The 288,358-nt window shown below is 37.6% G+C and overlaps 1 protein-coding gene across 3 annotated transcripts; it reads right to left on the reverse strand.

Moving 5' to 3' along the window:
• Nucleotides 1-10,061: 10,061 nt before the first annotated feature.
• On the reverse strand, nucleotides 10,062-181,914 carry GABRA2 (gamma-aminobutyric acid type A receptor subunit alpha2). 3 transcript variants are annotated; one of them, XR_003589684.2, is made up of 11 exons: nucleotides 181,739-181,914; nucleotides 180,675-180,752; nucleotides 178,015-178,130; nucleotides 117,368-117,435; nucleotides 94,133-94,353; nucleotides 89,909-89,991; nucleotides 85,221-85,364; nucleotides 84,053-84,205; nucleotides 37,602-37,804; nucleotides 21,752-23,888; nucleotides 10,062-10,371 (listed from the first exon to the last, which is right to left on the reverse strand). XR_003589684.2 is itself a non-coding variant. In XM_042251362.1 (11 exons), the coding sequence occupies exons 2-11, from the start codon at nucleotides 180,743-180,745 to the stop codon at nucleotides 23,592-23,594; spliced, it is 1,536 nt and encodes a 511-aa protein (XP_042107296.1). In that variant the 5' UTR covers nucleotides 180,746-180,752; nucleotides 181,739-181,914; the 3' UTR covers nucleotides 17,129-23,591. The 3 variants fall into 3 exon arrangements, 2 of the variants coding, with proteins under 2 accessions (XP_042107296.1, XP_004009854.1); XM_042251362.1 differs by lacking the exon at nucleotides 10,062-10,371 and adding an exon at nucleotides 31,279-31,458 and having other exon boundaries at nucleotides 17,129-23,888; XM_004009805.5 differs by lacking the exon at nucleotides 10,062-10,371 and having other exon boundaries at nucleotides 17,129-23,888.
• Nucleotides 181,915-288,358: the final 106,444 nt, after the last annotated feature.

The following is a 288,358-nucleotide window of genomic DNA, read 5'->3' on the forward strand; positions in this document are numbered from 1 at the left end:
TATACACATCTGTGTCTCTTTCCCTGTCTTGCATACAGGGTCGTCATTGCCATCTTCCTAAATTCCATATATATGTGTTAGTATACTGTATTGGTGTTTTTCTTTCTGGCTTACTTCACTCTGTATAATCGGCTCCAGTTTCATCCATCTCATCAGAACTGATTCAAATGAATTCTTTTTAACAGCTGAGTAATACTCCATTGTGTATATGTACCACAGCTTTCTTATCCATTCATCTGCTGATGGACATCTAGGTTGTTTCCATGTCCTGGCTATTATAAACAGTGCTGCGATGAACATTGGGGTACATGTGTCTCTTTCAATTCTGGTTTCCTCGGTGTGTATGCCCAGAAGTGGGATTGCTGGGTCATAAGGTAGTTCTATTTGCAATTTTTTAAGGAATCTCCACACTGTTCTCCATAGTGGTTGTACTAGTTTGCATTCCCACCAACAGTGTAGGAGGGTTCCCAGATGGAGAAATATACCGTGTTCATGGATTGGAAGAATCAATATAGTGAAAATGAGTATACTACCCAAAGCAATTTACAAATTCAATGCAATCCCTATCAAGCTACCAGCCACATTTTTCACAGAACTAGAACAAATAATTTCAAGATTTGTATGGAAATACAAAAAACCTCGAATAGCCAAAGCAATCTTGAGAAAGAAGAATGGAACTGGAGGAATCAACTTGCCTGACTTCAGGCTCTACTACAAAGCCATAGTCATCAAGACAGTATGGTACTGGCACAAAGACAGACATATAGATCAATGGAACAAAATAGAAAGCCCAGAGATAAATCCACACACATATGGACACCTTATCTTTGACAAAGGAGGCAAGAATATACAATGGAGTAAAGACAATCTCTTTAACAAGTGGTGCTGGGAAAACTGGTCAACCACTTGTAAAAGAATGAAACTAGATCACTTTCTAACACCGCACACAAAAATAAACTCAAAATGGATTAAAGATCTAAATGTAAGATCAGAAACTATAAAACTCCTAGAGGAGAACATAGGCAAAACACTCTCAGACATAAATCACAGCAGGATCCTCTATGATCCACCTCCCAGAATGCTGGAAATAAAAGCAAAAATAAACAAATGGGATCTAATTAAAATTAAAAGCTTCTGCACAACAAAGGAAACTATAAGCAAGGTGAAAAGACAGCCTTCTGAATGGGAGAAAATAATAGCCAATGAAGCAACTGACAAACAACTAATCTCAAAAATATACAAGCAACTTATGCAGCTCAACTCCAGAAAAATAAACGACCCAATCAAAAAATGGGCCAAAGAACTAAATAGACATTTCTCCAAAGAAGACATACGGATGGCTAACAAACACATGAAAAGATGCTCAACATCACTCATTATTAGAGAAATGCAAATCAAAACCACAATGAGGTACCACTTCACACCAGTCAGAATGGCTGCGATCCAAAAATCTGCAAGTACCAATACTTTAATACAATATAATACAGCAGTACCAAAAATTCTAACATTTATTAAGCAGTCAATATATACTGGGTGCTGTATGATACCTAATTCAAGAAGTATATGGTATTAAGTATGTAGGTGCTATTTAGTCCTGAATATTCATTGGAAGGGCTGATGCTGAAACTGAAGCTCCAATACTTTGGCCATCTGATGTGAATAACTGATTCATTAGAAAAAGCCCTGATGCTGGGAAAGATTGAAGGCAGGAGGAGGAGGGGATGACAGGGGATGAGACGGTGGGATGGCATCACTGACTCGATGGAAATGAGTTTGAGTAAACTCTGGGAGTTGGTGATGAACAGGGAAGCCTGGCATGCTGCAGTCCATGTGGTCGCAAAGAGTTGGACACAACTGAGTAACTGAACTGAGCTGAACTTCCATCTGCAACCTTGGTAATTTACCTATATCCAATGATACTGTCAACAGATCATTGAAAATTCTCTTGGTAACAGACTCATACAATCTAAATGTGAAAGTGGTTAATAAAATGAGAGCAACCACGACGCTAATCTATGACAACAAAAATTATTTATAGATGCAAGAACATTCCTAGTGTATACATCCAGCACCTTGTCTCATTTTAGGCAAACTTAAATGAAAAGCCAAAAACTGATGAAGAGTTAGCTCAGTGTGTAAGTGCAGTATTGTGATGTATAAGAAAAATAAATATTTGATCTTCAGAAGACCAAAACATATTTCACACATGTATTTGGTCTTTTCCCATAGTTCCTGGCCCAAAACCCTTGCAGTTTCCTAAATGATCCACGAATTTGTCTTTTTTTATGTTAATAAGGTGACTTTTGGACCCCCACCTAAGTTTGAGGGCTGGTTGCCAGGGGAACCAATCTTGTGATTAGAGGGTTGGAACTTTTGGTCTTATCTCCCTTACCTCCAGAGATGGGAGAAGGGGCTGGAGAGTGATTTGATTGCCAGGGGCCAAAGCTGCAGTTAGTAAAGCCTGTGTAATGTAGCCTCCATGAAAACTCCAAAAGAGAAATTTTTGAGAGCTTCAGGATTGGTGAACACATGGAAATTTGGGGAGAGTGATACCCTAGGAGAGAGCATGAAAGGACCCTGCCCTTTCCTCATACCTTGCTCTGTGTATCTCTTCCATCTAGGGGTTCCTGGACAATAGTCTTTCATAATAAACTGATAATCTAGTGAGTAAAATGTTTTTATTATGTTCTTTGAGCTGTTCTAGCAAATTAATGGAATCCATGGAGGACAGCATGGGAACCTCCAATTTATAGTCAGTTGATCAGAAGTATAGGTAAAACATGGACTTGAACTGGCCACTAAAGTCCAAAGAGGGGGTCACTGAAAGCTACAATCTATAGCAGTTTCATCAGAAGTACAGATAATAACCAGAGCTTGTGATTGGCATCTGAAATACAGAGAATGGATGAGGGGGCACTCTTGCTGGACAGAGCACTTAACTTCCAAAATCTGAAGCTAACTCTGGGAAAATAGTGTCAGAATTCTGCTAAATTCTAGGAAACCTGCCTGGTGTACCAAGTATTGCTTGTGGGTGTATGAGGAAACCACCCCACAGCTAACAAACACATTGGAACTGGTATCAAAACACCCAATTTAGTATGGACACAGAACAAAGGAATACAATATGTTGACTATTAACCTAAATTAGGCTTACTTTTGGAGAAGGCAATAGCACCCCACTCCAGTACTCTTGCCTGAAAAATACCATGGACGGAGGAGCCCGGTAGGCTGCAGTCCATGGGGACATGAAAAGTCAGACATGACTGAGCGACTTCACTTTGACTTTCCACTTTCATGCATTGGAGAAGGAAATGGCAACCCACTCCAGTGTTCTTGCCTGGAGAATCCCAGGGACAGAGGAGCCAGGTGGGCTGCCGTCTATGGGGTCACACAGAGTTGGACACGACTGAAGCGACTTAGCAGCAGCAGCAGACTTACTTTGCTGCAGCCATATGACAGTAGGAATGATTTTGCCTATACTCAGGATATTCAGATATAATTGCTAAGTTTCTCTCTTTTGCAGTAGAACAAGGATGTGTAGATGTTTACTTCTATAGGGTCCACTTCTGTAAGGCTTCATTGGCAACCAACAACACTCTGATTGAAATTTGTTATTTTGTTATGCTAAAACTTGCAATCAGGTTATATTCTTGTGCATACAATCTGAAAGACAAAATATTTTGTCACTTAAATATGAACTTGGGACTTCTTTTTTGACTTTAGAGTTTAATTTTCAGAGGAAAATTTTAATTCTTTGATTCTCAGTATCTAAGAATTTAAGGTACATACCTAATTGAGTTTTTAAAGTTTTGACTTGATGCAAAAAAAAAAAAAACCTCTAGACCTAAAGTAAAATATTGAGTTAATCATCTGATTAGCAATATGCCTTCAATTAAGAAGCTTATTGTGCCCTATGTGAATTTACTATGCAATTCTTAGAATAGCCTAAGAATAATAATCATAATCACATAAAAAGTAAAAGCAAATGCAGCTGTGATCTGTTTCCTTAGAAGCTCAGCAAGACATATCCCATTTTTCTTGACTTTTAGTCTACGATTTTTAAACCATAAATAACTTCTTTTTGTACATTAGCTTTAAATATGCATACTCATTCATCTCATTATTCTTAACCTGCATGAACAGCTGGATTTTTTACAAAAACAGAACTCTCTTTTTCTTCTACCCCAGAATGAGATGAGGGAATAATTTAAACATTTACAACAATATTTAAATGAAATGGCAAATAGGCAAGACGTAGATGCCTTTCTGAGCCTTCTACTCGAGCAGCTACTTGTTTTTCAGTCGGCAGAATGCTGTGCTCCTCTTAATGAAGCCCAAGTGTTTTGTATTGCTTGCCCTATAATTTTCTGGACAGCGTGAGTCAACAGAGAACTACACACTTCATTATCTTTTCAATGGACCTGAAAATTATTTGTTTAAAAATCTTTCCCACTGTCATTTTTAGAGGTGTTTGCAAGAATGATTGTTATAGATTTCCCTATAATTATAATTTAAGAGTTGCTTCACATTCATTCTCTCCTATATATCAGTAAGAAACTGAACTTGAGGTTTAAAAATCACATCTTCTTTGGCTTTGTTTCTTTTCCCAAGAGTAGTCTGTTCTTTATTCATCAATATTTTGGTTCACAAACTACTCCCTTCTCATGAATTCATTATTCCCTTTTCATTCTCATAAGAGCACTTCATAGAGCATCTTCTGAGGGACAGATCGTACCATGCCCTTAATTTCTCTCTTCACTACCCACAAAATCATCACATAACAGTGCTGGAAATTTATCTAGTATGTAGAGCATTTCACTCCTGATGTCTTTTGATCTTGAAGAAGGCTATCGTTCTGGGGTCTTTTTTCTTTTTTACCATACTTGCCCAGAGTACATTTCTAAAGTATTTTGCAACTCAGTTCTCCAAATATTTCTACTATTTTAAGAGTTTTAAAGAAATTCAATCATGGTCTATATATACAAAATATTTAAACCCTAGCCCAGAGTATCCAATCCCTTCTTTATTCTATCTAGATCTACACAACTGCTAATGAAATAAACCAATTTGAAATACCGTTGATTCCTAACATTATCATATTTTAATATTTGCTGCTGCTGCTAAGTCGCTTCAGTCATGTCTGAATCTGTGCGACCCCATAGACGGCAGCCCACCAGGCTTCTCTGTCCCTGGGATTCTCCAGGCAAGAACACTGGAGTGGGTTGCCATGTCCTTCTCCAATTTTAACATCTAGTACATTACTTTTTCTTCTCACAAAATAAATTCCTCTTCCTGTTATCATCTTTCCTTTCCTTATCTTTCCACAATGTGGCAGATAAAAGTTCTTGTCCCTGCCTTAAAGAAACTGGCACCCATCATCTCAAATCACTTTCTTTTCCATACCAATTTACACTAAAGAGCTTAAAAGGCAGCACCAAATTCACCTACCTACATTAGGATAGCAGGAAGGTAACAGGAAATGAGCAGACATATAAGTGAAAACCTTTTTTTCTGATGCTTATCAGCTTTTAATTTTCAAAAAAAAAAAAAAAGAAAGAAAGAAAAAGACCTGTTTGCATTAAAAAGGTTTGTGATTTTTTTAAATTCTGTGTTTTATTTGGAGCAGCCTTTATTTATACTACAGTAGAATTTAATGCTTTATCAAATTTGATGGAATTGTTTCTCAACATCTACTCCGTTATCCTCTGATCATCATTTTCAGACTCTCAACAGCTAGAGTTCTAGATTTGATTTAGATTCGGCCACAAGCAGATAAACTTGAAATGTGAAAACCAAAAGAATGAAAGGCATTTCCTGCTCTGCTGTTTATTCCAGTGAAGCACATTCCAGAAGATTTGGGATTTTTTTACAGTGATATTAGCAGTAGTCCCACGCTTCCATCTTCATAGGTCTGGAAAGCGTGTCATAGATATTTTCCTGATAATGATAATAATAGTGATAATTAATGATAATGGCAGTTACTTGGTTATGATAGTTGATTGTGGTGGTGGTATTAGTTCTGGCACCTGTCACTCTCTGCTTATAGATGAAGTGACAGCTCCTTGGGCTTCGCTTGTGGCTCAGCTGGTAAAGAATCTGCCTGCAATGTGGGAGACCTGGGTTTGATCCCTGGGTTGGGAAGATCTCCTGGAGAAGGGAAAGGCTACCCACTCCAGTACCTTGGCCTGGAGAATTCCATGGACCATGTAGTCCATGGGGTCCGAAAGAGTAGGACTCGACTAACCAAATTTCACTTCACTGCAGCATAGCTCTGAGAGAATTTACTAACCTGGAGCGTCTTTCTACAGTCTTCCATTGAGTCTCTATACAATTCATATATGATAAGAAATCCATTTTTGTTTTCTTTGGTCTGCATCTTAATAGTGACTGATAAAACAACTTGATGGCAAGATGGTTTGAAAGTAGCAGATTCTTGAGGGAATGAAAAATTATAGTTGATTAAATAACCTGGTTTAATTTTAAGCTGGCAGTGTTCCTACTAACATGAGATAGCTATGGGTAGTCTATGTCATGCAGTGTTAACGGGTTACTTGAATTATGAGAGGTAGTATACAAGATTATTTGAAGTAATAAATTTTAGAGCTATACAGCTTATGTTTGAATTCAGGTTCTACCATAAACTGACTGTGTGGTTTGTAGTAAGTTATTTCATTTATCTGCATCACAATCTCCTTATCTCTATGATAGTACTAACTTAAAATTTTGTATGAAGATATATATATATATATATATATATATATATATATATATATAAAGTGCCCAGAAAGATGTCTGGTAGGGAGTGCTTTTTATTAATTATAAGTATTATCATTACTATTACTTTTTGGTAGTTGTTAATTGTCAATAATTGTGAGCTCTAAAATTATATTCTACATCCAAGCTAACAAGTTAGCCAGCCAAAGTTTCTGAAAACTAGCAAAAAAACAAGATTCCTGGGTCAGAGACAGTTTTTTACTGAAAGCAAAAGCAACAGCCAGCATGTCCTGATGTTTGCAAGTGTTTCTTGAGGCCCCAATTTCTATAGAACAACAAAAAGAGATTCAAAAAACACCTGCACAGTGGGTTACATTATAAGAGAGGAACTTCAGGCTCAGAGGCTGAATCTTTTTTAATAGGCAATAAACCTGCCTGACTTATGCCTCAGAGAAACATATTATCTTTATCATACTGGGTTGTAAACAACTTGACTGTGCTACTATCTTTATCTTCCAAGGCTGTTTGTTATACAATTGTATTTGAAAAGAGTCTAGGACAAAGGCAGCCAGTGTCTTTGCTGACAAGATGTAGTGAAATGTGAATGACTCATGGAGAATTGTTTCAAAAAGATTTGCCTTTTATTTCTACACCATCTTGGCTTCTGGTGAATTTTTCCATGAGTATATGCCACTTTGTTGATAAATTTAACTGATCAAGGCTTGGATTATATCTGTTCAGTTTGTCTCACACAACATTTAAGAAGGGCCATCACCAACTCCTCTTTCAAGACAGAGGATGAAACAAACTTGCACTCCTGACCATAACCGTGGTCTCCCAGGTTCTCAAACACAATCACTGAACAAATCCCCTAAACCACCAAGAAAGCCAGGGATTTTTTTCTCTGTAAATGTTTGTATTAACCTCTCTCCTTGTCTTGAGCAGTTAATCTATGTAGAACAGAGTGTGTTAACAATTGCACAGACTCTGGCTTAACCCTCAAGGGGGCAGTAAAGTTGAGGATTACCTGAATGTCCTTTTGAGTCAAGGAAATGTCATTGATCATTTCAGGGAAAGTCAGGAAACAAACTTCCTACTACCTTTTCTAATTGTATGCCTCCCATTATAGGAATAAACTGTCCTCAGGTTATCTATAAATAATGAGCTGGTTCTCTCTCAGGAAACCCCTCGAACAATCAAGGATAACCTCATTTTGGAAAGAGCTCTATAATCTGAGGGCTAAATGATCTACTGGCAGTGTTTCCTAAAATACTTGAAGGTCTCTAAAGTACAATTCACCATGTTTTAAGGAGGAAAGAAAGTTAGTGTCTGGTTTCCCTACAAGAATTATAGTCCTGGAACACATTTGGTCCATGTGGAAAGAAAGTGTGATTTGCAGTTGTCAGGACAGTCCAACTGGGACCTATGTAAACTGAGGGGCACAGGTTAACAATGCATCCAGTGTGGCTGAGAACAGAAGAAACATAAAATGTTTAGAGGAACAGAAAAGTTATAAATATGAACCATAGCTTCATCATCAGTTAGAAAACAATGAACAGAAATACTTACTCATAATTTCTTTCTTGATCTGTTACATATAGATATACTTTCTTGCTTTTTTCTCTTCCTTTGGATCATATTTCACATAGCCTATGGTTGTAGGCATAGGCTTTATGCCATTATAGAATGTCAATATAGAATTTTGACTGTATTAATGAATATTGTGAAGAAGAAAATGGCAACTCACTCCAGCATTCTTGCTGGGAAATCCAATGGACAGAGGAGCCTTGCGGTTATATCACAGGGTCACAAAGAGTCAGACACAACTTAGCAACTAAACAACAATAAGCCATCTCTGGGGCTTCCCAGGTGGCTCAGTGGTAAAGAATCCACCTGTCAGGCGGAGACATGGGTTCAATCCCTGGGCTGGGAAGATTCCCTGGAGAAGGAAATGGCAACCCACTCCAGTATTCTTGCCTGGAAAATCCCATGGACAAAGGAGCCTGGTGGGCTATAGTCCATGGAGTTGCAAAGGAGTCAGATATGACTGAATGACTAAACAGCAAACAAAAAATGAGTATTAACACTGAACACCTTCCAGAGAAAGTTTATATCACTGCTGGATTTTTTTTTTTTTTTCCTTTTAGAAACGTGCTGAAAATATTTTTTTCTGTTCAGTGATATTTATTGTTTGGTTGCTGAGTTGTGCCCCTTTTCAACCATCCGGCTCCTCTGTCTATGGGATTCCCTAGGCAAGAATACTAGAATGGGTTGCCATTTCCTTCTTTGGGGAACCTTCCCAACCCAGGGACTGAACCTGTGTCTCCTGCTTGGCAGGCAGATTCTTTACCTCTGAACACTAGGTAAATCCCTTGTTTGATGTTAGCTTGTTATTTCTATTGTATGGTTTCTTTTTCTTTTTGTGTGTGTGGTAGAGTTAAATATGGAAAGAAGAATACTTTTGGAATTTGAATAGTCAAATGGGTAACCTGACAGTCAAAGACTTACTATATTTTCAAGTGTGAAAGATAAACATTATACAACTCAAGTTCTGGCTGATTTAAGTTTGACAAATCAGATGCAATTCTGTGAGATTTGGAAGACTGATGCAGTCTGAAGAATGTGCTTCTGTTGTTTCAGCTGTTTCTGTTAGCAAGCAGAGTGCTAATGGCCGGTGATTTTACTGTGGCAATGTTAGCAAACGTCCCAGTCACTAATCTTACAGATATTAAAAAGGAAGCAGGACACAACATCAATTTTCCATTAAACACTGTATGTGGCACAATGTGGTTCTGGACCAAAGAGCATCATATTAGCTTCCTGATTGAGATATTCTTGATGTGGTTGTGGTGTTTCACATGTTAGACCAGTCATTTCTTAATCATAGAAGAGACAGCAGCTTAGCTGGCCTCATACTAGAGTGAAGATATTGAAAATTTTCCTGTATGTTTATCTCATATTCTATTTTATTAACCTTCTGAACAAATCTGTAGCATCTTTCTAAAACTCTATAATAAATTATTACCTGCTTAAAATGGGTATAGTGGGCTATTTTCTACAACTGAAATTTGATTACATAATGGTTTATATATTTTCTGTAGACACCTTTAATGTCTTATAAGCACAGCTCATAGAAGGTAAATACCTTTCATGTTCCTGTATATTTTCTTCTAAAATAATCTTCAGTAATTCTAGTTCCTTCAAAACTAAAATCAAAATAAATCCATTACATTTGATTGCTTTGAGTTATCATCCTACTCAGGCACTGGATTTTTTTTTTTAACGCTTTCTTATTTCAGAAACAGGCACAACGCTTATAAAGATATTTTCAGTTTTTCCATGAGTAGTTAATTACAAATAATTTTTAATAGCAAATATGAATGTGATGGCCACAGCTACATTTTGATGTCTGCAATCTTAAGATGTTTTCTGTGATTCTGTCCTATTATTCAGTTGAATAAAAGAAGGCACAACTATCACAGACAATGATGGCAGATTGAATGTTGTTGCCACGTCGTCAAGATGAAGCCATTCCCCTCTGAGCTTTCAAGCAAAATCTGGCTGAAGTCAAATGCTAGCTTTTCTTTTTAGAGACTCTTCCAGTCAGGTAGTCTGTTAACATGTACTGAAGACATTGTGTATACAGAGAACTGAAGTCTGCAACAGAGCACAGGAAAAGCTGTTACAAGAACATTGTTTTAAAATGGTGACTCTGACTAGACCTTACTCTTTTATATGACTGAGGCTATATGCAGAAAAATAATCAAACAAAATCTCAGGGCAGCATCTGAAGGCATTCACTTGATTCAGATTCCCGGGGTTCCTTCCCTACTGCTCTGCCCCAGAGCATGGCGTTTCATCCTGGACCTTTCAGGGGATTAACATGTGATATTTGTGAAGTTTTACTAAATATCTAAATAATTTATGCTCATATGAATTCTTTTCAAGGCAAGATAATTATAGAATTGCTGTGTAATTTAATGGAAAGACTATGGAATTTAAAATTCAGAATATTATAAATGTGGTTTTAGGCATGTTACTTAGCCTTAGCCCCAAAGAAATTATCCGGAATGCAGGACAGAGAGTTAAAGGCATGGAAACCATAAGAAGACATTTAATGAAAATGGAGGATAAAGTAAGATGATATAATATATATCTAATGGACACTGTGGGTCTTCCTAACTGGTGCAGTGGTAAGGAAACCTCCTGCCACTGTAGGAGGCACAGGAGATGCAGGTTCTATCCCTCCATTAGGAAGATCCCCTAGAGAAAGAAATGGCAACCCACTCCAGTATTCTTGCCTGGAGAATCCCTAGGACAGAGGAGCCTGGTGGGCTACAGTCCATGGGGTCAGAAAGAACTGAAAACAACTGAGCAACTGAGCATGCATGCCATGGGCACTCCAGAAAGAAAGGAGAAAGAGGTTAGAGAAGAAAGATAGTTGTTTAAAGAGAGTATAACGAAAAAAAAAAATTCAGAACTGATAAAAAGTAACAGTCCTCAAATTCAATGAATCTCACTGAATTTCAATTGAAAGTTTTGAAAATGATGGGCGTAATCCTCATGGATAAGAATATTATAGACTAATGGGGAAAACACATATTGAGTAATCATGAGCAACATAAGAACCCAGTGATGAGCACAGGGGCATGAAATCAGGCACAAGTGTTCAACAAAGGTGATATGTATTTTCATGCAAAGTCCAGGTCAGTGGGAACAGTGTAGAAATAGTACTAGCTTCACTACATAAAGAATAGGGTATGCAACAGGACTTCTCTCCTTCAGTGCAATGCCTATTAGCATGATAGTTGAGAAAAGCAAGCATGAAACAATGTGGAGCTTAATTTTGCCTGACATAGTTTTATAGTGTTAGCAAACTTTGTCTATGCTTTGCTCCAATCAAATAACAAATTGTTACCTCATATTTCAATTCTATTGTTATTACAAAATTAGCTATAACTCTATCAAATTCAAAGTACTAAAGTTCAATATTATAGAAATTGTAATAATGTATGCTTAATAGCAAGTCATTAATAATGACATCCTGTATAAATAGAACTTCATTCTTTTGAGTAGAAAGTGAAATTATAAAATCATTATTTCAGAAATTAGTACTGTAACACTTTGAAATATGCTAATCAAATGAGCTTATATTAGATATGTAGGATGTGATCACTATTCTAGTATCAAAATTTATTATGTGAAATTCTTTGAATAAAGAAGCAGTAATATACTGAATGCACATTTAGCTATAAAATTTATATTAAGGGTAAATGGCAAATCTTATTTTTTGGAAACAGGGAAGACCAAGTCATCAAATTTCAATTGTTATTTCTCTTTAGTCAATTTCAACTTTATTTCATCGATTATGAAAGTGTACGTGTTAGTCTGTTCATAGAATTCTCCAGGCGAGAATGCTAGAGTGGGTAGCCATTGCCTTCTCCAGGGGATCTTTCAGATTCAGGGATTGAACCTGGGTCTCCTGCATCGCAAGCAGATTCTTTACCATTTGAGCCACCAGGGAAGCCCTCAACCATTACACCTAATATTACTGTTATGAAGCATGCATTATGAGCATAATGGGTAATGAAGATAGGAATATATTCTAGTTCCATGCTTGGTAGTCAACAGGAACTTGATTTCCCTCATTTACAACACATGTTTCAATTCCACTCCAGTTCTGTTCACCTCTTCACCCTCTTGTTCTGACCTTGTTCCTACAGGTTTGAATCTGTTGATTGTTTGTAATTCTCCTGTAATATTATTTGCCAGAATAATTTCTGTTTGATGCTAATCATCAGTATCTTTCCAGTCCTGGATCATTCAGGAAACAGAGAAAGTAAAACTTTTAACTCCATAGAACATCCTTTGAAACCTCAGTTCCTCTGTTTCTGAATCTGTTAGATTTTGACTTATATTTGAAATGTAAAAAAAATAAAATGTTTTTAAAAGCTGAACTTACAGTAATGGAAATAGAATAGTGGTATCATAGTCTTAAGCATAGTGGGAAAAGGGAAATAAATAAATAAGAGTAATGGTTGTGACGGGCTGGGAGCAGGAGTCATGAGGAGCTACAGTTTAACTGGCTACGGTTTCAATTTGCAAGATGAAAGGTGTTCAGGAGATAGTGGTGTGATGACTGCACAGCAATATAAAAATGTACTTAATATTGCTCAACTGTACACTTAAACTGTTCAGTTCAGTTCAGTCACTCAGTCATGTCTGACTCTTTGCAACTCCATGAATTGCAGCATACCAGGCCTCCCTGTCCATCACTAACTCCTGGAGTTCACTCAGACTCACGTCCATCAAGTCAGTGATGCCATCCAGCCATCTCATCATCTGTCGTCCACTTTTCCTCCTGCTCCCAATCCCTCCCAGCATCAGAGTCTTTTCCAATGAGCCAACTCTCCGCATGAGGTGGCCAAAGTACTGGAGTTTCAGCTTTAGCATCATTCCTCCCAAAGAAATCTCAGGAATGATCTCCTTCAGAATGGACTGGTTGGATCTCCTTGCAGTCCAAGGGACTCTCAAGAGTCTTCTCCAACACAACACTTCAAAACCATCAATACTTCAGCGCTCAGCTTTCTTCACAGTCCAACTCTAACATCCATATGTGACCACTGGAAAACCATAGCCTTGACTAGACGAACCTTTGTTGGGATAGTAGTGTCTCTGCTTTTCAGTATGCTATCTAGGTTGGTCATAACTTTCCTTCCTAGGAGTAAGAGTCTTTTAATTTCATGGCTGCAGTCACCATCTGCAGTGATTTTGGAGCCCCCCAAAATAAAGTCTGACATTGTTTCCACTGTTTACCCATCTATTTGTCATCAAGTGATGGGACCAGATGCCATGATCTTCGTTTTCTGAATGTTGAGCTTTAAGCCAAATTTTTCACTCTCCTCTTTCACTTTCATCAAGAGGCTTTTTAGTTCTTCTTCACTTTCTGCCATAATGGTGGTGTCATCTGCATATCTGAGGTTATTGATATTTCTCCCAGCAATCTTGACTCCAGCTTGTGCTTCTTCAAGCCCAGTGTTTCTCAAGATGTACTCTGCATATAAGTTAAATAAGCAGGGTGACAATATACAGCCTTGACATACACCTTTTCCTGATTTGGAACCAGTCTGTTGTTCCATGTCCAATTCTAACTGTTGCTTCCTAGCCTGCATATAGGTTTCTCAAGAGGCAGGTCAGGTGGTCTGGCATTCTCATCTCTTTCAGAATTTTCCACAGTTTATTGTGATCCACACAGTCAAAGGCTTTGGCACAGTCAATAAAGCAGAAATAGATGTTTTTCTGGAACTCTCTTGCTTTTTCCATGATCCAGCGGATGTTGGCAATTTGATCTCTGGTTCCTCTGCCTTTTCTAAAACCAGCTTGAACATCTGGAAGTTCATGGTTCACGTATTCCGGAAGCCTGGCTTGGAGAATTTTGAGCATTACTTTACTAGCACGTGAGATGAGTGCAATTGTGCAGTAGTTTGAGCATTTTTTGGCATTGCCTTTCTTTGGGATTGGAATGAAAACTGACATTTTCTAGTCCTGTGGCTAATGCTGAGTTTTCCAAATTTGCTGGCATATTGAGTGCAGCACTTTCACAGCATCATCTTTTGGGATTTGAAATAGCTCAACTGGAATCCCATCACCTCCACTAGCTTTGTTCATAGTGATGCTTTCTAAGGCCCACTTGACTTCACATTCCAGGATGTCTGGCTCTAGATGAGTGATCACACCATCGTGATTATCTTGGTTGTGAAGATCTTTTTTTGTACAGTTCTTCTGTGTATTCTTGCCACCTCTTCTTAACATCTTCTGCTTCTGTTAGGTCCATACCATTTCTGTCCTTTATCGAGCCCATGTTTGCATGAAATGTTCTCTCGGTATCTCTACTTCTCTTGAGGAGATCTCTAGACTTTCCCATTCTGTTGTTTTCCTCTATTTCTTTGCATTGATTGCTGAGGAAGGCTTTCTTATCTCTTCTTGCTATTCTTTGGAACTCTGCTTATATTTTTCCTTTTCTCCTTTGCTTTTCACTTCTCTTCTTTTCACAACTATTTGTAAGGCCACCCCAGATAGCCATTTTCCTTTTTTGCATTTCTTTTTCTTGGGAATGGTCTTGATAAGCCTTAGGGTGACCCTATACAGGGTCATTGTGAAATCCTTCTGTAAATTGGTTTAGGGGACAGGCACAATGACTTTTCAATATTGATAAACTCTTTCATTGTTCTATTTATCTGGCATTCCATGTATATTTTAATTAGAAAATAAAACTAGATTTCAAACAGTAAGTGCATGAGCAATTCAAAATTGATATGCTTCAATTATCAGTTTACATTTTTTCATTATACTACATCTTAAGACATGATTTAGAAATTCTCTATATTGATTTTTATTGATTCATGGAAGAAATGTTGTAACATTTCAATCATTTATGGAATAAGGTATTTCACAGAAGTGAATTTTCCAAGTAAATAACCCTAAGCAATTAAGTTCCAAATTTTAATCAAGCTTAGAATTTTAAAAATATCCATTTCGCTGGTTTCTCAAGCCAGAACACTGGATAGAATTAACATTTTCTCAAGTGCTATTTTTACTGCTTACCTCAGGTTTTCAATTTTTCTAGTTTTCTATCTGTAACTGAGAACTTCCAAGAGTTCATACTGGCCAAAGAATATAAAACATTTTCCATCTGAGTGCAACAGTCTTCAAGGGCTATCAATTTTTGAATCTTACTGCTTTGTCAGCAGTTTCCTTGATTTTACAGTTGAAAGGTGAGGCAAAACTTCTAAGAAAACCCTTTGTAACCTCTGTTTTCACTTTCTGAATTGTTGAGGGCAAAGATGACATAAATGCTTCCATCCATAGCATGTTTTAATCTACATGAATTTGACAAAGCTTGGAGAAGAAATTTCTATTGGGGAAACTACTTAGTGGTATTGACGAATGGGATTTTATACTGGCTATAATTTAAATGAGATGTGAATTTGAAGGTTAAATATTCACCTCATTATTTAAGTTGAATATACTTCTTTTCAGGAAAAACGTTTAAAAAATGTTAGGATAAATAATTTTTAAAACATTTAATTAAAATTATATGCTGAAAATGACAATTAGAATGTATCTTTTTAACATTTATACTCACATTGTTTATAACTAATTCCAGGTCTACAGGGTACAAATTAGGATTAAGACTAATTTTAATTAATTGATTACTTTGGCCACCTGATGTGAAGAACTGACTCACTGGAAAATCCACGATGCTGAGAAAGATTGAAGGCAGGAGGAGAAGGGGATAACAGAGGATGAGATGGCTGGATGGCATCATCAACTAGATGGACATGAATCTGAGCAAATTCCGGGAGTTGGTGATGGACAGGGAAACCTGGCATGCTTCAGTTCATGGGATCGCAAAGAGTTGGACACAACTGAGTGACTGAACTGAATTGACTAGTTAATTGATTAAATAGTAAAAGAATGAATACTTTATTACACAAGGTTTGACAGCTTCCTTTGAATTCATTATATTATATAAAAACCTAACTTGTAACATTCATTACTTTTATGTTTGTTTTCCTTGATTAATATAGACTAAACTAAAAGCTACAGAAAAAGCAAGAAGTCTCCATAAAGAAACACATTAGAAAAAGTCCATGATAGGTTTATAAAATGAAAACGTATTCATTCATGGCTATAGAGCAGAATTATTTGGGGAGTTTAGAAAATTTCTCATAACCCCTCCTCTCTCAAGATTCTGACTAGGGTAGAACCAGTGCTTTTGAAAAGTCCTCAGGTAATTTTAAAGTGTGGCTAGGGTTGTGAAATACTGTATGAGAACTTACCATACTAATAAAAACTGCCTTGTTATTTTAACTTTCTGACATTTAAAAGCATTTAATTTCAGTGATATTAACAATAATAACAATGATTTAAAGAAGAAATAATTTCCATAATATTGCATTAAATTAAGGGAATAGATTCAACAGACTGCAAGATTTCTGGTTAACAAATGGAATGATGAACTTGAGTCTATCTAAATAAAAGAAAATCATTTATTTTATTTAAGTTTCATGTAAATGTGACACATTTATGATAGAAGGGAGCTAATTATCTGGGTGAACTTTCATGTTTTCCATAGCACCGCTTTCTTAAAGTGTTAAACAAATCAATGTTAACTATTCATGATCCTCCCCCCTAAAATTTCAAAGAAGATTTGGACTTTTTATCTCACCCTATAACCTTTTTATTTAAAAAAGAAGGTTAAGAAACTGATAACATTTAAAATCACTACTATACAATTTTAGTGTTATATCCCAATATAAAAAGTCACATTTACAGTAAATTCAATTCTTATAAGCAAACATGTAATGAATGATTAGAGTACAAAAAAAAAAAACACAATTTTCAGATCAAATATATTTAAATTAATTTTAATAAGTACAAAAAAGATAACATTTAGCATTAATCTGCATGTGATTAATTAGGAATTTTTAAACAGCAAGCCTACTGACACATTCAATAAAGGTCAAATTATTTTACATACAAAAAATAGTGACTTTTCCCAGTTACAGCAAGGTCACAAATTACAAATATTATTAGCTCTAGAATGACTTTTTTCAAACTAGAAAACCTACCATACAAGCATATTGTCACCTTAAAATCTCAGATTAATGAATGCTCAGAGTTTAGTGTTGGAACCTTGTCATGCATTCTCTATGCATGTAGTTGTATTTTTAATATGTAGCAAGAGGAAAGCATTCCTTTCCATTTTGTTTTTTACTTTTCTGATTTAGCAACAAATATGAAGCTTTCTTGTTTCCATGCATGTGACCTCTAATGGGAATATTTCATGAAAGGTCACAATCCTATTTGGAGCACGCTAAAACCTGAATTTTTATCTGCTCAAAAGAATCTTTAAAAAATTAGATACCAATAAACTTGAAATCAATTGTGGAGCAGGTGTCCAAGATCTATAATCTAGCACTTATCCATGGATGGTAATGTTTAATTCATGAAAATTGTAACTCAAAGTTCAGTTTCATTTAGGTCTTTCCAATCATATGTTAAACTTCTTCACATATTATGCTGGGTTTAAAACACAGCCAACTGCTTCAACTATTGTGTTGAGTATTTAAAAGTAAATAATTGGGGACAAATCTTTAAGTCATCATCCCTAAAGTAATTCTGTGTCTAACACCTTTGTTTTGCTTTCCTGATACCATTTGTTTTCACAAATCAATTTTGTTAGAGTTACACTTATTTATCCAATAATATAAGCCTACTTTGGCAGCATGTTGTGGTAAACTAAGTCTTATAAACAAAGCATAAAAACCATTTTTTTTTATACCAACTAAGCTAATTTAACACAGTGCCAACACCAACATTTATATGGTGTCAGACTAGACTTCTTTCTATAAATAGTAATTTGTAACAAACTGATAAAATCAATAAATAATCCTTGAAGTTCAAGGACTTTGAATGTCATAGAACCAATAAGATAGCAAATAAATTATCTCCAACCCCTAAAGTAACTGTCATTTTTTTTTAAGAAATGAGAAAATAAAGGGGGAAGTGCTTAGTATTTTGTGTGCTTAATCAACTTCAATCTTTTTTTATACATTATTATACCTAATAGACCAACAAAGATAAATATAATATATTCCCAGAAACTAAACTGCAACCAAGGTTAGAGAATAGCTACTTTCACAAAAAATGGATTCTTAGTTGCTTTACAATTCAAAAAAGATATAGAACTAATCAATCACATATATAGATGACTTGTTATTTGCAAATGATCAACAGGATATTAAATGTAATAGAGGCTTTAACAAACTCCCATTGAGAAACTTGAAATTCAAAGATTTTTTTATCTTATCTTACAAGCACAATTGTTATATTATTTTAAATTTAATGGCTCAAAAGAGCCAACCAAAAATACATCAGAAAAATGTTTACACCTTTGTAGAAAGGATATTTCTAACTATGTGGGGCTCAAGACTAAGTTCCAGTGAATAAATTTGTTGGATCTATTGAAAAAAAAATATTCTATTGACTAAATTAATTACCAATTTAAAAAGAGCTACATTTGGAAGTACATTCATTATAAAAGAAATTGTTTCTATTTCATAAATTTGTTTACATTTCTCAAAATATTCTTTTATACTTGGAAAATACACACACCACATACACCCCTATTTCTAATCAAAGCTAAGGCTTTTTTAAAGGTTCTTTGAGAGTATTACTATAAACTGACACCTAAGCCTATTCCTTGGCATTTCCTACTGGCAATCTTAATTTATATATTAACTTCATCATAGAGAAAATGATTTGAAGTGGAGTATATAAGTATTAAAAAAAGTTCTTTATATAAACTGGCAAAATAGAATATTTGACCTAAATAAGGTTGAAAACTGTGATCTAAATATGTTGGATAATTAAGAATTTTTGAGAAAGTGATATAAACTTACAAGAAGTAGATTTTAATTACCTTTCCAAAATGCCTTTCACATGAACTTAATCTATCTTAGTATTTTGATCATGATGCTTACCTTTATAGACTCATGATTGTTAAATATCTCTGTATATACTTATGTATGTATAATTTCTCACTTTTCTTAGGACTTAAAAAGGGAAAGAGCCTCATTAGGTTTAACTAGCAATAAACATTTTTCAAGTGGGTTTTTCTGTTGAATTATTTTCCCTTTTTTTGAGGTCTTAAATTCATTTTTGAATTTGATGAAAATATGAGTGTACAAATATTAATGAAAAAGATTAGTATCTTTCATATAAATGTTGAAAATGCAAGATTATGGATATTAAGAGTTTTATTAAATATTGAATTTCATTTTTAAAGCATGAATTCAATAGAGAAAAATATCATTATTTGTCTTATCCATACTGTTATGAGTGATTTTGATACAGTGTCTCTGGTCTCTAAGTATGCAAGTGTTAAAAAATAACCACACCCCTTCCCAGTTTTAATTTTATGCTTCTGGATACTTTGGATTAAGAAGAGGTAAACCCAAGGTTGCCAGAGACCTAAATTAAAAGGAAAATAAGTGCATTACAGGGTAGCAATCAATCAACTCATAATTTGAAATTCTGATTCTTTTCTATAGGCAAAAAAAAAAAAAAAAATCTGAGAATTGCTTCAAAAATATGCAGATGGATATAGGAATGCCAGAAGACTAATAACAAGAAAACCAATATAATAAAGCTATTAATAAGGTCCCAAATTTCAAATAAGTCATAAATATTTTGGTATTTCACAGGCACTGTCTGAGTGTAATAAGTATGAAGCATTTGAAAAAAAATTTTTTTTGATAGATGCTGAAGAAACATGACTTTGCAGAAGGTGAACCTCACATTAGAATGGTGACAGGCTATGTCAAAGTACAATATCAACAGACTCCATATAGCTTTGGGGCCCTTTTAGGATCTATGACATCATGGCAGAGTTGAGTTCCTTCAACCAGCCATATGAAAAGAGCCATATCATGAAAATTTTATATATATGTATATATGCCAAAAAAGTATAAGTGAAATGATAGCTTTTGTGCTCTTTTTAAATAAACAATGAACTAATTTTAAAAAAAAATTGGAAATGTGGCAATAGGGGATCACTTATCCAAACCTGAGATAAATTCGAAATAGATCCCTGAAAAGACTGCTAAATATTAAGACTGGCACTTTAAAAATCACTGAAGTTTAAAAAAATTATTTAATGGTTTTAATGGAAATATATTTATATTATATATCCATTTTCTATTCAAACAAATATAAACATAAATAGAAGAAAATAGCAAAACAGCCACCATCTTAGCACACTCATGATCTCATAATTCATTAATCAATTCTCAGTGATAAATTAACTTATATATTATATTTGGTCTTTGATTTAAAGTCTTTTACAAGAATGAGATGCACTTTGATTTTCAACTAAATTCTATGGACATGATATGAGTGGTATTAACATCATACCCATGGAATGGAAAATAGTAGCAGGTAAAAAATATTTGTTGAACAAATATTAGCTTAATCAGAGCAGTAACTATACAATAATGAGATTATATCTCTCTATATGTACATGTATTTATCTACATTTTGTATATACCATAATTCTTTATGTCAATATACAACTGTATAAAATAACCATGATATTATGGGCCAAAGAGACCATTGTTACTTTATTTAAAATGTTTTCTGAATTATGAATCTTATTTTTTAATCTTATTTTTAATAAATCCATGTCACTTTTATTTTGTGTTTTTAAAAGGATTCATCAAAGGGAGAATAATTGTAAAGACCCTTGTTCTATAATTTAAGATCCTTTACCATGGTGCATCCTCCCTCTCTCCAGCAAGACTAAAGCTTCTGCAATTTATCTAAACTTTAAAACGCTAAGAAATGTGTTTAAAAAAAAAAAAAAAGAAAGTTAAAGAAATAATAGAAAACCCTGATCCACATGACTGGACTATCTCAACTGTCAGGATGTTATCAGGCTCAAATAAGATTTTAACAATTGAAACTAAAAATAAAAATAACAGTAATGATAACTTTTCTGGTCAATCTACCATAAATTTTAATAAATAGGTACCATCAATGTAGGAGCAGCCTTTTGCAAAGGTATAGATGAGTTTTTTCCTGTTGTCCTACAGAAACTGCTATTTACAAATATTTTTACATATGTACATATTTATAAATTTATAATGTATAGTCACACATTAAGGGGGAAATGCAGAACTTATAAGAACAATATTTTAAAATGTTTAATAATACATACCATACAAAGCATTTTTATTGCTTGCCTTCAAGCATTGTGTACTGTCTTAGACTACTGCACCCTTCCCTAAACCACCTGGAAGAGCTATGATATATTTAAATGTGTAAGAAAATAGGATAACTTCCATTGCAGTGTATGAATAAAGTACACTTTAAAAAACTATTTAGATGACCAAAACAGTGCTTTGGGAGGGAATTAAACAAATACATTTTTGGCTCATGTAACAAGTTTATTTTATTAAAGATTATGGATTACCTTTTGTGAGGGCAAATTTTTAGCGTCAAGGCTGTCTTCATGGCAAATTCTGTTAATAAGATGCATTTGTGACCTTGGTATTAATACAATCATGCAAAGCACATAACAGAATCACACTGAAACAAAAAAAATGAATAAAATAAAAATTATAAATGAGGCAAAGGAATAGCAGTTTTTGCTGTGATTTTGCTTGTTTCCATAACTCCTTTTATTGATTTTATGAACATACCTATTTATGCACTATACTGAAATACTGTACAAAACTGCAAGAAATGCCACTATTTGACTACTTATGTCTCTACAAAAACACCATCATAAAGGTGTATCTATTAGTAAAAGTCAACTAATAACTGCTAATGTATATGTGAGTCAAAAGGATTTTAAGTTTGCCCAAAATGTTGAGTCTAATAACATGAGACACAATTAATAATTTCTGTAACATATATCAGGGGCATAAAGAGTATTTTAAATTCTAAAAGGAAAATGAATGTTGCTCATTAATAATTAGTAATTATATAAAATTGAAAACTGTGGTTTCTAATTTAGCTAAATATTTGTGTATGTATCCTAATTGAGCTAATTGTAGGTGTGTGTGTTTTGTTTGTGCATGTGAACTAATCCACAATCTGTTGGTGATGCTTTAAAGTTTCAGTTTAAAAATGTTCAACTCTTACCAAAACCTCTTCTCATATACAAAGCTGCAAATTTGAGTCAGAGAAATTTAAAGTTGCAATTTACAAAAGCAGAATTTACATTAATTCTTATCTGAAAGAGCTGCTTTCAAGACAGAAAAATGTGCCAATTAACTGCCCTGTTCTTTGTAATTAGTTGGCTTCTGAGTCCTGATGAAAAGAAGCCTTAAGGCAGAATTTGCAGTAAACAGGAAAGGAGAGAATCGTATAAGTGCTCGTATATACTCTGTGACACCTATGAATTCTCACTGATGGGAGTTTTTGGCACAATTTTCTAATCCAATATGAATGTTGCTCCACAGCAGCCAAACTGGATGTCTTTTCCAGTTTCCAGCACCAAGAAAATTTAGCTGATCAATTTCAATACAACACATACCTGGAAATACTAAGACCTATTTATCATCTTTTTTTTTTTCTAATTTAAGGTAGTTTCCAATGATTAAAATAATCTGAAGGATTTCAATTATTTCAAATAAACTCTGATGTGAAAAATGTGATGACCACGGCATTTCAATAGTTATTAAATCCTAGGCATACCGAACATCTTGTCAGGGTGATTCATAATTATTTGAATTTGTCATGCCGTAGTATGTACACGGCTATAGATACTAAACAGAGTAATTAAAAGCTAATTTCAAATCTCTAGTTTTTCTTCAGATGTGTGCTAAGCTTCCAATTATATTAGCGGGGATTCTGAGCACTCGAGAAGGGAACTGACGTTGCAGATAGGAGGTTCTGTTATTTAGAGGAATTCATCTTGGAAAGACAATGTTATTTTACTTTATAGTTAGGTAACAGTAGAAAATACTCCTATGTAAGACCTAAATCAAAAGGGTCCATAAAGGGTGGTATAGGATCTCCATTTTCATTGCTGTTAGAATAAGAGGAAATAAATCAGATCATCTGAAATCTACTTTAGACCAATTTTGAGGGTAAATCTTTTAAAAAGGCAATGGCTCATTGGGCATGGGGTGCCTTCTGCCATGAGTTAGCAAATGCGTGTCTCCATTAGAGGTCTATAAGCTATGATGCTATATACATACTGTACATGTTGGTTCACAAATTAGCAGTTATTAGTCAGACTGTACAACGCAAAACAAAACAAGTTTAATGTTGCTATACATCTCAAAGACAACCTGTGCCTAGAATCAAGGACTGACCCCTAATACAGGTTCTCTGTTTAAATATGTGGCCCAGTAAACTAAATTAAATGTACCAAACAAAACTGGGAAAACTATTCTAGACATTCTGTCAATTTTGCTGACGCTATTGAAGGTCTTCTTGGCTTCGGCTGGCTTGTTTTCTGGTTTCTTGTTGGGTTCTGGCGTGGTTGCGCTCTTGGAGATGGTGGAGAGAACCGGGTCTTTTGAAAGATTCGGGGCATAATTGGCAACAGCCACTGCATAAGCGTTGTTCTGTATCATCACAGAGGCTTTTTCTTTTTTCTAGTGAAAAAACACAAGAATTAACAGAATGTGGATTAAGACTTCTTAATATTTTCCAAACTCCAGTTTCAAATCCTGAAGAAAAGTATTGCGATAAGCATCATTATACATTAGAAAGAAGGAATTTAGGGAAATAAATGAAGTTAATTAAGTCCTAAAACCACAAGGGTGAGGAAATCCCCTGAGTAAATCAACAGTACCATTTTCCTGGAGAACCATTTCTTGTTGTTTACATAGAATACTTAAAAATACAACTTTAACAAAATGATACAACATTTTTGACTCTTATATGTTACTGAAATATTTGTTGAATGAATGAGTGAATGAATAAATGAAATATAGAAATAATTTAACAAGAGGAATGATCATCTGCAGTGAATGCTCTCAAATTTTGCACTGAAATTTAATTTCTTTAATTTCATAATAGGATATCTTCCCTTCATATCAAAATCATATTGGAATGCTTTTACTCAACGGTAGAAAATTGTATCCATATACAGGTGGTAGGGTAATAAATACTAAAGACATTAAAGGAAGATGAAACACAAATGTTTGGATTTCTGCCTAGCTCACCTACATCCTGTTTCTCCTTAAATTTCCCTGTCCAGTTCTCACCCACTCTGGTCTGGGCCACAGTTTTCTCCTGCCAGAACCAAATAGCATTCCTTTATGTTTTTCCAGTTGGGAGATAATTAGTCAAACTACAGCCCCCATGGGGATTTTTTGACTTAAATTGGATGGTGTCATTTCTGAGCTTAAGTCTCATTTAAGAGACCGTCTCATGGAACCTAGAATGAAATCAACACTTCCTACCATGGTGTATTTTTTTATTCATTATACATCAGTCTCATAGAAATCACTTGTATTCAGAGGATTTTTTTGCTTGGTGCCTTTAGCTATACTACCTCTGATAGTGACAGAGTATAAAGTAAGTAATAGGGATTTACTATTTACTAGTAAGACAGGGATAAAACAAGTAATTAAATAGTTAATCCCACTAAGGAATTGTGAGTAAAGAAAAAAGTGTGAGATCCCTGCAAGTTAATGATCACTCTAGAAAGCAGGTTGGCTTAACCACAAAACCAACCAGGCTTGCTTAGCAAAACCAAGCAACAGAAGGAAGAGACATGCCCCCAAACAATTAAACAATTGTGGCATGAGACCCACATCCTGCCCAGTGAGCATAATAAATTCATGATTCCCAGGACACACTCCTCTGAATACACTAAAAACAAAAATATAAGGAAAGGGTAACATTATACTAAAACCTGAGATGAGTTACCATTTTTAGCACGTGTTGCCAGCTTTTATCCATTTCCACTGTGCCATGACAATCCAGGCTTGATCATGTAGGGACAAGAAAACTCCCCTTCCTGACATGGAGGAGGAACTAATTATGGAAATAACATGTCTATTCAAAAAATGAGGAATAAGGTGACCTTCACCCTCTCCCCTCTCTTCCTTTGATTATAAAACTAGCCCACTAAGTCCTTGGGGTATGGTACCCTTTCATCTGCCCACTTTTAAGTCTCATGAACATCTTATTCTAATGAATCACTTCTTATCTATCACTTTGCCTTTCACTGAATTCTTTCTGCACATAGACATAAAGAACTGGAGCTCCTCAGAACATCTGAAATGCCACCTACTGGTTTTACTTCCTCATCCTGGAATGGCTTCTCTCTATCCCATTTTCCCTATGATCAGTCTCCTCTCATATTATGGTCTTGGTTTAAATGTTATTTCCTCCAAAAGGATCCTCTAACCACTCTATCTAATGCCATCCTTGCTCCCCATCTATACTCTTTCAGAGCACCTAGTTTATTTCCATCATGGCATTTTTCGAAATGAGTAAATTCTTTCTTCAATTGTGTGATTATCTGATTGACACTCTTCTTTTCTTATTAGAATCTAAGGTCAGTGGAAGTTGGTGCTGTATCTGTCTTCTTCACCATCATAACCTTAGCCTGATTCCTTCTATGAGGTAGGCACGTAGCATATCGCCAAATTAATGAAACCTGAAAATATTTACTCAACATTAAATAACACTATTTAATAAAACCTGAAAAGCTATGTAACTGTAGCTCTGTACTAATATAAACACACTATTAGTTACCTGAATGCAAACAAATTTGAGGTAGCAATGAATTAAGCAAAATAGTACATAGTTGACCTAGAACAATTGAACTAGAACAGAATTTTGAGTGTCAATATTTTGAATAAGTGAGTGAAAGTCACTCAGACATCTCTGACTCCATGACAATACAGTCCATGAAATTCTCTAGGTCAGAATACTGGAGTGGGTAGCCTTTCCCTTCTCCAGGGAACCTTCTCAACCCAGGGATCGAACCCAGGTCTCCTGCATAGCAGTCAGATTCTTTACCAGCTGAGCCACAAGGGAAGCCCAAGAATACTGGTGTGAGTAGCCTATCCCTTCTCCAGGGGATCTTCCTGACCCAGGAACTGAACCGGGGTCTCCTGCATTGCAGGCGGATTCTTTACCAATGGAGCTATCAGCGAAGCCCATTTAGAGGACCAATTGACCTACAACAGAATTTTGAGTATCAATATTTTGAACAAGAATTCTCTAAATGTTCAAGTGAAATTAAAAAAAGGTGTCTGAAATTTCAGGAGGGTCTGTAAACAGGCCTGCATTTTCTGTTCTTCACTGTCTGGTTTCTCCCTCACCTCTTTCCCTTGCTGATAAGGCATTCTTCCAGACTTGCTAGGAGCATAAAAGAAAAAGGCTGAGAGATTATCATTCGTAGCTTTATGAAAGTTATAAAATGTCTTTTCCCATGTTACATATGGGAAAGCATATAACTGTAGTAAAGATAACTAACACCTTATGAGCACTAGGATATGTCAGGTTGAGTGTTAAGCCTAACATATCATTGGTGACAAGATTCACTACTGGCTAAGAAACAAGTTCTAGGTTGTAACTCCAAGTTACACAATCAGAAATGGAAGCTAAAGAGGCTTTATGACAGGACCAGGTCTCCTGTCTAACAAGTGACTAAAAAAGTACACAAACTTAAATGGGTGTGGTTTCCAAGTCTCTGCTTTCAGCAGCCTGATATGTGACTTTATCTTTGGGGAAGCTGTGTGAACCCTGGGAGTGCTTCTTCTCAAAACATTTCAACTGGAGTTTATATCACTAGGTCAGTATTCTAAAAGACTTTAACCCATATGTCTTTAACCTATGAAGTTCTAACATATAGTGTTTATATTATTGCAATTATATCTCAGTATCACTTCAGATGACATCTAATTGCAGTTATACAGAATTTGGACCTTGGGAATGTTTTTTAAACTCTCCTTGCTTCAACTTCTAGTTTTAAAAGAGAGATAATTATACCAAATCCATACTGAACTGTTGTGAGGATCAAATTTAACTAACGTGCTTTTGAATTACATTGAAAACCATAACCATTTAGTGGAGTGTGGAGCTGGTTATGGGCTTTCCAGGTGGCTCAGTGGTAAAGATCTGCCTGCAGTGCAGGAGGCTTGGGTTCCATCCCTCAACTCAGGGTTGGGAATATCCTCTGGAGAGGGAAATGGCAACCCATTCCAGTATTTTTGCCTAGGAAATCCCAGTGGAGCCTGGTGAGCTACAGTCCATGATAGGATAGGACATGACTTAGCAACTCAACAATAACAAAGATGATTTTGCGGAAGAGAGATGTTCAAGTTGGGTCAGGAGTTATGGTATAGGGTTAGTCATTTATACAACAAAAACATAAAATGTAAAATATCCTTTGTTGTAAGAGGAATCTATAGATAGAAACTGTACTGCTGTTGCTGCTAAGTTGCTTCAGTAGCATCCGACTCTGTGTGACCCCAAAGCCGGCAGCCCACCAGGCTCCCTTGTCCCTGGGATTCTTCAGGCAAGAACACTGGAGTGGGTTGCCATTTCCTTCTCCAATGCATGAAAGTGAAAAGTGAAAGTGAAGTCTCTCAGTAGTGTCCGACTCCTAGCTACCCCATGGACTGCAGCCCACCAGGCCCCTCTGTCCATGGGGTTTTCCAAGCAAGAGTACTGGAGTGGGTTACCATTGCCTTCTCTGAGAAACTGTACTAACTCTTACCAATACCATTCCTGCCCTCCACTTGAATTCCCTTCAATTGTACATAAATACACAGGAGACACTAAAAATATTTAAGAAACTCTAGAGCAGAAGCATCAACAAATCAGAACAGATGCTCTGACCAGTCTGAATGGATATCAGCTATAAAAACCCATAAGGGCTGTATTAGTCTATATCAGCCTAGTTTGAATTTTTTATATCTGTATGTTGATGTTTTTTTTATTTCATCCCAACCAGTGATAGACATTAAAATAAGCAGTGTTAAAAATCATTTTAACATATGTTCAAAACTTTTCTTATCATTCCAAAGGACAGAATTTCATCATACTCTCTCTTCACTGTTCAAAGCATAGCTTCAATTTCTGAATGTCAGTATAAACTTCAAAGGTAGACTCAAGAGCTCAAAAAGATGATGGGTTTTGGCTTCAAAATGTTCCCTTGTAACTTGGAAACTTGAGTATTTTCAAACCCAGTAGCAAGGAAAGTACAACAGCCATGAGTACTATTTCTAGTTGAAACTCAGTAGCTGGCACCTATAATTTCATACCAATTTACTGAATGAAGGTCAGGGCATCTCATAGGGCTAAACATCTATTCCTAGCCACAGCTCTGTTAAGCCTTTCTAACTCAGACCCTTCCAAGACCTTGTTTTCAAGGATATAATAACTCCCCTTCATTACATTTGAAAATGATTATCACAAATCTTTCTTAAAGCAGATTGCTCCTACAGATTTAAACTTTAAAACATGGGTATGGGGCGGGGAGGGGGGGTGGGGAACTGTGAAAATCATAGCTGACTTCTACTAATTCGTAATTTAATTCTCCATGCAAGATAAGTTGCTTCAGTCATGTCCAATTTTTTGCAACACTATGGACTGTAGCCTGCCCAGCTCCTCTGTCCATGGGGATTCTCCAGGCAAGAATACTAGAGTGGGTTGCCATGCCCTCCAGGAAATTTCCTGACCCAGGGATCAAATCCACGCCTCTATATCCCCTACATTGGCAGGTGTGTTCTTTACCAGTAGCACCATCTGAAGCCCAACTTAATTCTAAGATCTTCTAAAGCAGAGTACATAGATTAAGTCCACATAACATGTTCTATTATTGTTATTTGTAAGACACAGATCTGCTAGAAATAGTATCAAAGAATATTCATACCCTAGGCCATTACTAGTAGATATTACCTTGTCCTTTTCATTACTAAGTGAAAGTGAAGTCACTCAGTCATGTCCGACTCTTTGTGACCCCATGGATGGTAGTCTGTACCAGGCTCCTCCATCCATGGGATTTTCTAACTTCTATTTAAAAGAATCAAGTTTACAGACATCATGCTATGAAGTCTTCTTTGAATATCAGGCAAACCTCTGATCAAGCCAGATGATCAGCATGCTAACTACTTGGGCCACATCATTTTGACCCCACATACCAATTTTACTTTATTTATTTCAAGCCTTGACTTATGCTAAAATCCTGAGACCCTTGAAAACAAACAGGGCAATGAATTCTATTGTTACATGAAAATACTCACTGCCACGAGATATATTTTTTAAGCTTGTGTCCCTAGATAAATTTTGTTTCTTTTGAGAACTAGGTCAGCCCTGATAGCTCATATTATCTAATTGCTTACAGACTAATTTTACTAATTCCATATGTCTACTCTAAGGTTCTTAGGTAAGTCACCTATACATTTTGATGAATAAGGCCAGATATGGCTGAAAATGTAGGTAAAGAAAATAAAGTTAAGTGTGAAGAATAAAACCAAATGGAAGCAGAATGAGGGAAATGAGGGCAATCTGGCACTGCTCATTTCTATTAATTTTAAGTGACTTCATTCATTTTGCCACCAATACAGGGATGATTATCACACCAGAATTCTTACCCATTATATTTCACCAGCCTTCTCCACCTATATATGCCACATATACTTAAGACATAAAATATCCAAAAATGAAATCAGGTTACTTTCACTCCCAATCTAATCCTGTACATCCTCCTAATCTGTGAATGATACCCTAAACTGTATTTCCTAACCTGTGAATGATACCATGATTGAGCGAGCGGCTGATAATCAAGCCACACCGGTCCCCTAGTAGGGTCTGTTTTATACTGTCTCAGCTCAAAATCACATCTATTGAGACATAATAACCTACTGCAAAAGCACCCCTTCTGTGTGCTTCCACACACCTCAGTGCTTGTCTCTATAGTGGCACATGAAACACTTTCATTTCTTTTCCTCTTTTACTTAATTGTAAAGCTCCTTGAAGGCAGAGATTGGGCAATGCAGAGCTTCTAGCAAGTTCCTGGCACAGTGCAGGCTCAAAAAAATGTTTGCTTCACGATAAATGAATGACATCTACTGGAATGATATACATACGTATATTCAATGCATATAACCATATATTTTGTAGAGTACAATAAGTATTTATTAGATTAACAGAAATGGATTCTAATAGTGTGTTCAACAATTATATTATCTAATTATCCCTAAAGTCCTCAATTGCACCATTTATAGATGTAGAAGACTAGGAAATTAATCAAATAAGCTCCATTGAAAAATAACACTCAAATTTCAACATATGTGAGGAAATTGTTTTACTTGTGATTGAGACATATACAAGAGAAGTGGGAAAATATGGTTATACACTAATGCAGTAAATGATTTATTTTTACACATTATCCAGGGAAAAAAGAAAATTATGCTGCCATAGAGTCTGTTGATGCTGTTACTTAAGTGGAATGAGAAGGAATTATAACATATACTATTAAACTTTCTATTTCTTAAAGGATATTTTATAAGAATCAGAATATCCTGAGGTTATTACTTATTAGAGTATCCAAATAAATACTTAAAAGTTCAGTCTGGGAAACTCCTGATTATAAAAATCAAAATGTCTCACACCATTGTGGCAAATCAATCTCAGTTTTCTTAGAGTATTAGATAAAATGATGCATTAGTAAATTGAGTAAACACTTTAGCTAAAATGTAGACACTTAGTACTGAAATGACCTGCATATAAATGAAAATAGCAATCAGTTTCAGAGTCGGAAAGAATCTCACAGAGTGTTCCTTAGCATAAGGAAATGGAGCTCTCATAAATATAACACTAAATACAAGAGTTTTTTTGAGAAAATCCCAAGTTTCCAAAGTGGCAAATCTATGCTCTTTCTATATACAATGTTGCTTTCTTACAGTCATTGCGGCTACTAGAAAGCCCATTATTTGTAAAAAAACAACATGCTCGCTGATTAGATAATGGTATTGTTAACTGTCTGCTAACCATCCTAAGAAAAGTGATACTTACAGAAGATTGTTTGAAGGTTATACAGTCCATCCACTTCTCTAAGTACTCTAAAGTCTTTCCTTGGATAAAATTGTGCCATGGGAAAGCTATATACTTGGACCATATTAGCTTAGCTCCTTGAAGAATTGCCTTCACTGAGTTGTAAGTTAATGTAATGCCTTCAGCTTTTATTGAAGGGGACTACAAGAAACATCAATATGAAATTAATTACTGCATTTATTGGGAAAATGCTGACATTACTTGCAATAGCACCTGACTTTTTCTAATATAGTGGTGGCTTAGTTGCTAAGTCGTGTCCGACTCTTGCAACCCCATGAACTGTAGTCTGCAAGGCTCTTCAGTCCATGGGATTCTCCAGACAAGAATACTGGAGTGGGTTGCCATTTCCTTCTCCAGGGGATCTTCCCGACGCAGGGATTGAACCCAGGTCTCTTGCATTGCAGGCAGATTATTTACCAACTGAGCTACAAGGGAAGCCTTTTTCTAATATAAAATCCATATTATATTGTTTCAAACAGAGAATTCAGTATAGGATTTTTTTTTTCTGAAGAAATTTATACTTCCATTTTTTTTTGTTAAAGGGAAGTAAGCTTCCCCCTATGGTTCATTCTCATAGCCAAAAAGCTTAGAATTTGAATCTTGGCTATTCTAGCTATGGACTGGGCTTACTGGGTAGCTCAGCTGGTAAAGAATCTGCCTGCAATGCAGGAGACCCTGATTCAATTATTCTGGCCTGGAGAATCCCCATGGACAGAGGAGCCTGGCGGGCTACAGTCCATGGGGTTGCAAAGAGTGGGACACGACTGAGTGACTAAGCACAGCACACAGCACAGATATGGACTACAGTTAATATTCTGGCCCAAATGGTGGACATATTTGCAGTCTATTTTCCTTCACCCTGATTTTCTACTTCTATTTATATAATATCATAATAATTTAAGTACATACATTCGTTTGATAGACTGTCTGAAATGCTTTTGGAACAAAGGAGGATCTTAAAAAATACAAATAGATGAATAAAAACACTTGAAATATGATGCAATGTGATTACCATGGAGTGAAATCCAAAATAATGGCACAGTTCAGGTTAGTTTGGATATTATGGCGCTATGCCTGTGTTTTCAGTAATTTAATATATAGTGTACATCCAAAGAATATGCTTTTCTTGGCCAGTGTAGAACCACTGACTCATATTTAGAAATAAACACAGTCTTAAGAGAGTAAAGGTATATTTTAAAAGTTAATTCAAAAAGTTATGTGCTAAACACTATGTTAGGTATCAGCAGAGAAATAGCAAATAAGACAAAACCATTCTCCTCTATATCATATAACTTATTGATAGCTTTGTTTACGATAAAAGTATAATGAGGTTATATAAAAGGAATTTGTGGCAAGCACTGTAAAAGCATAATCAGTTCAGTTCAGTTCTGTTCAGTCGCCCAGTCATGGTGGCAATTACATACAATTGGATAGATCTTGGGGAATAAATAGTTACTCAGTTAGGAAAGAAAGGAGAGGGCATTTTAGCAAGAGGGATCAACACATCTGATGTCATGGAGATAGGAAGAGGCATGGATAGTTGGGGATGTTTTTAATGGCTAGAGGAAGAATGAGCATGGACTTCAGATCTGTTCAGTCTTGGATTCGCTATTTATTAGATGTGTGATCTTGAGCAAATAACTTTACTTGAGAATCCTATATTCCTCATTTTGACATGGAGATATTCCCAGGCACATAGTAGTAAGTGTACAATAAACAGCAAAATATTTTCTTATCATTCATGATGTAAACAAATGTATCAGAAAGCTATATATTTGGGCCATATTAGCTGAGATAGCTTGAAAAATTGCTTTCAGCAATTCACTAAAGAGCTAAAAAATAAACGATCATACTTCTGTTTTAGAAAGATACCTCTGGAACTACTGAACAGAACGGATTAAAACGAGACATGATTAGAGATAATGAGGAATAAACAGACTGAAAATAATGAAAGGTGGTAAGGGCATGGCCTATGGACATACACATAGGAAAATGGACATTTGACAGCTGGTTAGATCTCAAGGGATGCTTTCAAGTTGTCAGTATGTGAAACTAGGTTTTGCCATGAACTGAGATAAATATGAAAAAATAGGCACTTAGGACATTTTATTTTTTGGTTGCTTGCTGTTTCTTTCATCTTTTAGAAGAGATATGCAAAGGTTGAAAATTCATGTTCATGAAGAACATGGGTACCTATCGGATACATGAACCTGAAAGTTAAAAGAAAGGTATAATAACTGTGGAAAGTAAGATAAAGGTGTGGGCTGTGGTTATGATTTGGTTATGTTTAGTTATTTTACACCACATTTATTGAAAACTAATATGTATAGTAAGTCCTGTACAAAGGGCCAAGGATAAATGATTTATTAAATTAAATGTGGTCATTGTTACCATAAACTGTGAAGGAGCTAGAACTTAAGCATGCAATTATAAGCTGTAATAAAGAATGAAATGTAAAAGAACAGGACACTATACATACTTAAAAAATGATCTAATTTTTCAGGGGTCAGGGGAGCAAGTGTTCAGAAATTTCCTGAGGATCGGGCTTCCCTGATAGCTTAGTTGGTAAAGAATCTGCCTGCAGTGCAGGAGACCCCAGTTTGATTCCTGATTCAGGAAGATCCCCTGGAGAAGGGATAGGCTATCCATTTCAGTACCCATGGGCTTCCGTTGTGGCTCAGTTGGTAAAGAATCTGCCTGCAAAGCAGGAGACCCAGATTCAATCCCTGGGTTGGGAAGATCCCCTGGAGAAGGGAACGGCTACCCACTCCAGTATTCTGGCCTGGAGAACTTCATGGATACTATAGTCTATGGGGCAGCAAAGAGTTGGATATAACTGAGCAATTTTCAATTCACTTCACACTGGTATTGGTGCTGAGGATGAGTAGGTTTTATCTATTTAGAGATAATAAACAGTAGACAATGCATAGTGTGGCTGACATTCCCACAAGCATTTACAGTAAAATCCTTAAAATGAGAATCACGTAGTAATAGCAAGAACAAAAAAATAAATTTAAATGACCGTCTTTGGGATAAACAAGAGCAAATGCTAGGTGGACTGGACATACTCCAAACTTAGGTAAAGAATCTCAAAGAATAGAATGAATAGTGGCAGCTGTCAAGATTTAAGGAAGGAAGGTGATATTCTAAGCCTTTTTTTAAAGGCCTGCCAGAAGAGAAAAAGTTGCTGATTTGGACTTGAAATAGAGTCTAGGAGTATAACAGTATTCAGTGGGTTCAAAGGGAATCCCTTGAGAAAAATGAAAAAAGTATCTGATTTGAAAATGTAGAGGCTGGAATCCTTCAGCTACAGGACAATAAATGGAAAGATAACCTGGTTACAGTGAGCTGAAAATTAAATTGAAAGTGAGAACATATATTTTACAAGCAACGCTTTCAAAAGCTTGAATGGAAAAAGAAGAAGAATGGGGAATCTGAGGATCAGGGAATGGGTGATAGAATCTGGAGAGAGTTTTGCTTTTGCCTTTATGGTAAATTAAGTATATTAGGCATCATCAGAAATTTACAGGAAGCAGGTGAAAAAGAGAAGATGGCTTTGAAGAAGTAAGAGAAGAAAATAATAACTGATGGCTTAATATTGAAAAAGGAACAAGAGGAAAAGGAATCAAGAGATAAGGTAGCAGAATTAGTCTTGAGGAAGGTTCCGGAAGAATTTGGGAAGTTGAAAAATTAGATACTTTCATATATGAAAAGGCATAAATAAGTGAAGTTGAATTATTTGATCCTGAACTAAATTTTTAGATCGATAAAGTTTTGTTAACTAATTTAACACCTGAGGCAAAAAGTAGTGTACAATCTTGTGCAAGATCACAGAGCAAGATAAGCTTTGTCTTCTAATAGAGGGCTCAAATGTAGCTTGAAAATGAAGCAAATGAGTTTATTTATCTGTTTGCGAAAACTAACCTTAAAGATCATCAGAGCACAATCTATATATAAACTGTATGTTAAATACATATTTCATTTTTCAAACATACAATATTAATATGAATCTCTGAGTGATTATCCTCAGAGACAAATTGATACTTGCCAGTTAACAAACCTTGAATAACTTTTTATATATGCTTTTGATTGACAGATCATTAAGTGCATTTACTCATGTTTACTAACTCCAAAAATGGCTTTCTCCAGTCTGGTTCAACTAAAAGCATCCCATTTTGGCCTATGGATAAAACCTTTGTATTTCAGGAAAATTACTGTTTTCCACTTAATTAAATCTAAGGAAAACTAAAACAGAGTAAATTGCACTGATTTTTTTTTTTTTTTTTTTAGGCAGATGTGCTAGTTTGAGGCATTCCACTACGTATCCTTTTAGTTTTAAGAACCTGGTTGTTTCCAATAGGAAAAAACCTCCCAAAATGTATTTGAATCATGAAAATGGATGAGTACCCCCTGATAAATTTACCACTGTAAAGTATTAAAAGATCTTCCATGCAGGCAAAGAAGTCTTGCCATTGGTATTACACTGCCAGATTTAATGGCAAAAATCAATTTATTCTTTTATTCAACAAAACTTTCTGCAGTGCCTACTAATTGCCTGACACTGTGTTTGGCACTCTAGCTATGGAAAAGTGGTTAACAACAAGCAAGGAGCTTGATGTAATGTTCCCTTTAATTTAACCACTGAACTTGAAATACTTATAACTTAAATAATACAAATTTTGTTAGTTGTTTTCCTGCAAATTAGGTTGGAGCATAAATGATTTCAACCAAGATTTATCTGCACTATATGTGATCTGATATGTGGATAAACAAATCTAGTATTTGTCTGTCACGCTATTGCTTTTAGAATGCATTATCAGGAATCTGATTTTTTACGCATTTATAGGTACTTGTATTTTCCAAGTTCAGGGGTTGAGAAGGCATATTATTTCATATGCCAAATCACAATGTCAATTTGATTGGCACCTCAATGCATTAAAAATAAAGCATCAATATATTTTTACATGGATTTACATCACAAACCGCTATTTATCTTTTTTGATATATTTGCAAAGCATTTTATCTTCAAAAAATGTTAGTATGAAAGTGCATGTGTAACTTATATAACTTAAAAGAAGTAACTGCATAGATAGCAATGAGAAAGCAGTATACTATATAGGGAATGAAAACATAAATCAACAATAAAATGTGATGGGAAAGGTGAAATAACCTAAAAGTTAAAGCATAGAAAATTAATCAGATTTTCTTTACTATTTACTCATTGACTATTAGTATACAAGATATAGCTTATAAAATGAAATAAATCAGCACTTGTTAAAACTTTTACAGTTTACAAAGTTAAGGGAAAAGACTATAATATCAATGTCAATATCACATAAATTAGAAAAAAATTATATTCAAATAACTGAAAAGGAAAATCAGCAAGTATATTGTTCCAAACTTAATGGAAGGGTATTCAGGTAAATACTTTGTAGAAAAGAAACCCTCCAAGTAGAACTTTTTATTATTATTGAGAAAACTTTATATCTCATTGTGATATATACAAAGGCTCCTCTTAAGGCTATTTATCAATGCACAAAACTCACACTTCCTTCAGTACCTGAAACCGAAAAATAGACATCAATAATTTCCAAATCGCTTAAAGATAAATATTTTTTTTCTCTTGTGGACTAAATGAGCAACTGAAAATGTCTATGCATTCCTACCTACTTACTTATTCCATACAACATGGGAGAGATTACAATCCTGTGAGTTCTTTTACATCCAAGCAACAGAGATGATACCCCCATCTCTGAAGAGTAACTCTGAAGAGTAACTCAACCCACTGATAGGGCCTGAGATTCTATAATTGGTAAACTTAGTGCCCACTTTTCTTTCCCAGATCTTTTTACTAGAAAGTGGTGTGGTTAAAGGCATGAACTTAATGGTCAGGCAGATCTGGGTTTAAGTAAACATTAACTTGTGTGAACTCGGGCAAGTAAACAACTTCACTAAGCTATACCTTCTTCATAAAAAAAAAAAAAAGAGAGAGAGAGAATTAAAAAGAGATCCTAGTTAAAAAGTTGTAAAGATTATATGAGAGAGCATATGTAGAAAACTTAGCAAGTGCTTGACACACTGTCAGAGCTCAACTGATGCTAGGAAGTGGCTTTAACAGAAGTAATAATACCAGCACTCCTAAAGGATTTCAGGCAAGAGCATACTTTAAAAGAAAGCTTTATGTTTGAATGTTCTTAATGTCAAATTTGAGGTACAGTATCTGTTACAAGCTAAATGGGTTGAGGGATTCGCTTAATTACAGTTAGAAGGAAGTTCTCACTTACCTTGTCATTTACTACACTCTTTCCATCCCAAGCCCATCCTCTTTTGGTGAAGTAATTAACAGTTGCAAATTCAATTAGGGCAGAGAACACAAATGCATAGCAAACAGCAATAAACCAGTCCATGGCAGTTGCATAAGCCACTTTGGGGAGGGAATTCCGAGCACTGATGCTTAGAGTTGTCATTGTTAGAACAGTTGTTACTCCTGCAAAAAGATAGGGAGCAAAAACATCAACAAATACCAGCACGACAGCACTGGAAATTTTTTTTTTTCCAAAAGGTACTTTCATTGCCACCTTTAGCCACTAGAAAAGCAAACAAACAAAAGTTTCTGAAAGAAAATACTGCAAAGTTAATTATCATAAATGGTTATTATATTTTTTTGAAGTGATGACTCTGAAATGCTTTGCTTTCTCATTTTTGTTTGTATGAATCTCCTTTTCCACTTAAGTACCACTGAAGTTATAAAGACTGGTGAAATTGAAGTAGAATTTCTGATGAGGAAAGCAGGTACTTGAAATTGACCCATTTCCCATTAACATTAATTTAAAAAATCCTTCACAAAGCTTCACATTAATTTGTTCATCATTTATTTGACTCATTCTAAGCAATGGACCAGTCATCCACACTAGTGATCACAACAGAACTGTGATTAAGAAGTTCTTCATTCTAAGTATAGCTAGGCTAATTATGAAATTTCCTAGACTGGCTAGTATTGTGAGGATGGAATTTCTTTAATAATGAAGCTTGGGCTTCCCTGGTGGCTCAGAGGTTAAAGCATCTGCCTGGAATGCAGGCGACCCGGGTTTGATCCCTGGGTTGGAAAGATCCCTTGGGGAAGGAAATGGCAACCCACTCCAGTACTCTTGCCTAGAGAATCCCATGGACGGAGGACCTGGTAGGCTACAGTCCATGGGGTCGCAGAGTCGGACATGACTGAGTGACTTCACTTTTCACTTTTCTTTCTTAGAATCTACAGAAAAATAAAACAAGCAACTAAATAAGCAACCTTATAAAATATTAGTCACTAATTTTAAGGAGTAGTTTGTACCTCCATTGTTTTAAAGAATGTTGTTCAGCGAAATCACAATGGTTAGGTAAAAAGAAAGCAATAACTCAGAAGACAGTCACAACATCAGCAGCCAAAATGTCTACAGTTACCTGCTTTATCAGAGATTCAAGAGAGGATTAATTATGTACATGCATGCAGGCATGACAAGTCTCTTCATTCGTGTCTGACTCCTTGTGATTTCATGGACTGCAGCCTGCAAAGCTCCTCTGTCCATGGGATTGTCCAGGCAAGCATACTGGAGTGGGTTGCCATGCCCTTCTCCAGGGCATCTTTCCAACTCAGAGATCAAACCCATGTCTCTTACGTCTCCTGAACTGACAGGAATGTTCTTTACCACTAGTGCCAGCTGGGAAGCCCAATTATGTACACGGAGGATATATTAAATTAAAATAATCAAAATGTTGGTGAAATGTTCATTCATATAATGAAATTCTTTTATATTTTATTTTTTACTTTCCCTTAGGATAAATAAAGCAGCTTTTTTCTCACTTACCATAGAGTTAGCAATTCAAAATACCAATAATTCCATTTAATTATGAATGAATGAATCTGGGAATATGATGGTAGTAGTAAGAATGAAAGGTAGAAAGATAAATCTAGGTAAAAATAAATTTAGCTCACCTGCTGCTGAGTCAATATTATAAAACGTATTTAAGAAATATATTGTGTTAACATGCAACAAACCGTGAAAGATTTTAGATGGTGTTTGCTTTTGAGAAATTGGTACAGTACAATAATTAAATAGAATACAAGACAGTTATACCCACACATACAAACAATAACCTATCCCCCCATGCACACACACATTTATAAATGCAATTGACATGAAAATAAATTTAACTTCATTAGCAGTCAAGGAAAAAAAGCAATAATGAGATGCTTTTAAATACAGTATTATCAGCAAAATGTTAGCAAAACTTTGAAAGACTGATATTATCCTGGCATTGAAGATGATGTGGATTAATGAAATTCTCTTTAGGGATTACAAACCGGTGTACTGCATCTAAGAAATCGTTGCCTAATCTGAGGTCATAAAGATTTAAGCCTATATTTTCTTGTGAGTTCTATAGTTTTAGATCTTATATTTAGGTCTTTGGTCCTTTTTGAGGTGACTTTTGTATATGGTAGATGTCCAGATCCATTCTTCTGCATATGGATAGTCAGTGGTCCCAACACCACTTGTTGAAAAGACTTTTCTTTCCCCATTAAATGATCTTATCACTGTTGATGAAATCAACTGATCAAAGATGGGTTTACTTCCAGACTTTCAATTTTTCTTTTTTTTCAAACTTGAAACTTTGTATTTTATACTGGGGTATATCCAACCAGTCCATTCTAAAGGAAATCAGTCCTGAATATTCACTGGAAGGACTGATGCTGAAGCTGGAAACTCCAATACTTTGGCCACCTGATGTGAAGAACTGACATTTGAAAAGATCCAGATGTTGGGAAAGATTGAAGGAGGGAGGAGAAGGGGACAATAGAGGATGAGATGGCTGGATGGCATTACCAACTCGATGGACATAAGTTTGAGTAAGCCCCGGGAGTTGATGATGGACAGGGAAGTCTGGGGTGGTGCAGTCCATGGGGTCACAAAGAGTTGGACATGACTGAGTGACTGAACTGAACCGAACTGATGCTGGGAAAGACTGAAGGCAAGAGGAGAAAGGGACGACAGAGGATGTGATGGTTGGATGGCATCACTGACTCAATGGACATGAGTTTGAGTAAGCTCTGGGAGTTGGTGATGGACAGGGAAGCCTGGCGTGCTGCAGTCCATGGGGTCACAAAGTGTCAGAAACAACTGAGTGACTGAACTGAACTGATAGCCAGTTTACAATGTTGTGATAGTCTCTGGTGAACAATGAAGGGATCCAGCCATATATATACTGGACTTTCAATTCTATTTCATTCATCTACATGTCTGTCCTTATACAAAATTCACAGTTTTGGTAATATAGCTTTAGGGTAAGTGTTGCAATTGGGAAGCATGAGTCCTCCAAGTTTCTTATTCTTTTTCAAGATTATTTTAACTATTTAGGGTCCCTTATACTTCCCTATGATGTTACGGTCAGTTTGCTCATTTTTTCAAAAAATGTCCTTGGAATTTTGGTAGATATTGCATTAAATTCCTTGTTTGGGGATATATTGCCATATTAACTATAATAAATCTTCTAATCCCCAAATGTGACATATCTATCCATTTTAATTAGACATATATATGTCATCTCCATTTATTTAGAACTTCAATTCCTTTCTGCAACATTTTATAATTTTCAATTTATAAGTTTTTCACCTTTAAACTTATATTTATTTATAGATATTTTATTCTTAGGCTGTTATGTAAATAGAAATACCTTTATTTCCATTTTAGATTATTCATTGCTGGTGTATAGAAACAAAGCTGATTTTTTTGTGTGTATTGATCTTCTACCTGACATTTTCCTGACAACATTATCTCTAACAGTTTTTATGTGGTTTATTAAGAGTTTTCTATATATAATAATATGTGACTACACATAGAGTTTTATTTCTTCCTTTCCAAATTGGATGCCTTTCATTTGTTTTTCTTGCCTAACTTCCCTGGCTAATGCCTGTAGTATGATGTTGAACAGAATTGGTGAACGCAGACATCCTTGTCTTGTTCCTGATGTTAGAACTAAAGTTTTACTCTTTCACCTCTAAATATTCTCTTTATTGGGTTAAAGAGGTCCTTTCCTAGGGCTAGTTCACTGACATTTTTTTATCTTGAAAGGATGTTTTATGTTTTTCAGAGTCTATTGAGATGATGGTGTGTTTTTTTCCATATTCCATAAATCTATTTGGGATTATTACATCGATTGATTTTTGTATGTTTAACCAACCCTACTTTCCTGAGGTAAATTACACTTGGTCACAAGTGTGCAATCCTTTTTATATGTGGCTGGTTTCAGTTTGTTAGTTTCCTGTTGAGGACATTTGAATCTATATTCATAAGAGAGATTGATCTGCAGGGAATTTTTTCCTCTTGTGATTTGTCTGGATTATTGAGCTTCTTGAATGAGTTGATCTGTATTTTTCACTAAAGCTGAAGAATGTTGACCACTGTTTTTCAAATATTTTAATCCCTTTATCCCTCTTCTCTCCTTCTGTGACTACCACTGTACATATATTGACATGCTTGATAATATGCCACAAGTGTCTTAGGCACTGATTATTTTTCCTCATTTTTCTTTTTCAACTCCCTGTTTCCCATACTTAAAAGAATCTTAACTGACTTATCTCTGAGTTCACTGATTTTTTCTTCTGATTGCATAAACCTACTATTAAGTTCCTCTAGTAAATTTTTCTTTTCAGTTATGGTACTTTTGAATTGCTGAATTTCTATTTGTTTACTTCTTAGAATTTCTATTGATTTGATATTCTATGTTTGATGAGGCATCATTAGCACACTTTCATTCTTTAGACATGGTTTCCTTTAGCTGTTCTATTATATCTAACGTAGCTTATTTAGTCTTTGTCTATTTATTGCAACACTTGGGCTTCCTTAGGTACAGTTTCTAATGAATTTTTTTATTTTTTAAAATGGTATATACTTTTAAAATTTGCAGACCTTACATTTTTGTTGTAAACTGGACATTTTGAATACTGTAATGTGGCAATTCTGGAAATTATATTCTTGCCATTTCCAGGGTCTTTTTCTTTTTTTTTAGTTTTTATTTTTACTTTATTTTACTTTACAATACTCTATTGGTTTTGCCATACATTGACATGAATCCACCATGGGTATATACAAGCTCCCAATCCTGAATCCCCCTCCCACTTCTCACCCTATATCATCTCTCTGGGTCATCCCTGGGCACCAGCCCCAAGCATCCTGTATCCTGCATCAAACATAGACTGGCGATTCATTTCTTACATGATATTATACATGTTTCAATGCCATTCTCCCAAATCATCCCACCCTCTTCCTCTCCCTCAGAGTCCAAAAGTCCACTCTACACATCTGTGTCTCTTTTGCTGTCTCGCATACAGGGTCATCATTACCATCTTTCTAAATTCCATATATATCTGTTAGTATACTGTATTGGTGTTTTTCTTTCTGGCTTACTTCACTCTGTATAATAGGCTCCAGTTTCATGCACTATAGAGAACAGTGTGGCGATTCCTTAAAAAATTGCAAGTAGACTGCCTTATGACCCAGCAATCCCACTGCTGGGCATACACACTGAGGAAACCAGAATTGAAAGAGACATGTGTACCCCAATGTTCATCGCAGCACTGTTTATAATAGCCAGGACATGGAAACAACCTAGATGTCCATCAGCAGATGAATGGATAAGAAAGCTGTGGTACATATACACAATGGAGTATTACTCAGCCATTAAAAAGAATACATTTGAATCAGTTCTAATGAGATGGATGAAACTGGAGCTGATTAGCCATCTTTTTCAATTATCTGTCTTTTTCAATTGTGACATTGTATTTATGAACTCTGTTTGTATAGTGACTTTTCTTAACCAATCTTGTAAATCTTGTATTCTTTTCATTTGGGACCACTGACTGTTTTCTTAGCCTAATGGCCATCTAATGATTGGACAGACTTTCTGAAACCCTTGAAAGCATAAATTTATCTGTCTTTGTCAGGTGATTCTGTATGCAGGTTGGGGTATGTCTTCAACATTCAGCCACACAGTTGACAACTCTGCCTTAGCATCCACTTCCTGCTTGTATAGAGGCTCAAGGTCAATGAGAGGGGAGTGCTTTGGGCTTTCTCAGTCATTTTTGGGTATTCACATAACTCTGTGTATCCATGTGGCCTTCTAGATTCTAAGAAATACGTAGGTGTCTTTCAAATCACTTACGTACAATTGATTCCCCAGCTTTTCTTCTTAAATTTTTTGGTTAGCCTATTTTTTGATCCAAAAGTTATCCATTGCCTCTGGCAGAGGCAGCTAAAATATTTGTCTGTAAAGCCTTTCATTGGTATCCCTCAGGTAGTGATTTTGGCACTGGAGGGGATTCTGGGTCAGGTGAATAAAAAGAAGCTTTTTGAGAAGATCTTCCAGAGGAGCACCATACATATGAAGTGATGAGAATTCTTTTTAAATGATTTCCTCCTGTACCAGAAATTCAAGCTTTATTTTTAAGACTACCACTTAGGTGGGGAGTGGATATGAGACTAGGGTAAGTTTCAGTACCACAAAGATTACTATTCTTATGAAGATTCTATGATTTTTCTTGAATAAGTGTACTCAGGGTTGCAAACTGTTGGCTGATTTCCATATTTTTGAAAAAGTTGATTTTAACAGTTTTACCAGTTTCTCATTGTTTTTATGATGATGTGGGATTTTAGTATTTCTTACTCCACCTTTTTTGTTGATATCACTTCAAACAACTTGATTGGGTCTCCCCTCAGGCCCAGGAATTATTTTTCTAGATGAGCCAGGGCAGGATGAAATACTGGTTATCTGTGTAGTTCTGTCCTCAGAAGGTCTTACAGTCAGATTGCTGGGTTTGAATTCTGGCTCCACTAATTGCTGCCTGTGTGATCTTGAGTAAGTTTCTCAACTGTTCTCCTTATGTTCCATATCTTCAAAGCAGATCTTTAGATTATATCTACTTCAGAATAATGTTGTGAAAGTTAAATATGTATTTACCACAAAGTCTGGGACATTGTGGGAATTTACTAAATGTTATTTATTTTAATTCTCTTTTTGTTGCTATTAATACTATCAGAAACCTACCTTACTGCAGAGACAGCAGAAAAATATTTAAAGATAAATGATACACAAGGCTCCTTATTATGAACACTGCTTGTAAAAGTAAAAAGTTGGTAATGTTAGCAACCAGTGATTGGGAAATAGTTTAATAAATTTTTAATACCTACATTAGTAATACCACAACAATAAAATTGGGATAACATTGACTATAAAAAATCTACAATACATTTTTCTTAAAAATGTTTCATGATTCAGTTTTCATGAAAGTTTATGCACAGGAATTTGTGCATCAATATAGATATACTGCATGAACTTACTAAATAAAAAAATCAAAAAGGACATTCATCTTAAGTTACCATGTTCAGGAGTAAGATAGCATGTGGTTTGGAATGATGAACTAGAAACTTTGTTTCTATTTCAAGTTCAGTTGAAATAGAAAAAAATCAGATTTTTTCTATGATTTTATTTTTTAATTATTTAATTACTTTAATGTACAATTCATTCCCTGGGTTTTCCTCTTAAATCTCTTTGGTTAGCCCATTGTTTGATCCAAAAGTTATCCATTGCCTCTGACAGAGGCTGCTAAAATATTTGTCTGTAAATGCTTTCAGTGATTTTTCTATTATTTAATTTATTTGGTATTTTATCAGATAAACATGAAAGGACAAAATCTCTAAGGGTATTATCTAAGATAATCATATTGATATTAGTTACTTTGGGGAATTAACATTGAGGGAAATTCACTTTTTTCCTGAAGTGACCCTTCTTTGCTTCTATGATAAGATAAAATGCAAAATTTTTAATTTAAACAGGAGATAATGACTTTTAATCTTTTCTAATTCAACAGTAAATTTGGGGGAATGACAGATACATTAATGTGGAGTAACAAAGAAAAATCTACAAAAAATGCATATTCAAATTATGGCAAACCATAAATTTAATTATGATTCTGAGTCCATACCATTAGCTTAAAATTAAATTTGTGTCTAGTCATTCAAGCCAATAAAATGTTATAGCAATTTCAATATAAATCTTTTTCACCATATTTAAATTGCCCCTGTATCTAAATTTTATTTTCTTTCATCTGATTGTGGAAACTTGACATGAAAATTGTTAACACTGATTATAAGCTTTTCCTCCTTCCCTCCCTTCCTTCTTTTTTCTTTATACTGTAGGGATAAGTTTCTCATGAGCCAGCTTTTCTCTCTGTTAGTTCAGCCTAGTCTGTCCCATTACACTGTAGATAGAAAAGCTAAGCATTCAAAAGTTGCACTTCCCTAAAAAGTTCACAAACCTCCCACATGCCCATCTCCCAGCAGTGGGCATTTTCTTGTTCCTGGTAAGGCCTCCATAAATGATTGTTTCCACGACATTACTTTAGCAGACTGTGTCTTCCCTTATCACCTCCGAGGGACCACTGAAACTCAGTGCTTCTTTGGGAAGCCTAAGTTTCTTTTACAGTAAAATAAAAGGCAAGTAGTTTATAAGGCACTTTCAGCACTAAAATATTATGCATATATGTGAAAAATATGTGACCATTCCTCAGACAATATCTAACATATAGCTATTTTACATTCTGATTTTATTCTGCATAATATTTCTTATTCCAACTTGTACATGCTGAAAACCTCAGTTCTTTTTTTAATTTTTTTTAATTGGAGGCTAATTACTTTACAATATTGTATTGGTTTTGCCATACATCAACATGAATCTGCCACAGGTGTACACGTGTTCCGCATTCTGAACCCCCCTCCCAACTCCCTCCCCGTACCATCCCTCTGGGTCATCCCAGTGCACCAGCCCCAAGCATCCTGTATGAACCTGGACTGGAGATTCATTTCTTATATGATAATATACATGTTTCAATGCCATTCTCCCAAATCATCCCACCCTCACCCTCTCCCACAGAGTCCAAAAGATTGTTCTATACATCTGTGTCTCTTTTGCTGTCTCGCATACAGGGTTATCGTTACCACCATCTTTCTAAATTCCATATATATGCATTAGTATACTGTATTGGTATTTTTCTTTCTGGCTTACTTTACTCTGTATAATAGGCTCTAGTTTCATCTACCTCATTAGAACTGATTCAAATGTATTCTTTTTAATGGCTGAGTAATACTCCATTGTGTATATGTACCACAGCTTTCTTATCCATTCATCTGCTGATGGGCATCTAGGTTGCTTCCATGTCCTGGCTATTATAAACAGTGCTGCGATGAACATTGGAGTACATGTGTCTCTTTCAATTCTGGTTTCCTCGGTGTGTATGCCCAGCAGTGAGATTGCTGGGTCATAAGGCAGTTCTAGTTCCAGTTTTTTAAGGAATCTCCACACTGTTCTCCATAGTGGTTGTATTAGTTTGCATTCCCACCAACAGTGTAAGAGGGTTGCCTTTTCTCCACACCCTCTCCAGCATTTATTGCTTGTAGACTTTTGGATCACAGCCATTCTGACTGGCATGAAATGGTACCTCATTGTGGTTTTGATTTGCATTTCTCTGATAATGAGTGATGCTGAGCATCTTTTAATGTGTTTGTTAGCCATCTGTATGTCTTCTTTGGAGAAATGTCTGTTTAGTTCTTTGGCCCATTTTTTGATTGGGACGTTTATTTTTCTGGAATTGAGCTGCAGGAGTTGCTTGTATATTTTTGAGATTAGTTGTTTGTCAGTTGCTTCATTTGCTATTATTTTCTCCCATTCTGAAGGCTGTCTTTTCACCTTGCTTATAGTTTCCTATAAACGGAACTGAAAGAATGGAATTGGAGGAATCAACCTGCCTGACTTCAGGCTCTACTACAAAGCCACAGTCATCAAGACAGTATGGTACTGGCAAAAAGACAGAAATATAGATCAATGGAACAAAATAGGAAGCCCAGAGATAAATCCATGCACCTGTGGACACCTTATCTTTGACAAAGGAGGCAAGAATATACAATGGAGAAAAGACAATCTCTTTAACAAGTGGTGCTGGGAAGACTGGTCAACCACTTGTAAAAGAATGAAAATAGAACACTTTCTAACACCATACACAAAAATAAACTCAAAATGGATTAAAGGTCTAAACGTAAGACCAGAAACTATAAAACTCCTAGAGGAGAACATAGGCAAAACACTCAATGACATAAATCACAGCAGGATCCTCTATGACCCACCTCCCAGAATATTGGAAATAAAAGCAAAAATAAACAAATGGGACCTAATTAAACTTAAAAGCTTCTGCACAACAAAGGAAACTATAAGCAAGGTGAAAAAACCTCAGTTCATAGTAGCTGAGTAAATTGTGTCAAAGTAAAGAAATCCTATGTGTTGAGTGAGAATATACACCGAAAGGAGAAAATCAAATTGGGGAAATGATTTCACACAGAGAATGAGACTGTGGGCTCCATGGCCAGATACCTGAATTCTAATTCTGTGACCTTAAGGAAGTTCCCTAGCCTCTTTGTTCCGCAAATTTCCTCATTTGTAAAGTGGGGATAGGTAGTGTTTTCCCAATGTGGGTTAGATCCCTGGGTCAGGAAGATCTCCTGGAGAAGGAAATGGAAACCCACTCCAGTATTCTTGCCTGGAGAATCCTATGGACAGGGGAACCTGGGGAATTACAGTCCATGAGGTCAGAGTCACACATGACTGAGTGACTGAGACAGCATGCATCCTGCTGTTACAGCAACCACAAGAGTTACCACATGTGAAAGAATGCCTCTTATTATAAAAAGACACCTAGTGTAACATCACTCTGAAAGGAAAGTTAGGACAGAATCAGAAAAATAAAACCCTCAAATTGTCAAGAATTTTCAGTCAATTAAAAAATAACTGGTGCATGGGGATGACCCACAGAGATGTTATGGGGAGGGAGGTGGGAGGGGGGTGCATGTTTGGGAACACATGTAAGAATTAAAGATTTTAAAATTAAAAAAATATAAATAAATAAATAAATAAAATATTTAAAAAAAATCCTTGAGACGTTTATACCCATCAGATGCTTATAAGTGAGCATTTGTGGTTAGGGTGTGGGGTGGAAGTTAGGAAGGAGAAATTTCAGAAGCCAAATAGGCACAAAAACTGGAATAAAACAGAAACTTAAAATTGTTTGATACCACCTGCTGGTTGCTGGTAGAAATGGCAAAAACTACAGACTTCTGGTAACAAAATGTTGGATTCACCACTCCACCCCACATTCCCCTTGAGCCCAATGGACAAAACAATAATCACTCCTTCCCCCAAAAATGATAATAATAATATTGACAAATACAGTAGAAGCACACTATGAAATTTGTTGTTGTGTTGTTGCTAAGTTGTATCTGACTCTTTTGCAACCCCAGAGCCCACCAGGCTCCTGTGTCCATGGGATTTCCCAGGCAAGAATACTGGAAAAGTTTGCCATTTCCTTTTCCAGGGGATCTTCCCGACACAGGGATCAAACCTGTGTCTCCTACCTTGGTAGGCAGATTCTTTACCACTGAGCCACCTGGGAAGCCCCACACTATGAAAGATTGCAATTTTATTTTTAAGGTTGAAATTTTAATGCGTAACTGTACTACTACATCTGATGGGCTTCTCAGGCGGTGCCAGTGGTAAAAATCCCACCTGCCAATGCAGGAGACTAAGAGACATGGGTTCGATCCCTGTGTCGGGAAGATACTTTGGATGAGGGTATGGCAACCCACTCTAGCATTCTTGCCTGGAGAATCCCATGGAAACAGAAGTCTGATGGTCTATAGTCCATAGGGTTACAAAGAGTCAGACATGACTACAGAGAATAAGCACCCACACACGCAACATCTGAATAATAAAAAAGTTGAAACTTCCATATATTAGAGGCAGAAATTATACTCGGACAACATATCATTGTCGTAATATCTAATTATCTCAAACTCGATTAATTTAAAATTTTTGAACTTGGAAACTATTGACTATGATCTAGAACATGTTTGAAAGGTTAATTATAGTGTACATAATACTATGAGGGATTTACAATATTTTTTTATGTTTACCTGACTTATCATGGATTTAATTAATCTAAAACTCATATCCCTTTCCCCAAACCCTTTTCATCTTTATGTCCCTTGGCAATCTGAATGAAGCCGTTTTTTATATTCCAGGCTGAAATGGCAGTGACATGGGTAGTTTGTCAGTCTGCGCAACATTCAGTTTCCTTTACTAGAATTTTTTTTTTTTCCCCTTCACACATCCCTCTATTTTATTACTAAAATCCTGTTCAGTTCAGTTTGGTTCGGTCACTCAGTCGTGTCTGACTCTTTGCGACCCCATGAATTGCAGCACGCCAGGCCTCCCTGTCCTTCACCAACTCCCAGAGTTTACCCAAACTCATGTCCATTGAGTCAGTGATGCCATCCAGCCATCTCATCCTCTGTCATCCCCTTCTTCTCCTGCCTTTGATCTTTCCCAACATCAGGGTCTTTTCAAATGAGTCAGCTCTTCACATCAGGTGGCTAAAATATTGGAGTTTCAGCTTCAACATCAGTCCTTCCAATGAACATCCAGGACTGATTTCCTTTAAGATGGACTGGTTGGATCTCCTTGCAGTCCAAGGGACTCTCAAGAGTCTTCTCCAACACCATAGTTCAAAAGCATTAATTCTTTGGTGCTCAGCTTTCTTTAACTCTCACATCCATACATGACCACAGGAAAAACCATAGCCTTGACTAGACAGAAACTTTGTTGACAAAGTAATGTCTCTGCTTTTTAGTATGTCTTAATAAATTATTGAGCACCTACTTAGTGCCGGGTAGTCCAATGGCACCCCACTCCAGTACTCTTGCCTGGAAAATCCCATGGATGGAGGAGCCTGGTAGGCTGCAGTCCATGGGGTTGCTGAGGGTTGGACACAACTGAGCGACTTCACTTTGGCTTTTCACTTTCTTGCATTGGAGAAGGAAATGGCAACCCACTCCAGTGTTCTTGCCTGGAGAATCCCAGGGACGGGGGGAGCCTGGTGGGCTGCCGTCTATGGGGCTGCACAGAGTCGGACAAGACTGAAGTGACTTAGCAGTAGCAGTTCTGTAGCACTGAGAACACACCAATAAATAAAAGAGCAAAGATTCCTGCACCCAAAGAATGCACACTGGACCAGTACACACAGCTCAACTTGCTCTTTCTGTAGGACTTCACCCATAAAGGCAACTATGACCTGGTCCTATGCATACCTCTATCATATCACATCTTTTTTGAATTTTCTATTGGTTTACATGACTGTATAGCCCCCCTAAAATTCAGGGATTAGAGTTTGTCATCTTCTCCCCAGAATGTAAAAGGGTGCATAACAGAGGCTAGGAGGTCATTATACAGTTTTTAAAAATAAACGATTCGCCCAATGATCTGTAACTGATAAGCATTTACTCATTAGGGTAAAAGCAAGAAATCTATTCCTTCTTTTATAAAGCGAGCAGGCACTGAGTTCCCATTCTGTGCTGGGCACTGTGGAGCTGTGCATAAAATGCAAGCCAAACCAAATCAGTTGTGTATTATATATATTTTTTTAAAACAACACAAAATAATATAATATCACAGCTGGGCCTATGATGAACTATAACTGGGTGAACTACCTAGACTGGGAAGAAATATGGGGATAAGTTGGAGGGGTCATCAGGCAAGGCTGAAGAAAGACTATGCACAGGAGGCCAGCCCAGAGACACGAGGAAACATGGCATTGTGAGGAATGGAGAGAATCCTGCAAGGTGGGAAGACAGAAGAGGAGGGTTTCGTGAAAAGGAAGTCAAGGGGAAAGCAAAGGTCAGACCATCCAGGGCCTGCTTGATGCTGTTAAGATAATAATGACTTCTCAAGAGCACTGCCAAAGCTTTACAGAGTTCAGGCTAAACTGGTTAGTGACATGATCAGTATTTCTTGTTTAAAAGATTACTCTGGCTATTAATCTTCCATAGTTAACTAGGCTCCTCTGTTCATGGGATTCTCCAGGCACGAATACTGGAATAGGTTGTCATGACCTCCTCAAGGGTATCTTCCCGACCCAAGGATCGAACCTGTGTCTCTTGTTGGTTTTGCATTGGCAGGCAGATTCTTTACCACTGTGCCACCTGAGAAGCATTCTATACCTAAGGTGACTGGTTTTATCTTCTCTAGCTTTTTTTTTTTCAAATATTTTCTCTTTGCCTTTAGTTTACTGCTGTTTGAATATGATATGAGTGTGTTTTTCTTTGTTTTGCTTTGTAGATAATTATCCTTTGTGGTGAAGAGGAGCTAAAAAGCCTCTTGATGAAAGTGAAAGAGGAGAGCGAAAAAGCTGGCTTAAAGCTCAACATTCAGAAAACAAAGATCATGGCATCCAGTCTCCTCACTTCATGGGAATTAGATGGGGAAACAATGGAAACAGTGTCAGACTTAATTTTTTGGTCTCCAAAATCACTGCAGATGGTGACTGCAGCCATGAAATTAAAAGATGCTTACTCCTTGGAAGGAAAGTTATGACCAACCTAGATAGCATATTCAAAAGCAGAGACATTACTTTGCCGACTAAGGTCCGTCTAGTCAAGGCTATGGTTTTTCCTGTGGTCATGTATGGATGTGAGAGTTGGACTGTGAAGAAGGCTGAGTGCCAAAGAATTGATGCTTTTGAACTCTGGTGTTGGAGAAGATTCTTGAGAGTCCCTTGGACTGCAAGGAGATCCAACCAGTCCATTCTGAAGGAGATCAGGAATGATGCTAAAGCTGAAGTTCCAGTACTTTGGCCACCTCATGCGAAGAGTTGACTTATTGGAAAAGACTCTGATGCTGAGAGGGATTGAGGGCAGGAGGAGAAGGGGATGACAGAGGATGAGATGGCTGGATGGCATCACTGACTTGATGGACGTGAGTCTGAGTGAACTCCAGGAGTTGGTGATGGACAGGGAGGCCTGGCGTGCTGCAATTCATGGGGTCACAAAGAGTCAGACACGACTGAGTGACTGAACTGAATTGAACTGAGCTTTGTGGACCTATCGTTTAGTCATTAATATCTGGCAAATTTCAGCCACGATTATGGCAAATATTTCTTCTGTTCTCACTTTATTCTGATATTACAATTATGACTCTGTTACACCTGTTGAAATGGTAACACAGTTCCTGAAAGCTTTGTTCTGTTTTTGTTGCTATTTATTCAACTGACTTTCTTTCTTGCTTGAATTTCAGTTTGAAAGTTGAAATTTCTAATGATCACATACTAGCTAATCAATTCATTCTTCAGCGTTAGAGTTGGTTGATGAGTCCAGTAAAGTCATTCTTCATTTCTATTACTGTCTTCTTTATTCCTATCATTCCTTTTGATTTTTAGAGTTTCCATTTCTCTGCTTTTATAACCAATCTCTTCTTGCAGGTTGATTACTTCTTCCATTAGAGGTACTAACATATTAATCATAGTTACTTTAAATTCCTTATTTTATAATTCCAACATCCCTGTCATGTCTGAGTCTCTTTCGTTGCTTTTTCTCTTCCAACTGTGTGTTTTTCTTAATGTTTCCCTTTGGCATGCCTTCTAATTTTTAACCCAAGTATTAGTAAAATGTAATTGACATACATCACTGATAATTTTTTGTTAAAAGCTGACCATGTTAATTTGGGTAATAGGGACTGACATAAATAGACCCTCAGGATAGGATTTAAATTAATCTGGCTAGACGGTTGTGTTTAATGTCTGCTGTCATTATAGGTGCCACCGGATTCAAGGCTTTTTTGTTTTCTTGTGGCTTCCACCCCTGACCTTGGACTTTCCTAGCTACTCCTCTCCCAGGGAGTCTGGGAGTCTGTAGCTTCAGCTCTTTCTGCTATAAGCTGCTGCTATTCTATAGGCATCTCATTGGTGTGGTAGTAAGGTGTACAGAAGGGAGACTGAACTATTAATAAAATCTGATTGATCTCAGGCTTTTAGGCAGCCTGTGTCTCAGACTGTAACATCATAAGTGTTTCTCTTCTGGTATGGTTTTATTCCCCCTTCTCCTTCCTCCTTGCAGTGGCTACAGCATACCCAATCTATTTCCGTGATGCTCTGATCTCTGGTGATAGTATTTCATTTTCTCATATCTCCTTAGGTGAGAAAGTAAGACTAGAGCAGCTTGAGTGGGAGGAATGGCCTCTGTCAGCTGGGATGAGGCTCCGGCCAAGACCTTTTCCCTGGACACAGGCTTTGTTTATGGAAAAGGCTCTGGGTATGTTTCAAAAAGATTCTCCTTACCCCTTCCTCTGCTAGTGTTAAGAATGGATATATCTCAGATCTTTAGCCTGAGAATCTAGTGGGATTTCAGGAGGTAAAATCCTATGAATATGTGGGGCTCCTTCAAAAGTTGTGGCTTCACTAGCTTCTTACTCTCACATGAGTACATGTTCAGTATCTAACAATTATGAAAATAAGCATTTAAATACCTCTACCAGTGTATGCTGTTAAGCAACATCTCTTCCAGGTAAAAAGAAAGTCTTAGCTGTGTCTGTAGATGTGTCTGCCTCTCCCCAAATTGGGACAGCAGTTTGCCTGTCAGCTCAATTCTCCTATGAATGTAATAGAAGTCCTTAATTTTCATTTGTTCAGTTTTCTCCAGTTGTAAAGATGGGAGTGACAGCTTGCAAGCTCTTCACATGTCAGTGATGAAACCTGAAGCTCAGTGCCTTGACTTGAATACATGATTTTTTATAATTTCCCATGTTATTAGCTATATATCTGTGTTTTGTTTTTCTTGCGGGTTTCTGGTTGTGTTATGGGTAGCTGAATTTGACAGTTAATCAGAAGAGCTAGGTAATGTTTAGCAATGTAATGAATCAGTATAATACAGACAATCTTCTGGAAGTAAATAATGAACTAATATCAGCAGATGACTGATAGTCAACAAGGCAAATTCATAAATCTCTGCATTTGGCCAGTGCCATTCAATGTGAAACAGATGCTCTAACAGTTCATTGTGTTCCTGCTAAATGAATCTGAAGGGGGAACTTTGAAAACATATGAAAAATGAGTTATAATAAAATGACAGAGTATTGCTACATCACTGAATCTACTTCATTTAAAAATAGGTTGTTAAATAGGACAATTCAAGAAATAAACCAAGTTTTAAATTATATGCACCTGATGTATTCAGTTAGGTTGCCTAATATTTGTTCCCCCACTAACTAGCTTGATCATATTTTTAGCAAAAATATTACTTATAAAATCTGGCCAAATTATTTAATGCTTTTAGTATAAGCATAAACAAAATCATACTGAAGTTTGAAACTAAGAAGAATATTCATACAGTAATGTTATTGACCCTAATTTAACATTTGTGAAACATGTTAAATTAATAAAATATTAAAAATTTTCATGATACAGATGGAAATGTATTTACAATCAATATTAATGTGTAAGTCAGTTCAGTTCAGTTCAGTCGCTCAGTTGTGTCTGACTCTTTGCGACCCCACGAATCGCAGCACGCCAGGCCTCCCTGTTCATCACCAACTCCCGGAGTTCACTCACACTCACGTCCATCGAGTCAGTGATGCCATCCAGCCATCTCATCCTTGGTCGCCCCCTTCTCCTCCTGCCCTCAATCCCTCCCAGAATCAGAGTCTTTTCCAATGAGTCAACTCTTTGCACGAGGTAGCCAAAGTACTAGAGCTTCAGCTTTAGCATCATTCCTTCCAAAGAAATCCCAGGGTTGATCTCCTTCAGAATGGACTGGTTGGATCTCCTTGCAGCCCAAGGGACTCTCAAGAATCTTCTCCAACACCAGAGTTCAAAAGCATCAATTTTTTGGCACTCAGCCTTCTTCACAGTCCAACTCTCACATCCGTACGTGACCACAGGAAAACCATAGCCTTGACTAGACGGACCTTAGTGGGCAAAGTAATGTCTCTGCTTTTGAATATACTATCTAGGTTGGTCATAACTTTTCTTTCAAGGAGTAAGTGTCTTTTAATTTCATGGCTGCATTCACCATCTGCAGTGATTTTGGAGCCCCAAAAAATAAAGTCTGACACTGTTTCCACTGTTTCCCCATCTACTTCCCATGAAGTGATGGGACCAGATGCCATGATCTTTGTTTTCTGAATGTTGAGCTTTAAGCCAACTTTTTCACTCTCCTCTTTTACTTTCATCAAGAGGCTTTTTAGCTCCTCTTCACTTTCTGCTGTAAGGGGGGTGTCATCTGCATATCTGAGGTTCTTGATATTTCTCCCGGCAATCTTGATTCCAGCTTGTGCTTCTTCCAGTCCAGCGTTTCTCATGATGTACTCTGCATATAAGTTAAATAAGCAGGGTGACAATATACAGCCTTGACATACTCCTTTTCCCATTTGGAACCAGTCTGTTCCATGTCCAGTTCTAACTGTTGCTTCCTGACTTGCATACAGATTTCTCAAGAGGCAGGTTAGATGATCTGGTATTCCCATCTCTTTCAGAATTCTCCACAGACTATATATGTAATATATTCACCATATACTATGTACATACTATTATATATATATATATATATATATATATATGTAAAATGTTATATATATAGTATTTTAATTAGATTAATTAAATATTTATTTAAAACTGTTTCAATGATCATACATCACTTAATCCCATTTCCCTAGTCATTGAATTCTGTGGAGAAAACAGCTAGTATCAGAATATCTTTGTGTTTTTATGTATTTAACCCAAAACATACACAAACATACCCATTCATATGTGTGTATCCACACAAACAAGTGTATTTGCTTCAAAACTATATTAATTCATTCAATAATAAAATATGTGCCAGACACTATTCTAGACCTTAGAGACATAGTGAAAGTCGCTCATCATGTGTGACTCTTTGAGACACCATGAACTGTAGCCTCTGTCCAAGAAATTTAGCAGGCCAGAATACTGACATGGGTAACCTATCCCTTCTCCAGTGGATCTTCCTGACCCAGGAATTGAACCGAGGTCTCCTGCACTGCAGGGGGATTCTTTACCAGCTGAGGTATCAGGGAAGCCCTTAGAGATATAAAATAAGCAAAAAAGACGTGATTCTTACACTCATAGTCTGTTTGAGGAGAAGCGAAGATAAACAAATATATATATATATATATATATATATGTATGTGTATATATATATATATATATATAATGATATGTTGTTGTCTAGGAATAGTCAGGGTGCTCTCTGATGACTTAGAAGGGGCATTGAACACAGACTTGGAATATTCACTGATCTCCATAGCTTGAGGTTCCACCACCGATTCCCCAGAGTTCTTGAATATTCATGTCCATATATGTTTGTGTACAAATAGCTGTGAAAAGAAAAGAGGCGAAAAGCAAAGGAGCAACGGAAAGATACAAGCATCTGAATGCAGAGTTCCAAAGAATAGCAAGAAGAGATAAGAAAGTCTTCTTCAGCGATCAATGCAAAGAAATAGAGGAAAAGAACAGAATGGGAAAGACTAGAGATCTCTTCAAGAAAATTAGAGATACCAAGGGAACATTTCATGCAAAGATGGGCTCGATAAAGGACAGAAATGGTATGGACCTAACAGAAGCAGAAGATGTTAAGAAGAGGTGGCAAGAATACATGGAAGAACTGTACAGAAAAGGTCTTCATGACCCAGATAATCATGATGATCTAATCACTCATCTAGAGCCAGACATCCTGGAAAGTGGAGTCAAGTGGGCCTTAGAAAGCATCACTATGAAGAAAGCTAGTGGAGGTGACGGAATACCAGTTGAGCTATTTCAAATCCTGAAAGATGATGCTGTGAAAGTGCTGCACTCAATATGCCAGCAAATTTGGAAAACTCGGCAGTGGCCACAGGACTGGAAAAGGTCAGTTTTCATTCCAATCCCAAAGAAAGGCAATGCTAAAGAATGTTCAAACTACCACACAATTGCACTCATCTCACATGCTAGTAAAGTAATGCTCAAAATTCTCCAAGCCAGGCTTCAGCAATACATGAACCGTGAACTCCCTGATGTTCAAGCTGGTTTTAGAAAAGGCAGAGGAACCAGAGATCAAATTGCCAACATCCACTGGATCATGGAAAAAGCAAGGGAGTTCCAGAAAAACAACTTCTGCTTTATTGACTATGCCAAAGCCTTTTACTGTGTGGATCACAATAAACTGGACAATTCTCAAAGAGATGGGAATACCAGACCACCTAACCTGCCTCTTGAGAAATCTGCATGCAGGCCAGGAAGCAACAGTTAGAACTGGACATGGAACAACAGACTGGTTCCAAATAGGAAAAGGAGTACGTCATGGCTGTATATCGTCACCCTGCTTATTTAACTTATACGCAGAGTACATCATGAGAAATACTGGGCTGGATGAAGCACAAGCTGGAATCAAGATTGCCGGGAGAAATATCAAGAACCTCAGATATGCAGATGGCACCACCCTTATGGCAGAAAGTGAAGAGGAGCTAAAAAGCCTCTTGATGAAAGTGAAAGAGGAGAGCGAAAAAGTTGGCTTAAAGCTCAACATTCAGAAAACGAAGATCATGGCATCTGGTACCATCACTTCATGGGAAGTAGATGGGAAACAGTGGAAACAGTGTCAGACTTTATTTTTGGGGGCTCCAAAATCACTGCAGATGGTGGCTGCAGCCATGAAATTAAAAGACACTTACTCCTTGGAAGAAAAGTTATGACCAACCTAGATAGTATATTCAAAAGCAGAGATATTACTTTGCCGACTAAAGTCCGTCTAGTCAAGGCTATGGTTTTTCCTATGGTCATGTATGGATGTGAGAGTTGGACTGTGAAGAAGGCTGAGTGCTGAAGAATTGATGCTTTTGAACTGTGGTGTTGGAGAAGACTCTTGAGAGTCCCTTGGACTGCAAGGAGATCCAACCAGTCCATTCTGAAGGAGATCAACCCTGGGATTTCTTTGGAAGGAATGATGCTAAAGCTGAAGCTCCAGTACTTTGGCCACCTCATGCAAAGAGTTGACTCATTGGAAAAGACTCTGATTCTGGGAGGGATTGAGGGCAGGAGGAGAAGGGACGACAGATGATGAGATGGCTGGATGGCATCACGGACTCGATGGACGTGAGTCTGAGTGAACTCCGGGAGTTGGTGATGGACAGGGAGGCCTGGCGTGCTGTGATTCATGGGGTCGCAAAGAGCTGGACACGACTGAGAGACTGAACTGAACTGAAGTGAATAGTTATATGTAATATATATAATATATAATTATATATATAATATATACATATATAAAGTTATGCATACAAGATAAGGTTAGAGTTAATTCTTAGAAAAGGTATTAAGGTAAGCACCAACTAAAACCATTCTCCAGAGTGAGCAGGTAGGAAAGCAGATAAGATAAAATGAAAGTACCCCTCCATCCTTTCTCTCATTTAACAGTTTTGGTGTAAGATATCTAAGGTTAATGAAACTGCTGTGGTATCGGAGACTTAGGCTTCCTCTTTCTTGTTTCTCTCATTTTTATGGTAGCATCCATGTCCTTGAGGTTGAAGAGGGCTCGCCAGCACTTGGCCTGCATTCTAGCAAAAGAGAGGGGAGGATGAAGAGAGGCCCATGGATTCACGTTAAGAGCACAAACTGAAAGTTCAACACTTAACTTTTACTCGTACGTCTTTGAGAATGTAGTCATATGGCCACATCCAGCAGTAAGGAAGGCATGGAAATGAGTGGGAATGTACATCAAATCAGTGTAGTCTCACCTTGATATACACAACTAGAATCAAGACCTGCAATGTTCTGTAAGTTATTAGGAAATAACTAGTCATCTCTGACAGATGAGGCCTGTGATGGTTCAGGCACAGACTATATAAATTGTCTGAAAAACTGGGAAAAGAAGAAAGGCGTATTTTATATTAACCCTCTAAGATATCAAACTATCTGCTAAAACAAAACTTCTGCATACGTTGGCCTCCTGGAAAGCATTCCATTGTGTTTGCTATGCAAATACAGCTTTGAGACAGTTCCAAAGCTCACTTCCCAATAGTTTGGTCCTATCTAAGTAGGGATTCGAGAGCATGTTCTGTCTTTTGACCACTCTTCTTTAGCTTTCTCAGTGGGCTACTCTTTACCACCTGTCACTGAACCGCTCAGATTTCACAAGGTACCATAACTGTTCTTCCACTCCTCATACTTTACTGTTCTTCTGGGCAATATAATTTACTCTGATTTCCTGCTCTGTTCTCATATGATAAATATCTTTAAGGATATATTTCATGAACTCCAGTGACCATCTTCCTGATATCTCTAACAAGCTTCAATACCACTTTATTAAGCCTCCTACATGACATTAATTTTTAATTAAAAATCTACCCAGTCTACCACATGCCTGCCACGTTGTTAGACAAGAGTATACAAAAAACATGAATTATATGTTCTCAGAGAATGTAATCTACTGGAAGACAGATAATTAACAGGCAAATTGCACAGATGGTGTAATAATAAGTGATAGAGACATGGCTGCTCTGAGACTACCTAAAAATTACCTATCCAAGATTTTGGGGTCAGAGAAGGCTTCCTACAGGAAGTGGTATAGCAAAGGAAATTTGAATAATCTGAGGAATAGGTTCAAGGAAGAAAAAACATGTTCCTGGGTCTGATGTAGGTCAGTGGATAAAAAGGTACACTCACAACAGGTTAGGCTGGGGAGGCCCCTAGAGGCCAAATAATCACGGTAAGGCTTTCAGTCAATGACTATAATGTACAGTCATAGAGAAGTTTCATGCAGGAGAGGGTTATATAAGTAGAACTGAGTTTTAGAAAGATTACTTTTGCCACACTGTGTAGAGTGGAATGAAGAATAGTAAGACTAAGGTCAGAGAGGCCAGATAAACCTTATACAGTGACCCCTCACTGAGAAGTTCCACAGAAATTTCAAATTTTAGCCTTCACAACTACATCTATAATCTAAACCAAAACTTATCACATCTCCCATAATTCTTTATCATAAAATGATGTTACATTTATCTAGGCCCTCAATAAGAAATCCGGCAGTACTCTGCAATGCTTGTATTTATCTCCCCTTCGGATTCACTATGTCCTGCATATTCTCCCTCCTTAGCTTCTCCCAAATCCATGACTCCTTCTCCACCCATGTTCATTCAGGCTTTCATTATTTCTCACTTGGATTATATCAACTTCCTCTTAAATAGTCATCCTCCATAACTCATACCATTTCAATCTATTTACACAGTAATTCTCATAATTGTCTTGCCTGAACTCAAAAGCATCCATTTTACTCTCTAATTAAAATATATTTCAAGCAGTATCCCTGGCTTTTGTTGTGATTGTTCAGTTGCTAAGTCATGTCTGATTCTATGTGATCTCATGGACTGCAGCACACCAGGCTTCCCTGTCCTTCACTATCTCCCAGAGTTTGCTCAAATTCATGTCCATGGAGTCAGCGATGCCATCCAACCATCTCATCCTCTGTCACCCCCATCTCCTCTTCCCTTCAATCTTTCCCACCATCAGGGTCTTTTCCAATGCTCAGCTCTTTGCATCAGGTGGCCAAAATATTGAAACTTCAGCTTAAGTCCTTCCAATGAATATTCAAGGTTGATTTCTTTTAGGAATATAAGCTGTACATAAACTGGCCTCTGTTTAACTGTTCTTACAAACAAAATAATTTCATGCCTGAGATACACTGAGCAATAATCTTTTATTCTTTATATGCTCTGTATTGCTCTTTATAATCATGTACCCTCTGCTTAGAATATTGCCTTTTCCATTATACTACTTTCTAAGCTTGACTTGACTTCTTTCCTGGGGGCCTCTCTGATATTCTCAATTTTTACTGCTTCCTTCTTTGTGCTCTCACTTGATTTTGGAATACTTCTCTCTCTTCACATTTATTTATACGTCCCTCCAACTCCTCCATACTCTGAGCAGTTTGTAGGCATCTGGAAATGCTACCACTGCAGATGGTGACTGCAGCCATGAAATTAAAAGACACTTACTCCTTGGAAGAAAATTTATGACCAACCTAGATAGCATATTCAAAAGCAGAGACATTCCTTTGCCCACTAAGGTCTGTCTAGTCAAGGCTATGGTTTTTCCTGTGGTCACGTACGGATGTGAGAGTTGGACTGTGAAGAAAGCTGAGTGCCAAAAAATTGATGCCTTTGAACTGCGGTGTTGGAGAAGACTCTTGAGGGTCCCTTGGACTGCAAGGAGATCCAACCAGTCCATTCTGAAGGAGATCAGCCCTGGGATTTCTTTGGAAGGAATGATGCTAAAGCTGAAGCTCTAGTACTTTGGCCACCTCATGCGAAGAGTTGACTCATTGGAAAAGACTGTGATGCTGGGAGGGATTGGGGGCAGGAGGAGAAGGGGACGACCGAGGATGAGATGGCTGGATGGCATCACGGACTCGATGGACGTGAGTCTGAGTGAACTCCAGGAGATGGTGATGGACAGGGAGGCCTGGCGTGCTACAATTCATGGGGTCGCAGAGTCGGACACGACTGTGCGACTGAACTGAACTGAACTGAATTCAGATTCTGACAAAAGTAAATACTTATATGCCATTGTTTCATCAAATGAAATAATTAAAAATCTATGAATAGTAACATTAGGGGACCATATTTAGAAATTCTCAAAGAAGGAACAAACAGTTTAAGAAGCTAATAAACATTAGAATGAAACAATGGTTTCATCACTACATTGTACCTATGAATAGAATATAAAAGTGATATAAATTGATGCAAAAATCGTGTATTCTTACATTAGTTCAGATAGGATTAAAAAGTATCACTTCAGAACAACTACTATATGCCAAACATTATTAAAAGAACTTTTTTTGTATTAATTTGTTCAATTCTCACAACAGCCCTGTGAGTTTGATAGCATTCTCATTCTCATTTACAATTGAGGAAACTTAGGCTAAGTAAAGCTGATATCTTTCTGAGGATCACACTGTTAACAAGTGGTTGAAGTAGGATACGAACCCAGGCAGACTGCCTCAAAAGTCCACACTCTTCACTAAATTGTACTGCCTAATCCATAAATGGTCTTCTCTTTCAAAGCCAACTATATGTCCACATTACGCAATTTTCAGTATAATGAATCTAACCCTTGTGTTTACTACTTCAGCTCCTAACAGGTTTACACTTTTTAAAGCTATATCATGCATTCAACTGTTTCTACTGCTCGAGAAGTGACCATGCTATGCACAGAGACCGTGTGCACTAGAATCAGGCACAGGTTTGGATTTTGCTTCTGCCATAGCAGCTATGTGAATTGGCTAAGATTTAGCAATTTCTCCATCCGTAAAATGAAAATGTTATTTTTCAGGACTGGGGAATCATTGAAAGGATAAGGTGTACTATAAATGCCTAGTGTATAAAATCATCCATCAAATGTTAAATTATCCTCCCTTCTTTCTCCCTTTCCCTATCACTTTCTCTCTCTCAGCCTCAGTGGCTTTATCTCTAAAATGGGAACTACGCTACAACTTGAACATTAAATAATACATGCAAATATCTCATTTGGAACCTGTCAGATAAAGAGCCTTATAGCTTCCCTGTTGATTTTGAGTTCTTTAGGTCCCCATGTATAGATAAAGCAGCTAAGAATCCAGACCAAGGATGCAAGAGTCCCATCTAGTGGTGATTTAAGAAAAAAATCAAAAGACAAGTAGGGATTATAACTGCTTAAATCATTGCTTAGAAATCCTTAGGCTATTTTTTTAGTTATTCATTTCCTACTTTGAGAAATAATTTAATGTGGCTCACAGGAAAAGAGAAAGGAAAGCCTTGAACTGGATTCTTCTTTGTTCTTCCAATGTCCAAAATCTCTTCAGAATAGATTTCTGGACTTACTAAACTCTTTGTCTATCTGGCTGAACTACTGTGTTCCTGGATTTCTTAAAGGCTGTGATTCGATTCTTCACTTAGGCATGATTTGTTAGCCTAATGCTATCAGAAGAATTTAGTAGTGTCATTATGACTTTAAGACCGATCTTTTGCAAGAACCATCCATCAATCAAAGTCTTTTATATTTGAGAGATGACTTCCAAGAAATCTTGCATGGTTTATATCTAATCTCAAATGTTATCAGAAATGGAAGTTCTGGTTAGGGAAAGGCTGGATTTAACAATGGTTGAATACGGCCTTTATGGGGATCTCTATACCTCTGTTCCATTATTCAGGAAAATTCAATCCAGTGTAACTACTACATACCACAGTAATTGTTATGAACTGCAAGTCTGTGTTCCTCCCCAAATTCATATGCCGATATCTAATCTCTGGTGTGATGGAGGTGGGACTTTGGAGAGGTAACGTGGTCATGAAGTTCTGGTCCTCATTAATGAGATAGTGCCCTGATTAGAGGAGGTCAGAGAGTTAGCTCACTCTTTCTGCAGTGTGAGGATACAAAGACCCCATCAAGCAGGCATCCTGATATACAACTTTCAGTCTCCAAAACTGTGAGAAAGAAATTTCTATTGCCTCTTAACCACAATCTATGGTACTGTGTACAAGAGTCTAAGCCTAAAATAGTAATATTCTGATTTCATAAGTTTAAAAGAAATTAATATATTCAGTATGATGACAATAAAGCAATGAAAGAACAGACCACAGAAAACACTGAGTATGAACTCCCCACTGTTATCAAATCTTTTTACTATTTCAATCTTGTAATTGTATTGTCATAAAATGCATTGTGCCTGTTCCAATTTTAATAGTTTTGGTGATTTCTTATAGCTCCCTGAGGTGATTTAACTAGGGAGATATTATGCTACTTGTGATAAATAATGCATCAATAAATAATTTTTATCAAAAAAAGTCACCCAAGTAGAAATCATTTCCTTGAAAGACTAGGAGATATGTGAAAAAATAATAGTTTTAATTTTTTGAGTGTTTAAAAACTGAGAATAAATATGAACTCAAAATCTTGCTATAGTGATACTATTTAATAACCTAAAACTGCTTAAATAGTAAAATAATCATAGTAAAAAAAATCTATTATTTTCCATTTTGTTATTTCAAAGCTCATGTGAAGGAAAAAAACTAAACACAAAAACTAAAAATAAAAACAAAACAATAACAGTAACAACCCCCCTTGAAACACCTGATATCTCCCTTATATATTCTATAAGGTTATCAAGCTTCCACAGATGAAATCCAGGACAAAGTATAAGAAATGGTTTTACAGAATACTGTCAAAAGCAGTAATCAAATTCTCACTCAAATTAAAATTAAACAGGAGTTTCTAACAACTGAGGTTTATAAGTAGCGGTGGCTCAGATGGTAAAGCGTCTGCCTACAATGCAGGAGACCTGGTTTTGATCCCTGGGTCAGGAAGATCCCTTGGAGAAGGAAATGGCAACCCACTCCAGTACTTTTGCCTGGAGAATTCCACGGATGGAGGAGCCTGGTGGGCTGCAGTCCATGGGATTGCAGAGTCAGATGAGACTTCACTTTCACGTTTAATGGGGCTTCCCAGGTGGCTCAGTTGCAAAGAATCTGCCTGCCAAGCAGGAAACATAGGTTTGATCCCTGAGTCAGGAAGATCCCCTTGAGAAAGAAATGGCAATCTACTTTTGTATTCTTGCCTGGGAAATCCATGGACAGAGGAGCATGGCGGGAAGAGTTGAACATGATTTAGCAACTAAACAAAATAACATACTTTTAAAGACCTGGATTAACTATGCTAATTTTGCTTAAAAATGTAGCATTATGAAACCAGGACAGGAATGAATTTTGAAAGGTCACTTAATGTATTAGTTACTATACCATAGTCTGATAGTATCAACTTCTGGGCAGGAAAGAGATCAAAGAATCTGAAAAACTTCAATAAGCAGCTGCTAATACCAATAATTAAAGAAAGTGAAGTCGCTCAGTGGTGTCTGACTTTTGGTGACCCCTATGGGCTGTTGCCTACTAGGCTCCCTGCTCCATGGGATTTTCCAGGCAAGAGTACTGGATTGGGTTGCCATTTCCTTCTCCAGAGGATCTTCCAGACCCAGGGATCGAACCCGGATCTCCAGTATTGCAGGCAGATGCTTTACTGTCCGAGCCACTGGGGAAGATTACCAATAGTTAACTATTTTGCAATTCTGAACATTCACCTCAAGCTCTGGTCTATGTTTATTAAGCCTGATTCTCAAACAGAAATTACCCATGTTTGAAGCAATCACCCAGGAGATTTCTGATTTCAAATTCTGAAAGTGAAAAGAAAAAGAAAAAGTAATTTGATGGCAGAGATCAAACAGTCAATCTTGAGGGAAATCAACCCTGAATACTCTTTGGAAGGACTGATGCTGAAGCTGAAGCTCCAATACTTTGCCACCTGATTCAAACAGCTGACTCACTGGAAAATATCTTGATGCTTGGAAAGATTGAAGGTAGGAGAAGTGCAAAACAGGGGATGAGATGGTTGGATAGCATCACCGATTCAATGGACATGAACTTGGGCACATTCCAGGAGATGGTGAAGGACAGGAAAGCTTAGCGTGCTGCAGTCCATAGGGTCTCAAAGAGTCAGACATGACTTGGCAAATCAACAACAAAAGAAAAAGTGAGAGCATGTGAGTGAGAGAGCTGTAAGGTCGAATTCTTTCTTTGCTACTGACCTGCTGTCTGATAATGGAGTAATCTAATACTTACAGGTTTCAAAGTTCTTGTCTAGAAAGTGAGGATAATCACTTTCTTAGCTGGGGATACTTTTTTCAGAATTAAATACTGATTACATCAGAAATATCTAACACAGTATATGACCCATCAGTTCAGTTCAGTCACTCAGTCGTGTCCGACTCTTTGCGACCCCATGAATCGCAGCACGCCAGGTCTCCCTGTCCATCACCAACTCCTGGAGTTCACTCAGATTCACGTCCATCGAGTCAGTGATGCCATCCAGCCATCTCATCTTCTGTCATCCCTTCTCCTCCTGCCCCCAATCCCTCCCAGCATCAGAGTCTTTTCCAATGAGTCAACTCTTCCCATGAGGTGGCCAAAGTACTCGAGTTTCAGCTTTAGCTGAAATTTCATTCCTTCCAAAGAAATCCCAGGGCTGATCTCCTTCAGAATGAACTGAAGTCCATTCTGAGAGTCCAAGGGACTCTCAAGAGTCTTCTCCAACACCACAGTTCAAAAGCATCAATAGAGGTGCTCTAAACACTATTTAATTTTTTTTTTCTCATCACTATGACCACATAGATTTCAGTATCAGAAATATGATTGGATAATCTGCCCTTATAACTTGAATGGTCATAACTGACTTGAAGTGATATCTGCATGTCCTGAAAAAAAATCTTAAAAAATTCACTGACAAAATAACAGCATATACTTTTCATTCCCTTCCTGTGCACTTAATAATAATTTATTCTCCCCAATTACACTGAAGCAGGCTACCTATTTTCCTGAAACAACTTCTAAACCCAGCCCTAGTCTAGGCCCAGCAAGGCTTTCGAAGTTTCCTTGCCATGGCTTATTAATGTATTTTTCTTCAGTCACTTTCCTAATTGGCAGTGGCTGACTGGATGAATCTCTGACAGCGGGGAGGAAGGCGGCTGGTGGGCTGGCAGCTTGCTGATTAGCATGTGCTACCTTGTGCCAAAGTCAATTCTGGGATGCCAGGTGTGCCTCCTGTTAGCACTCCACAGCCCATGCCTTGTGGAAGACAGAGATTTGGAACGAGTTTTGCAGAGGCTGTATTCACCCTGCACAGGCTTTCTGTGTATTGGTTTCGCATCCTGCAACCACCCAGGCATTCTACTCCCGCTGCCACTCGATCCCCGCTTCCCAATTAAAACTATCCATGTCTCCTTCTAAGGCTGCCCTAATTCTTTAGCCTAAATAGGCTGAAGCTGCATCTAGATGAGTTTATGATTTTTCTCTCTTGTTAACTTTTTTCAGCTTTATTATGGTGTAACTGGAAAGTAAAATTGTCATATATTTAAAGTGTACAGTGGGATGAAATGATATACATTATGAAAGGATCCCCACCATGGAGTTACTTTAACTCATCTCACATATTTACCGTTTTTCTTTCTTTTTGATGAAGACACAGGTTCAATTCTCTTAGCAAATTTCAGTTACGCAAGTGTTATCAACTATAGTCATCATGTTATATGTTAGATCCTCAGACCTTCTCCATCTGTAACTGAAAGCTTGTACCCTCCTCTCAGCCTCTCCCTAGGCCCCTATCCCCTGGCAACCACAATTCTGCTCTCTGTTTTCATTAGTTTAACTTCCTCTTTGCTTGGATTTATTGCTCAGTTCTTATGGAATTCTCTTTTCTATTCCTGCATGCCTTGATCCATAGACCACTTGGATTTATACCACATTCTACAGTATCCTTGGTTCTTAGAAAGTACTCAGGCTTGCTATATATAAAACAATAAAAGTACATGTTCACTTTAAGATTTAATAAAATCTGTACACATATTGTTTTAGGGATCCTGTTAGCATCCCAGTGAGGTAGACAGCATAAATTTTACATCTATTTATAATGGAGAAAATCTAGACTTCAGAGAGGTTACATGCTTGTTTAATCCAGAAGTGGAATCAGGACCTGGCAGAAGCTTTCTTCCTTCCTGGTGCAATGGTCTTTCAAACAGGTATTTAAGCACTCAACATTATTAGTTGTTTTATTTAATAAATTTATTTTTATTAGTTGCTTTATTACTATATTGATTACTTCAGATCATGATTATCTCTTTATTAAACTACAACAAACTCATTATTAATTGACTTTCTACCCAGTAGGTGACTGGTTTCTTAAAAGTTGAAGTGGAATGTTCTTATCTGCCTTTTTTTTTTTGGTTGCCTATAGTATGTGTTTCATATAAGTACACAGAACCCACTTTCTATATAACTTTCCTGGATTAAATGAAGAAGCATTTTTCACTCACCAATTCCAGCTCCAAAAGAAGATAATTCTAATATTAATAGCTTGTTGGGCATGCTGGTAGAGGGAAGAAATCCCCCAGAGTAGGACTAATGTTGAGACCTATGGGGAATTAGACAATGATGAGGTAAACAGGACAAAGGGAATGTAAGCAAGGGGGAGGGGAGGGAAAAAACTAGAGATGATATTGATAAAAATATGAAGAAAGCAGATATATTGATAATTCAAAATAATCTGATAATTAGATATTTAAGATTTGTTTTATAATATATATTGTTAATATTGGATTTTAACCATAGCTAAAGAGAGGTAAAGCCTTTGCTTTCAGCTTCTAGTACATGATTACTACACCTGGATTGAAAGTCTAGGGGCTTTAGCCCACTGAATAGTGACAATGAATGTTGGCTAACCTATTGTAATGGTAAGTTTTACTTGTTTATTTTTTCCCCTGAACCCATGCAACCTTCTTTTGAAAACAGCACTCTGATTCCTTAATTTAAAAATTAGGAAAGTAGCCTACTTACACTTTTAGTCTATATTGCTTTGCTAACCTAACTCTCACTGAACTCACAAATGTATTTATATCTATCTATCTGGGCTTCCCTGGTAGCTCAGTAGTAAAGAATCTGCCTGCCAAATGCAGGAGACTTCGATCCCTGCACTGAAAAGATCTGTTGGAGAAGGAAATGGCAATCCCCACCAGTATTCTAGCCTGGGTAATCCCATGGACGGAGGAGTCGGGTTGTAAAGAATCAAACACAACTGAGCAACTAAACAACAGCAACAACATTCTATCTATCTAAACCGTCTTCCCTTTACCTATTGCCTCAGTGTAATCTACTTAATTGTCTATCAGTTTAAAAACAGGTAAAAATAACTGCCCTCTTGAAATTTAAATTCTTGTGGGAGAGACAAACTAAACAAAAATGTATTTTTCTATAAGATACTGGAAGATGATATGGGCAATGGAGAAAAACAAGGAACAGGACCAGTGCAAGCAGAAGAGTCGGGATTGGGAAGTAGTTCACAATTTTAAGCTGTCAGTGAGGTCTCTTCACAAAGATGACAGTTAAGACAAAGCCTGAATGAGATGAAGGAATTAGCCATTTGGGAAAAGAGAAATTCAAGCAGAGGGAAAAGATAAACCTTTGAGGTGAATGACTGGCATATTCATGAAATAAGAAGGAAGCCAAGTGGATGCCAGGGGAAGGGGAGGGTAGAGGAGGGGTGTCAATCTGTCCATGATGATTGTACCAGGGATAAGAATGTGATCTATGTAACTTACTAACCAGTAAGACTCAATTATGGGACTTGATCCACATCTTCAACTGTATGTCCTGTGGATATCTGTACAAGCTCATGATTAATTAATAATGAAGTTAACAGAGGCTTAAATCAGCTTGACTTGCATTTCATTATACCAAAATAAAGGAGATTTGATTAAAAAACTGAACACACACTGGCATATTTCACTTAAATACAGGAATATCAAAAATTCTGAAATTCCCTTCAAACAACTAAACACTGATGACATGAATGTCAAAGAAGCTGGATTATTGCCCAGATAGGTCTTTCCTAAAGATTTATAGAGTTCGTAAATCCTGAAACATGCCATCTTGTGATATTGAGCCTAAGCTAAAGCAAGAGCTGATGACTCTTTACATATTTACTGATATGAAGGAGAGAAGTATTACACAATAAATAGTAACAATAATAGCAATGACTTCATAGAATTTACTGTATGTCAGAATTGTTCTAAGTGTTCTGTGTGTTTATGAATATATTTGTGGGTGTGTTAATTCCCTAAACTATCTCATGAGGTAGATACTATAATTCTATTTCTACAGAGCTACAAAATTAAGGTACAAAGAGGTTAAAAAGACTTTCCATAACTTTCCTAATTTGGTAATAGTACTGTCAGATTTTGAACCAAGATACAAGCATTCCTTGGAGATATTACAGGTTTAGTTCAAGACCACCACAAAAAGTGTGTATCACAATAAAACAAGTCACATGGAATTTCTGGTTTTGCCGTGCCTATAAAAGTTATATTTATACTATACTATAGTCTTTTAAGTGAGTAATAGTATTTGTTTTTGTTTAATCACTCAGTTCAGTTCAGTTCAGTTCAGTCGCTCAGTCATGTCCAACTCTTTGTGACCCCATGAATTGCAGCATGCCAGGCCTCCCTGTCCATCACCAACTCCTGGAGTTCACTCAGACTCATGTCCATTGAGTCAGTGATGCCATCCATCCATCTCATCCTCTGTCATCCCCTTCTCCTCCTGCCCTCAATCCCTCCCAGCATCAGAGTCTTTTTCAATGAGTCAACTCTTCGCATGAGGTGGCCAAAGTACTGGAGTTTCAGCTTTAGCATCATTTCTTCCAAAGAAATACCAGGGCTGATCTCCTTCAGAATGGACTGGTTGGATCTCCTTGCAGTCCAAGGGACTCTCAAGAGTCTTCTCCAACACCACAGTTCAAAAGCATCAATTCTTTGGCGCTCTGCCTTCTTCACAGTCCAACACGCATCCATACATGACCACAGGAAAAACCATAGCCTTGATTAGATGGACCTTAGTCGGCAAAGTAATGTCTCTGCTTTTGAATATACTATCTAGGTTGGTCATAACTTTTCTTCCAAGGAGTAAGCATCTTTTAATTTCATGGCTGCAGTTACCATCTGCAGTGATTTTGGAGCCCCCAAAAATAAAGTCTGACACTGTTTCCACTGTTTCCCATCTATTTCCCATGAAGTGATGGGACCAGATGCCATGACCTTCGTTTTCTGAATGTTGAGCTTTAAGGCAACTTTTCTACTCTCCTCTTTCACTTTCATCATGAGGCTTTTAGTTCTTTTTTGCTTTCTGCCATAAAGGTGGTGTCATCTGCATATCTGAGGTTATTGCTATTTCTCCCGGCAATCTTGATTCCAGCTTGTATTTCTTCCAGTCCAGCGTTTCTCATGATGTACTCTGCATAGAAGTTAAATAAGCAGGGTGACAATATACAACCTTGATGTACTCCATTTCCTATTTGGAACCAGTCTGTTGTTCCATGTCCAGTTCTAACTGTTGCTTCCTGATTTGCATACAGATTTCTCAAGAGGCAGGTCAGGTGGTCTATTAATCCCATCTCTCCTCATGTCCAAATCTTTCATGACCCCATGGACTATAGCCCTCCAGTCTCCTCTTTCCATGGGATTTTCCAGGCAAGAATATTGAAGTCGGTTGCCATTTCCTTCTCCAGGGGATCTTCCCAACCCAGGGATAGAACCCAAGTTTCCTGCATTGGTAGGCAGATTCTTTACCACTGAGCCACCAGGAGAGCAATGTCTTAGGTTAAAAATACTATTGCTAGAAAGTGCTAAGCATCATCTGAGCCCTCAGTGAATTGTAATCTTTTTACAATAGTAACATCTAGGAACACTGATCACAGATCACCATAACAATAATAATAATAAAGTTTGAAATACAGTACAAATTACCCAAATGTGACACAAAGTGAGCAGACACTGCTGCAGAGATGTCACCAAGGGACTTGTGTCATGCAAGGTTGCCATAAACCTTCAAAATTGTAAACAATGCAACATCTGCAAAGTACAATAAAGCAAAGCACAGTAAAATGAAATAAGCCTATGCTCTGGTCCAAAATATGTACTCTCAATCATTTCATGATCTTCATAGGAAACATATTTTTTTTTCCTATTGTAGTAGAAACCACTCGCTGCCTATCTTATATTTAGTCAATCCATATTAGAACACTTAATTTATTCAGGGTGACAATTTCTCTGACTCTCTGTTTACGAGACCAAGTTAGACTAAAAGTATATGAATAGAGATTATTTGAAGGGACTTCTGGGAAAGCTCATTAATTGCAAACACAGAGCTAGAAGATGCCTTTTGCCCTTTTTTCTTACATCTTCCTGTTTCCTGGATATGAATGTGACACCTGCACCACCAACAACCTTTTTGACTCAAGAAGCAAAACTCCATGCTAAGGATATAAAAGAAGAAAAAGAAAAATAAACTGACTGCCGGATGCCTCTGGTGTTAACCATATCAGTCTTGTAGCATTTACTTGAGGATTACTTTCACATGGAAAAAAATTTCTCATATAAGACATACTTTGGATTCTCTGATATATAAGTCAAACTGAGTCATAGAAATGTGTGATCTAAGTAGAAACATGAGCAATCCAACCATATCCCTTTTGGAGGTTTAATTATTCCAAAATTCATATAAGAGAGGAAGATAGTTCAGTTCAGTCACTCCGTCATGTCCAACTCTTTGCGACCCCATGAATCGCAGCACGCCAGGCCTCCCTGTCCATCACCAACTCCCGGAATTCACTCAGACTCACGTCCATCAAGTCAGTGATGCCATCCAGCTATCTCATCCTCTGTCGTCCCCTTCTCCTCCTGCCTCCAACCCCTCCCAGCATCAGAGTCTTTTCCAATGAGTCAACTCTTCGCATGAGGTGGCCAAAGTACTGGAGTTTCAGCTTTAGCATCATTCCCTCCAAAGAAATCCCAGGGCTGATCTCCTTCAGAATGGACTGGTTGGATCTCCTTGCAGTCCAAGGGACTCTCAAGAGTCTTCTCCAACACCACAGTTCAAAAGCATCAATTCTTCGGCACTCTGCCTTCTTCACAGTCCAACTCTCACATCCATACATGACCACAGGAAAAACCATAGCCTTGATTAGACGGACCTTAGTTGGCAAAGTAATGTCTCTGCTTTTGAATATACTATCTAGGTTGGTCATAACTTTTCTTCCAAGGGGTAAGCGTCTTTTAATTTCATGGCTGCAGTCACTATCTGCAGTGATTTTGGAGCCCCCAAAAATAAAGTCTGACACTGTTTCCACTCTTTTCCCATCTATTTCCCATGAAGTGATGGGACTGGATGTCATGATCTTCATTTTCTGAATGTTGAGCTTTAAGCCAACTTTTTCACTCTCCTCTTTCACTTTCATCAGTGAAAACTCTGAAGTTTTAGCATTTGAACTCCCTGTACACATTTACCAAACATATACCCTAACATATATTTGTTATTTGGTTCTAGATGGAAAAAAACCCTCTATTCCATACTGAATGCAATATTAAGGTGAAAATACCAGGACATATTTCTTACATATAAAGTCATTTATATACGCCTATGAAAGAAAAAGAACGTGAAAGTAGCTCAGCTGTGTCTGATTCTTTGCAACCCCATGGATTTTATAGACCATGGAATTATCCAGGCCAGAATACTGGAGTGGGTCAGTCAGTCAGTTCAGTCGCCTACTTGCATCCGACTCTTTGCGACCCCATGAATCGCAGCACGCCAGGCCTTCCTGTCCATCACCAACTCCCAAAGTTTACCCAAACTCATGTCCATCGAGTTGGTAATGCCATCCAGCCATCTCATCCTCTGTCGTCACCTTCTCCTCCTGCCCCCAATCCCTCCTAGCATCAAGGTCTTTTCTAATGAGTCAGCTCTTCGTATAATGTGGCCAAAATATTGGAGTTTCAGGATCAGCCCTTCCAATGAACACCCAGAACTGATCTCTTTAGGATGGACTGGTTGGATGTCCTTACAGTCCAAGGAACTCTCAAGAGTCTACTCCAACACCACAGCTCAAAAGTATCAATTCTTCGGCGCTCAGCTTTCTTCACAGTCCAACTCTCACATCGATACATGACCACTGGAAAAAAACATAGCCTTGACTAGATGGACCTTTATTGGCAAAGTAATATTTGTGCTTTTCAATATGCTATCTAGGTTAGTCATAACTTTTCTTCCAAGGAGTAAGCGTCTTTTAATTTCATGGCTGCAATCACCATCTGCAGTGATGGAGCCCCAAAAAATAGTCTGAGACTATTTCCACTGTTTCCCCATCTATTTGCCATGAAGTGATGATGAGACCAGATGCCATGATCTTTCTGAATGTTGAGCTTTAAGCCAACTTTTCCACTCTCCTCTTTCACTTTTATCAGGAGGCTTTTGAGTTCCTCTTCACTTTCTGCCATAAGGGTGGTGTCATCTGCATATCTGAGGTTATTGATATTTCTCCCAGTAATCTTGATTCCAGCTTGTGCTTCTTCCAGCCCAGTGTTTCTCATTATGTATTCTGCATATAAGTTAAATAAGTAGAGTGACAATATACAGCCTTGATGTACTCCTTTTCCTATTTGGAACCAGTCTGTTGTTCCATGTCTGTTCTAACTGTTGCTTCCTGACCTGCATATAGCTTTCTCAAGAGGCAGGTCAGGTGCTCTGGTATTTCCACAGTTTATTGTGATCTACACAGTCAAAGGCTTTGGCATAGTCAATAAAGCAGAAATAGATGTTTTTCTGGAACTCTCTTGCTTATTCCATGATCCAGCAGATGCTGGCAATTTGATCTCTGGTTGCTCTGCCTTTTCTAAAACCAGCTTGAACATCTGGAAGTTCATGGTTCACATATTGCTGAAGCCTGGAGTGGGTAGCCACTCCCTTTTCCAGGGGATCTTCCCAAGCCAAGGATCTCATCCAGGTCTCCTTACCAGCTGAGCCACAGTATAGTCATATATTCATAGATAAACTTACTCAGAAATGTGAAAAATGATTTGGCTTCTAATATACAAATAATAATTGTAAACTCATGATTATTCTTATTTATAGGAAGTCTTGACAGATGTTAAGAAACTGAAAAGACAAGAAGCCACAATTTCACAAAATAAGCTATATGTTTACACAAATACAAAATGAGTTTTGTACTTGCAGATATACTTCTTAGTCACCAGAGCCTTGAAAGCATAAAACCTGAGGTTTAAGGTTGAAAATTTCCCAAGTGCTTTCTCATACCAGTGGCAACAGAGGGCAACTGTCTCATCATGAAGGGAGTTTTGTTTGTTTTTTTGTTCAAGAATACCCCAAGCATCTAGAACCATGTGATAAATAAGTAGTCAGTAAGTGTTGGTATTGAATGAATTGGGCAAGAGCACTCAGAGAAGGTCAAAGGAGGCTTTCATCACCTATGGTTGCAAGATATGTGGGCAGAGCCTTTGAAGAAATAGCTTTGAAAAATATCAAGCTGCCTCTACAACCACAAAATAAATGCAATACCAATACAATGGAGCAACGATTCTAATATCAGAATTGTGCACATTTTAATCTCAACTCCTCTACCTGCTGTCTTGTTTGCTATTTTTTTTTTATTCATGGCATGAAGCCAGACCTCAAAAGTTGAGAAATTTGTATCTCCAAGCGCATATTAATTTCTCAACTGTGTAACAGTGGGGATTTTTTGTTTGTTTTTTAACTTTATCCATCAAAAAAAAAAAAAAAAAAAAAAAAGCTCCGGAGGCAGGAGGAGAGCAGATGATCATCATCAGTTTGCAGACCTTGTAGACCTGGCTGTGGACCTGGCTGTGGACTTAGACAGAGACATTTGGGGAGGACAGATACTTGCTTAGGTAACTGCTGGGCATCATCATCAGATGATATTAAGACTCAAAAGGAGGCAGAAAGATGAAGGGTGAAGTGAAGGATGGAATGAGAATAGGAGGCTGACAGGCTTCAAGTATCATTCTGGACAGAACACAGGACTTTTATTGTTTACTTGTACACACATATACATGTAGTACTTCCCTGTAGGCTTTACAGAAAAGAATCTGCCCGCAATGCAAGAGCCCCAGATTCAACCCCTGGGAAGACATCCTGGAGAAGAGAATGGCAACCCACTCCAGTATTCTTGCCTGGAGAATTCCATGGACAGAAGAACCTGGCAGGCAGGAGTCCATGGGGTTGCAAAGAGTTGGACACAACTGAGTGACTCACACACACACACACACACACACACACACACACACACACACACACACACACACACACGTATACCCACATGGAATTATATTTATCACAAGCTTTACACAGAGTAACTCATAGAGATAATACTAAGAATGCTTTTACCATCTAACAGTTTACATTTACATGAAAATGTCTATTGTTAACCATTCATATAAAATTTAAGAATTCAAATATAGCCTGGATTTTTAACTTTATATGTTATTTTTATAACCAATCTTTTGAAAATTTTGCATATTTGTTACAGTTGAACCTAACAGCCTTGATCCTAACACATTCTGTTGATTAAAAATTAAATATTTATTCACCTATTCATCTCTTTTCTATACTTAGGTAGTCTTCTATTTGCATGTTTTTACTGAATGCATCTATGTGATTTATGCTATGAAATCTGTCTTTATTTACCACAATGCAGTATTTTATTTTCCTTACAATATTTATTAAATGAATATTTCATTATTTAATTTCATTTAATATGCTGTATATTTACATATAAATTTAGATCTTCCTGGAAAATCGGTTCTATCCTAATCATTTCCTTTCTGTTTTTAATTATTATGTAATTTTTCTAAAAATGTATTTTGGCCATTATTTGTGCTCTGAAATCATGTAATATCGCTTTTCAAGCCATTCAAATCGAAATTTTCTCATATTTTTGGCCACATCCATTTTTATGTCCTTGTTTCAATAACTGGCAAATTTTGAAATAGGTATCTAAGATGTCTAAATCCTCAGAAATTCTTGAGGTGCTCATTCAGTGCTGCTTCTTTTCCAAGCCATGACTTAAAGAATGTTTTATGGAGATGAAAGTCACATAATATACAATTAACCATTTTAAAGTGTACAATTCAGAGGTATTTACTCATTCACAGTGTTCTGCAACTACCACCTCTATCTAGTTTCAAAATAGTTCTAGCACCCTGGGACACCCAGTTCTTACTATGTAATACAACCCATTTTACCCTGTATCCACCTGCTGGCAACTACAAAACTGCTTCTTGGGTTTGCCTATGTTGGATAATTCATATGAAAGGAAGAAAAAAATATGTGACACTTTTCATCCACTCTCTTTCAATTAACATAATGTTTTTGGGATTCATTCATGCTGTAGCATCTTATCAATATTTAATCATTTCTAAATGCTGAAGAAACTGAAGTTGAAGGGATCTATGGAGACATACAAGACCTTCTAGAACTAACACCAAAAAAGATGTCCTTTTCATTATAGGGGACTGAAATGCAAAAATATGAAGTCAAGAAACACCTGGAATAATAGGCAAATTTGGCCTTGGTGTACAGAATGAAGCAGGGCAAAGACTAATAGAGTTTTACCAAGACAATGCACTGGTCAGAGCAAACACCCTCTTCCAACAACAGAAGAGAACACTCTACACATGAACATCACCAGATGGCCAACACCAATATCAGATTGATTATATTCTTTGCAGCCAAAGATGGAGAAGCTGGATACAGTCAGCAAAAATAAGACCTGGAGCTGACCGTGGCTCAGATCATGAAACCCTTATAGACAAATTCAGACTTAAATTGAAGAAAATAGGGAAAACCACTAAACCATTCAGATATGACCTAAATCAAATGCCTTACAATTATACAGTGGAAATGAGAAATAGATTTAAGGGACTAGATCTGATAGACAGAGTGCCTGATGAACTATGGATGGAGGTTAATGACATTGTAAAGTAGAGAGGGATCAAGACCATCTTCCAAAAATAGAAATGCAAAAATGCAAAATGTCCATCTGAGGTGGCCTTACAAATAGCTGTAAAAAGAAGACAAGCAAAAAGCAAAGGAGAAAAGGAAAGATATACCATTTGAATGCACAGTTCCAAAGAATAGCAAGAAGAGATAAAAAAGCCTTCCTCAGTGATCAGTACAAAGAAATATAGGGAAAAAAAAAAAAAACAGAATGGGAAAGACTAGAGATCTCTTCAAGAAAATTAGAGATACCAGGGAAACATTTCATACAAAGATGGGCACAATAAAGGACAGAAATGGTATGGACCTAACAGAAGCATTAGATATTAAGTGGTGCCAAGAACAAACAGAATTGTATAAAAAAGATCCTCATGATCCAGATAATCATGATGGTATGATCACTCACCTAGAGACAGACATCCTAAAATGGGAAGTCAAGAGGGCCTTGGGAAGCATCATTACAAACAAAGCTAGTGGAGGTGATGGAATTCCAGTGGAGCTATTTCAAATCCTGAAAGATGATGCTGTGAAAGTGCTGCACTCAATATGCCAGCAAATTTGGAAAACTCAACAGTGGCCACAGGACTGGAAAATGTAAGTTTTTGTTATAATCCCAAAAAAAGGTCATGCCAAGGAATGCTCAAACTACCCGACAACTGCACTCATCTCACACGCTAGTAAAGTAATGCTTAAACTTCTCCAAGCCAGACTTAAACAATATGTGAACCATGAACTTCCAGATGTTCAAGCTGGTTTTACAAAAGGTAGAGGAACCAGAGATCAAATTGCCAACATCTGCTGGATCATCAAAAAAGCAAGAGAGTTCCAGAAAAAAAATCTATTTCTGCTTTATTAACTATGCCAGAGCCTTTTACTGTGCGGACCACAACAAACTGTGGAAAATTCTTCAAAAGATAGGAATACCAGACCACTTGACTTTCCTCTTCACAAAAAAAGATCTTCACGACCAAGATAATCACGATGGTGTGATCACTCACCTAGAGCCAGACATCCTGGAATGTGAAGTAAAGTGGGCTTTAGAAAGCATCACTATGAACAAAGCTAGTGGAGGTGATGGAATTTCAGTTGAGCTATTTCAAATCCTGAAAGTTGATGCTGTGAAAGTGCTGCACTCAATATGCCAGCAAATTTGGAAAACTCAGCAGTGGCCACAGGACTTGAAAAAGTCAGTTTTCATTCCAATCCCAAAGAAAGGCAATACCAAAGAATGTTCAAACTACCACACAATTGCACTCATCTCACATGCTAGTAAAGTAACGCTCAAAATTCTTCAAGCCAGGCTTCAACAATATGTGAACCAGGAACTTCCTGATGTTCAAGCCGGTTTTAGAAAAGGCAGAGGAACCAGAGATCAAATTGCCAACATCTGCTGGATCATGGAAAAAGCAAGAGAGTTCCAGAAAAACATCTATTTCTGTTTTATTGACTATGCCAAAGCCTTTGATTGTGTGGAACACAATAAACTGTGGAAAATTCTGAAAGAGATGGGAATACCACACCACCTGACCTGCCTCTTGAGAAACCTATATGCAGGTCAGGAAACAACAGTTAGAATTGGACATGGAACAATGGATTTTTCCCAAATAGGAAAAGGAGTATGTCAAGGCTGTATACTGTCACCCTACTTATTTAACCTATATGCAGATTACGTCATGAAAAATGCTGGGCTTGAAGAAGCACAAGCTGGAATCACGATTGCCAGGAGAAATATCAATAACCTCAGATATGCAGATGGCACCACCCTTGTGGCAGAAAGTGAAGAGGAACTAAAAAGCCATGAAGTGATGGGACCGGATGCCATGATCACTTCATGGCAAATAATTGGGGAAACAGTGGAAACAGTGTCAGACTTTATTTATCGTGGCTCCAAAATCACTGCAGATGGTGACTGCAGCCATGAAATTAAAAGACGCTTACTCCTTGGAAGAAAAGTTATGACCAACCTAAATAGTATAGTCAAAAGCAGAGACATTGCTTTGCCAACAAAGGTCCATCTAGTCAAGGCTATGTTTTTTCCAGTGGTCACATATGGATGTTAGAGTTGGACTGTGAAGAAAGCTGAGTGCCAAAGAATTGATGGTTTTGAACTGCGGTGTTGGAGAAGACTCTTGAGAGTCCCTTGGACTGCAACGAGATCCAACAAGTACATTCCAAAGGAGATCAGCCCTGGGTGTTCTTTGGAAGGAATGATGCTAAACCTGAAACTCCAGTACTTTGGCCACCTCATGTGAAGATCTGACTCACTGGAAAAGACTCTGATGCTGGGAGGAATTGGTGGCAGGAGGAAAAGGGGACGACCGAGGATGAGATGGCTGGATGGCATCACCGACTCGATGGACCTGAGTTTGAGTGAACTCTGGCAGTTGGTGATGGACAGGGAGGCCTGGAGTGCTGCAATTCATGGGGTTACAAGGAGTTGGACGCGATCGAGTGACTGAACTGAACTGAACTGACTTTCCTCTTAAGAAATCTGTATGCATGTCAGGAAGCAATAGTTAGAACTGGACATGGAACAATAGACTGTTTCCAAATAGGAAAAGGAATATGTCAAGGCTGTATATTGTCATCTTGTTTATTTTACTTATATACAGAATACATCATGAGAAACGCTGGGCTGAATGAAGCACAAGCTGGAATCATGATTGCCAGGAGAAATATCAGTAACCTCAGATATGCAGATGACACCACATTTATGGCAGAAAGTGAAGAGGAACTAAAGAGCCTCTTGATGAAAGTGAAAGAGGAGAGTGAAAAAGTTGGCTTAAAACTCAATATTCAGAAAACTAAAATATGGCATCTGGTCCCATCACTTCGTGGCAAATAGATGGGGAAACAGCAGGAACAGTGACAGACTTTATTTTGGGGGGCTCCAAAATCACTGCAGATCGTGACTGCAGCCATGAAATTAATAGGCGCTTGTTCCTTAGAAGAAAAGTTACGACCAATGTAGATAGCATATTAAAAAGCAGAGACATTAGTTTGTCAACAAAGTCTGTCTAGTCAAGGCTTTGGTTTTTCCAGTGGTCATATATGGATGTGAGAGTTAGGGTATAAAGAAAGCTGAGTGCCAAAGAATTGATGCTTTTGGACTGTGGTGTTGGAGAAGACTCTTGAGATTCCCCTGGAGAGCAAAAAATTCCAACCAGTCCATCCTAAAGGAAACCAGTCCTGAATCTTCTATGGAAGGACCGATGTTCAAGCTGAAACTCCAATACTTTGGTCGTCTGATGCGAAGAACTGACTCATTTGAAAAGACGCTGATGCTGGGAAAGATTGAAGGCAGGTGGAGAAGGGGATGACGGAGGATGAGGTGGTTAGATGGTATCACCAACTCAATGGACATGAGTTTGAGTAAACTCCAAGAGTTGGTGCCAGACAGGGAGGCCTGGTGTGCTGCAGTGCATGGGGTCGCAAAGAGTCAGACACAACTAAGCAACTGACCTGACTGACTGACTGACTGACTGATAGGCGACTGCTATTCTACTGTAAGTATATACTATATTTTGGTTATCCATTCATCTACAAAGGATATTTGGAGTGTTTCTATCTTTTGATTATTACGAATAATGTTGCTATAAACATCTGTGTACAAGTTTTTGTATAAACATGCTTTCATTAATCTTAGGTAATACCTAGAGGTGAAATTGTTGGATCATATGTTAATTCTATGTTCAACTTTTTGAGGAACCTCCAAACAACTGTCCACAGAAGCTACACCTTTTTATACTCCCCTTGCAATTTATGAGAGTTTCTGTTTTTCTTCTTTCTCACCAGTACTTAAGTCCCTTTTTTCTTTTGGTTTATTCATTATTATGGCTATGCCAGTACTCTTGCCTGGAAAATCCCATGGGTGGAGGAGCCTGGTAGGCTGCGGTCCATGGGGTCGCGAAGAGTCGGATACGACTGAGTGACTTCACTTTCACTTTTCACTTTCATGCATGGGAGAAGGAAATGGCAACCCACTCCAGTGTTCTTGCCTGGAGAATCCTGGGGACAGGGGAGCCTGGTGGGCTGCCGTCCATGGGGTCACACAGAGTCGGACACGACTGAAGTGACAGCAGCAGCAGCAGCAGCAGTATGTATAATATGTATTTTATTGTTGCTTTTATTTGCATTTCCTTAAAATACAATGATGTACATTATTACTTGTGTTTGTTTGCCATTTGTACATTTTGTTTAGAAAAAAGTCCATTTGAGTTTCTTGTCCATTTCCTAAAATCATGGTTTTGGTCATTTTGTTTTTGAGTTGTAAGAATTCCTTATTTACTCAGGATATTAAACCCTTATCAGATGTATGAAATGCAATTTTTTTCTCCCAAATGTAAGTTGTCTTTTCATATTTTTGATGATGTTTGAGATACAAAAGTTTTCAATCTTAGTGAAATTCACTTTATCTGTTTTTCTTTGTTACCCATGATTTTGATGTCAAATCTAAGAATCCACTGTTAAGATCCAAATTCATAAAGACTTATCTGGCATTTTCTTCTAATAGACCCTGTATTGTCTTCTAATAGTTTTACAATTCTCAGTTTTACATGAACGTTTTATACCTGTTTAATTGTTGTGTCAAGGAGTGAAGTGGGACTCCATCTTCATTCCTTTGCACCTGGTGGTCATCCAGCTGTCCCAGCACCATTTGGTAAAAAGAATACTATTTCCCCACAGAAGGGTCTTGGTACCCCTACTGAAAATTCATTAGTCATAGTTGTTTGTTTCTGGACTCAGTTTTATTCCATTGGTCTACATGTCCATCCTTATGACACTACCACAGTGTTTTGATTAATGTAGCTTTCTACTAGGCTTTGAAGCTGGGTAGTATGAGTTCAGCAACTTTTTTCTTTATTGATACTGTTTTGGCTATTTGGAGCCATTTGCAATTTCACATGAATTTGAGGATTGACATTTCTGCCCCAAAAAGCCACTGGATTTCTTACAGGTATTGAATCTATAGATTGCTTTGGGGATAATTCCTATCTTAATGGTACTATCTTCCAAAAAAAAAAATATGAGATATCTTTCCATTTAGTTAGGTCTACTTTAGTATATTTCAGCAAAGTTTTATAGTTCTTAGTGGACAAGTTTTTACCTACTTGGTCACATTTGTTTCTAGATATTTTATTATTTTGGGCACCATTATAAATGAAATTTTCTTTTAAATTATTCATTTCTAATATTGAGACTAAAATTGATTTTTCACCACTGATAATAAGAACAGCTAATAGTTACATAGCATGTATTAAATGCCAGGCATTGTTCTAAGAGCTTTACACATGTCCAGGGTCTCAAAACACTATAGTCTATAAGACATAGTTACATTATATTAACATGGCCTACAAGGATGTCTCATCTAGGCCTCAAACTACATTTCTATCTGTATGCATATCCACTGACGCTGAAACAGCTCACTGTCACTGAATACACTATGTCCTTTCATCCTGTTATATTACTGCATACTTCATCCTTTTTTGACTAGGATTTTTGTCCCATCTTATTCATCTGGGAATCTCCTACTTATCCTTCAAGACTTAGTTTGAATGTTAACTCAGCTACTTAATCAGCCCTCTTAGGGAACTTCCACGCTGCTGTATATTTTTAATGGCTTGCATGTGTCTCTTTTATAATGCTTTCATCTTGTGTTGGCATTAACTTTCGTGCTTATTCTGGTGCTCTCCACCACAGCAGATTCTCAGTAAAGCCTTCCTAAATGAATGAGTGGACCAAATACACAAAGTGGCCTACTTTGTTACAAAATGTTCTCATCTTAATTCATATGTCTAAAAAGCAGTAACCAAATTTCCCTGCATGTTTTAAATCAAGAAACTTAATTTTGTTATTAAACATACTAGTGATAGGGAATGAGGGATCTCTTTCTCTTTCTCCTCCCCTTCCTCCCTTATTCTCTCTCATTTAAGGTACTAAGGTCATCTTTGTTTATCTAAAAACTAATCCCCCCCCACCAACAAAAAAAACCAACAAATAAAGTAAATATAAAAGCTTAGAAATATGGTACTGTTGAACTTTATATTAAAACCTCTAAAAATATTCTTCTTATACTAATATGAAATGAAGTATTGATAAGCAAAATGATTTAACAGAAAGAAGATAGTATACTTCAGATTTGAGAACTGTTTATATCCTTGTCAAGAATGGGACACTGACTCTGTATTTTACTTTCCTGAGCCTCAGTTTCCTCATCTATAAGGCAAAGCCAAATACTCCCTTCTCTGTACATGACAAACTACTGGGGTGAGGATCAAGAGACAGAATGCTTTTGAAAGTATGCCATGAAACAAAATGTGCTGTACAGCACAGTACGTAGTTAGTCACTCACCAAACACTGTTCTTGCAGGCACAGATTCTCTGTTAAGCCAGAATGACACTTGGGAGAGAATGACAGTCATGATGCAAGGCAGATATGTCTGAATCACAAAATATCCAATTTTTCTTTTCAAGTGGAAATGAGCTGTCATTACGGTATATTCACCTAGAAGAAAAATTTAAGAAGCTTAAGAAACTGTAGTAGTCAATAGTTTGAACATTTTGGAAATGGAAGGGATTAGAGAAAAAAAAAGTCCCTGATTTAAAAATGCAAAGAATTCATCCCATATATGGCATGGAAAATATATAACATTAAAATGCCATTTAGCATAGCAATAGTATTTAAAAGAAAATTTTTATATGATCAAGGAATTTGCATGGCTTGTATACAGTATGGTTTTTTATTTTTCTCTCTAGGTCATGCTTACTGACCAAAGGATAGAGGATTCATAAGTGCTCTCTGAACATACATTATCTTAGTTGCTCAGCTCCTCATCCTTTTTGGTACCACCCTCAAGCCTTTGCTTTAATTGTTTTCCAGTCTAGCCCTACTTAGGCTCTTTGCGGTATTGATCTCTGGCCACATCTCTAAGATTGATCTTTTCGCCCAGATTTTAATCCTATCACCAATTCTGAATTTACCAGTCTTAATGTCTTCTCTAATATACTGGGGTCAGTTCTGTCTGATCCTCATAGCTACCTTCCATTCTGCTCTCTGGGTTTACATCTGCCAGATGTGAGATCATGAGTTCATACAGCTGTGTTTTCTTAGGGAGAGTTTCAGCTTTCCCACAGAGGCTAGTAGTAATTATTTATAATCAAGCATTGAATAGTCATAACTCATGCAGGATAGGGGGAAAGGAATTAGAATATGAGGGAAATTGTAACACTGATAAGGTAAAATTGGCTCGTCTCAAAAGACAAGTTAGATCAGTGTTTTTTTTAAAACTTTAATGCACATCTTGGAATCGCCTTAAAATCTTGTTATAAAGAAGATCCTGACTTAGTAGGAGTCAGGCCTGAAAGTCTCAATTTCTAAAAAGCTCCCAAGCACTATCTATGCTACTAGTTCTTAGACCTCAAGAGAAAAAAGGTTTTAAGCAAACTGATACATTTCCAATGGCTTTAACCCATTAACTTTCTTAGGAATTGGCTTTTCTTTAGACACATTTTTTACTGACCTGTACTAGACTTAATTGTCTCCTTCCCAATTGATTGGCCCAGCAGATCATATTGATTTAACCTAGAGCCATCAGGAGCAACTTGTACAGAATCAGACGCATTGTATGTCCAAATGTAAGTAACCTCTGAGGTTGTATACGCATCTGTAGGAAATTAGGGAAAAAAAAAAATCTTTTTAAGCATTTGAGTAAGAATCATCAATAATAATAACATCAAAGGTTGTATATTTCATAGAATTATTGTTTACTATAAAACTGATGTTTAAAGATCATATTTTTAGGGTAAAAAGTGTCTTTGAAATTTCAATAAGAAGGGTGTGAAGCAGATCAAGAGAGGCAACCATGACCATAAGGATATTTTCACTGCAACCACTTTGAGCGACAAAGATCAAATATCTCTTTAGAATCTGCAAAAATCACTGGGCTCTGAGATGGTTAAAATGTCTTCCATATTCCCAAAGTAACAGATGAAGGCATTGCAGTAAACAGGTTACAAATACCCAAGGCCCATTTAACTAGTTAATTTAGAAACAGCCATTGCTCATGAAATAATAACTGTATTCCAAAATGACATTGTTCTCTGGACATAACGGTAACTTATTTCCATGTGAGAACATTAATGATATATATTGTATTTAAAGTATTATCTTTGTAGTTAGTTTTGTAGACTTTTCTTCAAAACCTTCAACTAGTTAAGAATTAAATCACTTAGCTATCATGATACAACACATTTCATTAGACGAATGAGAATTTTGCTGAATATGTAAAATGACTCAGAATGCTATAGTTTCATAAACTGAAAACACTTTAAAACATACTCATTTTAAAATTAATTATTGCACACAGACCTCACTGGGACTATACTTGCATGGCATCCTAATTAAGCTGTATATTGGCAGGAGGAGACAGATCACGTACAGACCAGATGTAACTTTCTGATTTATTTGGCCAAAGATACAGGACTTAGCTGAAGTGAGATGACTGTAAAGCTGGAGAGCAAGCAGCGCATCTTGTCTCAGCACTTCTCTGGCTCTGGCATTTCCCTTGCGCCTATATGTCCTGAGGGGGAACAGGCAGAGTTTCTCCACAGTTGAATAAGCAGACAATTCTGGCTGTCCTACTGACCTTCCGAAGAACTTCTATGCACTTGTGCTCATGGGAATATTTAGAAATATTAGTTACTTCTGGTCCCTGAGCAAAACTCAGCATCATAGTCACATTTTCAACTGAAGGAGAGAAAGAACCAGCTGTCTCCAGCTGTCTGCCTCTAGGTCTTCAGGACACTGGAAAGCTCATTTACCTGCCACCTATACATTTTCTAGGTTAATACCATTGTTCTGGGGTGGTTCTGGTACTTACCTGGAATGAAAGTCTGTGACCACAAGTCCATTCCCACTTAAGCATTAGTTACAATAAAGTTATTGTTGTCTCTTATTCACTGCTTGATCTTTCAATGACATACTACAATGTGTCTGCTTTTCTGAATGTCACTAGTAAAGGTTAATATCAGTGAAAGACATGTACACACCTACATCCACAAGTAAATTACATTATGCAAAATATTTTTGTGAAATAGCATTCTAAAAATATGTGTATTTGTATTATTTATATATATATCATATCATTATGTTTGTATATACATATATTTAATAGCAAATATCTTCCTATAGTTTGCATATGAATGAATTCAGTTACTCTAAAATCTAAATTTCTATTAATTAATTTCAATTAGTCATTGATGATTTTGTTGTTATATATAATTAAGTAATCTTAGTAATGTGTATAACCAGCAATGCATTCTCAGATTATCAAGTGGCTTGTTTTGAGTACATATAATGACCTTCTCTTCAATAAAATTTCAAATGATACATAATTTAATAAACTGAAAAGACATCACATGTTCCACTTTATATCAGAAGACCTCAGAGTACTCAGCAGTTGTAGATCTTAATACATATAAGGTTTTATTTTAAGCAATTATAATAATTCCACTTTTGAATTTTGATGTTTACCTTTAAACATAAATAAAAGAAAATGAAACTCTGCAAAATGGAGAAATTTTTGAGAAACTAATAAGAGACTGATGGGAGGGACTCTTTCTTACTCATAGCTATACTTTTTGCACTGTCTTAAGGAAAACGCTCTTGCTTCATTCTTGCTAGATTAATCAGGAAACATATAACATTTTAATTTTGTTATTTACTATTATGAAAGATGGAAATCTGGATGGAAGCTCAAGAATATGTTAAAATGACTGATCCTTCCCATATCTTTTATAAAAAGAAATTATTTCATTTGTTAGGTAGGAATATGTTTTTTAGATTTGGGGTCTGGCAAGAAAAGAGAGAACAGAAAGTTATGCAATGCAGATTTGAGGCATTTTCTGGTCCACAAACACACATATAAACTCAGAGACTGTTGTGATTTTTCAGTGACGTATAAAAGGAGAAAAAGACAAATTTCTTTATAAATCGCATGTCTAGATTAGGTTCCATTACATAATTTTACTTAATTTAAATCAATAACCCATTTTGAATCCTAATCTGAAATAAGGAGTAAAGGCATACTAACAAATCCTTAATATTTGATAACCAAAACAATACCAAAATCATTTTAATTATTAATTTTTTCCCCAAAATTAAAATTTATTTTAGGATGATGCCCAGAGTACTTTTAGATTTCCATTCAGGAAGTTTTAGATCAAATTAAATAGTAAGGAATTGTATAAAGATGTGAAGCAGTAGCAAAAAGCAAAACAAAATTGAATTCAAAATTGTAATTTAGTAGAAAAAACGCTTCTTTTATTTGAGGATAATGATAAAACTCCAGGAATTCCATCACTTGTGGGAGTCAAGGAAATTCTTTTAAACAAGTTGGAAGTAAAGGATTAGAAGAAAAGGCCATGGCCCCTTCTGCCAAAATTTGTCTTGCCAACATTTTAAGTTTTGGGTTGGCCTGTTGGTCCATATTCCATACTGCTGTCTATACAATTAACTATCTATGTCCCAAGTATGTACTACTGGCAAGGATAAATAAAATAATATGCAACTTTCTAAAAACTCTATGTGTCAGAAAATAAATATAGAGAAAACTAAGTAAGTGCAATTCAAAAAAAAATGCCTAACAATAAGCTCTATGTGCAACACTTCTAGATACAGAAAACCATATTCGCAAGCACACAATACTACATTTGTCTGAAGATGCACTATTAAGACATGTTAAATTTTCATTTAAAATATTTTCAGGTGTATCTATTTCATATTCAGGATTGAGACATCACTTATGTTTAGTATCTTAATGGCACTAACTTGTCCACTGCAAAATGCCTTTCCTTCTTAGATCATTACTGCATCTTCAATAAATACTTTCTTTGGTATCAAGGCTTTTCAATTATCTAGTTAATACAATTTATGCAATGCAAATGAGCTTTATTTTGCTGCATCTAATGTAGTTCCCTAGCTTAATGTTTACTTGGAATAACATGATTGACTATCTTAAATAATTTTCGAAGAAGTGCTAGTACTGAAGTAATAGTTTACATGACAGGAAATGAAGGCTTTGTAATTATACAAAGAGGAGATTCTCAAAGAAAATTGGGAACTGACACCTTTTGTAATATAGAACAGAACAAATACAATTGAACTTATCATTCCATAAAACTATGATCATCAAAATAATCAGAGGGTTTTGCATTTGTATTGGCCATCATTCTTCCTTATTCTTCATTTGATACAGTCTGTGAGCAGAAGGTACATTATTTAGTCATACATATTTTTAATCAGCTGAGAGAACTGCATTTCTGTTCAAGAGTGTGAAAAGTCAGAAGCTGCTCAGAATGGACAAAGACGGGGTGCTAGAAAGAGCATGGTTTCTGAAAAGATCAGGCTATAGAACACCCTCACAAAAGAGAGAAGCTGCTTAGCCGTGTCCATGAATTTATCCTGAACCTGCCCTGAATGCCCTGTGGGGCTAGGGAGATGATTTGACCTTCCCTCTTTTCAATTATTCTGGTAGAGCTAATGCTTCTGGTTGACATACAAGATACAACCTCAGTGACCTATACAACAGCCAAATGCACAGTGCCTTTTCTGAGATACTTTTTGTACACAGAAAGTGCCCACATGGCGCAATCTTCCTCCATTAACTCTTTCAAATGTATTTTAGAAAAAAAAAATCCCTCTATTATTAGAAAGTAAAAAGATAATTACAGAGATCCAGCTTCATTTTTCTTTTTTTTCACTTATTCTCTGCTGCCATTTGTGTCAGGCTGATCACTAAACAACAGAATCTATCCTTAACATTTTTACTCTCAGTTGAAAAAATAACCCACTTTATGTTGCATTTTTAATGTATTTGCACTTGAAAAAGGAGGTAAACGATAATAGTCCAAAACTTCAAGGAGCTCCCACTTTTCCATATGTATAAAAATATAGGGTTTGTTTTTTTTTTTTACTAGCAGTAAGGTAAATAACAATTAAACATGATAATTAAGATATAATGATATTTGAGAATACAGGAGGGCTAGCCATTGATTACTTGAGGGGAGTCAGTATATGTTTTGTTTCTACATCTTGTTAGAAAAGCATTAAGCATCCCATCATATGAGAAGGAAGTACACAATTAAATTGTGATACTGACCATCTTTGATTTTATTGACCCAAAACATGTACCTCCATCCCCATACTTACAGCTGCCAAATTTCAGAGGACATGAGTGGGCATCCATTGGAAAATCCTCCAAGTGCATTGGACATTCAGCTTGAACTGTAAGCCTAAAAGTCAAAATTCCACTCTTTGTTTAAGTAAATTGGCAAGTCAAGATAAATCACTCCTTATTGTTGTCAATAGAATTAATGATGAATGATGAGGTAGGACCTTCATCATGGCATCCGATTAGGCTAATTCAAATTTAAATATGCTTTTGTTCTTTCACATTTAGACAATCGTTCAGAAGATATTAGCATCAATAAAATCTGAGCGCAAGTAACAAAACCTAATTAAAAATACACTTTACTTAAGCATTTCATACTCTGTGGTTAGTTAAGAAAAAGTTATGTACATGTTTTTGAAGGTTATTTTCCCATTAACTTCAATATTAACATCTGAAATCTTAATGAAAAAAATCTCTATCATAAAAAGAAAGCTATTTTCTCACAAGGTTCCATCAATAACCATATAGCGAAACTGATACAAGAACTGAACTAATGCCTTGGGGAAGTACCCTTTAAAATTAATAAATTGTAAATGAACATTATATACTATATATAGATACATATGAAAGTGAAAGTGTTAGTTGCTCAGTCATGTCCTATGCTTTGCAACCCCATGGACTGTAATCAACCAGGCTCCTCTGTCCGTGGAATTCTCCAGACAAGTATACTGGAGTGGGTTACCATTTCCTCCTATAGGGGACTTTCCCAACCCAGAGATCGACTCCAGATCCCCTGCATTGCAGGTAGATTCCTTGCCATCTAGGCCACCCAGGACGCCCATAGATACATATATATGCTAGTCTCAACAAGATATTTCTAGGATATATATATGCATCTGTCTTTATTTATATCTGTAAATACATACATCAGTTCAGTTCAGTCGCTCAGCTGTGTCCAACTCTTTGTGACACCATGCATTGCAGCACGCCAGGCCTCCCTATCCATCACCAACTCCCGGAGTTCACTCAGACTCACGTCCATCAAGTCAGTGATGCCATCCAGCCATCTCATCCCCTGTCGTCCCCATCTTCTCCTGCCTCCAACTCCTCCCAGTATCAGAGTCTTTTCCAGTGAGTCAACTCTTCACATGAGGGGGCCAAAGTACTGGAGTTTCAGCTTTAGCATCACTCCTTCCAAAGAACACCCAGGACTGATCTCCTTTTAGAATGGACTGGTTGGATCTCCTTGCAGTCCAAGGGACTCTCAAGAGTCTGCTCCAACACCACAGTTCAAAACCATCAATTCTTCGGCACTCAGCTTTCTTCACAGTCCAACTCTACATCCGTACATGACCACTGGAAAAACCATAGCTGTGACTAGATGGACCTTTGTTGGCAAAGTAATGTCTCTGCTTTTGAATATGCTCTCTGGGTTGGTCATAACTTTCCTTCCAAGGAGTAAGCGTCTTTTAATTTCATGGCTGCAGTCACCATCTGCAGTGATGGTGAAGCCCAAAAAAATAAAGTCTGACACTGTTTCTACTGTTTCCCCATCTATTTCCCATGAAGTGATGGGACCGGATGCCATGATCTTCATTTTCTGAATGTTGAGCTTTAAGCCAACTTTTTCACTCTCTTCATTCACTTTTATTAAGAGGCTTTTTAGTTCCTCTTCACTTTCTGCCATAAGGGTGGTATCATCTGCATATCTGTGGTTATTGATATTTCTCCCGGCAATCTTGATTCCAGCTTGTGCTTCTTCCAACCCAGTGTTTTTCATGATGTACTCTGCATATAAGTTAAATAAGCAGGGTGACAATATACAACCTTGATATACTCCTTTTCCTATTTGGAACCAGTCTGTTGTTCCATGTCCAATTCTGTTGCTTCTTGACCTGCATATAGGTTTCTCAAGAGACAGGTCAGGTGGCGTGGTATTCCCATCTCTTTCAGAATTTTCCACGGTTTATTGTGAGCCACATAGTCAAAGGCTTTGGCATAGTCAATAAAGCAGAAATAGATGTTTTCTGGAACTCTCTTCCTTTTTCCATGATCTAGCAATTTGATCATGTTGGTGATTGATCTCTGGTTGCTCTGCCTTTTCTAAAACCAGCTTGAACATCTGGAAGTTCACGGTTCACGTATTGCTGAAGCCCAGCTTGGAGAATTATGAGCATTACTTTACTAGTGTGTGAGATGAGTGCAATTGTGCGGTAGTTTGAGCATTCTTTGGCATTGCATTTCTTTGGGACTGGAGTGAAAACTGACCTTTTCAAGTCCTGTGGCCGCTGCTGAGTTTTCCAAATTTGCTGGCATATTGAGTGCAGCACTTTCACAGCATCATCTTTCAGGATTTGAAATAGCTCAATTGGAATTCCATCACGTCCACTAGCTTTGTTCGTCGTGATGCTTTCTAAGGCCCACTTGACTTCACGTTCCAGGATGTCTGACTCTAGGTGGGAGTGATCACACCGTCGTGATTATCTTGGTCGTGAAGATCTTTTTTGTACAGTTCTTCAGCGTATTCTTGCCACCTCTTCTTAATATCTTCTGCTTCTGTTAGGTCCATACCATTTTTGTCCTTTATCGAGCCCATCTTTGCATGAAATGTTCCCTTGGTATCTCTAATTTTCTTGAAGGGATCTCTAGTCTTTCCCATTCTGTTGTTTTCCTCTATTTCTTTGCATTTATATACATATATATACATAAATAAATATATATATATATATATATCTTAGAAATATATTTTTGAGACTAGACTGGTAATCAAATTATGGACAGAAGTCCATAATTGTTGAATTATAAATGTTAAAAGAAATATATTTTGTATCTTCAAGATCACATTAAAGAGTAACCATAGCAAATTTATTACAAAGAAAATTATCGATTTTTTCCATTTTGCACAAAGGTAAAGTAGATAAAATAGGTACTAATTGGAAATTACAGGTGAATCTCTTATGATGACCAAAACAAATGTGACCAACAATTTAATTTTAATGTATGTATTTCTAAGAGCTTCCCAGGTGGCTTAGTGGTAAAGAATCTGCCTGTAAATGCAGGAAATGCAGGAGATGCGAGTTGAGTTCAGTTCTAGGTTGGGAAGATCCCCTGGAGTAGGAAATGGTAACCCATTCTGGTATTCTTGCCTGGAAAATTTTGTGGACAGAAGAACCTTGGGGCAGGGGGGCCCGTGGTGCTACAGTCCATGGCGTTACAAAACGTCAGACATGACTGAGCACAGCACAGCATATACTTTTAAGAGAGTATTTAAGTAGAATTCTATGCAATTTTTTCCAAAATCCCAAATTTCCAAGTATTTTCTTAATTCACAGGACTGATTAATGTGTAAAACCAAGCAGGATATGATACCTGTATTATAAGATTCAACAAGAGAAGCAGAATGAATAGCTAGCTTCCATTTTAGACAATGGTCATTTAGTAATGAAAACTAAAAAAAAGTTTTTTTCTTTAAAGATCAGGACTGCATATTGTCCCTTTTTAAATAACTTTCACAACTGAAATTTACCACTTAACATTTCACATGAAATAATAACACATCAAGTGCCTGGAATACACATCTGTCTATATATAATGCTGACAAATGTTATTTATTTATACAAAGTCTTTATCAAATTTTACATTTTAGATTATACATCATTTTACTAGATTTGCAATTGTTTTCCTTGTTATATAACATTTTAAAAGATTAATTTGTGAGAAGAGTTAAAATGGAATAGTTGCTAGAGTCAACAACTATATATTTCTTTAGATAATTTTTAAGATTGTATCATCTGAACTTGGAGTTACAAGGGATTGCTGAAGTTATAAAAGAATTTTTTCTTTCCTAAGGAGGTTCAAAATAGTAAGTGAAATTTGCTAAAAAAAGGACTTAAAATTTTGAAGAACTAGTTCATGAGATATTAAAAATAAAACTTCATGCTAGTATAAAGAATATTTTAAACTGTACTGTTAAAATTTTACTTAACTCCATCTAGTATGAAAAGCAAATTGACAAAAAAATAAATATTTTTAACAGCTAAAGCAATTTTTAACTTTTAACACACTAAAATGAGATTCAAACTCATAAATACTACTTTACCTTTGCTTTTTAATATTCAAGGATTTATAGAACATATCTGGTTATCTCAATAATCTGTTATAAAGGCATTCAACTTGCTAGTACTTGATACCTAGTTTGGCTGGTTGGTTAATACACAGATTCCTCAGTATTAAAAGGGAACATATCAGATCTAAACATATACCTCATTGTGTACAGCAGGGTCCCATCATCCTGGATTCGGAGAAGCTTATTTGGCATTGTCATATTGTGTGCCACCGATTTCTTCCCATTGTGAAAAAAGGTATCTGGAGTCCAGATTTTGCTGGCCATTAAATTGTTGAGTCGAAGGATGTTCATAGGACCTTTAAATTTTAATCGTTCATCTTTCCATTTTTGTCGAAAGAAAACATCTATTGTATATTCCTGAAATAGAAAAAAGAATTTTTGAAAATAATAATTATTTTAGATACAAGGATACTATAAAATTAGAAAAAAGTAATAATATAGTTTAAAAACAGAGAAAACTATTTTGAGAAGTGAATTTTGAAAAATCATTCCTTTATATTTATCAATAATTATTGCCATTTACAAAAGGATAAAGCATGTATATTCACACAATTAGCTACACATTATGAAAAGAAAATGAGAAATACTTTCTCTGACCTCTTTCAGTTAAATAAATTCTTAGTCAAACTGCTTTACTGCACTGTCTGGTTTAAAACTACTTGGAGAGGGGGCATGCTTGGGCAGAGTCTGAGTGGATTTGTCCCAAATTACTTAATCACTTATCTCAAGAATGAATAGGCAGGCAGCCTGATTCTCAGTAGCAAAATAAAAAAGGAAGGGAAAAACAGCAACTCTTAAACATACACACTGTCAGATTTAAATGACATTTTCTGTTGCCAAAGAAACTATAAAACATCTTATCGCTTTTCTAACCCTAAAAAAATGATGAGATATCATATTGTTAACAAGAAATTATAGGAGATGATGATTTTAATAAAGTTTATTTTATGAATTAGTTGTAATGAAAATACTTTGACAAGGTATTAGAATACTAAAAATATGAATACTTTGCAAACAAACACCTCAGGTTAAAATGTACCTTTAAATATTCATACAGACCAACTATTGATCAATTCCTCTGTTATCATTCTTCAATACTTTAAGTTGATTTATTCAATCTGTCTCTCTCTCTCTTTCATCCTCTCTCTTTATCATTCCCCACCTCCCTTTTCTAATTCTCTCTCTGTCCTTCTTAGGATAAAAGAATGTATACATTTTAAATATGTACAATTCACAATTGTGATCAATACTGACAATTTATTGGATATTAAAATTTCGGTCAATATATGTTTGTGCAAGCACTTTCATGATAAATAACTAAAATGTTCAGTTATGCCTCTGATACTGGAAATTCAGAAACTGTCCTTTGAGTACAAAGCCACAGTCATCACATGTTTGAAAATAAACACCTTAGCAATTGGCAATTTCACTCAACTAAAATTGTCTGTTTAGAAAAAGACATTAAAAAGGTCACATACTTATGACAATATCAGATCATTTGTACAAATCTCACTTAAGCAAATGATTCTGAACAATTCCTCAAAAATTGAATGGATAAAGATAAGTAGTCAGCCACAGGTAATGATATATGGACGGAAGTAAAGAGTGGCCCTGTGTCCTAAACCTTAGTAGAAAATATCATCACCTAATCTACCCTCTTGATGAAAGTGAAAGAGGAGAGTGGAAAAGTTGGCTTAAAGCTCAACATTCAGAAAACGACGATCATGGCATCTGGTCCCATCACTTCATGGGAAGTAGATGGGGAAACAGTGGAAACAGTGTCAGACTTTATTTTGGGGGGCTCCAAAATCACTGCAGATGGTGACTGCAGCCATGAAATTAAAAGACACTTACTCCTTGGGGGAAAAGTTATGACCAACCTAGATAGCATATTCAAAAGCAGAGACATTACTTTGCCGACTAAGGTCCATCTAGTCAAGGCTATGGTTTTTCCAGTAGTCATGTATGGATGTGAGAGCTGGACTGTGAAGAAGGCTGAGCACCGAAGAATTGATGCTTTTGAACTGTCATGTTGGAGAAGACTCTTGAGAGTCCCTTGGACTCTTGAGAGTACAATCAGTCCATTCTGAATGAGATCAGCCCTGGGATTTCTTTGGAAGGAATGATGGTAAAGCTGAAACTCCAGTACTTTGGCCACCTCACGCGAAGAGCTGACTCATTGGAAAAGACTTTGATGCTGGGAGGGGTTAGGGGCAGGAGGAGAAGGGGACGACAGAGGATGAGATGGCTGGATGGTATCACTGACTCGATGGATGTGAATCTGAGTGGACTCCGGGAGTTGGTGATGGACAGGTAGGCCTGGCATGCTGCGATTCATGGGGTCGCAGAGTTGGACACGACTGAACGACTGAACTGAACTGAGCTCAATTTAAAAAAAAAGATTAAAAGATGAGTTTTAAAATTTTATTTATTTATTTTAATTGGAGGATAATTACAATATTGTGATGGCCCCTGCCATACATCAATATGATTTGACCATAGGCATACATGTGACCCTATAAATTTTTGCTGTCTGGTATGTTTTTATGTAAATGTTTCTTGGCAAATGTGGTTTTGCCAAATCCATGTCTGATGCGAACACATTGGACATTTACTTGTTCAGTAAATGAATATATTTTATAACTTTTTATAAAACTTCAAATTTTCTATTTCTATAAAACTATGAGATGTTTATCTGTTTCAGAAATTCTTGCTAATAGTAGGAAACCTTTCCTATAGACCCCTCACATGGAGATACTCAAGGTTTCCAAACAGTAAGCTTCAAGTGAGCTCCTTTTTTTTTTTTCTTTTTTTTAACTTTTTTATTTTGCATTGGAGTATAGCCCATTAACAATGTTGTGATAGTTTCAGGTGAACTTCAAAGAGACTCAGCCATAAATATTTTAAAACTATTTTTAAGAACACTGTTTTTGAGACTTCAAAGCATCCAAAGTGTACTCTGCCATCCTAGGCGAAGTGACTGTGCATTTTTCTCCTCCTCCCCACAAGCAGGCACATTCATGTTACACTCTAGGCAATTTTACAATTCCTAACCTTGCCATTCCTCAGATAAAGCAAGTGCTCTACCTGCCTGGGTCATGAACTCAACTCTCAACCACATTCTCAGTCCCCTGAACACCTGGAAGAAACACAGTCTGTTTATCTTTACTACTTCATAAAGCTTTCCATTACTACAACATCCTATACTGCAATTATACCTTTGTTCTTCTTCTTATATTTAAAATCCTTATCTAAATATAAGAAGTAAATGAAGTTTTGCTAGTAAATAATACATATTATGATACTGGTACTCTCACTATGTCCATTCCCACTAAATGGATAGTCATGTGGGTAAGTCACCCTATGGGAAGAGAAGCTACAACAGGGAACGGTCAAGGGATGCTGATCTCATCTACATTCAGTGTACTGCGATTTGTACTCAAGTAAATTTTCAAGTTATAATATCTAGTTTTGATTAAACTAACTCTAGCGAAAATAAATTGACTTTAAAAATCACTGCTAAGTGATACCATGGATTACAGAAAACACCAATAATTATACAATCCAAGTGGACAACAAGAAAAGGGGATATCACTTCTATGACTAATATGAGTTCTTCTTTCGTCACATAAAAATGATGAACTAATCCACTCTACAGAGACATATGCAAAAGCAAATTTATAATTTTCAGTAAAGATAATTAAAATGTCAGTTTAAACCCACTGTATTTAATGATGAGCTTCATCTGAAGCACATGTTGTACCATGAAATCCTGGTTAATGATAGTATAGTTCAGTCCCTCAGTCATGTCCAACTGTGACTCCATGAATCGCAGCACACCAGGCCTCCCTGTCCATCACCAACTCCTAGAGTTCACTCAGACTCACGTCCATCGAGTCAGTGATGCCATCCAGCCATCGCATCTTCTGTCGTCCCCTTCTCCTCCTGCCCCCAATCCCTCCCAGCATCAGAGTAAGGACATTGCAAATACTAAGTTGTTTTGAAAACCAAACACCCAGAATATGAAGATGTATATCCAGAACTGGTGGATGGGTTTTATAAAAATTGGCATGATGGTTCAGTAACCAGTAACCAATAGTACACTTCTTAAACATGAATTTATGTCTCTTTCTGTACCTATAGCAGTTATTGAGACAAGTATTAAAATGATATGAATTTAGAATCAGATAATTGCTATATTATGAACTATTTAAGCAAGATATATAAAAATAAAGCACATTTAAACATAATAATTGTTAAAATATTCTCAGGAATAAAAATATTAGGTAGAGTAAAAATAAATCTATTTTAATAATTACATAATGATTATTCTTGAAAATGATATGTATTTAAAATTAATCTCATTCTAATTTCTGATTTTGTGCTTCTCAGAATACTTCAATGTATTAGTACAAAAGCATATAGATATGTAAACAAATAAGTACAATTGATTCACTCGTTTTTGTGGTTTTGACTTCAGGATTAAAATAGAGGGAAAGGAGACATTTCAATTGAATAATATGTACTGCATATCCACTAAGTTACAACAGGATTTCCAAACAAATTATTAGCATATTTAATTTGATATATATATCAAATTATTTGCATATTTGATATATATCTCAAATTAAATCACATATAATTCACATTCACAGTATTTAAAAAGAATATTCTTGAAAGGTTTCTTAAAATAAATCTCAAGTTTGTCATGAATATACACTAATAAATAATTACTTGATTTGTGTGTTGCAAGAAAATTGCCAGAGAAGTACAAACAGTACAGCTTTTTCATACAAAGAAGACTTGGTCCCTTGAACCAAGGTTCTAAAGAAATAAATAACACCAAGATCAACTACAAAATTGCTCAGAGAAAACACAAATAACTAAGGAGCAAATTTAGAAAGAAACTAGAAAGTTTCATAAGGACATATTAGCATGCAGCTATTCTCTGGCTGGTGTACAGGACACATGAGACTGTTGAGATGAAAGAGTTGAAGAATCCAAACACTTGAAGATTTGAGAAACTCTTTAAGGGGAATTTAATCAAACATCTCTGTTTTATAGATGGATTTATAAACAAATTTAGTGACTACCCTGTTTCCAATCATGCAAGGGACAGAACTCAGACAAGGATGCATTTTCCAGCCCAATGTCGTTACTGCCACTAAGTATTATTTCCATCAAATGTACTGCAAATAAGGATATCACTCTCTATTGCACCGTTAATTGGATAAATATGATTTCAAGGACACGTTAACTTAGTGAAGACAGCATATTCCTTACTGCTTGGCTACATTAATTATAAGCCAGGGCTTGTAGCCAATTTCTGAAGAATTTTATCTACTCCAAAACATGACCAAATTGCAGGACTGCTCTTGGAGTGATTTCTCACTTACTTTGATTTACTGAGTGTATTTTAAAGTACCAAAATTTATTTCATTATACCCTTTTGCTATTAAAGGATAGTCTCCTTAAAGTTTCAATCTGTGTTTTTTATCATGAAGAAAAATGAGGCTTATAAGGCAGGTATTCAGCAATAAAGGAAATAACACCCTGAGACTATACAAGAATGGTAAGTTCCAGCACTTTCAGCTGGTACTCAAAGGGGTTGGAATTAAGAATCTAGCCTGGTATTAGCCCTGCAAAAATTGCAAAAAGTAAGAAGCTTAAGAACAGATCAGCAGTGTCAATAAACCCAATTAGTACCCATCATAAAACCTTATTATGCAAAGAAGCTCAAACAAACAGACAGCAGATCACCACAGCTACTGCATTTTGGGACTATTGTATGGGCAAGATGTCTGGGCTTTCTCTTTGGATCTAAATGCCTGGCAAGTTTACAAATTAGAAACTGTTGCTAAAGATTCAGATTCTAACAGTAAATGATTTAAAATATCTAATCAAAAAACTTAAAACGATTAATAGTTAAAATATGACCATTGCAATTCATTTTGACACAATGTATTGTTTAAAATTCATTGCAGCCTTATTAACTATGCAGCAGTATTTCTGTTTCACAGGTAGGGAATATTTCAGAAGTCATATTCATTAAAAAAAGAGAAAGAAATCCAACATTTGAACTCAAACCTTATGTTTCCTGACACTATGTTCTTTTTGTTGTACCATATATAAAAACAATCCTTGGAGGTGGGACAGAAATTTCCTTCTTTATAGACTAAAAAGTAGACTCCAGTCAAGTGTCATGGAAAGTTACAGGAAGAATTTAGTTCCAGGTTGAGAATCAGAGTTTTGAAATTGTCAAAGTCTTCTTTCTATATTTAAAACTGACTCAAACACAAGATGGAAAAATAACAACAATAATAAGCTGAGTGACATGAAATAGATGTTAAGTGCATGGGCTCATATGTCAAGTAGACCAGGGTACTTGACCTTGAGCACGTTACTTAATCTCTCTTTATTTCAGCTGACTTACCTGTAAAACAGTGGCAATTATACAACTTATTTCTTCTAAGGATGAAGTGGGATAATACATGTAAAGTTCTTAGAAATAGTTTGGATTTCAAAGAAGGTAGCCTGGTATAGCCTGGTATAAATCACCTTTGCAGTAGCCTTCTTCCCCAACACCCCAAACTCTAAAAAGGGTGGCCCGACAAGAGAATGACACCCATCAGTAAAAGGCCACAAGGCAAAGTGCCAGAGGCAGAGACTAAGTAGGACGTCCCAAGAGAACTATAAAGGAATAAACCAGCTGTGCTTTTGGTGTTTTGGATAATAAAGAGGTCACTGAAAGGAAATCACATGCATGCCCCATGAGAGGTCCTGCGTTCATCTAACTGCCATACAAATGTCACTGGCTGCCAAGAGAGAACCACCTACAGAACGGCTAAGTAAAAAGATATTTCCTAATGTCCCAGTTCATCCCACCCTCTTCTCCCCACCCTCGTGGCCACATGTCTGTTCTCCATGTCTACTTCTCTATTCCTGCCATGGAAACAGGTTCATCAGTACCATTTTTCTAGATTCCGCATAAATGTGTTAATATATGATATTCGTTTTTCTCTTTCTGACTTACTTCACTCTGTATGATCGACTTTAGGTCCATCCACATCTCATCAAATGACCCTATTCCATTCCTTTTAGAGGTGGGATGGGGAGGGTGGGAGGGAAGTACAAGAGGCAGGGGATCTATGTATGCATATGGCTGGTTCACTTCAGAGACTAGCACAATTTGGAGCAATTATATTCTGATTAAAAAAAAAAAACACACACACACACACCTGAAAAACGTTTGCCAATAAAAGAGATATTTCCTCCTTTTTATAATCTTCCTTTTCATTGCCTCAACTCTAGAAAGACCCAGAAAGAGGAGAAGAATAGTCGATCACAGCCCACCAGCCACTATGCAACCCTTACCTGTGACTATAGCTGAGAAGAGGAGACACGCTCTAAATGACATAAAATATTGATATTTAAATCGGACTGGACTGAGCTCTTTGATATTTGAAAGTGAACAGAAGCTACAAGGGGCACCCAAGATATTACATGATATGAGGAAAGAAGATCGATAGAATGAAGTGCTGTTAAGTTTGCTTTTGAATTTCTAAAGCCCTTGGGATGCAGTCCAAAGGCTTTCTTATAGCCTCCAAAGCCCTGCAATGGTCTCTCCCTCCTTTAACTCTGCAGTCTCATGCCTAGCAATTCTCCATACACTCTGCCTATAGCAATATTGGTACTGCAGGGCCTCATGTGTCGTGCTTCACCTTACTACCCAAACTCATGGAATTCCCCTGCAGTCTCTTGCGTATCAACCCCTACATCTGGCAATGTTCACTCCACATTGAGAACAAGGACAATGACCACCTTCTTCAGTGCATCACCGGTATCTAACTGCCCAGAACATAGGAGGTAAATGCTAATTAGTCCATGAATAAACAAATGAGAGGAATCACTGGGAATTAATTGTAATAACAAGGATTCTGGGCCATAACAGCTCAAACGGTACACAAGGAGAAAGGCATCAGCAGGGGCAGATGGTAGCACAATCCCCTAATCCTTACATTCCCAAGTGTGCGGTGTGAATGTGTATGCGTATACATGCCTATGTGACTATACTAAACTAATCACAGTGAGCTGTTTTTCTATATAATATTTATGTATTAAAATATACTGACACATATCGAAAAAGCCATGAAATAATAAGATCTGTGGTAACAGAAATCTACTATGTTTCAAGTTTGATTTGGAGATGCTTTTATGGAGTTTTGGGGCAAATAGCTATAAGGCCCTTTACGATTTGGTTCTAAGTTGTTTTCTCCTCTCCCCCAAATCCCAAAGAGCATTCTAGGCTGCAGTCACACTGAACTTTTTAAAGTTTACTAAATTCATCAAGCTCTTTCACTTTGTGCTAAAACACTCATCCTGTTACATAGCTGGCCAAACTTTGTCCTCTGTTGTCTTTTTTTCCTAGAAGTCTAAGCTGAGTGGAGAAGAATTGATGCTTTTGAACTATGGTGTTGGAGAAGACTCTTGAAAGTCTCTTGGACTGCAAGGAGATCCAACCAGTCCATCCTAAAGGAGACCAGTCCTGGGTGTTCTTTGGAAGGACTGATGCTGAAGCTGAAACTCCAATACTTTGGCCACCTCATGTGAAGAGTTGACTCATTGGAAAAGACTCTGATGCTGAGAGGGATTGGGGGCAGGAGGAGAAGGGGACGACAGAGGATGAGATGGCTGGATGGCATCACTGACTCGATGGACATGAGTTTGAGTGAACTCTGGGAGTTGGTGATGGACAGGGAGGCCTGGCGTGCTGTGATTCATGGGGTCACAAAGAGTCGGACACGACTGAGAGACTGAACTGAACTGAACTGAACCCATATGCTCACTACTACCATATCAGTCCATAAATACTTCAATAAAAACATGACCACACTGTTTTAAGATTGATGATTTTTTCCTTAACTGTCCCCCCTACTATACTGTGAGCAACACAAGGGCAGCCCTGCTTATACTTAAGTATTCAGCTTACGAAACTGACAGATATAGAGTGTGTACTTAGCAATCTGGTTGAAAAGACCAAACACAACTCATGCCTTCTAGTAGCTCAGGCTGCAATAAAGAAAAAAGACATGCAGAGTTTTATAATCCAGCATGCAAGTTCATCAAAAGGAGTCAAAGTCATGTTGTGGAGCATGGGGATCAGAAGGATTGACTCTGCTTGGAGTAGCCTAGAAAAACATCAGGGAGGATGAAATTTGAGCTTGGCTTTGAATAAATGAAAGCTCTCCAGTTGGCGAAACAGGAGGGAAGGCATAACAAGAAGAGGGAAAAACATTTGCAAGGCCACAGATTTGTTAAAGATAATGGCAGGTTCTGAGAACAGTGAGAAGTTCAATGCAACTTTAAAAAAAAAAAAAAAAAAAGCCTGTCTGACAGTCATAATGCCTTACAGCTATTGCCCTCTGCCTTCCCTCCTCGCCTCAACCACGTGGCTTCAAAATGTTGCCTCCACTCTTTCTCCATTTCCTCACCTCCCACATGCCTCAACCCACTGCAATCTGGTTGCTTTTACCGTGATCAACAAATATCTCTTTGTTCTTCATCTAATGACACAGCTAAATCCTTTCCTTGGCTTTACCATAATTTATGACACTGTTGTTTCTCCCTGCTTTTATAATGAATGCTCTCTTGCACTGGCATTAAGACCACGTTCTCCTGGTGTTGTAGTTAACCCTTGGGAAAGTGCCCATGCCACCTCAGACCTTCTGTGTTTGGCAGTCATCTACGTGTAATGGTTTCTCCTGGAGAACGGAGGGGCATACACCAGTGATGGTGTCTATTATTCCTCATGGCATATAAATTCTGCAGAGTTCTCCCTAAAAGACGGGCCCCACCCTTGTAACCTTGGGATAGAATATATAACCTGCTGCAAGTTTTATTTTAAAAATCACTTCATGTCCAGAAGCCACAGTTGTTTGTTATTTAGTTTATACAAAAGCATAGGGAAGTAGAAAGGACTGTTCTCCCCAGAGGCAGTCATGTGAACTATGGCTGCATGTGCTTAGTTCCTATAACCCTTCTTGCTGCAGAAAAGTGACTTTTCTGGCTGGAGTCAAACCACCTTTATCTGCATTCTTTTCTGTAACTTTTACCCCACTCCCTAAATGAGGTTTTACGAAGGGTAAAACCTGTGGGTTCATCCCATTACCAAATGAACCATACCTCCTTCAGGACACAGAATCCTTCCTGGACAGAGGGCTGTAACTGATACAGATATCTGACTACTGAACATCATTGCATCTGATAAGGAAGGAAAAGCAGTGCTCTCCAATGTAGATTATTAAGGTTCAAAGCACAGTCTAGTTGAGAGAAGGGAATGCTCCTCCATTCTGACAGACATCCTTGGTTGCTCCTTCTCAGTCTCCTCTACAGTCTTTTTAATCCTCCCCTATTCTAGAGTTTCTGTAAAAGCATGATTACCGTATCACTCTAATCTCTTTCCTTGTACAAGTTCATGTATGCCCATAGTTTCAGCTTTCAGATGACTCCTGTGCCATCTGCACTCTAAGCCTTTCTCTCGAGCTCGATCTAAGCCTGCTACCTAGACATCGCCAAGTAAATATCTTACAAAGACCCCAACCCAATATGTCCAAAACATATTCATCACTCAGACACAAAAACAAAAGCAAACAAACTTTTCTTCCTACGTTCCATATCCCAGTGAATGGTACCATCATCCATCCAATGCTCCCAAACCTTTATCCTATATTTCTCCTTCAACCTCTACCTCCAATAGGTCACCAAAACTTTTCAATTCTATCGCATCCTTTAAATCTTTTCAGTTTTTTTTTTTTTTTTCAAATCTTCAGTCTTTCTATCTGACCCAGTCTGCAATCATTTCTTGCCTGGTATATAGAAGCTTTCAAACAATTTTTTCCTTTTCTCGCCCTCTAATATAAATTACTAGATTGCAGAAAATCTGACTCTTCACATGCCCTCTATATTACCCCACCCTCAAACACAAAAACAAAGTAAACAAAACTTTCCTTCCTATGTTCCATATCCCAGTGAATAGTACCATCATCTATACAATGCCCCCAAGCCTTCAACCCTATGATGGTTTTTGGCTTCCCTCAACATAGAGTTCGGAGAAGGCAATGGCAAGCCACTCCAGTACTCTTGCCTGGAAAATCCCATGGACGGAAGAGCCTGGTAGGCTGCAGTCCATGGGGTCGCTAAGAGTAGGGCACAACTGAGCAACTTCACTTTCACTTTTCACTTTCATGCATTGGGGAAGGAAATGGCAACTCACTCCAGTGTTCTTGCCTGGAGAATCCTGGGGACAGGGGAGCCTGGTGGGCTGCTGTCTATGGGGTCGCACAGAGTCGGACACAACTGAAGTGACTTAGCAGCAGCAGCATAGAGCTGAATACCTCAACCTGTTAAAAGGCAGACTGTCATGTCCTACAACAAGCAATTATGATTCCATAGATCTTAGAACGAGGCTAGGAAATAACTTTTAAAATAAATACCTCAACTGATCCCAACACATTTCTATGAATCTTATTATGAGGAAAATTATTAAAAACTCTAGCTAGGAGGGTGCTGAAAAACACGGGCTGAATATTCCCTAAATCTAATTCTCATGCTTCCAAAATATCAATAACTTTACAGTAGTCAAATTCTACATTCTGGCTTTAAAACGAGTAGATATTATTAAATTACCTTTGATCTATAGTATTTGCCACATTTTTAGCAGTTTCCTTATTTAGACACATTTCCAAATGTCAATTTCTGATAAGGATTAACACCTTAAACTCAAGATCAATTTTTGGCCAAATATCAAGATGTAATAATTCTCTAACCTCCTTATGATGTTAACTCAGTTCAGTTCACTTCAGTCACTCAGTCGAGTCCAACTCTTTGTGACCCCGTGGACTGTGGCACGTCAGGCCACCCTGTCCATCACCAATTTCCAAAGTTTACTCAAACTCATATCCATTGAGTCGGTGATGCCATCCAACCATCTAGCCTCTGTCGTCCCCTTCTTCTCCTGCCTTCAATCTTTCCCAGAATCAGGGTCTTTTTAAATGAATCAGTTCTTTGCATCAGGTGGCCAAAGTATTGGAGTTTTACCTTCAAAATCAGTCCTTCCAATGAAGATTCAGGACTGATTTCCTTTAGGATGGACTAGTTAGATCTCTTTGCAGTCCAAGGGACTTTCAAGTCTTCTCCAAAACCAGAGTTCAAAAGTATCAATTCTTCGACGCTCAGCTTTCTTTATACTCCAACTATCACATCCATATGTGACAAGTAGAAAAACCATAGCCTTGACTAGATGGACCTATGTTGGCAAAGTAATGCCTTTGTTTCTTAATATGCTGTCTAGGTTGGTCATAATGTTTATTCCAAAGAGCAAGGGTCTCTTAATTTCATGGCAGCAGTCACCATCTGCAGTGATTTTGGAGCCCCCAAACATAAAGTCTGACACTGTTTCTACTGTTTCCCCATACATTTCCCATGAAGTGATGGGACCAGATGCCATGATCTTAGTTTTCTGAATGCTGAGTTTTAAGCCAACATTTTCACTCTCCTCTTTCCCTTTCATCAAGAGGCTCTTTAGTTCTTCACTTTCTGCCATAAGGGTGGTGTCATCTGCATATCTGTGGTTACTGATATTTCTCCCTGCAATCTTGATTCCAGCTTGTGCTTCATCCAGTCCAGCATTTTTCATGATATATTCTGCATATACGTTAAACAAGCAGGGTGACAATATACAGCCTTGACATACTCCTTTCCTGATTTGGAACCAGTCTCTTGTTACATGTCCAATTCTAACTGTTGCTTCCTAACTTGTATACAGATTTCTCAAGAGGCAGGTCAGGTGGTCTGGTATTCGCATCTCTTAACAAATTTTCCAGAGTTTGTTATGGTCCACACAATAAAAGGCTTTGGAACAGTCAATAAAGCAGAAGTAGATGTTTTTCTGGAACTCTCTTGCTTTTTTGATAATTCAGAGGATGTTGGCAATTTGATTTCCGGTTCCTCTGCCTTTTCTAAAACCAGCTTGAACATCTGGAAGTTCACGGTTCACGTATTGCTGAAGCCTGGCTTGGAGAATTTTAAGCATTACGTTGCTAGCGTGTGAGATGAGTGCAATTGTGCAGTAGTTTGAGCATTCTTTGGCATTGCCTTTCTTTGGGATTGGAATGAAAACTGACCTTTTCCAGTCCTGTGGCCGCTGCTGAGTTTTCCAAATTTGCTGGCATATTGAGTGCAGCACTTTCACAACATCATCTTTTAGGATTTGAAATAGCTCAACTGGAAATCCTTCACCTCCACTAGCTTTGTTTGTAGTGACGCTTCCCAAGGCCCACTTGACTTCACTTTCCAAGACGTCTGGCTCTAGGTGAGTGATCATACCATCGTGATTATCTGGGTTGTGAAGATCTTTTTGTATAGTTCTTCTGTGTATTCCTGCCACCTCTTCTTAATATCTTCTGCTTCTGTTAGCTCCATACCATTTCTGTCCTTTATTGTGCTCATCGTTGCATGAAATGTTCCCTTGGTATCTCTGATTTTCTTAAAGGGATCTCTAGTTTCCCATTCTATTGTTTTCCTCTATTTCTTTGCATTGATCTCTGAGGAAGGCTTTCTTATCTCTCCTGGCTGTTCTTGGGAACTCTGTATTCAGAGGCTTATATCTTTCCTTTTCTCCTTTAATTTTTGCTTCTCTTCTTTTCACAGCTATTTGTAAGGCCTCCTCAGACAACCATTTGCCTTTTTCCATATCTTTCCTTAGGGATGGTCTTGATCCCTGCCTCCTGTACAAGGTGACAAACCTCCATCCATAGTTCTTCAGGCACTTTGTCTATCAGATCTAATCCCTTGAATCTATTTGTCACTTCCACTGTATAATCATAAGGGATTTGATTTAGGTCATGATATTAACTACTGAAATACACAATATCCCAATAACTTCTGGGGTTTCTAAGAGATAATGTACTCTATGTTTTCATAAGACAGACAATTATTTACCCAAGGGGATTTATATGATCAATAAACCAAGGTTTCCATTTACCTGACTTCCTCCTTTTAATGACCTAATGGTAAACCCTAGATCAGAAATCTTGATATGATTTCAAAGTGTCCATTGTTTAAGCTCTAACCCTAATACTTATCAGTCCAAGAGATAACCACTTGTGATGAGGTTCTTAGTCTAGGTTTCAGTGCAATAGTTGGTGGCTGTACCACTATGTCTGAAGAATATGCTCACATAGCGAAAATGCTTACTAGAATGGGAAAAGATCTCCTATGCAGACCAAATAAAAAGGGAAAAAACACACACTGAGGAGTTATAAATTGCTCAAATGTGCAATTAGATACTATCTACTCTGTAAGTTAGCTCCTAGTACATTCCCAAGTTTACCTTCTTACTCATGAATTTTTTTAAAGTTGAATTTTTGTAAAAAATCAACTTAATTGCAAACACTGTAATTAGAATCTTTAATTATAATTTAGGTCTGCAACTTTCTTTGGGCAATTATGCTAGTTAATGATTCTGAGACAGCAGTGTATATGTGTGTGTTGTGTGTGTGTGTGTGTGTGTGTGTGTGTGTGTGTGTGCTTGCTCCTTTGGGTCTTAATTCTTTTTGCTAGGCTGCTTTTTTCCTCTCAGGCTAATGTCACAACAAATCTGATCACTGACCTACACAGGCAGACTTAGGAGTTTAGGTTCTGCTACTGAGTATGCACATTGCATAGAGATAAGAGTATCAGCTAAGTCTCCCAAAGTGAACTTAAATTTATTTTTTACTATTTACCTATTAAAAAACTGCTTCTATAAGATATGAATTAGATACCTTCATATCCAGTTTTGTGTATGGGCAGTAATAACATGAGTATCCTGCCCCTCTGTATCATAATAAATTTCTTTATGTTTAGAGTAGCACTCATAAGTTTCATTTCCTGACCTGGCCATCCATGCTAACATGAATTCAAACTTTTGCTCTTTATGTTCCTTGCTTTCCAACAAAAGTAATATCAGTTGAAAATCATTCCATGTGAACAACATGAAGGCCAAATCATGTCTATTTCACATGTGCGGAAATTAAGCTCTGTCTTCTCTAACAGATTTACAGTATAAAGGAGTATCTGTGTCTGTGTTACACATGTATATAGATTAAGCAACTTTTATTTTCTTCTCTAGATTTGGGCAAACATCAAACAGTAGCTGTCCAGTGATCAAACTATCTCTGGACTCTCCCTCAAAATCCTCTTCATATTACACACATGATATACACCTCTTATTAGTGAATGATCCTTCAGCTCCAAATTCATCCTCTTTTCCCTTTCTTTGAGACATGAGAGAAGCACTCTGTACACTCTGCTCCTTCATCTGCTCATGTAATGTTAGGCCTTGTCATTAGAGGATACTGCCACGTTTTTAGCAAAGAAAGAGGGCTTTCTTTCCTGGTTCTCTTCCTGGTTTAGCTGCATTGTTATCCTTTGGTTCAGCTTCAAAGGACTACCATGCTGTGAGTTTTCAGCCAGCAGGCACGATATTCCTCTGACCAGCTTCAGCATGTACCTTCATACGTTTCTTCACTGGCTGTTTCTTCACCAGGGGCAGGTGTATCCTCCTCTAGCCACAGAGTCCTCTCTGGTGAGCTCTAAATCTTGGGCTTGGGGGAAAGGACACCCTTCCAGTCCTGAGTTCCTTCCTTGTTCATGATGCTTACCCGAGAAGCAAATGCTGCACTTCCTGCATTTGCTAAATCTACATTGCTTAGAATCTCCTTTTACATTTTTATTTAACCATCTTTTCCAAATTAATAATTCATTTTATTAAATTTTCCCTGTTCTAATTACTGTTATGGATTCTCTCCTCTAACTGGACACTGATGATAGAGTATGTGCCCAGTTGATGGTCTCGCAATTAATAAGGCTGCCCTCAGCCTACTATTGGTAGGAATGAGTAAACAAGGCACATAAAGATGAAGTTCAAGTAGAAAATTTGACATGACCAAAGAGAATTCTATAGGACAATGTTAGGTTAGGTGATTCGAGGACAATATATGCTAGCAAAAAACATCTAGGGCCTTGAGTAGCTCAAGAGGGTGCAGAGATGTTAAATATATATTTCATTTTAGGGTAATTTATAGTGTATAGAAGTGCATGTGCTCACATACATACACACATAATCCAAAATACATAAAATAAAACAATATATGATTTTTTAAAAATGTAAATGTTGCCAACTCAATGTTGCCTACTCAATTCAACCTATAGAGTTTGCGCTAAATAAGTCTGCACTAAATGAGTGCATTTTCACATTTAATGTAATCTGTGGCAGTATCCTCTCAAATATGAAAGCTTATCTTGAGACTGTTATTTTTTTTTTTAATTCTTGGGCTAAAGTCACTAAAAAGACCAACATTCTAAACTTAATTCAGATATGAAAGAGTTTAAATTTGCCCTGTTGCTAATGACAACACATTTAACATCAGCTACCAGCTTTTATTTTTTATTTATTTTTGCATATATCTTATTAATATTTATTTCATTTTTAAGAATCATAGCAGCAGACAGGACCACAAACACCCAACTGCTAGATGCATGACTGCTTTATCGTGACAGCTTCGCTCAGACACAGTTGTGTCCCGGTTCTGGACACACTGTCCTTAACCTTACGTGTTCAGCTTCACACATCAGCATTCCCTGCCCTGGGTTTCAACTTGACATCAGTAGATTCCTTCTGCAAATCTTTGATTCTTGTAGGACAATTAAAATGTTTTTTCCCATTTTCTTATTTGCATTTTCCCAGAATTTAGGATTTTAAAAATATATAAATTTACCATCAAATGCCTGGAAGGAGTTCCTATATGGAAACACTAAATGATGACAGTTTCTTTAAAAAAAAAAAATTCAGCTTTACTGAAGTATAATTGACAAAACTATATAAGATATTTGAAGGAATCATAGTGATAATTTGATATACATAGTAAAATGACTCCCCCTGTCTAGTTAGGTAACACATCCATCCCCTCATATTTATTTATTTGTTTATTTGTTTTTGGCAAGAACATTTAAGCTCTACTCTTGTTGTCATTCAGTTGCTAAGTCTTGTCTAGACTCTTTGCAGCTCCATCAACTGCAGTAAGCCAGACTTCCCCGTTCTTCACCGTTTTCCAGAGTTTTCTCAAACTCATTTCCATTGAGTCAGTGATGCCATCCAACCACCTCATCTTCTGTCACCCTCTTATCCTCTTACCCTCAATCTTTCCCAGCATCATAATCTTTTCCAATGAGTCGGCTCTTTGCACCAGGTGGCCAAAGCATTGGAGCTTCAGCAACAATCTATTTTTTTTTAGTGAATTTCAATTATTCAATACAGTGTTACCAACTGTAGTCACCATGCTTTACATTAGAGCCTCAGTCTTTATTTGTCTTGTAGCTGAAAGTTTATACCTTTTCACCAACCTCTCTTTATTTTCCACACTGACAAACATTTATCTATTCCCTGTGGTATGACTTTTTTATACCACATGAAAATAATACAATGCAATATTTGTCTTTCTCTGTCTGGTTTATTCACTTAATGCCTTCAAGGTCCATCCATGTTGTCAAAATGTCAAAATGCCAAAATTTTATTCTCCCTGCATGATATATGTACATATATTAATATATATCACATCATATTTCCATATCTTGGCTATTAGAAAAATGGTGAATAAAACAGGAGTGCAGGGAATTCCCTGGTGATCCAGTGGTTAGGACTCAGTGCTTTTACTGCCAGGGTCTGGGTCCCTGGTCAGCGAACTAAAGATATCACATGCTACACAGGGTGGCCAAAACAAAACAGAAAAACTAATGTAGATTTCCCTTGGGGATCTTGTTCTCATTTTGGATGTATACCAGACATGGACTACTGAATAATATGGTAGTTTCATTTTTAATTCGTTGAGGAACATCCATACTGTTTTCTATAGCAATTATACTAATTTATAGTTTCAATAATAGTGCATAAAAGCTCCTTTTTCTCCATATCATTAACAACATTTATTTCTTGCCTTTAAAAAAAAATTTTTTGAGGTATAGTTGATGCATATGTTGATGTATATGTTTCATCCATACAACATAATGATTCACAATTTTAAAGTTTAACTGGAGGAATCAACTTGCCTGACTTCAGGCTCTTATCTTTTGAATATACCAACATCCTCTATGATCCACCTCCCAGAATTCTGGAAATAAAAGCAAAATAAACAAATGGGATCTAATTAAAATTAAAAGCCTTCTGAATGGGAGAAAATAATAGCAAAATGAAGCAACTGACAAACAACTAATCTCAAAATATACAAGCAACTTATGCAGCTCAATTCCAGAAAAATGCGCAATCAAAACCACAATGAGGTACCACTTCACACCAGTCGTTAGAACTACCTTATGACCCAGCAATGCCACTGCTGGGCATACACTGAGAAACCAGAATTGAAAGAGACACATGTACCCCAATGTTCATCGCAGCACTGTTTATAATAGCCAGGACATGGAAACAACCTAGATGTCCATCAGCAGATGAATGGATAAGAAAGCAGTGGTACATAAATACATTTGAATCAGTTCTGATGATGGATGAAACGTTATACAGAGTGAAGTAAGCCAGAAAGAAAAACACCAATACAGTATACTAACACATATATGGAATTTAGAAAAGATGGCAATGTGGGGGATGATTTTGGAGAATGGCATTCTAAAACTCTAAAACAACTAAAAATAAATAAAGTTTATACTCCATTTTAAGTTATCATAAATACTGTCAATATTTCCTGCGATATGCTATACAATATATCCTGATAGCTTAATTATTTTACACATTGTAGCTTGTATTTCTTAATCTTGTACCCCTATCTTGCCCCTCCTCCTTTCCTTCTCTCCACTGGTTACCACTATTCTGTTCTCTACATGTCTGAGTCTGTTTCTTTTTTGCTATATTCATTAGTTTATTTTATGTTTTAGATTTCACAAATAAGTGATATCATGCTGTATATCTCTTGTCTTTTTGATGACAGTCATTCTAACAGGTGTGAGGCGATATCTCATTCTGGTTTTGACTTACATTTCCTTGATGATTATTGATGGTGAGTATATTTTCATGTATCTGTTGGTCATTTTCATGTCTTCATTGAATAAATATCTATTCAGTTTTTATTCCTTATTTAAATTAGATTGTGGTTTTTGTTTTGTTTTGTTTTTTTTTTACTATTGAGTTGTGGCAGTTCTTTATATATTTGGGATGCTAACCTCTTATCAGATACATAATTTGCAAATATTTTCTTCCATTCTGTAGATTACCTTTTCAGCTTATTGATTTATTTTGCTCTGTAGAAGGTTTTGGTTTGATACAGTCAGTCCTACTTGTTTATTTTTGCTTTTGTGTGAGGTTTAAAAAAAATCGTCACTAAGACCAACGTCAAAGGGCTTCTCCCTCATATTTTCTTCTATGAGTTTTATGATTTCAGGTATTATAGTCAAGTCTTTGATCCACTTTGAATTGAAGCTACTAGCTTTCTAAATGTTTCAGTAATCCCAAAGAATGGTCAGAACAAAAGGAGGAGAGTTAGCTTAATCCATTATCACCACTGGAAAAGAGTCACTTCATACATTTTGCCAAAAATACATGATTGTTTGTCTAAAACCCTCAAGTAGCAAACATTACGTGTCTAGGAAAAGTACATATTTTGATATATATATATATTTTTGAGGTAAAATAATTCACTTTGCAAAATGAACAAACAAAAACTTTAACACCATTCTATTAGCACCAATATTCACTACTCAAAATCTACAACACGGAAAACTTTGATATTTTGGGGTCCTATACCATTTGCCTTTCTGTTTTAGCTGGTAATAAAACACCAAAGGTAACCATATTAAGAACCATAATTTATATAATATTTTGCTATTCTTTCAGCTGTGCTTGGCACAATTCTGTTTCTCTGCACTTGGCTCCACATAGAGGTCAGGTGTTCATTCTCACTGTGTCTCTAATTCATGGAGGCATTTACTAAGACAAGCTGCACAGAAATACTAGCTTTACTGCCAACTAATGTAGAAGTTGAAGGCCTCCCTGGTGGCTCAGACAGTAAAGCATCTGTCTACAATGCGGGAGACCTGGGTTCAATCCCTGGGTCAATAAGATTCCCTGGAGAAGGAAATGGCAACCCACTCCAGTACTCTTAGAAAATCCCATGGATGGAGTAGCCTGCACCAGGCTACTCCATCCATGGGGTCACAAAGAGTCGTATATGACTGAGTGACTTCACTTTCACTTAATGTAAAAGTTGAAGTTAGAGGGAAAGCACTTAAGGTTTCACATATTAATCTGAAAGAACTTCAAAGATCTACAGTGTTTAATATCAGTCATCTCCCAAACTGATAGCTTGGTTGGTAAAGAATCTGCCTGCAATGCGGGAGACCCTGCTTCGATTCCTGGGTTGGGAAGATCTGCTGTAGAAGCGATAGGCTACCCACTCCAGTATTCTTGGGCTTCCCTTATGGCTCAGCTGGTAAAGAATCCACCTGCAATGCGGAGACCTGGGTTCAATCCCTGGGTTGGGAAGATCCCCTGGAAAAGAGAATGGCTACCCACTTCAGTATTCTGGCCTAGAGAATTCCATGGACTGTATAGTCCATGGGGTCACAAAGAGTTGGACACAACGAAGTGACTTTCACTTTCACCCCTCTTGTACTTGACATCTTCAGCCATCTAAGTTCATCACATTCTCTGACTGTGAGGTCAGAGAAGTGGCTCTGGGTGGAAGAAAACCATATTTTTTGTGATAAAATTGGCATAACTAACTCCTAAAGGAAAGGTAGGCATGTCCCAATAAATCGCATAAATTACAGGAATGTAAATTGATGCAGTCACTACAGAAAACAGTATGGATATATATGGAATTTAGAAAGACAGTAACGATAACCCTGTATGCAAGAGAACAAAAGAGATACAGATGTATAGAATAGTCTTTTGGACTCTGTGGGAGAGGGAGAGGGTGGGATGATTTGGGAGAATGGCACTGAAACATGTATAATATCATATATGAAACGAATTGCCAGTCCAGGTTCGATGCAGGATATAGGATGCTTGGGGCTGGTGCACTGGCATCCCGGAAGGATGGTATGGGGAGGGAGGTGAGAGGGGCGGTTCAAGATGGAGAACACGTGTACACCCATGGTGGATTCATGTTGATGTATGGCAAAACCAATACAATATGGTAAAGTAACTAGCCTCCAATTAAAATAACAAATTTAAATTTAAAAAAAGAAACCTTGCTCCTGAAAAGAAAAAAAAAAAAAGAAAGAAAACAGTATTGAGGTTCCTCAAAAAACTAAAAAGAGTTGCCATATGATTCAGCCATCCCACTCATGGAAATACATCTGGAAAAAAGCAAATACTCTAATTTTAAAAGACACATGCACCCCAATGTTCTTATCAGCACTATTTAGAATAACCAAGACATGGAAACATCCCACATGTCTGTCAATAGAAAACTGGCTTAAGAAGATGTAACATACACACACACAGACACACACACACACACACACACACGCACACACAATGGGATAGTACTCAGCCACACACACACACAAAAAAGAAATATCACCATTTATGTGAACAGGGATGGACCTAGAGAATTTTATACTTAAGTATAAAGTGAAGTAAGTCAGATAGAAAGACAAATATTGCATCATATCACTTATATGTGGAATCTAAGCAATAATACAAATGCATGTATATACAAAACAGAAACAGATTCACAAACATAGAAAACAAACTTAAGGTTACCAAAGGGAAGGTGGGGGAAGGATAAATGAAGAATGTATGATTAACAGATAAAAACTACTATACATGCCATAGATAAGCAATGAGGATTTACTGTATAGCTCAGGGTACTGTATTCAATATCTTATAATAACCTATAATGGAAAATAATCTGAAAACAAAGTAACTGAATCATTAGGCTATACACCTGAAACTAACCCAATATTGTAAATTAACTACAGTATAGTTCAAAAAAACTGGCCAATCTTGTTTATGAGCATCTGCAAGAAAGGAAAACTTTCAGTTTTAAACCCATGTTTATCCAGATGGAAAACATCCATGCTTGTCATCCTTCCCCATGGGATATCAGATAAAAGGAAGAAACTGGGGAGGATGACATGATGGAGGATGGCCAGGCAAAGCCTGGGACAAGGGCATCTCTTCTAATTCTCATTCTCTGACAGCAAGAAAGGTGGATGAAAAATTATTCATACAAAAAATTTCTATAGTACAGCACTACAGGTAGCAGTAGAAGTTGCTTCAAGTAGACTAATAAAATTCTTATGCTCAACCAAGAATTTAGTGATGATTGGTCTAGTGTACTGATTTCTAACCCAACAGACCAATCTCCCTCTTCTACTGGTCTCATTTTAAAGAAAAATAAAGACCAGTTCCATAGAATTCAAGTGATAAGATTCTAGTTTTCTTAGATTGATTTATATGTATCTATTACAAATGAGGACTGTTTGTTGCTGTTCAGATGCTAAATCGTATCTGACTTTTTGCAACCGCATGGATTGCAGCACACCAGGCCTCCCTGTCCTTCACTATCTTCCAGAGTTTGCTCAGATTCATTTCCATTGAGTTGGTGATGCTATCTAACCATCTCATCCTCTGCCACCTGTACTCTGTTTATTGATATGACCAGTATGACCAGAAATCCACCTTATTCAATGGCAGTAGAAGGTTTCCATTTGTAACACTGATCATGACCACAACCTGTAAGAAGCAGTTATCTATGAAACTGTACAGACGTATGGAAGTCAAGTAGGGGTTTTAATCTTAGAAAGTGCTTCTCAGTAATATGATTACTTTATTTAAACAATTGTTTGCCACACTGTAGCTGGGTAGAAAGCTTCGAAAATAATATAAAATATAGAGTTAATCTGACCACTTAAGTTACAATGGTACACCATTCTACAGGCAGATTAACAGTCTTAACTCTCCATATATTGGGGCAGACTAAACAGGCATGGGGCTTCCCTGGTAGCTCAGATGGTAAAGAATCCGCCTGCAATGAGGGAGACCTGGGTTAGAGCCCTGGGTTGGGAAGATACCCTGGAGGAGGGCATGGCAACCCACTTTCGTATTCTTGCCTGGAGAATCCCCATGGACAGAGGAGCCTGGTAGGTTACAGTCCATGGGGTTGCAAAGAGTTGGATATGACTGAGTGACTAAGCACAGCAAACAGGCAAAACAGGCATGAGACAGATACATAATCTATAACACTAAAAATATGTGTTTATTTTGAATTATCTCCCATACTTCCCATTATACAAAGTAAAAATATTATGCAAAACTTACCATATCTGTATCTGAGACAGGGCCAAAACTGGTCACATAGATGTTAGTGAAGACTTCGGTAATACTGTCTGGTATGAGAGAAAGAGATTGAATATAGATATTACATTATGAGAACCAGAGGCGAGAAAAGGGGTCAAGAGCATGGCATGGTGAGAAAGTTCTGTGATAATCAGGAATATTGCTGTTTTCTTTCTTTTCAACGTTCACAACCAACAAATATAGCTATATGGCTTAATTACTCCCTAGGGTCTCACAGTCCTATATGCTAAATACCCAGAAAAATTATGAAATTCTTTTTGGAAACTATACCTGACTGGAGCCTTTTGTTTTGAGCTCAGAATGATTTCTCAGAAACTATCTTAAATGTACCAGTATAGAAAATAAAATACACTTACTATCTTTACTGCTTGATACAGTCCTAAAGTTGATCATTAAACCAAATATTTCAGATAATATTTCATGATGGTAGAGATTTAGTTTGTAGACTGTAAACTACTGTATCTTCTCAATAATGCACAAACACATTGCTAATCACTATACGTAAATATAATTCATATTAATATAAAAAGGTTTATCATTCAGTGACACAAAAAAGCAAATAACATTCATTAATCACAAGGATTACTTCCAAAAAAGATTGCTTTTAAATGTATTTAAGAATGCCTGAACTGCTAAAATTGAATTAGATTTGGAAGTTATGTAACTTATAAAGTGTAGCATAATTAACTGGATTGCTCTGCTAAACAGGTGATTTAGATTTTTGATTTTCAAATAAGCCAAATGGCGATGGGGGAAAGCTCAAAGTAAAAAAAAAAAAATTAAAAATAAAGCCCTTTCAATATTCTTATAAGAAAAAAAATAACATCATTAATTTCTACCATCATGAACTTAATGCACAACTGCTAAGTGACATGTGTAATTCTACACAAACAATATCATGAAATATTTTAACATTATACTGGACATTAATTCACAACCATAAGACAGCAAACTAAGTTTAGGATAGAGTATCTACTAAAGCAAAAGTAAAAGAATTTTGAAATAACAGAGTAGACTGTTTACTCTCCAAAGATCTTAAAATATAATAAACTGCATGACAAATCTGTGAGATAGAGTCTCTGCTATCATCCCAATACACTTGAACACTGACATATGGAAAGTTAAGGAAATGTGCCCCAAGACCCACACTCTGTAGGGTAGACAGAGTCAGGTTTTAGGACCCATGCAATCTGGCTCCTGAGCACGAAAGGTAAACAAAGTACTGGATCTCAGTTAAGAATTAATTTAAAACTGTTTTATTATTAATGACATATTCTACTCTCCACAATACTCTGTGCCAAAGCCTAGTATGGTGTTCCAAATAAATATATTCATTCAACTTTGTTATTTTATATACTATTTTATTCCAGAAAAATGGTACTCACGAAATTTTGTTTTGAAACTCATCTATAAAGTTAATTCCCAGCTGCCACCTGCCCCCAAATATCTGTACAGGGTCTGTTCCATAGCTATACAATTTGTGCAGTCACATAGGTCTCTGTTCTCAGAAGAGTCCTGTACTTGGTCTAATGTTCTCTTTCCACTTCCCTGAAATTCTTAATTATGTTCTGAATAAAGCACGCTACATTCTCATCCTGGACTGGGTCTCACAACTTAAATAGCTGGTCCTGAGTCTGACTTATATATGTTTTTTCCTCTTACTCATACCAAATCAATCATACTCTCACATTTACTCAAACAACTGAATAAAATTTTAGTCATTATAGAAATTGACTTAAAATGTTCCAGAGGAGAGAAATTAAAATGTTAAGGTAGTCTTCACCCAAATATATGCAAATGGAAGTATTCTCCTCAGTCTGGAGTTGTTAAGTTAGAAAAGAGTGATGATAAAAATACATGAAAATATTCATGCTAAGAATATGAAAGAATACCTACTTACACACCACATGCCAAGTAAAAAGTAAGGTAGAATATGGTCATCCTAATGAATGCAATGAGGTGCCAATTAAGAATCTAAAGAGAAAAAAATAAGATTACCCTCAAAGCTCTAAGCAGTAAGAGAAACACCTCAAGAAACAGAACACAGGTATGCAAAGTTGCCCTAAAGAAAATGATTTCAAAGTTCGTTGACTTCATAAACACAGTTAAAGAACTTACACATTGCAAAGGATATTCTCCTGTTATGCATATTTGAAAAAAGCAGAGGAAAATAAAGTGTCTCGAAAACTAGAGATTAGTCTTCAAGGCAACTTACACCCCTGTGAAGAAATGAGTTATGCAGTCACTGCTGCTAAGAAATCCAGTAATCTGAGGTATGGAATAGTAACTGAAGTTAGAGACCTGGGAGCCATCAGTAAAATAAAAAAATGTGTGCAGTGACCAGTTTGGAGAGAGGGAATTTCTACAAGAGGAAAAGGCTGGAGTGACTTTATACACTCTTTGAGAAGCTTGATTGTGAAAGAGAAGGGGAGAGTCTAGCAACAGGGGAAGGTGGGGGTAGAGGAGAGAAAGTTTTTTGCTTGCTGGTTTAAGGTAGAAGATAGTTGAGTATCTGCCAATGCAGACAGAAGGGACTAAGGGAGCAGCTGAATTTTTAGGAGACAAGATCAATAAAAGAGAAATATTCCTGAGTAAGCATGTAATGCATTCACTAAAAAGGCTCACAATATATACATGGAGGGAAGGAGGAGGGACTATCCTTAATTATGTCAAGTGAGAAGAGTTGAAATAAACGGAAGTAGGTTTTCAGGTCTAGAGGCAGGAAAGTTCCTGGAGAGGAGAGAAATTCTGAGTTACATGCAAAATATCGGTTCCATCACTTTTACTAAAATAAATGATGATTCCAAGTCAAAAGTTTGATAGCTTAAATAATTATATTAACAACATTTACAATAGTACACATCCATAGAAAACCAAGGGAGCATCTGTTGCCAGCCTTTTGTCCATATCCCCTTGACAATCATGATTCCTCGCCATGCTGGGATGTTCTGCTCTGAGCTCCTGTGATTCTCTCCTTGAGGGCTTTTCCTGGCTGCACAAGGCAGAAAGGAATTGCAGAAAAGTCTGTGCTCCTGGGAACAGCCATCAACAAATGACTGATGAGTTGGAGGAAATATAACTCAACTTTATCTCTCTCTCAATGGACACAACTCTCAGGCATGCTCTACACCATTTCCCAGATGACCTCCATGGGATGAAACTCCAGCTGTGCTCAGCAGTAACCTGCTCATGATGATACCATGCTTTGGCTGTCCTCCCTGGACATTTTGTCCTTCTTCAGCTAGTGCCTGTTGATATCACTTCCCAAATGATTGTGTATCAAATATCATTCACTTACTCTAAGAAGAAAGGATAATAATAATTAAGGACTTGGGAAATATATTAGTTGTATTAAAAGATATTAATTAATTGGAGCTAATCATCCAAACAATAGGCTCTACTGTCTTCACCCCTGCAATTTTGATATTAATGGTAATATTAAGTAGTATGTGAGCTCACAATACAAAGAGTACAATCAAACTGTAGATGACATCTCTTCAGAAAGATCAAGATGCTAATAATTTTGTTCACCGTGTAGCACAAATAGACTGTCATGCACATATTTTAAGACAAGTTAGACATTGCTGTGTTTTGCTTTACTCTCAGAAACAACAAAGACATTGTGCTTCCTGGGATTATTCCCAAAACACCTACATGTGCCATTTGTCCTCAGTCAAGTTTGTTCAAGTCAACAAATACTTTCTAAGTTATTTTTGTTTACATGGCACTCAGTGTTCCTATTAAAAGTTAGAAACTTAGAACCTGATAATATTATTTGTCATCATTCTACCACAAAAGAATTGCTGTTCCTTACCCCAAATCTTCCTCCAAGTAGATACTCAACACATGTTTGATAAATACAGTGCCCATAAAATCAGAAAGAGTTAAGAAGAATAATAAAGTCAGTATGAACTGTGTTTTCATACAATCACTTTTCACGGTAGTTCTAAGTTTTGGTCTTTGATTCCTTGTGATGATTTGGAAACATGAAACATAAACATACATTGAATACATGAAATTTCCTCTCAGTATGAGATTCCTGATGCTTTTATATTTTTGAATTTTTATATATTCTGTTTGTTCTTCTAGTTGTTTATCTATCCTTTTTTATGCTATAATTATACTTTAATTTTTTTTTTAATTTTATTTTTTTACTTTACAATACTGTATTGGTTTTGCCATACATTGACATGAATCCACCACAGGTGTACATGAGCTCCCAACCCTGAACCCTCTTCCCATCACCCTCCCCATATCGTCTCTCTGGGTCATCCCAGTGCACCAGCCCCAAGCACCCTGTATCCTGTAGCGAACCTAGACTAGCGATTCATTTCTTACATGATAGTATACATGTTTCAATGCATTCTCCCAAATCATCCCACACTCTTCCTCTCCCACAGAGTCCAAAAGTCTGTTCTTTAAATCTGTGTCTCTTTTGCTGTCTCACATATAGGGTTATCATTACCATCTTTCTAAATTTCATATATATGTGTTAGTATACTGTATTGGTGTTTTTCTTTCTGGCTTACTTCACTCTGTATAATTGGCTCCAGTTTCATCCACCTCATTAGAACTGATTCAAATATATTCTTTTTAATGGCTGAGTAATACTCTATTGTGTCTATGTACCACAGCTTTCTTATCCATTCAACTGCTGATGGACATCTAGGTTGCTTCCATGTCCTGGATATTATAAAGAGTGCTGCGATGAACATTGGGGGTACACGTGTCTCTTTCAATTGTGGTTTCCTCGGTGTGTATGCCCAGCAGTGAGATTGCTGGGTCATAAGGCAGTTCTAGTTCCAGTTTTTTAAGGAATCTCCACACTGTTCTCCATAGTGGTTGTACTAGTTTGCACTCCCACCAACAGTGTAAGAGGGTTCCCTTTTCTCCACACCCTCTCCAGCATTTATTGCTTGCAGACCCTTGGATCACAGCCATTCTGACTGGTGTGAAATGGCACCTCATTGTGGTTTTGATTTGCATTTCTCTGATAATGAGCGATGTTGAGCATCTTTTCATGTGTTTGTTAGCCATCTGTATGTCTTCTTTGGAGAAATGTCTATTTAGTTCTTTGGCCCATTTTTTGATTGGGTCATTCATTTTTCTGGAATTGAGCTGCATAAGTTGCTTGTATATTTTTGAGATTAGTTGTCAGTTGCTTCATTTGCTATTATTTTCTTCCATTCAGAAGGCTGTCTTTTCACCTTGCTTATAGTTTCCTTTGTTGTGCAGAAGCTTTTAATTTTAATTAGATCCCATTTGTTTATTTTTGCTTTTATTTCCAGAATTCTGGGAGGTGGATCATAGAGGATCCTGCTGTGATTTATGTCAGAGAGTGTTTTGCCTATGTTCTCCTCTAGGAGTTTTATAGTTTCTGATCTTACACTTAGATCTTTAATCTATTTTGAATTTATTTTTGTGAATGGTGTTAGAAAGTGATCTAGTTTCATTCTTTTACAAGTGGTTGACCAGTTTTCCCAGCACCACTTGTTAAAGAGATAGTCTTTAATCCACTGTATATTCTTGCCTCCTTTGTCGAAGATAAGGTGTCCATAGGTGTGTGGATTTATCTCTGGGCTTTCTATTTTGTTCCATTGATCTATATTTCTGTCTTTGTGCCAGTAACCATACTGTCTTGATGACTGTGGCTTTGTAGTAGAGCCTGAAGTCAGGCAGGTTGATTCCTTCAGTTCCATTCTTCTTTCTCAAGATTGCTTTGGCTATTCGAGGTTTTTTGTATTTCCATACAAATTGTGAAATTATTTGTTCTAGCTCTGTGAAAATACTGCTGGTAGCTTTTCTTGCCTGGAGAATCTCAGGGACGGGGGAGCCTCGTGGGCTGCCGTCTATGGGGTCATGCAGAGTCGGACACGACTGAAGCGACTTAGCAGCAGCAGCTTGATAGGGATTGCATTGAATCTGTAGATTGCTTTGGGTAGTATACTCATTTTCACTATATTGATTCTTTGAATCCATGAACATGGTATGTTTCTCCATCTATTAGTGTCCTCCTTGATTTCTTTCATCAGTGTTTTATAGTTTTCTATATATAGGTCTTTAGTTTCTTTAGGTAGATACATTCCCAAGTATTTTATTCTTTTCATTTCAATGGTGAATGGAATTGTTTCCTTAATTTCTTTTTCTGCTTTCTCATTATTAGTGTATAGGAATGCAAGGGATTTCTGTGTGTTGATTTTATATCCTGCAACTTTACTATATTCATTGATTAGCTCTAGTAATTTTCTGGTGGAGTCTCCAGGGTTTCCTATGTAGAGGATCATGTCATCTGCAAACAGTGAGAGTTTTACTTCTTCTTTTCCAATTTTGATTCCTTTTATTTCTTTCTCTGCTCTGATTGCTGTGGCCAAAACTTCCAAAACTGTGTTGAATAGTAGTGGTGGGAGTGGGCACCCTGTCTTGTTCCTGACTTTAGGGGAAATGCTTTCAATTTTTCACCATTGAGAATAATGTTTGCTGTGTGTTTGTCATATATAGCTTTTATTATGTTGAGGTATATTCCTTCTATTCCCGCTTTCTGGAGAGTTTTTACCATAAATGGATGTTGAATTTTGTCAAAGGCCTTCTCTGCATCTATTGAGATAATCATATGGCTTTTATTTATCAATTTGTTAATGTGGTGAATTACATTGATTGATTTGCAGATATTGAAGAATCCTTGCATCCCTGGGATAAAGCCCACTTGGTCATGGTGTATGATCTTTTTAATGCCTTGTTGGATTCTGATTGTTAGAATTTTGTTAAGGATTTTTGCATCTATGTTCATCAGTGATATTGGCCTGCAGTTTTCTCTTTTTGTGGCATCTTTGTCAGGTTTTGGTATTAGGGTGATGGTGGCCTCACAGAATGAGTTTGGAAGTTTACCTTCCTCTGCAATTTTCTGGAAGAGTTTGAGTAGGATAGGTGTTAGCTCTTCTCGAAATTTTTGGTAGAATTCAGCTGTGAAGCCATCTGGACCTGGGCTTTTGTTTGCTGGAGATTTCTGATTACAGTTTCAATTTCCGTGCTTGTGATGGGTCTGTCAAGATTTTCTATTTCTTCCTGGTTCAGTTTTGGAAAGTTGTTCTTTTCTAAGAATCTGTCCATTTCTTCCACGTTGTCCATTTTATTGGCATATAATTGTTGATAGTAGTCTCTTATGATCCTTTGTATTTCTGTGTTGTCTGTTGTGATCTCTCCATTTTCATTTCTAATTTTATTGATTTGATTTTTCTCTCTGTTTCTTGATGAGTCTGGCTAATGGTTTGTCAATTTTATTTATCCTTTCAAAGAACCAGCTTTTGGCTTTGTTGATTTTTGCTATGGTCTCTTTTGTTTCTTTTGCAATTATTTCTGCCCTAATTTTTAAGATTTCTTTCCTTCTACTAACCCTGGGGTTCTCCATTTCTTCCTTTTCTAGTTGCTTTAGGTGTAGAGTTAGGTTACTTATTTGACATTTTTCTTGTTTCTTGAGGTATGCCTCTATTGCTATGAACTTTCCCCTTAACACTGCTTTCATAGTGTCCCACAGGCTTTGGGTTGTTGTGTTTTCATTTTCATTCATTTCTATACATATTTTTATTTCTTTTTTGATTTATTCTGTGATTCATTGGTTTTTCAGAAGCATGTTGTTCAGCCTCCATATGTTGGAATTTTTAATAGTTTTTCTCCTGTAATTGAGATCTAATCTTAATGCATTATGGTCAGAAAAGATGCTTGGAATGATTTCAATTTTTTTGAATTTATCAAGGCTAGATTTATGGCTCAGGATGTGATCTATCCTGGAGAAGGTTCCATGAGCACTTGAGAAAAAGGTGAAATTCATTGTTTTAGGGTGAAATGTTCTATAGATATCAATTAGGTCCAACTGGTCTATTGTATCATTTAAAGTTTGTGTTTCTTTGTTAATTTTCTGTTTAGTTGATCTGTCCATAGGTGTGAGTGGGGTATTAAAGTCTCCCACTATTATTGTGTTATTGTTAATTTCCCCTTTCATACTTGTTAGCATTTGTCTTACATATTGTGGTGCTCCTATGTTGGGTGCATAAATATTTATAATTGCTATATCTTCTTCTTGGATTGATCCTTTGATCATTTTGTAGTGGCCTTCTTTGTCTCTTTTCACAGCCTTTGTTTTAAAGTCTGTTTTATCTGATATGAGTATTGCTACTCCTGCTTTCTTTTGGTCTCTATTTGCATGGAATGTCTTTTTCCAGCCCTTTACTTTCAGTCTGTATGTGTCCCTTGTTTTGAGGTAGGTCTCTTGTAGACAACATATATAGGGGTCTTGTTTTTGTATCCATTCAGCCAGCCTTTGTCTTTTGGTTGGGGCATTCAACCCATTTACATTTAAGGTAATTATTAAGTATGATCCTGTTGCCATTTACTTTATTGTTTTGGGTTCCGGTTTATACACCCTTTGTGTGTTTCCTGTCTAGAGAATATCCTTTAGCAATTGTTGGAGAGCTGGTTTGCTGGTGCTGAATTCTCTCAGCTTTTGCTTGTCTGTAAAGCTTTTGATTTCTCCTTCATATTTGAATGAGATCCTTGCTGGGTACAGTAATCTGGGCTGTAGGTTATTTTCTTTCATCACTTTAAGTATGTCTTGCCATTCCCTCCTGGCCTGAAGAGTTTCTATTGAAAGGTCAGCTATTATCCTTATGGGAATCCCCTTGTGTGTTATTTGTTGTTTTCCCCTTGCTGCTTTTAATATTTGTTCTTTGTGTTTGATCTTTGTTAATTTGATTAATATGTGTCTTGGGGTGTTTCACCTTGGGTTTATCCTGTTTGGGACTCTGGATTTGTTGGACTTGGGTGATTATTTCCTTCCCCATTTTAGGGAAGTTTTCAACTACTATCTCCTCAAGTATTTTCTCATGGTCTTTCTTTTTGTCTTCTTCTTCTGGGACTCCTATAATTCGAATGTTGGAGCATTTCATATTGTCCTGGAGGTCTCTGAGATTGTCCTCATTTCTTTTAATCCGTTTTCCTTTTCTCCTCTCTGATTCATTTATTTCTACCATTCTATCTTCTATTTCACTAATCCTATCTTCTGCCTCCATTATTCTACTATTTGTTGCCTCCAGAGTGTTTCTGATCTCATTTATTGCATTATTCATTATATATTGACTCTTTTTTATTTCTTCTAGGTCCTTGTTAAACCTTTCTTGCATGTTCTCAATCCTTGTCTCCAGAATATTTATCTGTGATTCCATTTTGATTTCAAGATTTTGGATCATTTTCACTATCATTATTCGGAATCATTTATCAGGTAGATTCCCTATCTCTTCCTCTTTTGTTTTGTTTGGTGGGCATTTATCCTGTTCCTTTACCTGCTGGGTATTCCTCTGTCTCTTCATCTTGGTTTTACTATGTTTGGGGTGGCCTTTCTGTATTCTGTCAGTTTGTGGAGTTCTCTTTATTATGGAGTTTCCTCACTGTGGATGGGGTTGTATCAGTGGCTTGTCAAGGTTTCTTGGTTAGGGAAATTTGTGTCAGAGTTCTGGTGGGTGGAGCTGGATTTCTTCAGATGTCAATGGTTTTGGAGTAACTTGAGCTGCCTGTATATTGAAGTTCAGGGGTGTGTTCCTGTGTTGCTGGAGAATTTGTGTGGTATGTCTTGCCCTGGAACTTGTTGGCCCTTGGGTGGTGCTTGGTTTCAGTGTAGGTATAGAGGTGTTTGATGAGCTCCTATCAATTAATGTCTCTGGAGTCAGGAGTTCTCTGACGTTCTCAGGATTTGGACTTAAGCCTCCTGCTTCTGGTTTTCAGTTTTATTTTTACAGTAGCTTCAAGACTTCTCCATCTATACAGAACCAATGATAAAACATCTAGGTTAGAAATGAAAAGTTTCTCCACATTGAGGGACACCCAGAGAGTCTCACTGAGTTACATGGAGAAGAGAAGAGGGAGGGGGGAGTTAGAGATGAGTGGAATGAGATGAGGTGGGATCAGAAGAGGAGAGAGCAAGCTAGGCAGTAATCACTTCCTTATGTGTGCTCCACTGTCTGGACCGCTCAGAGATGTTCACGGAGTTATACAGAGAAGAGGAGAGGGAGGAAGGAGACAGAGGTGGCCAGGAGGATAAAAGAGGAAAATGAAAATGAGAGAGACAGATCCAGCCAGTAACCAGTTCCCTACGTGTTCTCTACCATCTGGAACACACAGAGATTCATGGAGTTGGGTAGAGAAGAGAAGGGGGAAGGAGGAGACAGAGGCAACCTGGTGGAGAAAAAAAGAGAGTCCAAAGGAGGAGAGAGCGGTCAAGCCAGTAATCTCACTCTCAAGTAAAAATGGGTACTGAAGATTGGGTTTTTAAAGGTACAAAATTGATAACAAATACTAAAAAGCAAAGATTAAAAATCTAGAGTAGAAGCTGGATTTTCAAAAATACAATATTAAAGAAAAGACGAAGAAGAAAGAAAAAAAAAAGTCACATGAATTATTTTTAAAAAACCTCAACAACCACACAAAAAATATATATGGCGTTTGCTTTAAGAACTTAAAATTTTAAAAAATGTTAAAATAAAATTTAAAAAAAGAAGAAAAAGAAAAGAAGAAAAACAAAACAAAACAAAACAAAAAGAACGATCATAAAAATAGTAAAGGTAAATCTGGGACTTTTCTCTGGTGGTGTTGTGGGCAGTGTGGGGTCAGTTCATTTTCGGATCGTTCCCTGGCTTATATTTCTTAAGATCTATACTTCCAAGGTGGTGCCCTCTGTTTTAGCTTCTTCTGTTTGCTGGTCTCTTCAGTGTCTGTTTTCCGCCCTTACACAAGGGGGACAGCGGTGGACACTTTTTTTTTAGGCTCACTTGTTCAGTCGTGCTGTGGGGAGGGAGGGATGCTGCAAGCAAATAACACTGGCATGTGCTCACAGTGTCTCAGCCCCGCTGGGCCTGTCGCCACTCACAGCACACACCACTCAGGCTCTAGGTTGCTCCGCCAGGAACCATCTGAGGCCAGCCCTAGGCTGCATGCACCTCCCCAGTCTAAGCCGCTCAAGCTCAGGCACTCACATAGTCCTCAGAGGCGCAGACTCGGTCGGGCCTGTGTTTTGTGCCCTTCCCAGGTCCGAGCAGCTTGGGAATTTGGTGAGCGCGGTCGCTGCGACTTATCGCAGTTTTCTGGGTGTACAACTGGCGCCCCTTATTAGCCCCTTATTAGGTGACTGTCCAGAACCCCAAGAATTCTTAGTTAGCAAAGAAGCCTGCTTGCAGTTTGGAAGGTTTTCTGGGGCTTTGATTGACCCCCTTCCAGCCCTTCCAGCTCTGGCTGCCTGTCACCGGAGGGGGATGGTCTGCAGCGGGCTAATTCTATTCTGTCCCTTGTTCTGTGTGCGGTCCTGGTGGTGTCTTATGTTAGAGCTTTTCGCGCAGTAGCTATCCCACAATCTGGTTGGCTAGCCCAAGTTAGTTCGCTCTGGTTATGCTCGGAGCATTCTGGCCCGATTCTTAAAAAGCACTGCAGCCCACACCTCCCTGCCCAGGCCCCGCTTGCTAGTGGCGGATGCAGGTGTCTGCGCTGCTTCTCCGCTGGGGGAGTTACCGTTGGGCTCCTAATCTGTTGCCTTTAATTATTTATTTATTTTTCCTCCCTGTTATATTGCCCTCTGTGCTTCTAAGGCTTGCCACAGACTCGGCCATGAGAATGTTTCCTGGTGTTTGTTGTGGAAACTTCTCTCTTTTTAAGACTCCCTTCCAGGGACAGAGCTCCCTCCCTACCTCTTTTCTCTTTTTTCCATCCTTTATATTTTTCCTACCTGTATTTGAAGACAATGATCTGCTTTTCTGGATGCCTGATGTCCTCTGCCAGCATTCAGAAGTTGTTTTGTGAAGTTTACTCAGCATTGAAATGTTCTTTTGATGAATTTGTGTGGGAGAAAGTGGTCTCCCCGTCCTATTCCTCCGCCATCTTCGGACTGCCCCATATCTTTTATTTTTATTTGTCTTTTATCTTTTATTTTTCTTCCTAATGAAAATGCATTGATTTAAAAAGTATAGCCCATCTGGGGATCCCAAACAAGAATCAAAAGGCTTCCCTGGTGGCTCAGATGGTAAAAAATCTGCCTGCAATATGGGAGACCCAGGTTCGATCCCCGTGTCAGGAAGATCCCCTAGAGAAGGGTATGGCTACCCACTCCAGTTTTCTTGCCTGGAGAATTCCAAGGACAAAGAGGCTTGGAGGGCTACAGTCCATGGGATTACAAAGAGTCAGACATGACGGAGAGTCTAACACTAGCACACTTAAACAAGATTAAGTTGTCTGCATGTTTATGGCCAGGATACAAAGTCCTCAAAGGATAAACTAAATGTAACCCATCATGACAGTCACTGATTATGGGTTTCAAATCAATCTGATTTTGATATCACTGGAGAGTTTATCTATCTTCAACAGGATTTGGGACTGTTCTGGTCCTTAGAACCATTGGCAGGTAGAAGATTTGTCTCTCTCTTTGAAATGTCCTCCTTTGATATGTTAGGATACAGCTTACTTTTGTGAGGAAGCTGAAGACATTCTTCTCTCCCCAAAGCACTAGTAAAGCAAATCAAACAAAAAAAGGAAGAGGAGAATGAAGGCACATTGATTCTCATGGATTTAGGGGGACCGTTTGGTTCAATTAACAAAGAGCTACTCAGGGTTTACTAAGTACAGTCCAGAGACATCCCCTGCCTGAGAGACAAGGGAGAGAATGTTTCCAAAGAGAGGCTGTTAGTGGTACCAGGAGCAATTTATGTTCTCGAGGTAATGCTTCATCAAGTCATGGCTCCACGCTCAGTTTGGGACTCTGACAAGGGAAAAAACGAAGAATTCTTGAAATTCTCACTTCTGCTATTACATGTTAGATTCTCTTATGAATTACATGTTAGATTCTCTTATGGGGATATTCTATTGCCCCATCCTATACCAAGTTGTTAAGAATGGCATCCAGAGCACATCAGATTCCCTAGAACCCTAAGAGGTCAAAGTGCAGCCTGGGCACAGGTTATTAGAGATCTAGTGTCCCTGGGTTAGTTAGAAACATGGAGATTATTAATCACCATCCCTATTTGACTCTATTTCCAACTCTAAATGACTCTATTTCCTACAGTTCTTGACTTTTCCTCCCTTCTCTAAATTGTTCTCTAAGAACTAATAGAAACCAGCTTACCAACTAAGTTATGAGAATTTATAAACTATGCTGATATAAGTTTACATTTTGTTATGACCAATCTAGATAGTATATTCAAAAGCAGAGACATTACTTTGCTGACTAAGTTCCGTCTAGTCAAGGCTATGGTTTTTCTTGTGGTCATGTATGGATGTGAGAGTTGGACTGTGAAGAAGGCTGAGCACCAAAGAATTGATGCTTTTGAACTGTGGTGTTGGAGAAGACTCTTGAGAGTCCCTTGGACTGCAAGGAGATCCAACCAGTCCATTCTAAAGGAGATCAACCCTGGGATTTCTTTGGAAGGAATGATGCTAAAGCTGAAGCTCCAGTACTTTGGCCACCTCATGTGAAGAGTTGACTCATTGGAAAAGACTTTGATGCTGGGAGGGATTTGGGGCAGGAGGAGAAGGGGACGACTGAGGATGAGATGGCTGGATGGCATCACGGACTCGATAGACGTGAGTCTGAGTGAACTCCGGGATTTTGGTGATGGACAGGGAGGCCTGGTGTGCTGCAATTCATGGGGTCACAAAGAGTGAGACACAACTGAGTGACTGAACTGAACTGAATTGAACTGAATACATATTAAAAAATAAATATTCTCATGCACAATATATAATGGGAACTCCCCAGTGACTCAGAATGGATTTTTTAGAATCCACCTGCATTGCATGAGCTTCAGGAAATGCAAGTTTGATCCCTGGGTCAGGAAGATTGGGACTAACAACCCACTCCAGTATTCTCACCTGGAGAATTCCATGGATAGAGGAGCCTGGCAGGATACAGTCCTTGGGACTGCAGAGACATGACTGAAGCAACTGAGAATGCATGTAAGCCAACATATAATAAGGATAAACTTTTACCTTTTTAACATAAAGAATTATTTTATAAACCAACATAAATGGAGTATTCTTAATGCATTAAGGACTACAAATCATGTATATGTATACATATTATATATATATATATATATATATATATATATATTTCTAATACAAGGGATTCCAAGAATTTCCCTATTCATTTTCTTTACTATAAAATAAGGTGCTTAAGTTAAAGTATGCTAGTTGGCTTTTTCTTTAATGACCTTTTCACCATCCTCACAGAACACTGCTGCGGACAGTGATATTTTCATTTACTCTGCAGAATAATTTTGCAGTTCTTTTTTACTACTGTGTAGCAAGAAAGTATTTAAATGAAATAGAAGTACAGACATTGAAAATACAATTTCAAAGGCTCATGTAGGCCATGGCTTCAAATATTCAAAAATCTGCTTCCTCTGTTTCTAGACTTGGTAAAAGTCACCATCACTTTGTCAGCTGTCAAGCTTATAGTCTTAGTCTGAACTTCTTCCTCATATTCAGCATTTTATTGCTGACCAGGTTCTGCTGACTCTATTTCCTACAGTTCTTGACTTTTCCTCCCCTCTCCATCCTCACTGGCAATGACATTTAGAATGGCCTCTTCTAGCTTTACTGCTTCTAGTCTCACCAACTCCTATATAGCCTCCATGACACTACTAGTGAAAAAATATGTGATGTCTCTTCTCTGATCAAAATTTTCTTCAATGACTGTCCTTTCTCTAAAGACCATGTTTGAAAATCATGGCACAGCACATCAGCTCTTTTGTGATCTTTGTCATCTTTCCAATTGACCCAATCTTGCCCCACATGGTATATCTCAGCCATAACCATACTCAATTTCATGTCATCTTCTTTCAGTTTTTTTGGGGGATGGGGGGATAACTTGCTCTTTACATAAAATTGTTGTTGTTTAGTTGCCAAGTCATTTCAGACATATTTGCAACTTTGAGGTGGATTGTCAGGCTTCTCTGTCCATGGGATTTTCCAGGCAAAATGATGAAGTGGGTTGCCATTCCCTTCTCTAGGGGATCTTCCTGGTCCAGGGATGGAACTCATGTCTCCTGAGTCTCCTGCATTGGCAGGTGGGTTCTTTACAGCTGAGCCACTGGGGGAGCCTTCTATATAAAATGTCCTCTCATTTAAACTTTGTTCTTAAAAAATAAATTCAAATAACACTTTCTCTATAAAGTTGTCCTTGCCATCGCTGGGGTATGTAATAGTCTTTCTGTTGGTTCCAGAAGCTTTTATGTCATCGAATGAAACATTCAAATCATATTGTAACTTCTAATGCATGAGGAGTTGTTACATTGCTGTGTGTTTTCCCACTCTACTAATGACCCAACAGCTCCCAACAGTTTGCTCTATATAAATAACATGGACCTTCATAAAGCATCACAAAATGATAATCACAGAAGATTATGATCAAGGATAAGGCCATAAAAATCCTGCCATACTCAAATATGAGATAAAGTATTACCTTTACACCCATGGATAACCTCGGATAAATTTCACATAGGAAAAGTATTGTAACGGTAGACTGTAGAATTAAATTAATTTTAAATGGGGAGAAATTAAGGCAAGTTTTCAGATTTAGATGTTAAAAGCATAAAAATCATTTGCTTTTGTTTCTAATAGAGTTCAGTTCTCATATTCAACAATCCAGTATTTTTCATCTACAACATCCTAAACGTAAATGCATGAAGAGACTTGTTGGTAGTTTTACAAACTTTTGCTATCTTTCCCTGAATCTCTTGAAAAGAGAAAGTGAAAGTCACTCAGTTGCGACCCCATGGGCTATACAGCCCATGGAATTCTCTAGGTCAGAATACTGGAGTGAATAGCCTTTCCCTTCTCCAGGGGATCTTCCCAACCCAGGGATCTAACCCAGGTCTCCCACATTGCAGGCAGATTCTTTACCCAGTTGAGCCACGGTGAATCTCTTGGATCAGCTTCAGAAAGAAACTCTGTACTTATAAAATGGAGCTTATTGATATTCTAATTTGATGATAGTATCAATTGCTTCTTAAAAATAAATTTGGTCTACATTAGTATAACAGGAAAAAAAGAAATCTCCTAAAGTAATTAACTTCATCACCCATCACTGGGATGCTGTTTCCTGACATTGCGTGCTTTGGAAAATGTTATGATTACTCTACACCTAACATGTAATTAGGAACTTTTAGAAACTTATATAGCAACCCTAAGTACTCGTCCTATCACTTGAATTCCCATTGTATGATAATAAAAGGAACTTATCACCTATTAAGCATTTACTATATGAATGGACTGGGTTAAATTTTTATATACATTTTCATGATCACCCTGTGAACTGTGCATAATTATATTCATTTTACCTCATCTAAATTCAACAGCTACTTAGAGAGAGAATTATACTCAGACATTTTTTTCTGGCTTAAAAATTCCATGCTAACAACCATTCCAAAAATAAAATGCCATTCAAAAACCAATGAAACAATTTTCAATTTAATTTAATATTTTTTGGTATCTTGAGTAGTGCCAGTAGAATCACATCTTATAAGCATTTATTACACACTTGTCATGTACCAGTCTCAAGTTACATATTTGAGGAAATATAATAATGTATAAAAAATTTTAAGGAAAACTACCAGTTAAACAGTCAGTGCTACTTTTACAAAATATAAAGTCATTTCAACTTTTTATTGTATCATATATATGATAGAATATATGTTTCATATTAGTATGTATACATACCTATATTTATATATACATATGTGTATGGTTTGGGTATGTGTGTGTGTGTGTGTGTGTGTGTGTGTGTGTGTGTGTATATGGCTTCCCTTGTAGCTCAGTCGGTAAAGAATCTGCCTGCAGTGCAGGAGACCCAAGTTCAATTCCTGGGTTGGGAAAATCACCTAGAGAAGGAAGTGGCCCATTCCAGTATCCTTACCTGGAAAATCTCACAGACAGAGGAGCCTGGTGGGCTGCAGTCCATGGGTTCGCAAAGAGTCACGCACGACTGAGCAACTAACACTTACTTACATACATATACATATATACATAAATATGTTGGTGTGTGTATATATGTATGTGTGTGATACATGTATATATTTCTGTATATGTGTGTATGTACACTAATATGTAAATTTTAGTGTTGAACTGCCCCATATGTAAATCAAAAGCCTTATGTCATTCTTTCTTAAATCTGGAACCTTTCTAAAATTAACTTTTATTGGAGTATAACTTCTGAAGAAGGCTACATGTAAAAAGATACTGAGAGATTGATAAATAAATTTTCTTTCTTTCCTCCTTTCTTCCTGTTTCTCTTCCTTCAAAAAAACTGTCATTGAGTTGATTGTTACACTGCATATTGTAACAACGCATAGATAAAAGACATAAAGGACATAGTATGTAATCATCATGGTCTTAGAGAGGAAACAAACAGGTAAAGAAATGATTGTGTATGAAGCATGTATAAACAATAAAAATAATCAAATACACTTAGTTGTGGTGTCAGGAGGTAGAAGGTAGCTGATGGTATGAAGATCAGTGAGTCAAAACTGGGAAGCTGGGGAAGGCTTCATGAGCTATCCTTTTACTTATAGTATATGTTCCTTTCTAAACTTTTAAAAAATTTCAAATTGCTTTATTTTGCACTCAAAATTTTTCACTTCTATCATTTCCACTCATTCCCCATAGTTTCAACTCACTTCTCATGGTCTTACAGTTACTTGCTTCACAGCTGAATTCTACCAAAAATTTCGAGAAGAACTAACACCTATCCTACTCAAACTCTTCCAGAAAATTGCAGAGGAAGGTAAACTTCCAAACTCATTCTATGAGGCCACCATCACCCTAATACCAAAACCAGACAAAGATGACACAAAAAGAGAAAACTGCAGGCCAATATCACTGATGAACATAGATGCAAAAATCCCTAACAAAATTCTAGCAAACACAATACAACAACATATTAAAAAGATCATACATCATGACCAAGTGGGCTTTATCCCAAATGCAAGGATCCTTTAATATCCACAAATCAAACAATGTAATACATCACATTAACTAATTGAAAGATAAAAACCATATGATTATCTCAATAGATGCAGAGAAAGCCTTTGACAAAATTCAACATTCATTTATGATAAAAACCCTCCAGAAGCAGGAATAGAAGGAACATACCTCAACATAACAAAAGCTATATATGACAAACACACAGCAAACATTGTCCTTAATGGTGAAAAATAGAAAGCATGTCCCCTAAAGTCAGGAACAAGACAGGGTGCCCACTCCCACCACTACTATTCAACATAGTTTTGGAAGTTTTGGCCACAGCAATCAGAGAAGAAAAATAAATAAAAAGAATCCAGATTGGAAAGGAAGAAGTAAAACTCTCACTCTTTGCGAATGACATAATCCTCTACACAGAAAACCCTAAAGACTCTAGCAGAAAATTACTAGAGCTAATCAATGAATAAAGTTTCAGGTTATAAAATTAACACACAGAAATCCCTTGCATTCCTATACACTAACAATGAGAAAACAAGAAGAGAAATTAAGGAAACAATTCCACTCACCATTGCAACCAAAAGAATAAAATACTTAGGAATAAATGTACCTAAAGAAATAAAAGATCTATATTTAGAAAACTATAAAACACTGATGAAAGAAATCAGATGATACAAACAGATGGAGAAATATACCATGTTCATGGATTGGAAGAATCAATATAGTGAAAATAAGTATACTACCCAAAGCAATCTATAGATTCAGTGTAATCCCAATCAAGCCAGCAACAGTATTTTTCACAGAACTAGAACAAATAATTTCACAATGTGTATGGAAGTACAAAAATCCTCAAACAGCCAAAGCAATCTTGAAAATGAAGAATTGAACTGGGAGAATCAACCTGCCTGACTTCAGGCTATACTACAAAGCTACAGTAATCAAGACAGTACTGTACTGGCACAAAGACAGAAATATAGATCAGTGGAACCAAATAGAAAACCCAGAGATAAATCCACACACCTATGGACATGTTATCTTTGACAAAGGAGGCAAGAATATACAATGGAGAAAAGACAACCTCTTTAACAAGTGGTGCTGGGAAAACTGGTCAACCACTTGTAAAAGAATGAAACTAGATCACTTTCTAACACTATACACAAAAATAAATTCAAAATGCATTAAAGATCTAAACCTAAGACCAGACACTATAAAACTCCTAGAGGAAAATATAGGCAAAACACTCTCTAACGTAAATCACAGCAGGATCGTCTATGACCCACCTCCCAGAGTAATGGAAATAAAAGCAAAAATAAACAAATGGGACCTAATTAAACTTAAAAGCTTCTGCACAATGAAGGAAACTATAAACAAAGTGAAAAGACAGCCTTCAGAATGGAAGAAGATAATAAAAAATGAAGCAACTGACAAAGAATTAATCTCAAAAATATACAAGCAACTCCTGCAGCTCAATTACAGAAAAATAAAAGACCCAAATAAAAAATGGGCCAAAAAACTAAACAGACATTTCTCCAAAGAAGACATACCGATGGCTAACAAACACATGAAAAGATGCTCAAATCACTCATTATCAGAGAAATGCAAATCAAAGCCACAATGAGGTACCATCTCACGCTGGTCAGAATGGCTCCTATCAAAAAATCTACAAACAATAAATGCTGGAGAGGGTGTGGAGAAAGGGAACCCTCTTACACTGTTGGTGGGAATGCAAACTAGTACAACCACTATGGAGAACAGTGTGGAGATTCCTTAAAAAACTGTAACTAGAACTGCCATATGACCCAGCAATCTCACTGCTGGGCATACACACCAAGGAAACCAGACTTGAAAGAGACACGTGTACCCCAATGTTCATGGTAGCACTGTTTATAATAGCCAGGACATGGAAGCAACCTAGATGTCCATCAGCAGTTGAACGGATAAGAAAGCTGTGGTACATATACACAATGGAGTATTACTCAGCCATTAAAAAGAATACATTTGAATCAGTTCTAATGAGGTGAATGAAACTGGAGCCTATTATACAGAGTGAAGTAAGCCAGAAAGAAAAACACCAGTACAGTATTCTAATGCATATATATGGAATGTAGAAAGATGGTAGTGATAACCCTATATGGGAGACAGCAAAAGAGACACAGATGTATTGAACAGTCTTTTGGACTCTGTGGGAGAAGGTGAGGGTGGGATGATGTGAGAGCATACCATTGAAGCATGTATATTATCATATATGAAACAGATCACCAGTCCAGGTTTGATGCATGAGACAGGGTACTCGGGGCTGGTGCACTAATATGACCCAGAGGGATGGGATGGGGAGGGAGGTGGGAGGAGGGTTCAGGATGGGGAACACATGTACACCCATGGTTGATTCATGTCAATATAGGGTAAAAACCACTACAATATTGTAAAGTAATTGGCCTCCAATTAAAATAAATTAATTTCAAAATAAATAAAAATTTTTAAATTGCTTTATTTCACACTCGGAATCTTTCCTTTCTATCATTTGAACTCATTTCTCATGGTTTCAACTCATTTCTCATGGTCTTACGGTTACAAGTAAACAAGTAAATAAATACATAAATGTAATGATTATTAACTCTTATGATAGGTCCCTTTGATGCAATTATAGGAGATCTAGACTTCTAATTAGGGAGAAATTCTAAGACTACAGCATAGGTTTTAGACTTCAAAGTGAGGACAGAAATGTAGCAGAAAGAGCTTAACAAAAAAGATTCACTGGATGAGGACATAAATGAAAGGTTGAACAAAAAATGATAACTATGAAATTACATTGATGATAGAAGTCTCTGGTGGTCTTTCAAAACTGTTTTGACTGCTACACCTACATCTTCAGAAAGCACTCAATTTAATGCAAATTCTCTTGTGAATCAAAACATTGTTTTACTTTGTTTTAGATCTTTCCCTGAATCCTAACTATGTTTACATATTTTTCAGAACATTAATTTTTTTTTATTTTAGACATTTACTACTAAAGAAGTAGAGATATGAGAAAAAATTTTACAGTCAAAATTTTTAAAGTCATAATATTTGAAAAGATATATATATATATATATACATATATATATATATATTTGCAAGACTAATGCATGAAAAACTGAACTTTCAAGGACAGTAATTACAGACCATATTTGAAATTAAAAATTAAATCTACTTTTTATTAATCTATAGTATACCTTTGATTGGGCTTTCCCCGTGACTCAGCAGTAAAGAATCTGCCTCCAATGGAAGTTTGATCCCTGGATTGGAATGATCCCCTGGAGGGGGAAATGGCAACCCACTCCAGTATTCTCACCTGGAGAATTACATGTACAAAGGAGCCTGGCAGGCTACTGTTCATAGGGTTGCAGAGTTGGATATGACTGAAGCAACTTCGCATGGGCACACATACTTTTTATTTCTCAGCTTTGATCATATCTCTTTCATAAAATATTTCATGTAAATATTCACTTTGCTTCATTTCATTTTTGATTTGCATTTAAATTTTATCTTTTTTTCCTTCTCTGGTCTCATACACTGTTATGAGTAGTTAATTTTCGCCATTGTCCTAAATTCAGTTTCCAGCACCATTTCCAATAAAAGTATTTGTGATATAAACTTGCAGCTTGATACATTTGGGGTTTTACCAGAAAATGATTCCTACTCTTGTCTACCCTTTCTTGTTGCTGCCATTCCTGGTAGACTTTTAAACTGTGGCTGCAGCTCTCCAGGAGGTTTTAAAAGGCAGCTGTGATATGAATATAACCCCAGCTCATAGATCAGAAAAATTCACCCCATGTTTGCCTTCATTGAGCTCACAACATGGGACTCTCAGCCTTTTGCTCTAAGGGCAGAGAATCATTGATAAATGAGCTTTTATACCTCATGCAAGAAAAACACATCCAGTTTAGATTCACAGAGACAGATATAGCTAAAGCAACATATTAAAAAGTGCCCTGATACTCGGTTCACCCAGTTCTCCCATTTGTAAGGAGCTGACACTACGTTTCTGAACTTTATTTACAACTGTTGGGTCTCAGTAGTTTGCTTATATTAGTGATTATGATTAAAAAAGAAAAAAAAAACAGAAATACTAAGTAAGCTATGTAATTTATTTTTCCTTTGGTCCTTCCAGAAATAATAATGTTTGCTTCTTTTCTCAGTGTGAAAGTTTTTATAACACCAATCTGTAAATGTTCACATGAATATAAATCTGATACAGAAATGAAATATATTATTTCCAGAAAGTATTGTGGCAGTCCTCTTTACCTTTAAAGAATATATCACCACATAAAAAGAAGAACCAAGACCCTCTTTGCGGGTTCAGAAGAATTGAGCCCAGGAAAGGAAAATTTTAGACAGACTTTTTAGACTTATTTAATGAGGCAATTTTGTCCATGTCCATTGACTGTACAGCACCTGTTTCTGTATGGCCAGAGAACAATAAAGCCAAGTATTACTAAGGCTGCATAAGAAGAGGGACAATTTTCTGCAATCAAGAAGGCTGTGGTGAACCATATTGATCTTGGAGAATGCCTGGAGCAGAGTGCCTGGATCAGATAATTTAATGGGGAGCGAAGAGGAAGGCCAGACCGAGACCAGGCTGTAAAGTAAAAGATAGTCTCTGAAAGGTAATATTATCTTTTCATGCCTGATTGTTTTCTCTGACCAGTAGAACTGTCCCCTTACCCCTCAAAGGTTCAAAAACCATTTATTTAGCACCAACTGGGTACGTGTCATTTTTGCAGTGCTATGGAGACTTACAAATTCTTTGTGCAGGTTACAAACACTTATAAGTGAGTTCACTGTCTTTTTTAAGTGTAAAAAACAAAAAGCCATAAATTGTAAAATGATAATTGCTATTCAGTCACTAAGGTGTCTGTTTGCGACTCTTTGCAACCTCATGGACTTGAGCCCTTTAGGCTTCCTTGTCTTTCACTATATCCTAGAGTTTGCTCAAACTCATGTCCATTGAGTTGGTCATGCCATCCAACCATCTAAATACTTAACGAAATCCTTGCTGATGCTTTGGGTAAAACCTTGTAATTATATTTGACATTTTTCTTTCTTTTTTTTCTGGAATGGGTGAATTTAACTCAGATGACCATTATATCTACTACTGTGGGCAAGAATCCCTTAGGAGAAGAAATGGAGTAGCCATCAGAGTCAACAAAAGAGTCTGAAATGCAGTACTTGGGTGCAATCTCAAAAATGACAGAATGACCTCTGTTCATTGCCAAGGCAAACCATTCAATATCACGGTAATCCAAGTCTATGCCCTAACCAGGAATGCTGAAGAAGATGAAGTTGAATGGTTCTATGAAGACCTATAATACCTTCTAGAATTAACACCCAAAAAAGATGTTCTTTTCATTATAGGACACTGCAACATAAAAGTAGAAAGTCAAGAAATACCTGGAGTAACAGGTAAATTTGGCCCTGGAGAACAGAATGAAACAGGACAGAGGCTAATAGAGTTTTGCCAAAAGAACGTATTGGTCATAGCAAACACACTCTTCTAACAACCAGTAAACACACTCTTCTAACAACCAAAGACATCACCAGATGTCCAACACTGAAATCAGATTGATTATATTCTTTGCAGCCAAAGGTGGAGAAGCTCTACACAGTCAGCAAAAACAAGACTGGGAGCTGATTGTGGATCAGATCATGAACTCCTTATTGCCAAATTCAGACTTAAATTGATGAAAGTAAGGAAAACCACTAGACCATTCAGGTATGACCTAAATCAAATTCCTTATGATTACACAGTGGAAGTGAGAAATAGATTCAAGGGGTTAGATCTGAAAGACAGACTGCCTGAAGAACTATGGACAGAGGTCTGTGACATTGCACAGGAGACAGGTTTCAAGATCATCCCCAAGAAATAGAAAGGCAAAAAAGCAAAGTGGCTGTCTGAGGAGGCCTTACAAATAGCTGTGAAAACAAGAGAAGAAAAAAGCAAAGGAGAAAGGAAAGATATACCCATTTGAATGCAGAGTTCCAAAGAATAGCAAAGAGAGATAAGAAAGCCTTCCTCAGTGATCAGTGCAAAGAAATAGAGGAAAACAGAATGGGAAAGACTAGAGCCCTCTTCAAGAAATTAGAGATACCGAAGGAACATTTCCTGCAAAGATAGGCCCAATAAAGGATAGAAATGGTTTGCACTTAACAGGAATAGAAGATGTTAAGAAGACATAGCAAGAATACACAGAAGAACTATACAAAAAAGATCTTCATGACCCAGATAATCATGATGGTGTGATCACTCACCTAGAGCCAGACATCCTGGAATGTGAAGTCAAGTGGGCCTTAGAAAGCATCACTATGGACAAAGCTAGTAGAGGCGATGGAATTCCAGGCAAGCTATTTCAAATCCAAAAGATGATGCTGTGAAAGTGCTGCACTCAATATGACAGCAAGTTTGGAAACCTCAGCAGTGGCCTCGGGACTGGACAAGGTCGGTTTTCATTCCAATCCCAAGGAAAGGAAATGCCAATGAATGTTCAAACTACTACACAGTTGCACTCATCTGACATGCTGGTAAAGTAATGCTTAAAATTCTCCAAGCCAGGCTTCAACAGTACATGAACCATAAAGCTCCAGATGATCAAGTTGGTTTTAGAAAAGGCAGAGAAATCAGAGATCAAATTGCTGACATCAGTTGGATCATCAAAAAAGCAAGAAAGTTCCAGAAAAACATCTACTTTTGCTTTATTGACTAGGCCAAACCCTTTGACTGTGTAGATCACAACAAACTGTAGAAAATTCTTAAAGAGACTAGAATACCAGATCACCTGACCTGCCTCTTGAGAAATCTGTATGCAGGTCAGGGAGCAACAGTTAGAACTGGACATGGAACAAGAGACTGGTTCCAAATCGAGAAAAGACTATGTCAAGGCTGTATATTGTGACCATGCTTATTTAACCTATATGCAGAGTACATCATGAGAAACGCTGGGCTGGATAAAGCACAAGCTGGAATCAAGATTGCTGGAAGAAATATCAATAACCTCAGATATGCAGATGACACCACCCTTATGGCAGAAAGTGAAGAAGAACTAAAGAGCCTCTTGATGACAGGGAAAGAAGAGAGTGAAAAAGTTGGCTTAAAACTCAACATTCAGAAAACTAAGATCATGGCATTTGGTCCCATCACTTTATGGCAAATAGATGGGGAAACATTGGAAACCATGACAGACTTCATTTTTTTAGGCTCCAAAATCACTGCAGATGATGACTCTAGCCATGATATTAAGAGAACCTTGCTCTTTGGAAGAAAAGTTATGACCAACGTAGACAGCATATTGAAAAGCAGAGACATTACTTTACCAACAAAGGTCCATCTAGTCAAGGCTGCGGTTTTTCCAGTAGTCATGTATAGATGTGAGAGTCAAACTCTAAAGAAAGCTGAGCACTGAAGAATTGATGCTTTTGAACTGTGATGTTGGAGAAGACTCTTGAGAGTCCCTTGGACTGCATGGAGATCCAACCAGTCCATCCTAAAGAAATCAGTCCTGAATATTCTCTAGGAGAACTGATGTTGAAGCTGAAACTTCAATACTTTGGCCACCTGATGTGAAGAACTGATTCATTTAAAAAGACACTGATGCTGGGAAAGATTGAAGGCAGGAGGAGAAGGGCATGACAGAGGATGAGATGGTTGGATGGCATCACTGACTCAATGGACATGAGTTTGGGTAAACTCCATGAGTTGGCAATGGACTGGGAGGCCTGGTGCACTGCAGTGCATGGGGTCACAAACAGTTGGACACTACTGTACGACTGAATTGAGCTGCCTTTCTCTTTCATACCCACATCCAATCCATCAGGAAACCTTTTGGTTCTGTTACAGATTTTCAATCCTGCCATCTTTCAAAATCTCTACCCCTTCCACCTTGGTCCAAGACATTGTCATCCCTCACCTGGATAACAATAGTCTACCAGCTTCCATCATTCTCCTCAGTCTATTTTCATTATATCACTCAGAGTCAGTCTTATACAACATGAGAAAATGGGTCATACCATACCACTATTTCAAACTCTGAAACAATGACCCACTTCATTCAGAGAAAAACCAAAGCTCCTATAATGGCCAACAAAATGATGTAAGTGATGTCAGCCATCCTCTCATTACATACCTAACTTCATCATCTTCTATCAGCTTGGCCTCCTTGTTTTAGACATACTTCCACCTTAAAGCCATTGAACTGACTGCACCCCTCCCCACTGAAGAATGTTCTTTTCCCAGACATCCAATAGGTGACTCCCTCAACCTTCTTTCAGTACTAATGGAAACAGCAACATCTCAATAAGGCCATTATTGATGACCTTATTTTGTTGTTGGTTAGTCGCTATGTTATGTGTGAGTCTTTTGCGACCCCATGGACTGTAGCCCACTTGGTTCCTCTGCCCATGGGATTTCCCAGGCAAGAACACTGGAGTGGACTGTTATTTTCTTCTCCAGAGGATCTTCCTGACCCAGTGACTGAACCCATGCCCCCACTTAGCAGGAAATCTTTTAATTTTACATGCATTATGCCACCAGGCACCAGCCCAAGCATGCTGCATCCTTCAGACATAGACCGATTCAATTCACATGATAGTATACATGTTAGAATGTGATCCCATCTGAATGTCTCATCTGTGTCTCTTTGTCTTGCCACCCACTAAATTCCCTGCTCTACTTTGTTTATTTTTATTTTCTCCATAGTATTTATCACTTATTGTCGTACTACATAATATTCTTCACTATGTGTATTTCTTCCTGCTGTATTCACAAAGATGTAAACTTAGGGGCACTGATAATATTCCATAGGATTAGAACAATTGCTGACACATACTTCACACGCAATGAAGACTTATTAAAAATAAATACATGTATGAATAAATGAATGAATGAAAAACAGCTTTTACCAAGTATATACTACATGCCAGGGCTCTGCTATGTGTTTTGCATGTATTATCTTATCTTCTCTCATAAAACATTAGGAGCTAGGTATTACTCCAAATGCCGAAGCTGACATTTGGAAAAATGCGTTACTTGCCCAAGGTTACACAGCAGATAAAGAGCAAAGCCAGGATAGAAACTCATGTCCAACTGAAACCTAGGACATTAACCACTGTGATAGTTGAAAATAAACTCTTGCTTCACTACACAATTCTACATAATCCAAAATTCTGTTATGTGTAGGAAAGGATATAAGATTTCTGGACTGGGAGGCTGAAAGTAATTGTCACGAACTATGTTATTCCAGAGTCTAATCCTAAATTAGAAAAGCTTTCAAAAATAAGAAACTGGCTCATATTTTCTATAGAAAGAAAAGCAAAAAAAAAAAAAGAGGAAATGTGTGAATTTTAATGTGTTATCCTTTCACTTCCTTTCATCATATCATGATTCTCAACTCTCCCCTGAGAATTACTCCTAAGTTTATCTAATGCCTGACCTCTGTTCTTGACCTTTGATTAACACAACACCCAAATCATCTGGTAAATTCAGCATTTTCAAATAAGCTGAAAGTGAAAGTCACTCAGTTATGTCCCACTCTTTGCAACCCCATGGACTATAGTCCATGGAATTCTCCAGGCCAGAATGCTGGAGTGGGTAGCCTTTCCCTTCTCCAGGGTATCTTCCCAACCCAGGGATCAGACCCAGGTCTCAAATTGCAGGCAGATTCTCTACCAGCTGAGCCACAAGGGAAGCCCAAGAATACTGGAGTGGGTAGCCTATCTCTTTACCAACAGATCTTCCCGATCCAGGAATTGAACCACGGTCTCCTGTGCTGCAGGCAGATTCTTTACCAAATGAGCTACCAGAGAGCTAGGTGACTTTTAAAGATCATCAAAACTGTTTGTTTGGAAGAATGCAAAGCAGCCAACAAGTGGAACTTCAGCTGTTCTCCGTGGTTCCTCTTGAATTCAGCTTTGATCTCAAGAATCAAAACACTTGGTCTTATCTTGTAATTTCTCTCACTCTAGGAGTCAGCCTATACTTATGTGCACATTATCTTATTTCAGATTCGAATCTGTCATCTAGTCTTGACCCATCTATGTCAGACCTGGCACTATTTGTATCTCAGATTCCAAAATTTCTTTGGAGGATGTCTGTATATAATTAAACACACTAATTCACTTTATACACACCATACAGGCAGCTATGAACTAAGTAGACTCTTAATATGCACATTCTGATAAAAATATCCTAGTCTACTCCCTTCCAAGGCACCCTCCACCCACGCCAACACTTTGCTTTCTCATTTGCCTGGTGAGTCATATCAGTGCTGGCAATTTATATTAAATATCTTCAATCCCAATTTCTTGTTTTCTTTTTTGCCACTATTCTGTTAACCTGAATAATCCTTATATTTGCAACTGTTTGCTTCTTATGGTATAAACATGGAGGAATGAATAGCAATCCATTGAGTCCTGGCATTTCAATGCCCTGGACAATATTTTTTTAAATTAAACATTCATCATGCTTTAAAAATACTCCAACAGATTGTTTTACTAAATGGTGCCTTAAACAGCAGTTGTCCCTCTCTTTGTGAGCTCACTGAAGAGATAATATATCCTTTGGGGTCAGGCGATGCTCCATTTTCCCCCCAGTAGAACTTTTAACCGCAAATAACTTTTGTTAAATGGAGTCTCAAATTTCTCTTTAAATCAAAGTTATTATTAAATTAAAGAAAACAAGAGAAGGGTTTTTCATGTGTACGAAGTGTTCACTTTAGCACTTAGTGCAGGATAGCGTATTTAAACGCATAGGATTCCTGATCCTCATTGCCAAAGATCCTTCTGGGCACAAGAGCCTTCAAATAATCAGGACCATGTTAGGCTCAGCACTGTCAGAGCATGATTGGAAGAAAATGCATTACAATTTAAGAAGCACACATTTTCTGCCTTGTTTATAATTTACTTATATTTTTCTGCATTACTTTGAAATCAACTAGGTTAGTTAGGATGGCAGTTCAATTGTAAAGTTCTTATAGCTCTTTCTAAATATATACTTCATCAGTTTATCAGACCACTGATAAATGTCTTTAAATGTGTTTCCATTCCTCATTCGTTATTCTCATGATGGCGATGTACGTATTACCTATTCCAAGAGTCAATAGGCCTCATCTCTGTCTTCACTGAACCTGCTGAAATGTGACATCTTGTGCCTCACGTCAGGTGCCAAGATCATATAACTGGATCATGACACTCTGTCCTTCCGCCCACATCACGCCTCATGAAAGAACACCATTTCCTTCAAATTCATCCGTTAAACTCTTAAAATCACTTTCTTCAATCACTGCTCTACTGTGTGCCTGGGCAAAACCTTAGTAATTCTGGAACTCTTGGAAAATCAGAATCAGCTTTCTACTGCGCTACTTGTCATCTCTTCTCCCAAGACCTCATTTTATTCTCTGGTCCAGTCCTTCTCTGTGGATTTGCCAAAGTCAATCTGCTTGTTGATTTATTGACTTTCTGGAAATCTATCACTCAAGAACCTGCTTGCCTCTGCCTCTTCACATTTTTGCCCAGGCACAAATAGGCTTGGCAATTTGTGGGAATCAAACTTGCTGAGCAGCAAGCAGCCACCAATGTTCAGCTTCCCAAATTTCTGGCATCTAACAGCTCCTCTCCTTAATGTTTATCAAGCAATCACAGTGTTCATGGAAGCTCTATCCAAGCAAGTATGCCTTTGAGGAGTTGAGTCTGCACATCAAAATCACTTCTGAGACTCACATAAACCCAACTGTCAAAGGACAATCAAGAACAAATCTAATGGTTTCAGAATTATCATATTCTATTATGCTGAGGAGGCAAAAGGAACTGCCACCCTGTAGAAGTTTGATCTAGTATTACAGAGAACTCTTACTCCTCCCTGTTCCCCACAGTTTCCTGGGAACAATATTGAAATAACACTTCCAGCCCCATTTCCTACACAGCCATGCCTCCCTGAAAGAGAATTGTGATAAGTGGGATTAGGAGAAGGAACTGAACGTATTCAGCTCTGCCACAACGTTTGGTTTAAGATCCAGCTGCCGTAGGAGAGATATGTCCTGTGTTCTTGCTTCCTGTGGAGCAAGAGGCATCAGGCATGAACTTGTCATCCAGATACAGAGTTGAAAATGTCTCTTTTTTGATTATACTATTGGAGTTCCACACACATGAAAATGTGACCAGAAGAATGTGTGTCTATCAGCAGAACCCAATATGCCTTGGGGAAAGTATAGGAAGGCTGACCGTGACCACAGGCAAGCCAAATTTTTAATCTAGACTGGTCAGAAATAAAACTGATATTCTTACCTCCATTCATCTGGTTCTTTTGACCAATTTTTCTGTGATTTTATGAGGGGAATCAAGGAGTCTTCTTACTAGTCTCATAGACTCTTAACAGCTAAAGATAAGCAATTTACACAGGACTTTTTACCCAAAATTTTGAGTTTCAGTTGACTAGGGCTATATGAAGTTTAAAGACTTTGATCTGAATATGAATTCTGTCATTTTCTCTCTGTAATATTCAGTGCAGTTCAGTTCAGTTCAGTCTCTCAGTCGTGTCTGACTTTTTGTGAGCCATGAACTGCAGCACGCCAGGCCTCCCTGTTCATCATCAACTCCCGGAGTTCACTCAAAACCATGTCCATCGAGTCGGTGATGCCATCCAGCCATCTCATCCTCTGTTGTTCCCTTCTCCTCCTGCCCCTAATCCCTCCCAGCATCAGAATCTTTTCCAATGAGTCAACTCTTCGCATGAGGTGGCCAAAGTATCAGAGTTTCAGCTTTAGCATCAGTCCTTCCAATGAACACCCAGGATTGACCTCCTTTAGAATGGACTGGTTGGATATCCTTGCAGTCCAAGGGACTCTCAAGAGTCTTCAACACCACAGTTCAAAACCATCAAATTCTTCAGCACTCAGCTTTCTTCACAGTCTAATTCTCACATCCATACATGACCACAGGAAAAACCATAGCCTTAACTAGACGGACCTTTGTTGGTAAAGTAACGTCTCTGCTTTTGAATATGCTATCTAGGTTGGTCACAAGTTTCCTTCCAAGGAGTAAGCGTCTTTTAATTTCATGGCTGCAGTCATCATCTGCAGCAATTTTGGAGCCCAAAAAATAAAGTCTGACACTGCTTCCACTATTTCCCATCTATTTCTCATGAAGTGATGGGACCAGATGCCATGATCTTCGTTTTCTGAATGTTGAGCTTTAAGCCAACTTTTTCGCTCTCCTCTTTCACTTTCATCAAGAGGCTTTTTAGCTCCTCTTCACTTTCTGCCATAAGGGTGGTGTCATCTGCATATCTGAAGTTATTAATATGTCTCCTGGCAGTCGTGATTCCAATTTGTGCTTCTTCCAGCCCAGTGTTTCTCATGATGTACTCTGCATATAAGTTAAACAAGCAGGGTGACAATATACAGCCTTGACATACTCCTTTTCCTATTTGGAACCAGTCTGTTGTTCCATGTCCAGTTCTAACTGTTGCTTCCTAACCCATATATAGGTTTCTCAAGAGGCAGGTCAGGTGGTCTGGTATTCCCATCTCTTTCAGAATTTTCCACAGTTTATTGTGATCCACACAGTCAAAGGCTTTGGCATAGTCAATAAAGCAGAAATGGATGTTTTTTCTGGAACTCTCTTGCTTTTTCCATGATCCAGTGGATGTTGGCAATTTGATCTCTGGTTCCTCTGCTTTTTCTAAAACCAGCTTGAACATCTGGAAGTTCACGGTTCGCATATTGCTGAAGCCTGGCTTGGAAAATTTTGAGCATTACTTTACTAGTGTGTGAGATGAGTGCAATTGTGCAGTAGTTTGAGCATTCTTTGGCATTGCCTTTCTTTGGGATGGGAATAAAAACTGACCTTTTCCAGTCCTGTGGCCACTGCTGAGTTTTCCAAATTTGCTGGCATATTGAGTGCAGCACTTTCACAGCATCATCTTTCAGGATTCGAAATAGCTCCACTGGAATTCCATCACCTCCACTAGCTTTGTTCATAGTGATGCTTTCTAAGGCCCACTTGACTCCACATTCCAGGATGTCTAACTCTAGGTGAGTGATCACACCATTGTGATTATCTGGGTCATGAAGATCTTTTTTGTACAGTTCTTCCATGTATTCTTGCCACCTCTTCTTAATATCTTCTGCTTCTGTTAGGGCCAGACCATTTCTGTCCTTTATCGAGTCCATCTTTGCATGAAATGTTCCCTTGGTATCTCTAATTTTCTTGAAGAGATCTCTAGTCTTTCCCATTCTGTTCTTTTCCTCTATTTCTTTGCATTGATTGCTGAGGAAGGCTTTTTATCTCTCCTTGCTATTCTTTGGAACTCTGCATTCAGATGTATATATATTTCCTTTTCTCCTTTGCTTTTCACTTCTCTCCTTTTCACAGCTATTTGTAAGGCCTCCCCAGACAGCCACTTTGCTTTTTTGCATTTGTTTTCCATGGGGATGGTCTTGATCCCTGTCTCCTATACAATGTCACAAACCTCAGTCCATAGTTCTTCAGGCACTCTATCAGATATAGTCCCCTAAATCTATTTCTCACTTCCACTGTATAATCATAAGGGATTTGATTTAGGTCATACCTGAATGGTCTAGTGGTTTTCCCTACTTTCTTCAATTGAAGTCTGAATTTGGCAATAAGGAGTTCATGATCTGAGCGACAGAATGATCTCTGTTCATTTCCAAGGCAAACCATTCAATATCACAGTAATCCAAGTCTATGCCCGAACCAGTAACACTGAAGAAGCTGAAGTTGAACGGTCCTATGAAGACCTATAAGACCTTTTAGAACTAACACTCAAAAAAGATGTCCTTTTCATTATAGGGGACTGGAATGCAAAAGTAGGAAGTCAAGAAACACCTGGAGTAACAGGCAAATTTGGCCTTGGAATAGGAATGAAGCAGGGCAAAAACTAATAGAGTTTTGCCAAGAAATGCACTGGTCATAGCAAACACCCTCTTCCAACAACACAAGAAAAGACTCTACACGTGGACATCACCAGATGGTCAACACTGAAATCAGATTGATTATATTCTTTGCAGCCAAAGATGGAAAAGATCTATACAGTCAACAAAAAAACAAGACCAGGAGAAAAGGAGAAAAGACACTGTCGGATCCTAGAAAAGACACTGTCGGGACCATCAAATATTAGCAGATGATTGAAAGGTGTCATATCTTTCTTTACTCAGTGTGCTGCTGAAACAACACATCTACAATTGCCTGTTTCTAATATGTTTTTAATGCACCAAATAGAGGAAAAAGTGGGAACAGCAACAGATTTTATTATCCTGTGCTCCAAATTCACTGCTGACAGTAAATGCAGCCATGAAATTAAAAGATGTTTGCTCATTGGAAGAAAAGCTATGACAAACCTAGACAGGGTATTAAAATTCAAAGACATCACTTTGCTGACAAAGGTCCATGCAGTCAAAGCTATGGTTTTTTCAGTAGTAATGAACAGATGTGAGAGCTGAAACGTAAAGAAGGCTGAGAGCCGAAGAACAGATGCTTTCAAATCATGGTTCTGGAGAAGGCTCTTGAGAGTCCCTTGGACTGTAAGGAGATCAAACTAGTCAGTCCTTTACTGGAAGGTCTGATGCTGAAGCTCCAATACTTTGGCCACATGATGCAAGAGCTGACTCATTAGAAAAGATCCTGTTGCTGGGAAAGATTGAAGGAAAGAGGAGAAGGGGGTGGCACAGAATGAGGTGGTTAGATAGTATCACCGACTTAATGGACATGAATTTGAACGAACTCCAGGAGACAGTGAAGGGCAGGGAAACCAGGAAGGCTTCAGTCATGGGCTTGCAAAGAGTTGCACATGACTTAGCAACTGAACAACAAGAACAACAATATTTTTAAAGTAGCTTAGCAGTAAAGAGTCCATCTTCAATGCAGGAGATGTGGACTGGATTCCCAGGTCAGGAAGATCCCCTGGAGAAGGAAATGGTAACCCACCCAGTATTCCTGCCCAGTATTCATACCGTCCATGGGATCGCCAACAGTTGGACATAGCTTAGTGACTAAACAACAACAGCAGTTTTTTAAAAAGTTCTGGTAAATTCTGTCATTGTTCAGAATTCTATTGTTTTCAAAAATAATTACTTTAAATATGGAAAGACACCTCACATAGTGAATTTTATTTTTATATTATAATGTATTAATAAAATGAAAAATGAGAGCATGTTAGATTTATAGGAGCAGTGGGAGCTCCACTCACATCCCTAAAAATCGAGGGACAGAAAGGAGAACATCCACTGGTGGAAGAAGATTCCCTGCTGTCCTCCTAGTTCCGGGAGCAGTGAAACTAAATAAAACGTCTTCTGGTTCCTTAGGACTCTTGATTCGTTCAGGAACTCCAAAAGTAATAAAGACAACACTCCTTAAAGCTTGAGAAAAGAAACTTAAGATAAAAACAAAACACTATTTGGCATGGTACAGGTTCACTTACATTCCATCCAACAAGAAAAGCATAGTTTGGAAATAGAACCAGGATTTAAAATATGTAGATGAAATCATTGTAACAAAACCACAAAATGCTACTAAGTATTGGAATTGTTTCTACAATTTTAATGACTGTAACTGTCTGCTTACAGACACTTAGAGTCATTATTAAGAGAAGAGAAAGTAAAGTCTTAGCAGACTTACATGCAGTAAAGCAATGGTTTGCAAAAGGATAAACGATGATAAAGTTGAAATGGTTTATTCAATTACTAAGCATTTACTGACTGATACTCTCTGCAGGATTTTATTAAGTGATGTGTAGATTAAACAGTTATGATTAGTTCCTATGGTTCAAGAAATTAATAATCTACTCAGGAAGCTAAGACATGTACAGAAAGCACATCTTCCCTATTTAAGCAAAATTAAGCAGTTTGTACCCATTTGCCTATGTCAAAAAACTTTGAGACAACCCTATTTTTCTCCTCTCACTTCATCTTGTCTAACAAGTTATATTTCTATTACCTACAAGACATATCCCAAAACAGATGTTTCTGAAAATGAATAAAGCTGCAATAAATAAGAGAGATGATAAGGGATGGATAATGAATGTAGGGAATGAAAGAATAAAGTATTTCAATAAGTCAGAGAGAAGATAAGTGGCAGGGGGAATATTAAGAATTAGTTCTTTATATATATATTACTATATATATATAAAACAGGTAAATGACAAGGGCTTACTATATAGCACAGGGAACTATACTCAACATCCTGTAATAACCTATAATGGAAAGCAATCTGAAAAAGAATTCTCTCTATATATATGTATGCATACATATGTATGTATAACTGAATGTATAACTGAATAAATTTGCTGTACACTTGAAACTAACACAATGTTGTAAACTAAACACGTTAAATGAGTGAAAGTGTTAGTCCCTCACTCATGTCTGATTCTTTGAAACTGCTTGGACTATAGCCACCAAACTCCACTATGCATGGAATTCTCCAGGCAAGAATACTGGAATGGGTAGCCATTCCCTTCTCCAGGGGATCTTCCTGATCCGAGAATTGAACCTGGGTCTCCTGCACTGCAGGTAGATTCTTTATCATCTGAACCACCAGGGAAGCCCCAAGCTTCAATTAAAAAAAAAAAAAAAAGAATTAGTGGAAACAGCTAATCAGTAAGCATCAGTGGACAGCCAGGAGATGGTCATACCTGCAGAGGTCTCTAAACTAAGAAAAGACTTTAGAAACATTTACACACAAGGCCAGATGAACCTGGAAAAAGATGAGACCGCTATAAGGAATGAAAATGTAAGCAAGAAATAGCTCCACACAGTAAAGGAGAAAGAAAAGAGGTCATCAGAGAGAAGAGAGGCAGAAACACACTAACACTAACTAAAAAATATGACAAGATAATGGCCTACTTGAGAATATGTAATGATATAAAACTAATTTAAGGAACAATTTAGCAATGGAAGGCTTAAAGAATAAAATTAACTTTATTATATAGAATTTCCAATGTGTAATAGTTTAGCCTTTCAGCTATAAAGTTAATATTCTGAGAATATTTTAAAAGACATTTAATAAAGATACAAGAACAGTAACAACCCTAAAATGGTTTTAAAAGACATCTATTCAATATAGGCAAGAGTGACAAAAATAAAATTAAACATTATGAAGCTATCAATAACGTACTTTAAAAGTCACTCACTTTAGAATATATAATTTAATTTGTATTAATGACAATTTTGAGCCCATACCTGACATCTAAAATACATCCTTGTAAATAACTCAACTTTTCCAGGACGATTGTAAAGGAAAAATGCATTCATGTACAATGGTTTAAAACTACAATACCCATAGCCAGTAATCTTGTCACATAAAAACTAAAATGATATGTCCTTATCTCTTGCCAAGGGCTCATAAATAAAATATTTTGTAGATCAAGTGTCACATCAATGCCATATCTTATCCTGTAGATGGCCTGTTATCAGCTCCATGAAATGTTCATTCCTGCACAATTAAGGGGCATGTAAGATGTTTCCCAGGTGGTGCAGTGGTAAAGAATCTGCTTGCCAATGCAGGAGACACAAGAGACAAAGGTTTGATCCCTGGGTCAGGAAGATCCCCTGGATGAGGAATGGCAAACTGCCACAGTATTCTTGCCTAGAAAATTCCATGGATGGAGGAGCCTGGCAGGCTACAGCCCACTGTTACAAAGAGTCAGAAATAGCTGGGCACACAAGATGCCAAAACTTAGAGAAATCTAAGTTCAAATTTGAGTTATACTCTAACAATTTTGTGACCCTGTGGATAAGTCGTAGGTTGCACATGCTGCAGTTTTTCTTACAGATGGGCTCAGTCTGACTACGTTCTTATAAGAATTAAATGAAATGATGTCTGGAAAGTGTACTGTGCTTGACACAGACTAAACACTGAAAAAAAAAGGTAGATTTTAAATGAATAATAGCAATTGTATTCATTTTATCAGTTTTCCTGGTGGCTCAGATGGTAAAGAATCTACCTGCATTGCTGGAGACCTGAGTTCCATCCCTGGGTTGGGACTATCCCCTGGAGGAGGGCATGGCAACCCACTCCAGTATTCTTGCCTGGAGAATCCCATGGACAGAGGAGCCTGGCGGGCTACAGTCCAAAGGGTCACGAAGAGTCAGACACGACTGAGAGACTAAACACACACATACTTCAAGCTATGTGTGGACCGTATTATGTATTCTTAGTTTTATAGCGTTTAAGGGCTTCCCAGGTGGTGCTAATGGTAAAGAACCCACCCGTCAATGCAGGAGACATAAGGGATGTGGTTTGATCCCCAGGTTGCGAAGATCCCCTGTAGGAGAGCACAGCAACCTACTCCAATATTCTTGCCTGGAGAATCCCATGGACAGAGGAGACTGGTGGGCTACATTTCAGGGTCACAAAGAGTCTGACAGTACTGAAGCAACTTAGTACCCATGTATACAACAAACTATTACAAACTTCAGAGCTTGAAGCAACATCTATTTAGCAAATACAGCTTGGCACAGCTAGATTCTCTGTCTAGGGCATTCCCTTCTGGATACTCTGGGGAAGGATCAGCTTCCAAATTCATTCAAACTTTTGACCAAATTCAGTTCCTTGCAGCTGTAAAATAAAGCTCCCCATTTCCTGCTGGCTGCCATGCCTCATCTCCTAGAGGTTGTCAACATTCCTTGCTGCATGGCCCTTTCCAGCAGTGAAGAATCTCCTTCACATCAAATTCCTTTTGTATTTCAAATCGCTCCAACTTCTCCATCTCTGACTATCTCTGACCTCTGGAACCAGATTAAAGGGCTCATATGATTACATTCAAAGATGAGATTGTTAAATAGTATCACTGACTCACTGGACATGAATTTGAACAAGCTCCAGGAGATGGTGAAAGACAGGGAAGACTGATGTGCTGCAGTCCATGCGTTTGCAAAGAGTCAGAAATGACTGAGCAACTGAACAACAACAACATGATTGTGTCAGGCCCTCCCAGATAGTTTCCCTTTATTAAAGCAAAATGCCATATAACAAAACTTAATGATGGGATTGTTGCCTTCATAGTTCCAAGGATTACAAAGGACTTATAAAACACGCAGCAGGAATTGTGGGGACTATCTTAGAATTCTATCTTCCACAGTAGTCGCGTTAACAAGTCTTAAAAACTGGCTATTGTATAACACTTTCAATCATTTAAAAGTTATCTTTTTAAAGGTCTGAAAAAATCATATGTAATTATGATTTGAAGCCTAATAGAAATGCCTTAAGTTGTTATGCCATTAATGTTTAACTACATCTACACCCAGGAGATGCAACATATTTAAGGGAGTGTGAATTTTCAAAGAAAAGTCACAAGAAAATAGACTGTAGTTAATTTGTCTACTCATGGTTTCTCAGAAACACTGTATTCCCTTGTTTTGTTTTATACTTCCTCATGTAATCTTGAAAGCTAGCTTTAATGTAATTCCAAAGTGTGACAAAGAATGTCATGCCATTCACATATTATGACAATCTTCTGCAACAAGCTGGAAAGGCACCACTCAAAAGGAGACGTTTAATCATAGTTAACCTAGGGTAAGTAGTTAAACATCACCCAATTCCATGAATTCTGTTAGAAAACAATTACTACTTATTTCTTGTTTTTAAAGGCTCTCCCATTTAAATTAATTATTTCCTAAACTGTAAGCAAATCTCCACATTATAACATATTTGCAAGAATCAAAAGGGAACAGGGAAGTTGGCTGTTGTATGACACATACTTTTATGGGAACATTACACACATAATTTCCTTTGATCTTTCTAACATTCTCAGGAATGTTGGTTATTTTATACCTATTTTACCTATGCAGAAACTGAGGCTCAGAGAAGGTAACTAGTATGTACAAACACCATAGATTTTTCAGACCAGAATATAAACCTAAGCTTATCAGACTTGATAAGTTGCTTTAGTCGTGTCTGACTCTTTGTGACCTTATGGACCATAGCCCACCAGGCTCCTCTGTTCAGGAGATTCTCCAGGCAAGAGTAATACTGGAGTGGGTTGCCATGCCCTAATCCAGGGGATCTTCCAAACCCACGGATCAAACTGGTATCTCTTATGCCTCCTGCATTGGCAAGCAGGTTCTTTATCACTAGCGCCACCTGGGAAGCCCTGGATACACTGTACTGCCTGGTAAAATTAGTGATAGTCGCTCAGTCGTGCCCGACTCTTTGGGACCCCATGGACTGCAGCCCACCAGGCTCCTCTGCCCATGAGATTTTCCAGGCAAGGATACTGGAGTGGGTTGCCATTTCCTTCTCCAGGGGTGGTAAAATTAATATGGGCCAAAAGATAAAAAGGAAAGTACATCTAGGAGAAAGGGTTCTCACATTTTTCAAAGCTGAAGTTTATATGACTGATTGCATGCCTGCATTATTAATTCCACAAATAATCTAAGTGCCAACTTATTATGTATCAAGCAATGCTGAAATGATTTATCTAAACCACATGATCTTCTTCTGTCACTTTCTTTAGTTATTCTTTAGCATAATAAAAGCAAAAGCTGTGATTCACATCAAGTAAGGGGTAAACCCCAGCAGAGAGCCAAAGCTTCTGGCTTCAATTCACCAATGTCCTAAGAGATTGTACATTGATTGTATAAACAATGTCCTTTCTGCCCTTTTGTATCTGAACCCAGATCCAATCCAAGGTATATGTCAGAGTCAAGGTTGTCCAAGAAATATGATAATGAGACTCCCCTAATCAAATAAATGTGTGGGATTGCCAACCATCCCTCACCTTCCAGAGGCATTTAAACTGGGCCCCCAGAGCAGAGATGTTTTCATTGCAATTCACTGCCTCTGTTGGTTTTGGGGTTCTTGATTCCTGATTTATCAGATAAAGGTTCTGGAGAAACATTCATTGGTCAGAATGCACATTGTATCACAAAATAATTATGTGATGAAGGGCAAATAATTGGTCTCTGGCTCTCATTTTCATAATGAGAGAAAAAAAGTGGAGATCATCAAATTACTACCTGTGGGACTAATAATGAGTATTAAATCATAGGTAAGCTGCTTAGCATATTACCTGGTATATGTTAGATATTATTATTATTGATTCATTACAATTAGGATCATGTTATAATGTTATTAGATAGTCTCTTCAAGACAACTGAACACTTTAAACCATCCATATGAAACTAATGATGGTTTCGCATAATCTCAACATAAAGAAAGAGTCAGTTGCTCAGTTGTGTTCAGCTCTTTGTGACCCCATGGACTGTAGCCTGCCAGGTTACTCTGTCTATGGAATTCTCCAGGCAAGAATTTTGGAATCCCTTCTCCAAGGGATCTTCCTGACCCAGGTAACAAACCTGGGTCTCCTGCATTGTGGGCAAGTGTTCTCATTTTGGGTTACAATTCAGTGCTGAATGCCCTACAGAAAATAAAACCTTGGTTCACAATCATCCCATATACAGTCCCCCCAGTTCAGCAACAGCAAAGGCCACTGAATTAGTCCTTTCACTATATTAAATCCACGCTCATCCTGACAACTCTAATTCTATGTGTTATTGAATTTAAGGTCGAGTACAGCAACTGAACCTATGTATCAATCAATATTGTTTTTGAGAAGAGTGACCCATTTTAAGAAATGCTGGAGGTCAAAACTACTGATATTTAAAGATAAAACTCATTGTTAAATGCCTAAAATGTATACCAGAACCCAAAATAAGGAGCTACCCAAAGTATCGATGTGTCTATGTATTTGTATGTATATGAGCATTGGATTCACATACATAGTCGGTTGGCAATGAATTCCGGGTATTCTGCCAGGCACTGAAGACATAGTAGCAAACTAGAAAGACAAGGCCTCTGTTCCTCTTCAATTTATTTCCACTCTCCCTGGCACAGAGATTGCAGGCTAACACTTCAAAGATGACCTCATTTTAAATCCCTGCAATTCAAGCTCTAGCTTTCCAGCCCAAACAGAGAACCTCTTTATGCCTGGGAGTTGGGGAAGAAGGTTTTGAAGGTATATCAAGTCAATCTGTCAAACCAGCATAACAGTTAACTCATAAACACGCTAAGCATGTTAACCACAAAACATAGATTCTGAATTATATCTTAAAATAAAATATGACCTGTATCACCAAGTGGTGCATATTATCTGTCACTACTAAATATGAGTGACATCTAAGAAATGGGTACTTCTCCTTAAGAATAGTGTCAGTAAGCTGCCAAATATCTCCAATTCTTCTGCTTCTAATTAAATGTTAGAGTTGTATATCTCTGAACCCATGAAGTTAAGCAAGTCTATATGCTTTCCTTTGAGCAAAGAATTAAGATGTGATTTTGTGTCACATCCAGGTAGAAACTTTAAGTGATAATTTGCTCCTGATCACATCTTTTTCTTGTCACAGTGACAAGTAGTATTTTAGATGATGTAGATCCCTCAGCCTAAGAACCTAAGGGAGGATGAAGTAGGACAGCCCAATCTCTACACACCTGTCCCACCACTGGGTCATGAACAAGATAAATAAGAAAGAAACAAAGCATGTTTTGAGTTGAGAGGTGTTACTGCAGCATAAGCTGGTTAATTCAGATTGATACACCCAATAAACAAAAGAACTCCGACACTGTAAACTGAGAGCCAGCTCAGAACAGTGATACACAAAAGCCCTCTTCAAAGTTATTAAGGAATATGCTAGCCAGACTTCTCTGGTGATGGACCAATCTTACTACACACATTCATACTCCCTCTTTAACTAAAAGGTTTCAGGTAAAGAAGTCCTATGAAAGAAAACGGGAAGACTAGAAATCTAAAGACAGATAAGTCAGTACAGCATTTGGGCCACTTGCATCAGAATCAAGAACTGTTGATGAAATGCAGATGTCTGGGCTCAAACCAAAATTCACTGACTATTTGAAGATTTTATAAATTCGTATTTAACAAATTCTCCAAACTGAGTCCTTCAGACCCTTCATGAGAAATCTTGGTTTAGGATCAGGGCCTGAGAACTATTAATATTAGAATTAAAATTGATTGGTCTTTAAAATGAAGAAACATCCCCTAGAAATTGGTATTTCCAACAACTTGTTAAAAATAACTGGAGTATCCAGCAACTCTAATCACAAACACTTCTATAGCAATAATCATATGAAACTCAACCCTTTTTTTTTTAAACAAATGACAGTTCAGTTCTTCAGTTGTTATGATGCTAACCCATTCTTTTACCTGCTCTGCCCAAGAAAAGCATTAGAATTTTGGTCCTCTTGTTCTGGTTTCTGGAAGCTATGTTATTCATACTGGAGTTTATGTTCTGGGAAGTGGGGAAAAACACAAAGCCACTGAAGAGTATTAAGCAAAGTGAAAGTGGCTCAGTTGTGTCCAACTCTTTAGGATCCCATGGACTGTAATCCATGGAATTCTCTAGGTCAGAATACTACAATGGGTAGCTTTTCTCTTCTCCAGGGCATCTTCCCAACCCAGGGATAGAATTCAGGTCTTCCACATTGAAGGCAGATTCTTTACCAGCTGAGCCACAAGGGAAGCCCAAGAATACTAGAGTGGGTTGTCTATCCCTTCTCCAGCGGATCTTTCCAACCCAGGAATCAAACCAGGGTCTCCTGCATTGCAGGCAGATTCTTTACCACCTGAGCTATCAGGGAAGCCCTAAAGCCCTAAAGTTAAGCAAAAGAATCACATGATCAAATCTAGTTAAAAAGTAAAAATCTGCCAATATAGCGAATTGGATAAAGCCAGGGTTATACACTGAAGTGTTTTAGAAGACAGCATATCATTTACTTGCCAGGCAGGTAATATGACTGAGTGACATGAGCTGAATGAGATTTCTGGCTATTAATAAATGTAGAAGACATACCTCCTCTAATAGGGGAAGTTGTTACTTAGTTTCAGTTGTTGTCAACAACTCAATTTCTAATTCTGGCATCAGGTATTTTGGCCTAGGATCAGCAAATCTGCCATTTTGAAAGAGAAAGAAATCCATGATTTTATTAGAAATGTCATGATTTTTAAAGATTTTAAGCTAATTATTTCTTTAAAAACAAAATCAAGCTAAGCAATCAGGTTGGTATTTATATATTCACAGACAGCAGACAGAGACTGAAAGAGAGTAAAGAGAATTTGAAAAATCATTCTGATTTTTAGCTTTCACAGCTTGACAAATGTGGATTACCAATAACCATGCAAGAGAACCACAGGGGAAAAAAAAGCAGTTTCAGGTGGCAAAATTATGAATTTAGTTTTCAGAAGTTTGAGAAATGTATGAAAGGACACAGATCATCACTAGTCTGTTCAACTACTCAACAAATATTATCATTACTGTCTACCTTCTGGAAGTGCCACACTTAGCACCAGGCTAGAACAACAGACAAGGAGTCATAAATCTCTTATTTAGTGAACTTAGAGTCTAATAGGTCAAATGCAGAGTTAGAAAAAGTATGTTGATATGATGCCAAGTATAGTAATGGGTGATTAGTTCAACAGAGATGTATGTGTGTAAGGGAATGGCAGTCACATAACAATACTAGAAAGTAAGACATCTAAGCTGGAACCTGAAGAAAGGAAAATGCATTCCCAGTAGGTTCAACAGCTTGTTGGGCTAGAGAAAGTGAAATGCATTAAAAAATAAAAACAGAAACAAGGTCAGTGAATCTAAGCCGCTTCATGAAAGATGGCATCAAATAGGGAGTAATGAGACCAGAAAACTGAACAGAGGCCAGAGACTGTAAAGACTGCTACATTAAATGATCTGAACTTGATCCTGAAAGTAGTGAGTGGTCATAAAGAGAGTCATCCGGGCAATAACAAGCAAATTTACATCAGAAAATAGCATTGGGATGAGACAGAATCTACATATAGGTCAATATCTGTGTCTATGGAATTGAATGAAATTCTTGTGGGAAAATCATAAAGTGAAAAGCAGCAAGAGTTAACAGGGCTGACTCTTGGAGAGCACTCACATTCCAAAAGAGAGAATATAAAGAGGGACCAAAGACTGAAACAGATGAAACAGGTGGAGAGACTAAGAATTAGGAAAGAGGAGTGAGTTTCAAGAGCCAGTAGATCAATGATAAACAGAGTAGAGAAGACAAAGAGGGTGAGATTGAAGAGATATGGCCATTTACATCAAATATAGAGAGCATGCCCAGCAATGTTTAGAACACTGGCAAACAAAATTTGGCACACTTATCACTACCTCACTTGTACCAGTCACTTCCTAATCAACCTTGCTCAGCTTTAAGAGAAGCTCTTAGTTGATATTTTCATGCCCTGGAAGTACCTAGTTTTATACAAACTCCTAATTGCTAGCAGTTGAAAGACCAAGCAGCCCTTGTTCTCAGCTGGCCACATTTTTGAGGCCTAGCAGCCTTATTCTGCTAGCTTGTATTCAGGCCCATACTCTGTCTCTCTATTTCCTTACAATGAAGAAAAAATTGGCTTCAGATGTCTGTTCCAAAAACCTTATTTTCTACTCTATTTGACTTGAAACAAGTCACAGAATGATGGAGAGATTCTAGAAGGAAGGGGCACTGCAGGTCATTGACAAGAGTTCCCTTACTTCCTGTTTTGGAAACTGAGGCACAGAGATAATATTGGGCCTTTTATAAAAATAAAGGGCTTTTCACCTATAAACTAGTGTGTTTATGCTCTTGTACACTCCTTTGCCCTCACAGCCTCTTCCAATCAAAACAAAGACCCTTTCCCCTCTTTGCATCTTTAAAATTAAAATACCATTAGTTCTTTAAAAACGTGGATCCTCTGGGTTATAATCTGTTTTCTGTCAAGCACTCTGATACAAACCATAATATTTTTAAAAGGAAATAATACATTTCATCTATTCAAAAAGATTCTGAAGCAGCTTAAATAGAATATAAAATAACTGAAAGAGAAACCTCTATTATTTTTCCATACTTAAGATAGCAAAACATTATTTACTGCAATACTATATTCAGAGTTAGATTAGTTTTACAATCAATTATTTTATAATTTGAATCAGATTGTACAATCTGTTATTTATACTGAATTAACTCACAAGTTCTGTGTCAACAGATTTTTTCCCCATACACCTAGCTAACTGTAATACCCAACAAATTTTTTGAAACAGAGTTCAAATATCATCATGGCTTTATCACAAATTAGTTTTAAATTTTAAATATAGAGATAGGGATATATTCTTATTTACATAGAGTGTGATAGAATTAGACTATACTGATAATTGGATGTGCTTAGTCGCTCAGTCGTGTCCGATTCTTTGTGATCCTATGGACTGCAGCCAGCCAAGCACCTCTGTCCTTAGGGATTCTCCAGGCAAGAATACTGAAGCAGGTTGCCATGTCCTTCTCCGGGGGATTTTCCCAACCCAGAGATCTAACCCAGGTTTCCTGCATTGCAGGCAGATTCTTTATCATCTGAGCTACCAGGGAAGATAACTGGATAGAGAAATTGTATATAACACTATACCTCATATCCACAGACTTTAATGGCCAATCTAGGATCAATATTTACTGGCAATTTTGTATTGACAAATGAATGAATTTATGGCATGAGTACGAATTAATTAAAAGGAATGAATTTATCTATGATTACATGCTGATAAAAAGTAAGGTTTATCATTGCAAACTTTAGAAACATAATTTATGAAGTCCTAATTGGCAGAGCAAACCAGTAACAGTAATAATAAAAACAATAACAACTGATAAAAACTACCATGATATTCTTCTTTCAACGATGTTTTATTATTTTATTCCAATATGATGGGGCAAAGTTTCTTTTGTTCCAATTAGCATTAAATTCACACTAAGATAAGTCATTTGGGATTATGATATCCTGGGCTGATGTCTTCAGAGAGAAGTATGTAAAGTGTCACACCACCCTCTCTGAGCGCGTGGGGAAAACTGGAAAAAATGACAAGTTGCAAAACAATCCCCTAAAGGGAAAGAATTTGATGAAGAGTCACTTTCTGCCCCACTTACCTTCATATCCACTCACTTAAACATGCACCTGAACACTTTTCCTTATCTGCTGATAGATTTTGCTTAACTTCCCAGCTGTTCCCAGGCAGAAGCAACAGCAGCAGAAGTTGCAGCTGCACCCAAAACTGGTAGCAGTGAGATATCTGAGAGTGAAATGTCTCTTACTAAAAGCTGTCCCCAGAAATGACAAAGACTAGATTGGGTGTGGCAGCAGCTAAGGGAGAGTGGCCAAGGAAGGCACATCAGTGTAACAAGCAGATCCGCATCTACACGCAAGTATCTCCAACCTGACTCAGCACCTGAGCCTGACGGGGCTTCTCATCATGTCTGTATTTCACAGACAACAACATAAATCCTTGGTGACCCTCCCTGCTAAGGCTGAGTCAGACTCTCAGGTTGGTGGCAGCCAAAAACGACTCCAAGAGTTCTTCAGATTATCTGGGAGGCTTGAAAGAACGAAAGAATTCTGCTACAGAGATGTCTCCTCACTACTTCACCTGCCTGCTGTTCTCCTTTAAGAATTCAGACACTATTGTTTGGATTTACATGTTTTAAGAATAACAAGTCAAGTTTTAGTATTTACTCTATTTTAAATGGCAGCATACCACAATAGTAGTACTACTGATCATATGATGCAATGTATGGTTTTCTTGCTAGTTCTGTTTGATCTTGTAATTCTGTAATCATTACTAAGGTAAAAGCTACTCAAAACGATAAATGGATACTCAGTTTTAGTTTTCAGTTATCAAGGGATGTTGTTCTCTTAGTAACTAATGCTCTAATGACAACTCCTTTTGAAATAGCTCTACACTCATCCCCATTGCATTACAATATTTTTTATCATGTAAACCCATCCCATTCATTCTCTTAAGATTTTAGAGTTTCTCTTTCTTTAGTAGCTGTTGGATGATTCCTTTGCTATTCTACAATGCACAATCATCAGCCTCACATTTTTTGCTTCAGTGATTATCCTCTCACATGCCCTAGATAACTAATTAAATCTACCTTCCCATATTCCCCTCCATCTAACCTGAACACCAGCCTTACAATTCCATTTCCTTTTAATTAAGACTTTCTTTCTCTTGGTAGCCAAAACTTCAACCTTCCTTGCAAACCTGGCTGGCCTTTTAGCCCACTATTTCCTTTTTTGAGAAATTGGGGAGGTCCTCTATGCACTCAAGCTAACAAAACTGAATTTGTTCCATTTACCTTAATTCTCTGCCTATGGCTGATTTGCTTAATTTTCTTGTAAAAGCTTCATATTATTGAAAAATGTGGACCCTCCAACCCAAATACCTGAGTAGTATTTCAGCATTTTTGCTTCAAAATCCAAAATCTTCTCATGAGAAAATAAGAGTAAATTGGAAGCCTCTCATCATTTTGTAAAACATTTCATGCCATTTGTCTTTCTCCTCCAAACCACTTCTCCAATTTAAGTCTGGAGTTCTCTTCTGTCCGGGAAAGTTTTTCAAACACACATACCATTCTAAAAGCACCAGATCCTTTTATCTTGTTAATGGAAGTCAAATTCCCTCCAAGTACTTAGTAAAATATTTATGTACCACTACGAAACATAATCTAGACAATGGGTTTGGGAATGCACTTAAGAGGTATTTATAATTTTTCTCCTTTCTTCAATCTTCCTTAAATTTGAGGTGTAACTCTATTCCTGTACTCGATAGACAAGATCCAATTGTACTATTCATTATATCATATTCCTCAGATATTCATAGAATTTATGAATTACTCACCATCTCCACAAAATAGCTGAAAATAACAGTATTTTCTTTTTGACATATTTTTTTCCTGTGGACCCTATATCAGAAAAAGAAAACCTTACTTTTGCTTTATTATGTTTTAAATCAACTTGGTAATATCCTGACTGAACATTTCCTGTTAAGAATATTGAAATATTTTTATATGGAAGGAGCCACACATACAACTAGGACAACCTTTGTGCTACATTTTGCATTTATTCCCCTAAAAAGGAACCACCATCCTGAATCTTAACAAAGATAATTATAAAAAGAAAGTTCTTATAACAGAGTACTGTATTTTTTAATTTTGTTAAACCAAGAAACCATTTTTTATGGTTTTCATGTGCATGTTTTAAATATCTAAATAAACAAAAAGGAATGCAAAAAATAAAAATTGACATTACTGAATTCATATTAAGATAGAAATGAATTCATACTTTTACATATGCTAATTTGCTTAAAAATTATAATAATAGCATGCTGCTGCTAAGTCACTTCAGTCGTGTCTGACTCTGTGCAACCCCATAGACGGCAGCCCACCAAATAGAGAGACATCAAGTCTACTCTAAAAGTTATTTAAAATGCAAAAGTCAGTGGAGAATTTGAGGGAATCTCTATGTATCTTATAAATTGATAACCTTAATTTGATGAGCTACTATATGAACTCTTAGATTTAAACATTAATTTTATTATTATTATACTTTACTACTAATCATAAGATCTGTCCCTTGAGGAATGAGGGTATCACAAGTTAAAAGCAAGTTTCTAGAATTCTGTGCTGGGTCAGTAACATTAAAATTCAAAGAAAATTAACTAAATCCTCATAATATTACAACTCCTGTCATTTTTTTTAATTTCACAGTTCATGTCTACTTGTTAACTGATCTGCAGCTCAAAACATTAAGATAAGGCAGAACAGTTTAAAAAGAAAACTGAGAAACATTCAGAAGCTTCAACTGGAATTAACACTTACTTTTCTACCTCTAGGAAAGCCACTCTTGCCACAAATACCCTCAGCATCCCTGTTACAGACACAGATCTTACTTTTCTGTGGCTATCACAATTCTTAGCTTGACAGCAAATGTATCAGAAGTCTCTCTTCTCTGTATGAGAAGACTTACAGTCCAATAAAGAAAAACATAGGGTGATTATTCAATGCTCTTAAAAAGGAGAGAATAAAGAAACCAACATTAAGAAACTCAAAAAGCATAAAGAGCCAAAATAAGATGTGATATATTTCTGCAAAGATTCGGTCCTGTTTGCCATAGTATTGAACATTTTCAACATTTCCAACAGGACCCAGCAAACTGTTGGCCCTTGGTAAGAAATAATGGAATGAATGAACTACGCCTACAGAGACAGAACTTGGCTAACTCCAGTTGTACAAGTAGAAGTGATTTCTTCTCTATATTTTAATAGCATTTTCTGATAATGGAATATGCGTTTACTGTTTCAAGTTATTTTGAGAATCACACTGAACCTACCTTATCAGCCCTCCAAGGGATTTCAATTTGCTAACATCCGCTGGAGCATCAAAAAAGCAACTATCTACTTCTGCTTTATTGACCATGCCAAAGGCTTTGACTGCATGGACCACAACAAACTGTGGAAAATTCTTAAAGAGATGGGAATATCAGACCACCTGACCTGCCTCCTGAGAAATCTGTATGGAGGTCAAGAAAACAGTTAGAACTGGACATGGAACAACAGACTGGTTCCAAATTGGGAAAGGAGTACATCAAGGCTGTATATTGTCACCCTGCTTATTTAACTTCTATGCAGAGTACATCAGGAGAAACGCTGGGCTGGAAGAAGCACAAGCAGGAATCAGGATTGCTGGGAGAAATATCAATAACCTCAGATATGCAGATGACACCACCCCTATGGCAGAAAGTGAAGAGGAACTAAAAGCCTCTTGATGAAAGTGAAAGAGGAGAGCAAAATTTGGCTTAAAGTTCAACATTCAATAAACGAAGATCATGGCATCTGGTCCCATCACTTCATGGCAAATAGATGAGGAAACAGGAGAGAAACAGTGACAGACTTTATTTTGGGGGGCTCCAAAATCACTGCAGATGGTGACTGCAGCCATGAAATTAAAAGACGCTTACTCCTTGGAAGAAAAGGTATGACCAACCTAGACAGTGTATTAAAAAGCACTGAAACATGTATAATATCATATAAGAAATGAATTGCCAGTCTAGGTTCGATGCAGGATACAGGATGCTTGGGGCTGGTGCACTGGGATGACCGAGAGAGATAGTATGTATGGCAAAACCAATACAGTATTGTAAAGTAAAATAAAGTAAAAAAAAAAAAAAAAAAAAAAGAATTTTGAGGAAAATTCCTAGCCTACACAGAAGGAACCCCTCCTCCACTTTGTTTTTTTATTAGAGTTCCATTAAGGGGAATTTTTTTTTTTTTTTTTTTTACTGTTGAAGGAAATGTTTCATTAACATTTTACATAAAGTTTCCTTAAGAGTAGGTCATAGGGGTGGGGGTTGAGGGGGGTCAATAACATTGTGTTAATTTTGGCTTTGAGTGTTTTCTCCGTAATTTGTCAGTAAAGGTTACTTTGTCTTCTGGGAAAAAATAAATAAATTAATTAATTAAAAGCAGAGACATTACTTTGCCAACAAAGGTCCATCTAGTCAAGGCTATGGTTTTTCCATTGGTCATGAATGGATGTGAGTGTTGGACTATAAAGAAAGCTGAGCACCAAAGAAGTGATGCTTTCGAACAGTGATGTTGGAGATGACTCGTGAGAATCCCTTGGACACCAAGGAGATCCAAGCAGTCCTTCCTAAAGGAAGTCAGTCCTGAGTATTCATTGGAAGGACTAATGCTAAAGCTGAAACTCCAATATTATGGCCACCTGATATGAAGAACTGACTCATTTGAAAAGAACCTGATGCTGGGGAAGATTGAAGGTTGGAAGAGAAGGGGACAACAGAGGATGAGATGGTTGGATGGCATCAACAACTCAATGGACAGGAGTTTGAGTAAGCTCAGGGAGTTGGTGATGGACAGAGAAGCCTGGCATGCTGCAGTCCATTGGGTCGCAAAGAGTCAGACACGACTGAGTGACTGAACTGAAGTGAATGGATTTTATCCCCTGGAGATCAACACTACACCTTGTACATCTTTATATCCTGCAGATTGTCTGGCATGTCATAAGTCTTCAACACACGCGTTAGGGAACTAATTTCATTTGTCTCTTTTCACATTAACACATTGAGAAATAATGAACTGCTAACTAGCCAAGCTGTTCACTTGGCCATTTCCACTACCAATATAGATTTCCCAACATGATTGGGCTGTATCAATCAAAAAATAACACTAACACAAATGGATCAGTCATGCCTATGGTCCAATTTATCCACTGTGCATTAAGGGGTGAAAAAGTGAAAAACGCTGATTGCACCTGAACGTAAAAGCCGGTGAGAAAACAACACATTGAGCAAGGCATACTTGTGCCTGAAAGAACAAAAATAACAATCCCTCAAAATTATGATTAAGGGCAATGCCTTTCTAGCTGCAATGGCTGAAAGAAGCTGCTATTAACCAAAACCATTTAAGGTGAAAACAAAGCTTTATTGTTGGTTCAGTAAAACAGAGAAAGTGGTCTCTGGGTCACTCACTTAAGTGATGCTGCCTTAAATTTTGTAGGAGATGCTGTTTGGGAAGAAAGTGCTACCATCCAATCTAACGCAAGCCATTACTGCCATGTACTCACTCAGTCTACCTTTCCTATAAAATAATCACAAGCTATATATATATATATATATATATATATATATATATATGCACACACATACATATAATTAAAGCAACATACTGAGAAAGAGTTCTACAGAACCTCATTCTAACCATTTCTGAAGAAACCTGTCTTAGCACCATCCCCTGACAGGGAGTGGGCAAGCAAAACACAGCTTTAGAGTGCGGGTGTACAGATACTCAAAGATGTTTCTTAGTCTGCTTCAAAATATTAAAAAGAATCCAAAAGCCTGTATATTACATTACAATGTGTCTAGTTTAAGTTAGCATATACAATTTCTATGCAGCAGGGTGAGTACAGGCCCTACCCAAAGCTGAAGAAACTGATTTTGAAAGTCATGTCCAGAGTTTCCAGCCTCCCAAACAACATCCTGAAGAACTGAAGCTTTCAAACTGTGATGCTGGAGAAGACTCCTGAGAGTCCCTTGATGAGAAGGAGATCAAACAAGTCAATCCTAAAGGAAGTCAACCCTGAGTATTCACTGGAGAGACTGATGCTGAAGCTGAAGCTCCAATACTTTGGCCACCTGATGTGAAGAGCTGACTCACTGGAAAAGACCCTGATGCTGCGAAAGATTGAAGGCAAGAGGAGAAGGGGCGGCAGAGGAGGAGATGGTCAGATAGCATCACTGACTTAATGGACATGAATTTGAGCAAACTCTGGGAAATAGCGAAGGACAGAGTAGACTGGCATGCTGTCCATAGGGTCATAAAAAGTTAGACATGACTTAGCGAATGAAACCAACAAAACAGCACCCTACTTCAGGGAGCTAGTATCTTTCTATGTTCTGTGTTTCACGCCTCCCACAAAACAATTTTCAGTAAAGAAGAAATGAAAAATAATTTGATTTCTATCATTTATACATTTATCCAAAGCTACTTACACATTTCCCAGGTGGCCCAGACGGTAAAGTATCTGCCTGTAATGTGGGTGGGAGACCTGGGTTTGATCCCATGGTTGAGAAGATCCCCTGGAGAAAAGCATGGCAACCCATTCCAGTATTCTTGCCTGGAGAATCCCATAAACAGAGGAGCCTAGTGGGCTATAGTCCACGGGGTTGCAAAGAGTCGGACATGACTGACCAACTAACACTTTATTTACACATTTACACACTTAGGTGAAATCATCCCAATTTATTTTCATTTTATCATTCTTGAATTAATCAAACACAATGTCTCCTGTAACTCTGAGCCATACTTAAGTGGGTGGAGAAGATCTGGTGGCAGAGAGTGAAAGAGGCTTTAAAATCATCTTAAGGCTGAGAAGGTTATCCTACTCCAGCAACTCTGGGGGCCTCAGAAGGCTGAGTCAGGACAGAGGGGAGGCTGGATGCTCCACTGCCTGATGCTCTTTCGGAGCATCAGCCCCATCACAGCTGCCGAATGAGGAGATGCTGAACATCATAGTTTTCAAGCGGAGGCCTGATATAAGAAGCTTGCCCTGCCTCCATCTGAGACAAGAACTTCTCAAAGGCTCAATTGTTTCCTGTCTGCCCAGCTTGTCCCCTCCCCACTTTAATTCCAGATCATTTTCAGTGTGCTATCTCCTAATGTCTCCACCATCCTTCACCCCTTAAGATGCTGTTAAATATCAGGCATGCACTCTGTAGCTGCAACACCCAGAGCTTGTGCCATTCAAGTTCCTGACACATCCCAGCCTAGGATCATGGACCTGCTCTCAGTTTTATGTCCCTAAAGCCATCATCTGCATCATATAGTGAGGTCATTTTATAAATATAATTTTGCTCTTACAGGCAAATTCATTATCATGAACTGATGATGTCTAATTGATACATGTCATGACAACATGGCACAGTTCCTTTTGTGATTGGTTTTGTTTTCAATTTCTTTTCAAAGTTTTCAAACTTTTCAAAGTTACATATATTAGTACAAAGGTATGCTCCAAAATAAAACTAACAGCATAGAAAACAAAAAAATACATCCTTTCTTTAATATTGGGTATATGTGCCACACATTTATCCTTTTTTATAAGTCTCAGTTTTCATAAATTAAGGGAAATACTGATTGATGGCCTCCATTACATTCATACTAGAAGTACAACCAACAATAATAGCAATATCTACAAGTATTGAGTTCCTACTCTGTCAGAAACTCCAAGAAAGTTCACATGAAATTCTTAACAAACCAATAAGTCAGATACATTTTACAAATACAGAAACAAAAGCAAAGGGAGGTTGAGTGAAAAGTTTTGTAGTTAATATAGTGTGGCAACAGAATTCAAATTCAAAGATGTTGCTGTTCAAAGGTACTGATCCTAAACCATTTCTTTACAAAGTAATATCATGCAATGTTGAAATCATACTCTCTCTTAAGTTCTGGAAGAGACCAGATTTTTTTGTACTAATTTTTGTCCACTGAATATGTTATGTTTTAGTTTTATAAATCCAAGAGTAGTAAAATGCATAGAAACATCCATCTCTACAGCTGGAGGAAAACTATCCAAGTGTGAAGTTGGAACCTGACACTCAGACCCTAACTGTATAATCTGACATCATGTTCTTCATGGCCTTAGCATAAAGCTTCTTCAAGTTTTTAGAAGACAAAACAAAGCACTAGAGAAAAGATTCTATCTAGACAAGCTCCTTAAAACAGCTTATCAAAATGCAGTTAAGCACATGGTACTCAATCTAGATTTTCCAGACTGAATCTATAATTTAGATGCCAAGCTTTGTCATTTCTAATAGTTGTCACTGTTGAGCACTGTGAATGTTAGCTGTCATAAATATATGAGGCCTGTCTAAACATCCATCTTCTTAGTGACCCTATAAACATGGTCCAAAAAAAAAAAAAATGTTGCTCCTTTGATTCAGCTAACAATTTGAAAGCCTCTTATGGAATGTGAAAACTCATAGGTGGTACCCAAGTTGTTAGCTCCAATGAATAAAATGAAGAAAAAAGGAAAAACTGATTCAGTGGTTAGTTTTAGCTAGTCTGAATATACGGTCTTGATAGATATGTTTCCAGATTTACAGTGAAGTATGGAGAAGGCCATGGCACCCCACTCCAGTACGCTTGCCTGGAAAATCCCATGGATGGAGGAGCCTGGTAGGCTGCAGTCCATGGGGTCGCTAAGGGTTGGACACGACTGAGCGACTTCACTTTCACTTTTCACTTTCATGCATAGGAGAAGGAAATGGCAACCCACTCCAGTGTTCTTGCCTGAAGAATCCCAGGGACGAGGGAGCCTGGTGGGTTGCCGCCTATGGGTTGCTCAGAGTCGGACACGACTGAAGCGACTTAGCATGCCAACCAAGGGGCTTCCCTGATAGCTCAGTTGGTAAAGGATCCACCTGCAATGCAGGAGACCCCAGTTCAATTCCTGGGACAGGAAGATCCACTGGAGAAGGGATAGGCTACCCAATCCAGTATTCTTGGGCTTCCCTTGTGACTCAGCTGGTAAAGGATCTGCCTGCAATATGGGAGACTTGGGTTCAATCCCTGTGTTGGGAAGATCCCCTGGAGAAGGGAAAGGCTACCCACTCCAGTATTCTAGAGTAGAGAATTCCATGAACTGTATAGTCCATGGAATCACAAAGAGTTGGACACAACTGAGTGACTTTGATGTGAGTCTGAGTGAACTCCGGGAGCTGGTGATGGACAGGGAGGCCTGGCGTGCTGCGATTCATGGGGCTGCAAAGAGTTGGACACAACTGAGCGACTGAACTGAACTGAACTGAGTGACTTTCACTTTCACCTTCAAGCCAACCAGGACCTACCAATATTTTCTTCATCTGTTTTCAAGGATACCACCTTCTAAGATGATGTTCTCCTTGAAGAACTCTCCTCTATTATTCCTAACAACAATAATAGCTATCAATTGTACCCCACATCATATTTTCTTAAAATTTTTAATTTAGTTGAACCATGCCATTATCCTTGTGACATAAATAGGCTAAGTGGAATCTCTTCCTCCAATTTCACAGATGAGTAGAGTAAGTCACAGATGGGATTAATGAAGTCACAGATGGGATTAATGAATCATCCAAAGACACACAGATGATTCAAAGAAGAATCATAACTACCATAAGGCAAGAGCTGGAATAACTGGTGTAGTAGTTGTTTCTATTCAACAAAAAGTGAACCTAATATGCTGATGCTGACAATGAAAGATCAGTAAGGTAAGGAAATATAACTGTGCAGATGATTTTAAGGATAAGGTAAGTTCTATAATTTATTCTTTTCATGAAAGCATACTAAATAAAATAAAAGAATAAAATTAAAATTCATTCAAGAAATATTTAATTCCACACTTTCTATGTTTCAGGCACTGATACAGATGCTTGAGGACCAGATAACAAAACAGGTTGAAACCCCTACCTTCACTGGCCTGAATTCTAGCAAAAGAGACAAAATAAGCAATTAACATAATGATTCAAAAATTATTTTGTGTATTAATAAATAATAAGAGCCAAATTTAAAAAGGGAAAAAAAAGCTGAAACTGAGTAAGAAGGATCAGAATTGCTAGAGGATGAACATGTTGTAGTATTTATTTTATTGGTCAGAGTAGGCGTCATTGAGAAGGTGAGATCAACGGATACCCAAGGCAGAGAAAATAGAGGAAAAGCTCCAAGGAATATGCTAGTGTCTTCATGGAACAGAAAAGATGCCAATGTGACTATAGTAGTCTTAGCAAGAAGGAGAATGGTGCGAGGAGAGGCCAAAATAGGAAGACAGATCATGCAGGGCCTTGGAGGCCATCAAAAGACATTTGTGTATTATTTTGACTGAAGTAGAAACCATTGCAGGATTTTGAGCAGTTGAGTAATGTCTTTGGGCCTACAGGTTAAAGAGGAACCATAGTTCTGTACAACTTAAATGTTTATAGTGCTAGATGTAAATTATACCTAAATAAAACTGGAAGAAGAAAAAGATTAATTAATCTGCCTGCATAAATCTGCCTGCAATGCAAGAGATCCAGGTTTGATCCCTAGGTCAGGAAGATCCCCTAGAGAAGGAAATGGCAACCTACTCCAGTATTCTTGCCTGGAAAATTCCATGGACAGAGAAGCCTGGAAGGCTACAGTCTATAGAGTCAAAAGAAGTCAGACATGACTGAGCATCTAACATTTCACTTTATAATTGATTATTAAATATCTTAAAATTTTATCATTCAATATATTGTATAACTTTCATCATATATGTAAGTCCCAAACAGATTTCTCTTTCCTATATACTCATTTACATTTCATTACTAAGGAAATATAATAATAATTGAGTTTAATTATCCAGATTATTCATCAATAGAGATGTTCAGTTTGAAATATTGACTCAAATCCATTCCCCCTTATTATTAATTTCTGGGACATAATGATACAAATAATTTCCCAGAATTTTTTATTTGAAATAACATATGGATGTTCAGGATAATTTTGAACAGAGAGGAAACCACAATAATAACTGAAATTTACAACACTGTATTTACTAAGGTTTCCAAAGCCTTCCAGTTATTATGTATTAACTCTCTACTATAGGCCAATCATGGCTAAATACTTTGCACATATCATTATAATTAATATTCATCAAAAACCCTAATAATAATCATTGTAATCCAATTTTATAGACAACAGATGTGTCCCCAGAGAGATAAAGTACTGAAAGGTCACAGGACTGCTCAGTATCCCAGTTCAGAATTTACCTAAAATCTCCACAGTTTAAAGTTATGTTCTCTTCACCAAACCACACCACCTTCCTGCAGCATGAGGCTCAACATATACCCTCAACATTCCCAACTCAAAGGTCAGCCAGATGTGAGTAATCCCATTTTACAGATGATTAACTGGTCACAGAAAAGTTAATCAAGCAATCAACGTTTATTTTATGGCTACCATATGCAAATCAATATTTAGTTCCTGAGAGTGAAGAGGATTTATGATATAATATCTTGCCTCAATAAGTTTAGAATCTTGTTAAGGTAACAAGAGACACATAAAAAGATAATAAATAATCCAAGATAGCACATAATAAGTACCAAATGAGATACAGAGCCAATGACTGCTAAAGAAATTCAGCAGAGAGAAAATTGAATCTGGGTATTTCAATTCAATCAAGAGTGCACTCAAAAGGACCCATGTTGAGGTGGTCATCACAGGAAAAGTTTAGTTCAGCAGAAAGGATGAGGAAGAATGATTCCTCAGAGGAATTATTCCCCAGAAAGAGTTAATATGATCAAACACCAAGGGTGGGTTAGTCGCTCAGTTGTGTCCAGCTCTCTGTAACCCCATGGACTGTAACCTGCCAGGTCCCTCTGTCCATGAAATTCTCCAGGCAAGAATATTGGAATGGGTTGCCATTTCCTTTTCCAGGGGATCTTCTTGACCCAGGGATGGAACCTGGGTCTCCTGCATAGCAGGTAGATGCTTTACCTTCTGAGCTACTAGGGAAGCCAGCCAAGGGAGAAGATGTGAATGGATTATCAAGAGAAAATGGATAGATGTGTTTGAAGTGCAGGATGCATGAGTGGCAAAGTAAAAATGAAGCCAGAGAAGTAAACTGTAAATATTTTGATTGTCAAAGTAGGAACCTATGGAAGGAGCAAAGGAATTGATTGTGTTTAAATGATAGTACCTGGCATTTGCTTTGGTATACACTTTTATTTCTGTAATCCTTTCAACAAACCTATAATATAGAAGGTAAATATGTCATTGTAAACAGAAGGAGACATTACCTGGCCAAGGATGGTTTTGAGTGTGAAGATGAGCAGGAATTCTAATCTAGATCAATGTGCGTGCAAGGGCTATACTCCTTCCACTTCCCCTTCGTCACTGTCTACAGAAAGCAATGGGGAGCTATAAAAGGCATTTGATCGAGAGGGGCTTCCCTGGTTGCTAGCTGGTAAAGAGTCCACCTGCAATGCAGGTGACCCTGGTTCAGTTCCTGAGTTGGGAAGATCCTCTGAAGAAGGGATAGGCTACCCACTCCAGTATTCTTAGGCTTCCCCAGTAGGTAGCTCAGTAGGTAGCTCAGACAGGTAAAGAATCCTCCTGCAATGCAGGATACCTGGGTTCAATCCCTGGGTTGGGAAGATCCCCTGCAGGAGGGCATAGCAACCCACTCCAGTCTTCTGGCCTGGAGAATCCCAATTGACAGAGGAGCCTGGAGGGCTATAGTCCATGGGGTCACAAAGAGTTGGGAGTAACTAAGTAGGCAAGACAGGAGGGTAATATATGAAAAGTATTGACTAACAGAAGACTAATGTGACTGAAATACTAGCACAATGTCAGAGAAGGACTGGGGAGAGAAGTCACCAGGCAAGAAGCTGACAAGCCACTTCGTCTACTGCATTAACCTACAGAATGAGTGACAAGGATTTATATTCAAATGCTGCTAATGGAAGTAAAAAGAATGGAAGAGGTATTTAAAAAGAAATATGAAGAGAGAAATGGCAATACCCATGTCCTTTAACAGGTAGTTTTTATGTTCAAACTATATGCTGATAGTATAAATATTTCTCCTAAAAACTCACAGACAAAATCCAAGATCTAGCTCAAATATTTTAAGTTTTTTTGACAGCACATGATTTATTTAAAAATAATAAAATCTATACCTTGGAAAACATATCTGCCTTAGTGCAATCTACCTCTCAAACCACCATCATGAACTATGACAGCCTCATGCTAGGCACACATCTATTGTACGCATTTGATATTAGCTCCTTGCTATATATATTAACATGGACAGTAATGCCTTATATTCATGGTCATTAGGCATGTCAATTACTAAGGAAATACTTTTTTCTGTTAGTTTTTACTTTTAATAGACTAAATGTATATTAAACAATTGAATTCTCTCTGAGAGACAGAACACACCATACTTCTGACATTATTCCTTCCCAGTACTTCCCTCTTAAAATGCAAGGCACCACTCAGGATTCAAGTCCAAAACTAGTAGCAATTAAATGGCATATTACTTAAAACAACTTGAATCTTTTCCAACTATTCTGACTCCTGGGCAATGAAAATCATACAATTGCCAAATATGTATAGAATTAACCATCTTTTATATTTTCCAAAGACAATATTGACATGGACATCCAGGTATTTAGTCACTACACAACTCTTCAAGCAATTTAAAAAGGCAAAGTTGCCAACCAGGTAATAATCAGGCTAACTATATACATCTATGGTCAGTAACAAGCATTCAGCTAATTTGTCTTAATTTTGAATTAGTTATTAAACTGAATATCCTAATCAGTATAACATACATTTGATAAATGTGTGCATTCATACATCTTCACACATATATGTGTGTATGTATATATACATGTACATATATACATATATATCATATTAGAACTGATGAGTAACAGTATTTTCACCCAGAATTCTTTTAGGAATTACACATCTACCCTATTTACACATAATATCCTTAGTATCATCCAACTACGCTAAAGGATAATTAAAAATTAACTTATTAGTCAAGCTTAATTTCCGTTACCTGTTTGGAAAAAATAAAACAGATTTGTTTTTCTGAGTTGAGAAAAAACATTTAAATTTGATTTCAAACTGTGCCCCAGGCCAATAACTTAGGTCTATAGCTAAAGTAGATCCAAAATATCTTTGAAAGTTTCAAGAATGCTAAACAGAAGCTGTACCTTAGAAAAGTCATACGCATGTGTAAAGAAATATCATCACAGAATCCTAATATTTGCTAAAATTCAACCCAGACACTCCTTTACATTTTTATGTTTCTCATTTCTACACATCTATACCAATGTGAAAATAGGCATCTGCAAAATTCAGTGAAGGAAATCAAAGATACTGAGCAAGCGTATCTGTCCAACAATGTCACACTTTCACATACTATACTCTAAGTTTGAAAAACTTAGCTGTTATCAATAAACTAACTTAAAAACTATTCATGCACAAAGTCTGGGTTCTATATGACTTCAGGTATTCTGTAAAAGCTATGTTAAATACATTTTGTCTGTATAAAAGAAATCAGAGATAGTTATTTCATATACCCTATTTTCTATTATCTGTGTTTTTTCAATACATAACAGTGGCATTCATGTATCAAATGTATTAAAATATAAATACTACCTTTAACTTTTAAAGGCATTACTTTGTGTTTAAGAAAAGGAAAACTATTTTTACCTCCCAGTCCTGGTCTAAGCCGATTATCGTAACCATCCAGAAGTCTGTCTAGAATTCTTGTAAAGATGGTAATGTTATTTTTAGCCTCATCTTCTTGGATGTTAGCCAGCACCAACCTAAACAGATAATTTTACAAGCTGATATATATACATATGTGTGTTTTGCAAGTGCCAACATGCTCTTCTTCCTTGATTTGAATTTTAAGGCTCCTTAAGCTATTCGTGCCACCCATATACTCCTTTTTTTTTTCAGTTCTATAAATACCAGTGTGTCAATGAGGAAGGTAAACAGTCTGTTGTAAATGGGTAATAAATACTAGATTATCAAAAGTGTGAAATCAAAATTATTTCAGATTCCTACCACTCAGCATATTGGTAGAACTATTCATTTCTTTCTAAAATCCATTCCCTAGGATACATTATGACTGAAGATGATCACATGCAGACAGTATTAGCAATGCTATTCTGCATTTAGAAAGGTACAAAAACCAAAGGGATTCCTGAAATAACTCTTCAGGGGTCTGAATATTAATTGGAAAATAAATCACCTCCTTGGAAGCACAAAATTTCTCTATCTTCCTCAGAAATGTCTTTTCTTTTCATGTCTTTTTCTCTTTTAAAGCAAGATGATTTTCTAACTTTGGGTATACCTCCACCCAATGGCCAAGTGCAATATAGACATCAGGGAAACTCCGCTGGCTGTGTTCCAGGCTCCAGTGTAGCCAAGGAGGTAGAGGTGGGCTCTGAAAGGATCAGCAGAGCACACAAGAGCTGCAGATAGCCTTGGAGGAGTACCCCTCCGACTGACTGGCATCTATGGAGAGCGAGCAACAGAGGTCATCCAAAGATTAACATGCCCAGCTACTTCGTGTGTGTGTGTGCGCGCGTGCGTGTGTGTGTGTGTGTGTGTGTGTGTGAGTGATATAAATTTGCAGAAAGAATAAATGGTCTTAAAATATCACCGGAAGAGGGTTAGAAGCAGTGGTTTTCTCCATTATTTCTCCAACAGAAAGCCAGAGACCTGATTTTGTGACATCCAGCAATTTGGTGCAGTAGCAACTGGATGTATAAAACAGAATGTCCGTTTTCACTGCCATTTTTTTCCCCTCAGAATGATTCAGAGATTTAAATTACTGGTCCAAAAAAAGAATCATTTATATAATAGAATAAAATACTGGCATGAGCATTACTGGTCAAATATAGAACAGAAAATTAGTAGAAGAAAAATATGGTTAAGTTCTGAGGATTTTCAGTGATTATTAACTGACCACGGTTTGTTCACTCCTTTAAAATCAAAGAATATATGTAATTGCATTCTGATCAAGGTGCATTGTCCAAAATATCATTGACAGAATTCATTTGCATTTAAATGATTGTACAACTAGTAGCTAAAAATAGTCTAAATACATGAACAAATTAGTAGCCAACTTCAAACAAATATTCTCTTCAGAGAAAATATTAAAATTGTGGTATAAAGAAACATTTTTAAATTATGTAAGCAAATTATTTCATACATTGAGCCTCAAAAGTTTCTATATTGCCTTAAACTAATCTTAATTAAAACTAGTCACTAAGATAATCATAAAGTTCCACTTAGGGATTTTCACTGGAATGTGTTTTTTAATTAATGTCACATTTTCTTTCTAAAGTCAATATTAAGATATTAAATGAGGAGCTATTTTACAAATAAAAATACACCTTCATAAAGAAATTTCTTCTCAAGTCTAAAAAATATTTTCATTCTTTAACAATTACTGAGACAGGAAAATTAAAATTTAAAAGGGAAATAAAAGTATTATAAAATCATAAATACTAATTTTTTAAGGAATTGTTACATAGACATTCATAAGAATCTTAGATTTTATTAACTACTCTGGTATGTTGAAAACCATATCCTAAATTTAGGCACTAAATAGAAGATGCCCACTGATGATAAAAATCAGAAAAGACAGCAATTAAGATGAAGTTGTTGAAAACAACAGAAATTAAAATTTATATTTGTAGAATATAGGCAAAACAGAATTTGTTTTATTTTCAAAGTAATACTGTTTATGGCAGAACCATCTCAGGAATAAAAGATTTCTAAATCAGTAACAGAAAAGTTATTAATAAATCAAGGTTTTGTTTTATTGTTTGTGATTGTGAAGTTGTATACTACCTCCACCTAGAGGTTTCAGATTCACACATCATTTAGTTTTCTATGTTGACTAAAAGATCCGAGACCATTTAAGCAAAAAAGGAAAAGAGAGAAAGAAAAAGATTAAGTTACCACAAATCATTTAGGTTGTGCTTTTCTGTTTGGCTTAAAGGAAAATTGATGGCCTCTTTATTGAATTCTGGTGTTATTACTATCACATATAACAATCACTTCAATTATTCGCAAAAATATGCCATCCAACGAGTATTCTTTTCTTCTGTGATTTTTTTTAAAGAAAATGTTGTATTCACTTTTGTATTTTATCGCTGCAAACAAGAAGCAGCAAACTTTTAATAGTCTTTGCCACTTTACAGTTCCGTTTCCTGGTACTACCTTTTTCATTAGAAATGGTCCTTCAAAATACTTCAGCTCCTCATAAGCCACCTCTGTCTGCATTGATGGCATTCAGGAAACACACCTTTACCCTGAATTTAAAATGGCAAAACAGTAAATAACTGTCTCACCTGGCTGGGTCCCACGCCAAGAAAACAAAAAGCAGCAACTGCATATTGGAGCTGTTCAGTTTCGTCTTCATCGCCACTCTTTGTATAATCATGGAAGAAAAACAAAATACACTTAAAATTACATTCAGTCATACCATCCAAATAGTCCAAAAGAATGTCATTTCATCTGGGAACTGGAGTTAAAGCAATAGAGATGATTCCAGTGGAGTGTGTATGGGATGTGATGATGATTGAAGGACGTTTGTTTGTTTGTTTGTTTTTCCCCCACTTTCTTTTTTTCTCTTGACAGAAAGATGACCAAATAATCAGACTTTGCTCTGCCAGGAACTTCCCCCAGCCCCATCGTCAGCAAACGCTGTTTTGTGGTCACACACGTAAAAAGAATACACGGGACCCTGCACTGACATATGAGCTAGAGAAAATAATGGGTAGGAGAGGAGAGTGTAAAGGGGGAGGAGAGACGGGTACTTCCTGCCACAATCCCCCAACCAAGACCACCCCCGCATTCACCACGAGAAAAGCAAGGGACAGCCAGCCCACTTTTTTCGATTATTATTCTTTCATTACAGTGAACTGCAGTTCTCACGACTTCACTACTTGACTCCCTTTCAAATAAAAATTGAATAAAAACACCTCCCTCCCTGCCCATTCACGGTTGTCCAAGACCACATCTTGGAGGCAGCCGGGTTCGGATTAACTGCTGCGAAACGACGCGTTTGACAGCTGCTCCGGAGCCGAGGACCACAGCCGAGCCGGAGCGTGAGGCTCCGAGATTCAACCGAGGCAGGCGGGCAGCGGCGATCACGGTGTGCAAAGTTGAAGACTATAAAAGAGCCAGGCTAACGAGCCGGGCGGCTCGGATCTTATTAGAGTTGCAAATAGGCTTCTCGTGAGGAGTATCGACATTATTTTTTAAATATGCTGGGGCGGAGGGGGCGACCTGAACCTCTTCGGTTTCCAGGGAACATCGGAGAGTGGAGGGAGGGGAGATGAGCCAGGCACGGGAAGCCAAAGGTAAACGGGGAGGCAAAGATCCCTACTGGGACCCGCGTGTGCGACCTTACCTGAAATGGCAAGCAGAACTGGTGTTTTCCTCCCTTTGCCGTGATCTTGAAGAGATAGGAAACTTGAGAGAGAGACTGACTGCAGCAACCCGGCGAGCCGGGAGCGATGGGCTGGTGGGAGCAGGAGAGCGCGAGGTGCGGCGGCGGCGGCGCGAGGAGTAGAAGGAGGCGAAGGCGTCCGTAGTGGCGGTGATGGGCGGAGGAGAAGGAAGAGGAGGAGGGGGAAGCGTTGGCAGGGGCGGGCGGGGTAGGGGGAGACGCTAGCAGAGGCGCGGTGCGCGCAGGCAGCGGCGGGCACGAGCCCCACGCCTAGAGGAGGAGGAGCCAGGCCCCGGAGGAGGGCTAACGAGTTTCCCGGGAAAGCAGGGACCCCCGCCCCCCAGCCTCTCCCAGATAGCGGGGAGCCGCGGCCGCCCGCCGGGCACCTGCCGCGGCACAGCCCCAGGCGGCTGCTAGCGCCCGGGTGCGCCCGGAGCACCGCTCCCCGCGCCCACGCCGCGCTGGAGTAGAGGAGCCCACGCGCCGCCCAGCACTGAGCCCCGCGGCCTCCCTCCGGGGCTCCCTGGAGGCCACGAGGTTCCAGGTGGGGGGATGCCGGCGGGTATTGGTATGGCGTCAGGGTCCCCGTGTGTCTGGACTGGCCCTAGATCCTCGCGGCCTCGCCCTGCCGCCCGCCCCACAACGTGCCCTGGCTCTGGAGCGACGTGTCTGTCTAGGAGAGGTCGGGCTCCCGCTGGAGGGCGAGGGGGCTCTTCACGCCTGGACTTGGCCATCAGCGCATCCACGCCGGACCAAGTTCAAGGCAGGTTGCTTGGAATCAGACAGCAGGAAGTTTCTTTGATTTCCCGAGCCCCCTTGATGTACCACTCATTCCTTCACAGTCCTGCCATCAGGACCAATTTCCCTTCAAATCTCTGAGGGCTGGAGATTTCCCTGGAGCTGATCTGTCAAGTCCATTTACCCGTTATTGAGAAACTCGCTCACTCTCAGCGGTTCTTTTACCCCAATATCTTCTCACAATCGTCCTCCCCACCTGGTGATCAAGCTCAATCAACAACTCTAAAAGAAGTTTACGTCCTTCCCACCCCACCCACCTCCACCCCCAGCAAAAAAAAAAAAAAAGAGAGAGAGAGAGAGAGCCCGGCGACCTGCTGTGCTTTTGCTACTTCTGTAAATTCTTTCTGCAGTGGGGGAAAGGGGACGGGTTTTAAGGTTTTCACACCCTTTAAGGGTTCCTGCTGGCTAGAGACCTGCTGTAATTTCAGTCCCATCGTATGGTTTCAGCACTGTGTGAGCCTCATTTCTTTTTACCTTACAGTATCTGAGGCTATCGAATTCAAAGGTGCAACTTGAACAACAAAAGAGACATGTTCCTCTTTGTACTGCACGTCAAGACAGAATATTATATACACCCTACTAAGGCAAAGCAGAGAGGGTGTTCGTCTTTTCGTGAAGTTTTTATAAATGTTAGACATTTTTAAAGGAAAAAAAAATATGTTGATATGTTATGTTGATAAATATGTTGATATGTTTCTGTCCTTTTGCATTCAGAGTCTGTATATGCCAAACACTTCAATAGTTAGTTATGAACCCAAAATTCAAGTGGATTTCCTAGATGGTGCGGTTTTCCTAACAACAGGCACTTCTACAGAAAATTTTAGCTTTGCTTTGAAGATTATGTGAGGAGAGTAAAACCTTTACATTGTAAATATTTCAAGCTGTTCTTTTTAACCTATTAATCACCACTTTCTGAATGACCATTTAATAAGCTACAGCCTAAACAAACATTTGCTCTAGTTAGCTGCCTCTGTGAAGAATGGAACACCACCCAGCTTTCTCGCCCATCATTAATATTCCCTTCCTGACTTGCTCATTGTAGAGTCTAATTGAAATTCACAAAGATAAAAAGCATGCCATTTAAAACCTTGCAACTAGGGAATCCAAACATCTAGTTGATCTGAACACTTCATTTCTTACTGTATTTTCCTATTTTTCATTTCTATGAGTCAATCTTCATTAAAATCTATCACTTTACCATTAATATTACTACTAAATTGTTTATATTTTAATAATGGAAGTTGAACAGCCCATGGTTTCTTTCCAACTTTAACTGATTGCTGCACTACAAAATTTCTCTTTCATGGACATAGAATTTTTGTAAATATCTTCATAAGTTATTTTCCTACTTACCACTATAGTCTTTTCCTTGGATGCTAATGATGAATTATGGATTTTAACATTGTTTTAACTCAAAATTTGTGTTTATTGAAATTTGTTCTAAAAAATAACCTTTACCAAATATCCTTGGTAAATTTGTAATCTCATTGCCATAAATACCCATTAATGTGGAAGTTCACAGAGTTCAAGCTGTTTAGGATAATTTTCACCATTTGCTTTAAAAAGAAAAAAATAAAAAACACTGTATGCTACATCAGTCAATAGAATTGGATTTACACTTACTTGAGAGAGACTCAGGAAAAGCTAGATTCAAAAAATTCATTATAAAACCATGATTTTTAGTTCTTCCCCACAAAATGCTTTGCAATTTTATTGAAGCTGAATAGCTATGATTTAGAGGAACTGAAAATCAGAAAAGCTGATTGCAAGCAGCAGACCTCTACTTTTATTGTTATATCTACATTGATATTTCACGGTGTTACTATTTCAGCCAAATTTCTTCTAGGATTGTCCAGCTTCCACAAATATCTGACAAACCCAGCCTGATAGCTTTCTTTCCTCTCTGTGATGGAGTGAAGTGCATTGCCCATGATTCAAGAGGCAGCCTGGATAGGTCATGACTAAGCTCTTCCTGCCCACTCCTTGAGGAGCAGGTCCTAAGGCAACCAGCCTTGCAGAAGTGTCAACTGATTGGTAGCCAGTAAATCCATCCCTGCCCAGGCTAAGGCTGTGCCAGACCTTCTCTTTGAATGTGTTTGAATTACTCTCCCACCAAATGGATTTAGGGGGTCACTTCTTATAGAGTTCCCATCCCTAAGAATCCAATCCCTAAGGAGAATTCCACAGAAAAAAGAAAATGAATAATTGGGAGATCATGGTGTCTGAATTTGTTTCCTGATATCTCACAATATTGTACAGTTTTAAAATTCATTTAAAATTTAAAATTCACAAAACTGTTCATGTTTTTTAGCAGATATTTTGTAGAGCTTCCTTTTTTAGGACTCAGCTATATTGAGACTTGGCACTACTGCTCCAGGGAACTACTACTCCATAATCTATATATAGGGGACATCATGAATATTTAAATTCTATACCATAATGTGTGTGTGTATATATATATATGTATACATAATACATGTGCATATATATGATGCATACATATATGCATACAAATATACAGATATCTATCTGTAGAAAGATACCTGAATTAATAAAATAAGCATAAGGATTTTAATGAGAATAGCATTTATATAATACATTTCCACAAAATGCTTTCAGTCTCACGACCACATGATTTGATCTTAGTGATTTTTGAAGAGAAGGACCAGAAGTACTTCAACAAGAATAGCATCTCACCATATTTACAAATTTTAAAATAACAGCATGTATTTCATATAATAAATTTATATACATTTACATTCGTATGTGAGTCATTCATTCAAATGAGAATATGTATTTGTGAAAGTTGGGAACTAAAGAACTAATGGAATTAAATACTATTCTGTACTTTTCCCCAGAATACTTTACTATTGATTTCAGAGTGTGCTGTCTGTTCTCACATATTCACCACATTATCATTCAAAAAAAAAAAAAAAGATTCAAATACTCATTTGGTAATTCTCAAGTGAAAATTATGTCTTGGTCAAGCTCCATTTTCCCTGTAAGTTGAATTTATATAGATGGTTTTAACATGTCCAGTAGACTCCAAGAATTTGCAAGAAGAGACAGCTGGAAAGTGGGAGTAACTAGCCTTCTAAACAAATAATTCCAAGACTACTCTGTTACATTAATGTATCTAGGTCACATTTCATTAGAGCTAAATATATCACATATACTAGCTAAGATAAACTAAGCACATTACCTTCTTCAAACAGAGTAATTCCATGTTTATTAAATAATTTTACAAATTTTCTTCCAACTTGCAAATCAAACATATCAGGCATTCGAGATATCCTAGTGATTTCTATGATTTTAAAATCTAACTACTGACATCAGACACATATGCAGAGTAATTTGCAAGGAAATTCTTTTGCTATCTCTTTGTAAAATTACAGATAGAATTAACTTTCACGGTATTCAACTGCTTCCTAAAACAAAGGAAATGTTCCAGTAATGCAAGCCAAAAACTCCCTCATTGGAAAATATACTGGGCAGTTCACTGAAGGATAAACTGCTACATGATTTCCAGCTTTTGCCTGGGAGGCATGTTCCCTAAATAATAATCATTGTAATGAAAATAAAAGTAAACCTATAATGTCTTCATTAATACAAAAGCTTAGATCCCATTATAAATACTTTGCATGTATTTACTTAATTAATCTTCATAAGTATTATTCCCCCTTCACTGATGCAAAGCTTGTGGCACAGAAAAAGTAAGCTAGCTCAGAGTATTCCAGGAGGGAAGCCAGGAGTAGAGCCCAAGGAATATGTTTCCAGAGTCTCCATGCTTAATTATTACACTGTATTACCTCTACATTGGTCTTTAACAGCCAAAATTTGAGTTTCTTTTATGTAGTCTCACCACTGAAACTTTCAACAAAATACTTAACTGTTGATATGCTGGTGTCTTCTTAGTAGTGTAAATCTGTTAATAACAGCCATATATTTATTTAGCAAGTTTTACTGAGTGTCTGCTATGTACAAGACCCCATTAGGAACCACTCAGGATATAAGGATGATTAAAGCATGGTCCCTACCCTCTGGGGTGCTTACATCAAATTGAAAAGTCCTGAAATAATGTATGCTGTTGACAGTAAACAAATTAATGACCAAAGCCTACACATGTACTCTAAAAACTTTATGTTTCTAAAATAATACTACTTTTACTATGTAGGGGCTTCCATGATAACTCGGTAAAGAATCCACCTGCAATGCAGGAAACCCCGGTTCAAATCCTGGGTTGGGAAAGATCCTCTGGCTACCCTCTCCAGCATTCTTAGGCTTCCTCTGTGGCTCAGCTGGTAAAGAATGTGCCTGCAATGTGGGAGACCGAGGTTCAATCCCTGGGTTGAGAAGATCCCCTGGAGAGGGAAAGGCAATCCACTCCAGTATTCTGGCCTGGAGAATTCCATGGACTTTATAGTCCATAGGACCGCAAAGACTGGGACACAGCTGAGTGACTTTCACTTTCACTTTACTGGGTAGTAACAGACAACATAAGAAAAAAAAATGCAACATGGGGACTATTCCCTTTAATAGTTTACAAATAGGTTCTTATTATTAAGAATATGATTAAGTACCTTTCATGAAACAAAATAAGCCACTTAAGAAGCCCCAAGGACCAAGTTTAAATCCAGAATTTAAAAATCTATTTTATATGAATATAACACCTCATCAGACAAAACCATGCACAGGAAACCAGTAACAATAACAATATCAGTAGATAGAGGAGTCCAGGACCTAGTGTGCATACATTTCAGGTCGGATAAGATTGGTCTCAACAAAGGATTATTTCAATATCATTATTTTAGCATCAAAGCTCTTTGATTATGAGAGGAAGAGAGGATATACGTATCATGAAGAAATAAGTGTAATACAATCAGGCTATGAGTATTTCATGGTCAGAGAGACTTGAAAGAGAAAATAGAAACCAGTTATTTCTAAGAAAAAGTGAATAATACCATGGCAAATTAAATATGAATATCACATAATTTTGAATAGTAATATTTAGACCATTTCTCCTTTCTAGAGATCTCTTTTATTTGCCAGATCAGCTTGCTCATAGATGCCCAATAAATAATTGCTTAGTTTTTTGTAGAGTTAAGCACTTTGGAACACAAATTGGGAGCCTTGGTTCCAGAGTTTAAAATGCCATGAACTTCAATAGTCATAATACACGGGTAACTCTCCAAGTTCTCGCCATCTCTCACAGCTCACTGTACATCACTGTGTACACTGTACAACACCTTGTCTTTTCATAAGGTCTCTCCTCTGATGTTCTCTATCTGACCACCAGCCTCCTACCAAAATCCTGAAAACGGGGATTCATTCTCAACTCTTTTTTCTCAACTCTCCTCCCACACACAAGCATTTACTGTTGATGAGAAAGTACCTCCCATCTATTCCCATCATCTGATCCACTCTACCCCTTACCAATCCCACCACCTGAGCTCTGTACTTTACAAGTGCAGTGCCAATACAGTTGCCATTTACAACTGCAGTTCCAATATACAGTAGCCAACTAACCACTTTCTCAGCCTCCAATCTCAGTTTTCCACAGTTTGTTTTCCATAGGCCAAGGAAAGGCCTTCCAAAACCAATTTGATAGTGTCTCTCAATCATTTAAAATCATTTGTTGATGACTTATAAGGTGAAAACTCTTTTGGGCATGACATCTGATCCTTCTGACCCTTGTTCATGTCTCCAGCTTCCACTATGGTCTTTCCACAAACATCTTGTCACACACATGCACATGAGCACACGTGCACACACATGCACACGCGTCCATAATTAGCATTCATTTTCCACCATCATCCTGTTCTCTATGCTCCCTTCAAAGGAAAATGTTTCAATTTCTCTCAACAGCCAGTAGTTTAATGTCTTTATGTTTTGGTTGTTATGGCCCACTCTCTACCTGGTGAGAACTTCATGAAAACTATTTCTGAAAACTGAAAACTATTTCTTACCTGTCCAGATACAATTATTCAAACCATCCTTCTGTGGCTCTGCTGAACTTAACACGGGCATTTTACACGAAACCTGGACTATCTCACTGGATTTATTTATTAACTTTTCTATCTCATGCCTGGGAGCCTCATCTTTAACCAAGCATATATAATCTTTCAGAAAATTCTTGAGGAATAAATGAAAGAATGAATCAGAGAATGAATGAACAATGTAATGAATAAGTGAGAAGATACATGAGCATCTGTGCCTTCATAAGTATATGAGAGACACAGTACTTTTTCAGAGGAAATGAGATGCAAGAGAGTAGTGGCTAAGTGCCTGAGACTCTGGTGCTAAGCACTTAGGTTCAAATCCTACTTCTACTACTTAGCCACCGTACAATCGTGGATACATTTCTTAGGCTAACTGTGCTTTAGTTTTCTCACCTGTAGAATAAAGGTAATTGTAGAACCAACTCCATAGGGTCTGTGTGAGTGTTCTGAGTCAATACATGGGCACAAAAGACCTGGATCACTGACAACACTGTGCAGTGTTTGCTGATATCACTCGTGTATTTGAAAGCCCTTTTAGTTCACTGCTTCAGTGTTTAGTAGGTGAGATGTACTGACACTCTTCACCATTGAATTACTAAATATTTTTATTCTTAGCTTTCCCCTGTTTGTTTCCATCCATTCTTTCTCACTATCATTCAGGTTCCCACCTTCACAGAAGATTCAATGAGAGCCCTTCTCATATACCCACATTCTCTTACCTCACCTTATTTTTATTCTCATAAATACATGGTTTCCCTCATTTTCTCTCTTTTTCTTTTTTTTTCTGTCCTCCTTTTAGTATACCATGCCCTCCTTTTTATTCCAGCTCAGCCTGCATTTCCATCTTTTGTTAGTTCCCTAATGTCCCCCTTTCCTCCCTCTTTCTTGATACTTATATATAGCATAAGTCTGCTTTTGTGCACATACTTGTCTTAGCATATGGAGAAGGTGTGTTTATAAGAGTACATATAGGCAAGGAAGTGCTATTTCATCCAATGGAAATGTGAGTGTCTCTGCTACAAATGTATGGGCAACTCTTTGTTTCTGTGTGTAGATCTCTATAAACCACACTATTAAATCCACTCAAGTGTATTGTGTGCGTCATTATAGGAACTGAATACAAAAGTCAAGTGACATTCTTTTTTGAATGGGCTACTGATTTTCCTGCAATAAAAAATTGCCACATGTTGGATCTTTTGTTTAAAAGAGACCCATATATGTAACATTCAGACAGCCAGAGACACTAATCAATACAGAAGCTTCCGGCCACCCTGCCAGTCAGACCCTGGATTAAAACATGGTTACAAGTTTCTATTCTGTTTTTGTGACTTACAGATCTCTAATATTATCATGCTACTCAGCTGGAAGAGAAAAATGAGAGACCTTTTTGAATTAGAAGTTAGGAGTTAGCAATTTATCCTTACATTTTCAGAGGAGCTATTTTAAAAGAGGGTTATGGCAGACATTAGTGCTGGCCAGCAAATAGTGCCAGTTTCCAGTGTCGATGTAGGAACAGACTGAATGTCCTTATTCTCTTTGAAATTAGACATGACAATGGAACTTTCTCTGACCAAAGAAAGTTGAGCAAAAGAAACATGGGCAGTTTTCAGATGGAGGCTGGGTGAACCTGTTTTCATTCATCCTCCATTATCCGGTTGTTGCCAGTGGTGTTCCAAACGGTAACTCAGTGGGTCCTTAATGGGGGCAACAAAGACCAGAGCTCCTAGCTAACATACAGAGCAAACGAGAAATAAATATTTGTGTTTTAAGACTCTAAAAATTGTTATGGTGTTTAACCACAGAATACCTTGGCATCTCTTGATCAATGAAGGATGAAGAGAAAAGGACATTGTATTGTATTTTCTTTTCAATATAGAATATTGAATGACAAAATATTTTCTGTCAGGGATACTTTCTTAAACGCTTGAAATCAATGATTATTAATTCAAAATTAATTAATTTGAATTAATAATTGCTGAGCCAAAGTCTGAACCAATGGATTTCTTTGGTTTGGGGTCATATTTGTTCTATCTTTTAACTGTTCTTTGCTTGCTTTCTTTCTTCACCTAAACACTCAGATGGGGTGAAACGAAGTCTGAAGTGGTTCTTAACAAATAGTTCCTCTGAACCTCCGCTTCGTCCTGCCCCAGAGCAGCACGGACGCAGGAGTGCTGTTGATGGGAATGGAACGTGGTGTTCAGCAGAAGCTGAACTCAGTGGGTTTCAGTAAAAGCTCTGATAAACAAAATATTTGTCAGATCCAAGAAATGGGATGGAAAAATAACAAAAAGAGAAGGGGTTAGAAAAAGAGGCTGACTAGGACAGTGACTGGTCTAACAGCAGTTAGGTGTTAACGTGAATGAGAAGACTGGTTCTGATGAAGAATTCGTGTTAGGAATCTAGTTCTGTGTATCTACTACATTAAAAAAAAAGAAAAAGAAAAGAAAGAAATTGACTCTGGCCTGAATAGAGTGAGACAATTTGAAAGCCATTTCCAGGGATTTCCAAAAAGGAAAGACAAGTTAGTCACTGATCTTAATACAAATTCTTTTGTTGTCATTGTAGAATTCACTGGAGCAAACATTTCTAGGTTCAAATTGCTTTTAGCTAGTCAATCAACATCATTCAAGTACAAACCACTGCAACAATTTAACATGCAAATCATATGAAGAAAAATAAACTCGTCTTGAATAAGTTCCTGAGGGACCAGAAGCTATGATTTGTCTCTCTTTTTATCCCTCACTGTGCTTCTCATACTGTAAATGCATGATAAGTGTTAGTAGAGGAATATAAGGCTCTGTTAAGGAGTTCATATATGTTGTTCACTGAAGCTCATCTCTTCTCCCTTCATCCATTTTTGAGCCTCACCAGCCTGGTCTCCATGCAGTGGTCTGAATAATCTGTCCAAAATCTGGATCTGGTCATGTCACTGCCTTACTTAAAATCCTTCACATATTTCCTATGAAAGTGAAAGCGTCATTCACTCAGTCATGCCCAGCTCTTTGAACCCCATGGACTGTAGCCCACCAGGTGCCTCTGTTGCATGGAATTCTCCAGGCAAGAATGCTGGAATGTGTTGCCATGTCCTTCTCCAGGGGATCTTCCCAAGCCAGAGACTGAATCTCTGTCTCCTGCTTTGCAAGCCGATTCTTTGCCATCTGAGCCACTGGGATAATAACATATATATCATAAGGTCAAGACCAAAATCCTTATTGTGGCCAAAGGTACTTCTAGACGTCTTGACACCTGCCTGGTCTTGAACCGTTGCTTCCTCTGCTTCATCAACTTCAGCCTTCTTCAATTCTGAGAAGGTACCAGGCTCCCTACTGCCATTTTTCTTCCTGCCGTTGGTCATTGTGACAGATAATTCCTCTGCTGAAAAGTTCTTACCCCTTCCACCCACTTGATTTGTACCAATTCATCCTCCATTAAAAAAAAATAAATAGGAAGGACTTCCCCAAGAAGCTTTCTCTGACGTAGCCTCCCCATTTCTCTACGTTAGGTTCCTCAGTTATACGTGCTTTCTCTTAGAGAATTTGTCTTTGATATCATTATGTGTAATTATTTGGTTAAAATCTATCCACCAACCATGCTGTGGGTTCCATGAGTTCAGAGACCGTGATTATTTTCACTTAGTATTGTACCTGCTGCAGTTAGTTTACTGCCTGATGGAGACAGTTGTTGCAGCAAATAAAGGGATAAACACGTGTGTAGCAAACACAGGATTGAATATACACTGTTGTTTTCAAAATCAGCATCTCATACCCATAAATATGAATCTGTGGTTTAGTAACTTGGATTGTTGCCACATTCACAAAAAGTCTGCAGAAAATGAATAGTGCAGCATCATGTCACTGCCTCTCTGCATTTATGAAAAACAAGAAGAGGGGACACTTAGTGTTGAGACTGAGCAGGGAATGGGGATGGCTGAGGGAGATAATTCAATCAAGGTACACCAGAAAAATGAAATGATAAGAAAGATAACCATGTATTGGTTCAAAATAAGGCAAGCTGTTTCTGTTCATCCAGCAGCATTTGGTAGTGGTGGAAGCCACTGGACTCCTGATGTCAAAGGATAGGACCATATGTAGGATACCTAGGATCTAGTCTTCTAGGATTCATCATCCCACCTTATCTTACCTTAGTATCGTCTGCCCAGAATGGGGTGATTTATCCTTATTTAGCTTAAATGCAGGACTAATTAGCAGCCCCATATGAACCATCTGGATGTGGGATCTATAAGTATTCTAAAAAATTTTACCACAAAGTCATTGCAGGGATGGATAATAAGATGCCTTTCATTTCTTATATATTCATCTCATGAAAATTCTCATTATCTGCTAATAGACTAATTTCCCTAGGAATTGTGTTACAAATGGAAATTTTCTTTTTGTATACTAAATCTCAAGCTCTTAAATCAAATGAACTGTTTATTTATCTGTCCCATATCCCTAGAAATTCAAGTGTATGCTCAAAGAAGTGCATTTTACATAATAAAAATATAAAATGAAATTAATATTGCACGTTTTATATACATATGTTTATAGCATGATCTGAACTAATCAGTTTAGAGAAGGGAATGACAACCCACTCCAGTATTCTTGCCTGGAGAATCCCATGAATAGAGGAGCCTAGCAGGCCACAGTCCATGCGGTCGCAAAGAGTCGGACACAACTGACGCAACTTAGCATGAACTAATCAGTTAAGACTCAAGAATCAGTAAATTAATTAGCTGCTGCAGAAATCTGGCCTGCCACCCGTTTTCATATAGAAAAGTTTACTGGGTCATAGCCATGCCCATTTGCTAGGTATTGTCTAAGAGCTGCTTTTGTGCTACTGTGCAGATGGAATAGCTGCAGCTTCGTCTATGTGGCCCACAAAACTTAAAAGAATTCTATCTCACCCTTTATGAGAAACCATTTTCCAATATCTGAATTAAACTCAAAGAGTTACACTTATGATCTGAGCAGCATTTTAGAAAAATTGAGCCCTGTAACAGGATGCCTCTTAGATGCCTGTGTCCTAAGTCACTTCAGTCATGTCCAATTCTTTGCAACCCTATGGACTGTAGCTTGACAGACTCTTTTGTCCATGGGATTCTCCAGACAAGAATACTGGAGTGGGTTGGCATGCCCTCCTCCAAGGGATCTTCCCAACCCAGAGACTGAACCCATGTCTCTTGTGACTCCTGCGTTGCAGGCAGCTTCTTTACTGCAGAGCCATGGGTGACACCCCCTATGGCTTTTACATCCCTTTCTTAAACAATTTCTATTTGGGAAGTACTTTTCTACCTCCTACAGGAATATGGTTCAATTAGCATCAAAAAATGCCTTGGTGAATTGAACAGTTATGCTTTTTTCAAAAGAATTGAAAGATACTTTTATATACAATTTATAGAATAGAAAGCACTACCCTAGATCCTATTTAAAATTAAAGTCAGAAAAAAATAAGGTGAACACCCTCAAGGATACCCTTAAGAAACTTGAAAGAACATGAGAGCTGCACTGAAGACCTAAAATAAGAGGTCTGGTGTGCAGCCTCCATTTAAGTGAGTGTCCTTCCCCTGCACTCCTTTATGTCTGCTTCTTGCATTATCATACTGTATCACAAAAATATGTTCACCTGTCTCCCCAAGTGGAATGTGAACTCCCTGAGGATTGGAGTTAATGATTTATTTCTGTGCCCCATTCTGTGTAGCACAGTAATGAGTTCTCTGTAAAAATTTGTGGAAAGCATAAAATGACTTATGGTTAAATGGCTATGTCAAATAAACATTGCTATTCTGCATGATTATACCAGTGACTGGTTGGTTATAAGATACTGAAGCAGGTTGACTTGGAGAGGTGAAAACATGTGTTTTGTGGAGATACACAACTTCTTACTGATGATTCTATGAACACTCATGTTGGCGTTAGCTCTTCTTGTTATTTAACAGAGGAATTTCCTGGTGTGCCAGCACAGTTTGTCTTTAGGCCCAGGATTGTCCTAAACATTTCTACTATTTAACACACGAAGTGTACTGAACTAAACAATAACAACAATTTATATCAATTGAAGTTTTATCAAAGTACCTGAAAGTGGAGACAGAGTGAAATTGATTTAATCAAGAGCAGATTGGATTCTTTATTCAGGTATCATTGCCTGCCTGATCCAACAATTGTCTACAAAAGCAAATTCTAATTTATTGGTCTCTCTACAGATGATTGTGAACTCTTGGGCATTGATTTTTCTATGAGTAGAAAGTTATGAGTAGAAATTATGAGTCTTTGAAGGGGCTTCCCAAGTGGTGCTAGTGGTAAAGAAGCCGCCTGCCAATGCAGGAGATAATAAGAGATGCATTTTCCATCCCAGGTTTGGGAGGATCCCCTGAAGAAGGGCAAGGCAACCCACTATAGTATTCTTGCCTGAAGAATCCCATGGACAGAGGAACATGCCAGCCTACAGTCCCATAGGGTCTCAAAGCGTCAGACACGACTGAAGTGACAGCACACACACACACACATGCATGAGTAACTGAACAAAGCATGAAGTGGCTGTGGAAAGAGAGAGAGTTCCTTTAAATGTACAGAATGAACACTGATTTACTGCATGAAAATATCAGTGCCATGACTTAACTCTTCTTAACACTAGTTATGAATAAACAAAACTTTGGGGTGCTATTTTGTTTCTGTAATATTTTTTATCTGTTATTTAACTACTCCTGAGGATGGATCCCATCCTAAGCTCTGAAAATAACTAGAACAATGTAGTCTTCTGAAACCAATTTATACAAACAAGATGTCAAGTCAACCTAGTTGGGGTTTCTGGAAACAATTTCTACAAGGTATCAAGTCATTCTTGTTGAGGTTCCATTCTATCTTTACATTATTGTAGTAACAGAGTCCTTTGGTTCAGATTAATTTCCAATCAATTCTTGGTTTCAGTAATTGGGAGGTACTTAATACCTAACTCCTGGTTCCCTCTTTAATATCCCCTCTCTTTAAATAATCAGTAACTGCTTTGTTTCTCCTAGTCTTCTTGGGACCTCCATCACAGTCTTAAATTCTGTGCTGGAATTCTGCTAGAATCTTCCAGCTCTGTTCTCATTTCCTTATTATTCTATTTCTTTACATTTTCTTACGGTTTTATCTAACAATGAAAAAGGACCCAGCCTCTTAAATAAAGAAGGCTGACAAAATTTAATGGATAAAGGAGTGTTCTGACTTTAGAGAATCATAGACTCAAGTATTAACAAGGGTCCTTAAATGCCCTCTAAACCTATCCTGTCATCACCCACTTCTACCTAGGACCATGTCTGGTCTATTCAAGATTCCATTGACTATATTTATGAAGTGAACTAGGAAATTAGTGAAGAATCCTCTCATTACCAACACCCAATAAGCTGGTTTGTTCATTATATTTCCTGGTTGTGAAAGTGAAGTCACTCAGTCATGTCCTACTCTTTGTGACCCCATGGACTGTAGCCTACCAGGCTCCTCCATCCATGGGATTTTCCAGGCAAGAGTACTGGAGTGGGTTGCCATTTCCTTCTCTAGGGGATCTTCCCGACCCAGGGATCGAACCCAGGTCTCCCGCATTGTAGGCATACGCTTTACCATCTGAGCCACCAGGGAAGTCCTGGTTGTAATTAACTTTAAATATTGCACTATCAGTGATATGGCATATGTGTATGGACAAGTTAAACTTAACTAACACTCTAGAGGGAGTTAGTTGGCCTCAGAAATGTCTCAATATGAATCAAACCCTTTGGGTTAATTAATTTGCATAAGCCTTATAAATAATAACTTTTGTTGATGATAGCAATGGGATTTGAGATGTACCAAAAGGTAAGAGGAGTTTAAGAGGAACTTATGTCCTTGCATGAATAAGACACAGGAAGGCCATGCTCAGTACCAGTAAATGCCCATGGCCCAGCATGCCATGTCTAAGGCCTTTGACCAGGAGACATCTTCCCACTGGATCCACTTACAAAGACTGCAGATCCTGCCATTACAACTTTTTGTGTGCCATTCAGACAGCATTTTTCATAGATGATGCTGGTCTATGAAGCTGAGGGCTAAAGAATGAATCTCTCTTAACTGAGCTAAAGAAGTTCTGTGACTATGCCTACTTATTAATAATAAGAATATCTTCTGTTGGGCAGACTTTGGCTTAAGATTTTATTTCATTGTGGCTTAACATCTGATGGAAAAGTTATAGGACAGGAGCTGCCTCTAACCAGGGGTAGTTACTGATGTTTATCAAATGACTTTATTAAAGATAAACTTGTTTTTGACATGCCTAAGCAGTTTGGAACTGTTCACAGGAACTATAGAGCTTGAAGATGAAAAATACAAGGAGTGAGCAACTGGTATTTAAGAAAATGTTGCCAGGGCTTTAAACTTGGCACAGTGCTAAAGGAAGCAACAGTGACATAAGTTGGCTGGAGTGGGTACAAAAAGATTACTCACATCTGAGCCTAAACTCTTGAACTTGTATAAGACCTCCCTGGGAAAAGGAATTTATACTATAGGTAGGAGAGCTTGGGCAGAGAAGGCAATGGCAACCCACTCCAGTACTCTTGCCTGGCAAATCTCATGGATGGAGGAGCCTGGTAGGCTGCAGTCCATGGAGTCGCTAGGAGTCGGACACGACTGAGCGACTTCACTTTCACTTTTCACTTTCCTGCATTGGAGAAGGAAATAGCAACCCACTCCAGTGTTCTTGCCTGGAGAATCCCAGGGACAGGGGAGCCTAGTGGGCTGCCGTCTCTGGGGTTACACAGAGTCAGACACGACTAAAGCGACTTAGCAACAGCAGCAGCAGCAGCAGGAGAGGTTGGGAAAGAAAAGGTGCTTTATTTCTAGAACACTTTTTGAAAATATGGAAAGCAACTCTTGAATATGCTTGTTGACAGTGTACTGTGTTGTGTTTAGTCACTCAGTCATGTCTGACTCTTTGGGGCCCCAAAGAGTCATGGACTATAGCCTGCCAGGCTCCTCTGTCTGTGGGAATTCTCCAGGTAAGAATATTGGAATGGGTTCTCATGCCCTCCTCTAGGCAATCTTCCCAACCCAGGGATCGAACCCAGGTCTCTTGCATTGCAGGAAGATTCTTTACCGTCTGAGCCACCAGGGAAGCCCATGAACACAGGAGCGGGTAACCTATCCCTTCTGCAGGGCATCTTCCCAACCCAGGAATCAAACCAGGGTCTCCTGCATTACAGGTGGATTCTTTACCAGCTGATCTACCAGGGAAGACCATACCTGTTGGTATACAAGTCAAAGACAGAGATATTTTAAATCTTAGCATCCATCCCCAGAAAAAGCTCACCATGGCACAAGCTATCATGAGTAGACGGGAACTGAAATAGTACAGATTTACAGCCATGGCTCAGAGCTCAAGAGGAAGATGAAAAGTTAGCAAGTCTAAGCTACTAGCCAAAAAAGTCATTAGATTCTATTAGATTCTCTACTTTCAGGAGGGCATGATTAATGAGTTAATAACCAGGGTTGGGAAGGCTAAAACATTGTAAGAACAGGAAACCAAGCACAGCGTTGTACAATCTGGCTCTGGGAATTCTGCATTGCCCCCACTCACAGACCAATATTTACATCAGAGTCTATTTGGGGAAAATTAATGTCCAGTCTCCTCTCTTCTGTTGCTCTCCATCTTCTCTTTCTGAAACCCTCAGGCTGAAACCCTGCCTGCAACAACCTGGGTGCCAAAGAAGAGGAGCTACTATGACTGACTTTATATTCTTTAGTCAATTACCTAAGAATTCTATCATATTTGACATGGTAGAAGTAAAGAGTTTATAAGGGCTTCCACAGTAGCCTTATAGCCAATGCAGGAGACACTAAGAGACGTGGGTTCGATCCCTGGGTCAGGAAGATCCCCTGGAGTAGGAAATGCAACCCACTCCAGTATTTTTGCCTGGAAAATCCAATGGACAGAGGATCCTGACAGGCTACAGGTCACAAAAGATTTGGACATAACTGAACACACATTCTAAGAGCTTTAAAGTCGTTTTTTCAACTTGAAACAAGTAGTATATAGTCATGTTTTAAGAATTTGGTTAAAGATGTAATTTTTCATTCACTTATTAGTCATCCAAAAAAAATGTAAGTTGATACTTAGTCCATGTAGTGCATGGGCTCTGCATAAGTCCAGACATATGGCTGTATAGTCCAAGATATTTCCATTTATTGGCTAATTAAAATAAGCAGTTAATTTATAATGTTATCAGCTATCTTTGTAAAGAACTGTTCTTACTGAATTTACCAAATCTTCAATTAACTTCATGAAGAGCAATGTAGCAAGCAGTGTTAAAAGAAAGTTAAAGAGAGAAAGAGACAGAGATTCTTAATTCATTTCAGCTGCAGTAATGCAGCCAAGTTCTCCATTTTTAGTAAAACTTAGTAATAACTCACAGTTATCAAACCTCTGCACTACACATGACACTATTCAGAGAACTTCAGATAGACCGTCTCACCAGTTTTTCATAACAGCCCATTCAGATATTAGCTCCGCTTCAAAGATTAGGAGAAACAGATTCAACCTGGCTAAGTTATTCTCTCAAGGTGACAGGGCCACCCAGAGTTGCATCATGATTTTCATAAGCCCTATGCATTTTTGCCTTTGTGGGCCCTGTCTTCAATAGAAAGATAAAATGAAATATAAATGATAGTAATAAGTTAAAAAGGAATATTTGTTAAATTCATACATAAAAAGACAATTATGCAGGCTGAATTCAGTATTACATGTTCATTATTCTCATATTAAATTGCTTTTGCTTTTTCTGTTTTTAAGAGTTCAAAATTAAAATAGACACGACATCTACTGTGCCTAAAAAGTAAGTTGGCCCTGCAGATCCAAGATTCATACTCAGATCTATGGAGTAAGTTAGAAAACTGAGCTTGCACTTTTCCCCCTCATATTGATCACTATTAAATACCCAACCTTACCTTCTTTTCCATTTCGTCCAACCTTTAAAAAAAAAGTATTAATGTAACTTAGGGTAAATTCTATGAGTTTGTAGAATTGCAGTTTTTTTTGCTTCCAAGATATGACACTCCAAAATTAGATTGGGAATGTAAAAAGAAAATTGTCACAGCATTTGTAATGCTGAAAAGTGAAAGGAAATGTTTTTTCATGATCATTTGAACTCTTAAAGCCATAAAGAACAAAGATGCCTAACCTATCTTTATCATTCATTTCTGTGTTATTGAACCAAAACTGCCTGCAGGTGCATGCGGCTATTTAAAGGGAATTGTAAATTGCTTTCTTATCTTACTAATGTAGTAGGGTTGTATAAATAGTTGCACATGGCAGATAATTAATATGCCAACACATTATTGTGCTTACGAGCATCTGGATATCAACTACTTGGCAAAGCAGCCGAAAGAAGTTATTGCTAACAAACTACTACAGAGTCATTTGCAAAACGCTGAGTGGTGAATATTCAAGTGACAAAAGGAAGATTTAAGTTAAATATGGAAATTCAAAGACGAAGTATGTTTTGCAATCAAGAGATAACGTACTTAGTATTTCTTGGAACCTCTTCTGTTTTCCTTTTGATACTTCCTTATGGACTTCTCTGGTGCCTCAGATGGTAAAGCGTCTGTCTACAATGCGGGAGACCTGGGTTTGATCCCTGGGTCGGGAAGATCCACTGGAGAAGGAAATGGCAATCCACTCCAGTGCTATTGCCTGGAAAATCCGATGGACAGAGGAGCCTGATAGGTTACAGTCCATGGGGTTGCAAACAGTCAGACACGACTGAGCCACTTTACTTTCATGGAGTAAGAAGAGAACAATGCATACATAGAAATACACATATTATATAAACTGCACTTTTTCTACTTTACAGAAAAGGATTACGAAACATTGGAAATATTTATTCCTGGGAAAGCACACATATACACACATATACATATGTTTATTATACCATATTCTTTAAAATTTTAAATAAATTCTAGGATACTTTGGCACTCTTTTTCTTGTCAGGCAGACTGAAATCTGTCCACCCACAGAGAAGGCTAAATTGCCTAAAGCCCTCATAAACTGTGGCCATTTTTCTCTATTATATACCACCTTGGAGGTAGATAGCACTCCTATTTGATGCTCATTGCAACATCCAGGCCATTCTCTTTCCTACTGTCCAAAAAAAAAACAGCTTCTCTGAAGTTACTGTCTTCAGTATGTAGCCTCTTATACCCTCTTGCTGCTAATATTTCCTCCCTTTCATTCCTTTTTTCTAGTACCTCAATTCCATCATTCCAGAGATATGTAAGACCTAGTGACCCAGAAAACAAATAGGAACTAAAGAGCCTCTTGATGAAGGTGAAAGCAGAGAGTCAAAATGCTGGCTTAAAACTCAACATTCAGAAAACTTAGATCATGGCATTCAGTCCCATCACTTCATGGCAAAGAGATGGGGAAACAATAGAAACAGTGACAGACTGTTTTCTGGGACTCCAAGAATCACTGTGGATGGTGACTGTGGCTGTGGAATTAAAAGATACTTGCTCCTTGGAAGAAAAGCTATGACAAACCTAGGCAGTGTATTAAAAAGCAGAGACATCACTTTGCCAAGAAAGGTCTGTATAGTTGAAGCTATGGTTTTTCAAGTAGTCATGTATGGAAGTGTGAGTTGGACCACAAAGAAGGCTGAGTGCCAAAGAACTGATGCTCTTAAACTGTGCTGGACAGCAAGGAAATCAAACCAGTCAGCCCTAAAGAAAATCAACCCTGAATATACATTGGAAGTACTGATGCTGAAGCTGAAGCTCCAATACTTTGGAAACCTGATGCAAAGAACTGACTCCTTGGGAAAAAAAAAACCCTGATGCTGGCAATGACTGAAGATAGGAGGAGAAGGGGGCGATAGAGGATAAGATACTTGGATGGCATTATCGACTCAATGGACATGCGTTTGAGAAAACTTTTGGAGATAGTGAAGGACAGGGAAGCCTGTCACATTGCAGTCCATGGGGTCACAAAGAGTCTGACATGACTGAACGACTGAAGAAAGCAGCAAATTTTCCCTCAAACCATTTCATTGACCACACTTTTTAAAAATGTATTTATTTTTAATTGAAGGATAATTGCTTTTCAATATTGGTTTGATTTCTGCCATACAGCAACACGAATTAGCCATTGGGGTCACACAGAGTCAGACACGACTGAAGCAACTTAGCAGCAGCAGCAGCATACATACGTCACCTTCCTCTTGAACCTCCCTCCCATCCCCCACCCTTTGCTACCCTTCTAGGTTGGTACAGAGCCTCAGTTTGAGATGTCTGAGTCCTACAGCAAATTTCCATCGTCTATCTATTTTATGTATTGTAGTATAGATGCTTCCATGCTACTCTCTCCATTCATCTCACCCTCTCCTTCCTCTTCCCGGCTCTTGTCCATGTCTGTCCTCTATGCCTGCCTCTCCATTGCTGCCCTGCAAATAGCTTCATCAGTACCATCTTTCTAGATTCCATATACATGCATTAATATATATTTGTTTTTCTCTTTCTGACTTACTTCAGTCTACATGATACACTCTAAGTTCATCTGCCTCATTGGAACTGACTCAAATGCCTTTATGGCTGAGTAGTATTCCATTGTATATAGGTACCACAGCATCTTTACCCATTCATCTGTCAATGGTCATTGACCACACTCTTGACTTTTCTTACCTCACTCAGATCCCAAAATGTATCTTTATATCCATTGCCCTACCTAGATCTCTTCACTTACCCTTCTCTTATTTTGTTGAGCTAATTTGGGAAAAAAAAAAAAAAAACCTGTTTAAATGCAACTCTCAATATATTTAGCACTGGCAACTGAGCAGTTTCACATGCCTGGAGAGAAACACAAAATGTCATGCCCGAAACCCTCATGTGTACTGTTTCAGGGCAATTTCACTATATTTCTTTAGATAACTTTCATCTTTCATTCTGCTCCATGATATTTCATACCCTCTTGTCTCTCCTCAGACACCCACAACCACTTTCTGCCTCAGTCTCTGCTTGTTATGTTGCTTTTCGGGGAAAATAGAAGCCAAAAGATAAGAGGGAGCTTTTACACACTCCCATCTTCCACCTGTACACTGGCCTCTGTTCCATCCTGTCTACTCAAGGACGCAACTTCAGTAAGTTACCCCAAGTGCTGCAGAGTGTGAATTTTTGCCTGAATACAGGCTCATTCCCATTAGACAATCATACTATAACATACTTCATTAAAAATAAGCAGACAATAATCCAAATCCTTCTCTCTTTCTTCTTCTCGAATACAGAAGGGAATCCTTCTTTATTCTACTACGTACTTGATGTTTAGTGGCTAAGTCAAATCCAACTCTTTTGAGACCCCGTGGACTATAGCCTGCCAGGCTCCTCTGTCCATTGGACTCTCCAGGTAAGCATTCGAGAATGATTGCCACTTCCTTCTCCAGGGGATCTTCCTGACCCAAAGATCAAACTTGTGTCTCCTGCATTGGCAAGTGGGTGCTTTACTACTGAGCCACCTGGGAAACCTATATTCTCCTATAGCTAGTGCCTAATCAATTTGCTTCTCTTTTAGCAATCAGTTCAGTTCAGTTCAGTCACTCAGTCATGTCCGACTCTTTGTGACCCCATGGACTGCAGCACACCAGGCCTCCCTGTCCATCACCAACATTCAGAGTTTACTCAAACTCATGTCCATTTAGTCAGTGATGCCATCCAACCATCTCATCTTCTGTCATCCCCTTCTCCTCCCACCTTCAATCTTTCCCAGCATCAGGGTCTTTTCAAATGAGTCAGTTCTTTGCATCAGGTGGCCAAAGTATTGCTTTTAGCAATATTCTTCAGAAAAGATTCTATCCTCAAATTTTCCATTATTTGTCTTTCAGGTTTTTTTTCTAAATTGATTTTTTTTTGAAGGATAATTGCTTTACAGAATTTTGCTGTTTTCTGTCAAACCTCAACATGAATCAGCCATTGATATTGGACTCATATCGGCCCTTTTAAAAAGAGCTCATCTCAGTGAAACCAATGGCCTGCACATTGGTATATGTAAGGATCAGTTACCTCTCAGAATTCACTTCCTGCCTCAACAGCATTTGAAACTCGCTCACAACGATCTCCTTGCAATACTAACTTTACCTGACCTCTAGGCAGTACTTTGTCCAGTTAGAGCCTACTTCTCTGGCCATCACTTCTTTGTCTGCTTTGCTGAATGTTTCTCATCTTGTCTACCTTCAAACTTCAGACTAACCAAGACTCTGTCCTCAGACTGTATTTCCTTACTCTCTATGCTCACTCTGTAGGTCACCTCACCCATTTGTGGCTTTAAATACCATCTATGTACTGACCCTCTATTCTGTGTCTCTAAGTACAGTTCCTGAATTCCAGACTCATATATCTATGTTTACTTGACATTTCCATTTGGGTATTTAGTAGGCACAGCAAGTCAATCATGTCCAATACTGAACTCCTGGTAGTCATTCCCCAGATATGTTCTTCACATGGTCCTCTCCAGCTCCAGAATGAATACGTTCATTCTTTACATAGCTCGTATCCAAACGGCAGAGTCTTTGTTGCCATGCCTCTTTCATCCAATCTATCTGCAAAACTTCTGTCCTTATCCCCCAAATATTTAGAATTCTTCCCATGATCACTAACTCTACCATTTAGTCTGAACTAAATTCTATTAGTTGTACTATTAAAATTGCTGGTAAGTGTTTTCTCTACATCTCTCCTGGCCTCTCTGCATCTATTCCCTACAGACCCACATCTCTGTGTAAGAGGTGCTTCTGCTTTCCTCCCAACCACTCAGAAACTAAGCTAACTGCACAACTGGATCTCAGGAGATAAGGAGTGGACCCTAGATCTCTCTCTGTGTGTGTATATATATATATATATATATATATATACTGTGTGTATATATATATATATATATACCTAACCAGTTTTGTGAATTTACTTCCTAAAGTCACTTAAATGATGTGTCCAACCAGAGTAATATATGCCACTGTTGTTCAGTTGCTAAGCTGTGTCCAACTCTTTGCCATGCCATGGACTGAAACAACACCATTGTTGTTTCCTGTCCCTCACAGAGTAATATATACATTTGATTAAAACCTCCAATGTTAAAGAGATCTGTACTGAAGTTTAAACATACTTCTCACTCCTAAGTTGCTCCATCTCAGAGGCAAAAATGTTTCAACCTTTAACTATTTTCTGTAACAGTTTTCCCTCATATTCCAGCAAAATGCACATATTCTTATTTTCCAGTTATTTGATTTCAAATGTTATCTACAGATTTCCTGCTCTGAGGGTATAGGTCTCTTACAACTCAACCCTACTCTCTATCTCATCAGTCCTATTTAATTTTATCACTATTTCTACTTGAATGAATAAATAGTGCATACATGATTATAGCTAGGTAAATATTTTGCCCTAGAGAGCCGCGTAGGGTAATTCTTATTCCATTTTGTTTCTTTTACAGTATTTTCTTTTTCTCTAAAGTTTTAATTATCTTGCACTTTCTTGATTATATCCTGAAATGTTTTTTTAAACACTCATGGTGTCAGAAATTCTACTGAAGCTCTCTCTCTCTCTCTCTCTCTCTACTTCTTTTTTAAAAAATTAGGTATTCCGGTTTTATTGAGAAATAATTAACATGCGTTACTGTATAAGTTTAAGGTGGTCAGCATGATGGTTGATTTACATATATTGTGACATGATTACCACAATAAGTTTAGTTAACATCCATCATTTTATATAGATAAAATAAAAAGGAAAGATAAAATAAAAACTCCTTGTGAGGAGTTCCAAGGATCTACTCTCTTAATAACTTTCTTATGTATCATACAGCAGTGTTAACTGTAGTCTTCATGTTGTACATTACATCCCTAGTATTTACTTACCTTGTAACTGGAGGTTTGTATTTTTTGACTATCTTCTTCTAATCCCTCCTCCCCTTAACAATTAGTTCCCTTAAAGACCTCCCTGCTAGAGTCCTTATTTTCCTGTTGATAGAATTTTTAATGCAAATATTTATCTAAGTTTCATTTGATCACCTATAACAAAGTATGAGCTGTATAAGAAATTACTTGATCAACTACAAAGAACAAAAAATGCATTATATTATTATTACTAAACTAAGAAGAACTAAAGAGCCTCTTGATAAAAATGAAAGAGGAAAATTAAAATTTTGGCTTAAAGCTCAACATTCAGAAAACTAAGATCATGGCAACTGGTCCCATCATTTCATGGCAAACAAACGGGGAAACAATGGAAACAGTGAGAAACTCTGTTTTGGGGGGCTCCAAAATCACTGCAGATGGTGACTGAAGCCATGAAATTAAAAGACACTTGCTCCTTGGAAGGAAAGCTAAGACCAACTTAGACAGCATATTAAAAAGCAGAGACATTATTTTCCCAACAAAGGTCCATCTAATCAAAGCTATGGTTTTTCCAGTAGTCATGTATGGATGTGAGTTGGACTATAAAAAAAGCTGAGTGCTAAAGGATTGATGCTTTTGAATTGTGGTGTTAGAGAAGACTCTTGAGTGTCCCGTGGACTGCCAGGAGATCCAGCCTCAATCCTAAAGGAAATCAGCCCTGAATATTCATTGTTAGGACTGATGCTAAAGCTGAAACTCCAATTCTTTAGCCACCTGATGTGGAGAACTGACTCCTTGGAAAAGACCCTGATGCTAGTAACGATTGAAGGTGGGAAGAAAAGGGGGCGACACAGGATGAGATGGTTGGATGGCATCACGAACTTGATGGACATGAGTTTGAGCAAGCTCTGGGAGTTGATGATGGACAGGGAATCCTGATGTGCTGCAGTCCATGGGTTCCCAAAGAGTCGGACACAGCTGAGTGATTAAACTGAACTGATAACTACTATCATTATTAAAGTTGTTATTCTCATGTTATCAAGCCAGCTTCACAAATACAAGATTCTAAATTGAAGACTGCAGAGAGGGAAAACTCTTCCATCAATAATTGCCCAGCCAACCCAGATTAGTATCTGGCTGGTAGGCAGTATAGTATTTAAAGAACACAGTCTTTGTGATAGAAAGACCAGGATTTGAAACTTGGATTTTTTTCTAAAATACATTAGCTGTTGTAACAAACCCAGGAATAAAACAAAAATTCACCTCTAAATACTGTTTTTATTTTCTCCTGTAATTTGACTTGCATTCTAGATTGCAAAGTTCTGATTTTTTTCCAGCTAAGTATCTTGAGAAACTTTCTCATTTAGGACACTGTGGGAAACTAAGAGAAACACCATCTGTTGACATTGTGAAAACAGACACCACAGGATAGGAATTTGAACATTTTCTTTTTTTAAGATTATTTATTTAAAATATTTCTTACTCTTCCTCTATCTTATTCTAGCCCCTTTGTTTGCTGAGGTATCAAGTCAAAGCTAGCACATTATGTATGGGAAAAAATTGTTAAGAAGATTTACTTCATTAGTGAGTTTCCTAAAGGATATGCTCTGGAAAAATGTCTTAAGTCCCTTCTCAGGAAGCACTTCCATAATATTGCTGTACACACTGGCTGCCCTAAAACTCACTCCATCATTTTCACTGCTGCTCAGTAAAATGTCAATTTTAATTATCCCTAAGCCACTTCTATCCAGCCGTTCATTTTAACTTCTAATCCCTGGAGTTTTTTGCTGTTGATATAATCAAGAACTATTGAGTTCAGTGACAAATTTAAAAAATTAACTTATTCAACATTATTGAAAAGACACCAAATTTTTGTTATCTCTCACTCAGGATTATTTTTCTACAGAAATCCAAAAGTTTGGGATTTTGTTTTATCTTATTTTTCTTGTTTGTTTTCAGGAATGCTATCAGTATCTCCTCTTGGAGGCCATACTTAAATAAAACCAGGCTAATATTCAAATGTATTTTCAAAATAGTGTTCCTATCTTTTACCTAATAGTAAAATGACTTTCTGCCATATTGATCATTTCTTTTCATTAGGAATTTCTCCTGAGTTTGGGAAGGAGAAAAAACAGCCATGCTTGCTGATAGCTGGTCACAGGCACCTGTTAAAATATGAATTGGTACTCATAGCCTCTAGTTCTTCCCCTTTACAAAAGAAAGTTGTTTGGAAAAATAATCTGATAATTCTCTGACCCAAAGGTAAGAAACAGAAAAATGCAGATCATTCAGCCTGATGGATTCCCTTGCTGGTAGCACGGAGGGTATAAGACAGGAGAGACTGGAGCCACTGGACAGCACTGAAGGCTGAGCATAACTCCTTCTTATGACAAGCTCCTCCGCTTAGTTTTATTCAACTCTTCTCCAACTTTCTGTGAGAAATGATAATAATAATAAGTACTACTTGACATTTGCAAAGTACCATATTTTTTTCATTTTTCATTTTGACTCACTCTGTGGAAGACAGATTAATTTATCCCATTTACAGAGGAGGAAATTGAGACATGAAAAGATGAAGTGAGATAGTGTGAGATATTTACCTGGAAGGATTGATGCCTGAGTGTTAAATCACATCAGTCATGTTCTACTCTTTGTGACTATGAGACTGTAGCCTGCCAGGCTCCTCTATCCATGGGCTTCTCCGGGTATGAATTCTGGAATGGGTTGCCATTTTCTCCGCCAGGACATCTTTCCAACCCAGGAATTGAACTCACATCTTCTGTGTCTCCTGCATTGGCATACAGATTCTTTACCACTGAGACACCCGGGAAGGATTGATAGAAGGATTAAATAGGATTAATATAGTACCAGGCTTAAATATTCAAAATTAGTACCTTACAGGGGACTAAGATAAAGCTCAGATTAGAGCTGAACTCTTTTCACTAAACTATGTAAAACTTGATTAACACAGATTTTCAAATTAAAATATGTTTTTCTACACAACTAGACACAAATACATTCTATCTTGAGAATTTGAAACTGAAACAGGATCCATCTATTTTTCTTTGTAGTTTTTTCTATTTCTCTTCTTCTGAATTGATTTTCTCCCTCTCTCTATTTTTAGAACATTTAGCTGTTTCACTTGTTTTCTAAATAAGAATTTTAAATTACATTATTTATATAATGTTTTTCAAAATTAAAATAAGAAATATAAATATTATTGATTTTATACTGTTAAAGCCAAATTCTTAAAGTGTGCCATACATATTTTTAACTTTAAACTTTATTAATAATAGGATGAAAAGTTCAGAAAGACACTGGTCAACTGACTCTTAACAGTTTCATCATAATAAATTATTTTTGTCTGGAAATGTATACATTCACACAAACACCACTATAATTAGAAATCAGAGCTGTGCTGTGCTTAGTTGTTCAGTTGTGTCCAACTCTTTGCATGTCTTACTATTTGCAACCCCATAGACTGCAACCTGGCAGGCTCCTCTGTCCATGGGGATTTTCCAGGCAAGAATGTTGGAGCTGGTTGCCATGCCCTTCTCCAGGGGATCTTTCCAACCCAGGAATCAAACCAGAATTCCTGATTTGTAGGTGGATTCTTTACCAGCTGAGCTACCAGGGAAGCCCATAAGAAAATCAGTAGTAGTTCTAAAAGTCAGTTTTACAGTGCATCTAGTAAAAATGATACCTACAATTCTTAAATACTTTAACTTAAAAAATACATGTGCATTTACTTGCCAATATATATAGAGAAAGGCCAATGGAGCATTTTCTTTGAATTTAAAGTTTTATATTATCTCTCTTACATGAATCATATCTTCAATATACTGTTTAGTTCCAACTTATCTATTTTTCTTTCTTTATGGATTTCATTTTTTATCCTTCCTTCCTGTCTTCTTTTCCTTCCTCCTAGTATAATGAGAACTTGAAGAGACAAATAAACTAATTTCAATTCAAAACTTATTACAATTCAGGTCTTGGTTCTAATCCTTCATTAATCTTTATAATTTCACCCTAGGTTTTAGTTATCTTATTAGCGAACTGAACTCAGATCTACTTGCCTGAGTAGACAGCAAAGCCAGTCTACTGACACTTATCTACTGTCTGTGGTGAAGGAATATACAGTGTTTATTGCAGGGTGACAAGCATGGAGAATGGGTAGCTAATGCTCAGAAGACCTGAACTCCCCAGTGGCTTTCAAGGAAGAATTTTTAAAGTCAACATTTGGCGTGGGAGTTGCAGGTCATAGACTTTCTTCTGATTGGTTGATGGTGAAGTAACAGAGGGATGTTTTGGGATCTTAATCATCAACCTTCTGGTTCCAACCAGTCTGCAGTCTACCTGTTCATGTTCAGTATGTAGTCACCATCCTCCAACTAGGTAGGAGTCTTAGTTTCTGCAAGACAACTCAAAGACATGTGTCAGATTATGCCTCTCTCTAGAGGAGAAACTAGGACTCTGCTTTACGTCTGAACTATTTAAGCTATCATTGTTTTGATTGCTGGACTGCTTTTCCTTTATTTCATTGTTCCCTCACTTTCCTAATTAGTAACTGCCTGAATCTGCTCTTTGGAACTCAGGAAAAGTTGTGAAGACTAAAACCCTTTTCTATAATAAGAAACAAGGAACACAGAGGAGTTTTTGTACCCTAGTGAGCCCTGTACAGTCCTGTTCAGTCTCCTTTTTTTTTTTTTTTTTGATTCTCTTAAATACTGATGGGAACGGGGTGAGACAAGAAAAGGAATAAAGTTTTGGGTAGAGAGATAATTATCAACTCAGCAGGGTAATTCAGTTTGGAAGACTTGGATTTAATCTTTCCAACATGAAATCATCAGAATTATTTTAGCAACCTATATTCATCAACACTTAGCAATGCAGTATATTCTATTTTCACATTATATCAATTTACAAATATTTCAAGTTAAGTATTACCCTAATAAATGCAATTGCCATATACAATTGGTTGGGAGCAAACACTATCTTGAGAAGCATCTTAATCCAAGAAAGAGCAGAAAGGCACAGATTACAAACAGAAGACTATAGCTGGAAGCAATTGCTGACTAGGGTCATGAGTCAATGCATTTTGAAGGAAGAACGAAAAACATTCAAGCCAATTTTTAAGAGACCAGTTACGAAAGCATTTTCTGTAACTATTTTCAAAGCATTTATGACTTTTTAGCAAAAATGAACTTAATAAGTAAAATATTCTTCAGAGACTGGATTTAAATAAACCTAATGCACACAGTCCAAACATCTGGGCCATCCACAATACAGCTCCATACCTATGTTTTAAGGCAAACTAAATGTAGGTAAAGTAATGCTCAAAATTCTCCAAGCCGGGCTTCAGCAATACGTGAACCGTGAACTTCCAGATGTTCAAGCTGGTTTTAGGAAAGGCAGAGGAACCTGAGATCAAATTGCCAACATCCACTGGATCATGGAAAAAGCAAGAGAGTTCCAGAAAAACATCTATTTCTGCTTTATTGACTATGCCAAAGCCTTTGAATGTGTGGATCACAAGAAACTGGAAAATACTGAAAGATATGGGAATATCAGACCACCTGACCTGCCTCTTGAGAAACCTGTATGCAGGTCAGGAAGCAACAGTTAGAACTGGACATGGAACAACAGACTGGTTCCAAATTGGAAAAGGAGTACATCAAGTCTGTACATTGTTACCCTGCTTATTTAACTTCTATGCAGAGTACATCATGAGAAAGGCTGGGCTGGAGGAAGCACAAGCTGGAATCAAGATTGCCAGGAGAAAAATCAATAACCTTAGATATGCAGATGACACCACCCTTAAGGCAGAAAGTGAAGAACTAAAGAGCCTCTTGATGAGAGTGAAAGAGGAGAGTGAAAAAGTTGGCTTAAAGCTCAACATTCAGAAAACTCAGATCATGGCATCCAGTCCCATCACTTCATGACAAATAGATGGACAAACAGTAGAAACAGTGACAGACTTTATTTTGGGGGGCTCCAAAATCACTGCAGATGGTGATTGCAGCCATGAAATTAAAAGACACTGACTCCTTGAAGGAAAGTTATGACCAACTTAGACAGCATATTAAAAAGCAGAGACATTACTTTGCCGACTAAAGTCCGTCTAGTTAATGCTATGGTTTTTCCAGTAGTTATATATCGATGTGAGAGTTGGATTATAAAGAAAGCTGAGCGCCAAAGAATTGATGCTTTTGAACTGTGATGTTGGAGAAGACTCTTGAGAGTCCCTTGGACTGCAAAGAGATCCAACCAGTCCATCCTAAAGGAGATCAGTCCTGGGTGTTCATTGGAAGGACTGATGTTGAAGCTGAAACTCCAATACTTTGGCCACCTGATGTGAAGAGCTGACTCATTTGAAATGACCCTGATGCTGGGAAAGATTAAGGGCAGGAAGAGAAGGGGATGACAGAGGATGAGATGATTGGATGGCAATACCGACTTGATGGAGATGAGTTTGGGTAAACTCCAGGAGTTGATGATGGACAGGGAGGCCTGGCGTGCTGCAGTTCATGGGGTTGCAAAGGGTCAGACATGACTGAGCAACTGAACTGAACTGAAGTGTAGGTAAGTTTGTTAACAACTGATAAAACAACATTTCTCACAATAGACCATTTAGACATCACTTTATAGGTTGTGGGGGCTTCCCTGGTGGCTCAGAGGTTAAAGCGTCTGCCCCCAATGCTGGAGGCCCTGGTTCAATCCCTGGGTCAGGAAGATCCCCGGGAGAAGGAAATGGTAACCCACTCCAGTATTCTTGCCTGGAGAATCCCATGGATGGAGAAGCCTGGTAGGTTACAGTCCATGGGGTCGCAAAGAGTCGGACACAACTGAGCGACTTCACCTTCACCTTCACCCTTATTGGTTATGGAGCTTGAATGTGTGAGTTCCACTTTCAGTATTGCTAAAACATAGTTTAGACAACCAGATCAATCTCATTTTTTTGGAGGTTTACATAAAATGGGAAGAAAACATTCAAACCAAAAACAAACAATGTCATTACTCGATGTTGCTATTTTCCTTTTTCTACTTCTCTGACATAAATTACTCTTAATTATCCTCAACAGCTGCATCCTCTTCCTGACCTGTAAATATTGGAAAACCTCCCATCTCATGTCTCCCCTTCTTTTTCTATAGTTAATCCCTAGGTAAGTAGAAGTGATGCCATGGCTTCAAGCCCTCATAACCCTCAAATTTAAACCACCAATCTTACCCATATCCCTGAAATCTAGGACATTTCATTCCAGTGTCAAATAATCATCATGAACTTAAAGTCCCATAATAAATTCACGATTCCCTGTCCACTTCAAAACCAGCTCCTCCCTCCTTTCTCCTGCCTGTCCCATAGGGCTACATATCTCACTAAATAATATTAACATTCTACCAGCTGTTCAGGCCAAAACTCATGAAGCCTCCTTTGCTTTCTCTTTTTCTCAGCCTTGAGCTCATCTCTCCATATTTCCCATTGGCTCACATTCACAATAGATCTAGAAAGCAACGACTCCCCATTCATTCTACTATTAATCTCCTAGTCCAAACTACCATCATTCTATGCCTGGATTAAGGTGACTTGCCTTTGAATTAGCCTGTTTTTACTCTTGCCTTCATCCTGTTTACAGTTTACAGAGAAGTCAGAGTAATTCTTTTAAAAATAAATCATATCCAGTCAGCCCACTGTTCAAAACCATAAGTGATTTCCCGTATTAAAATAATGTCCAAATATATTAATATATGGATATGTGTGTATATGTCAGAATAAGATCCAGGACCCTTATTATTGCCTTCAAGATCCTACAATGTCAGATGTCCATAGTTATTCTCACCATGCTTCCTTCCACTTATTTTGCAAAAGCCACAAGATTCTTCTTGCTACTTGTCAGGCACACCACAAATGCTGTCTCCAGCTCTTGTATTTGCTGCTCTCTGCCTTGAATATTCCTTCCCCAGACGTCCCCTGTCTCTGATCAACAATTGCCACTTTAAAAAAAATGACCACCTTAAAAATGGAATCTCTTGAAACTTTCTGTCCTTTTATCATTTGTACTTTTTTCATGGCAGTTTTCACTATCTGGCACTGCATTACATATCTATTTGATTATTTTTCTGTCCAAATTGAGTGTAAACTCCTTGCAAGCAGGATTTTATCTGTTTGATTCACAGATGAATCCCAGATTTTGAAGCAATGACTAGCATACAGTAGACATTAAATAAATATATTTTGAATGAATGAATCCAGAGATAAGAAGGAGCAGGACGTAGAGCACTTAGAATGCCTAATTTAGACTACAAAGAGGAAAAATCCTAAACAAAATGTCCTTGACTTCCTATTGGTATCCCCTTTCATGGAGGGTCCAGCAGAACTCCAATTCTAACCAAGAACCAGAGTGGTCCAAACTAAGGAGCCAAAAATGAATGAGGCATTTCTAATGGGCATTGAATCCTGACTGTGAGCTGGTGTGCTTTGTTGTTCAATTGTGTCTGACTCTTTGGGACACCATGGACTGTAGCCCGCCAGGATCTTCTATCCACAGGGATTCTCTAGGCAAGGATACTGGAGTGGGTTGCCATGCCCTCCTCCAAGGGATCTTCCCAACCCAGGAAACAGACTCAGGTCTAGCTGGACACTTATCTAAATATTGAGCTCTCAGAGATTATTTAGAAATGCTTCCTGAGTTCCAAAAGTTTGTTGATGAGAAAAATATACAAATAAATACAATGTACTCTGGTAAGTAAAATAGTAGAAGAATAACTCTATAAATATTTTATAAAGGTCCAAATTGGAAAGGGCTTATACTGAGCCAGATACATCTGAGTTGGAGAAGACGTCAGAAAAGATTCTTGTGCTAAATTAGTCTGTTATCTAAAACTCTGTGTATAAAGTATGTCTTTTAACTTCTCAAAAATTGACTTAATGAAGAATAATAATTTATTCTTAGAAAGTATAAATTATTCTGTAGAAAACTTTATTCTAATTAATATTCTTTCCCCTTGACATATTAGACACAAATAGTTTTCATGTTGATCTATATAAAGGAAATGTCACAAAAGAATAATATAGTCATTGAGGCACAATACATGTCAGAAATCTGACATATTCTGAGTTAATTTTTTTTTAATGTTTACACAAAACTCACCAAGCATCTGAACAGTGACTTTGGGTGTTGGATGTGTAGTGTTCAGCTCAATTGAGCAGATGATATAGGTTGAAAGAGATTTTAAGAAAGAAAAACATGAGTGAAAATATTTTGCTGACATTACTTTTTCTAATCTTTGAGAGACTACTTTTAAGAAGTGGTCTATCAGAAACAAAATTATTTCCATGTGACATTAGAACAACATTCTGTGTTTTTGTTTGTATATACTCACCTTAATTACTTTGTCTATGCATTTGAAGGAAAACTTCTATAAACTGATGGATAAAGATAGTATAAATAAACCTAACTAGGATTATATTATAAAACAAGCATTTTGAACTGTTTCCTCCATTCCACCACCCCAGCACACACACATGGTGCCCATATATACACATGCTCACACACACACACACATACATTTTACCTGAATAATTAAAATGTTTGCAATAGCTTTAATCTTATGAGTAGTTTACTGTGCCAGAAAAGTCCTAAAATCTCTAAAGTTCTTGTACACATTCTCTCAGCTGATAACTACAACTTTGACATGTAAAATCAGAAACCCTTCTTTCTACTATTAGAAATTAATGTTTCATTCATATATTCCAGGTAGATGAACACATATTCAAACTCATCCCCCAGTACAACTGATTGGCATGAAAACTCTTCTAAGGGTAAGTTTTGACACAGTTTTGGGCCTCTGGAAGGTTTAAGGTCAACTGGGTAGGTGAAAGAAAGGAACAGAAGGAAAAAGTGAGGATAACTGAACATTAAGATCTCTCTATTTTATAAGTTGGCTAAAGAAGGCATCTAGTCTAAATTTTATTACTTTAAAAAGATGTCCTAGAGAAACCTCAGAGCTTAGTCATAGTCAATATTTTAATGCAAACAACATATATAATTTATGGTCATTAAGACTATTAAAATGTTCTGGCAGAGGATTCCAACAACTGATGAGCTGGATAGAATTCTCCAGAGTTCGAAAATGCATTAGCCTATTCGATCTTTTGAAAACAAATAAGAGACAGAGGCACACTGCCTACCTTTTAGAGAGGGGTCATTGCTAATATTGTGTTTGGATCTAAGGCTAACAGTTGGCTGTTTGGCTAGTAGACATTTTCATTTTCAACTACCAAGAAGCTTCAGTTTTGACCAGAATTCTTTTGGAGCCAAGAATCAGTGTAGTAGTATTACTCTTTCTTCCATTTATTGCTTTGCAGGTGGACAGGTATTCTAGTTTCAATTAAGAAGACCAGGGAAGAGATCTACTAGGGGCTTCTGGAAAAGCCGTCTTCACTTCAAGTTACCGAAGAAGAAATGATTCTTTTTCTCACACTAAACACAGGTGGTGTCTTCAACAAAGAGATGAATCTGTAACAGTCATTTTGCAATTAAAAAGAGACTCAGCCTGGGGGAATTACACTAGTATAGTGGGAGGTGTGATACAAGAAATTTTGCCCCAGATACTATCACTTATTTACAAGATTAACTAAATCTGAAAGCATTTGATCTCTGAACTTTTTATTTGTTTTTTGTTTGTTTGTTTTGCTATGATTGCTTCCTTATTATTGAAGCCTTTTTTGTTATTTGCAGCCAAAATCATGTTATCTGTATAGAATCAAAGAAAAGAATCATGCACAGCAATAGTTCTACAAATGCATTATTAAATTACAAGGCACAAAACCCAAGTTTATTCAGTATGCTTCAAATTGAGAGCTCTTTATTCCTAATTCTCACAAGCAGATAAGGAAATACACTGCAAATGTATTGTAGCTGCTGAGTGACTCAGCCTGGCATGTTGCCTGTCATGAATTGTGTGCTGCTGTGAGTACCTCTCATCAAATATTCACCCCAGAAGTGTAAGTATGTGCATTCAACAGGTATTTATTAGACACTCATTATTGAAACTAAGGATGATATGGAATATAGCAGAAATTTAAAACGAGGTCTCTGCTCTCACGATGCTGACCAGCAAGCTCAAAAAACAAGGCAAGAATGAGCTAAAAAAAAAAAAAAAAAAAAAGGTTGTCAGAGATAGCACAAAGCCAAATGCTAAATAGATGATGTCAAAAATAAGTCCCACGGACTGAAAAGAGAGAAAAGTAGCATAATTTGGAGCACTCATTAGAGTTGATGGAGTTTACATTAGTTCTATTAGACAAGATTAATTGATTAATCAAAATTAATTAATTAATTAATTAATTGATTAGACAAGGCCTATTAGACAAAAGTTCCAAAAAACATCTATTTCTGCTTTATGGACTATGCTAAAGCCTTTGACTGTGTGGATCACAATAAACTGGAAAATTCTGAAAGAGACGGAGAATACCAGACCACCTGTCCTGCCTCTTGAGAAATTTGTATGCAGGTCAGGAAGCAACAGTTAGAACTGGACATAGAACAGACTGGTTCCAAATAGGAAAAGGAGTATGTCAAGGCTGTTTATTGTCATCATGCTTATTTAACTTATATGCAGAGTACATCATGAGAAACACTGGGCTGGATGAAGCTGGAATTAAGATTGCTGGGAGAAATATCAATAACTTCAGATACGCAAATGACACCACCCTATGGCAGAAAGTGAAGAAGAACTAAGGAGCCTCTTGATAAAAGTGAAAGAAGAGAGTGAAAAAGTTGGCATAAAGCTCAACATTCAGAAAACTAAGATCATGGCATCCGGTCCCATCACTTCATGGCAAATAGATGGGGAAACAGCAGAAACAGTGTCAGGCTTTATTTTGGGGGGCTTCAAAATCACTGCAGATGGTGACTGCAGCCTTGAAATTAAAAGACACTTACTCCTTGAAGGAAAGTTATGATCAACCTAGACAGCATATTAAAAAACAGAGACATTACTTTGCCAGCAAAAGTCAGTCTAGTCAAGGCTATGGTTTTTCCAATAGTTATGTATGGATGTAAGAGTTGGACTATCAAGAAAGCTGAGTGCCGAACAACAGATGCTTTTGAACTGTGGTGTTGAAGAAGACTCTTGAAAGTCCTTGGACTGCAAAGAGATCCAAAGGAGATCAGTCCTAAAGGAGATCAGTCCTAAAGGAGATCAGTCCTGGATCTTCATTGGAAGGATTGATGTTGAAGCTGAAACTCCAATACTTTGTCCACCTGATGTGAAGAGCTGGCTCATTTGAAAAGACCCTGATGCTGGGAAAGATTAAAGGCAGGAAAAGAAGGGGACAACAGAGGACAAGATGGTTTGATGACATCACTGACTCAATGGACATGAATTTGAGTAAATTCTGGAAGTTGGTGATGGACAAGGAGGCCTGGTGTGCTGCAGTCTATGGGGTTGCAAAGAGTCAGACACAACTGAGTGACTGAACTGAACCGATTAGGCAAATACAATAGGGAGATTCAGGAAGGGAGAGGAAAGATTTTTTAGTAATATTTTTTGTGCATGATACCTTATTGGATACCATGATTGGATACCATATTGCTCTCTAGAGAGCAAGGTATCTCTAGAGGACATAAAGCAGAAAAATGATGTAAGAGAAGAATCAAAAATAAGAGAGACACGCAAATTTTGACTGACTCTGGAAGTCTTGAACATCAAGCTAAGAAATCTGACCTTGACTCCATAAGTAAGAAGATTACTGGTGGTTTTGAGGAGAGAAGTATAATACCATGGTGAAAACATTCTTCTTGCAGGAGAAATCTGGCATCTTGGTGAAGGACTGGAAGAGAAGAATGAAGCAGAATGTCAGTGAATAGGCTATTGCAAAAATCTGTTCTTATGAGGAAAAGCTATACTCATAATACACATCATTAAGCAATACTGTCGCTTAGAACTAAATTTACTTGAATGAGATTGACAGTTCAATCTCAAGAAAACCTGGCGCAAGGTATTTGATACTATGGAGATTAATAACAAGATGTTGAATGTTTTTTTCTCTTTTGGAAACTATCATTATTTTGATACAGTTTCATGTTCAATGAGTTTTCAGTTGATACAAAGATGGAAATGGAGATCAATGGCATATGGATCCTCATTCCATTGTTGCTGTTAATTTATGAATGTGGGATCTGCCCAGAGTAGTCAGTAACCTTCAATAGCCAAGTTGGAAAACAAGGATGTCACTTCTTCCTAACAAGATTTTTGTTACTACTTATAGCCTTTAATTATGATATTTGTTCAGCCTTTCATTATACCATCTTTATGAAATTCATTTATTCATCCAAACATTTATTCATTCATTTATACTTGTTATCCATAAATACTTATATTTGTGGATATACTCAATAAGTATATTGAGTATATACTGGAGATAGAATGCATGCTCTTCTATGGGCATTTGTGTTTTATAGGGGAGTTGTGTAAGATTGAAAGGCTCACATGTTTCAGAGAAGTTAGCTTTTGTGTGTGTGTGTATGTGTGTGTGTGTGTGTGTGTGTGTAGTAAAAAGCACATAAGGAGAATAGGGCAGCAGAGGATGAGATGGTTAGATAGCATCACTGACCCAATGAACATGAATTTAAACAAACTCCTGGAGACAGTGAAGGATAGAGAAGCCTGCAGTGCTGCAGTCCACGGGGTTGCAAAGAACGGACATGAATAACAACTGTTAGCGACTGAACAGCAATAACAAAAAACACATAACATGAGATCTGCCTTCTGAACACATTTTTAAGTACTGAATACAGTAGTGTTACATATAAGCCCAGTGTGGTACAGCAGATCTCTAGAGCCTCTCCATCTTGTATGATTGAAACTCTATACCCACTGAATAGCAATCTCCCCATCTTCCCTCCCCTCAGAAAGAAATTGTTTTTAGTGGGAAAAATTCAACCTATGAAAGAGATAAGAACAAGAGACAAGTTCCCAGTCCCATCTTAGTGTGTTTATGGAATGATGAAGTCAGATGGTAGATATAATCAGATGGCAGGCCTCAACAATACAATAAAGTGAATTCTGTTTCTCTTCCCCTTGCATGTCTGAAAATACCAAGATGATGGGAGTTGCAATGTTTTTTGTTCATATAGAAGATCAGTTATTACCTTTATGTATATAGCTTTCATTTCTATAAGCTTCCTTTTTAAAACATGCAAGTGGTGAATGGGCTCATGAAAAGATGCTCAGCATTGCTAATTATTAGAAAAATGCAAACTGAAACCTCAGTGAACTATGACCTCATGCTGGTAAGAGTGGCCATTGTTTAAAAAATCTAAAAATAACAAATGCTGGAGACAATATGGAGAAGATGGAAGCTTCCTACGCTTTTGATGAGAATGCAAATGAGTGCATTCACAATGGAAGACAGTTTAGAGGTTCCTTACAGAGTTGCTATAAACATTCTTTTAAAAATCAAGATATTAATGCAACCTAGATTCAAATATATTTCACTTAATCCTTATGATCAATATTTTTATAAGAATTTATATTTCACTTAATCCTTATCTTATGATCAATACTTTCACAAGAATATGAAAAATGAAGTCAGATTTCACAGCAATTTCTATATAGCAAGACAGAGAACATAAAAATAAATCCAACACAAAGCACTGTAGAATCAGCATTTTATAAAACACATAGAAAATAAAAATTAAAGATGTTAAGAGAAAGAAGAAATACCTTTTCCCCTGAGGATAGAGATGAAGGCTAATGTGAATAATTTTTTATTTGTGTTGTTTCATTACTGAGTTATCTTGCGCATTGTAATCTTTGAAGGAATATAATTTATTATTTTTTTTTATAATGAGACATACAACATTTCATAGTGTAATGATTCAGAAACTACAGATCAGATATGTTAAGAGCAGAAGATGAGACTGAAGATGTTAGAATGAAAAGATAACTAGGAGACCAGGTCTTGGAGTTGTTCTGGAATGGCATATTTTAAAAACATGTACCTTTGTAAATGGGCAGAAGACAAAGTCCTGAAGTGAGTTATCTTAAAGCAAGGTAGAGATTGGAGAATACGAGAGAGATCACACCAATTTCTTACATAAAACAAGCAAGGTTGAGAAATCCACCTCCATTTTCAAAAGAAAAGAAAATGTGGTAATCTGAAAGATGTGGATAAAGGAATTGAATTGGGGAGGTGGAGAAAAGACATTTTAGAATATTCATTACTGTGAATGTGTTGACAAATCTCTAAGATATGAATGATGTACTTTTCATTGAAGACCCAGCTAAAGCCAAATAGCACAGTTCAGTCCTGGTAGTCAACAACATTGGGGAAATTCCTTGAATTGATTACGGGGACATTCCCTGAGTCATCTTCAGTGCTCCTAAGGTAACTGAACCATTCTTCTATGGATGAAACTGCATGAAGTTATACTTGTATTTCTCTTCTGAATAAACATACAATATGATTATGTAAGTGTAGGAAATGACTCAGAGCCTGTATCCATGAGACTGAAAGTCTTAGTTTTGAAATGGTTTATCTCTTTGATTAGGTTTTATTAAAGATACACTTAGAGTACTGTCTGATCATGATCATTAGTTTGATGAAAACTATCCACTGGATAAAAGTCAAAAGCAAAATTAAAAATATAGTTATCAGATCAGATCTTATCATAGTCTAACTAGTTACAACATGGTGAGTTGGCAGCTTACTCCTAAGCACTAGGGTCACAGCTCTGCCTACTGAGTTAGTGCTACCTGGACATCCCATCAACTCTTCAAATAAAAGATATAAAAAAACATTCATTGATTATCTTCCCTTCTCCAGCTTTTTTGCTTCCGGTATTCACAACTTCTGTTGATATCATTCTTACTCCAGGCATTCAAGCTAAAAATCTCAAAGTGATTTCCTATTCTTTTGTCTTGACATTCATAGCCAATATGCTGTCAAATTCATCTGATTTTGCAATAATAATGACAGAGAAATGAGCAATATTTTTTGAGCCCTGACTGTGAGCCAGGCTCCATGCTAAAACTTTGTATGTATTATTTCATCAAATTCTCACCTTCATGCAAATCTGTAAGCAGTAGCTTTGTTATATTCATTAGTAAAATGAGATGGCCAAATATATGCAATTGGTATGGATGGCATCTATTTTCCTCAGAGGACCATGCACCTGCAAAAGCTGGAAAGTGTTGAGTGACTGAGGAAAGGAGATATCTTTCCTAAAGGATAGTAGGGACTGGGCTAGAAACACAGGAGTAGCCAGACTGAAAAGGAATTTGAGTCTTATGCAAATAAGTTTGACTTTTGGCCTGGAGTCACATGAGCTTGACTTTTGGTAGAGGTGGGGGTGGGTGGAAGGAGTGTAAACTTGAAGGCACACCATCTGTTTTTACAATGTTTTGATAATATTCTCTGAAGAAACAAGCTGTCTTTATTTCTGGTTCATATCAACATGATTAAGGAAATTAGAATGCACAGCAAGATCAGATAGATTATCCTGCTTCGAATAGCTCTATGGTTAATGTGGACTCTGAGACCAAAGTACTTGCAAGAGTTGAAAAAGTATCAAGGTGAGGGAAGCATCGAAAGAACTTTAAACAAAAGCTGCTGAGTCGCTTCAGTCATGTCCGACTCTGTGCTACCCCATAGATGGCAGCTCACCAGGCTCCTCCGAACCTGGGATTCTCCAGGCAAGAACACTGGAGTGGGTTGCCATTTCCTTCTCCAGTGCATCAAAGGAAAAGTGAAAGTGAAGTTGCTCAGTCATGTCCAACTCTGTGCAACCCCATGGACTGCAGCCTACCAGGCTCCTCCATCCATGGGATTTTCCAGGCAAGAGTACTGGAGTGGGGTGCCATTGCCTTCTCTGAAGCAAAAGCTAGCAATGTATAATTATTTACAAAATATAAAAACAATAAAGAATGGCCTAGAAGTAGTTGCTTTAATGAAATATGATAGCCAAGTCAACCTATTATGTATAATTAGTAGATAATTTCATTAAATATTTTGGAAATAAACAATTTCTTATCAATCAATAGTGTTTTTGATCAATTTGATAAAAATCTCTGTTCAATCTTCTTAGAAATCTCACTCTTTTAGAAAAATCCAAACATAAATTATCTTCACTCTTTTAGAAAAATCCAAACATAAGATGTCTTTGCACATGTGTTATTATTTATATAAGATGTGAAATCAAAAAAAAAAATCAAAATATCTCAATTAATCTGCAACCCCACATTTTATATTCTAAATAAGGATTATTTTTCTTTTAGGTTTTATTTTTTTTTCTTTTAGGTTTTATAAAAGCAGTCTATTAAAATATTGCAAACACAATGATGGGTTTGTTGACTTTACCAAAGCAAAAGAGTTAGCTGTTATACCAACAAAATGAGTTTTGGGGGGACTAGCAAAGAAATTGCAATTTGGGACAAGCAAACTATGGGGAATTGTAGACAAGTCCAGAGACCAGAAAAAGAGTCTTGTTTTTATAAACAGAGAGGACACTGCAGAGGGTTGTGGTCGTTCTTGGGTTGCAGGCAGTAGGCAGCTTGTTGCTGGCTTGGAGCAATCACTCTTCCTGCTGATATCTGTTAGCTGCCATGAAGGCTAGGACTTTGGCTGCTCCCCCTTCAGGGCTTCCTGACTTTATTTAAATAAGTTTTCCTTTATTCATTGTTACAGACTAAGCACAGAACAGTTTATTACAAGAATACTTTCAAAGCACCAAGTAGCTTCTATTGGGAGATTGAAAAATAACTTACATACATTACAGAATAACAGTTCCTGTCTTGCATTCCATGCATGTGAGAAAGAAGTCTGAAGCCCAGAAATGCATGTATTTGGAAGACCAAGAATTCGATGGGCATGACATTTTCTAGCCAGATAAAAATACACATGCATATGTCTGTATGACTCATTCCACACAACTCAAAATTGCTAGAGAGTGGGTGTAGCTACGAATATTACTGCACAATGTAGTTTTCAAAGGGGAAAAAAAAAACAAATTTGGCACTTCCAATCTCCCCGAGTAACTTTAGATTAATTGAAATTTTAATTAATAAAATGCTCAACCTAAAATATATTAAAGACATGTCAAGTGCTAGAGAACAAATGAGGGAGAATGAATAATAGAAAACCAAAGTGGTAACTGTTCTATAAATGCACATTTTTTGGTCTGTCTGTCTGACTACATTTTAACTAAGTTAGGCCATGTCTCAGCCAGTAAATTGAAATAGACAATTGATTTATTTTTTGCCACTATTTCAATTTCACTGTATTTCATATTCAAATGGAAAGATCTAGATTGTCCAAATATTTTTTTTTCAATTTCAAACATCTCTTTGTAAATTGTGCTTAATTATTAGTTGTAAATAAGCTAGGTTTAATAGATTAAAAAAATAATAGCAATGGGCTTGACAGCTATCGTTTTCCCGTTGTGTTTTCCTAAGAGTTTCCTTATGCCAGGTACTTTGGGAAGTGATTTAACATGCATTATCTCTTTTAAACCTAAAAGAAAAACATGTGAACTTTTTATTATTTTTGTGGATAAAGAAACAAATAAACAATGTAAACAATGTAATGTATTCTACACAGCTAGTAAATGACATAGTCAGTATTCAGTCCTAGGTTTTCATACTAGGTCCTTGTCTAAACTAGTGTAATACTGAGTATCTCTAAAAATGATTGGTTCCATTTAGTGAAGACTATTGAGGGTGAGGGTCATTGGGCTTCCCTGATATTCAGTTGGTAAATAAACCACCTGTAGTATAGGAGACACTGGTTCGATTCCTGGGTCTGGAAGATCCACTGGAGAAGAGGTAGGCTACCCACTCCTGTATTTTCAGGCTTCCCTTGTGGCTCAGCTGGGAAAGAATCCTCCTGCAATGCAGGAGACCTGGGGTGGTCTTTGGGTTGGGAAGATCCCCTGGAGAAGGGAAAGACTCCCATTCCACTATTCTGGCCTGGAGAATTGCTTAGACTGTATAGTCCAGGGGATCACAGAGAGTTGTACATGACTGAGAGAGTTTCATGTTCACTTTCACCTTTCTTGTAATTTTTTTGTAAAAAAAATAATGTAGCAAAACCAGTATGATTTCATTTTTTACACAAAGGAGCATGCAAACATAGCAATGTACAGAAGCTGTGTAGGAAGCATGTTGTTAGAAAGTTTATAAGTGGACTAAACTTTATGTATAACAGAGCCCAGCACACAAGTTTTTCTCTTTGTAAATTACTTCATCAAAATTTTTAAAGATTAGATGGTTATTAAAGATTAAGTTCAGCTAGAGCAATAGTGAATGAACCTACTTCAGGAGGCCATGGGTATGTGAAGGAGAGAAAATAGGACCAAAAGATAAAAACAGGCTCCATGGTTCATTTCAGCACATCTTAATTGTCAGTGCCAGTCACTGCAGCTTTTGCAACTGCTATTGATTATGAAATTGGCATCCTGAGCCAGAAAGGCTTCACTTGCTGTTCTGCCATACTTTGTACTGACTTGGGCATAAGTGAGCTTCAATCAGCAGATATTTGCTTTGTGCATGTTGAATATAGCAAAAACCAAATAAGAAAGCAACATGACTTTTCTCTAACACTGTAACCTTCTAACTTAACCTGGTAGCCTTCATTCGCAGATCTGCAAAATATTTCACAATGCTCTGACTTCTCCTGGTATCATACAGCTGTGTGTGCCTGTAGGCTAAGTTGCTTCAGTCTTGTCTGATTCTTCGCGACCTTATGGACTATTGCCCGCCAGGTTCCTCTGACCATGGGATTCTCCAGGCAAGAACACTGCAGTTGGTTGCCATGCTATCCTCCAGGGGATCTCCTGACCTAGGGATGGAACTGGTGTCTCCTGCAGCTTCGGCATTGCAGGTGGATTCTTTACTGCTAAACCACTAGGAAAGTCCCTTTACATAGCCAAGTTAATCTAAATAATGAGTTTAGCTTTTATTATGAGTCAGATTTGAATTCCTCTGTTGTTTTACAGTTGCTGTTCATTCCGCAGATTGTAAATACTCCCCAGATTGTAAATATAAGCTTATTAAGGGCATGATGTGTCATATTAATTCATTTATTTGTGCATACAGACACTATTTTATTCATAAAAAGGATTCATTATCATAAAATTATTTACTGTTAGTGCATCCTTTTCCTGTTTTAAATTAGAATGAGTTACTCAACCTTCCTGAGCTTCAGTTTTCTCACCTCTATACTGTAGACAAAGTGAATTATAATAATGTTGAAAATTATATGATGAAATTTCTGAAAAGTACCTCAGACGTGATCTGGGAGGTTTTCAGCACATGGTGGTTCCTGCATTTCTTTCAGTAAGGTCTTGGTAAATGCTGATTTGGATATTAACAACTGGTTAGTTTTATCAACATGGCCAAATAAATTTTCTGTTTAGACATAACCATTTACTTCTCAAATTCCTCAATAAAATTGGTCTTTAGAAAATGAAAATAGATTTTGGTCACTTAATATAGTCAGGAAAAAGTATTAAATACATCATAGAAAATACTTTCGGTAAAGGAGAGAAGGAAATTGATGAGGTTCAAGGCTAGAGGGAACATAACACAAGTGGGACCTTGCACTGATCAGTGATAATAGTGCCACAGACTAAGAATTATGACTTATTTCATCTCCCTTTTTTAAGAAATTGGGAGGGTAGAGGGAAAAGAAGCAACAACAAACCACAAAAACACATTCATCTTGTGTACAGGCACCAAAATTTTATAAATATTCATATGTAAGTAAATATAGTAAATACAGTTGATTCTAGAACAAAAAGTATTTGAAATGCATGGGTTCAATTATGAGAATTACTCTCAATAGTAAATTTTACAGTACTATACCATTGATGGCTGGTTGAATCCTTGGATATGAAAGAACAGTGGAGAGTGGGCTATTAAGTTACACACAGATTTTGACTGCTTGGAGGGTTAGTGTCCCAACCCCTGCAAAAGCCTGTACTTGTTTTTATGGAGAACATACACTCACTTTTTCTCTCTTTATTCTTCTCTCTCTTTCTGGTTATTCATGTTACTGTTAAGGGTGAGCAATATAGTGTGTTTAAATCATGGTCTTTAATCTGCACAGCTATTTTGGTCTCACTGGTACTTACCTTCTACTCTTCCCCAGTCTGCAGATATAGAAGACAGATTTGCAACTCTCACTTTCGTGTGCTCTAAACAATGACATGTATCAACTTTATTGAGGAAAAAGTGATGTTTTCTAACATGAAATTTAAACTAGAGAGTGAAATGTATAGATTCCATCACAAAAGATGATTTGTACTCACACGAAATATTTTAAGCTCAATATATCTTTAAGATGGAAATACTTCCTTGTAAAGACTTAAGTCTGAAGTTCTAGTGGCATTCCATTATTTATCATGAAGAAAGCAAAATATCATGGAAATCAGGTGGTGTGGGTACTGAGTTAAGATTATTTAGAATAAAAAGGAATGCACTTATGTAAAATATGTTTTGTATCTCTTTGAAGAGATTTATAAAGCCAAACTTCATGATCTACATTGTATATTGATAAAATTACCTCATTTATTACCTTTGTAGAAATAAAAATCCTAGATTTCTACTCTATTAAATATAGTTTAAGGTATGTTCTTCAGCAGAAAAGTACTGTGTGTAGAAGCATGGTAGCAAACCTTCTCTGAGGACAGTTTCCATCATAGCTTCTTTTATGCTGCGCTCTTAGAACACAACATCTAGGGGACCAGATACTTAAAACAATGAGCAATGCTCACTGGTTCTCACATGTCAGTCAAAATAAAATCTTAAATATCCACTTTCAGAGTGTGAAGAGATCACTCTGTCCATAGAACATACCTTGAATAATATTCCTATAAAAATATATTTTAAAATATAGAATTTTATATTGTGCCAAAGAATAGCAAGGGGAGATAAGAAAGCCTTCCTCAGCAATCAATGCAAAGAAATAGAGGAAAACAATAGTATGGGGAAGACTAGAAATCTCTTCAAGAAAATTAGAGATACCAAGGGAACATTTCATGCAAAGATGGGTTCAATAAAGGACAGAAATGGTATGGCCCTAACAGAAGCAGAAGATATTGAGAAGAGGTAGCAAGAATACACAGAAAAACTGTACAAAAAAGATCTTCACAACCCAGATAATCACGACACTGTGATCACTCACTTAGAGCCAGACATCCTGGAATATGAAGTCAAGTGGGCCTTAGAAAGCATCACTATGAACAAAGCTAGTGGAGGTGATGGAATTCCAGTTGAGCTATTTCAAATCCTGAAAGATGACACCGTGAAAGTGCTGCGCTCAATATGCCAGCAAATTTGGAAAACTCAGCAGTGGCCACAGGACAGGAAAAGGTCAGTTTTCATTCCAATTCCAAAGAAAAGCAATGCCAAAGAATGCTCAAACTACCACACAATTGCACTCATCTCACGCCCTAGTAAAGTAATGCTTAAAATTCTCCAAGCGAGGCTTCAGCAGTATGTGAACCATGAACTTCCAGATTTTCAAGCTGGTTTTAGAAAAGGCAGAAGAACCAGAGATCAAAGTGCCAACATCCAATGGATCATGGACAAAGCAAGAGAGTTCCAGAAAAACATCTATTTCTGCTTTATTGACTATGCCAAAGCCTTTGACTGTGTGGATCACAAAAAAACTGTGGAAAATTCTGAAAGAGATGGGCATACCAAACCACCTGACTGCCTCTTGAGAATCCTTATGCACATCAGGAAGCAACAGTTAGAACTGGACATGGAACAACAGACTGGTTCCAAGTCGGAAATGGAGTAGTCAAAGCAGTATATTGTTACCCTGCTTATTTAACTTATATGCAGAGTACGTCATGAGAAACGCTGGGCTGGAGGAAGCACAAGCTGGAATCAAGATTGCCGGGAGAAATATCAAGAACCTCAGATATGCAGATAATACAACCCTTATGGCAGAAAGTGAAGAAAAACTAAAGAGCCTCTTGATGAAAGTGAAAGAGGAGGCTGAAAAGTTGGCTTAAAGCTCAACTTTCAGAAAACGAAGATCACGGCATCTGGTCCCATCACTTCATGGGAAATAGATGGGGAAACAGTAGAAACAGTGTCAGACTTTATTTTGGGGGGCTCCAAAATCACTGCAGATGGTGACTGCAGCCATGAAATTAAAAGATGCTTACTCCTTGGAAGGAAAGTTATGATCAACCTAGACAGCGTGTTAAAAACCAGAGACATTACTTTGCCAACAAAGGTCCGTCTAGTCAAGGCTATAGTTTTTCCAGTGGTCATGTATGGATGTGAGAGTTGGACTATAAAGAAAGTTGAGTGCTGAACAACTGATGCTTTTGAACCGTGGTGTTGGAGAAGACTCTTGAGAGTCCATTGGACTGCAAGGATATCCAACCAGCCCATCGTAAACGGGATCAGTCCTGGGTGTTCATTGGAAGGAGTGATGTCGAAGCTGAAACTCCAATATTTTGTCCACCTGATGTTAAGAGCTGACTCATTTGAAAAGACCATGATGCTGGGAAAGATTGTGGCAGGAGGAGAAGGGGATGACAGAGAATGAGATGTTGGATGGCACCATTGACTTGATGGACATGGCTTTGGGTGGACTCTGGGAGTTGGTGGTGGACAGGGAAGCCTGGTGTGCTGCAGTTCATGGGGTCACAAAGAGTCGGACAGAGCTAAGTGACTGAACTAAACTGAACTGAATGGCAGAATGCAAAGAGGAACTAAAAAGCTTCTTGCTGAAGGTGAAAAAGGAGAGTGTAATAGATGGCTTAAAACTCAACATTCAAAAACTAAGATCATGACATCCACAGCCATTATTTTATGGAAAAATAGAAGGGGAAAAAATAAAAACAGTGATGAACTTTATTTTCCTGGGCTGCAAAATCATTGCAGACAGTGACTGGAGCCGTGAAATTAAAAGACACTTGCACCTTGGAAGAAAAGCTGTGACAAAACCAGACAGTGTATTAAATTACAGAGACATCAGTTTGCAGACCAAGGTCTGTATAGTCAAAGCTATGGCATTCCAGTAGTCATGTATGGATGTGAGAGTTTGACCATAAAGAAGGCTGAGTGCCAAAGAATTGATACTTTTGAACTGTGGTGCTTGAGAAGACTCTTGAGAGTTCCTTGGACTGTAAGGAGATCAAAGCAGTCAATCCTAAAGAAAATCAACCCATATTCATGGGAAAAAAACTGATGCAAAGAGTGCACTCATTGGGAAAGACACTGATGGTAGGAAAGATTGAGGGCAGGAGGAGAAGGGGGAGACAGAGGATGAGATGGTTGGATGGCATCATCAAGTCAATGGATATGAGTTTGAGCAAGCTTCAGGAGATAATGAGAGACAGGGAAGCCTGGCCCACTGCAAATCACGGGGTCCCAGAGAGTAGGACATGACTGAGCAACTGAACAACAACAATGGCTCCTTTTCAGGGAAGAGACAAATTTAAATCAAGGTTTTATAAATGTATAAAATCCAAGGTATTGATTTAAAGTTGTATGTGTTTTAATCATTAGTTTATTAATCACTTATTACCTCATTTCTTAAAATCAGACACCAACTTGTTACTAGGCTTCTACACTATTTTAGTAAAATTCACTATGTAAAGAGAATGACAAATGGGTGAATTTATTTCACATAACCATTATATCTATTACTGTAAGCAAGAATCCCTTAGAAGAAAGGGATTAGCCATTATAGTCAACAAAAGAGTCAGAAATGTAGTACTTAATTGCAATCTCAAAAATGACAGAATGATCTCTGTTAGTTTCCAAGGCAAACCAATCAATATCATAGTAATTCAAGTCTATGCCCCAATCACTAATAACAAAGAAGCTCAAGTTAAACAGTTCTGTGAAGACCTACAAGATCTTCTAGAACTAACACCAAAAAAAAGATGTCCTTTTCATCATAGAGGACTGCAATGTAATAGTAAAAAGTCAAGATATACCTGGACTAACAAGTAAGTTTGACTTTGGGGTACAATATGAAGCAAGGCAAAGGCTGCCTCTTGAGAAATCTATATGCAGGTCAGGAAGCAACAGTTAGAACTGGACATAGAACAACAGACTGGGTCCAAATGGGAAAAGGAGTACATCAAGGCTGTATATTGTCATCCTGCTTATTTAACTTATATGCAGAGTACATCATGAGAAATGCTGGGCTGGAAGAAGCACGAGCTGGAATCAAGATTGCCAGGAGAAATATCAATAATCTCAGATATGCAGATGACACCACCCTTATGGCAGAAAGTGAAGAGGAACTAAAAAGCCTCTTGATGAGAGTGAAAGTGGAGAGTGAAAAGGTTGGCTTAAAGCTCGATATTCAGAAAATGAAGATCATGGCATCTGATCCCATCACTTCATGGGAAATAGATGGGGAAACAGTGGACACGGTGTCAGACTTTATTTTTTGGGGCTCCAAAATCACTGCAGATGGTGACTGCAGCCATGAAATTAAAAGATATTTACTCCTTGGAAGAAAAGTTATGACCAACCTAGATAGCATATTGAAAAGCAGAGACATTACTTCGTCAACAAAGATCTGTCTAATCAAGGCTATGGTTTTTCCAGTGGTCATGTATGGATGTGAGAGTTGGACTGTGAAGAAAGCTGAGTGCTGAAGAATTGATGCTTTTGAACTGTGGTGTTGGAGAAAATTTGAGAGTCCCTTGGACTGCAGGAAGATCCAACCAGTCCATTCTAAAGGAGATCAGTCTTGGGATTTCTTTGAAAGGACTGATGTTGAAGCTGAAACTCCAATACTTTGGCCCCCTCATGTGAAGAGCTGACTCATTGGAAAAGACTCTGATACTGGGAGGGACTGTGGGCAGAAGGAAAAGGGGACGACAGAGGATGAGATGGCTGGATGGCATGACTGACTCAATAGACATGAGTTTGTGTGGACCTCGGGAGTTGGTGATGGACAGGGAGACCTGGTGTGATGCGATTTTTGGGGTAACAAAGAGTTGGACATGACTGAGTGACTGAACCGAACTGAACTGAAAGGCTTAGAGTTCTGCCAAGAGAACTCACTGGTCATAGCAAACACCCTCTTCCAACAACACAAGAGAAGACTCTACATGTGTATATCACCCGATGGTCAGTACTGAAATCTGATTAATTCTAATCTTTGCAGCCATAGATGGAGAATTTCTATACAGGTAGCAAAAACAAGACCAGGAGCTGACTGTGGCTTAGGTCATGAACTCCTTATTGCAAAATTCAGACTTAAAGTGAATAAAGTAGGGAAAACTACTAGACCATTCAAATATGACCTAAATCAAATGGCTTATGATTATACAGTGGAAGTGAGAAACAGATTCAAGGGATTATATCTGATAGAGAGAGTGACTGAAGAACTACTGATGGATGTTTGTGACATTGTACACAAGACAGGAATCAAGACCATCCCCAAGAAATAGAAAGGCAGAAAGGCAAAATGGCTGTCTGAGGAGGCCTTACAAATAGCTAAGAAAAGAAAAGAAGGTAAAGGTAAATGAGAAAAGGAAAGACATACCCATTTGAATGCAGAGTTCCAAAGAATAACAAGAAGAGATAAGACTTCCTCCATGATCAATGCAAAGAAATAGAGGAAAACAATAGAATGGGAAAGACCAGAGATCTGTTCAAGAAAATCAGAGATACCAAGGGAACGTTTCATGCAAAGATGGGCACAATAAAGGACAGAAATGGTCTGGACCTAACAGAAGCAGAAGATATTAAGAAGAGGTGGCAAGAATACACAGAAGAACTATACAAAAAGATCTTCATGACCCAGATAATCTCAATGGTGTGATTACTCACCTAGAGCCAGACATCTTGGAATGCAAAGTCAAGTGGGCCTTCGAAAGCATCACTATGAACAAAGCTAATGGAGGTGATGGAATTCCAGTGGAGCTATTTCAAATCCTAAAAGATGATGCTGTGAAAGTGCTGCACTCAATATGCCAGCAAATCTGGAAAACTAGGCAGTGGCCACAGGACTGGAAAAGATGAGTTTTCGTTCCAACCTCAAAGAAAGGCAATGCTAAAGAATGCTCAAACTACTGCACGATTGCATTCATCTCACACACTAGCAAGGTAATGCTCAAAATTCTCCAAGCCAGGCATCAACAATACGTGAACTGAGAACTTCCAGATGTTCAAGCTGGATTTAGAGAAGGCAGAGGAACCAGAGATCGAATTGACAACATTTGTTGAATCATTGAAAAAGCAAGAGGGTTCCAGAAAAACAACTGTTTCTTCTTTATTGATTATGCCAAAGCCTTTGACTCTGTGGATCACAACAAACTGTAGATAATTCTTAAAGGTATGGGAATAACACACCACCTCACTAGCTTCCTGAGAAATCTGTATGCAGGTCAAGAAACAGCAGTTAGAACTGGAGATGGAACAAGAGACTGGTTCCAAATCGGGAAATGACTACGTCAAGGCTGTATATTGTCATCCTGCTTATTTAACTCACATGCAGAGTGTACCATACAAAATGCCAGGCTAGATGAAGCACAAGCTGGAATCAAGATTTCCAGGGGAAATATCAATAACCTCAGATACTGAGATGACACTGCCATTACTACAGAAACAAAGACGAACTAAAGAGCCCTTTGATGAAAGTCAAGAGAAGAGTGAAAAGCTGGCTTAACGCTCAATACTCGGAAAACACAGATCATGGCTTCTGGACCCATCACTTCATGGCATATAGATGGGGAAACAATGGAAACAGTGACACACTTTATTTTGGGGGGCTCCATAATCACTGCAGATGGTGACTTCAGCCATGAAATTAAAAGACACTTGCTTCTTGAAAGGAAAGCTATGACCAATAGTATATTAAAAAGCAGAGACATTACTTTGCCAACAAAGGTCCGTCTACTCAAGGCTATGGTTTTTCTAGTGGTCATGTATGGATGTGAGAGTTGGACTGTAAAGAAAGCTGAGCGCTGAAAAAATGATGCTTTTGAACTGTGGTATTGTAGAAGACTCTTGAGTACCTTGGACTGCAAGGAAATCCAACATGTCAATCCTAAAGGAAATCAGTCCTGAATATTCATTGGAAGGACTGATGCTAAAGCTAAACTTCCAATACTTTCTCCACTTAATGTGAAGAACTGACTCATTTGAAAAGACTCTGATGCTGGGAAAGATTGAAAGCAGGAGGAGAATGGGCCAACAGAATGAGATTGTTGATGGCATCACTGATTTGATGGACATGAGTTTAAGCAAGCTCCAGGGGCTGGTGATGGACAGGGAAGCCTGGGGTGTTTCAGTCCATTGGATCACAAAGAGTTGGACACAACTGAGCAACTGAAATGAAATGAAAGAGAATGCATTTGTACAGTCAATATATTGATTTGAGACTATTAAGCATAAAATGATACATTATTGTACTAGATTAATCATAAGGAATAAAGTATTCTCTGTAAAATTATGATTTATAATTACACAATTATGCTGTAAATTTCAGAGCTTACTTTATGCCAAAGCCTTTGACTGTGTGGATCACAACAAACTCTGGACAATTCTGAAAGAGATAGGAATACCAGACCACCTGACATGCTGCTTTGGAAACCTGTATGCAGGTCAGGAAGCAACAGTTAGAACTGGACATGGAACAACAGACTAGTTTCAAATCGGGAAAGAAGTCTCTCAAGGCTGTATATTGTCACCCTGCCTATTCAACTTATGTGCATTGTACATCATGAGAATCGCTGGGCTGGATGAAGCACAAGCTGGAATCAAGATTGCCAGGAGTAATATCAACAACCTCAGATATGCAGATGACACCACCCTTATGGCAGAAAGTGAAGAAGAAAGTGTCTCTTCATGAAAGTGAAAGAGGAGAGTGAAAAAGTTGGCTTAAAGCTCAAAATTGAGAAAACTAAGATCATGGCATCTGATCCCATCACTTCATGGGAAATAGATGGGAAACAGTGGAAACAGTGGCTGACTTTATTTTGGAGGCTCCAAAATCACTGCAGATGGTGATTACAGCCATGAAATTAAAAGATGCTTACTCCTTGGAAGGAAAGTTATGACCAACCTAGACAGCATATTAAAAAGCAAAGACATTACTTTGTCAACAAATGTCTGTCGAGTCAAGGCTATGGTTTTTCCAGTGGTCATGTATGGATGTGAGAGTTGGACTTAAAGAAGGCCGAGCGCCAAAGAATTGATGCTTTTGAACTGTGGTGTTGGAGAAGACTCTTGAGAGTCCCTTGGACTGCAAGGAGATCCAACCAGTCCATCCTAAAGGAGATCAGTCCTGGGTGTTCATTAGAAGGACTGATGTTGAAGCTGAAATTCCAACACTTTGGCCACCTAATGCAAAGAACTGACTTGTTTGGAAAGCCCTGATGCTGGGAAAGATTGAGGGCAAATGGAGAAGGGTATGACAAAGGATAAGATGGTTGGATGGAAACACTGACTCAATGGACATGAGTCTGAGTGAACTCCGGGAGTTGGTGATGGACAGGGAAGCCTGGTGTTCTGTGGTTCATGGGGCCACAAAGAGGCGGACATGACTGAGCAACTGAACTGAACTGAACTGATATTGATAATAAGTTATGTGGGAAAGGTTGCATTAATTTGTCCAGAGAATAGTGAGTCTTTTTGTAGTTGACTATAGTAAGACAACGTAGAAGTTAGCATTTACTCAGTAGTCTAGTAACAATGTTTCTACACATGAATATGGATCTCAGATGTTTGGAATTCATGCATGAATACCCCCATTCACTAGACGTAAATTTAGGAACTTCATTCAGATGATCCTGGTAACCACACTTTGAGAAACTTCTGTAGAATCGAACTTACCCACAGAGATTCAGAAATGTGAAAACATGTAAGTGTAAGTTGGATCTATCCGCCTGGATCAGATGTATATCACCCAAGTGGACAGACAGCAATATATTCAACAAAATGCTAATGTATTTGTTAAAATGAAAACCATAACTCAGGCAAAGCAGTACAGAGAGGTCACTAAGGTAGTCAATTACAAACAAAAAGCTGCTTAGAAACTTTAGACTTGAAATAAAATATCTATGGATTCAATAAAATGACATCAAGGTATAAATTGTTAATATCTCACAAAAAACCCTGTAAATTGTGCAGAATGGTTACTGCCACCTCCATTTCTATGAAAAAATATGAAAATATAGAAATTTACAAAGGACACAATAATCCTTCACATTTCCATCACTCAGAATTAACAAATGTTAACATTTTAGTATATTTCATTCTTAAATAGCTTGATTTCTTGATTTTTAAATGTACACAATTTACATTATACATATGCTAAATGCAGATATTGTCCCTTAACTTATTAAGATTATAAAGTTACTGATGAAGACACTTTAGTCCCTTCTCTCCTTTACAAAATATTGCAAGCTTTTCCTTGAGTCATGCATAACTGTGAGTCATGCATAAGCTGTCAGAAATAATGTTCATTTACAGTATGGCAACTGTCTGTTGCCATACTGTCACCATCAGCTGTTAACTCATTATGCTGCTACTGTCCATTTAAAATGTATCCAGGGATATTCACAGCATGCATGCTCAGTATAGCAGCCAGAAAGATATTTTATGTTTGTAGATATGAAAAATGATACATGAGGATAAGTTCACATAAAGATATTACACTATTAAGTCATTCCAAGCACATAAAGAACTAAGCAAATAAAAGAATTGGAAATGTCACACTCCAAAAAGAAGAGTAAAATTAAAAAAAAAAAGAGGGATTGATATATAAGATGATATAAAAAGCCTCTTGATGAAAGTGAAAGAGGAGAGTGAAAAGTTTGGCTTAAAGCTCAACATTCAGAAAACGAAGATCATAGCATCTGGTCCCATCACTTCATGGGAAATAGATGGGGAAACAGTGGAAACAGTGTCAAGACTTTTTTTTTGGGGGGGGGGCTTCAAAATCACTGCAGATGATGACTGCAGCCATGAAATTAAAAGACGCTTACTCCTTGGAAGGAAAGTTATGACCAACCGAGATAGCATATTCAAAAGCAGAGACATTACTTTGCCAACAAAGTTCCGTCTAATCAAGGCTATGGTTTTTCCAGTGGTCATGTATGGATGTGAGATTTGGACGGTGAAGAAAGCTGAGCGCCAAAGAATTGATGTTTTTGAACTGTGGTGTTGGAGAAAACTCTTGAGAGTCCCCTGGACTGCAAGGAGATCCAACCAGTCCATTCTAATGGAGATCAGCCCTGGGATTTCTTTGGAAGGACTGATGCTAAAGCTGAAACTCCAATACTTTGGCCACCTCACATGAATATGTGACTCATTGGAAAAGACTCTGATGCTGGGAAGGATTGGGGGCAGGATGAGAAGGGGACGACAGAGGATGAGATGGCTGGATGACATCACCAACTCTATGGACATGAGTTTGCATGAACTCCGGGAGTTGGTGATGGACAGGGAGGCCTGGCGTGCTGCGATTCACGGGGTCGCAAAGAGTCAGACACGACTGAGCAACTGAACTGTACTGCACTGAACTCTTAGATGGAAGAATTTTAAAAATTGCATACATATTATGGTTCTAAAATAAAAGTATAAAAATCCTAAAATGGGGATAATTTTTACAAGATTTTGGGGAAAGGGAGATTTTTACCTAAATCATAGTGGTCATAGGCAAAATTTGGTGAAAATTAAAAAGGGAGCTATTCTTTGCAGAGAACACAGTATACACAGTCACTAAAGTAGAAATGTACAAGCTGTTGTAGACCATATCACAAGACGACCTAGACTATGACTCATTAGGTGAGGAGCAGATTTGAAAACTGGGTCAACTGCTTAAAAAGCTCTAAAAATAGGTTTTTAAAAATGATTTTTTGCAGTTAGATGTTCTATAAATCATTGGTCTTATTATTAGATATTATGCATTAGTATTATTTCCATTTCCCTCCATACTTGGGAACTGTTACCTACTCTGTGCCCTCATGATAATTTATAGCATAACCACATTATAGTTTCTATGGGGTTGTGAGGCAAAGAAATGTCTTCACCATTGTTCACTTAAGACACTGAACTTTTTCTCATATAATTTTATATGTATATGTATATATATATATATATAGTTTGGTTTGGTGGAATTTGCAAAAGGTGATAGGAATGAGTATAGATTCTTGAACAAGTTTTCATCGTAGTAAAAACCATCCTTCAGAGTCTGGTACCTGGTGGAGCAAAATGTGGAGGTGGAGGGGGAGAAGGGAATCATGGCAGGTAACTGGCAGGTGGCTAATGCCTTAGTGCAGGTGTGAGACGTCAAGGATGAGACTTGCACGGCACAGAGGAAATGAGAAAAAGTGCAACCTGTGAGACAAGGAGGCAGAAGAAGAAGAGCACATTGATCACTTGGATATAAAGTAATGAACAAGAGGGGAACAGAAACAGGCCCTTATTGGGAAACTCATATTAGCTTTTTCTCTTCATTGTCTTTAAAAACAGAAAGGAATAAAGTCAGTTAGGGCACAAATAAAAGTTTAAGAATGAATATGTACATATTGTGCAGATGAAAAATAGAATTAATACATTCAAAGAAAGTGGGATGTAGTTAAAAATAGTAAATTAATCAAGAAGATGATCCGTGAAAGTTGGATCATCTATTACATGTATATATATGTATATGTATATACACAGTCAACTTTCTATATCAAGTGTTCTACATCTGCAGATTCAACCACCACAGATCAAAAATATTCAGGAAATAACTTCCAGAACGTTTTGAAAGGCAGAGCTTAAATTTGCCACATGGCCTGAAACTATTGACAAGTCATTTGCATTGTGTTAGCGTTACAAGTAATCTAGAGATGATTCAAAGCATACAGGAGCCTGTTGGTTGGTTGTATGCAGATACTATGCCATTTCATATAAGGGGCTTGAGTATCCACAAATTTTAGTATACTTGGGTGGTCTTGGAACCAATTCCCCATGGAGACCAAAAGATGATTGCACATCTACATGTATAATAATAACATGTTAAACAATATTTTTATGATTTTGAAGTGTAAGGAATAGAACTCAAAGGAAATTATAATGTTGAGTTAAAGGACATTTAAACAGAAAAATATACATAAAATAAATATGGGAAACATATACTAACATTTATAACTCATGAGTTAGTGCTTATAGGAAAAAATGACTCTACAATTATTTTTTCTTACAGCAACAGAATGAAAGAAAAAAATATTCTCTAGCCACTGTCTATTCTGGCGTCCTATGGAATGACACAGTAAGACATGCTAGGCAATACTAATTTTAATCACTTTCAAGATTGATTTATTTTCAATTTCAAGTTCAGTCTGATGAAAGGTATATTAATGGCAGCTTGAGATTCTGGAAGTAAAGAACACGAGAAGCAGTAATTTAAAGTGTTCTACACGTAGTCGTCTACCTTGACAGGGAAAATGACTATGGGCATTCAATTACTGGACTCCTTTTTTGTTTACACTAATGCTACTTAATTTGAATCTTGTCTGTAGAGAGAGGTGTCCTTTAAATATTTTTTAATATGCCTTTGGTAAATAAAATATATGATGCATTGTCCCCCAGTTAGAATATTGTGACACTGGGCCATTGTCATCATGGCACTAGGAAATGTAAGGTGTGTATATAGATGACATTATCAACAACGTGTAAAGCATTTTACCACTTTGCAAAGTTCTTCACATTATTCTCATTTGTTGTTTAACAGTATATCCGTAGCAGTTATGTCTATTACAGTTGATTGAGTGCCTTCTCATGACAGTGCCAAGTGCTATGTAGCACATGCTTTACAACAGAATTTATCAATCTTGGATCAAGAGTAGCATCCTGAGTGTCTTTAAATTCATACAGTACTAATTAAAAAAAAAAACTCCCATGTTATTTTGTTAGTAAACAATATGAGCCTCTTCTGAATTATCTGAAAGTTCATTTGATAATCAAATACTAATGTATTTCAGGTCCTGTTTTGGAATTTAAATTTGCAATCACATATTATTTACCAAGTGAGACCCTAAAGAAACAACATTTAATATTAAATGCAATGCTTCTCAAACTGAAGTCCAAAACTGAGACATCTGTAGACATATTCCTGGAATGCTAAATGCTTGGGGTTCAGGTTTCCGTTTCAGAGAACAGAATCCTCTAAAGCTAGTTTTAGCAGAAAGACTTTCAAAAAAGGGGCAAAATTCTATAGCTGATTTGCACAATATGGAGTTTGCTTCCTTCCATGTTTTTTTATTTTTCTGAATATATCAAATCTAGTAAAATAATTTCTGTTTGTAGCTAGGTTAATATATTTTTAAAATGTCATTTGAAAATATAGTATAGAAAAAATACAAAGTAATCAGTGACAATATTCCCAAGACTACAACTTGAGGGAGGAAATCCAGTCTTATTTTTAGAAATAATGGATTGTAGGAAACCAACTATCAGATTAAGTCCTGGAATCTTATTTGCCTTCCTCCTAAAAGTAAAGAGGGCTTCCCTGATAGCTCAGTTGGTAAAGAATCTGCATGCAATACAGGAGACCCCAGTTCGATTCCTGGTTGGGAAGATCCCTTGGAGAAGGGATAGGCTGCCCACTCCAGTATTCTTGAGCTTCCCTTGTGGCTCAGTGGTAAAGGATCCATCTGCAATGCGGAAGACCTGGGTGAGAAAATCCCCTGGAGAAGGGAAAGGCTACCCACTCCAGCATTCCGGCCTAGAGAATCCCATAAACTATACAATCCAAAGAGTCAGACATGACTGAGTGACTTTCACTTCACTTCACTTTAAAAGTAAAGTTTAGAATTTCATAGGTAAACGTTTAGCCACAAAATTTTAATTTTAGTTTTGCTTCAAGAATATGTAACCTTTTCCCATTTTCAGTTAAGAATTTGACACATTATTCTTATAATATAAATTTGTATATTTAAATATCTTAAATGTATAATATATTGACAATAAATATCATCTTTGCAACAGTTGTGTTTACATGTCTCCTTCATTTTCTAAATATTTCTTGAAAGCAATAACATTTCTTACTTATCTTTTCACAAATCAAATATCTAATGAATGTATGTGGTTGATGTTGATTGGGCATATATTCATACATTTTGTCTTTCTATCATCAGCATGTTGACAGAAAAGCAGCATTATAAGTGGACCCACAAATCAAATGATTTTTCAAAGAAATTCTTAATTATTTTCACTATACTTGCTTAGTGTGGTATATTTACCTTCAATCACCAATAAATCATGTCAGTTGCAAGAATCACTAATTTTTTTATTGTCACTGGCAAAGATAAATTCAAAATTAAAGTATCGTTAGATGACTAAAATAAAGTTAGATATTTTGCTGAGCTAGAGAGGCTTTCCCCAGCAGAAAGATTTAGCTTTTCATTGAGACTGTATAAGATGTCAGTGTGTATATAACATTACACATTAATATTATAATTAAAATGGTTTTTATTCATTCACTGTACACAACACACAAACACACACACACACATATAAACACACAAATCTTTCACCATTCTATGTCCAATATTGTAGGATACAGCAATGATTAAAAGACTGATAAGGAGTATGCATTCATGGATTTTCAGTTCTAATGAATTAACACACAATAAAAATATAAATAAACAAACAAGATAAAGCAGAAAGTGATATGTAGAGAAATAGGACAGAGGAGTGTGATGGGACTGACTGTGGTAGTACACAACATTACACAGAGGACTTAGCAGAGCTCTCTTGTGAGGTGACATCTGTGCTAAGATCTGAATGACAAAGTTGTCAGCCATGTGAAAATCTGGATGAAGGACTCTCCAGGGAGAAGCAAGTGTAGGGTGTGATGATGGAATTATCTTGATTTATTTGCAGGATTGAGAGAAAGGGAATGTGACTACAGACTAGACTGAGGGGCAGAGGGCTGGGGAAAAAAGTTGGAAAGGAAGCCAGGGCCCTATTTTTCTGTCTTTAGCAATGATTCCTTTGTCTCCTGTCCTAGGCTGGAGGCCTCCAGAGAGAAAGCAGTTATCTGGAACTAATGATGTAAGAATTTTCTTAGGTATTCTACATGTGAGTTATTTTTATTAATTTGTTATCATATCTATTCCTTTTAGACATTTTAGAAAATAAAAGCTGAAAATGATCTCCGATTTCAAATCTAAGGCACTGCTATGATGGTTTTCTTTTCCTTTTTACTTTCTTAGCTATTTAGATTAAAGATCAACAAATTCTTTTGATAAATACTTAATGAATAAATATGTTAGGCCTTCTAGGTTATATGATTCCTGTCATGACATCTCAGTTCTGCTGTTGTGTCTGAAATCAGTCAAAGACAAATGCAAAGAAAAGACCATGACTGTGTTTCAGATACAATTTTATTTATGGATACAAATTAAATTTCATACAATTTTCACGTGTCACCAAGTATTATACAACCATGCAAATATATCAAAGAGCAGTCTCAGCTAGCTGGTTGTACAAAACAGCAGGCCAGCCAGATTTGATGACAGCCATATTGAGCCAACCCTTCGTTTAGACACATAGATGTAGATATAGCTGTATTCATCTCTCTACATACATGCATGTCCAGTCCTGTCTGACTCTTTCAACTTCGTGGACTGCAGCATGCCAGTCCTTCACCATCTCCCAGAGCTTGCTCAAACTCATGTGCATTGAGTCAGCAATGCCATCCAACCATTTCATCCTCTGTTCTCCCCTTCTCCTGCCTTTGATCTTTCCCAGCATCAGGGTTTTTCTAATGAGTCAGCTGTTTGCATCAGGTGGCCAAAGTATCGGAACTTCAGCTTCAGCATTAGTCCTTCCAGTGAATATTCAGGGTTGATTTCCATTAGCATTGACTGATTTGATCTCCTTGCAGTCCAAGGGACTCTCAAGAGTCTTCTCCCTCCCCATATATGGAGGGAGGAGGGAAGGGGGTTCAGGATGGGGAACACGTGTACACCCGTGGTGGATTCATGTTGATGTATGGCAAAACCAATACAATATTGTAAAGTAATTAGCCTCCAATTAAAATAAATAAATTTAAATTAAAAAAAATAATTTTAAAAAAGGGTCTTCTCCAACATTACAGTTCAAAAGCATTTGGTGCTCAGCCTTCTTTATGGTCCAAATCCCACATCCGTGCATGACTATTGGATAAACCATAGCTTTGATTATACAGACCTTTGTTGGAAAAGTAATGTCTCTGTGTTTTAATATGCATTTAATCCTTTTAAAATATGCATGTTATAAGTAATTAATTTAAAAAGACAAGACCAAAAGATATTACCTGTTTTAGAAATTTTTGATTCTTAGTAATTTTTGTCTCATTTTATGGCAGGTAAAAGGAACACATTTCCCACCACTTTAGCAATTGTTGTTCAGTTGTGTCTGACTCTGCAACCACATGAACTACAAGATAACATGACAGGCTTCCCTGTCCTTTACTATCTCCCAGAGTTTGCTCAAATTCATATCTATTGACTCAGTGATGCAAACCAACCATCTTGTCATTCCCTTCATTCTGTCATCCAGTGTCATTCCCTTCTCCTCCTGCCTTCAATCTTTCCCAGCATCAGAGTCTTTTCTAATGAGTCAGCTCTTCACATCAGGTGGCCAAAGTATTGCAGCTTCAGCTTCAGCATCAGTCCTTCCAATGAATATTCAGGACTGATTTCCTTTAGGATTGACTGGTTTGATCTCCTTGCTGTCGAAGGGACTCTCAAGAGTCTTTAGCACCACAGTTCAAAAGCAACAATTCTTTGGCACTCAGCCTTCTTTATGGGCCAACTCTCGCATCCATACAGGACTACTGGAAAAATCATAGCTTTGACTAGATGGACTTTGTGGGCAAAGTGATGTCTCTGCTTTTTAATATGTTGTCTATGTTTGTCATAGCTTTTCTTCCAAGGAGCCAGTGTCTTTTAATTTAATGGCCCTGGTCATCATCCACAGTGACTTTTTTAGCCCAAGAAAATAAATTCTGTTACTGTTTCCATTGTTTCCCCATCTACTTGCAATGAAGTGATGTGATTGGATGCCATGATCTTTGTTATTTGAATGTTGAGTTTTAAGCCAGCTTTTCACTCTTCTCTTTCACCCTCATCAAGAGACTCTTAGTTTTTCTTCCCTTTCTGCCATTGGGGTGGTGTCATTTGCATACATAAGGCTATTGATATTTCTCCTGGCAATCTTAGTTCCAGCTTGAGCTTCATCCAGGCAGGCATTTGGCATGATGTAGTCTGCATATAAGTTAAATAAGCAGGGTGGCAATATACAACCTTAACAAACTCCTTTCCCAATTTTGAACCAGTCTATTGTTCCATGTACAGTTCTGTTACCCAGAACCATATGGCAAGATTAGTTTACTGGGTGAGATATCGAAAATTGGCGATGAACCCTGATGCTGCAGATGGAGCTAGCAGGGCCACCACATGGAATTAGATGATTCTCTGGGTCACCACTTGCAGAGCAGATATTGCATGAATGAGAAAGGAATCTTTATGCTTTGAGCCTCTGGGGTGTTGATATATTATTTCAGCAGATGCTAATCTAACACAGTGGTGTCTGCATCTGACTTTTAGCCTTTAATAATGTACTCTGAAAAGTCATCTTTGAAAATAGCATGTTTATGGAAATATAATGGTTCATTATACAAGTCCACTATAATATGCACAATGAATTATTTAGTTAGTTTTCAGATGTAGGTTAATTTCTGATTTCTGTCCAATCTGAACTCAGCTATAGTAAAAATATTTGTAGGTAAATATTTATGTTTTATTCTGATTTATTTATAAATTCTGAAAATGTAGTCATTGAGATAAAGTGCTGAATATTTTAAGAACCATTGATATATAGTCACAAATTGGCCATCATACAGTTGGTGACATTTAAAACTATTCTTGGCCCTATATGTTCTACAACCATTTTATTATCATTGGTCAGTAGGGTTTTTTAAGCCATGCTTGATTATATAAGGAAATATTTCTTGTACTAGTTTGCATTTCTTAACTAGTAATGTTGAGTTTTTTCCACATTTCTAATGGTCCCTTGACTTCCCTTTTTCATCAATAGTTTGTTCAGTGCTTTCCTCCTTCTTCTGCTGAGGTATTCATCTGTTTCTCACTGATAGATAAAGTTATTTCTTAATCAATAATGTTATTTTATTTACCCTTTGCTAGCTCTGTGCTGCAACTAGTCTAGGTTTTCATTTGACTGTTATTTCACTTTATGTGGCATATTGTTCCCATACATGTAGAATTTTTTAAACTTGGTTTGAGCCTGTAATTCTCTTTTTTATGACTTCTTCATTCACTTTTATGCTAATGATATTATTTCCCACCTCAAGATAAATTCATATCTGCTAGTATTTTTTCTTGTTCCTTTGTAGTTTTATTTCTACCATTTGTAGGGGCAGAATATGGCCTCCAAAATGTACCTGTGTCTTAATCCACAAACTTATGAACATGTTATCTTAGATGGCAAAAGGGACTTTGCAGATGTGAATAAGTTAAGAATATTGAGATTGGGAGATCATTTGGATTATCCAGGTAGGACCACCATAATCACAAATGTCTTCATAAGAGGGAGGTAGGAGACCCAGAGTATGAGAAAGAGATGTAATGATGGACACAGAAGTCATAGTGATGAGATCACTATGTCAAAAAATGTTGGCATACTGCAGAAGTTGGAAAAGGCAAGGAACAAATTCTCCCCTAGAGCCTAAAGAAGGATACAGCTCCATTTACACCTCAATTTTCATCTTATAAAGTCTATTTCAGACTTCTAATCTCCAAAACTGCAAGATAAGAAATCTGTGCTATTTTCAGCCACTAAATTTGTGGTAACTTGTTACAGCAGCAATAGGAAACTAATACAGCATTTAATCAATCTGGAAGCTATTTTTGTAGATATGAAAGTGAGAGTTAAGAGCAAAAAAAAAAGAACCAAGTGTCTCAGAAATAGCTTATACACATACAAGAAACAAAGGATTCTCTAAAGAGCTATAAATGTCTGTGAAAGGTATGTTTTTAGTAAGAAATACAATAGGAATTTGGAGGTTCTGGAGTATCTATACCCTGTAGTTCAGTTAGACTGGTTCAGGGACTTTAATCTCAATGATATGTAATAAACAAAGAGAGATGTTAGGAGACCTCTCCTAGGTAAATCAAGTGCCGACTTGTTCCCAATTGAAGTACTACTCTCAACTGAGGCCATTATGATGGTGACCTGCTGACTCCTCGCCCTCTGGAATCCTTTCTTTATTCTCTGACTACCAATTGTATATTTCTACCAACGGTGACCTACAAAAGAATCTGGTAACACTAGGTGAAAACAGAACTCTAGAAATATGCCTCAAAACTCAATTTTATTGTTTTTTGATATCTGATAACAATATGGAAAGTTGTAGAAGTGAAAGTGAAGTCGCTCAGTCATGTCCGACTCTGCAACCCATGGACTTTAGCCCACCAAGCTCCTCCATCCATGGGATTCTCCAGGCGAGAATACTGGAGTGGCTTGCCATTTCCTTCTCCAGGGGATCTTCCTGACCCAGGGATCGAACCCAGGTCTCCCACATTGCAGGCAGACGCTTTAACCTCTGCACCACCAGGGAAGCCCTTAAATACAAGAATACAGTCTCTCAGAAAACCTCCTATAGAGACCCAGAACTTCAGATCCAAGTACTAACATCAAAGACTTCAAGGGAGGAAAGGAAGCCAGGTTGAAAGAAGAAGTGAGGAGGAGGGAGAGGGGTGCGAAAGGGGTGGCCTTACAGACATCTCCTGCCACCTACAGATACCCAGGTGTTATGGGACTTTTCCCCCGGCCTCCAGAGAAGGGAGGACTGGAACTCGGCCCTGCCAGAAATCAGACCAGACCAGAACCAGAATTCGAGTTCTCTGCCAAGAGGAGGTGATCAGTCTCCAATCCTCAGCTCAGGCTGAGGGCCCTTCTACCAGATTCTGCTTCCAGGACCGGGGGACTAGAAAAACAGGGAAGGATAGGACGGGTTAAGGAGAGGAAAGAGAGAGGGAAGGGGAGAGAGGTCAATAAAATCTCTTGTTCCTTACCGATCAGGGAAGTTACTATTATTGTTTTTGGTGTCTGTACTTTCACGTTTCTGAATTATTTGAATGAAGTATTTCTTCCTTCAGTTTCAAAATGTGTGTGTGTGTGTGTGTGTGTGTGTGTGTGTGTTGTGCCCATTCTTCTCTTACCTACGGTTCCCAGTTAATTGAAATATTCTTCCTCTGGAAGGGAGCTGTCAGAGTGTCTGGTTTGAATTTTCCTCTGCTACTTAGTCTAGGACCTTAGCAATATACTGAACCCATCTGAACCTCAATATTCTCCCCTATAGAACAGAGACTATAATAGGAACTACCTCATGATTTGAACAAAATAAGTGTAAAATATGTGGATAGTGTCACATGCAGAATTCCCACACGGTGAATTTTGGTTATTTAGTCTTCTTTTCTCCTTATAACTCTTTCAAACTTTGTCTACCTGTCAATGCCCAAACTAGCCATAATTCAAACTCACTTCTGGCTGCAATGTATCAATAACACTCCTTCATTCCTTGGAACATTTATAAACTACTATATTAAAAATCAAATATTCTTACCTCATTGGATTCAAAATAATATAGTGCTTAATTTTTTTCATTTTATTTAACAAACGCATGTTCAATAACAAGCAATTGTTGGAATTTCTGTTACTCAGCGTCCTTATGTGTATATTGGGGATATTAATAGCATTTACAGGCTTATTGTGAGAAATAAATGAGTTTATTTACATATTATAAAATGCTCAGAACAAAGTCTGGCACACAAGAAAGGCTAAATAAATTTTTTTTCTAAAATTATTATATGCAAAATACTATAAAATTACTTAATATTATAAGAAGACTTCATACTTCTTTAAAAGGTCTCTGGCCTATGCCTTATTTATACCACATTGTAAGTTTTCAACAGCCATCAAGTCAATGAATGTGACATACAAAGATGGATTGTGAAAAATTAATATTTGAATATAGACTCATTTCATGGGAAATTTGAAATGTAATTGGACACACGAATGTGTATGTATATTTCAAAAGGAAAAAGAAAGTATGAAGAATGTACCAACACCCTGTTTTTTCCTGCAGAAAACCGATTGAGAGGATTTTGGCTGCCTGCCCATAAAAGTGTTAGGGTTGAGGGCAACAACAAGTGATCTATGCAAGAAACAGCTAGAAGTGATCTGAAATGGCACAGGACTGCAGGGTGTTTATTTGCATGCCCATGCTAACACTGCAACAAATTCAATAAAAAGGAAGATGTGACAGAATTGATAGGATTTGTGTGTAGGAAGAAATGTAGCTTGTAAAATGTGAAAGAAATTCCCATTTCTTACAATGCCATGGAAAAGCAGAAATTTCTCAGAAGCTGAGAAATTTGGCAGGAGCATAATTTGGGAAGAGGCCAGAAAGGAAGTTTTGTGCGATAACAAAGGATATCTCTGAAGTGCATGCTAATTATCAGTGCCCAGCTATTTTTAGGTGAAGTTTCATTTGGAAGGGTCTGTTCCTTTCTAATATATCTGCCAGTCAGAATGGTAGAAAAGAGAGCAATCCAGCCTCTGGGAAGTTCCCATTCTTACAAATTTCGGTATGTATCTATTCTCTTGTGAGATTGTTCATCCAAGTGTATTTTCAATATCATTTATTCTTTCATTAATTCAATAAGCATTTATTCAACAAGCATTAATTGAGAAAATTTCTATGACAGTTTTATGCTAGATATCCTGTGAATGTGTTTGTAACTAATAATAATTATAATAGGAATAATGATTATTATTACATTACACTTTATAGAAAATTTTAAAGAGTATTTACTGTGAATTATACTCAGGATTGTTCTGAGCACTTGATTCTCACAATAAACTACAAAACAAGTAGTAATGATTTATAGATGAATAAGTGATTTATAGATGAATAAGTACAGCACAGAGAGGTGAACGACTCTCCTGAGTCCATAAGCTTGTAAATGTCACAGCTGGCATGATTCCATTCTGTCTCCTGAATCACCATGCTGAAAGAGCTCATGTAAACTGAAGCCTGATGCAGAAAGCGGACTAACTGGATTTTGGGATAGTAGGTCAAAATGTTGCAGGAAAAGGAAGCAGTATGAAGGAAGGAGGATCTTACTCTCCTTCCCAAGGTGAAGGAGAGTAAGATCTGGTCCACTAGAGAAATGAAGTAAACGTCACTGGACCTGGAGGAAGAAGCATTGAGGATGAACCCAATGATTTAAGAAAACAGTCAAGATGCTAGAGCTGCAGTTTCCATTCTTTACACATAGGTCTTGCCAAAGAGATGATGTCTGACTCATCTTCCAAAGCCCTGCTCATAATATAAAGTGCATGCATATTTGAGTGGGCTACTACTTTGCCAGAGAGAATCATTTTGGCCAGATTTAATAGGAAATCTTCTCTGCCTCAGCCCTTTGCCTTCTGGCAAATTTTCGTGCCTGCTTTCTCTTATAACCAATAGCAGACATCTTTTCTTTGAAAAGAATCTATAAGGTTTTTTGTAGGATTACTTTAGGGCTTTCCTGGAAGCTCAATCAGTAAAGAGTCTCCCTGCAGTGTGGGAGACCCGGGTTCCATTCCTGGGTCAGGAAGATTCTCTAGAAAAGTAAACGGCAACCCACTCCAGTGTTCTTGCCTGGAGAATTCCATGGACAGAGGAGCCTGGTGGGCTACAGTCCGTGGGGTCACAAAGAGTCAGACATGACTGAGTAACTAACATATACAGGATGGTTTTAGAGCTAAAGGAATTAACTTACAATGGCAAAAAGAGGGTGAGATGTTGAAATAGGGAGAACTTATAGGAGGACTGATTAAGGAGTGAAACTTGTATTCCCTTTCAAGATCCCAGAGAGTGACTGGAAAGTTAAAAGTGATGTGAAGAAAGGTTTTTAAAATGGGCTGAATAAAGATGAGGCTTTCAAGAAGAGAGTCTGTATTCTATAAGGCTACAGAAACATTTGGTGTCGAGAGCAAGAATATAAAACCAAGGCTAAATTAAGGCTAAAGCCGCAAAATTCAAAATATAGTTGAGAGAATTTGTTTATCCCATCAAGATAAAAAGCATAAATAAAATGTCAGACAAGAATAAAATATAAGATAGAAAAAAGAATATATAAAGAAGAGAAGGTTAGGGTTGTTTTTAAGATATTAAAAATAAACAATAAGATGATACAGACAGAGGAATTAGAAATCAAGGAAATTCCCTTTAAGAAAAAAATTAGAAATCACATAAGAGTAGTACTGTATGCCAACATCAAGATATTAACTAAGAAGTTAAAAATTACTCTACAGAAAAATTCAACTCAAAAATTCTACAGAGTGATTAAGATAGGATTTGATGCTTCTCTTGGGTTTAATAGTTGATGGTGTTCTACTGAGTTTTTTAGCTCTTAAAAAAAATCTAAAAGCCTTTGTATTAAACATATGAATAAAAAGAGAAAAGGCCAGTAAGGGAAAATACCAATAATAATTATTAGAAAAAGAGGAAAAGCATTAAAATCTAGAGACTACCAACCTACTGAACACTGATCACAAGAATTATGTAGACATCTTGCTGCAAAGGTTGGCAAACCTAGCAGAAAGCATGACACACAGGGCAAATGATATGCCAGACATCCGAAAATAGCTAATGGTGAATTTCAGAAATGATCTGAAACAGGCCAAAAATAGAGAGGTGGGAAAATTATTAATTAGTTTATTAAAAATATGGCCTCAATGATTAACTATAATTCTTTCTTTAAATCTGGATCCAAAATAGCATTTGCCAGATAAGCTGCTGGAATAAGTGAGGATGTTATATATCACTGTGATCCACACTCTAATGCTCCATGAAGGCGGGGTAGGGGGGCAGAGAAATAAATTAATATGACAAGAAGAGTGAGGCAAGACTACCCACATATGTTATCTGTAGAGCCTCTCAAAAGATAACAAAAACAAATAACAAACTAGAGAGAAGACAAAGGAAAATGATTTTAAACAAAGAGATGTTATGCTAGGTTAATAAGCCTAGGTACCTTATGCAGATGATATCCTCTTGACAGTGGCAGACAAACTAAAGATAGGAATATTTAAAGTATATAAACGGTACCTCAGGAAAGCTGAAGCAGGAGACACAGTGCTATAAAATGAGACAAAGGGAGCTTTGATAATATTGGAGGTATCAAAGTGCAGGTTGGGCCACTGGTGATGCTTGATTTGCTTTGTAAAGGTGGAAGATGCAAAATGACATGAAGACAATGAAAATAATAGCATAGAAGATAAAAATAAACATAGGGGATTTGAAAAGTATTAGGATGTGGGATACATATAATTAAGCTTCGCCAAGTGCCAAATCGTATTTGCACATTACAGCTCCCACGAACTGCATGCAACTCCTTCATTGATGAGTCATTTTAACATCCTCGTAGAACAAGGGTAAAAAAGAAAAAAAAAAAAAAACTTGACAGGAGGCTCTGTATTTCTCAGGAGAAGATGAAATGATCAATGTCAAAGCATTTATCAGTCAACGTTTTTGTCTTTCAAATACATGAAGGCAGAAGGTGGCAAAACCAGGGAGAGATGATGAAACGCAAGCACAGCACAGCGGGAAGGCAGCAGCTTTGGCAGCCTCAGAGCTCCTTTGACATCAGGCTTTACAATCATCAGCTGTAAGGCTGGACGAGTTACCCAAGTGGACTCTCTGTTTTCTTTTCATCTGTAAGAAGAGTAAAACAGTCATATATCAGGATCCCAAGGTTAGAGTGGAAATTTAATGGGGTCATTATATAAAGTGCTTAATAGATAGGTGCTCAAATACTGTGGTAGATTTTCATGTGTGTGTGTGTGTGTGTGTGTGTGTGTGCTAAATTGTTCAGCCATATCTGATTCTTTGTGACCCCATGGATTGTAGCCCACTAAGCTCCTTGGTCCATGGAATTTTTCAGGCAAGAATACTGGAGCAGACTGCCATTTCCTACTCCAGGGGACCTTCCCAACCTAAGGATCAAACCTGCATCTCCTGGATCGGGATATGGATTCTTTGCCGCTTGCACCACCTGGGAAACCTTTGTGGCAGCATTTTTAGATCCAAAGGCTCAGAGAGTAGGGAAAAAGACAGCACTGAAATATGCTAGCCTTCCACATGGTGGTTCTGCATTTGCATATTCAACCAAACAAGAATCTGCAGTTAGTTGAATCCAGAGCTACAGAGCTATGGACATGAAGGCTGACTGTTATACACTATTTTATATAGAGGACTTGAATGGCCCTGGATTTTGTTACCCTCAGAAATTCTGGAACCAATTCTCCTGTGAATACCAAGGGAGGCTGTAAAAAAATAAAATTGAGTTGGTAATGGAGAGTTTTAGAAATGTTTCTATGTAGCGACTAGAGATTATTGTGATATGGAATGCTTTACAAAGATGCAGAAAACACCTCCCAAGCATGAGAAATGAGGAGACAAAGCAACATGGTAGGCATTTGAGGCCACTCAGCTGTATAGGAGAAAGGAAATGGGATGACATTTCCCATCCCAGTGGGATGACATCCAGTCAGAACGATGGCTTAAAATGGGACATGACTAAAAGCGAATAGCCAACAAAGGTGGGAAATGTTCCTAAGTCGGGGGGAGGGGGTGGTGGCATAAAGAGTGAAATATTATTCATTCATTCATTTATTCATGAGTTTATAGATTTGATGAATATTTACTACACTTTTTGTTGTTCAGTCACTAAGCCATGTCAGACTCTTTGTGATCCCCATGGACTGCAGCATGCCAGGCCTCCCTGTCCCTCACCATTTCCTAGAGTTCACCCAAGTTCATGTCCATTGAATTGGTGATGCTGTCCAACCATCTCATCCTCTGCCTCCCTCTTATCCCTTTGCCTTCAATCTTTCCCAGTATCAGGAAAAAATATATATAGAAAAAAAAATACACAGGAAAAGAGGCTGGTGACTGCACACATTTCCTGGCATTAAATTATGATATCCTTGATGGTGACCGCAGAAGGATAAGAACCTACAGCCAGAAACTTAGGGCACTACAGATTTGTCACAGCCACGTGTGAAAATGCCAGGTCTAATTTCCAGCAACACAAGAGAAGACTCTACACATGGACATCACCAGATGGTCAACACCGAAATCAGATTGATAATATTCTTTGCAGCCAAAGATGGAGAAGCTCTATACAGTCAACAAAAACAAGACCAGGAGCTGACTGTGGCTCAGATCATGAACTCCTTACTGCCAAATTCAGACTTAAATTGAAGAAAGCAGGGAAAACTTCTAGACCATTCAGGTATGACCTAAATCAAATCCCTTATGCAGTGGAAGTGAGAAATAGATTTAAGGGTCTAGATCTGGTAGATAGAGTGTCTGATGAACTATGGAATGAGGTTCATGACATTGTATAGGAGACAGGGATCAAGACCATCCACATGGAAAAGAAATGCAAAAAAGCAAAATGGCTGTCTGGGGAGGCCTTACAAATAGCTGTGAAAAGAAGAGAGGTGAAAAGCAAAGGAGAAAAGGAAAGATATAAGCATCTGAATGCAGAGTTCCAAAGAATAGCAAGAAGAGATAAGAAAGTCTTCTTTAGCGATCAATGCAAAGAAATAGAGGAAAACAACAGAATGGGAAAGACTAGAGATCTCTTCAAGAAAATCAGAGATGCCAAGGGAACATTTCATGGAAAGATGGGCTCGATAAAGGACAGAAATGGTCTGGACCTAACAGAAGCAGAAGATATTAAGAAGAGGTGGTAAGAATACACAGAAGACCTGTACAAAAAAGATCTTCATGACCAAGATAATCATGATGATGTGATCACTAATCTAGAGCCAGACATCCTGGAATGTGAAGTCAAGCGGGCCTTATAAAGCATCACTACGAACAAAGCTACTGGAGGTGATGGAATTCCAGTTGAGCTGTTTCAAATCCTGAAAGATGATGCTGTGAAAGTGCTGCGCTCAATATGCCAGTAAATTTGGAAAACTCAGCAGTGGCCACAGAACTGGAAAAGGTCAGTTTTCATTCCAATACCAAAGAAAGGCAATGCCAAAGAATGCTCAAACTACCGCACAATTGCACTCATCTTACATGCTAGTAAAGTAATGCTCAAAATTCTCCAAGTGAGGCTTCAGCAATACGTGAACTGTGAACTTCCAGATGTTCAAGCTGGTTTTAGAAAAGGCAGAGGAACCAGAGATCAAATTGCCAACATCCGCTGGATCATGGAAAAAACAAGAGAGTCCCAGAAAAACATCTACTTCTGCTTTATTGACTATGCCAAAGCCTTTGACTGTGTGGATCACAATAAACTGTGGAATATTCTGAAAGAGATGGGAATACCAGACCACCTAACCTGGTCTTGAGAAATCTGTATGCAGGTCAGGAAGCAACAGTTAGAACTGGACATGGAACAACAGACTGGTTCCAGATAGGAAAGGGAGAATGTCAAGGCTGTATATTGTCACCCTGCTATGTAACTTATATGCAGAGTACATCATGAGAAACGCTGGACTGGAAGAAACACAAGCTGGAATCAAGATTGCCGGGAGAAATATCAAGAACCTCAGATATGCAGATGACACCACCCTTATGGCAGAAAGTGAGGAGGAACTAAAAAGCCTCTTGATGAAAGTGAAAGAGGAGAGCAAAAAAGTTGGCTTAAAGCTCAACATTCAGAAAACTAAGATCATGGCATCTGGTCCCATCACTTCATGGGAAATAGATGGGGAAACAGTGGAAACATTGTCAGACTCTTTTTGGGGGGAGGGGGGCTCCAAAATCACTGCAGATGGTGACTGCAGCCATGAAATTAAAAGACGTTTACTCCTTGGAAGGAAAGTTATGACCAACCGAGATAGTATATTCAAAAGCAGAGACATTACTTTGCCGACTAAGGTCCATCTAGTCAAGGCTATGGTTTTTCCAGTAGTCATGTATGGATGTGAGAGTTGGACTGTGAAGAAGGCTGAGCGCCAAAGAATTGATGCTTTTGAACTGCGGTGTTGGAGAAGACTCTTGAGAGTCCCTTGGACAGCAAGGAGATCCAACCAGTCCATTCTGAAGGACATCAACCATGGGATTTCTTTGGAAGGAATGATGCTAAAGCTGAAGTTCCAGTACTTTGGCCACCTCATGAGAAGAGTTGACTCATTGGAAAAGACTCTGATGCTGGTAGAGATTGAGGGCAGGAGGAGAAGGGCACGACCGAGGATGAGATGGCTGGATGGCATCACCGACTCGATGGATATGAGTCTGAGTGAACTCTGGAAGATGGTGATGGACAGGGAGGCCTGGCGTGCTGCAATTCATGGGGTCGCAAAGAGTCAGACATGACTGAACGACTGAACTGAACTGAACTGAATTTTCACAAATTTGAGATGATTTTGAGAGTCCAACTCAACCCATAATTTGTTTCTGGCCACTGGGGGGGGCGGGCATGCTTCATGGGTGTTTTGGATCTGCCTTTGAGCTGTTTTTCACAACCACCCTGATAGAAGAGGAGGCACAGAAATGCATGAATTTAGCAAAGATTAGTGCTCTTTCTGAATAGCTTTGGAGAGGCCAGCTACTTGTGAATCACATGTAAATAAACCTTAAACTATTCATTTTATAGTATATTTTTAAAGATTTTGAAAGACATAAATCATGAAAACTTATAAAAGATTATTATTTGCCAGAGTTTTTTATACCTATTTGGGCATGCGTAGTTACCACCAATCCAATGCGCAGATCAGAAATGGCAGTCAATACTTAGCGAATTTAACTTTTCATGATTGTCTGTGTTTCAGTGACCCTGTTCACTTAGGCCTCGGTACCATCCTTAAGTGTATTTCACAGATGCTAGAGACGTAAGAGCCATGGGTTCAAAACCTGGATCAGGAAGATCCCGTAGAGAAGGAAATGGCAATTCACTCCAGTGTTTTTGCCTGAAAAATCGTATGGATGAGAGGCCTGGTGGGCTATGGTCCGTAGGATCACAAAGAGTCTGACACGACTGAAGCAGCTTAGCACACACACACACACAGACTAATGAAGTAAAGTGAAGTAGCTCAGTCGTGTCCGACTCTTTGCGACCCTGTGGACTATAGACTATCAGGCTCCTCCGTCCATGGGATTTTCTGGCAAGAATACCGGAGTGGGTTGCCATTTCCTTCTCCAGGAGATCTTCCCGACCCAGGGATTGAACCTGGGTCTCCCACATTGTAAGCAGATGCTTTATCATCTGAGTCACCTTTAAGACTCTATTAGCCTATTGAACTCTGTCTCCACAATGAGAAAAGCAGCACCACGCAACTGCAAGGCCCCCGACACCCCACAGTATCCCAGGGAGACATCCGTGACACAGACTAATAAATTAATAATAATGAATTAAATACCAGGGTATGTTTAAAAGATATTTCTGGCTGACAAGGGGAGAATGAAATCACCTTTTTTTTTCAAATCTTTTTTTAATAGAAACATTAAGAAATTTATTCTCAAAATTTTTAAAAAAATGTTGACTGGACAAAATAGTAAGTTGACTGGACAAAATAGTGACTTTTCAGGTAGACAGTATAGTTGAGCTGATCAAGTTAAACGCTGCTTTAAAGATTTCTTTCCACTGCAGCAAAACTAAACAAGAAAAAAAAAATAAAACAAGTATCACTGTATTTAAGAAATATCCACAATGTCAAGATGACATACAGTTTCTGTAGTTATAATGTTGTTATCACTCAGCAAGTGGCTGAATAAATTAGAAACAGAATACAATATTATTCATTTTTAAAAATAACCCGACACAAAAGGTTGCCAAGATACTGAGCTTTTATCATCTCTGAAGCGTGTTCTCCTGGTTACTTTTGTTCTGTCTACTCTATGTGACAATGTTTGTTGCTATAGTTAAATCCAATTTTAATTTTTAGTGCTGTTGCATGCTGCTGAGATGCACAAAAGGCTAACAACACTGTCTTTAAGCAAAATTTCTCTATCAGGGTACAACTGAAGTTTATTTTCCATAGTAATTTTTAAAAGTCTAAATGGCATCAGGATTGCTTGTGCTATTTATCCAGACAAAATATATTCCCACTTATTTGGTAATTGTACTATGGATAGAATTCTCCTTTGCACCCTCATGGATTTTTATATAATGTGCAATACTGACCATGTATTGAAGTGCTGCCTGGTAGGGCTTAATACTTAGAGGATCTTATCTTCCCAGACTTCATCTTTTATCACAGGTTTTTATAACCCTGATATAAAAAGGTTTTAAAATCCTGATATCCTTTTACATATTCAAGGAACTTAAGGCATAAAGAGGGAAGGGCACTGACAGATAAATTGCAATGTCTGTATCTTGGAAATAGAATTCGCAGAGGAAAAGAGAAGAAAAATTTTGTTATTTATATATATTTATATTTAGTGCATTGTGATATATATATACATGTAATTCTGTGACATAAATATATATATGTATATTTCTATAGATAATTCAGATCAAATGTGCTTTTCTATGCTTCTAAAATTTCCTCTAATAAATTTTTTGTTCCAGAAAAAAATTACAAATAGTACATGTCAAAAATATAGTTTGGAATTAGTATAGTTGAAGTCTAAGCTGCTCTGGAGATAAATCAATCAATATTGAATCAGAGAATACAAGGATTATTTCTCAAAGGAAGTAATATCTCAGCTAAAAGCTGATTTATCTTTATTCAGTGCTTTGCATCCTTCTAACACACATGCCATTTGCTAATTCCTGTCTCCATGTCTTTCTTTCTTCCATCCTGCCATTAGAAAATACTCACTTTTATTATTATACTGTCCATCATTTTTCAAGCTTCAGTTCACAAGACATGTGTCCATCATTATTTCATGAGACAACTGGAAGAGACACTTTTGGGGAAGATTATCCTGAGTATTCACATCCTTTTATTAAATCCTGCACTTATTTTTAAAAGAATCAACTGCAAAAATTGCAGGTTAGAGAAAATCCAGATAAGTATTTGTGTGTCAAAACAGTAATGCAGCTTTCAAAAATTAATGTGTCTATGGGCAACTTCTTAGGTCAACTCCATAGAATTGTATGGCCTAGACCAAGAAAGAGAGTGATGTCATTGGGACCTAAGATTTTATGATTACTTTAGAAGTAGTATAACTGTCATGGAAATATATCTAAACATTTATATAAGAGGGGCTAAAATAATAATTTTAGGGGCTCCCTAATAATCTTAGAAGCTTTCCTGGTAGCTCAGCTGTAAAGAATCTGCCTGCAATGCAGAAGACCTGGGTTCAATCCCTGAGTTGGGAAGATTCCCTGGAGAAGGGAACGGCTGGCTACCCACTCCAGTATTCTGTCCTGGAGAATTCTATGACTATATTCCATGGTGTTGCAAATAGTTGGACATGATTGAATGACTTTCACTTTCACTTTCAATATAATGATATGAAACTCTAATGAAAATGGGAATATTTAACCTGAAAAAAAAGAGATATATGATTGCTTTTTTCATGTGTTTAAAAATTTCCAAATGAAAGAGGAAACACACATGTTATTTATGTCTCCAAAAGGGAAGTGCCAGGCCCAGGGGGAGGAATTGATAAAAGATAAGTTCTCAGCTCACATGAAGAATGTCTAATAATTAGAGGTGATGTTACAGGAGTATTATTTTGACACTTGTTTAAATGGTAGGGAAGATTTTATTCAAGACTATTCCAATAGGGGAGAGAGACTGAACTCAAATCCAAATACAGCAAAAAAAGCTGAGAATTTATAGCCAATGAGTAGAATGATGGACATCAGTAGATAGAAAATTTCTAAGAAGGGGCAAGATATCAGGAATAAAGGGATTCTTACTAAACTTACTTAACAGAAGTTTTACTGAAGATTGATCAGAGTGATTATACATTATGAATGGGGATGAGGAATTTGATCAGCCATTGAATCTGATCTGGTACTAAGAGTGAGAGATTCTCACTAAACTGACAGCAGAATTCTTGGTAAGCCTGGGAGTGGCAAAAACTGGGATTACAGAGACCTAGTTGAGAAGAAGGCTCAAAGGAGCCTAACAAAAATTTAGTCATGGAGAGAGTCTCTCAATAACAGTAACATTATAGTGGCAATATAATTTTTGTAACTAATAATGAAACAAAGTAACTTTTACAAGATCACTCAGCTAGTGAACAGGAATTCAAACTCAGATGTAAACCATGGCACTCTTCTACCTGTTTATTAGAAGAAGCTGCTTTATAAGGTTGAGAGTTTCTTCTCAGGGTTAATCTTCAGCTACAGGTCATTTAATCAGTGATAGTAAAGTATTCCAGAATTGGATAGAAGGTGAAGCAACTGCTGAAGTCTCTTTTAAGTGTCTGTGGTTTTATGATTCTTCTCTGAAGATTATTTTGATTTTTAAATAATCTGAGAGTCAAGGAAACTTAAAGCATTATAACTTTAGTCCACATCCTTACCAAAACTTATATTTTGTCTTTTTTACAATAGCCATTCTAACAGGTGTGAGGTAACATCTCTTTGTAAGCAGTGGGTGTGGCTGTAATTAATAAAACTGCATTGTATATTGAAAAATTGCTAAAAGAGTAGATGTTAAAAGTTCTTATTACAAGAACAAAATTGTTATTATGTTTGTTGATGAATGTTAACTAGGCTTATGGTGAGAGTCAGTTCATAATATAAACATTTTTGGAATCATGATGTCATACAGCTAAAACTAATATAATGTTATACATCAATTCTAACTCAACTTAAAAAATCAGTACATATATAGAAACCTAAAAAAATCTGACTTAATACTCTTCATTTTATAAATGATAAAACGAAAACTAAGAAACATAAGTTCATTTGTTCATGATAACATAGTAGATTTGTGACAGAGAATAGGGAAATCCACTGACGCATGGATCTGAGATCATGCTTGTTTATTATTTTGTAATAGTCTAATTCATACTCCAAACATCTTATTGACTAGCTTTCCCTTTGACAGTATTTTTAACCCTTGTTAAAAGAAACAAAGTGTGGTGGTTATCTAACACATTCAGTACAAAGGCTGCTCGCCTTTCAAGATCTTCGGAAGTCTGATCTTTAACTGTCCTCAGATGAATTCTGTTCAATGTTAGGGAAAAAAATAATCTGATGGAAAGATTTTTTTTCCCCCACTAAGGCAATAACACCTTAATTGTCCCAGAATATTTGCATTTAAAAGATGACATGTTAATCCAACTGAAGCTGAAAGAGGAGTTTCTGTAGGTGAGAATTTGCTATCTAAGTAACAGGAAACATTTGGGGCTAGAATGATCCAGAAACTTAAGAACCCCATGCATCACATCTCCTCTTCACAACTGGTTCTAAATAGGCTGAGATAATTTCAGATTTTCTAAGCTTTTCTCAAATTCAGCTATATCTAGATTATTTTATTCTCCCAGGAGTTATGCTATACGTGCATGGACTATTTAGGGTTCCCATCAACTCTTTCAATAGGATGATGCTAGAGTTTCATATCCAATCTCCAGGGAAGTGAGCTAGAGTCTGGAGAAACAGACTGTGGCCATAGTAGACTTCTGTGAAGGTGCTATGACTCATTTGCTTATAGATGTTCACTTTTATATATTGTTACTTATGAAACCTAAACATTTGGCTTAATTAAATAACTCCAAAGACTGCTTTCCCAAAGTGAGTTATGGTAATTTTTGAAGCTAAATTATTTAGTAAGTCTTAGGAAAAATAAAAATGACAATGAATTCCATTTTAGGGATATTTTTACCTAATAATGGAAAAGGAAATGGCAATCCACTCCAGTATTCTTGCCTAGAGAATCCTGTAGACAGAGGAGCCTGGTGGGCTGCTGTCCATAGGGTCGCACAAAGTTGGACATGACTGAAGTGACTTAACAGCATGCATTGGAGAAGGAAATGGCAACCCACTCCAGTATTCTTGCCTGGAGAATCCCAGGGACAGAAGAGCCTGGTGGGTTGCCGTCTATGGGGTCGCACAGAGTCAGACACGACTGAAGGGACTTAGCAGCAGCAACAGTTATCTAATAAATAATTTATCTTGTTTTGACCAAAATCCAAACATTTGGTGGTAATTTTGCAGTGCAGGATGGAAGTAAACAAAAAAATAATTTGTAAAATGCCTACTCAAAGAATGGGAGCTAAAATGTTATTTTTAATTATAGCTTAATTTATTCCTAATAACTTAAGCAAGAACAATACTGAAGAAAAGCTTTTACAACATTGTGACGAAAGATTACAAGTTGGGCTTTGTTAAAATATGTGACTCATAGGAACATGGGATAAATTATGCTGTTCCAGCCCCAGTGATCTTCAATATCAAAGCTAAAATAATACTTTATATCTTGGGTGGAATGATGAAAGGGCTACACAGGAGTTTCTTTACTGCCTCAGGGAAATGGTTCTCAAAAGTAATACAGAAAGCAGCCTGAAGCATCCCTTGTGAACAAACTATCAATATTTCTGTGTTCAAGACAATAAGTGGACTTTAGACAGGAATGAGGAAGTCAGGAAGCCAGTCCAGATTGGAGGCATATCTCTTGGAGAGTTAGATTTCTCTGACTCCTATATTATACTGTCTTCAGGAATGAAGAGAAGCTTAGAAGACTTATCAAATGAAAGAGGGAAGGTTCAAGGCTCAGGAACTATCTTTGGAAAGTAATCAATAATGTGATAGTATGTAAGTCTAAGGGCTTCCCAGATGGTGCTGGTGATAAAGAACCTGCCTGCCAATCCAGGAGACAAAAGAGATGCATGTTTGATCCCTGAATTGGGAAGATTCCCTAAAGGAGGGCATGGCAACCCACTCCAGTATTCTTGCCTGGAGAATCCCATGGACAGAGGAGCCTGGTGGGCCACAGTCCTTAGGGTCGCAAAGAGTCAGAGACGACTGAAGCAACTTAGCATGCAGATGCATAAGTCTAATGTATATGAATATCTAACTTCTTAATTCTATAACTGCCTGCATCCTTCTGACCCCTTAACCATGACTTCTTTCTTAAACTTCCTTCATTTTCACTGTTTATTTTGTCTCAAAGGACTCATTCATTTTCTTGGCTTTAGCGATAACCCCTGTGTAGATGACTCACAAATTTCTGTCATGGGACCTTATCTCTGATTCAGGCAGGAGAGCTCTAACTTTTCACTGAATGGCTCATATAAGTATAAAAAGCTAACATAACTACTCCAAACATAAAGTTTTCACTCAAAATTAGCCCTCCCTTTAAATTTACCTATCTCTGTCCACGGTGTTTCCATTGCCCCTGATCCTTAGATTTGGAATTACATAGTCGTCTTTGATGCATTCCTCTCCTTTAATCTCTGTATTATATCGATGACCAAGACCTCCTTATTTTTCAGTTCTGTCCAACTCTTTGTGACCCCATGGACTGCAGCATGCCATGCCTCCCTGTCCATCACCAACTCCTGGGGTTTGCTTAAACTCATGTCCATAGAATCAATGATGCCATCCAACCATCTCTCTTCTGCTGTCCCCTTCTCCTCCTGCCTTCAATCTTTCCCAGCGTCAGGGTCTTTTCCAATGAGTCAGTTCTTTGCATCAGGTGGCCACAGTATCGGAGTTTCAGCTTTAGCATCAGTCCTTCTGATGAATATTCAGGACTGATTTCCTTTAGGATGGACTGCTTTGATCTCCTTGTAGACCAAGGGACTCTCAAGAGTCTTCACCAACACCACAGTTCAAAAACATCAATTCTTTGGCGTTCAGCTTTCTTTATGGTCCAACTCTCACATCCATACATGACCACTGGAAAAACCATAGCTTTGACTAGACGGACCTTTGTCAGGAAAGTAAGGTCTCTGCTTTTTAATGTGCTGTCGAGGTTGGTCACGGTTTTTCTTCCAAAGAGTAAGCGTCTTTTAATTTCATGGCTGCAGTCACCATCTGCAGTGATTTGGGAGCCCAAGAAAATAAAGTCTGTCACTGTTTCCATTGTTTCCCCATCTATTTGCCATGAAGTGATGGGACTGGATGCCACAATCTTAGCTTTTTGAATGTTGAGTTTTAAGTTAGGTTTTTCACTTTCAGTTTCATCAAGAGGCTTTTTAGTTCCTCTTCACTTTCAGCCATAAGAGTGGTGTTATCTGCATATCTGAGGTTATAGATATTTCTCCCTTCAGTCTTGATTCCAGCCTGTGCTTCATCCAGCCCAGCATTATTTGTAAAGAATTATTTTGTTCTTCACCTTCTTCTTATCTCCATTGTTATGGGCCACATTTCACTTACAGTTAAATTACTATTAGAGCACATTTTTTTTTAGCTTTTCCAGGATTTATGTTCCTTCCTCACTCAATTCATTTTCCTGATCTATAACGGCCAGATTAGTTATCATCACATGAATTTTCATCTTGTGATGTCATACCTAAAACCCCAAATATTCACCAATGTTACTATATCAAGTCTAAAAGCCTATGATTAGTTTTCAGGCTTCTTATCACCAAAGAAGACTATATACAAATATCCATAATTCAGTTCCTTGCAACACTTACATTCTGTTCAAGCCTGACTTTTCATTGCTGCTCAGAAACATCTTGTATCTTTTCTTTACTCACGTCTGCTATTGTTATTTAAGCATGTATCTCTCCTTCCACCAATGAGAATCCTACCAGTCTGTATCAGTCACCTTGTCTAAGGCGTGCTGTAGTAAGAAACAAATTCTAGTTCCTTACAGTTAAAAAAAAAGTTTCATTTCTCAATCAAAATGTGTCAATCTCAATATCTCTGGGATTCTCTCAATGTGATCTCTATTCTGGAACTCAAGTTGATAAAGCAGTTGCCCCCGGGACTTTGTGGAGGGCAAAAGTATCAACATGAGGCTATTGGAGCTTTTGCTCAAAATTGTAATATTTCACTACAAAGTAAGTCACTTGGTGAAGCTTGATATCAGTCAGATGAGAGTGAATCTTTTCCTCATATTGAGAGGCACAGAAAATCCCATGGCTAAGCCTGATGTCAACAGAACCAGGATGTATAACACTTCCATAAAGAGGAACAGCTAATATTTTGAAAATTTATGAAGTCTACTACAGTCCACTCTCTTTGTCACAAATATTTACTTTCCTCCCTTCTCCCTGCAAATTACACTCATCCCCTACACGACACACAAGACCAAACACTGATCTTACAATATTCTATATCTATATCAAGTCAAAATATAACTCCTCTTGAGTTATATATCTGTGAACTAAAAAGACAAATTGTATGCCCACCACATACTCAACAGACAATGCTAGTACAGGGACACAATATTAGCAATTATTCACATTTGGAAAGAACAAGGATAGGTGGCACATGGCAATGATGGGTTGACAGTCATGCTCTAAGGTTGTTACAGGGATTTCTGAGAATGCTACCTGGGACAGGAAGTGTATTCTTAATCAGAGCCTAGGTTGACCTCCTCCAAAGCAGTGTCCCAGCCTACTGTTCTCCCATCTTCTCCAAAACACACTGATCTTCCTCTTCTATGAAATAATTATTCAAATTACCATTTTAAGAATTCATGGAGTTCTAATACATCTTATATATTTGTTTTAAACATTCTGATATTATTTTATGTATTTAATTTAATCTCTCCAAAAATTTGTAAATTCCCGGATTTATGGAGATTGAATCTTATCAGTATTTCCAACAAATGCATTATTATGCATGTGATAGCAATTGGGAAAAATTTAGATACATATAATACCATAAGTAATAAGAACCATCTGATTCAAACTAAGGATAAGCTTCACAAGGATAAGCTGGTCCACAAAAGAGATTTCAATAACAACTTTATGAGACATATATTTAACAAACAGCCTGAAGTTTCACCCAATAGGTTGACATTCACAGTTACTTAAGTGCAGCCATGGCCATCTGGATATTTACTTGATTTCATGCATCTTTTATAGGTTTAGGTTTTTTTCTATATTTTTTATGGAAACATTATTGGCCCAGAAAAGTTCTTAGAGAATTCAGTAAAACACCAGCAGACAGTTGTTCTAGTACTTGCCTGGCCTTCATCCTGTGAAGTGACTTTGACACTGTAATAACTTTATCTAGGCCTCTTATTGTCAATCAGAGAACAAAAAATACTCTTTTCTCAAACTTATGTCCATTGAGTCAGTGATGCATCCAACCATCTCATCCTCTGTCACCCCATTCTCCACTTGCTCTCAATCTTTCCCAGCATCAGGATACTTTCCAATGAGTCAGCTCTTTGGTATTGGAGTTTCAACTTCATCATCAGCCCTTCCAGTGAATATTCAGGATTAATTTCCTTTTAGATTGACTGGTTTGATTACCTTGCAATCCAAGGGACTCTGAAGAGTCTTCTCCAGCACCACAATTTGAAAGCATCAATTCTGTGTTCAGCCTTCTTGATGGCCCAACTTTCACATTCACACATAAACTACTGGAAAAACCATTGCTTTGACCATATGGATTGATGCCTCTGCTTTATAATATGCTCTGTAGGTTTGTCATAGCTTTCCTAAGTGTCTTCTAATTTCATGGCTGCAGTCACCACCCACAGAGATTTTGGAGCCCAAGAAAATAAAATTTGTCACTGCTTTTACTTTCCCCCCTTCTATTTGCCATGAAGTGGTGGGACCAGATGCCATGATCTTTGCTTTTTGAATGTTGAATTTTAAGCCAGCTTTTTCACTCTTCTCTTTGACCCTCTTCAAGAAGCTGTTTTCTTCCTCTTCACTTTCTGCCATTAGAGTGGTATCATTTGCATATCTGAGGTTGTTGATATCTCTCCCAGCAATCATGATTCCAGCTTGTGATTCATTTAACCTGGCATTTCACATGATGTACTCTGCATATAAGTTAAATAAACAGGGTGACAATACACATCTTTGACATACTCCTTTCCCAATTTGGAATGAGTCAGTTGTTCCATGTCCAGTTCTAACTGCTGCTTCTTAACTTGCACACAGATTTCTCAGGAGACAGGTAAGGTATTCTAGTATTCCCATCTCTTTAAGAATATTCTACGGTTTGCTGTGGCCTGTTTGTCTCTCTGCGCACTTGTATTAAGTTAGAAAAGAGAGTTATTTTGTCTCCCTATGCAGTTACATGAAATTAAAAGTAATTATTGCTGGTTTTATTGGTAGGAGAGATGTGTTAGGACAAGGGGCCATTCATGGCTCCCTCAAGAATATCACCAACAACACTTGACATTTAGATAACAAAGAAAAATATCTCCTAACACAATCCTATGAGATAGATGTCAAGAATTATTAATAGTGCAAAGACCTAATATTAACAATTGGTGCCACACCATGCAGTAGAATTTAGAGTGAACTGCCCTGAAAGGCAGATGGATTGTGAATCTAAATTTTCTCCCTCTTCTTTGTTCCAATTTGGTATCTTCATAAAGCTCATATCTCCTAGTTTTGTTATATCTTAAAGATACTCCTCAGTTTTAGTCTGATTTATATATTTATATATGCTGAGTCACTTCAGTCATGTTCGATTTCTTGTGACTATGGACTATAGCCTGCCAGGCTCCTCTGTCCATGATTCTCCAGGCAAGAATACTGGAATGGATTGCTGTGCCCTCCTTCAGGGGATCTTCCCTGTCCAGAAAGGACTGAACTCATGTCTTTTATGTCTCCTGCCTGGCAGTCAGGGTCTTAACCACTAGCGTCGCCTGGAAAGCCCTTATATATGTGTATGTGTGTGTGTATATTTACAGATACATACCCTATTATATTTACAATATTATATATTATACATATATGCATATATGATGCCATATATGTGTGCATATATATTTATAGATATATATCCTATTATATTAAACATGTATGCATATATGATTTCTCCTGCTATGGTCTGGATATTGCTACATTTTAAGAGATTGTCTGGAGACATTCTAGTTTACCATCTTATGTGGGCAAAGTATATGAAAAGTGAAAAATTTATCAAGCTGGTCTGTAACTGAAGAGTTTTAATGTGTGCATATTACACATTGGAAAAACACATATGGACTTTAAATATTATGAGATGCCAAGCAGTCTGGAAAGATTGCAGGCTGAAAGTTAATTGCTAGTACTTTAGAGTCTGAAATGCTAATAAAAAAATAACACTTCCCAAGGGTTCAACATTAAAAGTCAGCCTTTTGGCTAAGAACCCTAGCTCTTTCTTATAAAAGTGATACTAATAATAGCTAACATTTGTTGAAGGTTTACTATGTGTCAAGCTCAATTCTCAGCACATTGCATGCATTAACCCATTTAATCTTTATAATAGCACTATGAGGAATATATTGTTATTATTCTTTTGAGATGAGAAACTGAAGCACAGAAAGATTAAGTAATCTGCTCAGGTTATTCAGCCAGTATTCAACCCATGCAGTTTGGTTTTATAGCCTGTGCATAGACCACTATGCATTATGACTTTCCAAGGGATAAGAGTTACTTTAAAAATAGGAGCCGAATAACTGCTGGGAGCCTGAATACAGTATTGTAATGGTGGCTTGAAGCTCATTGTCATCATAATGAAAATCTCATTCTCCATGTCAGAACTGAATCTGCGGCCAGTCTGTTTGCAGAGAGCTCCAGGATTCATGGGATATATAAAATTTCCCAGAGGTCTGTATGCCAGATTGTCTTCTGTGTGTTATCACTGGAATCCAGTGTAAAATAAGGAGGCCCAAATTGATTTGGAAAAAGTAGCTTATTATTAAATGAACTGACATTTCATTTGCTGAGACATCATTGTCTGAAATATATAACATTAAATAGCCTGTTAGTTTTTTTGTTGTATACTTAGATGATGAAAACTCTGCAAGGCAAATTAACAGTGCAAATTAAGTTTTAGTGTGAATATTTAATACTTAGAACAATCACATGCACATAGAAATTAAGGATCTTAATGTTACTATAGGCTGGTGAAAATCTTATTCTTGTCCCTCCAATATTATAACTGTCACCTAATCCCTTAGAAAATGTTTGTCCTAGACTTCTCACTTCTTCATTCGAGACTCATCTAGCCATCCTCTCACTGTGCTCCGCTCACTCAATTTATATTTGTTGCTCTCTGGTAACCTGACATCCATCTTCTTTGTATCTCTGAAATATACACCTGCTCTCATTATGTTATATCTACAACCCATCTCGTGTCTTGTTTTCTATTAGGATAAACTTTGCAGCCAGATTTTGCTTCTCCACCTTCTTCCCTTAAACAATTCATTTAAAATGCACTTCTCAGGCAGTTTCATATCAAAATACACAGAGGAGAATATAATCTTTGTATATTCTGGGGTTATATGATAAGACTGCTTGTGTCACAGGCAGTAAACCAGAAATTCAAGTTGTCCCAGGCCATATTGACTGACTCTAGGGCTGAGAGAATCAATATAACATTTCAATTATAATCTATTCTTCCACTCATTAGGAAACTCTGATGTAGGGGAAAGAGTATTTTGTTTGTGCCCAGATAAGCCAGAGTCTACATTTTGACTTTGCTATTCCATAGCGCTATGGTTTTGATAAAATAACAATATCCTATCTTCTGCCTTCTAAGCTATCAAATATGAGTAATAACATTGAGAGAGGAAAGGATTCTTCTGAACATTCTCCCATTAGACCTAGTCTACCTGCTCCCTTTCCAGTTCTTTTCCAGGAGAGAAGTTGGTAATTTGATTGGTGAGAGTTATAAGATGCTCACTGGATTATTAATAGTAGCTGAATGGAAAAGAGGAGGGGGAGGGATGAATTAGAAATTTGCAATTAACAGATACACATTAATTATACATAAAATAAAAAAACAAGGATATGCTGTATAGCAAAGGGAAATATATTTTATATCTTGTAATAGCCTATAATGGAAAATAATCTAAAAATATTTATCCATGTATAATTGAATCACTTTGTTGCACATCTGAACTAATCAGGCAGTTGAGTTCAGTCGCTCAGTTGTGTCCGACTCTTTGCGACCCCATGAATCGCAGCACGCCAGGCCTCCCTGTCCATCACCAAAATCCCGGAGTTCACTCAGACTCGTGTCCATTGAGTCAGTGATGCCATCCAGCCATCTCACCCTCGGTCGTCCCCTTCTCCTCCTGCCCCCAATCCCTCCCAGCATCAGAGTCTTTTCCCATGAGTCAACTCTTCTCATGAGGTGGCCAAAGTATTGGAGTTTCAGCTTTAGCATTATTCCTTCCAAAGAAATCCCAGGATTGATCTCCTTCAGAATGGACTGGTTGGATACAATAAGGTAAATCAACAATTCTTCAATCAAAAAAACTTTTAAATAGTAGATGAAGCCAAAGTGGTGAACGCAGCCTCTGCTTCTTGCCTCCCAATCTGTCTCTACCATGAAGGCAGGTTAGAACCTTGAAAGCTATTCATGAAGGAGAAAGAAGTCAACTCAGAGGCCCCTTCCCCTTAAAAGTTTACCTGAAAACTGCACTGGAGTAATCTCAGGTAATCTCTTAAAAGATTACCTCTTTAAATGCCATCTATGTTGTAGTGTGTTTGTGCTCAGTTGCTTAGTTGTGTCTAACTCTTTATCACCCTTTGGACTGTAGCACCCCAGGCTCCTCTGTCCATGTAATTTTTCAGGCAAGAATACTGGAGTGGGTTGCCCTGTCTCCTCCAGGGGATCTTCCAGACCCCGGGATTGAACTTGCATCTCCTGTGTCTCCTGCATTGTGGGAAGCTTCTTTACACACTGAGGCATTGGAGAAACCTTATGTTATAGACACTATCTAAATCACGGTGGATTAAAAAAATGAGTGAAATTCAGCTCTGTTTTCAATGAGCTTCAGTTCAGTTCAGTTCAGTTCTGTTCAGTCACTCAGTTGTGTCTGACTCTCTGCGACCCCATGAATTGCAAGCATACTAGGCCTCCCTGTCCATCACCACCTCCCGGAGTTCACCCAAACTCATGTGCATCGAGTCACTGATGACATCCAGCCAACTCATCCCCTGTCGTCCCCTTCTCCTCCTGCCCCCAATCCCTCCCAGCATCAGAGTCTTTTCCAATGAGTCAACTCTTCACATGAGGTGGCCAAAGTACTGGAGTTTCAGCTTTAGCATCAGTCCTTCCAAAGAACACCCAAGGCTGATCTCCTTTAGAATGGACTGGTTGGATCTCCTTGCAGTCCATGTGACTCTCAAGAGTCTTCTCCAACACCACATTTCCAAAGCATCAATTCTTCGGTGCTCAGCTTTCTTCACAGTCCAACTCTCACATCCATACATGACCACAGGAAAAACCATAGCCTTGAATAGACGGACCTTTGTTGCCAAAGTAATGTCTCTGCTTTTGAATATGCTATCTCGGTTGCTCATAACTTTCCTTCCAAAGAGTAAGCGTCTTTTAATTTCATAGCTGCAATCACCATCTGCAGTGATTTTGGAGCCTCAAAAATAAAGTCTGACACTGTTTCCACTGTTTCCCCATCTATTTCCCATGAAGTGATGGGACCAGATACCATGATCTTCGTATTCTGAATGTTGAGCTTTAAGCCAACCTTTTCATTCTCCTCTTTCACTTTCATCAAGAGGCTTTTTAGTTCCTCTTCACTTTCTGCCATAAGGATGGTGTCACCTGCATATCTGAAGTTATTGATTTTTCTCTCGGCAAGCTTGATTCCAGCTTGTGCTTCCTCCAGCCCAGCGTTTCTCATGGTGTACTCTGCATAGAAGTTAAATAAGCATGGTGACAATATACAGCCTTGATGTACTACTTTTCCTATTTGGAACCAGTCTGTTGTTCCATGCCCAGTTCTACCTGTTGCTTCCTGACCTGCATACAGGTTTCTCAAGAGGCAGGTCAGGTGGTCTGTCAATGAGCTTAGGGTACAGCAAATAAGAACAATCATTGAAATAAAAATGTAAGTGCTATTATCTAAGTATGGGCAGGAAATCAGATTGGGAATGTTAGAAAAGGCAATCTAGGAGAGATGGCTACAACACCATTAAGATGGTCTAGCCTATTGCTTAGTAGTTGCTCAGTCATATCTGACTCTTTGTAACCCCATGGACTGTAGCCTGTCAGGCTCTGCTGTCCATGGGATTATTCAAGCAAGAATACTGGAGTGGGTTTCCATGCCTTTCTCCAGGGGATCTTCCCAACCCAGGGATCAAACTCATATCTCTTGCATCTCCTGAATTGAAAGGCAAATTCTTTACTATCTGAGCCACCTGGGAAGCCCAAGTTGGCCTAGCATGTGCTTTTAATCTCTCTCTTCCCCACCACTGATATCTGTACCATATTTCAGGGTAGGAGATATTTCTGCTGTCCCCTCCAAAAGTGTGAAGTGAATAGAATTCTGTGGGGTTTACAGTAACCACTGATGCTCTCCTGGTACAATGCACTATTTGGCCAAGAATTTTAAGTTTGCCTTTGTTCTCAGCTAACCCTTGGGCTTCCCAGGTGGCACTAGTGGTGAAGAATACACCCGTCAATGCAGCAGACATGAGACTCAGGTTTGATCCTTGGGTTGGGAAGATCTCCTGGAGGAGGGCATGGCAACCCTCTCCAGTATTCTTGCCTGGAGAATCCCATGGGCAGAGGAGCCTGGAGGGCTACAGTCCATGGTGTCACAAAGAGTTGGTTATGATTAAAGTGATTTAGCATGCACACATACCTCAGAAAGTGAGGAACACATTTCCTTTAGTCTCAGATTCTTCAACATTATTTACAGCTTTATTGCGCCCTCACCAGAGGGAGAAATGGTACAGGGCCCCTCTGAGAGTCATACACCAGCAACTTTCCATGTCCTTCATGTCTCTGCTTCCCATTTCAGGCAGCCTGGCCAATGTTATCTTGTCCCTTTGGTATTCACTGCTCATTCCAGGGACTTCCCTGGTGGATAAAACAGTAAAGAATCTGTCTGCTGTGTGGGAGACCTGAGTTCAAGCCCTGGGTTGGGAAGATCCCCTGGAGGAGCGCATGGCAACCCACTCTCATATTCTTGCTTGTAGAATTCCCATGGACAGAGGAGCCTGATGGGCTATATCCATGAGATCGTGAAGAGTTGGAGACGACTGAGTGACTAAGCACAGCACAGTTCATAACATTCCCATTGCACTCTGATTTCTAAAGTCTTAATGATTGACAAACAAGTAAAATTTTAGAATTTGAAGCATTTTCAATTCTAAAATCCCAATTCTCTCAAACCGAAAAGCTTTGCTTTTTTAATGTCCTTACTGAAACTCAAATGCATTCCTGTTATAAAAATATGAATTCTTCCTGAGATGTTGAAATTTGAGGAGGTATCATGTTCCAGGGAAATGTGGAAGGTGAGTATGGGAGAAAATTTTGGCTCATATTCAAGTATGCTCTCTCAGATCCAACATATACAAAGTATCACAAATACTGCTGACCCCTAGGAAGGCCAATCTTGCAGAACTTGACAAGTAAGTTTATAAGAACTGGGGGGGAAACAATCAATAAAAGTGACTTTATGGAAACCAACACAGGGGCATTTTAAGGAGATAGTGTTCAATAGAAAAAATAGGGAAAGGCACAATGGATATAAATAGACTATTTACAAGAGAAAAAATGCAAAAGGCTAATAAGCATATGAAAAAATATTCATCTTCAGTAATAATGAACTGCATCAGTAAAAATAATTATCAGGAATTTCTTTTCCTCATCACTTTAACATTTTTTAAAGTATGATATTATTCAGAGCCTTGAAATAGATAGTTCAACTCATTGTTGATGAAAAAACAGAAACACAGCTGCTTGGGAAAGTAATCTGGGTGAAATATGTCCAGCCTTAAAATGTATTTAACTTTTAATCTATCTACCTTTAAATATTTGTAAGAATAAAATAACATGTCAAAAAAGAATTTTTGCATAAACATATTTATTTTTGTGACTTTTTAAATAACACTTGGGAAAAAGCTATAATAGTAAAGTAAAAAATCAATCATTGGAACTTTTATGGTGGTCCAGTAGTTAAGATTTCATACTTCCACTGCAGGGGACACAGGTTTAACCCTTCTTAGGGAACTAAGATCCCACGTGCCACAGAGCATGACCAAATATAAATAAATAAATAAATAATATATATATATCAATTTCTATAATTTGCTTTATATAAAACTGTTTAATCTATCATATACTGCATAAAACATTTCATGAATATAAGAAAGAAATCGACACAGCTTCACCAATAATGAGCAAAATGAAGAATATTTAAAATGTTGGAAATTAATTATATAGAAAAGGGATTCATTAGATTCATATGCCAGCTGATGGTTTATTACTGTTATGCAATTTATTTATTTATTTTAAAAGACAGACGATTTCTTTAATATAATTTTAATCATTGATTGATTTTTGGTTGCACTGGGTCTTCCCGTCTGTGAGGGGCGTTGGGGCCTTGTTTTAGTTGCGGTGAGCAGGAGCCCCTCTCCAGGTGCTGCTGCGGGCTTCTAGTCGCAGTGGCTTCTCTTGTTGCGGAGCGCGGGCTCCCGGCGCCTGGCTTCACTAATTGCGGCACGTGGGCTTGGTAGCCGCAGTTCCTATGCTCTAGAGAACAGGCTCATTGATTGTGGTTCCTGGGCTTTAGTTGTTTCGTGGCATGTGGGATCCTCCTGGGATTGAACCAGGGATGGAACCCATATCTCCCGCACTGGCAGACGGACTTTTTACCACTGAGCCACCAGCGAACCTCCCCATACATTTTAAAAATAAGGTTTTAATTCTATGAATTTGACTAACAATTGTACCTGGTTTCTTTCATTCTGGAAATACCTTTTAAGCATCTGTCCCAGCATCAGAGTACATCAATGTGCACAAGAAAATTCTAACCTTTAATTCAGTTCTTGTGAGTGAAACATAATTGTTCCTCAAAGGTGTTCATGCTTTCATTAATGTTGGTTTGTCTGTTGTATATATTGAGTCTGCTGCCCAAACCAGGGCTATGAAACAGGTAGCAAACATTACAGATTGCATCAGTATCATGAAGTCGCTACTTTTGCCCATTTCATTTCAGTCTTTGATGGTGTCATTCACAAGTCTTGGGTCCCAGTGTGTTGTGAGCTCCTGAAACCACCACAGCATCTTCCTATGGCTGGTCAAGAATAAGTGGCTGTTGTCTCTACTGGTATAGATGTATCTTGATAGACTGGAGTCTGGCAAGATCTCAGTGTTTGAGAGTGCTTTCTTGATTCACGCTGTCTGACAATACCCAGTCCAGTTGGAGTTGGACTGAAGGAAAAGAGCTCAGAAGGGTCAGATGCAAAGCTAAAAGAGATTGTAACAAACTTTTTGACTGGAGTTGAAATTTCAGTTCCCATAGATTCACATTAAATACCAGTTTGTTTTGTCATTGTTTTTTGTAATCAGTTCCATTTGTGAAAAAAATTACTCTCTTTCTTCTGACACACAGAAATCATGTTAAAAATAAACACATTTCACATTGCTTGGTGAAATATATATAAAATGTCATTTTGTAATACACTCTGAGGAAAACCAAACGACTATGTAGCAGAACAGATGTGATACTGAGGAAGATGGCTATTATTTTAGACTGGATAAGACTATAAGTAAGAGAGTAGCAAAAGCATAGACTGACATATCAAAAGAATAGAGGGGTTCAAAAAATAGATACTCACACATATGGTCAATTAATAAAGATTCCAAGGCAACTAAATGGAGAAAAGACAGTATTTTCAACAAATGATGCTGGAATAATTGGGCATTCAAAATAAACAACTCACTTCAACTCATACAAAAATTAGCATAAACTGGTAAATAGACAAAAGTGTAAAACATAAAATCCAAAGTTTCTTGAGAAATGAGAGAATTGTTTTCGATCTTGGGTTAACCAAGGATTTCCCAGATACGACACCACAGCATGAATCATAAAGAAAAAAAAAAAAAAAGATAAATTAGATTCATCAAACCTAACTTTCCTGCCCTTCAAAAGGCGCTAGTAAGAAAATAAAAGGACAAACCACAGATTTGAAGAAAATATTTGCAAAACACATCTTATAAAGGATTGGTGTCCAAAATACATGAAGAATCTCTTAATTCAACAATAAGAAAACAAGGTCATGATTGAAAGTAGTCAGAAAGTTTGGACAGATGCATTGCAAAAGAAAATATATAGATGATAGAGGAGCACATGCAAAGATTCTCAACATTACTACCAATAGGGAAAACAGGGTAAAACCATGATAAGGTACTACCACACATCTACGGAAGTGAAAGTGTCAGTAGCTCAGTCATGTCTGACGCTTTGCAACTCCATGGACTGTAGCCTCTGTTCATGGGATTCTCCAGGAAGAATACTGGAGTGGGTTGCCATGCCCTGCTCCAGAGGATCTTCCCCCCAGGAAGATCGAACCCATGTCTCCTGGGTTCGATTGCATTGTAGGGAAATACTTCACAGCTGAGTCACCAGGGAAGACCATACAGTGGAGTACCACTTAGCAAAAAAAAAAAAAAAAATCAATAGAAAGCAGCAAACTACTGATCCATGCAATATAGATAAATCTTAAATGCATTATATAAACAGAAAAAGCCAGACTCAAAAAGTTGCATACTGTATAATTTCATTTCTATGACATTCTAGAAAAGATATAGCTAAGTAGTTGTCAGTCTCTGACTTTAGGCAAAAGAAAGTGATTACAAAAGGGCATAAAGAAACTCTGTGGGTAAGGCATGTGTTGTATATCTTGACGATGCTGGTGGGAAAATTCATGCAGCTGTGTACCTAAAAAGCATATATTTTCCTGTATGTAAATGATACCTCCATAATCCTGATTTAAACAAACAAATATTTTGGAAAAGAGCAAGGAAAAACTTGTGTGTCAAGTGAAAGTATGATATATTCCTTGACAGCTTCAGAATACAGTTTTTATTAGTTGAAAATATTAAATAGTAAAACTGGAGCTTCATGTTGCTAATCTCTGTAGAGTTCTGGTAATCTTAAAAGTCAAGTTTCACTTACCAAAATCTAAGTTCGGTCACTTATTTGTCCTATCTTTGTTCCAATTTCTAGTGTCATTTCAAGTCTTGCCTTTCTTGAGACATTATTTATATCTGGTTTAATTATTAATAGCATCCCAGTTTCCTCTCCAAAGTGTCTCTATTTGGGCAATAAACCATGTGGTCACCCTACTTAAATATGTAGCCTGTTAGGTAATCAGCTGATAAGTAGAAAAACAGCTTTCTCTGTGTGGAGTTGCTGGGAAGAGGTGAGGTTCACACTAAGTGCTTTTGAAAGAGAATGCTCTATCAGACTAAAGTTTAATATCATTATGAAAAAGGGAATATGCAGGATTATGTACTCAGCATCTTTAATATGCTATCATACATCAATTAAAAGTTTGCTGAACATGCTACAAATCTTGGTCAGCACATTTTTTAAATTTTATTTTAGCAATTTGGTTACTTTTTAAAATAGGGACATTAAGCCATTAGAGAAAATGAAGTCTGAAGTCATATTTTGTGCTGGCACCTCTCTACTCCGATCCCACAGAGCATCAGCAGAGAGCCAAAAAAAAAGAAGAAAAAAGCTGAGGTCAATGGTGAGCTATTTTCCTGGGTTTAATGAGATCAAGTTACAGATTCTTCCCTGTTCTTAGGTCATTCCTCCAAGGGTAGAAAGACAACAAAATTAGTGTGGTATTTAAACTATCTGTTAAAAATTCCATTGAGAGAGAAGCATGCCCCATTTTATATTTTACTCTATGTCTTAAAGAAATAAAATGAACTTGGAACCATGATTGAATTCAAATGAAGCTCTTCTGAGATTCCCAGCAATGATGACAGAAGTCTTGTTTCCTCCCCATCACTAAACCTGGTCCTAAAGACAACTGCAGTGGATTAGACATTACTCTTCTGGTGACTGGAAGCAAGATAAGGCAAATTAAACTGCTGAAGAAATTAAGGATCAAACTACATTTTTAATGACTATTATTTCTGTGTAAATATCATTAATCATTCCCTTTCTCTTCTTTGAGTTTTATTAAACCACACATAATAATTAACTTATTTCCTTTTCTAGGATATAGCACATCATATTAGCATGAAAAATTAGTTCTCCAAATTCCTGTGAAATCTGCATTTTTCTATCTATGGATCTAAAATAGCTAGAACTCAAACTGCAGTTTAAAGAATTAAACAACCATTAGTAGAACAGTTAACACTCAGAAGGACCTGGCATAATTCCAAAGCAGTATTCAAGCTGAAAGTTCCATTTGGAATATTTCACTCACTGTTCAGTTATTCTCATCAATGAAGTAAGAAAGGCAATAAAATTTACCCCAAGAAATAGGTGAGTCATTTTTTAGCAGGGCAGATAAGTAGTAAAGTGATCCAGAAAATGTAATGAGGAAGCTGGATCTTGGAAGAAAAATATAATAGAAGAGAGATTGCTAAAATATGTGCAACTTCTATTAGGAAGCAGACCTCTTCCATCATTTAGACTCTGATACCTACTTGTGATCTAGTCTAGTAGGAAAAAAAAATTGGATTCTCTATTCTACAAGAAGTGCTACCTGATAGCTCAATTGGGAAGAATCTGTCTTCAATGCAGGAACCCTGGTTTGATTCCTGGGTTGGGAAGATCTGCTGAAGAAGGGATTGGCTACTCACTCTATACGAAAATGCAGGAAATAAACCAGTAATTTTTCAGCCATGTTAGTTAAGGAATGTGACAGCACTGAAAAGAAAATCAACATTCTTTCAATAAATAAACTTTGGCCTTAAGTAAATTTTCCAGTTTCATTTTCACATAAATTTCTTCCTAAAATGATACCTAACCCATTGAATCACTTAAAAAACATCTTTTTGTACTTTAAATAAAAATACAATATCAACATGTTGGCTAGATACACATATAGTACCATTGAATCATTTGAATTTGCATATTATATAATGGTTAGTATTCTGTGATTGTGGTTTTCGTTCTAGAACTAATAACCAACAGAGATGTCCTCTTCATTACAGGGGACTGGAATGCAAAAGTAGGAAGTCAAGAAATACCTGGAGTAACATGCAAATCTAGCCTTGGAGTACAAAATGAAGCAGGTCAAAGGCTAACAGTTTTGCCAAGAGAATGCACTGGTCACAGCAAACAACTTCTTCCAACAACACAAGAGAAGACTCTACACATGATCATCACCAGATGGTCAAACAGAAATCAGATTGATTATATTCATTGCAGCCAAATATAGAGAAATGCTATAAGTCAGCAAAAACAAGACCTGGACCTAACTGTAGTTCAGATCATGGACTTCTTATTGACAAATTCATACTTAAATTGAAGAAAGTAGGGAAAACCACTAGACCATTTAGATATGACCTAAATCAAATCCCTCATGACTATACAGTGGAAGTGAGAAATAGATTCAAGGGATAAGATCTGATAGAATGCCTGAGGAACTATGTTTGAAGGTTTGTAACATTTCACAGGAGGCAGTGATCAAGACCATCCCCAAGAAAAAGAAATGCAAAAAGGCAAAATGGCACCCCACTCCAGTACTCTTGCCTGGAAAATCCCGTGGATGGAGGAGCCTGGTAGGCTACAGTCCATGGGGTCGCTAAGAGTCAGACACGACTGAGCGACTTCACTTTCACTTTTCACTTTTATGCATTGGAGAAGGAAATGGCAACCCACTCCAGTATTCCTGCCTGGAGAATCCCAGGGACGGGGGAGCCTGGCGGGCTGGCGTCTATGGGGTCGCACAGAGTCGGACACGACTCTGAAGCGACTTAGCAGCAGAGGGAGTCTTACAAATAGCTGAGAAAAGAAGAGAAGCTAAAGGCAAAGGAGAAAAGGAAAGATATATCCACTTGAATTCAGAGTTCCAAAGACTAGAAAGGAGAGATAAGAAAGCCTTCCCCAGTGATCAATGCAAAGAAATAGAGGAAAACAATCGAATGGGAAAGACTAGAGATCTCTTCAAGAAAATTTGAGATACCAAGGGAACATTTCATGCAAAGATGGGCTCAATAAAGAACAGAAATGGTATGAACCTAACAGAAGCAGAAGATATTAGCAAGAGGTAGCAAGAATACACAGAAGACCTGTACAAAAAATATCTTCATGACCCAGATAATCGCAATGGTGCGATCACTTACCTAGAGCCAGATATCTGGAATGCAAAGTCAAGTGGGCCTTAGGAAATATCAGTACAAAGCTAGTGGAGGTGATATAATTCAGTTGAGCTATATCAAATCCTAAAAGACGATGCTGTTAAAGTACTGCAGTCAATATACCAGCAAACCTGGAAACTCAGCAGTGGCCACAGGACTGGAAAAGGTCAGTTTTCATTCCAGTCCTAAAGAAAGGCAATGTCAAAGAATGTTCAACCTACTGTGAAATTGCACTCATGTCACATGCTAGCAATGTAATGCTCAAAATTCTCTAAGCCAGACTTCAATAGTATGTGAACCATGAACTTCCAGATGTTCAACCTGGATTTAGAAAAGGCAGAGAGACCAGAGAACAAATTGCAAACATCTGTTGAATCATCGAAAAAGCAAGAGAGTTCCAGAAAAACATCTACCTCTCTTTATTGACTATGCCAAAGACTTCGACTGTGTGGATCACAACAAACTGTGGAAAATTCTTCAAGTGATGGGAATACCAAACCACCCAACCTGAGAAATCTGTATGCAGGTCAAGAAGCAATAGTTAGGACTGAACATTGAACAACAGACTGGTCCAAATCAGGAAAGGAGTATGTCGAGGCTGTATATTGTCACCCTGATTATTTAACTTATATGCAAAGTACATAATGCAAAATGCCAGGCTGAAATCAAGATTGCTGGGAGAAATATCAATAACCTCAGTTATGCAGATGACACCACCCTTATGGCAGAAAGCAAAGAAGAACTAAGGAGCCTCTTGATGAAAGTGAAAGAGAAGAGTGAAAAAGTTGGCTTAAAACTCAACATTCAGAAAACTAAGATCATGGCATCTGTTCCCATCACTTCATGGCAAATAGATGGGGAAACAAAGGAAACAGTGACAGACTTAATTTTGGGGGGCTCCAAAATCACTACAGATGGTGACTGCAGCCATGAAATTAAAAGACGCTTGCTCCTTGGAAGAAAAGCTATGACCAACCCGGACAGCGTATTAGAAAGCAGAGACATTACTTTGCCAACAAAGATCCATCTAGTCAAAGCTATGGTTTTTCCAGTGGTCATGTATGGATGTGAGAATTGGACTCTAAAGAAAGCTAAGTGCTGAAGAATTGATGATTTTGAACTGTGGTGTTGGAGAAGACTCTTGAGAGTCCCTTGGACTGCAAGGAGATCCAACCCATCATTCCTAAAGGAAATCAGTCCTGAATATTCATCAGAAGCACTGATGCTGAAGCTGAAACTCCAGTATTTAGCTACCTGATGTAAAGAACTGACTCACTGGAAAAGACCCTGATGCTGGGAAAGGTTGAAGGTGGGAGAAGGGGACAACAGAAAATGAGATGGTTGGATGGTATCACTGACTCAATGAACATGAGTTTGAGTAGGCTCAGGGAGTTGGTGATGGACAAAGAAGCCTAGTGAACTGAAGTCCATAGTTTGTAAAGAGTCAGACAAGGCTGAGCTACTGAACTGAACTGATTATATATTGGACTGTTTTTTTTTTTTCACTTGGATTTTATTATTCTGTTTTACCTGCATCTCAAACTTTGAACTCTACCGACATGTATTCTATTAAGCCCATCTTTGTAAGATATAGATTTTGTTTTGGATTTAGTGAAAAATGAAAGAACACAAAGTTGAAAAATATTTAAATAAGGTGTGAGTAATATTTGTGATAATTTTATAATCCATCTATTAATTAGTTTACCAAGTGAGTCCCTTTTTTCCCCTCCACTGATTTAATTACTTCCATAGCATTCATTTGATCAATATACAGCTATAATAAAGATGTGTCAGACAGCATGTCAGTATATTCTAAGCATAGCAAAGCATCAGGTGATTCAAAAATCTTCTCTGAATTCAAGATTTTAATGTTTTGACTTCAGTACAATGCTAGTCCTTTAACAAGCGACTGTGAGATTGTATCTACATTCATGTTGTGTGACTTGTGATTGAGTGCTTTTCTAGATCTTACAGTTTTCTGTGTTGGGTAAGTATTGTCTTTTTAATCAGATCGAAATGAACAAAGGCAAAATGCATTGGCTCTTCATGTTGGCACCTAGGCTCAGTATGAAAGGAATAATGTTAACATCCCCAGGTCCAGAAAAATGTCTGAAGCAAGCCTCCAGCAGTAAGTAAAGGCAGACTACTGAAGCAGGACAGTGGAATATAAAGGCAGCCTGCCAGGAGTTTAGTGGATGAAATGTCCAGCAGGTGTCACAGACACAACACCGACAGTGGGTCTCAGAGGTGACTCCATTTATCAGAGTGAGGAGGGACTGGTTAAGCGGGTCCCCTGTTTCAAAAATTGCCTCAGGACAGCATACTCCAATCAAGATGGAAAAAGAATCAGACAGTTATAGAAACTAGGCATGGATAAGGAGAAGATTTTTTATAAATTCCAAATGGTCAGAGATACACAAATCCCACATCCCCAAATTGCAGAATCATGTTCTGCCAAGAGTATCAGTTATCTCCATAGAAAAGACAAGTAAATTATCAGTTCCATATACCTATATAGAAAATCCTGGAAGTGATGAGAAAATGACACTTATGTAGAGGATATTATTTGCTTAAACAGTTTCCACTGGACCTATTCTCTAATCTTGGTGTTGAAACTCATTTCTCTGAAATAAGAAGGCATGTGTGTGTGCTAAGTCGCTTCAGTAGAGACCGACTCTTTGTGACCCTATGCACTGTATCCTAAAGCTTCGAGTGGTGGACCTGGACAAGTACTGAATGCCCCCATCCCAGTACTATAGTGATTTCAATGCCTATGTCTCATACTGTAATACTGTGTGAAGTTATGAGAGAGAAATCCATCCATCAATCCAGAAGGAATCCCAAGAGATACATAGTATCGGATTAAGCATCCAAAAAAATACGTTGGTCCCAGATCATAGAGTAGCAGTTAATTTCTAGGTAGGAAGTAAACTGTTTCAACAGGGATAATTGGAACTTACTCATTCTTTCAATTATTAACTCATTAATTGAACACACATGTGAATGAAGGTAGACTAGTTGAAAGGCTGTTGAGATAATTCAGAAGATACATGAGGAAAGTGGAAATGGGGAGACATGATGACTTCCAGTGAAAAGGGAAGTAAAACAGATTGGACATGATAATTCTCTTTTAGGAACCAGTATCAATAAAGACTTCTACAGTTCTGACTTGAGGACCTGTTTGGAGGTAACAGGAGAATGTGGAAAGTAAGAAGCTTTGAGTTCACTTTTGACCACATGAAACTTGAAGTGTTTCTGAAAAATCTAAGTGTAAATGTCAAATAAGCAAATAATTTATGGATCTATAACTCAGAAAAAGGTCTTGGCTGGACATATAAATATGAAATGTTCACTTTGTGGACATTGATTGAAGTCTTAGAAAGATGTGAGGTCACGTGATGCAGTTAGCTGGTGCTAGTGGTAAAGAATCTGCCTGCCAATACAGGAGATGTAAGATACACATGTTTGATTCCTGGGTCTTGAAGTCCCTTGGAGAAGGAGATGGCAACCCATTCTAGTATTCTTGTATGGAGAAACCTATGGACAGAGGAGCCTGGACGGCTACAGTGCACAGCGTCACAAAGAATCAGACATGACTGGAGCAACTTAGCATGCACACAGACTAAGGAAAGAAGGGGGAAAACACAGGTCTTGAAGGAAAAATGGGCCAAGCAACGAGGCTGAGTAGTAAAGAGATGTTACAATATAATAAAGCAAAGGCTCATACTGCTAAAAAATTAGCGTAGTGAACTGGAATCCCACAGGTTTCCTTAGGCAGCATAGTTTTACACAGGTGTCTCTATCACTTTCAATTCAATACATTGGACTGGAATGGGTTAAAGAATCAGGAAATATAAAGAAAATGAAAGTTCTAGGCTGCTCTTGAGAAAAAATGTTTCCTCTATTTTAAACATGGGAAAAAGGAGGATGGCTGAGGATTCAGGGAGGTATTTATGTTTAGTGGTGGGAGGTTGAAGGAGTTCCAAAATTCTGACTTTTATTTTCTATAGGAAGTAAGAGACTTCTGTAACTCTGCTGATTGTGGTGAAGCAAAAGAGACTGGAAGTCTGGGTGGAATAGAAAGATCTGAAATTGTTATTGTGGAATGTAAGACAATTGGCTGAATAGGAGACTACTCTTTGAAGTTTAAGCAGTGTTTGTATTGGTGAAAAATATCGACAATAGTATCATTTCAATCTAGATGTGTAAATTCCTTTGGCAATGCCCATTTGCCCAGGTGGAGATGCAGAGAATGGTTGGAATTGTTGTAGGATGCAGGAAATTTTCAGGTTTGGAGGAGCATGAATGAGATAGAGGAATATGCTATCTAAACTAATCTCAATGAAACAGAAGGAAGTAAAGAAGGGAAGCAATGATGGCTGATTAGAAAAATGAGAAGTCAGAGTTTAAATTTCCAATAAGGTTAAAGAAAAAAAAAAGTTTTTGTGGAAATGACTAAATGAATAGTCTGGAAAGGCAAATAGTAGGGGCTGCAAAAGGGGAAGTTTGAATGAATACTATTTTGGAAAGGAGTGAGTTGGGGTAACTGCTAGGCCTACAGGTGACTGTATGAGAGTATGATTAAATGGATGAGTGATACTGAAGAAGATATCATTTGCATCGAGATGCAGTAGGAAAGGAGGATCCAGAGGACCAGGCACAAAAGTCTGTACTGAATATGGATTCCACAAGATGAGTTAATACTATCCAGAAGAAGGCATGCAGGGCAGTCAAGCTAGGAAAATAGAGATTTCCCAAGACCACAGGTGAGAATTAGTCTGAAGTGGAGTCTGTTTTCTTGTAACTTACCTGCTTAAGGGGACTGTAGAAGAAGCAAAGTATAAGAAATGGAGAACTTTAATGACTACTAAAATTGAGGCTCACATCAAAGATTTAGATGATGTATTGTAGTCGTAGGAAGTAGAATGTTCAACCTAAAGCATTTGAGTCTAATTTGCTATAGTTAGCGTTTGCTTATTTATGCATTCAGAATTCAGAATAACAGAGCCAAAATCTGTATAGCTCTCAGAGACAAGGTAATTAACTGAATGTATGGAATTCCCTAATGAATAAATAAAAAGGATTTAAATTTCAGGCAAAAATAATAATGAAAACCAAAACAACAAAAAGACACTTGGAATTTAGAAGAAGAAGGATAAAAAGAAAGAGAATGAAGCCTAGTGACCACCATTTCCTGTGATATTTCCTTCAAAACTGTAAGAATTAATTTTAAAAATTACATGCATTGACTTGATCTGTTTAGCAGATTCATCTTTTTGATGTTTAACGCAGTTTTTTTTTTTCCAAGAGTATAAGTCCTCATGTTGCTTCTCTAACACGTTAAATGTACTAATTGTAAAGGCAGAGTCCAACTGTTCTATTCTGTTTCTTCAAGTGCACTATTCCCTTGTACTTTACTCTTTTGTGGAGGATTCATTTCAGTTTCTTGATATTTCCCTTGTCTTACTTTCAGTGTGATATATATTTAATTATATTTATAATAATGCTATTGTTTCCAAGTTTGATAGACATGGGGGTGGGATGTAGTATGAGTGCTACTACTCTGGAATTAGAAATTTTTAAAAAAACTATACATATACCTGCAAATGATTCATAAAATATGATGAGAATAAGAGCTTTACATTAGTTTGGTTCAAACATAATTTTAGTTTTTGCATTGTTGAACTTTGCCGTATCATATAGGAATACATTCCTAAATAAGTGTGGTTGTATAATACATAACCACGAATCAAGGCAAATTGGAAGTGGTCAAACAGAAGATGGCAAGAGTGAACATTGACAGTTTAAGAATCAGTGAACTAAAATGGACTGGAATGGGTGAATTTAACTCAGATGACCATTATATCTACTACAGTGAGCAAGAATTCCTTAGAAGAAATGGAGTAGCCTTCATAGTCAACAAAAGAGTCTGAAATGCAGTACTTGGTTGCAATCTCAATAATGACAGAATGATCTCTGTTCGTTTCCAGGGCAAACCATTCAATATCACAGTAATTCAAGTTTAGGCCCGGACCAGTAACACTGAAGAAGCTGAAAGTGAATGGTTCTATGAAGATCTACAAGACCTTCTCTTGAGAGTCCCTTGGATGGCAAGGAGATCCAACCAGTTCATTCTGAAGGAGAGCAGTCCTGGGTGGAAGGAATGATGCTAAAGCTGAAACTCCGATACTTTGGCCACCTCATGAGAAAAGTTGACTCATTGGAAAAGACTCTGATGCTGGGAGGGATTGAGGACAGGAGGAGATGGGGAAGACAGTAGATGAGATGGCAGGATGGCATCACTGACTCGATGGACGTGAGTTTGAGTGAACTCCAGGAGTTGGTGATAGACAGAGAGGCCTGGCATGCTGTGATTCATGGGATCACAAAGAGTTGGACACGACTGAGTGACTGAACTGAACTGAACTGAACTGAACTGAACAAGACCTTCTAGAACTAATACCCCAAAAAGATGTCCTTTTCATTACAGGGGACTGGAATGCAAAAGTAGGAAGTCAAGATATACCTGAAGTAACAGGCAAATTTGGCTTTGGAGTACAAAATGAAGCAGATCAAAGGCTAACACAGTTTGGCCAAGAGAATGCACTGGGCATAGCAAACACACTCTTCTGACAACACAAGAGAAGACTCTACACATGGACATCACCAGATGGTCAATACAGAAATCAGACTGATTTTATTCATGCAGCCAAATATGGAGAATCTCTATACAGTCAGCAAAAATAAGACCAAGAGCTGACTGTACCTCAGATCATGAGCTCCTTATTGCCAAATTCAGACTTGTATTGAAGAAAGTAGGGAAAAACCACTAGGCCATTCAGGTATGACCTAACTCAAATCCCTCACGATTATACACTGGAAGTGAGAAATAGATTGAAGGGATTACATCTGATAGACAGAGTGCCTGAAGAACTATGGGCGGAAGTTTGCAACACTGTACAGGAGGCAAGGATCAAGACCATCTCCAAGAAAAAGAAATGTAAAAAGGCAAAATGGTTGTCTGAGGAGGCCTTACAAATAGCTGTGAAAAGAAGAGAAGCTAAAGGTAAAAGAGAAAAGGAAAGATATACCCATTTGAATGCAGAGTTCCAAAGAAAAGAAAGGAAAAATAAGAAAGCCTTCCTCAGTGATCAACACAAAGACATAGAGGAAAAAAATAGAATGGTTAAGACTAGAGATCTCTTTAAGACAATTAGAGATACCAAGGGAATATTTCATGCAAAGATGGGCATAATTAAGGACAAACATGGTATGGACCTAACAGAAGCAGAAGATATTAAGAAGAGGTAGCAACAATACACAGAAGAACTATACAAAAAAGATCTTCATGACCCATGTAGTCACAATGGTGTGATCAGTCACCTAGAGCCAGATATCTGGAATGCAAAGTCAAGTGGGCCTTAGGAAGCATCAGTATGAACAAAGCTAGCGGAGGTGATGGAATTCCAGTGGAGCTATTTCAAATCCTCAAAGATGATGTTTTCAAAGTGCTACACTCAATATGCCAGCAAATCTGGAAAACTCAGCCGTGGCCACAGGACTGGAAAAGGTCAGTTTTCATTCCAATCCTAAAGAAAAACAAAGTCAAAGAACGTTCAAACTACTGTGCAATTGCATTCATCTCGCATGCTAGCAATGTAATGCTCATAATTCTCCAAGCTAGACTTCAGCAATACATGAACCATGAACTTCCAGATGTTCAAGCTGGCTTTAGAAAAGGCAGAGGAACCAGAGATCAACATCTGCTGGATCATTGAAAAAGCAAGAGAGATCCAGAAAAACATCTACTTCTCTTTCTTGACTATGCCAAAGCCTTTGACTGTGTGGATCACAAACTGTGGAAAATTCTGAAAGAGATGGGAATACCAGACCACCTGACCTGCCTGTTGAGAAACCTGTATGCAGGTCAGGAAGCAACACTTAGAACTGGACATAGAACAACCAACTGGTTCCAAATCAAGAAAGGAGTATCTCAAGGCTGTATATTGTCACCCTGCTTATTTAACTTATGTGCATTGTACATCATGAGAAACGCTGGGCTGGATGAAGCACAAGCTGGAATCAAGATTGCAGAGAGAAATATCAACAACCTCAGATATGCAGATGGCACCACCCTTATGGCAGAATGCGAAAAACTAAAGAGCTTCTTGATGAAAGTGGAAAAGGAGAGTAAAAACATTGACTTAAAACTCAACATTCAGAAAACTCAGATCATGGCATCCAGTCCCATCACTTCATGGCAAAAGGTGGGGAAACAATGGAAACAGTGACAGACTTTATTTTGGGGGGGATCCCAAAATCACTGCAGATGGTGACTGCAGCCATGAAATTAAAAGATGCTTACTGCTTAGAAGAAAAGTTAGGACCAATCTAGACAGCATATTAAAAAGCAGAGATATTACTTTTCTAACAAAGGTCCATCTATTCAAAGCTATGTTTTTTCCAGTAGTCATGTATGGATGTGAGAGTTGGACTATAAAGAAAGCTGAGTGCTGAAGAATTGATGCATTTGAACTGTGGTGTTGGAGAAGACTCTTGAGAGTCCCTTGGACAGCAAGGAGATCCAAAAGGAAAACAGTCTTGAATACTCATTGGAATGACTGATGCTGAAGCTGAAACTCCAATGCTTTGGCCACCTGATGCAAAGAACTGACTCATTTGAAAAGACCCTGAAGTTGGGAAAAATTGAAGGCAGGAGGAGAATGGATTGACAGAGGGTGAGATGGTTGGATGGCATCACTGACTCAATGGATATGAGTTTGAGTAAACTCCGGGAGTTGGTGATGGACAGGGAGGCTTGTCGTGCTGCAGTCCATGGGGTTGCAAAGAGTAGACACGACTGTACAAATAAACTCAACTGAACTCTATTATACATTATTTTAATGCTCACTTCTTGCTTTATTTATTTTATTTTATTTTATTTGCTAATGACTTGATACTTGCTGTTTATTTTATATTTATTTTAGTCTATGGAAATGATGTAGACAAAAAGCAAATTAGAGCAATTTTCTTATTCAAGTTTAAAATGGGTCCTGAAGGAGTGGAGACAACTTGCAGCCTCAATAATATATTTGGCTCAGGAACTGCTAATGACCATATAGGGCAGTTGTGGTTCAAGAAGTCTGGCAAAGGAAAGGAGAGCCTTGAAGATGAGGAGTGTAGAGGCCAGCCATCAGAAGGTGACAATGACTAATTGAGAGCCATCAGCAAAACTGATCCTTTTTCAACTACACAGGAAGTGGCTGAAGAACTCAGTGTCAACCATTCTATGGTCATTCAGCATTTGAAGCAAATTGGAAAGGTGAAAAACCTCTATATGTGGGTACCTCCTGAGTTGACCAAACAAAAAACATGGCATTCTGAACTCTCATCGTCAATTATTCTATGCAACAACAAATCATTTCTCAATCGGATTGTGACGTGGGATGAAAAGTGGATTTTATACAACAACGGGGTATGACCAGCTCAATGACTGGACTGAGAAGACGCTCCAAAGACTTCCCAAAGCCAAACTTGCACCCAAAAAGGTCATGGTCACTATTTGGTGGTCTGCTGCCTGTCTGACCCACTACAGCTTTCTGAATCCTGGTGAAACCATTACATCTGAGAAGTATGCTCAGCAAATCTATGAGATTCACTGAAAACTGCAAAGCCTGCAGCTATATTGATCAACAGAATGGGCCCAATTTTTATCCAAAACAATGCCTGACCACATTTCACACAACCAGCACTTCAAAAGTTGAATGTATTGGGCTACAAAGTT

The sequence above is a fragment of the Ovis aries genome, chromosome 6, assembly GCF_016772045.2.
Source record: "Ovis aries strain OAR_USU_Benz2616 breed Rambouillet chromosome 6, ARS-UI_Ramb_v3.0, whole genome shotgun sequence".
NCBI lineage: Eukaryota > Metazoa > Chordata > Mammalia > Artiodactyla > Bovidae > Ovis > Ovis aries.

What these genes read in the sequence shown, in the direction of transcription:
- GABRA2 (XM_042251362.1), bottom strand. Translation starts at nt 180,745, where the DNA reads ATGAAGACGAAACTGAACAGCTCCAATATGCAGTTGCTGCTTTTTGTT. An exon ending in GCCTGCAAGAACAGTGTTTG is followed by an intron (nt 37,805 to 84,052) that starts GTGAGTGACTAA and finishes ATCTTTTTGCAG; the next exon opens with GAGTAACAACTGTTCTAACA. An exon ending in AGAGTGTAGTAAATGACAAG is followed by an intron (nt 31,459 to 37,601) that starts GTAAGTGAGAAC and finishes TGTTTCTTGTAG; the next exon opens with TCCCCTTCAATAAAAGCTGA.